This window comes from Amblyraja radiata, chromosome 11 (assembly GCF_010909765.2).
Source record: "Amblyraja radiata isolate CabotCenter1 chromosome 11, sAmbRad1.1.pri, whole genome shotgun sequence".
In the NCBI taxonomy this organism is placed as follows: Eukaryota; Metazoa; Chordata; class Chondrichthyes; order Rajiformes; family Rajidae; genus Amblyraja; species Amblyraja radiata.
This window is the reverse complement of record NC_045966.1, coordinates 18,410,705-18,699,062: the sequence shown is the minus strand read 5'-3', so window position 1 is coordinate 18,699,062 and position 288,358 is coordinate 18,410,705. Positions and strand designations below refer to the sequence as shown.

The window sequence follows — 288,358 nt, the reverse complement described above, 5'->3', positions numbered from 1 at the left end:
GTTTCCCCACCCAAACCCCAAAGATGTCTTAGATAATTGGTTACAGTAAACCCTCGCAATAACAGACCGTGGGGGTGGGGGGGGGGGGGGGGGGGGGAGGAAATGATACCTGTATCGCCAATTGTCCACTATAACCAAGTGAGGGGGGTAGAGTTTAACCCGAGGATATGAGGGAAGAAGCACGGCATGGGGGGGTGGGGGGGTTTAAATAAGTGGGAATTCACAGGTTGAGGAGACCCCGGCTCTACACCCGATGCACCAGGGACGGGCTCGGTACTCACGCCACCTTCATGCTGCTCACTCTCCCCGCTCTCACAACTAGAAGCCAGGTGGCACCAGCTTGTTAAGTAACTGGCGGAAGTGTAGGGGGTGGTGCGACGGGAGCCTGTCTGCTATAACCGAGATCCGCTACATAATGGTCCGTTATTGTGAGGGTTTCCTGTATTGTTAATTATTTGCAGTATAGGGACTGGTTGGGAGAATGGTGGCTGTGAATGAGTGAGAGATTATGGTATAGGGTAATGTGGGATAATGAGATTGAAGGGACTGCTCGGTGGGCTGGCATGGGCTGGAGGGGCTGAATGGTCCCTTTCGATATCAGAAGGAATCATGTGTAATAGGAAAAAGATGATAATCAAAAAAGCATGTACATTCATGGGTGATGCATACCATAGAAGTTCCTCAAGGATGACTAGGAAGCAGAGATGCAGGAGCTAATAGAAGATCTGACTTACAGAAATGCAACTCCACACAAATTTCCCCCAGAGAACTTTCAATACCTACAGACAAACAATGTCTCTGTGAAAACACGCTTGCCAATTGCACTCAATCGTGGATGTTGGTTGTAGATTCTACAAAGTTCAAAATAACATTGAATAATGTATGCTGAAAATATCTGTAAACGCAAAAGTCCAAATGTTTAAACTGGTTTGATTCACGAGAAATGAATTGTCGGGATTTGATTGCCTCTGCTGGCACAATTTGCTCCTTTATGACCGGCTGCAAAGGAGTGAACCTCTGCTGTTATTTTTGTCGCCCACTCATTTTCCCTTGCTGAGAAATAGTCCCATTCGATTTGCGGATAAATTGGTTGGCGGAGAGTTCTCGGGAACAGAGCTCTAATGTAGCCACAGAGTGCCTGTATGTGGAAAAAGAAGGGCAGGAGGTTTTCAGTAATAATCAAATAATTTTACAGCCAAGTGAATTGTATTTTGATGATTAAAACAGCAAGTAATAGCATTTATAGTTATATAACTGTTTGGAGAGGAGAATAGCATTTACATTTTTGATTTCCAGTACTTTAAAACAATTAATACACACTTTAATGCGATGAGTATCAACAATTGCACCTCACCAAATTAAGCACTGAGGTCCTAATGTATTAATAATGCTATGCACATAAAAGTGGGTCATTAAATAATTGGCATAAGAATGAATCTTAAACCAGATTGAAACTGTGTTCACATTATTGTGTTATATTCAGTATGAATTAAGCTGCTGTTGCAAATGCTTCTTCCGGGGTAAATTCAGAGTCAGCTTCCCACCCGACACCAGCAGAAAATGGAACAAGAGGCCAAATAAAGACTGTGTAATCTTGCACTGCTTCCCTTGATATCACATGAACTGAACTCCACGAAGCGTGCTTTATACACACGCTTTACCACTGTAAACATTTAGACGAAAGGCTGCTCCCCTTCTCCACTTTCCTGACACTTGAGTTATCAGCTATTGTAACAGAGCATCAGATCTGAATATATTCAGGCAGACATTGAGCTCTGGTTTGGATAGAGCAGTTGAATTTACAAGCAGGATGAAGCTAAACAATGTCAACAGGAAGTATGAAACAGCAACATATATGATGTAAGCACCTCTTTTTAGAACATGCATTTCCTATATTTAAAGAGCCAATTTATTTTAGAAAGCACTGATGTCAGTATCTTGTGTGAAACACATGGTTTTGGGGTGGAGGGGGTGGGGGGTTGAATAATGGGAATGGAAATCTTGGGAAGTAGGTCACACCAGGCAGAAGCAAATAGAATGAGAAAGAAAATAGTGGGCAGCCAGTTGGCAGTTTGCTATCATTTGCTTTGTGCTACCACACAGGAAAAATCTACAACCTCTGTAGAATTCATCATGTTGGAAGCAAAGAAAGATTGCTGGTTGATAGCCATCCTAAATAGCTGCTAATTTGAACTGGTGGAAATTAGTTTGGGCAAGAATCAAGGTGTAGGAGTCACTGTTAACCAATGATAATCACAGTCATTGTTGATCTCTTATCCAAAATAACTGATGTGTTTTAATTAGTTATACTTTTTGAATAAAAAGTGTGCACAAATAATGGTGAAACATGTTTCTTTCCCCAGAAACATACGTTTTAGAGACCTTGATAAATTAGAGAAAAAGTAATGGCTGTGGCAATTCATGATTTTTTGGGGAATATTCTTCAGAGTAAATATTGGTTCAGGGTCAATCATATGATAATATATAGGAATTTTCTGTTATAAACTAGGTTCATGCTACTTTGAAATGATATTTAAAACCTTTGGTTCTCTTTCTCAGCGTGAGCACTGATGTTTTTATTTTCTCTCTTTTAATGATTTCCCGATCTTGTGAAAGAGCAATGTTGATTTGCCATGAAACACATAAAATATATGGATATAATTTTTTTTTTTCTCTTTATGTAATTCATTTCAGTGTTGTAAACTGGTCTTAAGATTTGGTATGTTTAAAGCAAAAACAGCAAAAGAAAATGGAACAAAATATATGCATCAGCAATATGATGTCTTGTCTGTAGCGATTCTGTATACAAATAAAAGAAGTACTGTAAAATTTAGTAAGCTTCTCATATTTGATCATTTAACAGTTGTATGGTTGAAGTCAGTGCTTACAATACTTGAGTGGAATATGAGGAGTCATAACAAGTCCAATGCTGACAATGAATGCAAGCAACTGGTGAGTTCACTATGAGCTGATGTGTCTGTAAAATAAGCTCTAATGTCTGCCTATTAGTGAACTTGTTAAGGTCATCAGAACTCAAGGGAACAAAATTAGCAGGACCATGACGATTGAGGCTTTGTCCTTCATGAGGCACACATTATTATTTGCAATTCCGTGAATCTCCTATTAAAGCTTTATTATTAAACAAAAATCTGCAAATTTGTAATAATCTTCTAATTTCAACGGGTGAAGGCTGTGTGTGTCGACATTATTCTCTGCCATTTTATTACTCAACAAAAATAATATTGTTCTGTGTTGGTTATAGGTTAAAGGTGTTTCTTGATTTTCCCCTCCTCCCTTCTCCAGATCACCTCACTGAAGACCTCTGTAGAACCACCTCAGTGGCAAGTTGATAAAGCAAAAAAATGTTAACAACATCCTGGTTTTCATTGTAGGAATGGTGTTGTGCCTGGAATAGCCTAGGACCAGGGGTCATAGCCTCAGAATTAAAGAATGTTCTTTTAGGAAGGAGACGAGGAGAAATTTATTTAGTGAGAAGGTGGTGAATCTAGGGAATTATTTTCCACAGAAGGCTGTGAAGGCAGGGATAGATATATTTTTGATTAGTATTGCTGTCAGAGGTTCTGGGGAGAAGGCAGGAGAATGGGATTAGGAGGGAGAGATAGGTCAGCCATGATAGAATGGCGGAGTAGACTTGATGGGCCAAATAGCCTAATTCTACTCCTATCACTTATGACCTTATGACATTAGCAGAACACAGATAAAGGGAAGTGGGTGGCAGCAGGGATGAGAAGGTAAGTGCTTGCGATAGCACTCCTTATGAGAGAAGAGGAGCAGAAACCATCTCCCGAAACATCTCTTGTATCACAATCGGCTATCCCTTCCAATCCTCCCACCTGTCCCGCCTCCTCTTTTAGTGGCCCCCTCCCAATTTTTGGTTAATTCTACAGTATCTCAGGTTCCCCTTGCCCCGTTGACTAGGTGACCCTCAGCTAAACAGCAACTTATCCTAACCACCCCTTCCACCTCCCCTCCCCTTTCCAATTCAGGTTCAGCCCTACCAAAAACCTCTAGAGCAGTGTCTTAGCTGCTGGTTATTGTCGCACACGTTGCCATTTGAAACGGGGAAACACTATTAGAAGGAAAACATTGGTCTGCCAGCACCCTAATTTTAGAGTTCTGTGATTTGCAAATCCTTTACAGTCTTAGCCCACTCCATCGTTATAACCTCCTCCAATGCAAGAAAATCTGATCCCACCCCAATTTGAATTGTGTTACGAGGAACTGCAGATGCTGGTTTACGCCAAAGATAGACACAAAAAACTGGAGTAAATCAACATGTCCGGCAGCATCTCAGGAGAAAAGGTATAGGTGACGATTCGGTTCAATAAAAGAAGGGTCTTGACGCAAAATGTCACCAATTCCTTTTCTCCTGAGATGCTGCCAAACCCACTGAGTCACTGCTGCTTTTTGTGTCTATCTTCATAATTGTGTTATTCCTGGTAACTGTCTTCAGCTGTCTGGGTCTCAACACTGCAATTCTCATGCTATCTATCTTTCAACCTCTTCCTCAACCTTCCTTAAGATTGCTCACTTTGACCTAAATCACCTGTTGTGCCTCCTTAACTAGCTTGGTGCTAAACCTCATTAGATAGTGTTTCTGTGAAGTGCCTCAGAGTCATAGAGTGATACAGTGTGGAAAAAGGCCCTTCGGTCCAACTGGCCCTCACCGGCCAACAATGTCCCAGTCCCACTTGCCTGCGCTTGGTCCATATATCTCCAAACCTGTCCTATCCATGTATCTGTCTAACTGTCTCTTAAACGACAGTCCCAGCCTCAACTACCTCCTCTGGCAGCTTGTTCCATACACCCACCACCCTTTGTGTGAAAAAGTTACTCCTCGGATTTCCATTAAATCTTTTCCCCTTCACCTTGAACCAATGTCCTCTGGTCCTTGATTCCCCTTCTCTGGGCAAAATACTATTTATTCCACTCATGATTTTGTACACCTCCATAAGATCACCCCTCATCCTACTGTGCTCAAGCCTCCTCAAACTCTCCCTATAGCTTACTCCCTCTAGTCCTGGCAACATCCTTGTAAATCTTTTCTGAACCCTTTCAAGTTTGCCATAAACTTTCTTATAACATGGTGCCCAGAACTGAACACAATATTCTAAATGTGGTCTCACCAACGTCTTACACAGCTGCAACATGACCTCCCAACTTCTATACTCAATACTGACTGATGACGGTCAAAATACCAAAAGCCTTTTTGACCACATCATCTACCTGTGACTCGACCTTCAAGGAACCATGCACCTGTACTCCTAGATCCCTCTGCTCTACAACACTACCCAGAGACCTACCATTTACTGTGTAGGTCCTGCGCTTGTTCAACGTCACAAAATGCAACGTCACACTTTTTTGTATTAAATTCCATCAACCATTCCTCTGCCCACCTGGCCAATCGATCCAGATCCTGCTGCAATCTTTCACAACCCTGTTCACTATCTGCAAAACCACTCACTTTTGTATCATCAGCAAACTTGCTAATCTTGTCCCTGTTCACCAATGCACATCCAAATCATTGATATAGATGATAAACCGTAATGGGCCCAGCACCAAACCCTGAGGCACACCCCTAGTCATAGGCCTCCAGTCTGAGAAGCAACCTTCCACAATCACCCTCTGCTTCCTTCCATAGAGCCAATTTGCTCTCCATTCAATTATCTCCCCTTGGATTCCATGCGATCTAACCTTCCAGATCAGCCGATCATGCAAAACCTTGTCAAATGCCTTACTGAAATCCATGTACACAACATTTACAGCTCTGCCCTCATTGACGTTTTTGGTCACGTCTTCAAAAAAATCAAATCAGATTTGTGAGACACGACCTCCCACGTACAAAACTATGCTGCCTATCCCTAATCAGACCTTGCCCATCCAAATGCCTGTATAACCTATCCCTCAGAATACTCTCTAGTAACTTTCCAACTACAGATGTTAAGCTAATCGGCCTATAATTCACAGGATTTTTCCTGCAGTCCTTGAAAAGAGGCCTTGGGATGTTTTTATTTCTAATTTAAAAGTGCTAAATAAATGCAAGTAATTGTACATTTCAACAATGACTGCATTTCAGAAGTAATAAATTGCTTTGGGATGTCAAAGCGTTTAAAAATAGGTGTACAATTTGTTAATTCCTAAGATGGTTATCTTTTATGTATTTTCACTATGTTTATTCGCATTGACTACATTTTATTTGTGAACAATATCTAATGTAACTAATTTACTGAACCAATATGCGAAGATTCCCAATCCAGGTGATTATGGCTGAAGATTTAATGAAATATTTCCCAATTTGTTTTTCTTCGAATGAACAATGTCATTATCCGTGCCTACCTGAAAGATAATCAAGTTGAAAATGTAATTTCTTTTCACGTTTTTTTTCCTTTGATAGTATGTACAGGTTGGCATGTATTGTGTTTCTCTGTTCTGTTGTAGCTATTGCTCTCCGTTTGATGGGAAATAAAGGTGAATGGTGCAGGTTAGTACATTTATGTGTACACTGCTTTGGTCCCCGTCACCTCATGATAATGTTGATTTTCTTTAGAACAATTTTCCACATTTATTGAAGCTCTATACCCTGAAAAAAAATTGACTGCTAAAAATTTGCAATTGGGTAAAATTTGAAATGTTTGAATGGGGACAGTGTTGAAAATAACATGACAAAGATCGCCATTGGCAGAGAATTCATTAGTTTAGTTTAGAGATACAGCGCAGAAACAGGCTCTTCAGCCCACCGAGTCTACAACATCCAGCAATCCCCATACACTAGCACTATCCTACACACTAGGGACAATTCACAGTTTTTACCGAAGCCAATTAACCTACAAACCTGTGCGTCTTTGGAGTGTGGGAGGAATCTGGAACACTTGGAGAAAACCCAAGCGGTCACGGATATATCGTACAAACTCTATCGCTAACCACCAAATCTACCGAGGGACAATGAATGTAGACAAAAAGGCTGGAGAAACTCAGCAGGTGAGGCAGCATCTATGGAGCAAAGGAAATAGGCGACCCTTCTTCAGACTGATGTGAAGGTGGGGGGCGGGGAGCGTGAAGAAGAAAAGCAATGAAAATGAATGCTGTCTTGCCTGCTGTGTAATTTGTATAAATCCTTTAATGTAAATCCTAAATCCTTGGAAACACTCGCTAATTATTTCAATACCTGGTAAATTCCACGTATACTAATACCTCCTCACATCCAGTGTTCTCGTCCACTCCACTGTCATGAATTTCCTGTGGCTGTTGTCCGACATTCACCAATGCACAAGCAGGAATTTCCTCCAGCACAATGGTGACGCAGTGGTAGAGCTGCTGCCGTACAGCGCCAGAGACTCGGGTTTAATCCTGTCTATGGGTGCTGTCTGGATGGAGTTTGTACGTTCGCCCCGTGACCTGCGTGGGTTTTCTCCGAGATCTTCGGTTTCCACCCACACTCCAAAGATGTACAGGTTTGTCGGTTAATTGGCTTGGTATAAAATGTAAATTGTCCCTAGTGTGCATGGACGGAAATCCTGGGGGGGACAGGGGGGTGACAGGGGGGGGGGGAAGCATCCCCTCCATGTTTTGAGAGAATACCCCCATGTTTTGTAATCCGGACTTTTAAATTCGGTGAAAAAAAAAAACTATTAAACATCTCCGCTTTCCGCGAGACAGTGGGGGCAGGACTGATGATCGAGGGCGCCGATTGGACGAGAGAAAATGGTCAGCAGGCAATGGGGGGGGGGTGGGACATGATTCAGCGCGATGATTGGAGGAGGGAGGTGTCGGTCAGAGGTGGAAATAGAGGGGTGGGCCTGAGGATAGAGCGCAATGATTGGAGGAGGGAGACGTCCTGGTGGAGCAAAGATCACAGAGCGGAGCTTGGATCGGCCCGTTCGCGGAGCCTTTCATTGCCCAGCCCGGCGCAGCTTCAAATCGGCCGCGGAATCTTCCATCACCCCACGGTCAAATTGATGCGTCGAGGCGATCGAGGCTCCCGATGTTGAAGCCCCCGCGGGGCGATGGAAGTTCCCGCCTCCAATTTTAAGCTGTGCCGGGCGATGAAAGGCCCCGCGAACAGGCCGATTCAAGCCCCACGATTCGGGGCGGACGAAGATGCTGTTGCTGGAGTTCTGAGTCGGTCAGCTCCCGATGATACCGTCCACAGGGCCCACGGCCAAGACGTATCCCCCCCATGTTTTGAGAGTGATTTCCACCCCTGCTAGCGTGTAGGATAGTGTTAATGTGCAGGGATGGCTGGTCGATGCCCACTCGTTGGGCGGAAGTTGCCTGTTTCCTGTGTTGTATCTCTAAACTAAACTAAACTAAATACTGCAAAGAAAAGAGCCTTGGCCTTCACCAAAGAAACAAGCTTCAGTCTCCTCCACAGCTATTGTGCTCTTATAATCAATGTCTCCCCTATTGTCTACTGTCTTGAATCTGATCTGCCCATTTGCATCCATGGTTCTGTGTCGAACCCAGAGCTGAGTGTCTAATCTAAATTGTATTTTGTATTTTCTAGAATACCAGCAGTGGAATATTGGATGGGCTCAGATTTTTTTGGGTTCAATAATTGGAGGTTCATTCAGTGAATATTCAGCTTTAGAAATAACAAAGGCACAGATAAGGTTTTTAACGGGAGATGAGCTAAGATATGAGGAAGTGTCACAGCAGTTTTAGTAATCGAGAATATGAACCTAGGGGATCTAAATGGAACACTTGAAATATTTTCAAGTCACACCTGAAGTGAGTTTTTAAAAATTAATGATGGGCATTCAGAATTGGCTAAATTGATTGCGGTGATGCAGCGGTAGAGTTGCTGCACTAGAGCACCAGTGACCCGGGTTCGATCCTGACTACGGGTGCTGTCTTTATGGAGTTTGGATGTTCTCCCCGTGATCTGCGTGGGTTTTCTCTGGGTGATCTGGCTTCCTCCCACACGCCAAAGACGTAGGTTAATTGGCTTGGTAAAATTATAAATTGTCCTGAGTGTGTGTGGGATAATGTTAGTGTGCGGGGATCGTTAGTCAGTGCAGACTCAGTGGACGGAAGGACCTGTTTCCACTCTATCTCTAAACTAATAAATCTTAATTATTTCTGGACTAGATTTTGAATCTAAATTGTCCACCATCTCCCAAATTGTTCCACGATGATTTCTTCAGCATAGGTGTGCCCAGATATTTAATCACAAACTCACTGTTGCCAATGCGACATCACGTGCTGTCAGTGAAGAGAATTCTTATGATTCAGGTCGATGATGTTAGGAGGTACACAAAAATGCTGGAGAAACCCAGCGGGTGCAGCAGCATCTATGGAGCAAAGGATATAGGCAACGTTTCGGGCCAAAACCTTTCTTCAGACTGATGGGGGGTGGGGGGAGGCGGGGAGAAGAAAGGAAAAAGGAGGAGGAGCCCGAGGGCTGAGGGAGAGGCAGGAAGGGGAGGAGACAGCAAGGGTTAACATAATTGTGAGAATTCAATGTTCATGCCACCAGGATGCAGACTCCTCCGCGGAATATGAGGTGCTGTTCCTCCAATAGAAGCTCCATGGACCTCCAATTGGTGCTCCATAGATGCTGCTGCACCTACTGAGTATCTCCAGTATTTTTGTGTACCTTCGATTTTCCAGCATCTGCAGTTCCTTCTTAAACACAGATGATGTTAGGACTTGAGGTTAGGGTTAACGGAGCAGGAATTGGGAAAACAAGTTGGGTTAGGAGCAAGTAAGTATTGGAGATTAAATTTCAGGCTGACGGTAGCTGTGTGTTGAGGCATTGTAAGTCGTGGTTATGCCATTTAATATGAGGTCAGGTGGAACTCTCCTGGCTCCAACATGTGATCTAATTTACTTAATTGCAGGCAATCTCAGCGGAGGATTTTCCCTGAGTGCATTCGGCAAGAGTACAGACTTATCTCGGAACAAGCAAACTTGGATAAATGAATCTTAAGCAGCAAGGACATAGTTTAATGGTGGTAATGAATTTGATCTAATTAAACACTGCATTATCAGAGGAGCACCCCAGAAACAGGCACAGACCACAAAAGGATTCCAGTGTCCATGCCTGCGCCATAGTAATCAAGACGGATCCAGGCTGCACCTCTGGTTTGTAGTTAACAATTTGGGCAAGTTTGTGCTGCAGAATTCAACATAATTAGTCTGAGGGAATGGGCCAAAGATGTTTGATTTTACTTCGGAGTCACGTGAGTGACTACGTGAAGAAGCCCGCCAGGATGCATGCGTGTCATATCGCTTTCACGCTTGCGAAACGACAGGCGGAGTGGAACGTTCCCCCGCAGCGGTAAGTTTGAAACCGCGACCTGCAGGTAAGTGATTTACTCTGCGGTAGTTTTTGTCCCCGCGCTGTTTTTACACGGGGGGAAGCTGGACAAAATAGTGTCCACAAGTGCTGCGAGTGAAGCTGGCTGGGGAGGACCGCGAAGTTGCGGGAGCCAGCAGCAGCTGAAGGCACAAGCCCCGTAAGGGATCAGCTGTGCCGACTTTTAGTCCCGCGCCGGCCAGAACACCACGGCCGGGCGGGAGACTATTCAGAATGGGGCCGTCGACTTTTGACAAGTCGAAAACGGAGGAGGCGGGGCGGAACGACGTTCCCCCGTAGCGACAATTTAAACCAGGACCTGCAGGTAAGAGCAGCGGTCTTTTTGTGTTTTCCCATGCTGATTACAGGTGGAGAAACCAACGGGCTGCGACAAAGCTGGTGAGGGAGGACCGCGGAGCAGCGGGCAGCCAGCAGCAGCCAGCGGCACTCGGATCACCGATAGTGGGATCAGCTGTGCCCGATGTCGCCTCCGCACCGGCCAGATCCACGCGGCTGGGCGGTAAGGCTAGACACAAAACAAACAAGGTCGCGGACTCAGAGGAGCCCGACTTTGAACAACCGCGGGCGCTGGAGCCGGATGGAGCGGTGTGTGGAGCATTTGCTCCAACGAGACAGACTCCGGGAGATGGAGTCGGGTCACTGTGGGCCCTATGATAAACCCACAGCAGTACCTCTTGAAGGGCTGGACAGTGTTTCTACCTCATCAGAGGGGAGCACTGCGGGTCAGTTCTGGGCTGACCTGGAAGAGGGGTCCGCAGAAGGAAAGACAAGTGTGCAAGGGGTGCAGGGACTGTGCAAACCTGGGACCACAAAACTACCAATACTATTGTTTGGAGGCAACCTATCGAAGCAAGTCAAGGAGCTCGATGAGGAAGCAAAAACCCTGAGACTAATAAAAGGGACTCCAACAAAAACCCACTAAAGCCAAAGACAGCACCCCTACACACCCACCAGCAGACTGGTGAAAGCTCGAAGGCCCGGTACTCAAAACATGAGTCTTTTTAGGCCATGGCCCAGGCCGGCCTTCTTGGAAGATGCGGGGACCTCCAACGCCAACCAAACCGAAAATCCAGATACCAGTGCAACAACAGCAGCGAAGAACCTACAAAAAAGAAGTAAACCTGCCACTGGTAACTATGGAGGTAGGTGGGTCTGGTTCCCTACAAAATACAGGGAGCATGGAGGTTGGGGGGAGATTACACTCTTTTCTGAATGCATGGAGCATGTTAACAACTGATACTTACATCTTAAGCAGTACCCAGGGATATACAATAGAGTTTATACACAAGTACAGCCCTCCAGTTAAACATATACCGAACCGAATGTTCGTGCTTTCTGATAAAGAAAAATCAAAAGCGCAAGCTGAACTGGAGCGGCTTTACGTAAAAGGTGTAATTGAGAAAACTCAACACGAACCATTAGAATTCGTGTCCAATATATTTACCAAAAACAAAAAAGATGGTGGTTGTCGCATCATCATAGATCTGACAAAATTGAATACATTTGTACAATATATTCACTTCAAAATGGAAACCTTTGTTACTGCTAAACAATTAATTTCCAAAGGTTACTTCATGGCCAGCATCAATTTAAAAGATGCTTACTATTCAGTGCCTATACGAGGTGACCACAGATGTTACTTAAAATTCAACTGGATGGGACAATACTGGCAGTATAAAGCACTGCCAAATGGCTTATCATCAGCCCCCAGGCTGTTCACAAAAATTTTGAAACCAGCCCTAGCGTTTCTACGGAAATGTAAACACATGGTCATGGCATATTTAGATGACATACTCATTGTGGGCAACACTTTGGAATTGGCCAAACAAACTGTAAAAGCCACAAAACAGTTATTTGAAAAACTGGGATTTATTATCCATCCAGTTAAATCTAAAATAACGCCTTCCACTACTATGGACTATTTGGGGTTCACCATTGACTCAGTTCACATGTCGGTGACTCTGCCTAAGGGAAAGGCTAGAGATTTAATAGAGGCTTGCAATAACCTCATTGACATCAGCAAACCATCCATCAGATTAGTAGCAAAAGTAATTGGCAAAATGGTGGCTGCCTTTCCAGCCACACAATTTGGACCTCTACATTACCAAAACTTACAGAGAGCAAAAATACAAGCACTCAAAATCAATGCAGGTCACTTTGACAGACCTATGAAACTACCAATCGAAGCTAAAATGGAACTAAAATGGTGGATAGATCTGGCTTTGTTCCAATCCAATCATTGTCAGTAACCCTTCCATGGTACTACAAACTGATGCCAGTGCACTTGGGTGGGGAGCCACTAATACCATCACCAGCTGTGGAGGTAGATGGACTGCTCAGGAGGCATCATTATTACTCACACTGGGCATAAACTACCTGGAAATGTTGGGTGCATTCCAGGGCCTGAAGTCATATTGTACTGGGTCATATCACCAGCATGTTAGACTACAGATAGACAATACCACCGTGGTAGCATACATTAACCACATGGGTGGAAACAAATCGACATCATGTGACAATCTGGCTAATACAATTTGGCAATGGTGTATCCAGAGAGATATTTGGATATCAGCCACTTACCTACCAGGAAGACTAAATTTAGTGGCAGACACCAGGTCACGCAAATTTAATGAAAATGTTGAATAAAAAAGTATTTGCTGATATTACAGCAAAATATGGAACACCAGATATCGATCTATTTGCATCCAGACTTAACCACCAGTTATCAAATTATGTTTCATGGGAACCAGACCCTGGGGCAGCGGCGACAGATGCATTTTCGCCACATTGGGGGGAAATTGTTTATTTACGCATTCCCTCCTTTCTGCCTCATCAGTCGGGTATTAAGGAAAATACAACAAGACTCTGCGTCTGGTATTTTGGTAGTACCCGATTGGCCTACTCAACCAGTGGTATTAAACATGGTATTAGAACCATGTATCACCATCCCACATAGACCAGATTTATTGCTACATCCCGTAACAAGGGATAGCCACCCATGCCATAAACATTTGAACTTATTAATTTGTAGAGTTTAAAAACACCTCTACTACAACTGGGACTGACGGACCGAACAGTGAACATGATCTCGGCGGCCCAAAGACAGTCAACCAAAAAACAGTATCTGGTCTATATCAGGAAGTGGGAGATGTACTGCCATAAAAACAACATCACCTACAGAGACATGAACATCCCGTCTGTTCTGGAATATCTGGCAGGCCTCCACTATGATGAGGGGCTCAGTTACAGTGCCATCAACTGCGCCAGAAGTGCCCTATCGACTTACCTATGGCAGGGGACAGAGCGTTACTCTGTTGGGACTCACCCACTGGTAACAAAACCTATGAGGGGAATTTTTAATACTAATCCCCCAAGAACCAGGTACTCCCAAATATGGGATGTAAGTATTGTCCTGAAGATGCTCAGGAATTGGTCTCCAGCAACAGCTCTGTCCCTACACAGACTGACATTAAAAACAGTCATGCTAATGGCATTGGTCACGGCACAGAGGGTACAGTCACTGCATAAACTAAGACTGGACAACATGACTTCCTCAACAGAAAATATTACGTTTCATATCTATGAGTTAGTAAAGCAGAACAGACAGGGATCAGCAGGCCTCAATATATAATTTAGGTCATACCCAACAGATGACCGTCTCTGTATAGTAAGACATCTGTCGTTATACATGGAGACAACGAAAATCCTAAGAGGCAATGAGAAGGCACTTTTGGTCAGCCACAAGCAACCACACAAAAGAGTGATGGTCCAGACCATCTCAAGATGGCTGAAACAGGTGCTAACACAGGCTGGGGTGGATACTAATATTTTTAAATCTCATTCCATCAGGGCTGCAGCTACATCGGCAGCGATACAGTTGGATGTACCAATGGACCAAATCCTCAAGGCAGCAGGATGGTCTGGGGGAAAAAACATTCCAATTATTTTACAACAAACCAGTAATGAAACCTGGAACGTTTGCAGAAACAATTTTAAGTTCTGTAAATTAATTTAAACCCATAAAAAGTGGTTATAATTTTATGTTAACAAATTTTATGATTTCAATGTCGAATTCATGTCCAAATTATGTTAACACAATTCCTCCTACAGTCATCAAGGCAGACGTGATGCATGGACTCGTTTCCACGGCATGAAATCACAGAGCTTTAAAATCTTCACGTAGTCACTCACGTGACTCCGAAGTAAAATAGTAAGATTAAACGAGAACTTACCAGTTTGAAGTTTGATCTGTATTTTATGAGGAGTTACGATGAGGGATTACGTGCCCTCCGTTCCCACCCTTGATCATATACTTAACTGGTATCTCTTCTCTAATCTTACTATGTTTGGTCATTACAGTTATCTGTGATTTCACACCGCTGCTTTGAAGAATGACACGCATGCGTCCTGGCGGGCTTCTTCACGTAATCCCTCATCGTAACTCCTCATAAAATACAGATCAAACTTCAAACTGGTAAGTTCTCGTTTAATCTTACTATTTATGTGCAATTTTGAGGACATGAAAGCAAAGCTGGCTAAAGTCAACGGGTAGAATATGTTTAGACAAAGTGCTGGAGTAAAGGGCATGTCCTACGATGCGAGTTCACCCAAGAGCTCTCCCGAGTTATAAAAAAATCAATCTCGTGGTATTCTACGAACTCCTACGACCTTCCACGAGTATGTTCACGAGCTCCTACGAGTAAAAAGTAACAATTTTTTTTCATCGTGAGTATTTTTTTACTTGTGGGCATTTTTCACAGTGTTGAAAAGATTTCACGAGTAAAAAAATACTTGTGATGAAAAACATCGTTACTTTTTACTCGTTGGAGCTCGTAGGAGCTTGTGAACATACTCGTGGAAGGTCGTAGTAGTTCGTAGAATACCACGAGTTAGATTTTTTTTTAAACTCGGAGAGCTCTTGGGTGAACTCGCATCGTGGGACAGGCCCTTAACTCAGTGGGTCAAGCAGCACCTCTGGAGAAAAAGGATAGGTGACGTTTCGAGTCGGGACCTTTCCTCAGACCCTTCCCATATCTTTGGTATAAACCAGCATCTGCAGTTCTTTGTTTCGACATTTTGGGTAGTTTATGCTAACGGATTTCAGTCGAAATGCAGTGGCAGACGTTAAAGAGGATTTTTTCAGAAAACACAGACAGATATATTCCAAAAATATATAAATCATCTCTACCATATTCCAAATATATTCCAAAATGCCAAGGGAAAGACCCCCATCCTAAACCTACACAAAGGCAAGCAGCTGGTCAGAAGATTGGGCAAAATATTTTTTTTAAACCCCACAAAGAACGACTAAAAGAATAATAAGGAAGGTGAAACTAGAAAATGTAAAGAAAGCCAAAAATATGAAAATAGATAATAGATTTGTATGGATCGTAAAGAAAGAAAAGTCAGCAAAGTGAGAATTAGTCCTGAAGAAAATGAATCTAGGAAATTATTATGAGGAAACAAGGTAAAGTAGTTGGAGTTGTAGAGATATAAAACATCTGTGCTTGTTGGCTTTATAAGGTGAGACATGCACACAGAGCAGATGAGGACAAGGTTGTAAAGGGATAAGAAGAGGGTTGAGGATGTTATACGCGGGGTATTGAGAGACTAGAAACCCGTGGAGGTTGGCGAACACAGAATAATGCGTGGGTAGATCAGAAAACGGCTGCAAACATTTACGTGGAAGGTTGAGAATGGAAGGGTGGACAGGAGTGTTGTGTAGTGGGTGTGGCTAGTGTTGACAAAGACTAGAATAAGGGTTGAATAGGCCAAACCAGGTGATACCACAGTCATGGAGATGGGCGGCATTTGTGATGGATAGTTAATGGGACTAATTTTTCGACCGACCTGAGTAGGTGGCCAATAAAAGGATGGAATTGGTCAAGAGAGCATGGAGTCAGTGCAAACAATGCCATTGGTCTTGCTAAAATTTGACCATATGGAGTTGTGACATGTGTAGGAAGGAACTGCAGATGCTAGTTTATCCCAGATACAAAGTGCTGGAGTAACTCATCGGATCATGTGGCATCTCTGGAGAATAGGAGTTGGTGATGTTTCTGGTCGGGTCCCTTCTGCAGACCCTTCTTCAGTTGTAACATGTGCAGGGTAGTTACTGAGAATTCATGCAACATAGAAGTATTAGCGAATTGTGCTGAGGTCCTGGAAAGAAATGAACATGAGCTGGGCACATCTGTACATTTAAAACATAGCACTGTGAAGGTAAGGGAGAGATGAACCTCAAAGAATGATCCTCAGCAGATTCCATATTATCATTGGAGATAACCTGTTTCGTTTGGGCTGGTGAGAGTGGAACCACATGAGACTCATCCTTCTCAACTGGACAATTGGTTACGGTTACCTATGTCAAAGGGTAACAGGGAAGTTGAGGATAATAAGTAGGGATGTAGATGTCATTGTAACTTTGATCTTTGTTATTTAAGTGTTCTGACAGGAGCTCCTGAATGTGAATTATAGGAATGTTGAACGTGAATTTGACAATAGACATAACAACGGTGCTTGAACATTGGAAATGTGTTCAAAATCTTTAAGGGGATAAACAGGGACAAAAAAAGGCAACCACAGTGAATGGACAGGCCCTGGGGAGGGTTGTAAAGCAGAAGGATCCAGGAGTACAGGTACACAGTTCCCTGAAGGTAGCATCACAGGTAGGCAGGCTGGTAAACAAGGCTTTTGGTACATTGATTTTCATCAGTCGGAGTATTGAGTATAGAAGTTGGAACATTATGTTACAGTTCAAGACGTTGGTGAGGCCACAGTTGGAGTATTGTGTTCAGTTCTGGTCACCCAGTTATAGGAAAGATGTCATTAAGCTGGAAGAAGTGCAGAGATGATTTATGAGGATGCTGCCAGGACTCAAGGACCTGAGCTATAGTGAGAGATCGAGCAAGTTAGGGCTTTATTCCTTGGAGCACAGGAGGCTAAGTAGTGATCTTATAGAATAAAGTCTTTTATCCAGGATAGTGGGATCAGGAACCAGAGATCATAGGTTTAAGGTGAGAGGAAATAAAAACCTGAGGCAACTTTTTCAATCAAAGAGTGGTGGGCATTTGGAATGAACTGTTAGAGGAGGTAGTTGAGGCAGATACAATAACATTTTAAAGACACTTTGACAGATACAAGGATAGGAAAGGTCTAGAGGGATATGTGCCAAATGCGGGCAAATGGGACGGGCTTAGAAGGGGCATTTTGGTCGCATGGATAAGTAGGGCTGAAGGGTCTGTTTTTCTATGGTATGACACAATTGTCACAATGACACAATGGCACAGCTAAAATAAAACAATTCCTCCAATTTTATGACCTCGAAAAGATCATCCAAACATTTATCTCCTCTCGCCTAGATTACTGCAACTCCCTTTACACTGGCATCAGCCAATCTCCCCTGTCCCGTCTGCAACTGGTCCAAAATGCCGCAGCGAGACTCCTGACGGGCACCCGGAAAAGGGACATCACCCCGATCCTTACCTCTCTCCACTGGCTCCCTGTGCGGTTCCAAATATATTTCAAGATCCTCCTTTTTGTCTACAAAGCTCTCAATGGGCTTGCCCCCACCTACATTAAAAGTCTTCTCACCCACTATACCACCTCCAGGTCCCTCAGATCGGCCGACTTGGGGTTGCTGAACATCCCGCGCTCTAGGCATAAGCTCAGGGGCGACCGCGCCTTTGAGGTTGCAGCTTCTAGACTGTGGAACAGCATCTCTCTTCCCATCAGAACTGCCCCCTCCATCGACTCCTTTCAGTCGAGACTATAAACTAATCTCTACTCCCAAGCCTTTCTTGACATCCTCTGATCGAGGGCTATATGTATGTAGTGATGTTTGTATTTAATCTATGAACCTCTGTTGTTTGTTATACTATTCTTATACCAATGTAAAGCACTTTGGCTAACGAGAGTTGTTTTTTAAATGTGCTGTATAAATAAAAGTGACTTGACCTGACAATTACTCTGTTTGGGCAAGTGCAGAATGATGAGAGAAAGCCAACTTGGAATTCATAAAAGCCAATTGCTTGTAACTAACTTGATAGAGTTTTTCAATTAAGTCACAAAAACGGCTAATAAGGGAAATCCAGTTGATGTATTTATCAACTTGCAAAAGATGTTCATCAAGGTGCTGCACAGGAACCAGTGATCAAAATTATGGTAAATAGAGAGTCAAAGTCCATTGACTCCACTACACCACGCTGCCTCAGTAAGGACGCCAGCATAATCAAGGACCAGTCTCACCCCGGTCACTCTCTCTTCTCCCTCTCCCATCAGGTAAGAGGTACAGAAGTTTGAAAATGCGTACCTCCACATTCAGGAACAGTTTCTTCCCAGCTGTATCAGGCAACTTTACTGTCCTCTCATCAGCTCGAGTACGGTCCCGACCTATCTATCTCATTGGAGACCTTTGAACTATCTTTAATCAACCTTTATCGAACTTCAATGTTATATCTTTGCATTAAATGTTGCACCTTAAATCTTTATCTGTGCACTGTTGAAGACTTGATTGTGTTCATGTAGTCTTTTATTTGACTGGATAACAGGTAAATAAAAGCTTTTCACTGTACCTTAGTACACGTGACAATAACAGACCAAACTAAGTGATAGGTTGTTATTTGGAATGTAAATAAGTATACATTGGAATTTTCCAGGAGCCGTTGCTACGACTACAACTTTTCCCAGTGTATGAGGAAAACTCAGCACGTCTCCAAGAACTCTATTTCTATCGATGGACCAGAGAAAGCATCCTATCCAAAAGCATCACAGCTTGGTAAGGCATCTCCTGTGCCAAGACCACAAGTACCACAGAGAGTTGTTTAATTTTTTTAGATTACAGCATGGAAACAGGCCCTTTCGGCCCACCGTGTCCATGCCGACCAGCGATCCCTGCACATTAGCACGACCCTACACACACTAGAGACAATGTTCATTTATACCAAGTCAATTAAACTACAAACCTGTAGGATTTTGGAGTCTGGGAGGTAACCGAAGATCTCTGAGAAAACCCACACGGTCATGAGGAGAATGTACAAACTCCATATAGACAGCACCCATAGTTGGGATTGAACCCGCGTCTCTGGCGCTGAAAGTGCTGTAAGGCAGCAACTCTACTGCCGTGCCACTGTTGTGAACAAAGCCCAGTACATCAAGCAAACCAACTTCACCCCACAACCATCTACACTTTACACTGCCACAGAAAAGCAGCCAACATAATCAAGAACTCTGGTCATTTTCTTTACTCCCCTTTCTTTTGTTGGTCAGAAGATATAAAATCTTGATATACCACCAGATTCAAGAATAGCTTCTTCACCACTGTTACTAAAAGCTAAGGATGTATTGCCGATTTTTCAATCTATCTTGTTGCGGTCTTTACACATTTATTATCTGCACTTTTTCTGTAGCTGCAACACTACATTCTGCACTATGTGCATTCTCTTCCTTGCTACCTGTTGTGCTGATGTATGGAATGATTGCACTCATTTGTGGTATGATTTGCCTGGATAACAAGCACACAAAGATGTTCACTCCATGTCACTACATGACAATAATAAACTAATACCAATATCAATATATATAAATAATTTGCACTTGTGTGTGGAGGGCAGGTGAGGCAAAGCCTGGATGCATAGTGACCAATAAGAAAAATAGTAGTAAACTTCAAGAAAATATTTTCAGGATGGTAAAACGGTAGAAGTACAGCAAATTAATTTAATAGTGAAGAATATTAAGTATACTGTTCGGCTGGCAACCGGAAGGTAGCCGGTTCGAATCCCGCTTGGAGTGCATACTGTCGTTGTGTCCTTGGGCAAGACACTTCACCCGCCTTTGCCTGTGTGTGAATGTGTGTGAGTGATTGGTGGTGGTCGGAGGGGCCATAGGTGCAGATTAGCAGCCACGCTTCCGTCAGTCTGCCCCAGGGCAGCTGTGGCTACAGAAGTAGCTTACCACCACCGAGTGTGACTGAGGAGTGAATGAATAATGCGATGTAAAGCGCCTTGAGTATCTAGAAAGGCGCTATATAAACCCCATCCATTATTATTATTATTATTATTGTTCAAGGAATCTTTCCTCTAGCCACTATAATTGCAGACAGGGGTAAGGTGATTATATCGATATGTATCCAAGAGCTCTCCAGAGACATTCAATGCGGTCCAAAGATAAATCTTCAAAACACAGTCTTTTAATTAATAGTTTCTTTATTATCATAGTAAAAAATAGTAAGATATTCATCTAAACTTCTTGTTAAAGTACATTTTGATCTTACTCATAGTCAAACTTGGGCATGGTGGAACTCGTGCATGGTGGAAAGCTGTGACCTCTCCCCCATGTTTCTTCAAACTAAAACTGAAAACAACTAGCGCATCTATGCGAGAATCCCAGCCGCAAACATGCCTCCAATTTACGTAATAAATCCCACCCACATAATTACAGGCAGATAAATGTAAAGGTTTAATGTTTAAGAAGGAACTGCAGATGCTGGAATTTTACGGTACACAAAAATGCTGGAGAAACTCAGCATAGTTATATTCAATTCAATTCAATTCAACTCAACTTTAATGTCATTGCACAAATACTGAGTATGGGTACAACGAAATGCAGTTTTGCGTCAGTCCGTAGTAGTAGTGCATATAGAAATTTAAAAAAAAGAAGATACGGAATAATCAAAAATACAGAATAATTAAACAATGGGGACGGAGGGACCGAAGAAATCTATCGGCGGGACTCCGAGTTCAGCAATGTGATGGTATAATTGTAGAAGCTGTTCCTCATCCTACTGGTACGAGACCTGAGGCTCCTGTACCGTCTCCCTGATGGGAGGAGGGCAAACAGTCCATGGTTGGGGTGGGAGGGGTCTTTAATGATCTTCCCAGCCCGTCTCAGACACCGTTTTCGGTGGAGGGCATCCATGGCAGGGAGCGGGGCACCGATGATGTGCTGCGCGGTTTTCACCACCCGTTGTAGTGCCTTCCTGTCCGCAACAGTGCAGCTGCTGTACCATACCGTGAAGCAGGTGGTCAGGATGCTCTCGATGGTACAGCGGTAGAAGTTGGTCAGTATCTGGGGGGACAGGTGGGCTTTCTTGAGCCTCCTCAGGAAGTAAAGGCGCTGCTGTGCCTTTTTGATCAGCTTGGAGGTGTTGAGGGACCAGGACAGATCCTCCGAGATATGTACCCCGAGGAATTTGTAGCTGGAGACGCGCTCCACCTCAGTCCCGTTTATATGGATGGGGGTATGACTGGCTCCTCTGACCTTCCTGAAGTCGACAATAATTTCCTTCGTCTTCTTGGAGTTGAGGACGAGGTTATTGTTGGCACACCAGGTTGTCAGGTGCTGGACCTCCTCTCTGTAGGCTGACTCATCGTTGTCACTGATCAGTCCTACCACCGTGGTGTCGTCAGCAAACTTAATGATGGCGTTGGATCCGTACTTAGGGATGCAGTCGTGGGTGAAGAGGGAGTAGAGGAGAGGGCTGAGCACACAGCCCTGTGGCACGCCGGTGTTCAGTGTTATAGTGGAGGAGGTGAGGTTGTTGACCCTAACAGACTGTGGTCTGTTGGTGAGGAAATCCAGTGTCCAGTTGCAGAGGGAGGTGGAGATGCCAAGTCCGCTGAGTTTGGTGATCAAGCTGGCGGGGATGACAGTGTTAAAGGCAGAGCTGAAATCAATGAACAGCAACCTGATGTAGGAGTTGTTGTTGTCCAGGTGGGTCAGGGCAGAGTGTAGAGCCGCTGATATGGCGTCCTCTGTAGACCTGTTGGCCCGGTAGGCAAACTGATGGGGGTCCAGTGTGGGGGGGAGGCTGGCTTTGAGGTGAGCCAAGATCAGCCGCTCAAAGCACTTAGCAATGACAGGGGTGAGTGCCACTGGGCGGAAATCGTTGAGACTCCCTGTGGCTGACTGTTTGGGCACTGGCACAATGGTTGATATCTTGAGGCAAGTGGGGACAACACCCTGGGCCAGTGAGAGATTGAAAATGTCGGTGAAGACTGGGGATAGTTGTCCAGCACATGCCATAAGCACCCGGCCAGGAATGCCATCGGGGCCGGCAGCTTTGTGCTCATTCACCTTTCTCAGTGCATCTTGTACAGCAGAGGTAGAGAGACTGAGGGGTTGTTCATTCGGGGGTGGAGCAACTTTGATGGAGTTTTACAATTTAAAAGGAGTGCAAGAACAGAGAGATCTGGATAAACGTACATAATTCAGTATAATATACTGAGTTAAGCTAAATGGCTGCTACAGGTAGGAAGAATGAGAAGAAGTAATAGAAAATATCGAGAACAATTTAAAAGGAGTGCAAGAACAGAGAGATCTGGATAAACGTACATAATTCAGTCATACAGCACAGAAACAGGTCCTTCTGCCCAACTCGTCCATGCCAGCCAAGATCCCAATCTAAGCTAGTCGCATTTTCCTGCGTTTGGCCCATCTTCCTCTAAACCTTTTCTGTCCATGTACCTGCCCAAGTGTCTTTTAAATGCTGTTGCAGCATTTACCTGTGTCTGCTGTTGTAGTAGGGCCTCACCAACATCTTGTACAACTGTAACATAACGTCTCAACTTCTATATTGAGATACCCAGACTGATGAAGGCCAATGTACCAAAAGCCTTGACCACCCAAACTACCTGTTTCTGTAACGATTATAATGGCTATTATTCCCAATATAATTTGTTGAGAGTGATAGAGCGGATTCAGAAAGGTGGAGAAAGTACAAGGTATCCTGGGTTTTATAAATAGGGGCACAGAAACATAGAAAATAGTTGCAGGAGTAGGCCATTCGGCCCCTCGAGCCAGCACCGCCATTCAATATGATCATAGCTGATCATCCAAAATCAAAATTAAGTAGCAGAGCAAAGAACTTATATAGAACACTGGGTTTGGGAACTCTGAAAATAATGTCAGTGCAGGAAAGATTTATTGAACTGATTGAGGGGATGATGGACTTATTTAGTTATTTGGGTAGGTTGGAGAAGCTGACGTTCTCCTTGGAACAGAAGAGGTAGCAAGGAGGACCAGACAAGGTACCTAAACGTCATGGAATGCACAGAAGGAGCTGACGTAGATGGACTGCCCCATTAATGGAGGGTCAAGACTTGGGCGACCCAGAACCTGAAGTGTCATGTGGAATGTTCTTCGACACACGGAGTGGTTCGAGTCTAGAGTGCACTGCTAAAGCAATAGTTGAGCCGCGCGGGAAAGGAAACAATTTGCAGGGCATTGGAGACTCTTGCGTAATGACAGAAGAGGTTGAATGAACTGAAAAGCATCCTTGCACGCAATATCTATTTAGTGATGACAAAATGCTTTAGAAATAAAGGTAAGAACAAGAAGGAATGAGCTTAGAGATGGGTGCTGGCACAAAGGGAAAGGAACACAGCATAAGATTGTCAAGCTTTAATTGTCAAGACTGACAAAGCAGGTGCTAACCGATCAATACGTTCATCCTGTGGCCTGTTGACATTTAGCATTATTAGAATTGCAGTATAATTCAATAGAGTCTGGCAACCATGAGAGACAGATCTCAAGCATTTTTCGCTGGTGTCTCCTGATGGAAATGAAAGAGAAGCAAAATCTTTTCCTCGCCCAGTAAGCAATTAAAGTTTCCTTGACACAACCAGGATGAAATCAAAAGCAATTTCAAATTGACCTGAACAGTCAGACGCTGGTTTATACCGAAGATAGACACAAAGTGCTGGAGTAACTCAGCAGGTCAGGCAACATCTCTGGAGAAAAAGGATGGGTAACGTTCCTGATCAGAATTGTCCAAAGAACAGTTCAGAACCGGAACATCACCCATCCTTTTTCACCAGAGATGCTGCCTAACCCACTGAGTTACTCCAGTATTCTGTGTCTATCTTAGAAATGCAGGTAGCAGATTATAATATCCTTTCTCAGCTCAAAGCGCACAGGTTAATTTTCAGCATTTAATATTGGTATTCTTCAAAATAATGTGGCTTTATTAAAATAAGAGTTCATGCGGTTATACGACATAGGATAGATTGTCCTTTACATTGCTGGTCCCAATTATGATTAGTGGCAGTAACAGACTGGAGAAAGTGGTTGAAGTCATCAATTCTTATCTCCCTCACCTTCACTAAGACAGGTTTGTGCCCTTTCTCGCAGATTGCAAGGTTATTCGCCATTCATAAGAACTCGCACAAGAGACTGCAGATGTTGGAATCCTGAGCTAGAAACAAACTGCTGGAATCACACAGCGGGTCAGGCAGCATCTGCGGAAGGGGAGTGGAAAGACAACTTTTCAGGTTGGGACCCTTTGGTTTGATCAAACCACTGGCATTCGGTCATTGAAGTTGGAGTAGAAAACAAAGTGCTCGAGGAACTCAGCAGGCCAGGCAACATCCATGAAGGGTGGAGAAGGGAAGGCATTTGTGAGGCAGCAACTCTACCAGATATGTTTGCTTTAGAGGTGGTGCTGTTATTTGAGATGATTAGATTGTCTGATGAGGCATGGGCTTGTAAATGGCAACATCCATGGCATAAAGGGCTTGACCAGACCAAACAAAGGAAAGTCTGACCACTTTTGGCATTGGCATTGCTGATTCCCCTACAATTAACATATTTGGAAGGATCATTGCATAGACACTCAACTGAACCAACCACTAGTAAAACACAGTGGCTAAACAGCAGGTAGGGTGGCACAGTGGCTCAGCGGTAGAGTTGCTGCCTTACAGCACCAGAGGCCCGGGTTCGATCCTGACGACCGGTACTGTCTGTATGGAGTTTGCACGCTCTCCCTGTGATCATACGGGTTTCCTCCAGGTGTTCCAGTTTCCTCCCACACTTCAAGATGTACAGGTTGTAGGTTAATTGGCTTTGGTAAAATTGTAAATTGTCTCTAGTGTGTAGGATAGTGCTAGCATACGGGTGATCACTGGTCGGCGCAGACTTGCTGGGCTGAAGGGCCTGTTTCCACACTGTATCTCTAAAACCTAATGCAGGTCAGATGCTGGGTAACACATTTCCATCAACTACATGTAGCAATGTTACAACATTTTGAGATTTTAAAAATCAAGTCTGTAATTTATCCCATCAGATAAAGCATAAAAAGAAGTTTAATTTGACACCTAATTCACTTTCATATCTCAAGTATTTAAAATGTTATGGCCATTTTCATACTCGGAAATGAGCATCTTGTTCCCTATTGATTTTCTATGGACATAACAAAAAAGCTGTGATCGTGAACAGTCAAAAGCCCATAACTTTCTTAAAAATTAAGAGAACTGAATGAAATTTTCAGTTATCATAGATTGAAGCATTCTGAAACAAATATAAAATAATCTTACTTGGATGACCTGAAATTAAAGCATATAATTAGTTAGTTACCTAATTGTAGCTAATTTCAGACTTCAATTACTAGATCTAAACATCTATCCATTTCTTAATAAATGATTAACATTTTTAAATAGCCTAAATGTCCAAATAATATTCACAAATAATTCACAATAAAACATGATTTTTAAATCTCATTTACATTAATTTATAGGCCAAATGGAAGGAATTTAGTGTTTAATTGCTGTAAATAAATGTCCATTTAAATCAGCTTTCCAGTGGGTCCCTGTGGAACGCGCTGGTTTAGAACGTTCACATTGCGGTAGATTTGTGCCCCAAATGCCCAGAAAAATACTGCGGGATATAATGGGCCCAAAATGAGCTACTCGCAATATTAAACTTTGTATAAAGGGATCTTTAGAAGCCCTTTTTAATGTAAAAATATACAGCCAACCTTCTATGGTTTGCTTTATGAGACCCTGCGGTTGCTGGCGGTCGCGGGTTTAGAGATTGATTTTTAAACTACTATAACTATTATACGAGGCCTTTAAACCTAATAATAGCTTTTGCGACGGGGTCTTTCAGCGATTTTTCGTTAATAATTAACTAGGCTGAACATTTTCGATTGGAACAGCTTAGAGAAAATCGCGTTTTAAACCCGCCCCCTCTAAACGGCGCCAAAATCGCGCACACCCGCAACGACAGATTTTCACCAACGCTTCAGGTAGGCTTTGCAACATACCTACTACATGGCACTAAGTTGAGAGGGTGGTGGAATGCTTTCCACTTCTCTGTGTAGGTGCAGCTCCTACATATTTTGACAAGCTTCTCACCAAGGAATTGCAGTTGGTTTGATGGGACCCCATTTCATATCCTAAACTCAATTACATGTCTTGGCTGCAGTGTGTACTTTATACTATATAGATACACTTGACCAGGCTGCTCTGTCCACACCTATCAAACCATTCTACTCTTATCACAAAGGACAAAGGCAGCAGCCGATGGGAATGCCTACAAGCAAGCTCACCCACCATCCATACCCATGTTACACAACATTCTGACTTTGAAATGTGTCATGGGTTCATTGTTGTTAGGACCAAGTCCTGGACACTCCAAACCCAGAATCACTGTGGGAATATCTACAACCGAAGGGCTGCAACAGTTCAAGGTTGCAGCTCACCACTGTTTTCTCAAGCGGTTTTAAGGAAGGATTAATGAGGATGTTTCCAGGACTCGATGGCCTGAGTTATAGGGAGAGGTTGAGCAGGCTAGGACTCTATTTCTTGCAGTGTAGGAGGATGAAGGGCGATCTTATAGAGGTGTAGGAAATAATGAAAGGAATAGATCGGGTAGATGCACAGAGTCTCTTGCCCAGAGTAGAATAACCAGAGGACATAGGCTTAAGGTGAGGGGGAAAATATTTAATAGGAAAGGGGTACCTTTTTCGCACAAAGGGTGGTGGGTGTACGGAACGAGCTGCTGGAGGAGATAGTTGAGGCAGCCACTATTGCAAAGTTTAAGAAACATTTAGACAGGTACATGGATAAGACAGGTTTAGAGGGATATGGGCCAAACGCAGGCACGTGGGACTAGTGTAGATAGGACATGCTGGCTGGTGTGGGCAAATTTGGCCAAAGGGCCTGTTTCCACGCTGTGGGATTCTATGATTCTCTGTGACAATAAACGCTGGCTTTCCCCGCGATATCGAGATCTTCGATAGTCAATAAATGTGGGGAAAATAAGAATGTGTATGATTGTTTCACGTCTACTAGAATTTAGAAGAAAGTGAGGTGATCTCATTCAAACAATAAACATTCTGAAAGATTGGAAGAGAGATGCAGGTAAACACTTCTTCTGACCTATGGTTGAGAACTAGGGGCATTGTCTTGGAATAAGAGATTAGAATTACTAGTGAGAAAAAACTAATTTTTTTGTTGTTATAGTGTATCGATATTCAAAGCTTTTCCCACACCAGACACCACTATTTTACCATAGCTTTATGTGGACCCCCTGCAGAAGAGCCCAGTGCCCCATCTACCTGCTGACAAGTAGCTTTCTGGCAATGTCACATTTTTGCCTTGGAATGGATGAGGTCAGCTGAAGTGATTTCAATTGATCCTGTTTTGAAATAACTGGGTCTCATTTATACCCCATTAAGTTCTGTTAACCATCTATTATTAGGGTCAACGCCTATCTCCTTTGATTTTGAGAGAATTGTATGTTATAAATTTGGAGCTGTTCATTTTTTTTTTTCCATTTTAAACTTAATTTCATAAAGCAAGTTTTCCTTACAATGCGTAGTTTTAGCCACCAGCAACAGCGTTTTATCCACCAGCAACGGGTTCCCTGGTTCTTCACCCTGTTTGTGGCTAAGATAATTTTGACAGGCCTGTCACAATCATTCACTGCACTCTCTTCATTGTGAGCTGCTCTGAATTTCCTTCGGGCTACCAGACACTGTGTAACAAAGATGTGATTAGTTTTGTTAACTGAATTCTTTGCCGATAATGTGTGAAGTGCTTCTATTACGGGGCTGAAATCCACGCTGATAATTATACTTTATCTGCATTATTATTTAATATGTTTATACAGTGGAGTAGGAACAGAATTGCTGTGTGTGGATTTTCTTGCAAGGGTGTGATGAGATCCCATATTTTGTGGCAGAGATGCCAATGTGTGCATTTCTGACAAGGTCACCATTTCTTACCCACCCTTCATTTTCCTTTAGAAGCTAATATCAAAACAAGGTCCTTTTGATGGAAATTGGTAGGGAACTCCAAGATTTAGGCCCACCAACGTCAAGATGGTGCATGATTTGGAGGGGAACCTGCAGGTGGTGATGTTCCCTTGTGCCTGAAGCATGGTGATAGAGGTTACAAGTTTGGGAGCTGCAGTGTTGAACACTAGTTTAGTTTAATTTAGAGATACAGCGCGGAAACAGGCCCTTGGGACCACCGGGTCTGCGCCGACCAGCGGTCCCTGCACATTAAACACTATCCTACACCCACTAGGGACAACGTTTTACATTTACCAAGGCAATTAACCTACAAACCTGTGCGTCTTTGGAGTGTGGGAGGAAACCGAAGATCTCGGCGAAATCCCATGCAGACCACGGGGAGAAGGTACAAACTCCGTACAGACAGCACCCGTAGTCAGGATTGAACCTGGGTCTCCGTTGCTGCATTCGCTGTAAGGCGGCAACTCTACCGCTGCGTCACCGTGACCGTAACTACTTTAAGTTTTTTCTCTGTGAACCGCATTACTAGCTCACGTACAGTTGGGATACTGCACAATTATTTGGGCACAGAAATAGCAAAGTTTGCTTCTTGATTCTTCTTGACCTCTTGATTCAGAGGTGACCTCTTGATTCAGAGGTTAATTACACCAGGTTTCACTTTTGCAGAAGAGACTATATGTTCATAAGTTCTAGGAGCAGAATCAGGCCATTTGGCCCATCAAGTCTACTCCACCATTCAATCATGGCTGATCTATCTTTCCCTCTCAAACCCATTCTCCCGCCCTCGCGTCATAACTCCTGACACCCTTCATCATCAAGAATCTGTCAATCTCCGCCTTAAAAATATCCATTGACTTGGCCTCCACAGCCACCTGTGGCAATGATTTCCACAGATTCACCATCCTATGACTAAAGAAATTCCTCCTCATCTCCTTTCTAAAGACACATCCGTTTATTCTGGACCCACCAGTGGAAATATCGTCTCCACATTCACTCTATCCTGGTCTTTCACTATTTGTCAATGTTAAAAGTGCACTCAGTTGTACAGTAAATTGTTTTTGAAAATCTTGAGTTTTCATAGAGGCTTCCAGATTAACTCCCTCTTATAGCACCTGCCAAATTATTTCAATTGCCAGAATGTTCTCATTGTTAAATACCTTAAGACATTTTCAATGCACAAGAGTTCCTTCGAGCAGCACAATCTGAAAACTGGTAATGGATAAAAAGTGAGGTGAATAATATCGAGACATAAGAGACTGCAGATGCTAGAATCTAAAGCAAAGTGCTGAAGGAACTCAGCAGGCAAAGCAGCATCTGTGGAGGGAAAGGGACAGACGGCATTTCAGGTCAGGACCCTTCCCCTCTGGTTAGATGGTGCAATAAGGGAAGTGTGAATATGGAGTAGCTTTAGGAGAATATTGCAACAGGGAGTAACTGGGTGACTGAAGGGACAGTTCCACTGTGGAATAGAAGGTACAAGTAATGTACTCCCAAGTGCCAGGGCACATTGTAGAAATGGGGCTGGGGAAGAGGCAGAGAGGGACATGGTTGGCGCACCCACCCTGAAAACAATGAATGTATGCAATTCTTCTCAGCATCATTTATAAGGGTAATATAAATGAAGGGCGGCACAGTGGTAATGTCGCTGCCTTACAACACTAGAGACCCTGGTTTAATCTTGACCATGAGTGTTGTCTGTACGGAGTTTGTACATTCTCCCTGTGACTGCATGCGTTTTCTTAGGGTGCTGCGGTTCCCTCCCACACTCCAAAGGGGTACAGTTTGTAGATTAATTGGCTTGTAGATTAATTGTAAATTGTCTCCAGCGTGTGTGTAGGATAGTGTTAGTGTGTACGGGGTGATTATTGGTCAGCTGAAGGGCCTGTTTCCACGCTGTATCTCTAAAGTCAAAATCATTTAATATCTGAGAGATAACAAAGGTAGCGGCTCCATCTTGCACACTGATCTCTAAATTATGTCTGAAATGTGAAATCAGGCAGTAGTAGCCACTGATTACTTCCATTTGCAACATCCAGACAAAGTGTTAGTTCAGCACGCTAATTAAACTACATGATTTGTGCAGACAGGAGTCAATTTTAGCTCTACATTGGTATGGCCTTTGTGTGTGATGTCTGAGGCAAGGTCATCTTGATTGAATTCTAGCAGGCAGGGAGGCAGCAACATAATAACTACGCTCAGCGTGGGTAGACTTTGGTGTGGAGAACAGAACCACAAGGACTCTGAAATTGCCTTTCATCAGATGGTCATCAACCTGAAACATTTAACTTTGTTTCTCTCTCCACAGCGTTGTCTGCCTTTTCCTACCTCAGTCCGAGCATCGTTGCTTTTTAGTTTTGTGCCAGCAGCTATTCTGCGGAAGGTTGTGAGAATAGTAGGTAACTTAAAATCAGGTGAAGAAGAGAACCCAGGTACTGCGAAGGGATTTACTGTGGAAAACACAGAGGCAGAAGGGAAAATTACTTCACCAGCAATCAATAGTAAGTCACTGGAATTGTATCAATAATTAATCGCAAGTCCACGAACACTCCTCTTCTCTTCACCACCAACCGAGAGAAATCCAAGACAATTTAAATTCAGGTTGGCATGTGTGTGGAAGGTAGTGTTTTCCAGGGCTCTGTATTGTGACCATTGTTGATGTAATAACAAGAGGTATAGTGTAGTTTAGTTTAGTTTAGAGATGCAGCGCAGAAGCAGGCCCTTCGGCCCACAGAGCCCGCACTGACCAGCGATCCCCGTACACTAGCACTATCCCACACACTATGGAGAATTTACGATCTTTACTGAAGCCAATTAACCTACAAACATGTACGTCTTTAGAATGTCAGGTCAGAGGGAGTTCCCTCAGCCACGGGTACCATGTAATCTCGTGCTACCTGCTCCATGGTCGGATAGTCGGCAACTAAACCGTCTTCCCCACTTGGTTTGCCAGGTGAGGAGGGGGGCTGTGGACCCCCAGCAGGACCAAAAACAAGACCTGTCAAAGGGCGGATGAGCTCCTAGCGAGCCAACGGCCATCCACACTTCAGTAGAAGTTGCGATCACTGTCTTACGTAGCATTGCAAGGTATGTCAGTCGGAAACCAGCGCCACTGCGTCGCTAATGTTTTCAACGATTTAATAAATAAATAAATAAATAATTTAGAATGTGGGAGGAGACCGGAGCACTCGGGGAAAACCCACGCGGTCACGGGGAGAAGGTACAAACTCTATGGTCCCGTGGTCAGGGTCGAGCCAGAGTCTTTGGCTCTGTCAGGCAACAACACTCCTGCCGCACCACTGTGCCACCCCACATGTTTGTGGATAATACAACATTTGAAGAAGTATTAAACAATGGATTAGAGGGTATTAGCCAGAAGGAGAGGCTGTTTTCTCTGGAGCCGGCAAAGTCGGTCCCTAAGCAAGGGACCGCAAGCTGCGCGATGTTAAGTCCACAGGTTCCCGCCGGTTGGAGCTCCCGAGGTTGATTCCCAGCAAGAGGCCGCCAGCTCTACGATGTTGGGTCGTAGTGTGAACGGAGATACGATACAAAAAAGTCGCATCTCCGTCGAGGAAAGAGTTAAAAATTGATAGCAACTTTCAACAGGAAATTGGATAGATTTTTGAAGGAAAAAATTGCAATCAACTGCAGGGTTAGAGTGGGTTGGACTGTGGTTGCATTCGTAGTTAGTTACTGTGAAGTGGAAACTGCACTCAGAGTACATCTTGTACATCACCTGTTGCTGACTGATGAGCAACAAAGTGAAAGAATACATAAAGGACAATGTGTTGTTCTCTGGGTGAATAGAAGGACACACTGCCCTAACCCTAACTTCACCTTTAAGGTGACGGGAAAAGATTTAATAGGAATCTGTGTATTAACTTTTTCACACAATGGGTGGTGGGTGTATGGAATGAGCTGCCAGAGGAGGTAGTTGAGGCAGGGACTATCCCAACTTTTAAGAAACAGTTAGACAGGTACATGGATAGGACAGGTTTGGGGGGAAATGGGCCATACGCAGGCAGGTGGGACTAGTGTAGCTGGGACATGTTGGTCGGCATCGGCAAGTTGGGCCGAAGGGCCCGTTTCCACACTGTATGACTCTATGACTATAACTCTTCAAGATCACTCTCCTTTAACAGTTTCCTCTCGGATAGATATATATTTATCCCTTTTCCCCATGGTTCTTTCAGAGAGATAATATTCCCAGATCTCGCACACAGCTCTGGGGCGGCACAGTGGCGCAGCGGTAGAGTTGCTGCCTTCCAGCACCAGAGACCCACTTCGCAAAAGGCAGAATGGCTCATGTCCCTCTAAACCTACCCTATCCATCTATCTGTTTAAATGTTTCCTAAACATTGCAATAGTCGTTGCCTCAACCACCTCCTCTGGCTGCTCATTCCATACACCCAGCACCCTTTGTGTAAAAAAAAGTTACCCCTCAGGTTCCCATTAAATCTCCCCCCCCCCCCCCCCCCCGCTTACCTTAAACTTATGTCCTCTGGTTCTGGATTCCCCTTCTCTGGACGAAAGACTCTTGTGTATTTACACGATCTATTTCTCTCATGATTTTGTTCATCTCTACTGTATATGATCACCCCTTATCTTCCTGCGCTCCAAGGAATAAAACTCATCCTCTCCCAATAGCTTTGTCCCTGGATTCCTGGCAACATTCTGGTTCAACCATTTTCTTTCCCCATCCCATACAATACACATACTGGATCCATTTACCCCCCATTGCTCACCCATCCCCTCTCATTCCTATCTTCCACCACCTTTCCATTTCCATTCTTCACCTTCCTTTCCTGTCAGATTCCAGAAATTGCAGCCTTTTCTTCTCCACATTACCTCTCAATCTCTGCCGCTATCTCCACCCTTCCCTCTCCCACTTGATTGTTACTTGTTAATCAACCCCTCCTCACCTCTCCTCTGCCTTTCTCTAAGTAGCTCTTGCCATAGTCTCCCCCCACATCTTTATATTGCCTACTTCCCCTCTCCTCTTTCAGTCGAGATGAAAGGACCCAACCTGAAATATCCACTCTCTATTTCCCTCCACAGATGCTGCCGGACTCGTTGCATTCATCCAGTTGCTCTGCCTACAATATTTTTGTCTCTATTAAAGAGGAAGGATTTAAGATGATTGACAAAAGAACCAAAGAGAACCCTCTATTAAGAAATTATTCAACGGCTTTGGAGGTAATATTAAAAAGATATTGTATCAGTCTTTGAAAAGAAAAGGATAGGGCTAAACAGAAAGGGTTGTGCAATGGGATTAGCCCTAGCAAAGAACTGGCATGGACTCAAAAGACTACATCGCCTCCTTCTGTATAGCTATTATTCTCCAGATCCAGCAATTAGTAAAACATTGTAATCTTTCTCTTTTAACCAAGTTTGAATTCTGGGATAAATATCCTGTCAGGCAAACATCTTCTATGGAAGTATTATTGTCCTGTATTATTATCTGTGGAGGAAGAAACAATCTGTTTCCAGCATTTTTCTCTTCAAATTTCCAGCATTCTCAGCGTTTGCTCTTACCCTAAGACTTTGTCCCTCACTCCATGCGGTACATTACCTGATATCTTCAATAATTTGGAATGCATTTACCTTCACAATGTGCCCATCACAAAAGGTGGCACAGTAATGCAGCGGTAGAGTTGCTGTCTCACAGCGCCAGAGACCCGGGCTTGATCCTGACTACGGGTGCTCTCTGTGTGGAGTTTGCATGTTCTCCCTGTGACCGCGTGGGTTTTCCCCAGGTGCTCCGGTTTCCACCCACATTCCAAAGACATGCAGGTTTTTAGGATAATTGGCTTCTGTAAATAGTCCGTAATGTATAGGATAGACCTAGTGTATGGGTGATTGTTGATCGGCCGAAGAACCTGTTTTCATGCTGTATTTTTATCCAAAAAAATCTATAATTTCCAGATTTTAATAACTCCAACATAATGAGTTATTATGTTCCTAGATACTTAACAACAGGTTATCAAACAAAACTATACCACCAAGCCAAAGGAAGATCAGGTGAGCCACAGATCGGTCAGAAACATGCTTTGTGCTTAATTGCTGCTTTCCCTTTACCATGCACTGCTCTGTGGTTTGTTATTGGTTGGGCTTCCATCTTCTGCTTGGCTGGAATGATTTGTCCAGCTGACCGTAATGAGAATTTCCCTCCACATGTGTTAGCCCTGGTGTTCCCATGGTGCTGAAGTCTGGCATTTTAACATTCGATGGAAAAGCTTTATTTAATTAATCTTAAATCATTTTGCTTTCCAAAGCACAGTTTTACCTTTTTAAGCATTATGGCTGTGCATTCATGGAAGGACAATCATTGCACACCTACTGGTTTAGGTATGTGAGAACGTTCAGAACAGTTTTGCACTGAAAACGTGAAGTAAGCAAAAAAGGTTTTGCTTTAAATCCTGTTTTGTGTTGCAAGCTGCACTGAGCAGATCAGCAATGCGGCCAAACTGTTAGCAACCCTCTAACTAAGGAGGAGAAGCATAAGGTAAAATGTGTGTGTGGCATTGTCTGTATGTGCTTTTGCAGCAGTGTCTATGTTCTGTGTGTGTGTGTCTGTGGTGAATGCTTGGCTTCAGCTGTAATGCTCCATGCTTGAATGCCCATCGCAACAATCAGTCCCTGGGCTCATGGATTAAGAAAAGTCTCGTGGGCGACCCTGGAAGGCTGACAGCAACTGTGGAACCACACGCCTGTGCAGCAGTCACTGCCGTCAGGAGAAGGGAGGGGAAAGATAAAAGCAGGAGAGACCAGCGTTGATCTGCTTCGGTTATATTTAATACACCAAAAGAAGTTAAAAACATGAAAACACGTTCTTAGTAAATGCAGGATTACTGTCAATTATTAATTATGTGGGGCTGATCTAGATTACACAGTTCCTGTGTGTAAGTTTTTTTTAATGTACCATATAAGACACTGTCTTGGATTAGCTTCTTCACAGACTACAGTGGATCAGCAGTGTCATGTCCAGCTCAGTAATTGTTCCCCGCCAATACTCATTTTCTGCCATCATGGTGGTTTGAATCTGTACAGGGATTACCAGAATTATTTCCATTACTGCTTGTGCTGGGGTAGGACGTAGTGGCAGACGGGAGATTGCAAGAGTGCCTTGTTGCAGTATATTAAGGCCATTGTGTATCCGAACAGCGACATCTCTTCACTCCTCCCTAGCTCCCTGTAGAAAATGTCTAATTCTGTCTTTTGTAAATCCATGCTACCCCATCTTAAATCCCATCTGTCTTCTGTAATTTAATCTTTTTATTCCCATTTGTGACATTGTTCCCAACTACACTGTTCACCGCTTCATAATTTATTATCATCTGAAAAGTCTCATATATAGACTTCTGATTCTTCATTTGAACCATTGATATACGTGGTGTAAAGCTGAAGACTTATTGCAGATCACTAACGCTTATAACCTATCACATTCCACCAAAGAAGAGATGTGCCTACTGCTCAGAAATCCCGTTTAAAGAAGCTGCTAACCCCCATCTCACAGTTCACCAGAGGCCATTGATTTCTGCTCCATCTTGGACACTTTAATGAAGCTGTCTGTTCCTTCCTCAATCAAATTACTCTCCCTTGTGTTACCCAGTCTCTGGTGCTGCAGAGTGGGAAGGGCCACTTCTACTACAATTGTGGAGCTTCTGCTAATTGTGCAGTTTGTGAGAGGGGTGGGGAGAGAGCATGTTGGAGCAGGGAAGAATCCACAACTCAGCAAAAGCTAGAAAGTGGAAGGGAACGCTGTTTGGATAGCGTGAACTGACAGGAAAATGGAAGTGGGTGTTTAAATTATAAGATTAAGAGATGGTGTCCTGTGCCTTTGTGCAGGATACCCACTTTATAATTTGGTGAATCTGTGGCATTCATTGCCACAGAAGGTTGTGGAGGCTAAGTCAATGGATATTTTTCAGGTGGAAATTGATAGATCCCTGATTAGTACGGGTGTCAGGGTTTATGGGGAGAAAGGAAGGGATTAGGAAATTGAGAGGGAAAGATAGATCAGCCATGATTGAGTGGCGGAGTAGACTTGATTGGCCAAATAGCCTAATTCTGCTCCTATAACTTGTGAACTTCATAACATGATATGGGGATCAGTGACATGCGGTGAGGTCAATGGCTGGGAAGGCACTGGCTTCCACCCCATCCTAACTTAGTTGTGTGTGTGTGTGTGTGTGTGTGTGTGTGTGTGTGTGTGTGTGTGTGTGTGTGTGTGTGTGTGTGTGTGTGTGTGTGTGTGTGTGTGTGTGTGTGTGTGTTAGTTGTGTGTGGGTTAGTTGTCTGTGCGTGATGTGTGTGTGTTAGTTGTATGTGCGTGATGTGTCTGGGAGGAAAGGAGAGAAGGGAGGGAGGGAAGTAGAGAAAGAAGGGAGAGAAGGAGAGAAGGGAAAAGAGAGAGAGGAAGGAGGGAGGGAAGGAGAGAAAGGAAGAAGGGAAGGGAGAGAGGGAAGGGAAGGAGAGAAGGGAAGGAGAGAAGGGAGATAGAGGGCTGGCGGCGGGAGTGGTTGCCGGGGTCCTGAGCCGAGAGTAGATTACTCCAGCGCGGGGCACAATTGGGAGCTCTCAGTGGCCCAGAGCCTCCGAATCGGCCGCTACAAATCAACGAATCAACCTACCAGTCAGCGCTGCCCGCAGTGGAACCCAGTGCTGCTCCGCCATTGCTGAAGCTAGCTAACGTGGAGGGAGAGCGAGGCAGCGTCAATTACGTGAGCCTACGTAATTGACGCTTGCTCTCCCTCCACTGGGCTCAAGGCAGGCCCCTCAGTGAGGCAGGTGTGATCGCTGCCTCCCCTGCTGCTTTTTCATTGCAGTTTTATGAAGAGACCAGCAAGCCTAAATTTAATATATATTTATATGTGAAATAAGTGGACTATGGAAGGTGAGGACATGTAATGAAGGGGTTTACAAACATTACATTGGTGAGATACAGAGAGATAGTAACAGGCACACGATTATTGCCCGCGCTCCATACAGTTTCTGAGTGGTTGCACAATCAGAGGGGAGGCTCAGCTCGTCGCTGCCTCACCTCTCATTTCTCCCTGTATTTGAACTGGAGCTGCGCAAATTTGGCGATTTTTACTATAAAAAATGATTAGATTCATATAGAAATGACATTTATAACACAGATCAGTGGAAAAATCTTTATATTTATTTTATTTTATTATTATTTTTCTTTACTTTTCTTAACAGCTATTTTCATTGGGAGTATGACAGGTGAGGCTCTGCCTCCCCTTCCTCCCCTGCCTCCCATGACCGCACGTCCCTGATGGGTGGATGTACTGTTCCCATACATTATTGAGAACAATTCACCCTTATACTCTTCTGAGGTGATTGAATTGCTCCTTATGCAGCATCCAGATTCAGGGGTGATGCCTGTACAGGTTACAATATATCCCAGAGCATGAAAATCTTCCATAGAGTGGAAAAAAAACTTCCTGTTTAACTTCTTCCAGTCTGCCCTCATAGAGCCATAAAGTCATCCAGTGTGGATACAGGCCCTTCATCCCAACTTGCCCACACTGACCAACATATCCCATCTACGCTAGTTCCCACTTGCCTGTGTTTGGCCCATTTCCCTCTAAACATGTACCTGTCTAATTGGTTCTTAGATTTTGCAGTATCTCCTGCCTCAACTACTTCCTCCGGCGGCTTGTTCCATACACCCTCCACCCTTTGTGTGAAAAAGTTACCCCTCAGATTCCTGTAAAATCTTTTCCCACTTCACCTTAAGCCTATGCCCTCTGGTTCTCGATTCCCCTACTCTCGGCAAGAGACTCTGCGCGTCTACCCGATCAATTCCTCTCAATGTTTTTATACCCCTCTATAACATCCGGCGGTGGCGACAGCAAGATGGAGGTGACCGCGAGCTACGCGGGCAATCCATCGGCATCCGCTGCCCACACACCGACTCCAGAGGCCTGCCAAACTCTCCTGGAACAGAGCAACATCGGAGCGGGTGAGAACGGTCCAGAGCCTGTCAGTTGGAGGCCTAATGTGGGAGGCCTGAGCCCTGGGGTCGGAGACCTGATGTCGGAGCCCCGATGTCTGAGGTCGGAGCCCCGATGTCTGAGGTGGGAGTCCCGAGGTCGGAGGTCGGAGTCTGGGGCCACCGAGGACAAAAGGGGACCCGGAGTGGGAGGGCCGTCGAGAACAAAGGGGTGGGAGGGGGGGGGGGGGGGGGGGGGGGAGAGATGGGGGCGATCATTGGAGAAAAAAAATGGGTACTTTGTAACTTTGTCGGTACCCTTTTCGTGGCAACTCTTTGCATGCCTAGGAATGCAAAACAAAAAGCATCTCACTGTGATTTGTCACGAGACCATAAAATAATCTAATCTAATGTAAGATTACCCCTCATCCTCCTGCATTCCAGGATATAAGAGACCCAGCCTGCTCAACCTCTCCCTTTAGCTCAGATACTTGTCCTGGCAACATCCTTGTAAATAAAAAGTTCCAGAAGGATACGTTTTTGATTGTGACACATATCACAAAAGCTGTTTCACAAGTAAAATCAGCCAAAAATGAAATGCAATCTTGCTTTAAGAGAGAATGTTTTTCTTTAAACAGGTCTCTGATTGATCAAACAAGAACTGCACAAACAGGGAAACCTATCTCTGAGATTATGTTGAGTGCCTGGGAATGAAAATATTTTTTGCCTCTTTCGGCAGCTGGTGAGTTTTTAATCTCAGCCATGTAAGTACATAACCAAGTCAAGTCAAGTTTATTTGTCACATACGCATACGAGATGTGCAGTGAAATGAAAAGTGCCAATGCTTGCGGATTGTGCAAAAAAACTACAAAACAGAATGGAACAGAATCAGTAATTACATATTTGTGGGAGAAAGAAACAAGAAAAAAAAACAGCAATTTTAAAAAGACACCACACAACAGTAAATTGGTACAGTAAGTTAGTCCCTGGCCTAATGGCCTCTGGGAAGAAACCCCTTCTCATCCTCTCTGTTTTCACAGCATGGCAACAGAGGCGTTTGCCTGACTGTAGCAGCTGGAACAGTCTGTTGCTGGGGTGGAAGGTGTCCCCTATGATCTTGTTGGCTCTGGATCTGCACCTTCTGCCCAAAATATTAAAAGCACCTTGCTTTTACATTTCTGTGGCTGATAACATCCGAAGTATCACAATGTTGATATCTCAGAAAGCCAAGCCTGCTTCCAAAATAATTTATGACCCAAAGCTCCATATACCTGTAGCAATGCAAAAAACACCTCAATAAAATGAGAGTGATAATTAGTGTATTTTAACGGCACATCTTGTAAAGGGAAGACCATACCCGTAGAGGAGCTTCATTGAAGTTGTTGAATGTCTGAAGATGCTTAGATTCTCACCTCAGGTGCTCAATGCCATTCACACCTAACTGGAACTAAACCAGCTGCAAACTGGACATAGTGGCCATTCTGGAAAAGCCACAGTAAACCTCTGCATCAACAGGATCTCGAGGTTAGTCATCTACTAATGTTTGCAACAGGTAACCGCTGGCACTTTTTTTCAAACACAGATGCCAGAATGAGAGGGCACATGTGTTTGTGGCTAACTGTTATTCCAGAGATGCAAGGGAATATTAACTGCATACATGTGGCAGAACACCCAGCAATATTCATCTGATTAAGGGGTTCCAGTGTGGAATTAGGATGTAACCACAAAAGATCTTCAAGTAGTTTGCACAAGAATTCTATAATTTAATGATACTTTCATCCACCGTCCCTGCAGCTTTAGCAAATAACTGCCTGGGTACAATTACAGTTACAGTTTAGTTTATTGTCACGTGTACTGAGGTACAGTGAAAAGCCTTTGTTACGTGCTAACCAGTCAGTGGAAAGACAATACATGATTACAATCGAACCATTTATAATGATAAAGGAATAACTCTTAATGCAAGGTAAAGCCAGTAAGGTCCGATCAAAGATAATCCAAGGGTCCCTGATGAGGTTGATAGAAGTTCAGCACTGCTCTCCAGTTGCGGTTGGAAGGTTCATTTGCCTGATAATAGCTGGGAAGAAACTGTCCTTGAATCCGTAGCTGTGCGTTCTCACACTTCTATACCTTTTGCCCGATGGGAGAGGAAGTGGCCAGGGTGCGACTCGTCCTTGATGTTGCTGCTGGTCTTGTCGAGGCAGCATGAGTTCTAAATGGAGAACATGGAAGGGAGATTGGTTTGTGCAGAGATGCCCACTTCAAATGCAACTGGTCATGGTGGGAAATTATTCAAACTATGATCAGGGGTATAGTGCAATGAAAACAATATAATAAACATATGTGTGCTCAAGTTAACCTTCAGGTACCCAGATAGCTCTGGAGGTATCCTTCATTCTGGAGCAACCAGGATCTCCAGTGTGGTCATGGTGCATAACATTGCAAGGTTTGGGTCTGCAGGAGGAAAATAGTCAGAGAACACAGACAATCCACAGGATATCAGAATAGGAAGAGGTGGAAATAGAACAGGGTGTGATTCATACACAAGGGTCACTACTTCTTGAGATGGAGCATTCACTCAGGTTCGATCAGTCAACAATTTAGACCCATTCAACCCCAACTATCTCCAACAGCACTTCACCCAACTCCTGAATCCATGACAGTGTATATCAGTAGAACTCCTTTAAGTACCAGCATGGTGTGAAGAGCCCATTGAGTGTAGTATCAATGGAGAGTGGACTTCAGTGAGTAAAAGGATGGCTTCAATTGAAGTATTTAATTTTCTTTAGGTAATCATTGGGTGCAAGAAATAAAAGTTGATGAACATGTTGGTTGCTTGTATCCCACATATAACTACGAGTTAGTCAACTCCACTACGAGCTCCAACTAACCTGCGAACTGCTTCAGTTGCATTACTCGGGCTTTGTTTTGGGTTTTTTTTACATTATATAGGGGCTTTTTTATTTATTGAATAAATAAATAAAATATTACAAAATAAAATAAAATATCAAAAATTGTTTGTTTATTCTATAATCTATTAAGTACTGTGGTTCCAAACCTGTGATCTGTTGCTGCATGAAAGAATCTTAATGTTCATTTTCAGTACATATGGCAATAAAACACTCTTGATTCCTGGTCTTGACACTTGAACTAAGTCGAAACCTGTGGTACTTTGTGCAGGAGGACATTAAAGATGGGGGAGCACAAGCAGGAATATGGGTAGTGGTAGATGACAATCGAGTCAAAGGGATTAAACCTGTTTCCTGCAGCCACCCTGCAGGTAAAGACATCTCCTCAGCGCCAGAGTGAATCTTTGAATGGGAGGGGAAACAATCAATTGTCATGGTCCATGTGGGAATTAATGACATCTAAAGAACAAAGAAGAGGTTTTACCTGAAGGAGAATGAGAATTGAATGTCTATTTGAATGGCATAAACACAAAGACAATGATCTCTAGGTTAATACCTTAGCCACATGCAAGTTAGCATAAAGTCAATAAGATCAGAGGCTGCTTTTGGGAGAAACGGGTTTTAGACAATAGACAATAGGTGCAGGAGTAGGCCATTCGCACTTTGAGCCAGCACCGCCATTCAATGTGATCATGGCTGATCATCCACAATCAGTACCCCGTTCCTGCCTTCTCCCGATATCCCTTGACTGCTATCTTTAAGAGTTCTGACTAGCTCTCTCTTGAAAGCATCCAGAGAACCTGCCTCCACCGTTCTCTGAGGCAGAGAATTCCACAGACTCACAACTCTCTGTGTGAATTCAAAGACTCTGGCAGCTGCACTCGGGAAAGATGGAGCTGTTTGCTTTGATGGACCTCACTTTCTGTGAAATGGGACAGGTGCCTTTCTGAATTGAATAAGTATGATTGTAGAAAGGGGTTTGAAGTAAATGCATGGATTTGTGGGTGGGGTAGGTAGGGGAATTATAGAAAGAGGAAAAACAGGGCAAAAGTTTTGATGTGTAAGAAGGGACTGCAGATGCTGGTTTATACCAAAAATAGACACAAGGATTTGGAGTAACTCAGTGGGCCAGGCAACATCTCTGGAGAAATAGTTTCTGACCATTAGCAGTTTGTATCAGGACTGGTTGGGGCGTGCAAACATGTCCATTTAGAATTTTGAATCAGAGTATGGAAAAGAGGTAAAAAACAACAGTGAAAGCTCTATATTTAAAAGTACATGACAGTTAGTGTAGGTACCTCATAGTTCCGGAGACCTGGGTCTGACACCGACCACCAGTCTGTGCAGAATCTCCATGGTCTCTCTGTGGCTGTGTCAGTTTTCTCCAGAATGCTCCCGTTTCCTCTCACATCCTAAAGATGTGTTGCTGGTTTTATTAGCTACCGTAAATTTGTATAGGCTAATGGCAAAATAAATCAAGAGGTGTTGACATCTTTCATAATTCCATAAATTCTATAAATTCAATCCAGGTTCACATTGGAGTAGTTCCAGATTGGAAGATAGCAACCAATACCCTACTACTTAAGAAAGGAGGCAGAAAAAAAACAGGGAGCAGAAGATCATGTAGGCAAAATTAATGCGGGGGTAGAAACAAAGGAGGACCCGGCATGGGGGTACCGCTGTGAGGAAAGGGGGGGGACAAAGGGGGACGTGACGTGGGGGTACTTTGTAACTTTGTAAGCAACCTTTATGGGCGACTGTCTGCATACCTTGGCTATGCGAACAAAGAATTTCACTGTGACTTGTCACATGTGAGAATAAAGTATTTAATTCAAAATGTTGGAATCTATTTTTAAAGAAGAAGCAGCATGCCACTGAGAAAGTAACAATATGATTGGATAAAGACAGCATGGAGAACATGCAAGAGAAATTATGTTCAGTCTGAGTTTTTTAAGAATGTAATTGGAGAATCGCGTGGCACAGTGGAGCAGCAGTAGAGTTGCACCAGAGACCCTGGTTCAATCCTGACTATGGGTGCTGTCTGTATGGAGATTGTATGTTCTCCCCGTGACCGTGTGGTGCTCCGGTTTCCTCCCACACTCCAAAGACATACAGTTTTGCAGGTTAATTAGCTTTGGTAAATAGTAAATTGGCCCTAGTGTGTAGGATAGTGCTAGAATATTTGTCGGCGTGGACTCAGTGGGCCAAAGGGCCCATCTCTAAAATAAAGTCTAAAGTAAATAGAAAAGGGCAAACCTGTAGTTGTGGGCTTTCAGAAGGCCTTAATAATAATAATACATTTTATTTATGGGCGCCTTTCAAGAGTCTCAAGGACACCTTACAAAAATTGAGCATGTATAGGAAAAACATGTAAGGGGAATGAAATAAATAGTAGAGACATGACTAGTACACAAAGTAAAGACAGAATTCAATACAAAACACAGCATGAGGCAATTAATGCACAGATGAAAAGGGACGGGGACGTGGGGCTAAGGATAGGCAGAGGTGAAGAGATGGGTCTTGAGGCGGGACTGGAAGATGGGGAGGGACACGGAATTGCGGATCAGTTGGGGGAGGGAGTTCCAGAGCCTGGGGGCTGCCCTGGAGAAGGCTCTGTCCCCAAAACTGCGGAGGTTGGACTTGTGGATGGAGAGGAGACCGGCTGATGTGGATCTGAGGGACCGTGAGGGTTGGTAGGGGGAGAGGAGGTCAATGAGATATGTGGGGGCCAGATGGTGGAGGGCTTTGTAGGTGAGGACCAGGATTTTGTAGGTGATCCGGTGGGAGATGGGAAGCCAGTGAAGTTTTTTGAGGACTGGAGTGATGTGATGCCAGGATTTGGTGTGGGTGATGAGTCAGGCGGCTGCGTTCTGGACCAGTTGGAGTCGGTTGATGTAGGTGGAGCTGATGCCAAGGAGAAGTGAGTTGCAATAGTCCAGTCGGGAGGAGATGAAGGCATGGATGAGTCTTTCAGCAGCAGGCGGAGTGAGAGAGGGTCTGAGTTTGGCGATGTTGTGGAGATGAAAGAAGGAGGTTTTAATGACATGGCGGATGTGAGGCTCAAGGGAGAGGGTGGAATCAAAGATCACGCCAAGGTTGCGGGCCTGGGGAGATGGGGAGACAGTGGTGCCGTCGATGGTGAGAGTGGGGTTATTGATTTTGCTGAGTGTGGCTTTGGAGCCTATGAGGAGGAATTCTGTCTTATCGCTGTTGAGTTTGAGGAAATTATGTTGCATCCAGGTTTTTATAGCTGACAAACAGGAGTTGATATGGGAGAGGGGGGGGTTGTGGGGGGATTTGGTGCCAAGGTAAATCTGGGTGTCATCAGCGTAACAGTGGAAGTCCAGATTGAAGTGGCGGAGTATCTGACCAAGGGGGAGGATGTAGATGATGAAGAGGAGGGGGCCGAGTACGGAGCCTTGGGGAACGCCTTGAGTGACTGCGGCTGTAGCAGAGGTGTGGTTGTGGAGAGAGATGAAGTGGGATCTGTTGGAAAGGTAGGAACGGAGCCAGCTGAGTGCAGAGCCTTCAATGCCGAGATCTTTGAGTCTGGTGAGCAGGATGTTATGGTTCACTGTATCGAAGGCTGCGCTCAGGTCGAGGAGGATGAGGATGTTGAGGGAACCAGTGTCAGCAGAGGTGAGGAGGTCGTTGAGGACTTTGAGGAGAGCAGTTTCTGTGCTATGGAGGGGGCGAAAGCCAGATTGGAGGGGTTCAAGTAGGTTATACGCAAGGAGGTGGGAATGAAGTTGCGACGCAACGATACGCTCCAGGGTTTTTGAAAGGAAGGGGAGGTTTGAGATTGGGCGGTAGTTAATGAGAGAGGAGGGATCAAGACCAGGTTTCTTTAGGATTGGTGTAACGGCAGCAGTTTTGAAAGCGGAGGGGACAATTCCTTGGGACAATGAGGAGTTGAAGAGATTAGTGAGGTAGGGGCAGAGAACGGGGAGGCAGGACTTCAACAGGGGAGTGGGGAGAGGGTCGAGGGAGCAGGTAGTGGGTTTGGAAGAGCTGATGAGTTTGGAGATTTCAATAGGGGTGACCAGGTCAAACTGGGAGAGGAAGCAGTGTGGAGGAGGGGTAAGGAGGTCAGTGGAGATGTTGAAAGGAGGGGCCGTGGTAGGTGGTGGAGTAGATGCTGGGGAGTCGGGTACAGGGGATAAAGATTGATAGATGGTGCTGATTTTATCAGCGAAAAAGTGGAGGAATGAGTTGCAGAGATCCGGAGTAGAGGTAGGGAGAGTGTTGGCTCGAGGCTTGAGGAGGTTGCCCACTGTGGAGAAGAGGGTTCTGTGGTTTAGGCAGGGATCGGTGAATATGGAGGAGAGGTAGGCAGATTTTGCAGCAATGAGGGCATCTTTGTAGTCAGTGAGGTGGAGTTTGTAAGCTTCAAGGTGGACTGTGAGAGATGATTTCTTTATTAGTCGTTCGAGTTGGCGACCAGTCTGTTTCAGTTTACGAAGTGCAGGTGTGTACCAGGGTGAGGATGTGTTGAAAGTTACGGTTCTTGTTTTGAGGGGGGCCAGAGTGTTGAGGGAGGTAGACAAGGTGGAGTTGAGATGGTTTGTGAGATCATCAGGTGAGATGGGGGTTGAGTCCAGTGGGAGAGTGGACTTTATCAAGAGGCCTTGATAAAGTCCAGTCAAGTAGTTCTTAAAAACAATTAGAAAACATGAGATTGGGAGTAATAGAAACATAGAAACATAGAAATTAGATGCAGGAGTAGGCCATTCGGCCCTTCGAGCCTGCACCGCCATTCAATATGATCATGGCTGATCATCCAACTCAGTATCCTGTACCTGCCTTCTCTCCATACCCCCTGATCCCTTTAGCCACAAGGGCCACATCTAACTCCCTCTTAAATATAACCAATGAACTGGCCTCAACTACCTTCTGCGGGAGAGAATTCCAGAGATTCACCACTCTCTGTGTGAAAAAGGTTTTCCTCATCTCAGTCCTAAAAGATTTCCCCCTTATCCTTAAACTGTGACCCCTTGTTCTGGACTTCCCCAGCATCGGGAACAATCTTCCTGCATCTAGCCTGTCCAACCCCTTAAGAATTTTGTACGTTTCTATAAGATCCCCCCTCAATCTTCTAAATTCTAGCGAGTACAAACCGAGTCTATCCAGTCTTTCTTCATATGAAAGTCCTGACATCCCAGGAATCAGTCTGGTGAACCTTCTCTGTACTCCCTCTATGGCAAGAATGTCTTTCCTCAGATTAGGAGACCAAAACTGTACGCAATACTCCAGGTGTGGTCTCACCAAGACCCTGTACAACTGCAGTAGAACCTCCCTGCTCCTATACTCAAATCCTTTTGCTATGAATGCTAACATACCATTCGCCTTCTTCACTGCCTGCTGCACCTGCATGCCTACTTTTAATGACTGGTGTACCATGACATCCAGGTCTCGTTGCATCTCCCCCTTTCCTAATCGGCCACCATTCAGATAATAATCTACTTTCCTGTTTTTGCGACCAAAGTGGATAACCTCACATTTATCCACATTATACTGCATCTGCCATGCATTTACCCACTCACCCAGCCTATCCAAGTCACCTTGCAGCCTCCTAGCATCCTCCTCACAGCTAACACTGCCCCCCAGCTTCATGTCATCCGCAAACTTGGAGATGTTGCATTCAATTCCCTCGTCCAAATCATTAATATATATCGTAAATAGCTGGGGTCCCAGCACTGAGCCTTGCGGTACCCCACTAGTCACTGCCTGCCATTGTGAAAGCCTTCGAAAGTCCAGATATAACACATCCACTGGTTCTCCCTTATCCACTACTAGTTACATCCTCGAAAAATTCTATAAGATTCGTCAGACATGATTTACCCTTCATAAATCCATGCTGACTTTGTCCAATGATTTCACCACTTTCCAAATGTGCTGCTATCCCATCTTTAATAACTGATTCTAGCAGTTTCCCCACTACCGACGTTAGACTAACTGGTCTGTAATTCCCCGTTTTCTCTCTCCCTCCCTTTTTAAAAAGTGGTGTTACATTAGCTACCCTCCAATCCTCAGGAACTACTCCAGAATCTAAAGAGTTTTGAAATATTATCACTAATGCATCCACTATTTCTGGGGCTACTTCCTTAAGTACTCTGGGTTGCAGCCTATCTGGCCCTGGTGTGGTAATACAATGGTGTGGATTTATAAAGGGACAGAAAGCAGGGAGTTGGAATAAATGTGTCATACCTGGATCTGGAGGATTCATGGAAGTTCACAGGGATCAGTGCTGAAGTTCCCGCAATCCATATCAATGATTCAGATGAGGAAGCCAACTATTATTTACACTTGCTGATGGTTGAATACCATTTGTGAGGAGGATGCAGAGAGGTGTCAGAAGATTAAAGACACGCTAGGTGGAATATAGTGCGAAAAAATGCAAAGTCATTCATATTGGCAGAAAAATCAGTAGCGTTTTTTTGAAATAGCGGGAGATTGTGAAGGGATGAATCCCGGAGGAAACAGGGTGTCTTGGCACATGAATCACTGACGTTTAAGGTGCAGGTCCAGCAAGTAGCTGGAACAAGCAACAGTATTTGAGCATAAAGGTCAAGATACCTTATTGAAATTGAGACCACACCTAGAATCCTGGTCTCATTACTAGAGATTCACCAACTTGATTCCTGAAAAATGGGGGGATTATCCCATGAGGAGAGATTAAGATGACTGGGTCTCTCGAATTTAGATGAATGACAGATGATTTCTTTGGAACAGAGAAAGATTTTATAGAGCTGACGTGGTAGATGCAGGGATGATGTCTCCCTTGGATGGAGTGCTGAAAAAACGGAATCAAGTCTCGAGGTAGATTTGCAATTCACGACTGAGATGAGAGGAATCTCCAGAAGTCGGTAAATCGTTAGGATTCTCTTATAGAGATTGGATCACCAAATAAATTTAACAGAGGTAATGATAATATTTTTGATTAATTGGGGAATCATGGAAATGGGGTGAGTACAGCGAGAAGATGAGAGTGGGCGAGATCAGCCATTAAATGGTGGAGCAGACACAAGGCTTAATCCTGATTCTTATGTTCTTATGTTCTTACTCCTGATTCATATGTACAGAACATCCTCGAGTGGGAAGGTGAACAGTCGGCAGTAGTTGTGCATGTAGGCACAAACCACATCGGGAAGAAGAGGAAGGAGGTTCTCCAACGTGAGTTCAGAGAGTTATGCCCCTGTCCCACTTAGGAAACCTGAACGGAAACCTCTGGAGACTTTGTGCCCCACCCAAGGTTTCCGTGCGGTTCCCGGAGGCTTTTGTCAGTCTCCCTACCTGCTTCCACTACCTGCAATCTCTGGTAACCACCTGCAACCTCCGGGAACCGCACGGAAACCTTGGGTGGGGCGCAAAGTCTCCAGAGGTTTCCGTTCAGGTTTCCTAAGTGGGACAGGGGGATTAAAGAAGACTGAAAAGCAGGACTTCTAGGGAGGTTATCTCTGGATTGCTTCCAGTACCTCGTACTCGTGAGGATAGGAACAGGGAGATAGGGGATCTGAATGTGTGGCTAAGGGGCTGGTGCAGGGAGCAAGGATTTAGATTTATAGACCGTTCAAGTTCAAGTTCAAGTGAGTTTATTGTCATGTGTCCCTGTATAGGACAATGAAATTCTTGCTTTGCTTAAGCACACAGAAAATAGTAGGCATTTACTACAAAACAGATAAATGTGTCTCTTCTGTTTTATTAGGGTTTGGGGTGATTCAGTGGTGTCTGTTGTTAGGTTTAGGTTGTAGGGAGGGGGGGGGGGTAGTTGTTTGGGGGGGCTGTTTTGGGTTGTTTGGGGTGTTTTCCTTGTTGTTTGGGGTGTTTCAGTGGGGTCTGCCGGGGGAGCTATCCGTGGTTTGGGTTAGGGTTATCATGGGGTGAGCTGTGATTATCCTATCCTGTCTGACCCTCATTTGACTCCCTCTCTGGTTCTCCCTGCCTTCCTATCCTAGTTTTATAGTGTCCCTCACTTCCATCCTATGATTATTAGAGTCCATTCTATCTAGGTTGGTACTGTTATTCTCCATCATCCCCCCCTTGGATCGGGTTTCACCCTCCTGACTCCGTCTGTACCTTGTTTTGCGGCCTGGTCCCTCAGCGGTTTTGATTTGCCTGAGTGATGAAGCCCATGTCACTGTAAAGGTTAGGTTGTGATTTATCGGACAGTGGGAAACATGCCCTCTGGTGCTTATCGATCTCCTCCTGGGGATTCCTTTTCACCATGTACTGTCACTTGGTATTTGGCCCACGGTTTCATCACCCTTGTCCAAATCTACTTGCCTTACACTTGCCCTTCCATAGATTTGTGGGAGTCACTCAGGATCCACCCTAGGTTTGAGTTTATGCAAGGTTTAGGCCATTGGGCTCTTTCGTCTGTAGCGCTTCAATCCATAATCTCTCTGCTCTCTTCCGTCTCCCTATTGTCCAATTTATGTTTGTTTCCAGTCCCATGATCTCCAGGGACTGGATCCCATGTTGCTGGAAGTGTCTGCTAATGGGTATGGATTGGTCCCCCCTTGTGATGTTGCTGAGGTGTCCTGTCAGTCTGACTCTGATGCTGTTACCTGTTTCGCCTATGTACAGTAAGTTGCACTCTTTACATCTAATTGCATACACCACATTCTTTTGCTCACAGGTTATCCTCTGCGCTATCTGGCCTCTCTTCCCTGTTACACTGTTCTCTATATTTTTGGCTATTACTAAGTGGGTGCAGGCCCCACACCGTCTCTGCCCACTGGGATCTCTTCTGGGGTAGGGGTGACCTGTACAAAAGGGACGGGTTACACCTTAACTGGAGGGGGACCGACATTCTGGCAGGCAGGTTTGCTAGGGCTACATGTGTGGGTTTAAACTAAATAGTGGGGGTGGGGGGGGGGGGGGGGGGATTGACAAATTGGGAGTATAAAGATGGAGTTAAAGGGGAAGTGAGTACAGGAAAAATTTGAAAAGATTCTCGAATTAATGGGAAGGAAAAATTGAGAAGGGATAAAAGAGTAAGGTCAGGGCCAATTGCGAGCGATGCGAGGGGGGACGTGAATACTGAGGTCAATGTGCTGTATATGAATGCGCGAAGTATAAGAAATAAAGTGGACGAGCTATAGGTTCAGTTAGAAATTGGCAAGTATGATGTTGTGGGAATTACAGAGACATGGCTGCAAGAGGGCCAGGGCTGAGAACTGAATATCCAAGGGTATACCTCCTATCGAAAAGACAGACAGGTGGGCAAAGGGGGTGGGTAGCTCTGTTGGTGAGGAATGAAATTCAGTCCCTTGCGAGGGGTGACATTGAAACAGGAGATGTGGAGTCAGTATGGATAGAACTAAGGAATTGTAAGGGTAAAAAGACCCTAGCAGTAACAGGATCGGTCCGTCAGCATGGATTTACGAAGGGGAAATCATGCTTGACTAATCTTCTGGAATTTTTGGGGATGTAACTAGGAAAATGGACAAGGGAGAGCCAGTAGATGTAGTGTACCTGGACTTTAAGAAAGCATTTGATAAGGTCCCACATAGGAGATTAGTTGGCAAAATTAGGCCACATGGTATTGGGGGTAGAGTGCTGACTTGGATAGAAAATTGGTTGGCAGACGGGAAACAAAGAGTAGGGATTAACGGGTCCCTTTCAGAATGGCAGGCAATGACGTGTGGTACCGCAGTTATTTACAATATACATCAATGATTTGGATGAAGGGATTCAAAGTAACATTAGCAAATTTGCAGATGACACAAAGCTGGGTGGCAGTGTGAACTGTGAGGAGGATGCTATGAGAATGCAGGGTGACTTGGACAGGTTGGGGGAGTGGGCAGATGCATGGCAGATGAAGTTTAATGTTGATAAATGTGAGGTTATCCACTTTGGTATAAAAACAGGAAGGCAGATTACTATCTAAATGGCGTCAAGTTGGGAAAAGGGGAAGTACAACAGGATCTGGGGGTCCTTGTTCATCAATCTATAAAAGTAAGCATGCAGGTACAGCATGCAGTGAAAAAAGCGAATGGCATTTGAATGGCATGTTGGCCTTTATAACAAGAGGAGTCCAGTATAGGAGCAAAGAGGTCCTTCTGCAGTTGTACAGGGCCCTAGTGAGACCACATCTGAAATATTGTGTGCAGTTTGGTCCCCTAATTTGAGGAAGGACATTCTTGCTATTGAGGGAGTGCAGCGTAGGTTTACAAGGTTAATGCCCGGGATGGCGGGACTGTCATATGCTGAGAGAATGGAATGGCTGGGCTTGTACACACTGGAGTTTAGAAGGATGAGAAGATATCTTATTGAAATATAAGATTGTTAAGGGTTTGGACACGCTAGAAGCAGGAAACATGTTCCCGATGTTGGGGGAGTCCAGAACCAGGGGCCACAGTTTTAGAATAATGGGTAAGCCATTTAGAACGGAGACGAGGAAACTTTTTCTCACAGAGAGTTGTGAGTCTGCAGAATTCTCTGCCTCAGAGGGCAGTGGAGGCTGGTTCTCTGGATTCTTTCAAGAGAGAGCTAGATAGGGCTCTTAAAGATAGCGGAGTCAGGGGATATGGGGAGAAGGCAGGAACGGGGTACTGGTAGTGGATGATCAGCCATGATCACATTGAAGGCTGTGCTGGCTTGAAGTGCCGAATGGCCTACTCCTGCACCTATTGTCTATTGCTATATAATTGCTTTATGTGTGCCATTATCAAGCCCTCTCGCCCGCTTTAATCAGAAAACTTGGAAATAATTTGGGAATGTTGTGATTGGGTTACAACCCCACAGACAACCCCATGGTGGTGCAGTGCCAGAGACCCAGGTTCAATCCTGACCACGGGTGCTGCCTATACGGAGTTTGTACATTCTCCCTGTGACCCGCGTGACCGGGTTTTCTCCGAGATCTCCGGTTTCCTTGCTACACGTGTTAGTATGTGGGGATCGCTGGTCGGTGTGGACTCGGTGGGCCAGAGGGCCTATTTCCATGCTGTATCTCTAAACTAAGTATAACCAAACTTGACAAATTTGCAGCACTCGCTTCCAGGTTTATGGCGTGTTTCCTGGGCCTGTCCACTCTCAGCACGTCGGAAACTTAAAATCCAAACTTGCAGAAATTGTTTGTTGATGCTTTCGAAAGGAAACATCCATCATGTGCAGGGAATGGGTTTTGCAGGATCTGTGCTCCATTGCCTGTCAATCCAAACAGCAAAGCGGTCCACCCATCTGCACTCCACACAGATGTTTCACGAACGCCTCCAAGGTCAGCCCAGCCAGTGTTTCAGCAACAGCTCCCAGCACTGAACGCAACCACCACTGGCAGTTCACCCGTGAACAAGCGAGGTGATGGAGGTGGGAATATCAGCCTTGCTCTAGTAATTAAAATTGTGCAGCAGCTACAGTATTTATATGTAAATTGACTCATGCAGAAGTTAAACATTTATTTGGGTGGGAAAGGAATACAGTTTAGGGGGAAAATGGATCAGCAACAAACAAAAAAGCAGAACATAAAGAAATAAAGCTATGGTGCTTCTGAGAAAATGATGGAGTGTCAGCGAGCCTGGTTTTGTAAGCTGGATGGTGAAGTACAGGCTGATCTGTGGGAGCTGGCTGTGTGGAGAATTGCATCATTCGGTTCCTTGCTACGTCCTCTCGAAAGGAGAATAATGTTATATCTTTGGCAGGACATGGTAACTTGCTACACGTTTATATTACCCAAGGGACCTGCAAATAGATGTGTGAGATGGCACAAGAATCCACCAAAAACTGAGCCTGTTTCAGGCCAGAAAATATTAAATAAATGCTGCGAGTGTGATTATTACTTAGTATTGGTTTATTAACCTGCTGCATTTATTGCTGGCTGTACAAAACCCTATGATTATTTTATATTTGGTTAGAATCCTTAACGTCACACATTCAATCTGCGATTTATAATTGAAGCCCTTGACACTTTGACAACTAAAATGGATATTATCCTGTAAATCTTTCAAATTGCAGTGAATCACATGAGGAAGGTTCATTTTCTCATACATGTTGTGGAGTAATGAATGAATAATGGCTCTGTCCTTTTAAAAGCTATACGTTGTCTTTAAAGAGTGTGATCCAATCCTTATGATATTGGACCCCCAAGGAATTGTGCATTCATGTTACTGCCTGGTTCGCTGCAGCTCCTGCTTGTAATCAAATTAATTAATAGAATGGGGAAAAAGTTGCTTTTCACTCTGTACCAAAAACTGGTGGCACAGGTAAATGATACATGAGGGAGTCCTAGAGGCTTAGTGTGGAAACAGGCCCTTCAGCGCAGCTTGTCCACATCGGCCAACATGTCCCATCTACACTGGTCCCACCAGCCTGCATTTGGCCCATATCCTTCTAATCCTGCCCCAATCTTTTTTTGGGGGTGGTTCAATTTAGAACCCATAATTGACAATTTTTGTTTCCCATGAAGTATGGGAAACATTGTTGAGGAAATATCCGATTGCTAATGATATTTAAAAAAAACAGATGCTTAAATGCTAAAAATCTTATAATACCTCACATTGCAAAGTAGAGAATGATGCATTGTTAACTGAGATGGTCACTGGTAAAGTTTAGTACAATCATAATTTCAAATCTCTCTAACTTGGTAAATTTATGCATGAAGAGATTTCATGCAGAGCCATTAGTAAAAGTGATCAGTTATTGTGCCTCATCTCCCAAACCAAAATTGTTGACTGCAGTTTTAATCTGTGGAATGCAAGGATGTGGCCATTGTTTAAATGTGCTAATCATTTCATGGTGGCTCTATTAACTATCTATTGAGTTTCCAAGCAATTGGTTGATAACCTGGGGACCCTTCTCTTGCTCCCTCCAGGAAAGTGTGTGGAAGCTCGGCAATATTTTTTAAGGCAGAGATAGATAGATTCTTAATTAGTACTGGCGTCTGTGGTTATGGAGAGAAGGCAGGAGAATGGGGTTAAGAGGGAAAGATAGATCAGTCATGATTGAATGGCGGAGAAGACGTGATGGGTCGAATGGCCTAATTCTGCTCCTATCACTAATGAGCTTATTGCTGATTCCTGATACAGAGAGCTTGCTGGCAATTGTCACCCAGACTTACATTGGAAGAATTACTATTTGGTCAAACGGGGGCTAAAATTGGCAACACTTGTTGATCTGTTAACTGCACCTTCAGGAGACACGGACTAATTAACTGTAACAAAAACAGCTTTGAGAGAGAGAAAAAATGGTGTTACAGCAAAGTACCTGGTCCAGTGTGAATTGGTCAGTATTGGCTAACAGAGAGCTCTTTTCCACTATAGGAGCACAGCTGACAGCGGGAACAAACAGCTGTGCTCATAAATATAAATGGCCCAATTTACCTTGTTCCAATGACAGTGGAGAACTATGCTTTCATGGATTTTTTTTGAGCTGTTGCCAGATTTATTTACTTCACTTCAGGCCTCGCATGCGCACACAGGGAATGCCACAATGCCAACGTGTCATGACATCAGTGGTGCCAAAGCTTCCCAATTAAAATCTCCGAGACAGGGGCCTGTGATGCGGTAATTATGCTGCGTGCAGGTGTAGAGCAGATGTTTTTGTATTCCAAATTGATGCCTTGTGGAGAGCAACGTCAGGCTTTGAAAATAGGCAGGGGAGTATGCACTGGAGCTTTAGTGTTGCTCCATTACTTCGCCTTTCCAAAAGTGAGCAGGAAATAAAATTGCCCGCAGAGTCGTGTCAGCAGGGTTTTCTGAGCAAGTGGTTTCAGGAAGTGATGTTACTCAACAATTCCCCAAAGGAGCTGATAACACCTCCTTAATCTTAGCTAAGTTTCTCTACACTTCGCTCGCAGTAAAAAAAAAGCAAACAAATTTTGCCATGATGTACCATTCTGACTTTTTGTTTCCATGCTTTTCTGCAACTCTGGTCTTCACGTAATTGTGAGAGAAAACTGGCCGACCCAACGATTGCATTTAAAATCACTGAGCAGGAAAAGCTCTCGTCTGAAATGTGCTTGAACTCCGTTAAACAGAAACGGTTAGAAACATAGAAACATAGAAAGTAGGTGCGAGAGTAGACCACCAGGTCCGTCGAGCCCGCACCGCCATTCGCTCATGGCTGAACACTAAACAGACACACTTACCCACAAACAGTAGACACAAGACACAGAACACAAGACACTACCCTCCCCTTTATACCGCTATCACCCCTCTCCACCCCAAAAACCTCGTGATCTCCTGGGGGAGGCAAAAAACCGGATAAAAACCCAGGTCCAATTCGGGAAAAAAATCCGGGAAATTCCTCTCCGACCCCAATCTAGGCGATCGACACTTGTCCAGGAGATCACTCAGGTCTTACTATACTAACCATACCTAGGTCCATATCCCTGCCCTCTCCCCGTAGCCCCTTATCCCCTTGGCAGCTAAAAAACCATCTATTTTAGTCTTAAATATATTTAAAGTTTCTGCTTCCACTGCTCCCTGGGGCAGTGAATTCCATAAATTAACCACCCTCTGGGTGAAGAAGTTCTTCCTCATCTCAGTTTTAAAAGAGCCCCCCCTTATTCTGCAACTATGTCCCCTAGTTCTAGTTTCCCCGATCATTGGGAACATCCTCGGTGCATCCACCCGATCAAGGCCCCTCAAAATAGAAAATTAGTTGATTTTATTTATTTGACGCACAGTATAGACGTAGATTCGTTTCTCCATTTGCACAATTTTGGAGAATGGAATAGCTCAGTGCCGTGGCAATCACCTGCAGTATTATTTTTTGGAATCTATAAATTTCTCCAGCAATAACTCACAACAAAGTTGGGATCTGCAAACCACCAACTTGTGCTTTGCCAATCTGTTTAATACTACCAGCACATGCTTGTCAACTTAACTAAATCCTGCCATGAAAAGTTGATGTCTTCATACATTATGAGATTAATAATAAATCCATTAAACTTTTGTATACTGTCTTCAAAACATGGACATGCTTGTTGTGGTTTGCACAGCCTGTTAAAACAGTGGACTGCCTGTGTACCATAAATTGAGTGCATAAATGTAAGTTATTATCAGAAAATGAAATCTTAACCCATTATCTCTGCAAGACCGGCAGATCACATGATTGGAGAAAGCCATTTTGTTCTCATGAACCCCACCTCCTGACTGACCTTCTCCAAATCATCAGCTGATGTATCTATGCCAGAGGTTTTCCCTCCCCCACCCTCCAAAGAAGTCCACCACATGTGACGTATTTCCTGACTAGGATTTGCCTACTTTTGACCTTTACTTATCTGTCCTACCACCATATGTAGGAAAGAACTGCAGATGCTGGTTTAAATCGAAGGTAGGCACAAAATGCTGGAGTAACCCAGCGGGTCATGCAGCATCTCTGAAGTTTCGGGTCGAGGCCCTTCTTCAGACTGACCCGCTGAGTTACTCCAGCATTTTGTGTCCTCCTATCATGTTTAGTTTGATGTGATATTGGCCCTTACAGTATTGTATGTTGGTTTTCGTGTCTCAAAATGGTCACTTCTCAATCTCTTCCTTTCAAGGTTAAGAAAGCCAAATTTATTTTGGGTCAACTTTGTGACTCTCCCATAGTCTCAAGTGTAATCAGCTGGTAGCTATCCAAGGCTGTGGCTGTTAGCATGCATGATTTGATCACTGCACTTTTTATTGAAGTAGTCACAATTGTAATTCCCTCCCTGCCTAAAATGTCCTCTATTCTTTATGCAAATGATTGGTGTATAAAATCATGACGGGAATAGATAAAGTGAATGCACAGAACGTCTTATCCAAAGGAAGGGAATCAAGAACCAGAGGACATATCGGTAGGTTTAAGTTGAGAGGGGAAAGGTTTAATAGGAACCTGAGCGGCAACCTTTTCACACAGAGGGTGATGGGTATATGAAGTGAGCGGCCAGAGGAGGTAGTTGTGTCAAATACTATAATATTATTTAAAAGCCATTTGGACAGGTACATGAGTATGAAAGATGTGGAGGAATATGGGCCAAACATAAGCAGGTGGGTCTAGAGTAGATGGGGCTCCTTGGTCAGCATGGGCAATTTGGGCTGAAGGGATTAAGCTGAAAGAGAGAGGTTGGACTAAGCCTGACAAGTAATAGGTGGATACAGGTGAAGGAAGGTTGATAGGTAGATGGTTGGGAAAAGGCCAAAGGTGAATAGACAGAAGGTAAGAGACAAAAGGATTGAAGTTGTGAATTATGAAGCTTAGAAGACTAGAAGGAGTAGCTCTAAGGTAAAAGGGACAAAGGAGTTGTGCAAAGCAAGTATTTCATACAGAGGGCGATAGGTCCCTTGAACACACTGCCAGAGTGGTGGTGGAGGCAGATATACCAATAACATTTAAGAGACTTAAGATAGCCATGTGGATGTGCAGGGAATGGATAGGCATGAATGGACAGGCAGATGAGATTAGTCTAGCTTGGTGTCATGTTCACTCAAACATTGTTGGCAGAAGGGTCTGTACCTGTGCTGTATTTTTCTAAGTTTCATGTTCTATAATTGAGAGGGAAGTGTTTCTGGAGGGCCAATTCCTCTTTTTCACTTGGAAGCTTTGGACCCTTTCTCAGATATGTATTTTTTGGCAACAGTGCATAGAGAGCATGTGTGAGCTTAGGTGGTCATGTATAGTCTTTTCGCTGACTTGATACATGCAGCAAAAAGCTTTTCACTGTACCTTGGTGCACATAGCAATAATAAACTAAACATAAATAAGAACTGACATTACCTGTATTCCTCATCTCATTCCTGGACACACATATTTCCAACAGTAGTGACAAGAATGTAGTTTGGCTTTGGCCTCTTGTGTCTCTAGAACAGAAGATCTTCGTAGGTTCAAAGCTTGTTCAACTCTTTACTAGGCAAATATTGGTGCAGAAAAAATCAAGCCTATTGATGGCTGCATTTTGATCCCTTGGTGCCCTAGCAACTCCAAAATGGTCCATGTCATTCTCACGTTTGTGCATATGTAATTGCACACAGCATTCTATATGTGTTGGCAACATTTGGGGCAATGGACATTTATTGGAAATATGTGGAGCAGGCATTACATACCATTACGTTGGAACCTGAGGGGCAACTTTTTCACAGAGAGGTTAACGAGTACGTGGAACAAACTGCCAGAGGAAATAGTTGAAGTATGTACTATAACAACATTTATAAGGCATTTTGGCAGTAACATGGATAGGAAAGGATGAGAGGGATATGGACCAAGTGTGGGAAGATAGGAGCAGCTTAGATGGGGCATGTTGGTGGACAGGGACAAGTTGGGACCAAGGGTCTGTTTCCATTGTGTATGATTGTAATGTGCAATGTTAAATCAAAGACAATGACAATTTTGTAATTCAGTGCGCCAGACAGCTGCTTCTCTTATCACACCCAAGCAAATGAGACTACTTACCAGTGCTATTTAAATCAATACTTCAGAACCTCCTGATTTGAATATTTTTGTTTTATTCTACAAGTGTTTAGTGCCTTGTTTTGAGTTGCAGAAGCCAGGTAGAGATGCTGAAAGATTTTGATATCAATGATTTTGCACTTGCCGTGGATAAACACAAAATGTTGGAGTAACTCAACGGGTTAGGCAACATGTTGTTTAAGAAGGAACTGCAGATGCTGGAAAATCGAAGGTACACAAAAATGCTGGAGAAACTCAGCGGGTGCAGCAGCATCTATGGAGCGAAGGAGATAGGCAAAGTTTCGGGCCAAAACCCTTCTTCAGGTTAGGCAACATTTCAAGAGAAAAGGAATAGGTGACGTTTCGGGTCGAAACCCTTCTTTAGACACTTCTCGACCTGAAACGTCACCTATTCCTTTTCTCCAGAGATGCAGCCTGACCCACTGAGTTACTTCAGCATTTTGTGTTGATCTTCGGTATAAATCAGCACCCGCAGTTTCCTCCAACACATTTTGCACAGGTCAGTTGGTTTCAGTAATAAAGGGGAAAATATGAGATATACTCAGCAGGTTTGATAGCATCAGTGGAAAGATGAACAGTTAAAATGGTTCTGGTTGATGACTCTTTTGCCTCGACCTGAAACATCACCTATTCCTTTCCTCCAGAGATGCTACCTGGCCCGCTGAGTTACTCTTAACAGTTTGTGTCTATCTTCAAACTGAAAATGGCTCTGGTCTGTGCATCTAGCCCCTTCCAGGCAATACCTTGCATGTTGTCAACTAGTGTTGTGTGAATGTCTCTGGTTAGATAAAATTACTTGTGGTTCAATGGGAGAAAGTTCTAGTTTATTTTTTAGTTTAGTTCACAGATACAGCATGGAAACAGGCACTTTGGCCCAACGAGTCTGTGCCGATCTGCGATCCCTGCGCACTAACACTATCCTACACACTGGGGACAAATTACAAATTTACCAAGCCAATTAGCCTACAAACATGAACATCTTTGCAGTGTGGGAGAAAATCGGAGCTCCTGGAGAAAACCCACGCAGGTCGAAGAGAGGACGTAGAAACTCCATACAGACAGCACCTGGTTAGGATCGAAGCTGGGTCTCTGGTGCTGTAAGGCAGCAACTTTACTGCTGTGCCACCCCAAAGGGTCACTTGCTTTGCACATGTTTTGTAAGCTGTACAAGTACCCATTGTGAACGATTCCAATCATGCCTTGCAATGGTTCTGATATTGATTCACATGGTTTTCACGCTCAAAGCAGCTTGATGTCAATTCTCATGTAGTGCTCATTTGACTTCACGTCCGTCACTTGAGTTCTTCTCATGGAATGAACCAAACACAGGAAATCAGGGTCAAAACAGCATGTAGAAGCCCCACACACCACGGCTATTTAAAGAGATACATAATTAGTTCCAGATTTGGGGATTGACTTGTAGGAGAGTTCATTGCATCAAAGGGGGGCTGCATTTCTGAATTGCCAAAGTTACAAATATTTTTGTAATTAATGAAATACAGGCTGATGTGTTTCCCCCGAAAATATCAGAGCTTTATGTGTGATCCCGTTAAACCTCCAGAGAAGGAAGAGAGTGGCCAAAGTCAACGTTTCTTTGTTAGGGGAGGCCAAGGAGCGAGAGCCCAGAACAAGGGGTCACAGTTTAAGGATAAGGGGGAAATCTTTTAGGACCGAGATGAGGAAAACATTTTTCACACAGAGAGTGGTGAATCTCTGGAATTCTCTGCCACAGAAGGTAGTTGAGGCCAGTTCATTGGCTATATTTAAGAGGGAGTTAGATGTGGCCCTTGTGGCTAAAGGGATCAGGGGGTATGGAGAGAAGGCAGGTACAGGATACTGAGTTGGATGTTCAGTCATGATCATATTGAATGGCGGTGCAGGCTCGAAGGGCCGAATGGCCTACTCCTGCACCTATTTTCTATGTTTCTATGTTTCTATGAGAGGGGTTAGAGGGGTGTGGGAAGAGGTTGGAGGAGGAGTGAGTGAGTGGCAGGAAGGGTTCTGGCCAGGAGGGTATTTACTCAAACCCCCTCCAATATGAAGAGCTATTTATCCTGTGGTTAAGATTTTCAAAGCAAGTGGTCACTAAAATAATAATAATAATAATAATAATAATAACTTTATGTGTGATCCCTTAAATATGTCATCAGCTTCAGGCGGAGCCCGAACCAACAGCCATGTCCAGGCCGCTCCATCTGAAGTAGTACAATGGCCAGGAACTGCTCAGTATTTGGTCGTTTCTGACCTCAGCTGCTGATGGAATCCACAGGTTGTAGTGCAAATGCTTTCCGACCTACGAAAGAGGAACCTATCGGCTTCTGTTTGGGTAGAGAACAGCAGACTGGTTTGTTTATCACTAAAAGGTTATCAATGCAAGAAAAGGTGATTAAAAAAAAAAAAGATATAGCATGGAAATCAGTCATTCAGCCTACCGAGTCTATGCCGACCATCGATCACCCGTTCACACTAGTTCCATGTTATCCCACTTTTGCATCAACTCCCTGCACGCTAAGGTCAATTTACAGAGACCAATTAACCCTACAAACCCACATGTCTTTGGGTTGTGGGAGAAAACCGGAGCACTCGGAGGAAACCCATGAGGTCACAGGGAGAACGTGCAAACTCCACACAGACAGCACCCGAGGTCGGGATCGAACCAGTGTCCGTGGCAGCTTTACCACCTCCACCAACACTAGGTCCAAATGATCAATGTAATGCTTGCGTGATTTATTAGATTGTAACGTGACAAGAAATGCCAGCAATTCTGCAATAATCTCTTGCAGTCATCGTGACTATTCAGGGTTACCAGGTGAAAGCAGGGATCTCGACCATGCTGCCCAACGCCTACATTTAATGGCTGCATGCTGACGTTAGGTAGTGGAGCACAAACTTGCTGTATTTCCTGGCATTCACCCTGGGGAATCTATGTGCTGAACTACACTGGGACTGTAAGCCTATTCATTACAACATTTGTAGGGAGGATGACAAGTGTAATGAAGATTACTGTTTTTAATTAATTGTACTTGCTTAATGGTTTTAATTATTTAAAAACATTTAAGTGCTTTTACTTTATTAATTTTTAAAACACATTTGATTGATGCATGATTTTTTAATTGTTACAGAATATTTTGAAATGTTTCTGCTTGTCATAGTTATTCGGAAGCATTTTATGTAGTTGACAGCTATGACATCTGCTGGAGTCTGAGACAGGGATTTGCTGGCTGTCTCAGTTATTTTCTGCCATTTTGTGATTAAGGCTTGTTGTAGTCTGACCGGATGACGCCACTGTAATGCATAAGGCCCAGTCACCACTCCAGGCTTTGCTATTTAGAGATTACTTGCTCACAAGTCAGCATCAGGGGATCTGCAGGAGCTAAATATGTAAGCAGTCAGCATGGATTGTTCACTGTTGACTCCATGTTCCATTCCTTTCTTTCTTAGGCAGTCTATTGTCTTTTTTTGGTCATTTTCACACCTTACCTTTCCATATCTCTAGACCCTCACCCCTGAATCTCAGTCTGAAGAAGGGTCTCGACCCGAAACATCACCCATTCCTTTCCTTCGGAGATGCTGGCTGTCCAGCTGGGTTACTCCAGCATTTTGTATCTATCTTCGGTGTAAATCGGCATCTATAGTTCCTTCCTACACATATTGTCATTTGTAGATGGTCACTGTCCATCTAGGTCTAGGGGAAGACTGCTGTGGATCTTTAATTTTTTTAATGTAAAATCTTGTTCACTCAATGATCACTCTCTATCTATGTAGAGTTGGCAAACTACTAGCACTTTGGGAGTGCCTTTGCCTGAAATACTGCTGGAGGTCAGTAACTAAGCACCCTTGTACATCCATCTATATTTCATATGTGTAGCAAGGAACTGCAGATGCTGGTTTACACCAAAGGTAGACACAAAATGCTGGAGTAACTCAGTAGGTCAGGCAGCATCTCTGGAAAAAAGGACTTGGTGATATTTCAGGTTGAGAAGTCTGAAGAAGGGTCTCGACCCCAAACGTCAGCTATTCCTTTTCTCCAGAGATGCTGCCTGACCCACAGAATTGCTCCAGCACTGTGTCTCTATTTTGTATGTATTTGTCTTTCTACAAGATTTGAAGATGACCACCAAAAAAGACCTTGACAAAGATGGCCTGTCCTTGAAGTCAACTTTCAGTCTGGCCACTCGTGGAAGAATACTGTCTTCCTGAGATCTGTTATCTGCAATAGTTGCCACTTGCCTCAGGACAGCGATTGCTAATCCTATTGATCTGCAGGAGAGCAAGTTGCTGGAGTGTCATGACAACCTTGAGGCCTAAACCAGTAATGGAATCTAGAGTAGATACAGAATTCTGGAGTAAATCAGCGGGTCAGGCAGCACCTCTGGAGAGAAGGAATGGGTGACGTTTTGGGTTGAGACCCTTCTTCAAGGAATCTAGAACCACGGTGTCTGCAGCCCGAGATGAGGTGATGGGAATCAAAGCCACACCGTGAACAGCCTCTGCTGTTGCTCCACTGGAGTCTGAGCTGACCAGCCAATACCCCCAATACCATGTGCCCTAATTTTGCCCACTAATCTCTTATGTGGGACCTCATCAAATGCTTTCTGAAAGTCCAGGTACACTACATCCACTTGCTCTCCCTTGTCCATTTTCCTAACGACATCCTCAAAAGATTACCAGAAGATTAATCAAGCATGATTTCCCCTTCGTAAATTCATGCTGACTCGGACCAATCCTGTTACTGCTAGCCAAATGTGCTGCTATTTCATCTTTTATAATTGACTCCAGCATCTTCCCCACTACCGATGTCAGGCTAACTGGTCTATAATTCCCTATTTTCACTCTCCCACCTTTCTTAAAAAGTGGGATAACATTAACTACCCTCCAATCCACAGGAACTGATCCTCAATCTATAGAACATTGGAAAAATATCATCAATGCGTCCACGATTTCTAGAGCCATTTCCTTAAGTACCCTGGGATGCAGACCATCAGACCCTGGGGATTTATCAGCCTTCATGAAGTCCCACATGTTGGACCTCACATTCATGATGGAAAGGATAGGGCTGTCGGTTCCACATATAGCCGTGCACAAGATTGGAGGTGGACTTCCCCGTTCTTCTAGCTATTTCACCCAGGCTGGAGAATGCACTAAGCTTCCTGGATTGCATATGCATCGCTGTTTGTTTATAATCATGCCAAACACAGTTTTCATCTGAGTCTTCCAGATGAGAACTGTGGTGTGACCTTGTCCTCCGAGATGCAGTACCAAGGGTCAGAGTGTCAAAATAAGGGCAGACAAAATGAAGACTAAAATGAGGAGAGTTTTCTGAACACGCAGGTTGGCGAATCTTTGGATTTCTCTACATCAGAGGATTGTTGACGTTGAGTCATTGGTTATTTTCAGATTCACCTCTATCCCATTGCGGCTATTGGACTCTGTCTATGGAACTGATGTACTACAATGCTAAGAACTATATTCTGCACTCTGTATATTCCCCTTTGCTCTACCTACTGTACTTGAGTTTGACTTGATTGTATAGTCATAGTCTTAGAGTCATAGAGTGATACAGTGTGGAAACAGTCCCTTCAGCCCAACTTGCCCACACTGGCCAATATGTCCCAGCTACACTAGTCCCACCTGCCAGCATTTGGTCCATATCCCTCCAACCCTGTCCTATCCATGTACCTGTCCAACTGCTTCTTAAATGTTGGGATAGTCCCTCCGTCAACTACCTCCTAGAAACATAGAAACATAGAAAATAGATGCAGGAGGAGGCCATTCGGACCTTCGAGCCAGCACCTCCATTCATTGTGATTATGGCTGATTGTGCCCAATCAATAACCTGAGCCTGCCTTCTCCCCATATCCCTTGACTCCACTAGCCCCTAGAGCTCTATCTAACTCTCTCTTAAATCCATCCAGTGACTTGGCCTCCACTGCCCTCTGTGGCAGGGATAGGGGGCGCCGTCCTGTATGGTATGGCTGCCCAGCCTGCAGCTGTCCGTTTTTTCACCTCTTTTTATTTTTAGTGAGTTAAAGTGTTTGTTTCTGGAGCTCTAGTCTTTTTTATGTGTGAGGGGGGGAGGGGGAAACTGCTTTTCAGGGTCCCTACCAGGTCGGAGAGGCGGCTTTTCTCCGGGCAGCACCTTTCTCCGGTCACCCTGCAAACTCCTAACATCCTCTTCACAGTTCACACTGCCGCCCAGCTTTGTGTCATCCGCAAACTTGCTAGTGTTGCTCCTAATTCCCTCTTCCAAATCATTAATATATATGGTGAACAGTTGCGGCCCCAACACCAAGCCTTGTGGCACTCCACTCGCCACTGCCTGCCATTCTGAAAAGGACCTGTTGCCTCTTCCTCTGGCAGCTTGTTCCATACATCCATTGTTGGCAGCTTGTTCCATCCATAGTATTATCTGATCTGATTAGATACCTGTAGCATGCAAATCAAAGTTGTTTTACTGTACCTCAGTACACGTGACAATAATAAACCTAAACCTAAAACTAAATCGTGTTTCACAAGCTCACCGCTCACAACAGTTGTGTGGTGCAGATCTGAGGTGCAGAAGCACATGGAAGAGGAGAAGCAAGAGGGGGAAACATGGAAAAAGGTGGTTGTGGTGAGCTAGACTGCGCCTCTCTGCCTGCGAGGAATCCAGTCTAGCTTAGTACAAGTAACACTGATCCCACAGTTTACTTCTCACTATAATTAACTATAACAGCACCAGCTTAGCAATAATACAAAAATAAAAGCTGTGGCAAAATAAGTTCTCCAAGCCAAACGTTTTAATTAAATCATGCCATGTTGCATTCAAAAGTCAGCCAATTTCTCCTGTGCCTGCCTTCCATATACGTCTGCCTATCCTGATGCTCCACGGTTGTACTGCCATAAGGTCGTATGGTCATAAGGAAAAGGAGTAGAATTAGTCCATTCGGCCCATCAAGTCTACTCCACCATTCAATCATGGCTGATCTCTATCTCTCTCTTAATCCCATTCTCCTGCCTTCTCCCCATAACCTCTGACACCTGCCCAGTGGCCATTGCATGACTGATGGAACACTGCTGGCTTTCTGCAGGTTTGACCAAGAATTCCTGATTGCATCATTTTAGCGAGGTCAGGGGTATTCTGGTCTGGCTGAGTGCCAAGTGTGAGCGGGCTGAACACTCGCCCTGAGGAAAGACAGTAGGACAGAGGATTCCTGCTCCACAGAACCTCTGCCGCTCACCTGAGACCGCTTTGTATAATCTATAGGAGAACAAATTATCAGTCTGCTTCAAAACTGTAACCAGCAGCCGTGATAGCAATGATTGGAGCTTGTTTGGCTGGAAAATAATGTTGCGCTACTGCAGTCTGTGCTTCCAAATACAGCAATCAGGCATCTGGTGTCTGTTACTTGTGCTGCATTGAAAGCTGTGACATCAGCATCAGGCTATTCACTATAAAAACAGAAAATACTGGAAAAAATCAGTATGCTTGGGCCCACTACTTTGCTAAGATAATCAGGAAACATTTCCATCGTTTAAAAATTGAGCTCCAGGATGTAGGCAAAAGCCATGTGCCAAACTGAGTCCAGTCACCTCCGTACTGTTTGAGATTGACCGTAAGTTGTCTGGCAGAATTCTCAACACACCTACCCATCAATATTCTCCTGAAGGCTGTTCCCATCAAGTTCTTATTCGATATCTATGTCGGCAACTGTATACATTGTCTTGACCTCCAGCAGGCTGGTAAATGTATTAGTCTTGCCCCTTCCTTGGCTTCAGGGCACGTGCCCATTTCCTCACTATATACAAATACCAACTGTTCAATGCGTTTAAAGTTATACCATGTCGGTGTAGTTTAGTTCAGAGATGCAGCACGGAAACAGGCCTTTCGGCCCATAGAGGGTGCGCAAACCAGCAATCCCCGCACACTAGCACTATCCTGCACATCCTGGAGACAATTTACAATTTTACCAAAGCCAATTAACCTACAAACTTCTACATCTTTGACGTGTGGGAGGAAATCAGAGCTCCCGGAGATAATGCACGCAGGTCACAGGAAGAATGTACAAACTCCATAAGGACAGCACCGAGTGTCAGGATTGAACCTGGACCTTTGGAGCTGTAAGGCAGCAACTCTACTGCTGCGCCACAGTGCCACCCATTAACGGAGCAAGTTGATGTACATGCCCCTATCAGCATTAATGGTGCCAAAGCCACAAGCTTCAAGATCCTAGGTGTAAATAGCACCACCAATAAGTCCTGGACCAATCACATTAATACTACAGCCTAGAAAGCACACCATTGCTTCTAGTTCCTCAGAAGACTAAGGAAATTCAGCATGACTCTTACCAACTTCTACTGATGCATCTACTGATTCTACCTTGTCATGTATCTATACACTGGAAATGCATTGATTGTAATCATGTAATGTCTTTCTGCTGACTGGTTAGCATGCAACAAAAAGCTTTTCACTGTACCTCGGTACACGTGAAAATAAATTAAACTGATCAACTTCTACTGATGATCCTATCAGGATAGATCACAGCTTGGTTTAGCAACAGCTCTGCCGAAGACTGCAAGGAATTACAGAGAGTTCTGGATATAGCCCAGTCTATCACACAAACTAGCCTTCTCTCCCCATTAACTCAATTTATATTTCACGCTACCTGGGGAAAGCAGCCAACATAAGTAACGACCGTTTTCATCCTGGTCATTCCCTCTTCTCCCCTCTTCTGTTGGGCAGAAGGTACAAAAGCTTGAAAGCATGTATCACCAGATGTAGAAACAGCTTCTTCCCTGCTGTTGTCAGACTACTGAACAGTCCCTTCTTAAGATAGGGTGTGGTCCCAAACACCCAACCTACCTCATTGTGGAGCTTGCACTTTTTAAAATCTGCACTTGTACTGTAATGCCGCTGTCCCACTTAGGAAAACCTGCACGGAAACCTCTGGAGACTTTGCGCCCCACCCAAGGTTTCCGTGCGGTTCCCGGAGGTTGCAGGTGGTTGCCGGAGGTTGCAGGTAGTGGAAGCAGGTAGGGAGACTGACAAAAACCTCCGGGAACCTCACGGAATCCTTGGGTGGGGCGCAAAGTCTCCAGAGGTTTCAGTTCAAGTTTCCTAAGTGGGACAGGGGCATAACTGTTCTTTAACTGGTGCATTAAATGCTGTAACACCATATTCTGCTCTCGCATTTTTCTTTTTGCATTACCCATTGTAATTTTGAACAGCTTGACTGTACTCGGGTACGGTATAATTGGAGTGAACAGCACACAAACAAAGCTTCTCATTTTGTCTCAGTACACATAATAATAAACCAATACCAACTCTTACCAATCATGGTCAGCATTCTTTTGACTGTGGGAGTGAAAGCAAGCAGGCCTGGTTTCTCCGCTGTATCTAATTATCTTTTCCTGCAAGTGAGAACAAAACGTGTAATAAGTCCATGTTGCGCAATCTACAGTATTTGTGAGAGGTGGCTTTCACAGTTGAAGAGCTGGCAATTTGTACACATTCTAGGATATGCATGCTAAACACGAGCGATGGAGCATAAATCTGTTGTATAATTTCTAATTGATGGGGACTTTTGGTAAGTAATTAGTGAAAATTTGTTAAGGTGGTGCAGTTGATGGTTTATGATATTTATAGCAATTCATCTGTAGCTATTGAATTACTTAACGCATCAGTTTCTCAGGACCAGGCTCCTGACACTGACTTCAATGGCTCTCTGCTCCCTATGCAGTCTGAGCCTCACAGTCTCCTGCAGGTACAGGATGTCTCCTATTTCATATATTTTCTCCACGGGACCAACGCAACACCAATGATATGCTATTCCTCTCCCTCTCCTGGGTCAGATTGACGAGTGGGTCACAATGCACATCCATTTTAAGAACTGCTGGTAACTTTAACAATGCAGGCTTGGGCTGACAAAAATGTTGCCCCCTATTTTGACAAGCCTAGCTAATCAATAATTTAGTTTGTGCTGTATGGGTGATGAAATCAAGTTCATAAGAACATGAAAAATAAAATTAGATATTGGCCATTCTGTCCTTTGCTCCTGCTCCAACATTCAATAAGATTATGGCTGATCTTTTACGTCAGCGCCACTTTCCCGAACTTAACCCCATAATCACATGATTCTTATCGTATTAAAAAAACTATCTTTATAATGAACAGACAGCACAAAGCTGGCACACTGCTTGCATTGAAAATAATGACCATGGGCTAATCACACAACAGGATCACTGCATTTATTCCCAGGGTCTTTCAAACTTGTCTGCTCTACTTCGAATAACTTCTCCTCCTCTCTTCGATGAGAGTTTTCCAACACCCTCTCTCACTGCTCCTGATTTGTTCTGAACCTTTTTTGTACCTCTAGTTTCCCTCTCCCCTGACTCTCAGTCTGAAGAAGAGTCTTGACCGGAAACACCACCTATTCCTTTTGTCCAGAGATGCTGCCTGACCCGTTGAGTTGCTCCAGCATTTTGTGTCTATCTTAGCTTCTAATAAGTTTGTGGAGGCTTTAATGATTAAAGAAAAAACAAGTTCTTTTGCCATCTTGAAATGGTGGATAGGTATGTTATGAATGATGTAATGATGGCGCTTTATCTATCTAATGTGTTTTAACAGGTATACTACATAGCTCAGCGTGATTAATGTGTAATACTAATACATTGATGCTGCCGAATGACTTCAGCTGTGCTTTCATGGGCGACTTAATACAAACAGTCAAGCTGCTGCTGCCACTTCCCCTGAGCTACACAAGTAGCCTTTGCTTCACCTACAACACCTACCATCTACTTATGTTGCCACGGCAACAAGGTTACTGGATGCCATATTGAGGCTAGTTGCACAGTGGCAGTCACAGTGTTTATTTGCATGGAAATATTGCTTTCGTGACGATTTGATGTAAGGTTCTTGGATATTTAAGTATGTGCAGCATTAAAGAGGAACGCTTGCCATTCTTGGAAATATTAGGCAGCTTGAAAAATTAAAAACAATTAATGTAATGCCACTTCTTAAATTTCTTTCTGCAGTTTTGTTGCGTTGAATATTTAACAATGAATTTTGATGATATCATCTGTGAAAATACCCAGGATTAATTATGAACAGATTATATAAACTAGATTTGTACTCATTAGAAACTTTATGGTTAAGGGGTCATTTTCTTAAAGTGTTCATGATATTAAGAGGAAGTGATAAGTAGATAAAGGGAGGTACACACAATTGCTGGGGAAACTCAGCGGGTGCAGCAGCATCTATGGAGCGAAGGAAATAGGCGACGTTTCGGGCCGAAACCCTTCTTCAGAAGGGATACTATTTCTATTAGACACAAGGAACTGCAGATCCTAGTTTACCAAAAATGACACAAAGTGCTGGAGTAACTCAGCAGACCAGGTAGCATTCCTTGAGAATATGGATAGGTGATGTTTTGGGTCAGGTCCAGTGTGAAGAAACAATTTCCACTGGTTGGGGGATCTAGAACAAAGAGATACCTTCTCAGATACAGTGTCCGGGGCGCTAGTGTGAAATTGAGAAAAAGCTCCCCGCCAAGGATAGGAGGCATTTGGTAATCTCTTTCATGAAGGACAATTGTTAACTTTAAATCTCAGATTGATAAACTTTTGTTAGCCAAAGATATTGAGGAGAATGGGACCAAGGTGCACCTATAGGGAGGTAGATCACTCACTGAATGCTGAAACAGGTTAAACGGGTGAAATAGCATACTTCTATTCAGTTGCTGAATTTCTTGAGCTCACCAGTTTGCGTTTGATTATTGGTAGAGAGATGAGTATTCAAACAATTGTATTATTTCAGCTGGCCATCTTTACTCATTCCACTCACACATTTGGGGTCATTGAGTCTTAGTCAGACAAAGATGATATTAATATTGATTCTAAATATACAGGTGTTAAAATATTAATTTGCAGTTTATTCTTGACATTATTAGCTTGTGAACGTTTAGTGCATTTATGTTTTTTCTCTCTCCTGTTTACATTGGGCCAAAAGTTACTTACCTTTTGCTTTTGGTTTGGATGAGAAATGCTGGCACGTTTCTCCGCTCCATTCAGCACATTTCTAACTTGCACATTTGAGCATCTGACCTCCTGCTCCACCTTTTGTCAGGGCACTGAGACTAAGATTGAGCACAGATGGGTTGCGTTGATTGACCTTTGGGCTCTGCATGACTAACGTCACCATCACGATCATGCACTCACACAGACATATACACACACATGCACACATACACATATATATACACACATGTACACATGTATATACATCAAAACACATACATCAGCAAGAGTTGCTAACTTACAGTGCCAAGGACCTGGGTTCGATCCTGACCAAGGATGCTGTCTGCACTGAGTTTGTACGTTCTCTCCATGACCATGTGGGTTTTCTCCAGGTGCTCCGGTTTCCTCTCACATTCCAAAGACGTACAGGTTAGTAGATTAATTGGTTTGGTTAAATATTGTCTCTAGTGTGCAGGATAGTGCTAGTGTGTGGGGATCGCTGGTCGGCGCGGACCCGGTGGGCCGTAGGGCCTGTTTCCGCTCTATATCTCGAAACTAAACTAAACATACACACACACACACACACACACACACACACACACGGTAAAGGGCCTGTCCCACGAGCATGCAACTCCATGCGGCAAGCTCGACCTAAAGAGCCTGTCCCACGAGCATGTGACTCCATGCGGCAAGCGCGACCTAACGTGGTTGCTTGAGCCGTACGGCCTCACGGGGCCGGTCCCACTTCGATCGCCGGAACGTATGGAGTTGTGCGGAGCTGGTCCCGACATCGCGCGGGGCTCCGAAAAACTGACCGTGTTCAAAAATTCCACGCGGCAATGGCCTGCGGGCCCGCAGCCGCCTCGACGCCATACATACCGCCTCGATGCCGTACGTCACGCGCGAACTTCCTACGGACTTCGCTCGAACTTCATGTCACTCACTCGACCTCCGCGCGGCCCCCGCTTCTGGTTTGGTCGCGCTTGCCGCATGCAGTCGCATGCTCGTGGGACAGGTCCTTTAGGTCGCGCTTGCCGCATGGAGTCACATGCTCTTGTGACAGGCCCTTAAGTCTATCGTTTTCCCTATTCATTTAAATGTGGTCACCATCCTGAATGCAAAAGTTAAGTGAAGATAGGTGTGTTTCTTTAATTTGAATTAATAAATTAACTTGCACCATTTCAGTGCATTGTAAGATTTTTCATTTTTGTAAATCATTCTAATCTATTTCCACTGCGTTTAAAAGTGACCTATTATCAGAAATTTGTAAAGGTCTTTGGGAGCACAGGCTGCCAACATGCCATCTGGGTGGTCGAGGGACAAGGCTTCAGGTTTTCAGGCTCTGCCACCTGAGACCCAGTCACAGCTCAGTGATCACTCAGATTTGTGGAACAGCTGAGGCAGCGAGACCTCAAGCTTGATTAGATCCACACGGTCACAAAAGGATTACGTATTGGTGGTGGACGGAAATCAAGACACAATGAACTGCAGATGCTGGTCGACAAAATAAGAAGGGTCTCGACCCGAAAGATTCCCTATCCATGTGCTCCAGAGATGCTGCCTGACCCGCTGAGTTACTCCAACACTTTGTATCTTTTTTTTGGTGGGGGTAACCAAGCATGCTTCAGCCCGATATAACTTTTCATTAAAGTCGTAGAGCAGCATAAAACATTATGCATTCATCAGTAAATGTCTGTAGATATTTTATGGCAATAAAATGGTGGCCAGTTCACTTATTGTGTCATTGAAGAGCTGGTTGATTAGTTCCACTTTGCAGTTCCTTCCCATGATCCTGTAAATATTTCTTCCTCAAGTATTTACATGAATTGTTTTTGAAGGTTAATACTGAGCCCGCTTCACTCACTGATCAGGCATGGCTTTCCAGATCACAACAAGTCTCTGAATTTTCCCCTATGTTGCCTGGTTTTTCACTGGTTGCCTGAGTTTACTGTTTTGAATTGCATACTTGGCTGAGTGAAGGGCATTTGAGCCATTGGTTTTTAATACAGTATTTGACTCTTCCGGCTGTGATCCTGATTGTTGCCAATACTCACAATAGCAATCAATAATTAAAATTTGATCATGGTCCAAATGGCAATACTAGACCTAGTAAAGCCGAGGCTCCTGTCTGTCTATAGAGAACGACTCTGGCTGATGAAGGAACATCAATTGAAATAATGGCGGATGCCGAGTATCAGGAGCACACAGTGAAGAATCATTTTAACCATCCAACTATTCCCTCTGGCTAGGGTCAAGATAAGCTCTTAAATGTCTTATTGAAATACTGAAAGTTTGATGGGTTCACTCTAAGGAGAGTTTCTTAACGAATATTCCATCCTACGCAAAAGCTTTCATCACAACGTGGGTTATAAAACCTTCCTTTATGATTTTATGTACCAAAACTAGAAAACAATGTGCAAACATTGTTCTTATGTCAGAGACCTCACCTTACGACTTAGTGAGTTTCTCCTATGAGTAACTGCGGTCAGAGGTTAGATCCCTGTGTCTGTGCTGAATTAGCCAACCTCCGATAGTTGATAGAGGAGCCCTATAATTAGCTGCAGCAACTCTAAGTTCAGTTACGTAGCATTCTTGCTTCTGAATGCGATCAAGAATACTCTGTTGGAATGTGCACTTATGTGAGGATTGAAGGATTAGGCTCAGCTATGATGCCCCCATGCATAAATAGTCTGCCAATTCTCAGGTGTCAGGCTTGACTCAGTGCTAACTCTGATTTAAGGGGTTATGGGTTCATTTCAGAGACTTGAGCACGTAATCCAGATTGACACCTCTGTACGGTATTAAAGGAGTGGTCTTCTGGGTGAAATGTTAAACTGAGGCCATGTCTGCACTTTTAGTTAAAATAACATGCACTATTTCAAAGAAGAACAGAGAATTCTGAATTTGTTCTGGTAGAATGAGGGAAGAAGATTAGACTTTATTGCTTTCCATCACAGTGAGGAATGTGGGAATCCGCTGTGGTGGATTTTTATGTTAACTATTATGTAGTTGTGTGTCTTGTTGCTTTTTTTAAATATGGCTGTATGGCAATATGAATATCACTGTACCTTAATTGGTACACATGACAATGAAAGACCTTTGACCTTGGAAACCTTTAAATAATTTTATACCAATCCTGTTGGTAACTCTTGAGGAAAAAAAATCTGGATTGCATTTCTTGTGCAATGGTTAATGAACAAACTGGATACATCATTTACTGAAACAAAGCTTCTTGAGCAACAAGATTTATATTTGCCAAATTTCTGTATGGCACCTGTGCATTCCTGATTCAATTCATGGGTCAATCTCTTAACTCCCAGATTAGCAATGCAATGATCTACTGCCTGTGGGTGTTTCCTATTTTCATTGGATGTCTTGGGCCTTATGAGATGCTTGTCCTTAACATTTCTCTCGTGATTTTATTGCTTGGCTATTGACTTTTTCAGGATAGTCAAGTGTGTTTTACTGTTGTATGTCACAAAATAAAACAATGGAATTCTTACTTGCAGCAGCACAACATAATACACAAAATAATACAATAAACAAATGAAAAAAAGTTCAATAAATAAAATAACCCAATATAGTGCAAAAATAGAATGAAGCCCAAAGTCCCTAGTGCAACACAGGCAGTTCACAGTTTGAAGTTTAGTTGGAGTTCGTAGTGTTCAACTGCCTGATGGATAGAAGCTATTCCTGAACCTGGACATTACAGTTTTAAAACGACATCTTCTTCCAGATGGCAGGAGTGAAATTAGAGTATTGCCAGGGTGACGTGGGTCCTTGATGATGCTGGTTGCCTTTTTGAGACAGCGCCTCATATAGATTCCTTGATAATGGGGTGGTCAGTGCCCTTGATGGACCATGCAGTATTCACTGCTTTTTGTACTCTCCTTAATTCCTGGGGGTTTGAGATGCCAAACCAGACTGTGGTGTAATCAGTCAATATGCACTCTACCATGCACATGTAGAGGTTCAAGAGAGTATTTGTCAACATACAAAATCTCCTCAATCTTCTAAGTAATTAGAGGCATCGATGGGCTTACTTTATAAAGTATTGCATCAATGTGTTGGGTCCAGGACAGATCTTCAGAGATATGTAGACCTGGGAACAAAGTTATTGACTCTCTCTCCACCACTGACCCATTGATGAAGACAGGTTTGTGGATCCTCGGCCTTCCTCTTCTAAAGTCAACAATCACTTCCTTGGTTTTACTGACGTTGAAAGCAAGGTTGATGTTCTGACACCATTCCATCAGATTATGGATTTCTCTTCATTATCTGACTCATCATTATCCATATATCATCCAACAATGTTGGTGTCTTCAGTGAATTTAATGATGGAGTTAGAAATATGTCCGGCTGCACTGAGATTGGGTATAGAATAAGCGAGACCGTATCCCCTGTTGATTTATTGTGGCGACAGGCATATTGTAGTGGGTCCAGGTTCTTGCTGAGGTAGGAGTTGATATATCCTCCATAACCAACCTCTCAAAACATTTCATCACGATGGACTTTAGTAGCACCGGTCGGTGGTAATTGAGGCATGTCAGCTTACTCTCCTTGGCAGGTTTCTTGACTAGAGCTATGCTGAGAAGATTAACAGTGTTTACTCCTTGACAGGGCGATCAAAATTCCACTCCAGTTCTCCAAAATCACTGTTACACAAAGAAATACCAGCCATATTTTCTGAGTCACACAAGTTGACCTGGAAATGGTATTATCAGGTTTTGTTACTGAAAGGAGTCTATTTCTATTTACACCATTCAGAAAAAAATCACCATTTGGCAATTGAATTTATATGCATTTCAACATGAACAAGAAGATAAATATATTGAAGTTGAATAAACAAGTTTCTGTACAGAAATTATTTTCATAGCAAATTGTATTTCTATAATATTTCTCATGTAGCCAGTGTGCTTTATGGAGTTGTGACCAAATAAAACGACTCAGCCACTTATAGAGACATTAGTACAAATATCTGACAATTTTATTGAGCAAGTAGGAGCAGGAGAGTGCTGGAACCTCATTTTAGGATCCAAATTAACACCTAGATTGAAAATAGTTTGGTTTAAAGAGTTTTCAAAGGGATGAAGGTGATGTTTAAAAAACATTTTTTTTGAAGGGAACCTGGGCAATAGTTGGAATATTCTCATTATTCAACTAGATCAAGTTTCTGAACGATTTAAGACAAAAAGTTTAAGAACTTAGTGTTGGGGAGGAGGTTAGGAATTGGAGTGGTGAAGTTGATCTGGGTGTCTTCAATCTGCATGTGGAGATAGGCCTTAGAGTCTTGGAGTCACTCAGCATGGAAACAAGACCTTTGTCCCAACTGTGTAGGAAAGAACTGCAGATGCTGGTTTAAATCAAAGGTAGAAACAAAATGCCAGAGTAACTCAGCAGGACAGGCAGCATCTCTGGAGAGAAAGAATCGGTGACGTTTCGTTTTGAGACCCTTCTTCAGACCCTGAAGCCTGAAGAGGGGTCTCGACCTGAAATGTCACCCATTCCTTCTCTCCAGAGATGCTGCCTGTCCCGCTGAGTTACTCCAACATTTTGTGTCTACCTTTGACCCAACTCATCCATGCTGACCAAGATGCTCCATCTAAGCTAGTCCCATTTACCTATATTTGGCCCATAACCCCCCCAATCCTTTCCTATTAATGTACCTGTCCAAAGGACTTTTAAAAGTTGTTACTGTACCTACCTCAACTAACTTCTCTGGCAACTCTTTCCAAAAAAAACACCACACTGTGTCCCTCAGGTTCCTATTAAAACTTTCTGATCTCACCTTAAACTCATGCCCTCTAGCTCTTGATTCCCCTACCATGGGGAAAAAAACATATGCGCATTCCCAACATGAGGTCGTGCTTTATGGGGAGGAACTAGGGTTGCCAACTTTCTCACTCTCAAATAAAGGACAAAAGGTCAAAATAAGGGACAAATTCCCAACGGCAATTCGTTGACCGACACTGCCGTGGCTGGGTGAATGATGTTGACCTGCATGCTGGACTGCACATAAAGCCCAGCCGGTGGGCCAGCTGAGGAGTTTTTGCCCTGCGCGCAACATCGCACGCAAAGTCTGGCACCCGGGCCAAAACTCCTCAGCTGGACCGCTGGCTGGGCTTTATGTTCTGCTACACGCAAAGTCCAGCACCCCCTCCAACTCATGAACCGATGATCCGCCATGAGAAGGAGGGGTGGTGGTGTCGGCGGTAAGCGAAGGTCGGAATGTCGGACAGCTGGCCGGACTGCCGACCGACGGGGCCACGGGCGAGGCACTGGTGCTGCACTTTACGGGTTGCACTACGTCGGAACGGGTGAGACGGGGCCGGACATCCCGTATATTGGGCTAAATTGGTTGGTTCCATACGGGATCGCCCTTGCCCCGCATTTAACTTCTACTACACGGGTCGAGGGAACTGTTGGGTCCGAGGAACAAAGTGAGCAAGGATAAATAGCATTCATGTTGCATCATTTGTGATGGTTCCTTTTGCAGCATAGTGCTTATAAATGTGTTAAATGTATCCATAATGTATGTGCACATGTGTCATATAACTAGTGAGAATCGAATAAATAAAGTATTTGTCTTTTTAGCTGCTCTTAATGTGCGATTCATTATATTCCTGGTATACAGTACAGATAGAAATGGAACACATATGTACATTACATCCAGTGACGTAAAAATATATATTTTTTTTGTACCTTGTAAAAATAGGATAAATTATGTTATGTCTCTTACTTCAGAAGATATTCAATATTATAATTTTACTTTTAAAATATACTGAATATGCCCTCAGCATCATATTGATAGAAGTAGGAAATATTCAAATTGCAGAATGACCTGTGCCAAAAAAGTTGTAGTTCATGATTTCCTTGTTGAATAAATAAAGGAGGTGCTGTGCGAACAATCCCTATGTGATTGCCTGACCCACAGTAGAAAGGAGAAACAAGAAAAAAATGTTTTGTTAAGGATGGAGAGACTGTTCCTCGCCCTGATTCACACATTACCTGTGTGGTTCCTGATGGCAGCAGCCTGGAGAGCTAACAGCTGCCACGTCATTGCTGTCGTGAGGCAGGGGAGACTGTCAGAGCCTTAAGGAACCTCTTACCATGGTAGTCAGAGAACAGCTGCTAAGAGCTGCCATGGAGTGGAGGAAAATTATTCTGGTCGGGAGGGGACGAGTCTTCAGTGTGCTGTGTCACCATCGTTCTACAACCCCCACCCTTCCTTAGTTTAGTTTAGTTTAGTTTAGACTATTGTCACTTGTACCGAGGTACAGCGAAAATATGTTGTTGCTTTTGTTGCCTCCCACCACCACCATATTTATGATCCCTAGAGAAATCGAATCCTATGTCACAAGTGGCCCAGCCCCACTGAGAGGCATGGTCGTATCCCACTGGCAGATAGATTGCATCTAGTGTAGCTACAAAGTGAAGTACATTGAAAGACTGTTTTAGGTTATGGAGGACCCAACAATGCTGGATAGAAATATGCTGATCTATAAAAACTGAGGCTGACAGGTGCAGAGAGATGTGTATGAATGGAATAATGGATTCTTTAAGACAAGTCTCCTTGCTAATCTACTGCAGGATTATTCCTGTTTTTTTGGGAACTGTAAACAGGGTGTAGTTGCACATTTAACAGCTGATTTCTCTCACGGAAATGGGCACTGCACATCAGTGACATAATTAATTGTAACCTGATGCCAGGAAAATGTAACATTTGCAGAAATGAATCATGGCTTGGCCTTTATTGCAAGAGGATTTGAGTACAAGTGTAATGATGTATGATCACAGTTATCAAGGTGAGGCCATATCTAGAGTATTTTGTACAAAATGGGTGCAGTCTGTGTGAGATTTGCATGCTCTCTGTGTGACCATGTGCACTTCCTCTGGGAGTGCTGGCTTCCTCCCACATCCTAAACACATGCTGCGAGGTTTGTTGTCCACTGCAAATTACCCTTCAGTGCAAACTAGACCATGCAGACCCATTGGGCCCGGTCCCCCAACGCAATATTCCACCACTCACCCATAGCCCCCAACTGCGCAGGAGGGGCTGACGTTTTTAAAGTTTAAAATGGCAATAACATGTGAACGCATCTCACTCTCCCTCTTCAGTCCTTTATTCCTCTCCTCCATTATCCTCCCTCTCCCCACCCTCCACCAACCCTCCCTCTGCTTCCTCCCCTCACCCCCTCCCTCCCCTCCTCTCTCTTCCCCCATTACTTTGCCATCCCTCTTCCTATCCCTATCCTCCTCCTCCCTCCCCCCACTCCCTCCCTCACCTCTCCTTCACCTTTCCCCTACCCTCAGTCACTCCCTCCCTCCCCCCATAAGCCCTGTCCCCTCCCTACCTCTGTCCTCTATCCCCCTCCTCCACCACTGCTCACCTCCCCCTATCACACCCCCCCCCTCACCTCCCCACCCCTCCGCTCCCTCTATCCCGCACTCACTACCTCCCCCCCCCCTCCCCCACTCTCGCTCCTCACCTCCCCCAATTTCCCCTCCCTCTTCTCCCTACCCCCTGCTCTCCTTCAATCCCCCCACTCTCCCTCCTCACCTCCCCAGGATCTTGATGTAAACAGCTGTTAGGGGGGATGGGCCGAGCGGCCTGGGGAGGGGGAGGGAGAGGCCGAGGCTGCAACTTAGTCCTTGCGAAGATGACGATCTGAAAATCTGGAAAGACCCCAACTGCGCACGCACCGATACGGGGCCCACTGCGCATGCACGGGCGGCAAGTGGGGGCGCTGTTTTATCTTATTTTAAGTTTTAAATGTCAATAACTTGTAAAATATATCATCAATCTGAACAAAACTTGTTTAATTGACATCACAGGACAGTGGTGAGCAAGGTGGTGCAAAAATTATAGCGCTATTGTGTTCTGTTTTTACGCAAATATAGGTACATACAAACCGGCAAACAAATATAGAAATATAGAAACAAGATGAGAGTTTTAGTAATATATAGATAGATAGACAAATGGCGAAAAGAATCAAAGTGGAGGTGACAGGTATGTGTGATAAAATAGGTTACAGAATCCAGGCAATATGGAGAATGGAAAATCAGATATGGGAATATTCCCTTAGGAACTGGAACAGATCGGATGAGCCAAAAGGCTTATTTCTGTTTCTATGTAAGAATAATATAAGATATAGACTGCACTAGTTGTTCAGTGTGGCTATGTGTCTAAGGTTTCTACAGGATACTTCATTCCTCTGCACAATCGCTGTCTCCTCATTTGGCCTAATATTCTACACCACTCAACGTGCTGAATAAAGAAGATATTTCACTATTTTTCCTTTCCACAAATTCCTCATTTTTCAACCAGCCATCCTGACCAGCTAATAGGTTTAGGTTTATTATTGTCACATGTACCAAGGTACAGTAAAAAGCATTGTTTTTCATGCTATCCAATCCATACCTCTTGTTACCCTTTCCCCTGACTCTAGTCTGAAGAAGGGTCTTGACCCAAAATAATAATAATAATAATAATAATAATAATAATAAATACTTTATTGATCCCTGTCCAGAAGCCCCCAACCAACAAACCCACAGATTCAAAACAAACGCAGACAGAAAATACATAGAATACAATGTGGACACTACCTGAGAGCAATAAATACTTAAAAGACCAATAATTATCAATTAAAAATTAAAAATTGCAATGTCACCCATTCCTCTCCAGAGATGCTGCCTGTCCCTCTGAGTTACTCCACCATTTTGTGTCTATCGTTGGTTTAAACCAGCATCTGCAGTTCCTTCTTACACAGATCAAATAATACTTTACATACATACAGTCAAGTCAAGTTCGTAGAATAGATAGGGCAAAAGGGAAGATACAGAGTGCAGAAAATAGTTTTCAGCATTGTAGCGCAACAGTTCCATAGACAAAGATCAATGTCCTCAATGGGTAGAGGTGAATCAGACAGTAGTCTAACTAATGGAAGGACTGTTCAAAACTTTGATAACAGATGGGGAAGCTGTTCCTGAGTCAGGTGCTGTGCACTTTCAAGCTTCTGTACCTTCTGCCATGTGGGAGCAGGGAGAAGAAAGAATGGCCAGGGTGGGATAAGTCTTTGGTTATGATGGCTGCTTTCCCAAGGCAGCGTGAAATGTAGAAGGATTCAATGGTTTGAAGTATGGTCTGTGTGACGGACTGTGCTATATCTACAGTGCTCTGCAATTAGCACCTAATTAGGACTCCTAAATATGCCAATGGGGTTGAATGAACAAATACTACCCATTCCCACCTGTTACTCCACAATCCATATGTTTCACATTCTCAGACTCTGTCTGACACACAGCAATAAGAGAGTCTGGCCAACAGCAAGTCTACATTGATCACTGAGACCCACAATGGCATCGCACGTATACATGCAGGAAGGAGGGAGGAGGAGTGAGGACCAACTCAGGAGAGTTGTAAGGAGAGTGTCAGTGGCTGGGTATAGGAAGGAACTGCAGATGATGGTTAAATGCAGGAAGGAACTGCAGATGATGGTTAAACCGGAGATGTGTCAGTGTGGAGGCAGCTTTGGGCTGCACCTAACCAAGCTGTGACTACTCTGGGGTGTTTGAAGCACCAGGATTGTTCCTGTGCAACTTTGTGTGATCAGGATCAATGGCGCATCATGCGGATTGTTGATGAGAGAAACAGAAAGGACCCATTGTTAAACCGCTATTGCAATCTCTAAATTAAAAAAAACAACTTTGCGCTAAGATCCCGACAAAAGCGATTAGATAGCAAAATACACAGTTTTCCCTTTTAAGTATCTTGTTCAAAATGAAAGAGTCGGCGTCTGGCCAACATACTCACTCCCACATGTTCCCAAGGTGGAGCAATGCGAATGATGTTAACCCATTGCACGCAGGATTAAACCATGAGAGATATAGTGTTGTGTCTATTGTCAGAAGGTTGTTGATTCAAGGGTCACTCCAGAGACTCAAGTGTACAAATTAAGATAACACTTTGGTGGAATTATGAGGGAGTAGTGCACTGGCATCTATCAGACGAGGGCCTGGACAATTGCAAAGGGGTGTGTACTTTGACCTAATGCTGATTCTTTGATTTTGAACAAAGTGCTTAAAAGGGCACAGCATGCGAACCGACTCAGTTTTATCCAGACCCTGGGTGAATCTTTTTTAGTGCAAAACTGCTCTCACAAGCAGATGAGTGGTCTAGGGTTATAATTACCACTCTGATGTTTTTAGTTGAAATTTGAGACCTATCCAGGGTTCAAATCCAAGATGAGATCTCAGTTGATAAATATTTGAAAGATAAACCAAAAGTTTCTGAGCTATGGGGAAAGAGCAGCAAAACAAGTTTAACTGATTTTTCTTGCAAAAGTCCAGCCAGAGGTCGATGGGCCAAGTGGCATTCAATTTTGCTGTAATGACCATATAATCCTGAAAGCTCACACAGTCAGGCCCATTGATCTGAACTTTGAATCCAGGTGCCTAGGTAATAGCCTTGTTTACAAAAAGTTTACAAAATGAGTTCAGTTTCAAAATCTGCTATCAATTAGTTTAGTTTAGTTTAAAGGTACATCTTGGAAACAGCCCCTTCGGCCCACCGAGTCCACGCCTGCACTGTTCATACTTGTCCCATGTTATCCCATTTTCTCATCCACTCCATATACCCTAGGGGGAAATTTAGAGAGACCAATTAACCTACAAACCACATCTTTGGGATGTGGAGGGAAACCAGAGCACCCGGAGGAAACCCACGCAGTCACACAGAGAACGTGCAATCTCCAACACAGACAGCACCCGAGGTCAGGATCGAATCCTAGGTCTCTGGTGCTGTGAGGCAGCAGCTCTACCTGCTGTGCCACTGCGTTGCTGTTTTATGGGATTAGATCGCTGGAGGTACTTAATGACAAATTAGGGTTAGGATTATTGAAATTATTTATTTTTTTAAAGATCAACAAATTAAAAGCTATGGGGATTTGGATCTAAAGTGTTGATGAGGCCTGGGACAGATCACCCACAATAATATTTTGAATGTAGAAACAAAGAACTGCAGATGCTGGTTAATACATAAAAGGACACAAAGTATTGGAGTAGCTTAGCAGTGTTACAAAATGTTGAGATTTTAAAAATCAAGTCTGAATTGAACCCCATGTCGGCATGAAAAATACTGCCGGATCGGATGGGCTCCAAGTCACCTTCTTGCAACTTAAAATTTTGATTAAAGGGATCTTAAGAAGCACTTTTTAATGTAAAAATAAACAGCCCACCTTGCCTTGTCCCCTACGTGAGATCCGTCCCGTTGTCGGCGTTCGCGGCTTTAGAAGATGATTTTTAATTTACTATAGTAATTAAATTATCTTACTTAGTTTAAAAATAAGTGCAGAGAACGGCAGTCGCAGCGATTTTTCGTCAGCAATTAAACAGGCTGATCAACATCGATTTAAACAGCCTGGAGGAAACGGCGTTTTAAACCCGCCCCCTCTCAAAGGCGCCAAAGTCGCGCACACGGGCAGTGACAGAACTGTAGCGCCGCTGAAGGTAAGTTTTGCAACATACCTAAGTAGCTCAGTAAGTCAGACAACATCTCTCGTCAAGACCCTTAAGACCTGATGGATAGGTGACCTGAAACGTCCCCTATCCATGTTCTTCAGAGATGCTGCCTGACTTGTTGAGTTACTCCAGCACTTTGTGTTCTTTTTTTATATAATATTTGGAATGCCAGGACAGGCTTGAAGGTCTGAGTGGCCTACTCTTGCTCCAATTTTCTTAACTTCCTATGTTCTAATTTTAATCTAAATGATTTTAGAAAAAACAACATCCAAAAGACATATTATTTATAGTGTTAATGTAACTTTTTTAAAACTTTTTTAATTGCAAACAATAAAAATTGCTGGTGGCTGATGGCCTAGCTGACATTTCTGCAGCCTAAGATGAAGGTTTCATAAAACTGTTTTTAAATTAGTGGTTTAATTAGACCTCTAATTGCTAAAAATCTAAAAATTGCACTATGGCTATAAATTTTGAAAATATGTGTTTGGCCTTAGATTTAAGCCAAAGGATTCACTTGAAATAGCAAGAAAATCAGATACAAATTTAAGTTGAATCATTACTTGAAACAAAGGGACCTAGACTGGCCCACTGCTAAATCAGTGAGCTTTGCGGAGTTTTTTTAGTCAGATAAACAATGCCACATATATTAATTACTCCAGCACCAAGATCAAAAAAAGCAGTTGCCTTTGGATAGAAAGAGTTAAAGCACAGATATCATTGTCAGTCATTCTGCACACACCCAGCTTTCCCCCACCACCTCACTAGTGCAATGTTCTTGTGTTTGGTATGTTTCTTTCAGTGTTAAAATATTGACTTTAATCATTAAAAGTGCTAGCTTAAAACTTGGTCCTTTACTGTATTGTGGAGCTTTCAAAGTTTCTTCCCAAATAGGTCTGTGTAGACCAAGGTTGTTGACAGCGGTTCATATCACGCAGCCTTAATGAAGTGAAATCTAAATTAATAAATGTTAAATTAAATTTTACGTGCTCTCCTCAAAATAACACAGAAAAGGCACATCTTTCTGGGTCAATGGTTTTACTCCACTCTGGATCAAATAACCGCCTTGCTTGAAAATCTGCAGTCTGCAGTGTGACCAAACTCCCTCATGAGCAGTGTGAAATCGAGGCCCAGCTAACCCCATGACCTCTCCACTTAAACTAGGTTGCCATGGACACCACAGTCTATAAATAAAACAGTTATTCCCAGCATTTTATTTTCACGCGACAGATTTTGGAACGTTTTTGATACAACTTCTATTAAGTAAACCTCGGGTCAGAAATCCCAAAGATATTTTGGTTCTGAGCTGTTTTCTCCTCATTTTATGCTGATGAACGGCGGACAAATTTGAGATTTACAAGGCTTTTTTTTTTTTGTTAGGCAACGCTGAATTTCTAGGGATCAAAATAACTTTGTGCTTTGGGAGGTGGAGGGTTCCTTCTCAGCAGCTCAGCGTGGCGAAAACATGCATGACAGTTCTCTTCAGCTAATGCAGCATTTATAGGGAAATCATTAAGGCTTTGTGTGAAGCTGCCTGCCAGCAGCCCTTTTGCCATGAGTCAAGTTAATGATGCGGCAGGCGTGCAGAGCTGGGCATGACCTGAAAGGCCGCCTTTGGAATCGTGTCACATGGTGTTACTATTTTTTTCCCTCTTTTGGGATCAATGAATCTTTTTCATATATTTTAATTCTTATGGTGCTTGACTGCTTAGCTTCAAAGAGACTTAATGATCATACTTGTCAGCCAAACTTTCAGACATCATCTAGACCACTTATACCACACACAACAGTTCCTTTCTCTTTGTATTACAAAGGGGCAGAAGATTAAATCTGAGTGGTACTGTCCGCAGTGAAAGCATTTAAATTGCCTTTCTACTGCTGACTGACCCATTGTTTTCTTCATTATTAAATGTCACTCAGGGGCATAGAGGGCAAGCTTGAACACACCACCATTAGCAACAGATCAGTGAAATTCTAACAAGCTTCCAGAAAGGGTGTTTTCTTGTTTGTTGTAAAACTGAATTATTAGTCACTTATAATTTGTCTGTAAATCTGATACTGCAGCACATTTAATTACATTAAAAACACGTTAGCTACAAATCATTCTCTGTGCTGGATGTTCTTTCATGCTATACAACTTAACATCCCTCAATGTGCACCTATCAGGATTTTTACAATGGTAAATGGGATGATAGATCATTATTTTTTAACAAATATGTTCAATTTGTTTGGGGTCTCTGAGGATCATCCGGCCTCAAAATGGCTGTCAGTGTTTTCACCTGAAATAGTCTGGAGCGATCTTTCGTTATTTGTTTAATTTCCTACTCTCATTGCAGGACTCCAACAGGATATTCATGGATTACCTTCACTAACCATTGGTCCCTGGTATGAAGTGGCATGATCAGGAGCTCTAAAATGAATCATTGCAGTCTTTCGCGATTGCTATGACACAGTGGTGTGGCAGTAGAGTTGGTGCCTTACAGTGCCAGAGCTGTTCGATCCTGACCACGGGCGCTCTTTATACGGAATCTGTATGTCCTCCCCGTGACCTCATGGATTCTCGCTGAGTACTCTGATTTCCTACCACATTCCAGACCTGCAGGTTTGTAGGTTAATTGGCTTCTGTAAATTGCCCATAGTGTGTAGGATGTGAAACTTGGATAACTAGTGTAGGAGTGTTGTTGGTTGGCACGGACTTAGTGGGCCAAAAGGTCTATTTCCATGCTCTATCGTGAAACTAAACTAAACTAAACAAACTGAACTAAACTAAACTAAACTGATTTAAGCTAAAATAAAATAAACAGTCCTCTTTACAAATAGGCTAATAAATACCTATCTTATTTAAATTCTTGTGGAATCCTCCTTCTGACTTTGTAAAAATATTTCCAATTGCTTCTGGTTCCCTTTGTCGACCTTGGAACAGCATCCCAGAAGACAGGGTGTTACTAGGCCTAACCAGTTTGCCAGGCCAATGGACTGCCTCAGGCTGCCTGTTCTGTGTTTACAAATTACTGTCTTCTTGGTACTGAAGGTCAACCATCGAGGCAGTTCAGAGTTATTTTTGGCTACAACTGCAGCACAATCTCTACACGTGCCACCAGCCTGATTAGTAGCCCAAACTTTCCACATTAGAACTTAAGATATTTGGAGACACAAGGAACTGCAGATGTTTGTTTACAAAAAAACACAAAGTGCTGGATTAACTCATGGGTCAGGCAGCATCTCTGGTCATGGATAGGTGAAGTTTCAGGTTAGGGCCCTTCAGTCTGACCCATTGATTTACTCCAGAATTTTGTGTGTTTTTTATAGACATTTGGAGTTGATTATATGATATGAACATATCAATTAGGTGCAGGAAAAGGCCATTATTAGACCCCTTAAGTCAACTCAATTGTTAATAAGATCATGGCTGATTGGATTTTAATGTCGACTCCACATTCCCATCTACCCCCAATCACCTTTCAGCTTACTTTTCAGCATCTATCTATCTCTACCTTAAAATAGACAAAAATTGCTTCCACAACTATTTCAGGAAGAGAGTTCTGAATTATGATGAGCATTTGAGGGGAAAAAAACCTCTCCTCATATCGACCTTAAATGGGTGACCCTGTGGCGTCAGCTAATACACGGACCACTTATGGCTGAACCCTCGTCAGTAGATACGAGGGCTGGCATGTGACGTCATGGGCTAGAGGGAGTGTCCTGCTACTTAAGGTTATCGCACCTCGAGACCTGAGGAGTCAACCGGTAGCTGAGCCCAAGAGAACAACCTCGCTCAGCTACAGCAGCAATGATAATATAGTTAGCGGACCAACCTAACGTGTAAGACCTGAATAAACTATCGTTTGAACCTGCCTGACGTCTGGCCTTATTCACCACGTTTGGTGCCGCTACATTGGTGACCCCCGACTGTCCAAATTGAAATTTGGATTTTACCTGATGCACGCAGCCTCGGGAGACCTGATGTCTGCAGCCGACTGCCCAGCCCTGCAGAACTATGCTGCCGCCAACCCGGCCCTGCAGTGAGGTATGCCGCTACATTTGGGATGCCGCCACTTCCCCACCAGCTGCTGCTCACCAGAGCTGAGAAGCTGCGGCTGCCGCTGCTCTCCCGCTCCCGGCAACGGTCCAGGCCCCGCATTCAACCCCCACACCGCTCCAGGCCTTGTGTGACGGCCGCCGAGCTCTCCCGCATGACCCGCCCGGAGCCGACCACCGGAGCGGAGAGGTTGTACCAGCCGCCGTTGCCCCACCAGCTGCTGCAGGAGCTGCAAGCGTAGCAGCCTCCTGCCCACAGCAACGCCGATGCACGCCTGATGGCCCCTGGAGAGGAGAGAGTACCTGCCGCACTCCCGCTCCCGACAAGGGACCAGGCCCCGGCCTCTCACAGCGAACACGTCTCCAGGCCCTGCACTGCACCAGAACTCACCGCTCCAGGCCCTGCACCGGCCTTACCTCACTTGCACCGCACCGAGCCTCACCGCTGTCCACAGCGCCACCTTCCGGCCGGATGCCGACCCTGCAGCCTGACCACCGGCAACAGCGTCACCGTCATATCGACTACCATCACCGCAGCCTGACCGTTGTCCACAGCGCAACCTTCCAGCCGGATGTCGTCTCTGCAGCCTGACCACCGGCAACAGCGCCTCATTCAGGTCGGAGGTTGTCACTGCAACCTCTGGTTTTCCAACACAGCTTTCCTATCCTGCACCATGGACACTGGACAATTTGAACTTACCACTTTGCACGTGATTGCTCACTGTAATTTGTGTTGTTTCTGTTAATTTTGTTTTCACTGCATCACCACGCCGGGTTCAGCAATCAGTTTATTTATTTCATTTAGTTTTATTTTCCTCATTGTTGCCGACATCTCCCAGCCGTTGCTGGGAGCCGTATTTCACAGGACATGATCCCTTAGCTGGTCGAGGAGATGCGAGTGTGTCTCTTCCATCCGGCGGCTTCTGCATCGGTCTCCTCGCACCCCTCGGTACCTTGGGATCGCACACGCGGAGCGTAGACTGGGCCCGCGGGCCCACGTCCCGAGCCACGCCCGTGGTGTCCCCGACCCACATGCAGGAGCCACCCTCGACCATTCTATTCCTTCCTCCGGTTCTGGGGGGGGGGGGGGTCCTGTGGCGTCAGCTAATACATGGTCCACTTATGGTCGAACCCTCGTCAGTAGGTATGAGGGCGGGCATGTGACATCATGGGCTAGAGGGAGTGCCATGCTACTTAAGGTTATCTCACCTTGAGACCTGAGGAGTCCACAGGTAGCTGAGCCCGAGAGAACAACCTCGTTCACCTACAGCAGCAATGATAATATAATTAGCGGACTAACCTAACGTGTAAGACCTGAATAAACTATCGTTTCAACCTGCCTGACGTCTGGTCTTATTCACCACATTTGGTGCCGCTAAAACCCCTTATTTGTAAACAGTGAATGCTGGTTCTGGATTCTCCCACGAGAAAACTTCCTATCCACATCCAACCTCTTGAGATCCCTCAGGATCTTAAGTGTTTTAGTCAAGTCCACTTTCACTGTTCTAGACTCCAACATTTCCTCACAGCTATTCTACACATTCTGGGTATTAGTTTAGTAAACTTTCTACATATCTTTTAATGCAGGTTGGCCAATATAGTACACAGTACTCGATATGGTATCAATAATGCCCTTTATAACTGAAGCATAACCTCTGTATTTAAAACATTTTTTTATTAGAAGCAGTGTACAAAAATATAAGTAGCGGCATATGACATAATACAATTATTGTACAGCTTCAATTTTAATTTTTAGCTAAAGTTAAGAGAAAAGAAGAGAGAAAAAGCAAGAGAGAGAAAAAGTGGATGTGCAAGAATAGAACCCCTAGACTACCAAATTGGTGTAGCCAAAGAGTGAGTAAGTAAAAGAAATAAGAAAGACGTAGAGAAATAAAAAGACAAAAACAGAAAGAAAAACAAAAGGTGATGATATACCTGCTTCGTATCCCTCCCCACCCATCACCCAACCCGTAATTAGATTTAACTCCAAAATTGTGTTGCACCATACTATCCTTGTAATGAATCAACGAATGGTGTCCATGTCTTCAAAAAATGCTCTGGTTTTTCTGCAAAGACAAGTCTCATATTTTCAAGATGTAGCGTCTCAGACATGTTTGTTATCCACATTTTAAGAGTAGGGGCAGACGTATTTTTACAGAATTTAAGTATTCGTTTTTTCGCCGTTATCAGGCCATAATTAAGGAAACGTCTTTGAAATATTGATAGCTCAGAGCAGGCTTCTGATGTTCCGAGAATAATCAGTTCCGTGTCGGGGTCCAGTTTTGTTTTTAATGTTTTTGAGAAAATTTCAAAAATTCCTTTCCAAACGTTATGTCGTTTTATGCAAGAGGCGAAGGAATGTGTTATAGTTGCTTCTTGAAGGAGACATTTGTCACAAATAGGAGATACATTTGAAAATATCTTATTCAGTTTAGCCTTTGAATAGTAGAGTCCGTGCAGTGTTTTAAATTGAATTAAAGTATGTCTAACATTAATCGAACAATTGTGTATATATAAAAGATTTTCTTCCCATCTGTCTTTTGGAATTTTCAGGCCTAGTTCCTCTTCCCAGTCTCTTCTAATTGCGTTTGATGATGGGATTTCTATATTTAGAAGGGTGTTTTACAAATATGATGTTAAATTGTTTGACTGAGTTTCTATTCATACATTCGTCTAATATATCTGGCAGCAGAGTTTGGTAGTCATGGGTATATATTTTCAAATAGTCTCGAATTTGAAGATATCTGAAATATTGATTACCTTTCAGGTGGTATTTCGACTGTAATTCCTGAAACGAAAGAAGTTCCCATCTCGTAGAGATCTCCAAGTTTTTAAATTCCTAGTCTTTCCCAATAAGTAAACGTTTTAACTATAATATATGGCTTGAATACAATACAATACAATACAATACGGTTTAATTCGTCACATTGCACAAAAAGTGCAAGTGAAATGAACAAAGGGTTCTTAGCTATTGGTGAGAGAAGAGATAAATTTCTTAGTTTAAAAGTTGATTTTACTTGTCTCCACATTCGTAGAGTGCTGTGAATAATCGGATTTGTTTCATATAGTGTGTTCTTCAACTTTGTTGGGGAGAGAAGAATCGCGCCTATATTAAAAGGTGAGCAATCCTCTCTCTCCATTATTAACCAATCTACCTGTTGGCATGCGTTTTCCAGCCAGTAAATTACATTTTTAATATTCGCTGCCCATTAATAAGTATATTATTAGTAGTATAAGAAATTGGGGAGAGCCAATCTGCCCATTTCTTTGGGTTTACATAGATGTCGTTTATGAATTCTATGTGTTTTATAATCCCAGATAAAGTTTGTAATCCGAGAATCAAGATTTAAAAAAAAAAATTTAGGTAGGTATATTGGTATTGATTGATATAGAGAATTTGTGGGAGGAAGATCATCTTTATAGCATTTATTCTGCCTATCAGAGACATCGGAATTGTTTTCCAAAATTGAATAAGAGCGTATAATTTAGTAACGAAAGGCAGGAAGTTTGCGTTGAATAGAGGTATATTTTCTGGTTACCTGAACACCCAGATATTTAAATTTTTCCGTAGCAATTCAGAAATGGAATTTTAAAAGGTGTGCCGGCTCTTGAGGTTCCAGTTATTCTATATCCTGAAAAGGAACCGAATTCCTCTATAAGATTTAATATATTTGGAATGCTAACTTGTGAATTGGGGGTTTGGAGCCGTAGCATTCTACTTATCCTTTAGAGTGCTTTTTTAAAGTCCTGGGCGTATTTGAATGCGACTTCTGGGTCAATAAAGAAACACTCCGAGCCTTCATATGTGACCCTCAGTTTGGCGGGATACATTATTCCATATCTCAGGTTTGGAATGTCTCTAAGAATCAGACAAGTCTCCATAAAAAGGGCACGTTTCTTCACCACCTCTGCTGGATAATCTCTGAAGAATCTTATGCTTTCTCCTTCAAACATCAGGTTTATTCCAATTGTCACTTTCTTCATGATGTCTTCAAGAACTGCTATGTCGTTAAGTTTCAGGATAATCTGTCTTGGTGGAGCTCCAATCCCTGAGCGTGCTCTCTGAACTCGATGTGCTACATTAACTTTAGGTCTCTCAGACAGATTGAATACCTGTTGAAGTAAGTTGGCAGTGAAAACCCGAGGGTCTTTTCCAGTTTCCTTCCATTCTTTCTCTCCAACAATTCTTAAATTTTGGCGTCTGGACCGGGCATCAAGATCTAGGCATTTGTCGGTCATTCTGGCCAGTTGCCCAGAAACTCGGTCTACGTCTTCCTTCATTCTTTGCATTGTATCAGACATGTCCGTAGTTGTAGCTTCCAGATCTTAAATAGCTTTGTTTTGCTTTTTGAAGTAAGGAGAACGGGCTCCAACTTTTTGCTGAGATCTTCTTCAACCCGTTTGATTTCTTCTTGTAAATCGGTATTTACTTCTTCAATGCGATCATGTAGAATATCGATTTTTTTCACAAATGTCCTTGTTCCCGACATCCATTCTTGTTTCTAACTTTCCCAGCTGAGTAGTCAGCTGATTAGTCAGAATCTCACCAAAGTCCTTTGCCATAGTTTGTCTTAAAGATTGTACTTTTTCTTTTATACTTTCTTCCATAGTAGCAATAAATCCTTCTCCTTCCGATTCCTCCTCAGATTCTTCAGGGGTTGTTTTCTCTGACTCTTGAACGACCTGCAGTCTGGTTCTTGGTCTTGTCTGTGGTACAGCCGGTAAATTCCGTTTTTTCATTTAAAAATACCGGTATCCCGTCGGTGTGCGGCGATTTCTGATGACGTCAATAACGCGACGTCAGGTATCTGCCGGTGAGTATTTTTTAATCGGTCCCGTTTTTCCTTTCAGGCTTTTTAGCACTTTTTAGCGCATTTCAGGAGCGGAGCTAAAGCGGGCGCCTGCTTCCTACTCCATGGCACCACCGGAAGTCTAACCTCTGTGTTTTTGTATTCAATTTTCCTGGCAATAAAATATAGCATTGTTACCTATTCTAATTACTTGTTGCATATACATATTTGTGAATCATGATTCAAATTACCCAGACCCCTTCGCAGTTCAGAGCTCTGCAACCATTTAGATAATATGTTTCTTTAATTTTCCTTCCGAACTATTTAGTACGATGTTTTCCCACTATTTGCCAGATCTTTGCCCACCTACTTATCCTTTCTCTCTTTGGATCTCATGTTCTCTTCACAACTTACTTCCCCACATATCTTTGTGTTGATTGCACATACAAATTATAATACGGAAAATTGGAAATGGTCAATTTGGACTCGTTAATGAAATTGTATTAGGAGCTCATAGATTAATTTCATTAAAAGGAGAGTATCTCTCTGCAGCAGTTAATTTCATTCCAGCCTAAAGAGAGTGTATAATATAACACACAAGTAGTTGTGAGACCTGTTTAACATATAAAGTGATTGCCATTGATTTGAAAAATGGTGTATTTAAAACTTACTTCTATTATTCTTATAAACATAAACCTCCTCTAACAGGATAACAAAAATAGAATTTGAATTAAATCTTGCCGTGCCTGTTCTATCAGATCAAAGGAAGGCACATTGATGGATTTTCAATAAGAGAGGTTCAAACTAATTTACCTCAGTTGTCCAGTATTGAATTCTAATATTGTCAAGGAACATTCATTCCCAGATGCAAAGGAAGTTTTATGTGTTTTCAAGAGAACCTGACAGTCTTATGTTCACCTGTGCCTGTCTCCATAATTATTGCTCAATCCCGAGAGACTGAACCACCAAGAAAAATAAGGAATTATAAGGCTTGGTTGTTGTCCCAACTGATTATGAAAGGTTAGAGCATCCAAAATATCATTTTTAAATTACATTACATAAAAATAAACCACATCTTTTAATTTAATTCATAAGAGTAAATTATGCCTGGAATTGCCTCAAGTCCAGGTAGGTTTGCTTTTTTGACTGGCTGGCTAATCAAAAGATCCAAAATGTTGGAATCAATGGGATCCTAAGCAAGTTAGCAAATTGGATCTAAAGTTGGCTTGGTAATAGGAGACAGATGGTGATGGTGGAGGGTTGCTTTTGTAATTGGAAGCCTGTGACAGAGGATTGCCAGAGTGATCAGTGCTGGGACCCTTATTGTTTCATATATGCATTATATATTCATGTTAATGACATGGATGTCAATATAGCAGGTGTGATTAGTAAGATTGCAAACCGATGGGATTTATGATAGTGAGGTGGGTAGTTTAAGGCTAAGAACAATATTTATCAGCTGCTAAATTAGCCAATGCAATGGCAAATGGAATTTAATCCCTAGAAAAGAAAGATAATATATTTTAGGAGGTCTCATAAAAATAGTAATGATAAAGCCTTTGGGAGAATTGAGAAATAGAGGGACCTAAGCGTACAAGTTTATTGATCACTAAAGGCAGCACCGGTAGATAACGTGGTGAAGAAGGCATACTTTGCTTTCACTAGCTGTGAAATGGAATATAAGGGCATGGATGTCATAGTATAACTTTATAATACTTTGATTAAGCCATAGGTGGATTATTGTGTGCTGTTCGGGTTACAATCTCCAAGGAAAGGTGCAGATGCCCTGGAGAGAGTGCAGAGAAGATTCACCAGGAATGCCATTCAACTATGATGAGAACTACATAAGGAGAGTTTGTTTTCTTTGGAGCTGACAATGGTGAAGGGACAATGGAAACTATTAATATTCATAATTCAGTTCATTCTAATTTTAATTGCAAGGCATGAGTGTTGTACCTGGACTTTCAGAAAGCATTTGATAAGGTCCCACATAGGAGATTAGTGGGCAAAATTGGGGCACATGGTATTGGGGATAGAGTGCTGACATGGATAGAGAAGTGGTTGGCAGACAGGATTAACGGGTCCCTTTCAGAATGGCAGGCAGTGACTAGTGGGGTACCGCAAGGCTCAGTGCCGGGACCGCAGCTATTTACAATATACATCAATGATTTGGATGAAGGGATTCAAAGTAACATTAGCAAATTTGCAGATGACACAAAGCTGGGTGGCAGTGTGAACTGTGAGGAGTATGCTATGAGAATGCAGGGTGACTTGGACAGGTTGGGGGAGTGGGCAGATGAATGGCAGATAAAGTTTAATGCTGATAAATGTGAGGTTATCCACTTTGGTAGCAAAAACAGGAAGGCAGATTACTATCTAAATGGCGTCAAGTTGGGAAAAGGGGAAGTACAACGGGATCTGAGGGTCCTTGTACATCAGTCTATGAAAATAGGCATGCAGATACAGCAGGCAGTGCAGAAAGCGAATGGCATGCTGGCCTTAATAACAAGAGGAATCGAACATAGGAGCAACGAGGTCCTTCTGCAGTAGTACAGAGCCCTAGTGAGACCACACCTGGAGTATTGTGTGCAGTTTTGGTCCCCTAATTTGAGGAAGGACATTCTTGCTATTGAGGGAGTGCAGCGTAGGTTTACAAGGTTAATTCCCGGGATGGCGAGACTGTCATATGCTGAGAGAATGGAGCAGCTGGGCTTGTACACTCTGGAGTTTAGAAGGATGAGAGGGAATCTCATTGAAACATTTAAGATTGTTAAGGGCTTGGACACGCTAGAGGCAGGAAACATGTTCCCGATGTTGGGGGAGTCCAGAACCAGGGGCCACAGTTTAAGAATAAGGAGTAAGCCATTTAGAACGGAGACGAGGAAACACTTTTTCTCACAGAGAGTGTTGAGTCTGTGGAATTCTCTGCCTCAGAGGGCGGTGGAGGCAAGTTCTCTGGATGCTTTCAAGAGAGAGCTAGATAGGGCTCTTAAAAATAGCGGAGTCAGGGGATATGGGGTGAAGGCAGGAACGGGATACTGATTGTGGATGATCAGCCATGATCACATTGAATGGCGGTGCTGGCTTGAAGGGCCAAATGGCCTACTCCTGCACCTATTGTCTATTGTCTATTGTTGGCCTACCTTGGCTATCATCCATGAGGTGACTAATAACAATGCCCACTCTACAGTTTGAGGCATCACTGTACTTTTAGTGTCCTTGTTGTATTATCAAAAAACAAGAAATATTCATTGCATAAAAAAACATTCAATGGTATCTGTTGATTCCTATTCAATTTTATTTTTCAGTCTTTTTAAGCAGCTTTTGCAGAGACATCTACAAAAAAATCTGGACTCATATTCCACTAAACAAAAAAAAAGGTGAATTCAGGACATTTTCTGTTCTTTGCAAAAGTTTCAACTTCAAACTTGGCAGGCTTTAAGCCCTAGATAATTTTGTTCTCTGCTCTGGAAATTTAGTCATTTGAAAACCTCTGTTAAAATACAGATTGTCCTCTTCAGTTGTAATGCCAACGAGGAGGTTGTCCTGCCAGGCTCCAGTCCATTGGTGACTGGAATATTTTTAGCAATCATTTAATGATGTATTGCAGAGTATATCTATTTATGGACAGATACTAGTTACTCTCATTGTTTACATGTAGTTAATCTTAGGTGTGAGATAGATCTTCCGACTTAAAGAGCATTGTTTTTTCCAAAAATAAACTTTATTCAGAATAAAACGATATATACAAAACAGGAACAGTGCAAAAACTTTTCCGACGTTTTCAGCATTTACACATTAATTAGTGTTTTATTCGGTAGTGTTCACAAACTATCCTTATACCAAGTCACTTAAAGAACATGGTTTCCACCAACTCAGTGTATTATTGCTCTTCACTGACCATCTAGCTGAGAGTCATGTTATGATTATTATGGTCATGGAATAATGACCAGAATGATCTTCTCAGCATTGGTGCTTCGACAATAATTTCCATTTGAGTTGGTTTCACAAAGACTTTTAACGTTAGTTTAGTGAATATGGTATTTGTCAAGGATTACAATATATTGATTTACCGTTGGGCTTAATGCAAATGCATGCCTTGTAAATAGTGATTGCAATACTTTAGATTTGTTTAATAGTGTTTCTAAGTATGCTTTCAGATTCTGCATGGACACTGAATGCATCCTTTCAATTGCTCTTTTTTTTATAGCCAGTCTTCCCTGGTGATATTTTGTTGTAACAAGTATAGGCACATCTAATGCATTTTATTGAACCACGTACTTCAGCATATCATCGCACAATATGTCTTCAGACGAAGTACTTTTTGTGAAAGCCAAATGGCTAGATTTCTCACTGTAGCAATCATGAATAATAATGAGGTGTGGCATCGATATTCATTTAAACCGTCTGGTCATTTATGTGTACTTTTATCTTGAAATCTTGCTGCTTCCTGCCTCTTCCGTCTACATCCAATTGCAAAGAAATCCAGTTTTGTTTAATTGGAGGCACAAGCAACTACTCTAGCTTACAATAAAAGGCACAAAGTGCTGGAGTAACTCAGCGGGACAGTCAACATCTCTGAAGAACGCAGATATTCATGCCTGACTCACTGAGTTACTCCAACACTCTGTATCTATTCCATTGGAATCAATTTCCATATTGTGCAGACCCTCTCTGTTCCTATGGACACATTTCCTCTTGAGAAATGTTTATGTTGATAAAGCTGTTTGATTAGTCATTCTGGGTTTTTATTTACATGTTCTTGCTATGCATTCTTTCCTCTGCTGGTGCAATATGTTGTTTCCTGAATAGGCCTTTTGTGAATGACTACCATGTCACCAGTAACATGAAATACTGCCATTTGTACCAATATTTGTACCAAGGCAGCGTCTTTACCACCTCAGGCAATTGAGGAAATTCAGAGTGTCTCCGAGGATCCTCCAGTGCTTCTACTCAGCGGCTGTGGAAAGCATCTTGTCCGGAAATATTACAATCTGGTTTGGGAATTGCTCTGCCCAGGACAAGAAGGCTCTGCAGAGAGTAGTGTGTTCGGCAAAACGCACTATGGGAACTTCACTCGCCCCTCTGCAGGAACTATACATCCGGAGGTGCAACTCCAGAACCAATAAGATCATGGGAGACCCCCTCCATCCCTGCAACGGACTTTTCCAGCTGCTACGTTCAGGCAAACACCTCCGTTGCCATGCTGTGAAAACGGAGAGGTTGAGAAGGAGTTTCTTCCCAGAGGCCATTAGGACTGTAAACTCCTATCTCACCAGGGACTAACTTTACTGTACCATTCTACTGCTTTTTTTAAATTACTGTTTTTTTCCCTTTTTCCTTCCGGCCACAATATTTAATGTAAAATAATATGTGATTCTGTTCCATTCTGCTTGTAGTTTGTTTGGTTGTTTGTTGTTTGTCTTTTTGCACATAGTCCGCGAGCATTGCCACTTTTCATTTCACTGCACATCTTGTATGTGTGGGTGACGAATAAACTTGACTTGACTTGACCAAAATCCACAAACCCGGCTCTCCCGGCAGACCCATTGTCTCTGCGTGTTCGTGCCCCACCGAACTCATCTCCACATACCTTGACTCCATCCTATCCCCCTTGGTCAAATCCCTGCCCACCTATGTTCTAGACACCTCAGACACTCTCCGCCGCCTCCACGCATTCCACTCTCTGGGCCCTCACCCCCTCATCTTCACCATGGATGTCCGGTCACTCTACACCTCCATCCCCCACCAGGATGGCCTCAGAGCCCTCCGGTTCTTCCTCGACCAGAGGAGCAACCTATACCCAGCCACTGACACTCTCCTCCGCTTAGCGGAGTTGGTCCTCACCCTCAATAACTTTACATTTGACTCCTCCCATTTCCTCCAAACACAAGGCGTAGCTATGGGCACACGCATGGGCCCCAGCTACGCCTGCCTCTTTGTCGGGTACGTTGAACAATCCTTGTTCGAGGCGTACCAGGGCCCCATCCCCGACCTCTACCTCCGCTACATTGACGACTGCTTTGGTGCCACCTCCTGCACCCACACACAACTGACTGACTTCATCCACTTCACCACCAACTTCCATCCGGCACTCCAATACACCTGGACGATTTCCGACACTTCCCTACCATTCCTTGACCTCACCATCTCCATCGCAGGGGACAGACTCCTGACCGACATACATTACAAACCCACTGACTCACATGGCTATCTGGACTACATGTCTTCCCACCCTGCCCCCTGTAAAGACTCCATCCCCTACTCCCAATTCCTCCGCCTACGCCGCATCTGTTCCCAGGATGAGACATTTCATACCAGGGCATCGGAAATGTCCTCGTTCTTCAGGGAACGGGGATTCCCCTCCGCCACCATAGATGAGGCTCACACCAGGGTCTCATCCATACCCCGTAACACTGCTCTCTCTCCCCATCCCCGCACACGCAACAAGGGCAGAGTCCCTCTGGTCCTCACCTTTCACCCCACCAGCCGGCAAATACAACACATAATCCTCCGCCATTTCCGCCACCTCCAACGTTACCCCACCACTCGCCACATCTTCCCATCTCCCCCTATGTCTGCCTTCCGCAAAGACCGCTCCCTCCGCAACTCCCTCGTCAACTCTTCCCTTCCCTCCCGCACCACCCCTTCCCCGGGCACTTTCCGTTGCAACCGCAAGAAATGCAACACCTGTCCCTTCACCTCCCCCCTCGACTCCATTCAAGGTCCCAAGCAGTCGTTCCAGGTGCGACAAAGGTTCACCTGTATCTCCTCCAACCTCATCTACTGCATCCGCTGCTCTAGATGTCAGCTGATTTACATCGGTGAGACCAAGCGTAGGTTGGGCGACCGTTTCGCCGAACACCTCCGCTCAGTCCGCAATAACCTACCTGACCTCCCGGTGGCTCAGCACTTCAACTCCCCCTCCCATTCCCAATCCGACCTCTCTGTCCTGGGTCTCCTCCATTGCCAGAGTGAGCAACAGCGGAAATTGGAGGAACAGCACCTCATATTCCGTCTGGGGTCCTTGCGTCCTTATGGCATCAACATTGAATTCTCCCAATTTGGCTAGCCCGTGCTGTCTCCTCCCCTTCCTTCACCCTCTAGCTGTCTCCTCCCACCCTCCCATCCGCCCGCCCTCGGGCTCCTCCTCCTCCTCCCTTTTTCCTTCTTTCTTTCCCCACCCCCCATCAGTCTGAAGAAGGGTTTCGGCCCGAAACGTCGCCTATTTCCTTCGCTCCATAGATGCTGCTGCACCCGCTGAGTTTCCCCAGCAATTTTGTGTACCTTTGACTTGAATATTGTTTCAAGCACAGAGCATTCACCACTACCTTCTGGCTATGGTCATCATCATGAAAAGGGACACAATTATTTGGCATTCTTTACTTCCTTTACTATTCCTTCACTATTGAAATGGCAATTTTGCATGCCAGATCGAACATCAATAGTCTTACCAGTTTGGATTACTTCCAATCATTTAAGAACATCCTGCGCTGAAAAAAGTGCTGAAGAAACTCAGCGGATCAGGCAACACCTCTGGAGAACATGAATGTGTGACGTTTTGGGTCGCCACCCTTCCGACATCTCACCTATTCATGTTCTCTAGAGATGCGGCCTGACCTGCGGAGTTATTCCAGTACTTTGTGTCCTTTTTTTGTAAACCAGCATCTGCAGTTCCTTGGGTTTCCATGTCATCCTGCATTGCATGGTTTAACAATTCATCAATGTTAGAATGAATCCATACTTTTTTTGTGCAACTATATTGTCACAGATTGCTTCTGCTGCCATTTGATTTCTCATGCCTAATTTGTAACTCTTTGCAAATTCAAATAGCTGTGAATTGAAATAATCCTCCAGTTCCGTTCTACGTCTGTGAATAGAATATTTTTAGCCTTCTATGAGGCTTTCAGATTAATAAGCACACAATGGATTTCAGAACCAATTTTCATCAATGGAACAGTTATCGTATGCTCTCTCATAACCAGTCCATTTTCAATATGATTCACTACTCAAGATCATTGTTAGACATAAAAAATATCTGCATGCTTTCATTGTAAGCTGTGAAGTTCTCAACATGTCAAGGATGGGTATTTTTGGCCATTCACAATTGACGCGGTGTCAATCAAGCCTAAACATTATTGCTGCTGCACTCGTAATTTCTTTACCCTGTGCTCACCTATTCTGTGCGTTTAATTCTTTACTATTAATATTTCTCAATGTGATACGGACTACCGCCGTCTTTCTCTCTCTCTTAGTTGCTGCCTGCTCAAGATTATACCCAGGAAATCCTTGACCCAGCTTGTTTTTTTCTCCTATCTCTGGTATGTGATCAATGTTCAGTAGATGCTTTGAAGAATTGCTTCAATGCCATTTTCTTCCAGTTTTAATACATGGTGGTTTTTGTCTCCAGTTGTAATGTACAGGTAAATCACCTTGACCCTGGAACAGACACTTCAAACTGAGCTCCACTGTGGCAAGGGGCTACCAGCCTGGTAGGGGGGAAAGATTCATGGGAGACACAAAGCCTCCTTGGTAACATTCATAATGACGCCTGAGAATTCTTGTCCCAAAACCACTCAAAACAGAGGAGTATTCAGAACGGCACCTAGAACACTCCACACCATCAGGCATCTTCTGACCAATATGTGGAAGAGCTTGTCTTTTTAGACTTTAGACTTTAGAGATACAGCATGGAACCAGGCCCTTTGGCCAACAGAGTCCACTCCAACCTGCGATCACGCCTTATGGTAACACTATCCTACACACTAGGGACAATTTTACAATTTTACCAAAGCCATTTAATTTACAAACCTGTACGTCTTTGTAGTGTGGAGGAAACCAGAGCACCCAGATAAAATCCATAAAGTCATAGGGAGAACGTACAAACTCGGTGCCGAAAGAACCCGCAGTAAGGATCGAATCCGGGTCTTTGGCATTGTAAAGCAGCAACTCTACCGTTTTGCCACCGTGGTGCCCGTTCCCATCTGTGCTTCATCTGTCACATCAGAACCCACACATGTGGACTGTTATAGAGTCTGAGGGTCATACATTACAGTATGAGACCCATTGGTCCACTGTGTTCATGCCAAGCATCAATCACCCATTACAGGAGGTGGAACCAGTGGGTGCCGCCAGCAATGGCTGCCTCGCTAACAGTCTGTCTGTCCCTTGTTTCTTTAATATGTGTTAAATGTATGTTTTTAGTGTTCTTTAGCTGGGGGGTGGGTTGGGGGAAACTTTTTTTTGATCTCTTACCTCGACAGAGATGCGATTTTTCCCGTATCACATCTCCGTCTGCACTGTGACCTAACATTGAGGAGTTGGCGGCCTCTGTTGGAGACCAACTTCGGGAGCTCCAGCCACCGGAGCCTGCGGACTTACCATCTTGGAGCGGGCAATCCCTTTGCCAGGGATCGACCTCTGAGCTCCAACCGCAGGAGCCTGCGGACTTTAACATCGTAGAGCTCGCAGTCTCTGGTTAGAGACCGACGTTGGGAGCTCCAAGCCGTGAGAGCTTCGATCGCCCCGACATGGGAGCTTCGATCACCCCGACAGATGGTTCAACTGCCCTGACCACGGGAGAAAAATGAGGGAAGATTAGGCATTATTGCCTTCCATCACAGTTAGGAATGTGGGGAACCGCTGTGGTGGATGTTTATGTTAACTTTTATGTAGTTGTTGCTTTTTTAAATATGGTTGTATGGTAACACGAATATCACTGTAGCTTAATTGGTACACGTGACAATAAAAGACTTTTGAAACCTTTGAAACCATTGAAACACAAATCCCATAGAGACACAAAAAACTGCTAATGCTGGAATGTTGTGTAATACATTCTGGATAATACATACTGTAAGTGCTGGAGTAACTTAGGGAGTCAAGCAGCATCACTGGAGGACACGGATAGGCGACGTTTTGAGTGGGGATGTTCCCATCATCTCCAAATCCCCCCTGTGATGTTTGGTGGACTGTGTGGGGTGGGAGGACCCGTTGCCCCTCCCATGCAGCATGTGGCGCTGCACAGGACAAAGGGAGATTTTTTTGTATATAGTTTATCTTGTCTGTAGTGTGTGAGGGTGCAGCCATTTTGACGTCTTGCTGCCAGCATTGAGTAAAGTATTAAAGACTTCTGTTATACATTGAAGACTCTCAAGTTTTGTGCAGAACTAGAAAACGAACACGAAACCCCCTGATCATACTGCACTAGGAATCATTTAAAGAAGCCAATTATTCTCCAAACCAGTGTGTCTTTGGCATGTGAGAGGAAACTGGAGCACATGAAAAGTACCCATGTTATCATGAGGAGATGCAAACTCAATGCTGGCAACACTTGAGATCAGGATTGAAGCCTGGAGCTATGAGGCAACTATACCACAAACCAGGTGGAAGCTAGTGTGAATCTTGGCCTAAGAAGAAGGATTGGGAGGCGGTCTTGTCATGCTGACCAGCAATGAGTGTGCTAGGCCTAGTGTCCAGTTGGAAGCAGGTGAATGGGTGTATCAATGGACTGCAATTCCTAGTTGGGCCATGAAAATACTTGGGGACAGGTACTTTGGCAAAGTGGAGAGTGTTGAGGAGCAGGCATTGGTTTCAAATGTGAAGTAGAGAAGCAAATGACTTAAAAGTGACCTTCCTGTTAATTTGGTGCAGAGAGAAACAACGTTTCAGATAAATGATCAAGTTTCCCTCTCGGCCCGAAACGTTGCCTATTTCCTTCGCTCCGTAGATGCTGCTGCACCCGCTGAGTTTCACCAGCATTTTTGTGTACCTTCGATTTTCCAGCATCTGCAGTTCCTTCTTAAACACGTTTCTCTATCTGTTTCTTTCAACAGGGTGACACGGTGGCGCAGCGGTAGAGTTGCTGCTTTGCAACGCCAGAGACCCGGGTTCGATCCTGACCACAGGTGCTGTCTGTAAGGAGTTTGTACGCTCTCCCCGTGACCCGCATGGGTTTTCTCCGGGAGCTCTGGTTTCCTCCCACATTCCAAAGATGTACAGGTTTGTAGGTTAATTGACCGGTAAAATTGTAAATTGTCCCTAGTGTGTGTAGAATAGTGTTTGTGTGCAGGCATCGCTGGTCAGTGTGGACTCAGTGGGCCGAAGTGCCTGATTCCTGCTGATTCCCTCTCAACTAAAACTAAACTAAACTAAACTGTCTCCACATATGCTGAGTATTTCTGTTTGTATATCGGATTTCCAATTTATAGTAGTTTGTTCATTCGTTCCTTTTCAACAATTGAAGATCCAGACATCAAACCATTTCTGATGGTCATATTTCAGCACGTCATCTGAGGTAAGAGACTCATAATGGAAGCTTGGAGGTTAACCATGCAAGCTTGCATTCCTGCTTTCATGACCCTGAATACTAGTCTTCACTTCTGTCTCTCTTAGCTTACTGGAGCCAAGTGTCTCTAGGCGTGAATTCACCCTGTCCATTGCATGTACTGCATCAGATACGGCCACCAAAGGGCTGAGCTGGGGAGTTACTGCAGGGTGCCTTTCTCCCATTGCATCAGCCACTATCTTCATCCTGAGAATCATGCTTCACTTCCTCCTCCAGCTCTTCATTTCATTTGACACCTTCGGTGGTGGGGTAGTTTCTCCCTCGTCTTCTTCTTGCATATGGTATGCACAGCCTAAAGATGTAGGACAACTTGTTCTATTTGATCTTATTTGATTGTGCATGCCAGGTTGATTGCATTCGTTGAAACAGGGTGGACCACGTGAAGGTCGCAATCTCCCACTCCTTCTCCCTAGTGACTCTGCAACAATTAGAGTACAGTCTCTGTACAGCATGCTAACTGTCTCTGCAAGGTCCCGTTGAGCAAAATGTCAGGCAACATTTAGAATTCTTTAGACACTGAAGTCATTTCTATAGTGTTATAGAGGAGTTTTTTTTTTGTTTCTCATAGCTTTGCAGACCCAAGAATGAAGGGAATTGCTATCAATACTGATCTGGAAGAAGGCCACCTTCTGCAGACTGATCAATCCTTGAACCCACGAGGGCTCCCTTCAGTCTGGGGTGACAGGCAGTGATTTCATGATACCTCCAAGAGAAAGAGGCAAATTAGTGAGGTTGATTCATGACTGGCTTACTTGATGAATGCGTGGGTCCTCCAGCTATAGTAACAAGCAGGAGGGACAAAGGAAGCTTTATCAGGGTGTCAGTGAGATGGAGGAGAGTGAGGAGTATCAGTCTGGTTATCAGTAACTGGGGAAGTATGTTTCGCAACAAAAGGCAGCACATGTGAGTCGTAAGTATAAGGCACTAATCTTCATGTTTTCAGTGATGCCATTAAGCTCCCTGTAATGGACCACGTTTTGAGATGTGTCACTCCTAAAGCTCCACAACTACCTCCTGCCAGACATGCCTAATTATTACCCTAGAGAGCCTCGTACAACTACCCCCCTCCTGCATAAAAGGCCTCTTGTGTGGCTCTCTTCTGCAAAACCTTCTATGTGTTGCTTGGTGAAGTGGAGGCTGGGTTAATCCCCGATCCTATTGCTCTCACAGCCATGTTTTACCAGTTGCCGCATGTGGGAAGGCTATCTTCCTCATAGTCCAAATATCACATCCATGTATATGTTGTGAAAAACAGTTGGAAGTTTTTTAGGAAATACGGAAGCAATTCTTTGTCATCTTATAAACACAATGTTTTCATACCTTTTTTCTGAGAGTAAATGGATTTCTAGGCCGTATATTAACCGTATAGATAAATCATTGCAATATATCCACGCAATGGAAAAATATTTTTAAAATGTTATCCCAATTTCATGAATATTTCAATTACTGGAAACTCAAAAGCAAATTTGTCTGCTTTTGCCACATTAAAGTTATATTTTGTTGTGAAATACCTCAATCACATTTTTAAAGAATTACAGTGCACATAAATAAATACAGAAACAATGTGGTTTTCTCATTAATGCTCCTTCATGAAGTACAAAATATTTTTGGATTTTCTTTACAATTTGGATATTTTCAGTAACAATTGCAGAGATATTTTCTTCTTGGTGCAGTGTCACATTGAACTCTCTCAACATTTTTGAAAGTTTTGTCTGTATGGTCTGAGAATGTACCATTTTAGGGAAAGAGTGAATGGATTTTTTGGCAATGCAGAAAGCTTAATGTAATGCACAAGAGAGCTCCTGTAGTGATCTTGTCATCTTAAATTCTGTCTGAAGAAGGGTCCCAACACATAATGTCACCTATCCATTTTCTCCAGAGATGCTGCCTGACCCGCTGAGTTACTCTAGCAATTTGTGTCTATGTAATCTTAAAATTCTTTCATGATCTGGTACCTTTCCCTGTTTCCCTAGTGTTTTCATGTTTTCGATACTTGATGATTTAATTATATTTTTCTTTTTCCTATCAAAGTTCTACTCTAAATGACCTACTTCAAAATAATAGTAGTTAGTGTCTGCTTTGGGTAGAGGCGGGGAACAGTTGGGAGCAGGGAACAATAGAAATCTTATAAATTAAGTGGCAACATCTAAATAGAGTACTCCAGGGGACAGTGGGCTGGAAACTGCAGTCATACTTTTTCATAGCATTAAAATAATGGTTTAGTCATCCTAATGCTGCTTGTGGTAGTCACTTTAAGATTAAGAACATCATCTGTGAGGTTCACGGAACAATTTGCTGGAGAATCCCAGTTTATTACTTTGGTCAGAAATCAGAAATTCAATGCAAACGGGTTAACTCTGCTGAGAATGCAAGTGGATTCAAAGGATTGAATCAGAAAATGCTGGATCAGTGGAATGAAATTCATAATGGCAGCTGATGTTAAAAGCCAACAATGGAAAACAACATCATGTATTAGAAAGCAAAATGGATAATGTACCTCTGAATTACATGAAACGCTCTACTTGAAAAAGACCAGTGCGTCTTCATAGGCTTGATGTTCAACATGTCCGGCCATTGCAAAATAACAATGAACAAAGCTTATAGAATGTAGAATAACATCGCCGAAAGAATATAATATGGATTGGCAACAAGAGTGTTTCAACCAGAGCTCCCCTGAGCTTTGTGTTCAGGCTGGGATTCTGAGAAACAAAGAAGACTGTCAGGCACCAGAGAAGTGGCACAAGGCTAATCTATACTGTGAAAGTGTGAGGAACACGAGATATGCTGCCTGAAAAAATAGGTGCATGAGTGTAGGTTTTAAGGTATATGGTTAGAGAATTGAACTACCCATAATGTGTGATTTAAAATAAATTATTCAAAAAGATACAGGAGCATAAATTAAAAAATATTAAAAGTTATGCATTAAATAAACTTCCAGATAGAGTAGAGGGTAAATCTATGAACTGGTTTGAACTCTGTACCGCAAGGGAAGGCAATGGAGGCGTCTATATCATCTTATAAAATATTCTGAATCACCTTTTCAGAAAACATCTGGATGCATAAATGTGAGTATTGGCAAAATAAACAGTAGAGGAAAAGATTTTGGTTGAAAAGAAGATCAAAGCAGTTCTAAGGATCAGAAAGTGGTGCAGTGGTGGAGTTGCTCTCTTACAGCACAAGACCTGTGTTCGATCCTGACTAAGGTGCTGTCTGTGTGGAGTTTGTACATTCTCCCCATGACTGCATGTGCTTTCTCTGCATGCTCCGGTTTCCTCCCACACTCCAAAGACGTCCAATAGGTTAATTGGCTTAGGTAAAAATTGTAAATTGTTCCTTGTGCATAGGATATTGGTGGTATATGGGGATGACTGCTTAGCACAGACTCGGTGGGCCAAAGGGCTTGTTTCCACGTTGTATCTCAAAAACTAATTTAAACAAAAACACAAAGGAAAATCAAGTCATTTGACTGCAATTAACCTTCAGTTTAAAAAAAAACATTGATTATCTAAAATAATGGGATTACAGTAATTTTGTATTGTATGGCAATACTTTGTAAATTTCTTCTTATTGTGTGTATAAGAATTTGAATTTATAATTAAGAGAGCTCACACATACACAATCCATTGGCATCAATACACACAAAGACCACGATCTTCAGCACATGCTGGTGATGTCCGTGCTGCAGATGCCACTCCAACAATTGTTGGGCAGACGTATAAGGAATGCCACACATTGCTGCCATAACACCTAAAAAGATTTGATCAGTGGCAAATCAGAACTCACTGTAACAATCAGAATTGACAAATCTTTCCAAATTTTGAGATTTTAAAATTCAAGTCTGCAATTTATCCCATCAGATAAAGCATAAAAAGAAGTTTAATTTGACACCTAATTCACTTTCATATCTTCAGTATTAAAAAGGTTATAGCCATTTTCATACTCGGAAATTAGCTTCTTGTTAGTTGCTTTTCCATTGACTTAACACAAAAGCTGCAATCGAGGACAGTCAAAAGCCCATAACTTTCTTAAAAATTAAGAGAACTGAATGACATTTTCAGTTATTATAGATTGAAGCATTCTGAAACAAATATGAAATTAAAACATATAATTAGTTAGTTACCTAATTGTAGCTAATTACAAAATTGACCGTTGTGACGGAAATAGTAATAAACACAGAATTTCTGGAATGCGATCGATTGGAATGTTGCCGTTGCCGTGAATGTTAACCCCATATCGACAGGCAAAGACATGGCTGAATCGTTTGGGGACTAAATAACATTTTCGCGTCGTAAAATTAGACTAAAGCCGCCCCAAAAAGCAAGATTATATGTGAAATATACGACTTACCCTTTGTTTTGTCCTGATATTACGATCCGTCACGTTGAAGGCGTTGATGGTGTTCGAAGTCGCGCTTTACTTTAATCCAACTATTAAATTGTCCAGCGATTTAAAAAAAACAAAAAAACACCGGAACGGAAGTCCAATCGATTTTTCTTCATCGACTAGCAGCCCAAGGAAATCCTTCTCCGACAAGCGATACAAACCTGCATTTTAATCCCGCCCCCTCTCAAAGGCGCCGTGGTCACACACACGGCCAGTGGCAGATCCACAGCGACACCCAGGCCAGAACGGTGACGCACCTTCCAGTGCAACATCGCCGCACTGATTGGCCGGGTCCTCTGTCATTCATTGGCGGGGAGAATTAAGCTGAAGGAGCGGAACAAGCAGAGTTTGTGCATCCCCGCCGGCTGGAGCGTAGCTGGAGCTGCGACGCCCAGAGCCTGGCTGACTCCGAGGCTGACTCCAAGGTCGACTGCGAGGCCGACTGCTGCATCCTCGAGATCCTAGGGAGGTGAGGAGGGAGAGTGGGGGGTGATTGAGGGAGAAGAGGGGGTAGGGAGGGAGAGGGGGGAAAGTGGGGGAGGTTAAGAGGGAGAGTGGGGGAGGAGGGGGAATAGAGGGCGAGGAGGGCAGTGGGGGAAGTGAGGAGGAATAGTGGGGGGGATAGGGGGAGGTGAGGAATGGGGGAGGTGGGGGATAGAGGGATAGGAAGGTGGTAGAGAGGGAGGGAGTGACTGAGGGTAGGGGGAAGGAATGGAGAGGTGAGGGAGGGAGGGATTGGGGAGGAGGAGAGGGGAAAGAAGAGGAGGGGAGGGAGTGCTGGGGATGAGGGGAAATGAGCCATGCCTGCGCAGTTGGGGGCTATGGGTGACTGGTGGATTATTGCTTTGCTGGAACGGGTTGCGTTGGTGGAACAGGTGAGTGGTGGAATATTACGTTGTGGAATGGGTTGCTTTGGGGGACCAGGACTCCCGTGTGGCTGAGACTCAACGGGTCCCACTTAGTCTAGTAGTCATTATAAAGCATGCATTGTCACATGCTTTATTACAATTGTAAATGTTTTGAGACAAAAATAACTGGCCGAGCAATGGGAAAAGCAGAAAGGGAAAGGGACAATACAATAAAAGAGAAAACCTGAGCCTAATCAACCTCCTATCTGCCCACTTCCAGTTTAACATAGTCCTTATGATGGCCTGCAAAATGATCTTTTAAATGGGATCTCTATTATTTATGCCAATGTTTCACTTGTCCTTAAGTTTGAGGTCACCAAGTGAATTGATGAGCCCATGACAGTGGCTGTTGTTTATATGGATTTCAGCAAGAATTTTTAGAAGGTTCCTCATCTTAAGGTTCCATGTGGTGGGTTAATCTGGATATTAGATCATATGGAGCCCACAGTGAGATAGTCAAATGGTTTTAAAATTGTCTCTATGACTCAATGCGTCTCTGTGACTGTCTATTTATCCTCATATGATTACAAATCCCACATCTTCACTCACTTTGGCTGATTCCCCTCACATTCCCTGCCATATTGAATACTCCTTATCTCCATACCTATAGCTCATTCATCCTCACTTGTCATATCATTCATCTCCTTGGGCAAAACAAAGACAGGTGGATCCAAATAATGCATGTTTCTTCAATCACAAGGCAACACACTAGGGCTACAAATGGACAACCAGGAAGAATATGCAATTTTCACCCACTGGTGCTTGGCTCGCAATATTGTGGGATTTGATCACACATATGGCAGAAATATATGCTGGCGAACATAAACAAGGATAATCTATGCATGTTAAAGTTCAGTATGTCTTCCAATTGAATCATCCTACCACAACCCGAGAGCAGTGATGAACGACTATCTACATCTTTGGTGACCCTTGGACTATCCTTGATCAGACTTTGTTGGCTGAACCTTGCACTAAAGTTTATCCCCCTATCATGTATCTATACACTAATGGCTCAATTGTAATCATGTATTGTCTTTCTGCTGACTGGATAGCATGCAATAAAAGCTTTTCATTGTACCTCGGTACGTGACAATAAACTAAACTGAAAGTAAATTGAATTCTAACTGTAAATTTTCAATTTTCAACCAGTGAGCAAAAAACCAAGTGTTTGAAGAACCTGACAGTTTGCTTCTGATTTCGGTATTTGTTCTCTCTTGTGCAAAATACTGACCTTATTCAACAAAGAGTGGTGTTACCAAAGATCTTATAGCAGATCTTTGGGTGTTACTACCAGGAAAGTCATTTCACCAGCACTATTCATGGGAACCCTGCCATCATTATAAGTGTGAAGAAGGGTCCCAACCCGAAACGTCACCGATCCATGTTCTCCTGAGATGCTGCATGACCTGCTGAGTTACTCCAGCAGTTTGTGTCTTTTAAGCCAGCATCTGCAGTTCCTTGTTTCTATATTGCAGGTTAGTTCCTTGTTTATCATTTCAGGCAGCTGCGTGACTTTTGTTTCTGTTGTGTTGTATTACTTTGGAAAGTTCACTTTGTCTGCACGGAGGGTGTTTTGCGGTGGTCCTGCAATGTTGTTTTTACCTCACAATTTGTCGGGCTGAAGGTGTGGGTGGTCTCAGATGGCTGGCTGGAAGGGGAGCTGCAGAGGAAATCACCAACGAGCAGGAGAAGCTGCCAAAAGAGGAAGGAAGCGGAAAGCAGAAGGCCGTATCCACGGGGGGTGTTCAGGCAGCGCTCTGCCTGATTAAATGTGAGAGCAATGTGTGAGGCATCTTCACTTCACCAAGGAAGTCTTCATTAAACAATATCGGCTGCTAGCTGCAGCTAAGGATACGGACTGCACTGCCCGTGGCCATCACCGTGCCTTTTAAAACTATTTCTGCACAGGTTTCTGCAAAAGGTGACATAAGAACCAACAGACATCAGTACATCAATGGATCCGGAGGTCATTAAATCTCATTTTCTCTCCTGGCAGAACAAGGCAGGACCAGGCAGCATAAATTTTGCACTGAAGCCAGCTTCTCTCTGAACACAAAGTGTGATGAATGCACACATAGTTATTGGAAGTTGCCTTGCTGCTTTTAGCAGCATTGAAACAGTGTTACAGAACATCCCAATGCTGTCTGCGAAAATCACACAAAGAACAAGAACTTCAAATACAAGTATCATGAAACATCATTGTTGAGTTTCCCTGTGTAACACTGAAACAGACATTGCTGGTTTCAGTGTGGTGTTCCTTGCAAGCGTGTTGTAAGTTCTCACAGTTGTCAGCATTTGGTTGCAGCCACAATCTCTGGAAACAGTACCTTCCTCCAACATTATTGCAGTTAAAAGGCGAGTGTTTTCCCTGGTTTAAATGGTGCCTAGGGGCAGAAATCGCTATCAAAACATGGGGGGGGGGGAACACAGTTTTTGGTGCCACATGCGCATTCGCACACATACACATGCGAGGCTTCGGAGGCTTTGGCTGTGGGCACTGTGGACGGCAATATCGGGAGCTGACCTGGTTGGTGACTGACTTCGAACTCCAGCAACAGCAGCTTTGTGCGCCCCGAATCGTGGGGCTTCAATCGGTCCGTTCGCGGGGCCTTTCATCGCCCGGCGCATCTTAAAACCGGCCGCGGGATCTTCCATCGCCCGGCGGAAGCTTCAACATCGGGAGCCTCGATCGCCTCGATGCAGCAATTTGACCGCGGGGCTGGGGAGAAGGAATGGGTGATGTTTCGGGTTGAGACCCTTCTTCAGACTGGTGTTTATCTGTCAGGAGCTTGCCAGGAGGTCTCTGTCAGGGCACCTGTTCATTCTATGAATGCCTGAAGGGCCTGGCCCACTTGGGCGACCTAATCCGCGTTTCTGTTGAGTTTGCCCTCGACTCATACTCGCAGCATGGTCGACACGAGGCCGTAGGAGGTCTTCGTAACTCACTTTCATGCTCGAGAGTGGTCTTTGCGTACTCGAGGCCTCAGCTAGGTCGCGGTGATTTTTTCAGTATATTAAAAAATCCCCGCGAGTAAAAAAAGGTCTCCATGGAAAAAATCGATACTTTTTTTACTCGTAGGTTTAGTCGTAGTAGGTCGTAGTAGGTCGGCATGTTAGTCGTAGGTAATCGAGGGTAGTCGAAGGTAGTCGTAGATAGTCTTCATCATAGTCGAAGGGAGGCCGAAGAGAGGTTGAAGGAGATCGAAGGAGGTCGTCTTCACTCTCCAATTTTCCCGAAGTTAGTCATAGCTAGTCGTAGCTAGTCGAAGCTGGTCTTCAACATAGTCGAAGGAGCTCTTCAACATGTAATTTTTTCAAACTCTTCTAAACTCGCCAATTAGGTCGCCCAAGTGAGGCAGCCCCTTTAAGCTTGTGGAAACTTGCAACACCCGCAACACCTAAATACAATTTAATAACGACTTTTGGAGGAATTCAGTAGATCAGGCAGCATCTGTGGAGGAAAATGAGCATACAATATTTCTTCTGTTTTAATCAGGTGTGCTGGAGGCCAGGATCAACCTATTCTCCAGTGAGTTCTAATTTTTAGGAAGTCTTTTTAAAATGTGTATTTCATATTTCATTTAACATGACTTTCTGGGGGGGGGGGGGTGGGAGTGTCCTGCAGATATAAGATGGTTCAGATCTGTGAGATAAATAGTTTATAACACTTTTTTGTGGGATTTTTCTCTCCAACAAGCTAATATACACCATCTGATTATCACACCTGCCCCAGATCTCCAAGAACCCAAAGCAATCTTGCTGGCTCCTGTATCCACAATGTTATCCTCTACACCCTGCCAAATATAACCTCAATCCATCCCATGATCTGGGCATCAGTAGGGAATCAATCGTTAAAATTTAAAAAATGTTCTTCAGTTTAAGATGTTTGGGAAACCTGGATTTTTCACTTACAGATCCTCCTCTGCCTTTCATCGTGGCCTCGAGTACAGAAATCAAATTGAAATTATTTGTCATACAATTCTAAAGCCGTAGTGTTTTAATTAAAATAAGTCACAGTTAATACTAGAACCGATTATAGACACAAAAAGCTGGAGTCACTCAGCAGGTCAGGCAGCATCTCTGGAAAAAAGGAATAGGTGACGTTTCAGGTTGAGACCCTTCTTCAAACTGAGTGTCGGGAGGAAGGGAAACGAGAGATATAGACAGTAAATAGAACACACGAATGAAAGATATGCAAACAGCAACAATGATCAAGGAAAGGTGGAGCTTTTCAGTGAAATAATCAGATTGATCCTCTCCTTTCTATTATCATCACCTGAGTTGAAAGGAACCTTGTCCCTCCTGTGATCTCTCACTTTGACAGTCCCATTATCTGTTGCTGCTCAATTATCCCAAATCCTTCATCAGGTGCTGCTTTCACTGCTTTTGATCATGGCCTATTGCATTGGTTGCCTTATGGACATGGATTTAAGGGATTGCTTTCCTTTCTGCCACTTCCAAGCCAAATCTGGTAAATGTGACTTTCTTCCCAGTTGAAGGGAGTTGGAAATTTCTCGGTTCTTCCATGAAAACCTCTATGGATTCATTAGAGAGGCTGGAAACAATGTTGTAAGTCATTTCTTGGAATCTCCACTTTCAGTTTCAATCAATCTGCCCAGAGTGAAATCATGTCTCTTTCTGAGGTCTTTTGGGCTGTGTCAGGCCTCTCAAGGTCCACTGAAAATTGCAGCTGTAAAATGGCAGACTTTCCATTTCTCACTTGATCTTGTGGGCAACTTGCCAATCGAATCTACATAGGGCCTGGGAGATGAAAAACCCTGGGACTCGAACTGTTGACGTCAGCTGCATTTGACATTCATCCCAACTAAGTCAGAGTTAAAACAGGCACCAAAATCACAAATACAATATTAATGCTGCTCTTCTGACACAAAGTAATAGTGCACCAACTTGAATGTACAAAGCAGGATGTATCCCATAATTACTGCACTGCTACATTTCCTATTTTTCAATATTTTAAATGACTTATTAATTATGTGTTTACCTTAAAACCATTTGCTTCTACTCCTTTGAATCTTTGCAATTATACGGTGTTTTGTAGTGTGTCAGGTTTGGCTTCAAATTATTTCCTGCTCTGATTTCAGTTTCCAACGAGATCCGGCATCCTTTCATTTCCATGACCTCCAGTTGAGTTGCAAGGTACAAATTGATGGTGAGCGCTGACGCATAGGGAGCCTGCTGCTGTGAAAGGCACGCTAGTTATCGTGTGGCAGCTGATGACCATACTGGAGTCAAAATTGTTGAAGAGACAGCTGGGGAAAGACAGAAAGACATCTGGAGTCAGGATTGATGCAAAGGCTAAGAAGGCAGATGAAATCTCTAAACACTATTATAGTACAGCCTGAAATAACTGAGGCTTTCTGATATGTACTGTACTGCAAATAAGAAAGTCTTCTCCCAGGTCCTAACACCAACCTTGTATCAGTCCTGTGATTTTCTTTGTCAGAATGTAACAAATGATATTGGACAGCAAATACTATGGAGAACCTTATACAAAGGTTTTAAAAGGCATTTGAACATGTACATGGATAGAAAAGACTGAGCGATATGGACCAAACGCAGGCAGGTGGACTAGTGTAGGTGGAGCATCTTGGTCGGCAAGGGCAGGTTAGGCGGAAGGGCTTCTTTCTTCGCTGTATGATTCTATGACTTCAAGGCTAAAATATCAAGCTGCTGGATGTCTGAAGAGGAAAACAGAAATCACTGTAGACATTCAGCAGGATTGACGGCATCCATAGAGATTAGAACCAAGCCATCAAAGTTAAGCCCAGTAGGACCCAGTTATATTCTGAGAGCATTTGGTTCGGTTGGCTCAGTATTTTTTCTAGCTAGGATTTGCTTACTTTATGAATAGCATATATGAGGTTATTATACTTACGTAATTGGTCATTTATCAAAAAAAATTAATAGGGCAGCACGGTGGCACAGCGGTAGAGTTGCTGCCTTACAGCGCTTGCAGCAACAAGGATGCGGATTCGATCCCGACTACGGGTGCTGTCTGTATGGATTTTGTATGTTCTCCCCGTGACCGTGTGGATTTTCTCCGAGATTTTCGGTTTCCTCTCACACTCCAAAGACGTAAAGGTTTGTAGGTTAATTGGCTTGGGTTTATATACTTGGTATAACTGTAAATTGGTCCCTGGTGTGTGTAGGATAGTGTTAATATGCGGGGATCGTTGGCCAGCACAGACTCAGTGGGCCGAATGGCCTGTTTCCGTGCTGTATCTCTGAACTAAACTAAACTAAAGACTCAGATTGGGTTCAGATTGATTGTGATCGGGTCAGATCATGTAATCTTGTACAAGTTAATGTCCCGTGGGATAGCTGCAAAAGTAACACTTCAGTTGACCTTTCATCGAAAAAGACATTGACGTGAAACATTGTCCAAACATTCTTGAGTGAAGTCCTGGCTTAGACTATGATCACTGGTTACATCCCCTGCCTCCTGAACTCACTTTCAGCACATACAGAAGGCTGATTTTCCTAGTTTTAGTCAGTCAGAGTCATGGCCAGTCCAGAATGATGCACTGGAGTAAAGCAAGTGGACTAGAACTTGCCCCATGAGACTTCATCAAAAGCATTTAACATCCATCAAGCCGTCAAGTTTATTTTCATATGTACAAGTACAGTTGGATACAGGAACACTGATGCTGCCTGTCAGGATATTTTCTACAGTGCACATGTCGAAATTTCTTAGAGTATTCATTGACACTCCAAATCTCCTTAAACCTCTGAGAAAGTAGATGCCCCGACAGGTCTTCTTCACGATTGCACTTATGTCCTGGGCCCAGGACAAGTCATACAAAGTTTCAATGCCTAGGAATTTGAAGCTGCTAATTCGCCACATCCTTACCTACCAATGAAAATTAGCATGTCTCTAAATAATCCACTTTCTGAAGTCAACAATTAGTTTTTTGGAAGATAGACACAAAAAGCTGGAGTAACTCAGCGGGACAGGCAACATCTGTGAAGAGAAGGAATGGGTGATGTTTCAGGTCCCTTCAGACTTGGTCTTGGTCTTGTTGACATTGAGTGAGAGATTGATATGACAGCACCCTTTAACCATGTGTACTATCTCACTACTGTATGCTGATTAATCACCACTCATTATTCGGCCAACAACAGTGGTGTCGTCGGAGCTGTGCCTGGTCACTCAGTAGTGGGTGTAAAGAGAGAAGAGCAGGGGTAATCATGTTTCCCTGAGGTGCATGTGTTGACAGTCAGTGAGGAGAAAGTGTTTTTACTGATCTCCAATTTAGTCTGACGATGTCTCTTTGCGCTCACTATGGCCTTCTGGAGATCACACCTGCACCTTGTGTGATCATCAGGGCGAAATGCCACAAGTCTAGCCATCAGCAGTTTGCAAACCTCCGGGTTCATACCAGGCTTCTGGTTGAGGAAGACTCAGAATGCTTTTTGTTTCCATACACTCGTCCATATATTTCTTTGTGAAGACTATGACAACTGTAGCATTCATTCAGGTCTGCCGATGAATCCTTGAAAATGGCCCAGATCACCAATTCGAAGCAGTCCCGTAACTGTTCCTCTGGCTCCCATTGTCAGCACTTTGTTGGCCTCCATGCTCTTCAGTCTTAACCTGTACAAGGGTAAAAGTTACAGGCAGGTGGTCACATTTTACAAATTGCAAGCGAGTGATGCAGTGGTAGGGATTCCTGTTGGAGGTATAGCAGAAGCCCAGTGTGTTGGGTCCTCTGGTGTTGAACATGATGTGTTGATGGTAGTTAGGCAGAGACTTCTTCTGAAGTATGCAGTGATGATGAGGAAGGCATTGGAGCACAATTTTATACTTGTTAATTGTGGTGCTGAATTCCCCAAGTGCTTGCTTGACATCTGCCTGAGGCATGATGTAAATTGCAGTCAGGATGACAGCGGAGAAGTCCCTCGCTAGGTAGAACAGTCGGCACTTCACTGCCAGATGTTCCTGTTTGGGGGAGTGAGAATGGGGCAAGACCACCATGTCTGAGCACCATGACGAGTTTATCAATTGCCACCACCTCTTCCTTTTCCTCATGCTGCCATCTGGTAGTACGGTGGATGGAAAAATGCTCAGGCTGGAGCACTGGAATTGGGGGGGGGGGGGGGAGCCATGTCTCTGAGGAACAGAGTTCACAGAGTATGTCCCTCTGATACAGCAATCTTACTCCTAATTCTTCTATCTTGTACTCCAGCATGGTACATTAGTCTTACCTGAAGGCCTTCTCAGTTACCACATTTTCTAGCACAATGAAAGCTTCATAGAACAGTACAGTAGAGTAACAGGCTCTTCCCACAATGTTACTGCTGAACAGTTCCTTTCTACATTTAATACAGTTCCTTTCTACATTTAAACTGATCTCATCTGCCTGTGCATGATCCATATCCCTCTATTACCTGCACTTCCATGTGCCCATCTCAATGCTTCTTAAATGCCATTATTATATCTGCCTCCACCACTACCCCTGGCAATGTGTTCCAGGCCCCCAACAGTCTTTGTGCAAAAAACCTGCCCTGCATATCTCCATTAAACATTCCACCTCTCACCTTAGAGCTATGTCCTCTCGTGTGTAGGAAAGAACTGCAGATGTTGATTTATACCGATTGAAGACACAAAATGCTGGAGTAACTCAGCAGATCAGGCAGCATCTCTGGAGAAAAGGAATAGATGATATTTCTGGTCGGAATATCATAAGAAGGGTCCCGTCCTGAAACGTCACCTCTTCCTTTTTTCCAGAGATGCTGCCTGATCCGCTGAGTTACTCCAGCATTTTATGTTCTCTAGTGCTGGACATTTCTACCCATGGATAAGGGTTCTAACTGTCTACCCTATCAATGCCTCTCGTAATTTAATATACTTCTATCAAGTCTCCCCTCAACCTCTGTTGCTTTCCAGACACAGTGCCTGTGTTCTGACGATCGGGTCTGATGGGTCTGTCGGCTGCATTGCCAGTGCATTTACATGCCTAAAAAGCCCATTCTTTACTACTGTGATTCTGGCTGCAGCTTTCAGCTTTAAAAGGTCAGAACGTGAGTATACAAGTGTTCTCCTGCATGCTGCCTGCAAAATGTCACCTCTCTCCAGTACCATATTTTTCTTCAAAGCCCAGCACATGATGTCAGCACTGATAGATGCTAACAAGTTTTATAAGTGTGACTTTCAGAACCATTAACATTTATTACAAAAGACAAATAAATAATTTAAAAACATTACTTTTTAAAATTATTAAAATGAATTTAAATTCTTAACATGCTTTTGAATAATCGAAAAATAGAATCAAAGCACAACTAATTTCAACAGGTAGCTTATCCTAATCCTTTATTTCTTATTTGCAGTCCTCCATGCTGTATTCAAATAACTAGGCTTATAGACCTTGCACCAGATCTATTCTTATACAAGATCCGAGAGCAGGTACCCCATCGTAAATGCCGGGTAATTTATCCAAGCTCTTGTTCTGCTGTAGGAGCTTTTGGGGAATCTAGTGATGGAGTACAGCCGGAAGGCTCGGCATTCACATTGAACCTTACTGCCACTTCAGCTGAAAAATACCTGCAGTTCAGTGCAGAACTGTTGGTAAAACCTAGGAAGTTCCAGGACAATAATGTCTTTTTTGGTCCCGAAATTATTTTGCACAACTTCAAAAGGGCAACACAACTGAAGATTAGAGGACACTGTGCCTCAATCTGTTTGCACCCATATTTAACTGTGGTGTCTATCCAAGTAGTCATCAATTATACAATAAAGGACACAAAGCGCTGTAATAACTCAGCAGGTCAGGCATCAGGACAGGATAGGTGGCGTTTCAGATCAAGACACTTCTTTTTTTTTCTTTTTTTAATTTATTTATTAGAAGTAGACATATTATAAAATGTAGTTACATATTATAGTAAAAAAACTTTTCATATACATCAGTCATACATCAGTCAAAATTTTCCATTATCAATTACTTCTGCTTCTAGTGTTTTTATTTTTTATAGAAAGAGGGAGAAAGAGAGGGTAGAAAGTTACAAATTAAAAAAAAATAAAAAAAACACCAGAAAAACAAGGGAGGTGGAATGGGTTACCTGTAATACGTCAATGGAGATAGGTTCGTAGGTTATAAAGTATAGCTTTTCATCTGTTCCTGAGTTCAAGTTTCAGTTGGGTCCTCGTGCTGTGCCAATCTATCCCTTCAGATAGTTAATGAATGGAGCCCAAATTTTATGGAAAAGATCTTGTTTGTCCATTAAGACAAGTCTAATTCTTTCTAAGTATAGGGTCTCCGACATTTCCGTAATCCACATTTTAATTGTGGGGGTTGTAGGGCCTTTCCAAAATTTTAATATTAATTTTTTCCCGGTTATTATACTGTAGTTGAGGAAATTTCTTTGGTTTGTTGTGAGTGTTAAGCTTTGTTCTGATATTCCAAGTATTATTAATTTTGTGTCTGGGTCCAGTTTTGTATTAATAACTTCTGAAGTTATTTCAAAAATATCCGTCCAGAAATGTTTAAGTTTTATACAGTTTGCAAACGTATGTGTTAAATTAGCCTCTAGATGTAGACATTTATCACAAATAGGAGCGATTTGTGGGAAGATTCTATTTAGTTTTATTTTAGAGTAGTGTAGTCTATGTAAGACCTTGAATTGTATTAAAGTATGTCTGGCATTTAATGAACATTGATGTATTTGTTGTAGACTTTCGTCCCACATATCTTTCGTGATAGGGTGACCTATTTCATTTTCCCATTTGTATCTATATGGTTCGGTCGGTGGTACCTCGTTGTTTAGTAGGGTGTTATAAATATAAGCTATTAGTTTTTCAGTATTAGGATGCTTGTTCAAACATTCATCAAGAATTTCTGATTCCCTATTCCTGTAAACTTGTGTATTAGATTTAACATAATCTCTAATTTGTAGATATCTGAAGAAATTATTTGAGTGCAGTCCATAATTCTGTTGTAACTTGAAATGAAAGAAAAGTACCTGACCCATTGAGTTGCTCCTTGTACTTTTTGTAAAACAGCATCTGCAGTTCCTTGTTTCTACTTCTACCAATTACAGTACACAATGTTATAACGCATCAGTCCAAACCAACTCCAGCAGCACACAATGGGTTTGATTGCGGTATGCAAATACTGCGGCACAACATTTCTGATCATTTTGATGGAAACAGAAAGAGAACATCAACACTTCTTTCAAACTTAAACCATTAATTATTTGTAATGAATGTAACATTTCCATCCCTTGCGAACAAAGTACAGACTTGGGGGCAGTGCCATTGTGGGGTGCTTGGGAGACAGTAGCAATTACTTAAGACTAAACCATGGAAAATAAATTACGGAGGCATGAAATGAAGCATGTGAACATTTCGAGAAGCAATATTTCTAATCATTGCACCAATCATGTTTAATGCCTGGCAATTGGTATGTGTTCTTTGTGAGATTTGTGAAACAAAGAGATACCTTCATTTGAATTTCAGCTAGGTGTTTCCAAAGGACCAAATTGCATAATTCATGGCAGTTTGGTAGCCGATGCATATGGATCCAATTCACTTCCATGTTTGGAGCTAATCTGTAGCAGGACAAATCTACTATACTGTGAGGTTTCACACTGTGCACTTCACTTAATGCGTTGGCATTGTAACAGTAGCAAAACTAATGTAAAAGCTAATGTTGCCTTCAATGAAGACAAGAGGAAAGATCATTGCCTCGAGATTTGTTCTCCCAGAACAACCCGTTCTGAGGCTTACATGATATTACGGTTTACATCTCATTCATATTGGACGCACAATCAGATTCCCAGCCAACTTGCTGCTGACAAAGAGTTATTTTTAAGGCGGAGATTGATAAATTCTGGGCATCAAAGGTTCCTGGGAGAATGGAGTTGTGAGGGAAAAATAGATCAGTAGTGATTGCATGGTGGAGCCAACTCGATGGACCGAATGGCCTAATTCTGTTCTTATGTCTTATGACCGAAGTGTTCCAACACGAAACATCACCTATTCATGTTATCCTGAGATGCTGAAGACAGACACAAAAAGCTGGAGTAACTCAACAGGTCAGGCAGCATCTCTTTAGAAAAGGAATAGGTGACATTTTGGATCAAGACCCTTCTCGACCTGAAACGTCATCTATTCCTATTCTCCAGAAATGCTGCCTGACTCGCTGAGTTACTCAAGCTTTTCGTGTCTGTCTGGTTTAAACCAGCATCAGCAGTTCCTCCCTACACATTTTGTCCTGAGATGCTGCCTGAACCACTCAGCTACTCCAGTCTGAAGAAGGGTTTTGGCCCGAAACGTCACCTATTTCCTTCGCTCCATAGATGCTGCTGCACCCGCTGAGTTTCTCCAGCATTTTTGTATACCTTCGATCTTCCAGCATCTGCAGTTCCTTCTTGAACAGCTACTCCAGCACTCTGTGCCTTCTCTTGTAAACATGCATCTGTAGTTCCTTGCTTCAACACTGATCCTTCGTTGGTTTTGGGAGGGGGGGGGGGGGACATTATTGGAAAGAAAGGGGTGACTGGGAGAATAGTCCAAAGGAAAGTAAATATTCCTTTAATTTCTTGATATGCTGTTTGTGAGCACCTTTTATAACCACTGCAGTCCCATTTGGTAAAGGGACAGCCACGCCACCTGCTGTTGGAGAGGGAGTTTTGATCCAAACAATGAAGCATCAGTAATATTTTTCCATGTTCAATGGTGTGAGGCCTAGAGGGGAACTTACTGGTGTTAGCATTCTAATAGTTCCTCATTATCAAAATTCCTCTTTATTATTGTCTATATTATGGTCCCTTTTACTAAGATTTTCGAAGCATTCTCCTTTGATAAAAGCTGATACAAAATACACATTAATAATCCAACCGTCCCATGCCCCTACGCCAAGATCATCTTCTTAACTCTGAATGAATCCCTCTCTTCCTCTTACTACTTGCATACCATTTACATGCTTAGAAAGGACTTTGGGGATTTATTTAATGTGACTTTCCATTCTTCTACTCACTCTTCTGTTCTTCTGCTGATCATGTTCTGTTGTGCTGCTACAAGTAAGAATTTAATTGCTCGGTCTGGGACATCTTTATATTACTAAAACTCTCATCTTGTCTGTGTGTGTGCGATTCATGCTCTGAATTACGCCCAAATCATACATGATAGTGATACCATTTTTGGACCACCTTACTCACCATTATCCTGTGGTGTGGTGTATCATTTCATTCAGATTGATGGTAAATTTTACAAGTTATTCACATTTAGAACTTTAAAAATGTTACTTTTCACTCAATTTCTCAGGGTCAAAAATCCAAATCCTTGTTGACCCTGACCACAACAATGTGGTAATCACAGTCCTGGTAGCAAGTGAAATCCATTTTTTTCCTGGCAGCATTTTTTAAAGTTTAAAATGAAGGAGGGTGAATAAGGGGAAATGAGCCGCCCCTGCACAGATGCTTATGGGTGAGTGGTGGAATATTGCGTTGGGGAATTGGTTGCATTGGGGGAATGGGTTGCGTTGGGGGAACGGGTGAGTGGTGGAATAGACCTCCTGTAGGGGCTATGTGTGAGTGGTGGAATATTGTGTTGGGGGAACGGGTTGCATTGGGGGACTAGGCCTCCCATGTGACAGGTACCCAACGGGTCCCACTTGGTCTAGTATGACAATAAAACACTCTTGACTCCTTGCGCATCTTATTTTCATTTTCAGCTCATTGAACTTCCTGTCTTCAGTCTGGTTCTTACTTGAACATTTTATCCAGCAATTGTCATCATGTCCCATTTTTTATATCAATGTAATCTCTGTGTATCATCCAACCAACATTTGTTATTTGTTCCCTTGCCCTTCCCCCTTGTGGAAATGTACTGGGCCTACACCTGAAACATCTGCTCTCTAAAGACTACCCACTGTTCCATTTTATTGTCACAGTATGCTTCTGCTTTATCATAACAAGATCCCTCTCATCCCATTGAAATTCGATATCCTCCAAGTAAATAGTTAAACTTTAAATTGTTCCTTACCAATCTCCAGTACCTTAACTTGTTGTCGGACTTAATGTACACTTCAAAATATTTTGTTTAATGTGATGAGGATGCCTTTCAAACTTTCAGACTCTGCAGTCAAGGCCTATGCCACCCTTTGAAATTCAATTGTTCAGCCTACAATTGTCTGCATTAAATTTAAAGAATAAGATTCAATCAGGTCAAACCTAAAAAATGTGTTGTATAAAAAAACAAATTGCCGAGGAACATCTCTGCAGCCTCGTGTGTCTCCAATAAATGTGTCTTTAATTTGCTCAAACTAAAATTAAATGTTGGTTAAATTTTTTTTAAACTGCAGATGCTGGAAATCTGAAATAAAAATAGAAAATGTTGGAAACATTCAGCACTTCAGGCAACATTTGTGGTAAAGAGAAATAAATATTTTTTTTAGCTTTCTAATGATTCAGGCACTCTTTCCCAGATCAAATGGTCTCAAAATTGAAACATTAACTCTATTTTACTTTTCACAGATGCTGCCTGTCCTGCTAAATGTCTATATTTACCATGTTTCTTTTTTTTATTTAACCTATTCATGTATACGACTCATTGAGATAGGTATGCAGCTCAAGCAAGAAAAATTATTTTCTGAGAAGGTACATAATTAGGAAAAGAGTCCAATTGTAAAGGCAAATAGAAATGACTTACAGTACATGCCGCAAGGGCACTGTTCTGTAATATACTTATGATTTTCCCTTAGCAAAATTCAAATCATAACTTGTGAATGTCACAAAATATTCTGATTACATAGATACATAGACAATAGGTGCAGGAGTAGGCCATTCGGCCCTTCGAGCCAGCACTGCCATTATACCATATAGTAAAAAATAATCTAACAGAGAACAAAATGTAGATAACAGTGTGATAGGATTCCAAAAAATATCAGTTTAAACATTGTGCACATTCTAATTTAGATTCAGGTACTAATAGTAAAAAGATTTACACCAAAGATAGAGGCAATTCAGCATATTATTTTAAATTGCCTCTTTTCTAGACCAATACACAATTAATAAAATTGACTCAGCCTCTCTTTGTTGATAGTAAACCCTAAATGTTCATGGTATTTTACACACAAACTTTCCTCCTTGTGTTACCATTTTCATGAAATTATGCATTTGAATTCCAAGGACTCTCACTTTATTTATGTCCTTTTGTATTTTGGCAATGATCCCATGCTTCCGTTTCTTTCTTTTTCTGTAAATGTATTAACTCACACTTACTCACATAAAATATGTTTACTACCAATTTGCACACACCACTAACCTGTTGTGGGCAGGTGCTATAGACCTGCACGGGAAGGTAGACGCTCCCGCCCCCACAAGTCTCGGGGAGATGGGCTCATCAGCCTGGGAAGGCAGTCCATCTAGGAGAGGGAAAACTCTGATTTAAAACCTCTACTGTCTTGTGGCCATATCCAGTCATGTAAAAGGCTCCAGGAGTAAACCTCAAGAAAATCCAGAGTCGGAGCCCCTAAGGCAGTTCGTCGTTCTCTACAACCTCGCTCTGGCAGCTCCTGCGACGGCGCTGGTGCCAAACTGTAATGGCCCTGCTGTTCCTTTGGATCGATCAGCGACATGGAGAGGGGGGACGAGCTGCATGGACGATAGCCTGTCCTCCATATGACATCGCCCAGGCTTGCATCCGACCAGGATGCATCACCCATGGTCAGTCATGACCGAGGGGGGCCTACTACTAACCTGTTACTTATCTTTTACAACATTACTTCTTTTATTTGTTTTCTAATTAGCTGCTATCTAGATTTCATTCCTTATATCCAAGTCTAAGTTTCAGGCCTGTTATCTGGAGAAGGGACTCGACCCGAAACGTCACCTATTCCTTTTCCCCAGAGATGCTGTCTGGCACGCTGAGTTACTCAAGTTTTTTGTGTCTATCTTCAGTTTAAAACAGCATCTGCAGTTCCTCCCCACACATCTAAGTTATCAGAGTATTCAGAGACCAAATGTGTACCAATCACTGACATATTCCATGACACATCATAAGGGAGATTTAATGTGTAGGAAGGAACTGCAGATGCTAGTTTAAACCGAAGAAAGACACAAAATGCTGGAGTAATTCAGCGGGACAGGCAGAATCTTTGGAGAGAAGGAATGTGTGACGTTTTGGGTCAAGACCCTTCTTCAGACTGATTTAATTTCCTAGATCTTATCTATACAGATTTCCTGGCCATTGATCAGGAGCAGAATGTCATGCAAGAGGAAGCTATTGCTCGGGAGAAACGGAATGCACCCAAACACAGGTGATGTTTAGTTTAATTTGGAGATACAACGTGGAAACAGGCCCTTCAGCCCACTGAGTCTGTGCTGAACAATGATCACCCATACACTACATACTAGGGGCAATTTTACAGAAGCCAATTAACCTAGAAACGTGCTGGTATTTGGAATGTTGGAGGAAACCGGAGTACCTGGAGAAGACCCACACAGTTGCAGAGAGAACATGGAAACTGCACAGACCGCAGCTGTAGTCAGGATCGAACCCAGATCTCTGGTGCTGTAAGGCAGCAACTCTATCACTACGCCATTGTGCTGCCATGTGTTGGAATTGAGATTTGTTATGAATTTGTGATCAACTGTGCAAGGAAAACCTAGGGCAGAAAGGCCTAATATTTCTTGTGGGGTAGATTTTAATGATGTCAATAGACAATAATAGATGCAAGAATAAGCCATTCGCCCCTTCGAGCCAGCACTGCCATTCAATGTGATCATGGCTGATCATCCCCAATCAGTACCCCTTTCCAGAGAACTGGCCTCCACCGCCCTCTGAGGCAGATAATTCCACAGACTCACAACTCTCTGTGTGAAAAAGTGTTTCCTCATCTCCGTTCTAAATGGCTTACCCCTTATTCTTAAGCTGTGGCCCCTGGTTCTGGACTCCCCCAACATCGGGAGCATGTTTCCTGTCTCTAGCGTGTCCAAACCCTTTATAATCTTACATGTTTCAATAAGATCTCCTCTCATCCTTCTAAATTCCAGAGTATACAAGCCCAGCCGCTTCATTCTCTCAGTATATGAGAGTCCCACCATCCCGGGAATTAACCTCGTAAACCTACGTTGAACTCACTCAATAGCAAGAATGTCCTTCTTCAAATTAGGGGACAATCTATATATTTAAATATGGGCTTTAATGCTTTCAAATGACCATACATCACACCTGCAAACTTATAACCGTGGCAGGATATAGGAACTTAGTGGTGAAATTCATAGCAACTGCCAAACGTCTGACTAACAATAATGGGAAGGATTTCTAATCTCCTCAGAATTTTCATCACAATTTATCACATAATGTAATCATCAGATTAATTGCCTTATTCGTCTCTCCCTTCTTGAACGAAGCTGCTTGCTGTACAATTGCGATTACAATGTCTCCTTGAATATTCCTTTCAAATTATCAAAGGAAAAGTGTTATTGGGATGCCATGGTGGTGTTGTTGGTAGAGCCACTGCCTCATGGTGCCAGAGCAATGGTGTAAGAAATACTTGTAATGATGCAAATATTTATCAATCAAGTATAACAATTCTAAGTGCAACATGCTTCATTATGATCAGAAATCAAAGTTAAAGTATCCTGCTGTAGTGGGTTTTTGCTTTTGAAATCCATTCTTAAGCATTCTAATAGACTCACTTTATTACACATTTATGTGGCTGTATTCATGTGGTTGTAATTTCCAGAAGTAATGATGGTGAAATGACCAATGAATACTGTTATTTTAAGAGGGAGTTAGATGTGGCCCTTGTGGCTAAAGGGATCATGGGGTATGGAGAGAGGGCAGGTACAGGATACTGAGTTGGATGATCAGCCATGATCATATTGAATGGCGGTGCAGGCTCGAAGGGCCGAATGACCTACTCCTGCACCTATTTTCTATGTTTCTATGTTATTAGTCCACAAAACTGCCAGCAGCTTTGGAATTTTGAATATGTCAAGTCTAACATGGGAACCTTGCAGTCAGTTAGTGATCCAATATGGTTCAATCGCCACTCTCCAATGGGGACAGACAATAAATGCTGGCCTTGCCAATGATGCACAGATTCTGATAAAATTAAAAATTAAAAAAACTCCTGTTTGCAACCTTCTCCACTGCAGAAATCAAGTACTGAAATCATTTAAACTCGCATGTTTATTATTTTTATGTACCAGTCCCACATAAACACTCTTAAAATCTAATGCTTTTGTTGTATGAGATCCAAATGAACTTTTAATTACTTGCCTAATGATAATTACTGCATGGAAAATTATCTAGCACTAAAAAATAATTTTATCGTTAATTTCCTTCCGACAATGTTTCTAAATACAAATGATTTTAAGAGCTAACAAGATTTCTATTTTAAAATACTTTGGCGATTGCGATATAATAGTTAATTAAAAACTGCTTTGAGTCTGTGAGAATCGTTTTAATGTGATTGGCGGCTCAGCCAGATAGATGGTATCACAGCTGCCGGATGTCAGGCATCTCACTGAACTGAGGCTAGTCACCTAGTAGTCATCAGGAAAATGGGAGGCAGTGATTTCTGTGCTGAGCCTTTAATAAGGTTGGGCTGACATGTCGTTGTTTCACCTCTGACTGCAAATACTGGGGCAATAAATCTGCATGTATCTCCAGCATGTTGCAATCTTGCAGTGTATTAACAGCTTTAATATATCGCACCATGGAGTGATCAGGAAGTGGTTCATTACTGCAATTTCCTGCACGGTATGTCCCGATCTCAGCCCAGTCATTCGGGTAGAGCAAGATGTGTGTAGCAATGGGACTTCTTCACAGCAGGGAGACAAGATAATCAAGAGTAATATCTCTGAAGGTTTGGGGGAAAAGGCCATCTGCTCACTTTCGCAGCTGGGAAATAGTTCATGGCATGAAGAAAAGCCTGAATGCAGGAGAAAACTCTGCAGGAGTACCTTTATAAACCCCTGACATTAAAATGTGTCTTCTGCAGCAAAGAGTCTAATATGACATTAATAACGACTCAAATAATTTGTTAATCTATTTTCATTGTAATCCTCAATCAGGAAGATATAAACTACTGAAGAGGTGAAAAACAAAATGGAAAAAGTCTCTGTCTCAAGATTACTTATTAGTTTAAGGCCCTTAGGCTAGTTTCTAATTTTCTATCAATTACTATGTAAAGATTAACATAATTTCTAATTAACATGTTTTCTAATTATGAACTCCAAGTATATTCTTCATATCTGCTCCAAAACTTACAGCATTTGTAATCTATTCTAAATACAATCTGAATTAGTATATAACTTATTATTTTATTTTGGTTGGTCAAACCATTTCTAATGTAATAACCTTTATAGGTCAATTTTCAAATACTGGTGCCTTGTGGATTCTTGGTTGACATTATACTTCCCTTTCCAGAAGTAAAGCTCACAGAACTTCAGCCATGGCATTAATTCATGGATATGTTTTTTAATACACACTCGTAATCCTTGAACTCCCATTAGAAGCTCGGGACTAGAACTATGGCAAGGCGCAGTACTTCAAAGTAACTCCCTGATATTGTTCTAGCTGACCTTGCAAAGATGCCTATTAATCACCAGATCCAGTACTCAGTCAATATGTAGCATTATGTCCAGTGGGAAAATACCAATTTTGGAACAATATAAATCATTCCCTGACCTCAATATTATTTTGTGAATTGCTGGCCACCCAACCTCAGAAATGCACAAAATTCCTAAGAATAGCATTTATTAAAGCACCAAAGGCTTATCATTTATCTAGTTTAATAGTGAAAATGTTGTGCAAACCTTACAGATTCTTCAGCTGTTAAATTTTCTCCATAGGTATATATCCATGTCTATAAATTACATACATATCACACAACTCTGTGACATTTCAAAGATTAAAATGCATACAATTTTCTTAAATGGCTGTACATATTAGGAATGAATGATCTTAACAGTATCTGCTAACAATCAAGAATTAGCATATTTTATGAAAAACATGTTTTGATTTCTGTACTGAAGAATTTAAATGTAGATTTTCTGCATTGATTGACAAATCAAAAAAATACCAAAGGCATCAATCTATCAACACAACCTTGGTTACAATCATTTATAAATAAATTAAAGCATTGCAATATAGCAATCCACTTGGTTTTTACTAAGATCACCATCATATCCAAAATGTCAAACATTGGACCATAGTTTTCAGTTGCTTGAAATATAAATAAATCCTAACATTACAGAGTCAAATTCAATTAATCAAATCATTTTGTTTCTCCTTCAGACTCCAAATAAATGTTCAAATGAATGTTTCCAACAAAACAAGAAACACAAAGGGTCAAATTTGCAAGGGATGGGTCTGCATTGCCTGGAGATATCATCCTGACCTGGCAAGATCACTTACATATGAAAGACAGTCTCTCAACCTCCCACGGATTAGGGTGGAGACCTATAGCAGGCAACAGGCTTCCCCAGGGCTTATCAGAGTGGGAAAAAAAACAGCTTCTGAGATGCATGAAAAACAAAGCAGGAACGTTTTTTTACATGCTCTGACATTTTCTGCAGCCATATTTGACTGAAGCTGCAAGGTTTTAACTCTGCAACTGCTGATGACTTAACAAGGCAACCTGTAAGCCTAATGTTCAAACGAGACCAGAGTATAACTTGTTGGAAATTAACTTGGAAGTACTTAGGGATAAGTGAAAGCAGAATTGCATGTCACCAAGTAATCAATTTTACACCAACCAGCACAATTTTCGGCACCATAGTGCCGGTGCCGAAAAAGTCTAAAGTCACCAACCTGAACGACTACCGCCCAGTTGCCCTAACTCCAATCCCAATGAAGTGCTTTGAAGGGCTGGTCCTCTCCCACATCAAATCCAGCATCCCTGCCTCACTGGACTCTCATCAATTTGCATACAGGGCAAATAGATCAACAGAGGATGCCATCTCTCTGGCTCTTCACACTGTCCTGACTCACCTGGACAGACAGGGCACGTACGTGAGGATGCTCTTCATTGACTATAGCTCTGCATTCAATACGGTCATCCCCACCAAGCTCACCACCAAACTCCACCAGCTACGCCTCAGCTCGCCGATATGCGATTGGATCCTGAACTTTCTGACGGAGCGACCGCAGGCAGTGAGACTGGGCCCGCACCTGTCCTCCACTATCACCCTGAGCACCGGCACACCGCAGGGCTGTGTACTAAGCCCCATGCTCTACTCCCTCTTCACTCACGACTGTGTTCCTGCATTCGACACCAGCGCCATTGTGAAGTTTGCAGACGACACAACAGTGATTGGGCTGATCACCAACGGTGATGAAACAAAATACAGAGCGGAGGTGCACAACCTGGCGGACTGGTGCGCATGTAACAACTTGTCACTAAACACCTCCAAGACCAAGGAGCTGATTATTGACTTCAGGAGGTCGCATAATGGAGAATACGCCCCAATCTCCATTTACGGGGAAAGTGTGGAGAGAGTGTCCAGCTTTAAGTTTCTGGGCACTCACATTTCTGAGGACCTCACATGGTCCACCAACACCGCTGCGCTGGTCAGGAAGGCACAGCAACGACTGTTCTTCCTGAGGACATTAAAAAAGACTGGTCTGCCGCAACAGCTGCTGACAACGTTCTACCGCTGCACCACAGAGAGCATATTAACGTATGGCATCTCTGTGTGGTATCTCAGCTGCACGGAGGCGGAGAGGAGAGCTCTTCAGCGCGTCGTCCACAGAGCGCAGAGGATCATTGGGACACAACTACCAGCCTTGGAGGGCATCTACCACACACGGTGCCTCAGGAAGGCCGTCAGCATCCATAAAGACTCCTCACACCCTTGTAACGGACTGTTCGAACTACTTCCCTCCGGCAGACGTTACAAGGCCTACGCCCGAACCTCCAGACTCAGAAACAGCTTTATTCCCAGAGCTATAGCGGCTCTGAACCGGCCCTGCTGAGTGCCCCCCACCCCCCCTGGACTGTCTCCCTCGGATGGTCACGTCACACAGCTTATTTATTTATTTTACATCGGTTGGAAGCTGCATACTAAATCTCGTTGCACTGACGTGCAATGACAATAAAAGATATTATTATTGTTATTAGAGTGGAAATTCATCTTGGTCACCAGCAATTTATGAGTTGTACTGTGCACTGTATTATAACTGAATTTCAAAATGTATCATAGAAGATGTACCATGAACATCTATATTACTAAAAGTAAGATCTTGACCGCTTTTGACTTACTGCAATGTGATTTCCGAGAGAACGCCGCCACTTATGGCCGTCATTTTTGGCCACCTCGCTCAGAGCCCCCCTCCGCCAGACTGGACTGGAGGATTTTTCCCATCGATGAAAAATCAGAGCGATATTAATGTTTAAAACAAAATCACCATTCTCTCTGCTGGCAGCAGGGGGAGGGACTATAAAACCCGGAGGTGTTGTGGCTCACCCAGTCTCTGCCAGTCAGAGGAAGCGAGAGGGTCACAGCTCTCTGAGCTGTGAATAATCCTGAACGCACGTCTACTCCACGGTGAGTCCCCGGGATGTGGTTTTCAGCAAATGTGTTTATTGTTTGCAAAGTGTTTGCCCAATTGGGTTGGCTTTTTAAAGGGCTTTCAGCAAATGTGTTTTGTTGGCTTTGTGTTTTTGTCCAATTGGCTTGGCATTTAAAGGGCTTGCTTGCAACAGTTTTCGGATGGATAAAGCGTGAATAAACAATTTATTAGAGCAGGACTGTGTTTAATTTCAAAATTGATGCTCATTCTGTGATTTTCGCTTAGTTGCAAGATGGCGCCAATGACGCCATTTCCGGTTAGCAGCATGCTGGCGATGCATGCATCATTTCCGGTTTGTGGCAAGAAGCGAGAGGGTGACGTCAAGATGGCACCGATTGCAGGCCCCGTTGATTAATTCAAGGGAGCTGACTGCTCTGTCTCTGGTGAGTGTGTTTGTTGGATGTTATTTAAAGCACGTTTTGCTTCAGCCCCAGCAGCCTCTACAGGAGGCTTTAAACGTTCGTTTTACACGCTGTATATTCAACACGTTCTGAGGTTACTTGGCATTTTAGTATTGGGTGAGTGTGTGTGAGTGTATGAGTCTGTGTGTGTGTGTGAATGAGTCTGTGTGTGTGTGTGTGTGTGTGTGTGTGTGTGTGTGTGTGTGTGTGTGTGTGTGTGTGTGTGTGTGTGTGTGTGTGTGAATGAGTATCTGTGTGTGTGTGTGAATGAGTCTGTGTGTGTGTGAATTAGTCTGTGTGTGTGAATGAGTCTGTGTGTGTGTCTGTGTGAATGCGTCTGTGTATGTGTGTGTGAATGAGTGTGTGTGTGTGTGTCTGTGTGAATGAGTGTGTGTGTGTGTGTGTGTGTGTGTGTGAATGAGTCTGTGTGTGTGTGTGTGTGTGTGTGTGTATGTGTGTGTGTCTGTGTGTGTGTGTGTGTGTGTGTGTGTGTGTGTGTGTGTGTCTGTGTCTGCGTGAATGAGTCTGTGTGTGTGTGTGTGTGTGTGTGTCTGTATGAATGAGTGTGTGTGTGTGTGTGTGTGTGTGTGTGTGTGTGTGTGTGTGTGTGTGTGTGTGTGTGTGTGTGTGTGAGAGAAAGAGTCTGTGTGTGAGTGTCTGTGTGAGGTGGAGGGTGTGTGTGATCAACAAATAGTATGAACTAGCGCAACAGAAAGCCCCCCCCCCCTCCACTAGCCAGCAATATTGGAATTGGTGGAGAGATGGAATATTGCGTTGGGTGACCAGCCCTCCTGTGTGATGCTGGGTCCCAACGGGTCCCACTTAGTCTAGTATTATGATACAATTGTAAGCATGAAGCATTTGGCCCTATAGCAGAAGCGTTCACGTCACGGGGCTAGAAACTGGAAGTATCCTGAGCTAATTCTCCTAGCACCATCATCTATTGCAACATTTGATAACTGATTGTTGCCAGAAGCTTGCATCCTTTTCAGGATGGATGATGACAGTGATGTCAACATTTGATGCATGGAAGATGGACACAAAAGAAGATGAAGCATTTGAAGGCTAGAGCCCAGAAGACAGTGTGTTGTCAAGATGGAGGGCAGCAATATTATAAGCGTGTAAGTAGTTCAAGGACATCTTGTAACTCACCTAGAATCTATAAGATGTAACAAGGGCTAATTTACAAATAGGAACGACAGGCTACTGGTGACAGCAGAAACCGAACGATTATGCGTTGCCACTAATATATAACTAAATCATGCAACTGACAATACATTTGGAGCACAAATGTTAGTCAAAAAAAAACCAGTTGCAGGTTCTTAAATTCTTAGCTAGGCAAAATTCTGACAATATTATACAGTAGTTTACCTCTCAGCAGTATTTAAAGTAGCAAATTCAAATATGTTCAAAAACTACATTATAAGAATGTAGCTCAAAGAGTTGTAGTCACACAGTGCAGAAGCAGACCCTTCGGCCCTACTTGCCCACGCTGATCAACTATGTATCTGTACGCCTAGATTCCACTGCTCTACAAAACTCCCCAGAGCATTGCCATTCACTATGTAGGTCTTGCCCTAATTAGACTTTCCAAAATACAATGCCTTGCACTTCTCTATGTTAAACTCCATCAACCATTCACCAGCCCACCAGATCAAGATCCTGCTGCAATTATTAACAACCATCTTCACGATCTACAATACCATTCACTTTTGTGACATCTGAAAACATATGCTCTCATCCAAGTCATTGATATAGACGATAAACACCAATGGGCCCAGCAGCAAACCGTAAGGCACACCACTAGTCACAGGCCTTCAGTCTGAAAAAACAACCTTCCACCATCACCCTCTGCTTCCTTCCATGAAGATAATTTTCTATCCAGTTGGCTTTCTCTCCTTGGATCCCATGCAATCTAACCTTGCAGAGCAGCCTACCATGCGGGACCTTTTAAAATGCCTTGCTGAAATTCATATACACGTCACAATCTCTGCCCTCATCAACCTGTTTGATCACAACTTCAAAATATTCAATCTGACGTAAGACATGATCTCCCACTTACAAAGCCATGCTGACTATACCTAATCAGCCCTTGTTCATCTAAATGCATATCTGTCCTACCCCTCAGAATACTCTCGAGTAACTTTCCGACCATAGATGTTAAGCTCACTGGCCTGTAGTTCCCAGGATTTTCCCTGGAGCCCTTCTTGAACAGGGGCACAACATTTGCCACCCGACAGTCTTCCGGCACTTAACCCGCATATAATGATCTCATAAATCTCAGCCAGGGCACCCTCAATTTCCTCTCCAGCTTCCCACAGCATCCTCGGATATATGTATATTCATGTGAAGACCAGGCAATTTACACAATTGACTCCACAGTCAAAAAGGCACAACAGAGGATGTACTTCCTACGGCAGCTGAAGAAGCACAATCTGCCACAGGCAATGATGGTCCAATTCTACACGGCCATCGTAGAGTCTGTTCTCACCTTCTCCATCATGGTCTGGTTTGGCTCAGCCACCAAGCACAACACCTGGAGGTTGCAGCGAATCATCCGATCAGCAGAGAAAGTTATTGGCTGCAACCTTCCCTCCATTGATGAACTGTACACTGCAAGGGCCAGGAAGCGAGCAGGCAAGATCATTTCTGACCCCTCTCACCCTGGCCACAAACTCTTTTAATCACTTCCCTCTGGAAGGCGACTCTAGATTGTCAAAGCTGCCACAGCCAGACATAAAAACAGTTTTTATCCACGAGCAGTTGCTCTACTCAACAGCCAAAAATCTGTAGATTAGTGTTGTATCTTTTAGCAACGAGTGGGCATTTCTTAATACACCAAAACCTGAAATTAAAAGTGAGAAAAAAAAAGAAAAGGACAAGTGACAGTTGGCTTGCTGCCGTGTGCACAGTGCCTTAACTGGAATGAACGAACAAATAAACCAACAAACGCAGTCTTATCCCCTGGGCAGAGGATTCTAAAACTGGAATGCCCCCCCCCTCCCCCGCACCAGGTCCCCCTTTGTTCTCCCACCGTTCCTCACGGTGGTTCCCTCACGCCGGGTCCCCATTGTTCTTCCCGGCGATCCCCTCACATCGGGTCCCCATTGTCTTCCCCGCCTCCTGTCGCGGGTCGATTGCGAAGCCCCACCTATTTTGCTAAATAGTGAACATTTTGATAAACAGCAAAAATATAAAACAGGAAGGCATAATAACAAACAAACTTGCACCCATTTTTATTGTGGATGCTGAAGGGAAACTGGTGAAAACCAGGTAATACCCCATTATGCACCCAGCTCTAACTTATTTTCCAGTGACATTGGCAGAAAGGATAAACCATGGATGAAAAGCAGGCGTCTGATAAACAACTTCCTACTGAGTCAATGCCAGCACACACAAAGCAATCATCAGTTCCATTCCCCCCATCCCCCATTTATTTGCCTAAAGCCCATTCTCTCACATGTTTTTATTAACACTCCTACCATCCACCTATACTGACGATAACTCACAGTCTCCAAATGATTTACCAACTTGTACATTACGGGATACTGGAGGAACAAACGGGAGTCACAGGCAGAATGTGCAAATTCTAGTTGGACAGCACTAGAGGTCAGAATCAAACCTGGCTTTTGGACCTGTGAGACAGTGACACTTACATTATTAAACAGCAGAATCAAAGAGCCTACAGACACCACATTGAATGTTGCTGCTTGAGGGAGTAGCAGAACAGTAATAAAATATGAACAAAATAGAATGGAGTTCTGAAGTGATGATGGCAGGCAGTTACTATGATGTATATCTCGAAAAGCTTGTGAAATACCCTCGGCAATCTGCGCTGTATATAGAATGAGTGGAAACAAAATTGTCAAAGGGCAAGACAAAGAACAAAATAATATGGTCATACATGAAGAGGGTAATGTTGCTGGCAGTAGAACTACAGTTACATGTAGTGTTCAAGAGCCCAACTGAGGTCTCATGAGAACATTATAAAGTCCTTGAGGAACAACTTTCATGCAGCACCTTCAGAGACATTCGGGAATTATGAGGGGACCTGGAACCAGAACCACCAGAAACAGTAGTGGTAGTTATACAGCTTAGAAACAGCTCCTATGACCAAATTCATCTTATCATTCCTCTGTTCACTTGGCTCTCCTCTCTTTTTGCATCTGTTTCGATTTGTAATGGGTAATTAGTGAACAAATATCATTACATTTCTGTATATTTTTTATAGAATACTTCTTTTTGTTGTTTACTATTTGAAATTGGGTGAACATTGGGTAAGAAAAATGTATTCATTTTTTTACAAATCATTTTTATATTAACAGAGAAAAATAAATGATCAGTGGGAAAGACTATGTGGTAAAACAAACATTTGAGAATCCCTGATCAAGAAACTTGAAATATTTTAATTTATCAATGAATTGAGAGTAGTTACAGGCCATTAAAAGGTAATCATGGATGGTCTATTATATAAACATACACAGTGGCATTATTGGCTATGTGTGCTGCATACAAGTTTGTCCCGTGTCAGAAATATGTCTCCCCCATATTAAATTAGGCTGGTAGACAAAAGTGCTGGAGAAACTCAGCGGGTGCAGCAGCATCTATGGAGCGAAGGAAATAGTCAACGTTTCGGGCCGAAACCCTTCTTCAGACCCTGAATTGTCTGAGTTTGCTGGGTTTGTCTGAAGTTTTAAAGAACTTCATTAATAAATGTACACAATGATCCTAAGACTGTTGAAGGACTATTTGATGAAATTGTTCTGCCAAGCAATGTCAAGAGAGTCAAGAGTGTTTTATTGTCATATGTCCCAGATAGAACAATGAAATTCTTATTTGCTGCAGCACAACAGAATTTGTAAATATAGGACACTGTAAACAATATGATAAACGAGAGAGAAAGTTAACTTGAATACTTGTAAAGGAGTTACTATCCATGCTTATGGAGTATATTCTGTCCAGACAGGGCAGCAGGTTTGTCCTTTTACTGTGGTGTTTAACATCTGGGTGATTTTCTTTTTGCCTATATTCTGCCTTCAGTTACAGTTTTCTGGTTTGCTAATCTGTTTTGGGGAGAAGGGGAATTAGCCAAGCCAAAGAGGAAAATAATTTGAAGTGGCAGAAGTATCCTGTACAATTCGTAAACTAACTTCAGTAGTGATTCTAGGTCCACAAGGTAGCAATGTGTAGGGAACATTAACTGCACAAAAGAGAGCACCATCAGATAAGTCACATCTTGTGGTACATATCAAATCTCAAACCATTTTGATGGGGTGGTTCAGCACTACAGCATATGACATCAGCAACATCGAAATAATTAAATGACAATGGGTCATTGAGCCCATCAAGTCTGTTCCATCATTTTAATGTGCTAATCTGTTATCTAATTCCATCTAACCATCTTTGCCTCAGATCACTTGGTAACTTCGGTTAACATTCTAAAATCCAGATTTAAAATGATCAAATTGACTTAATATAAAATTGGTGTTTGCAAGGAACCTCTAAGGGTCTCGAACCGAAACGTCACCCATTCCTTCTCTCGAGAGATGCTGCCTATCCCACTGAGTTACTCCAGCTTTTTGTGTCTACCATTTCAATGCAGATTTATTTATTAATTTCATTCCTGAAATGCTTGTCTTAAAGTTTGTAGACCATGCCCCTTGTTCCTAACTTTCAAACCAGTAGAAATTGGTTCTCTCTATCCATCCTAACACTTCTCATTTATATTTATGTCTTGATTTAAATCACTCTTAACCTAAAGTTCTAGAAATACATATCGAGTTTCTGCCTTTTTTTGAAATATTTCATTAAAATGGACTTTGCTGGCTTAAAAGATGGCAGTGAGCCACTTTTTTGAATTGCTGTTGCATTTTTGATGAAGGCGCCCCATAATGCTGTCTGGTACAATGTTCTAAGATTTAGACTCAATGACAGTAAAGGAATGGTAATATTTTTCCTGTCGTACAATTTTAAGTGCAACATGCAGATGATTTTGTTCCCACATATTTAATCACATGTCCTTCCTGGCGATGGAGAACATGGGTTTGTGAGGTAATACTGGAGCTGTTGGAGGAGCTTGGGTGAGGAATTGCAATACATTTTGTTGATGATACACACTCCAGCCATGATTCACAAGTGGAGGTGCGATTGAATGTTTGGGTGGTAAACAGAATGCCAATTAAATGGGCCACTTTGTCCCTTGTGATATTGATTTTCTTCAGAATTGTTGGACCTACACTTATTCCAGCAAGTGGATGGTATTTCATTATGGGGTTTTTTCTCTGTGCAGAGCAAATAGAAGAGCATCTGGTGATAGGTCACTTGCTGCAGGACACCATTTGTTTATAATGCATAAATACTGCTGTTACAGCAACAATATGTGGTTAGACACAAAAAGCTGGAGTAACTCAGCGAGACAGACAGCATCTCTGGAGAGAAGGAATGGGTGACGTCACCCATTCCTTCTCTCCAGAGATGCTGCCTGTCCCGCTGAGTTACTCCTGCTTTTTGTGTCTATCTTCGGTTTAAACCAGCATCTGCAGTTCCTTCTTAAACATATGTGGTTGATCCATTAGGGTTTTTGGTCACAGATTTTGATGTTGAGAGTCTCCATGATGGTAAAGCCATTGAATGTTGAAGATAGATCTCTCTTATTGGAATCTGCATTTCAAAGGAATTATTCTGGTTGCTTTGACTGCAGCTTGACCACTGCAGTCAAAGGAACCATTCTGGTAAATCTACATTGCATTTACTCATTTACGAATGTCTCCTTCCTTAGACATGGTCTCCACAACTGTTCATAGGATAGATGCGGTCTAACCAGCTGTAGCTGTAACGTAACCTACTTCCTTGTATTCAGTCCTCCTTTTATCAGAGCCAGTATTTAGCTATTATGATGTCTTAATGTTAATGTACGGTGTCCTGAGTCTCTTTAGATCTTCACCGTTGATGTCTTTACACTATTTAGAAAGTATTCTGTTTTATCCTTTCTAGGAGCAACTTTCCAATTGCTTACTTTAAAATCAATTTGTCATAATTTGTCTTAAACTTTTAATCTTCCTTTGTAATTTAATGCTTCCATAAAAACTAATTAGATTGCTGCTTATCTTTCATCATTGTCAACCTTAAATATGTAGCTTCTTATCCCATCAATGAAATTGTTTATAATTTGCATGCACGATTGAGTCCCCAAAACAATCAAGTGACTTCCCTGTCAACATGATCATCTGCCCATTTGTTCTTGCTATCTGTGTCCTGCTGCTCTGCCCTTTCATACGTTATTGAATGCCTTTACTTCGGATTTAGGCTGAAACAATGCTTTCAGTGCCACTCTTAATGTGGCACAATATCAGGGTTGGATCACTATTTTGCCTGTTATTTTGCATTTCTGTTTTGCTCTGCATAGTAACTCATCTTTGGTCAGTGGCGTATTGTTGTCTGCTTCTGAAATTTGAATCTGATGGACTGAATGACTAAAGTATAACAGAAAGTGCATTTTCTAATATATTTCACATGTCAGTACTTGCAACTAAGACTTCTAAAAAATGTTCTTTCGCATGATATAAGTGTCATAGCAATGCACAGTTTCTAATCTTTTGTGCAGTTAGTACTAGCAACTACGATTTTTTTAAATGTTATTGCACAGGTTGTGGCAAGGCCAATATTTATTTTCCATGCTGAACATTTCTCAGACAGCAAAGTGTTAACCACATTACTACAAGTCCCGAGTCACATATAGACCGGATTGGACAATGACTGCAGGTCACGTTTTCCGAAACCATTAAACCAATCCAGCAGTTTTGTAGTCACTATTACCAATATCGTTCAGACTTCGGTCTGAATGACAATAAAGGAAACCCTGTATTAATCTTTTTTTTCTGATTATTTAATTAACTAAATTTAAATTCCCCCAGCTTCTCTAATGGAGTTTGACACCTCTGAATTGCCAGTTCAATAAAATAACCACTACACTATGGTTCCCTTCAAAATTCTCCTCCTCTGTCTGTCGGTCAGTAGCCATGATTCCCTGAGGTAATGCTGCAGCTTCTAAGCAATTTTCCGGAGCGTCTGATTTGTGATGCGTGAGAACGAGACACGGTTAACTTGTTTTCCTACATTGCTCTGAGGTGAAGGAAGTAGAACAACATACATGCATGCATGCTCTTCGACACAACATACCAGACACTTAGTTCCTGTCGTCCCCGGAAACAACTCTTAAGCAACCAGCAGAAACACCTTTTAACAGGATAGAATTTTCACCACAAAAGGCAAGCTTTATTGCAATGTAAGCAAAACAATGGCAGATAGCTTCCAAGAGAGTCTTATTAGTATTTAGTATTGCTTGGCATTTGCAGCAATTAATTTGTGTTTCTTGTTTTAACTGCAAATATGTGGAAGTGACGTTCTGCTTGACTTTGATTAGTCAGCAGTGAGGTTAATATATCTCTGGATTTACTGCCCACTGCCATTAATTTGACTAAGTCTACATAAATAAAATGTAGTCTTTCATGTGCTGTATATTCACCGTTCTCTTTGCTGCATTTGGTAGAGTCATAGTCATACAGCACAGAAACAACTCATCCTCACCGACCAAGGCGGCGCATCTAAACTAGAGATCCACTTGAGATCAAATGTAGCCTCGCCTGAAAATGTGAACTCCTTTTCAAAATCTACGTAATCTATAAATCAGGGTGGCATTTTGTCCTCATTAGAGATGGAGGGTCCCTGGATGAGGTACTCAATCTTTGGTCAATGAATGTCTCCAAAGGTGTTCCCAATGGATGAAAATCATCCTAAATTCTAATATCATTATTTTTGGTATCAATTATTCCCCATCACAACTTAATTGTATACCACACTGAAATATCGTAATAAATGCAATGGTGAACCTCAACAATGTAAATTGGAGTTGGAGTTCTAACTATCTTTGAATGGCAATATTTGTGCAATATTTCTTGACAATATGAATTTTGTAAGGGCTGTGACAGTTTTGGTTCCTAGTGTGAGAATTGCCCAAACTGGAGTTCAGAATTTAGAGCCTAACCTTGGTGGCCAAATGCATGACTGACCCAGTATCCATTAGGCTGGACTGTTTGGCCTTGCACCTAGACAGATCACGGTGAGGTTTTGGGAACTTTGGCTGTGAGGCGAACCCTTGACAAACAAGTCAATGCCGTGGTAAAAGCTAGCTTCTTTCAGCTTCGGAGGATAGCTAAAATAAAACAATTCCTCCACTTTGATGACCTCGAAAAGATCATCCACACATTTATCTCCTCCCGTCTAGATTACTGCAACTCTTTTTACACTGGCATCAGCCAATCTTCCCTGTCCCACCTGCAACTGGTCCAAAACACCGCAGCGAGACTCCTGACGGGCACCCGAAAAAGGGACCACATCACCCCGATCCTGGCCTCTCTCCACTGGCTCCCTGTGCAGTTCCGTATACATTTCAAGACCCTCCTCTATGTCTACAAAGCCCTCAATGGGCTTGCCCCCTCCTACATTAAAAGTCTTCTCACCCACCACTCCACCTCCAGGTCCCTCAGATCGGCCGACTTGGGGCTGCTGCATATCCCGCGGTCTAGGCATAAGCTTAGGGGCAACCGCGCCTTTGCGGTTGCAGCTCCTAGACTGTGGAATAACATCCCCCCTTCCCATCAGAACTGCCCCCTCCATCGACTCCTTTAAGTCAAGACTAAAAATTTATCTATACTCCCAAGCCTTTCCTGACGTCCACTGAGCGAGGGCTATATGTATATATGTATGTAGTTTGTTTATTTATACTATTCTTATAACAAATGTAAAGCACTTTGGCCAATGAGAGTTGTTTTTTAAATTGTGCTATATAAATAAATGTGACTTGACTTGACTTGACTTGTGGTTGTGCAGTCATAGCTCACTCACAGGGCCAGTCACCTATTCCCTGACAATGCCCAATTTGCTGTGCATTTTGGTGCAATTGGGTTTGGAATTTAATAAAGTGCCACATCAAAGGTTATTGCAGAAAATAAGTGTAGGAGTTAATATATTGTCAGCAAGATTTGTTGGCAAACAGGAAATAAAACGTTGACATCATTAATAATTTTCTAAATGGCAAGGTTTGGCAAATTATATACCACAGGCATTGGTAGTGGCCATTCAACATGTTTCAATTTATGTAAATGATGAAAGCACCAAAGGTATGATTGCTAAATTTGCTGATGGCACAAAGATGGGTTAGAAAGTTTGATATGAAGAGTACATTAGAAAGCTACAACTTGGATTAAGTAGGTGGGCGAGATCTGGCAACAGGAATGTGACATGGAAAAACATAAAAACTGCCCATTTTGGCCGAAAAGCCCCCCTACAAATATGAGATTGTAGAATTCTGAATTACAAAATAATCTGTCTGTCCTAGTTCATGTTTTGTAAAAAGCAACTGTACATTAAAAAATAATGATTACAAGGAAATACAATACAAAAGTAAGGAATGATAGACACAAAATGCTGGAGTAATTTAGCGGGTCAGGCAGCATCTCTGGAGAAAATGGATATGTGACCATTCGGGTCGGGACCAGGTTTTGCGTGCCCTTTTATCAGTGTAGTACAAACAGAAAATTCTGCACAGCAGGGCAGGCAGCATCTGTGGAAAAAAATGTATCAGGTACAAGACCCTCTGAACTGGGGAGTGTGGGGATCCATGGTTTATGTACACTGCTAATCCTTGTTGCTCAGACTTAATTGTCATTGTATCAGGATTCACAAGAATTATTTTATCTTATAAAATTTTGGGAAAATTGAAAACAAACAATTTTGATTTCCAGGGGTTTTATATATTGTGAATTGCAGGTCAAATGTGGTTTCTGCTGAGGCATACCTCAATGATGTAAATGATCAGTTTCTTGTTTTAGTGTGCCACGGATGGTGTATAGTGGGAACATTTCCAGAATAATAACTGTGGTGGAATTTTGTCATGCCCTTTGTTCATAAGGTCTGTCTTTGATTGACAACTTTCAAGAAGTTCCTATGTTAAGATTTTGCTAAAAAATTCTTGATCTTATTTAATTTGTATAACATGGATGTGGCATGAACAATCACGTTTCAATTTGTTTTGCAGAAACAAAGATTGCCCGAATTTCCCAATCGATGAGGATGCGGTGTTGGATGAAGTAAATCATCTAAACGAGTTTATTAGTTTGATAGATAGATCCTTTATTTGTCATTCAGACCTTACGGTCTGAACGAAATGTCGTTACCTGCAGCCATACATACAATAATACAATAATAAACAATAGAACAGACAGTAAACACAAATTAACATCCACCACAGTGAGTCTACCAAGCACCTCCTCACTGTAATTGAGGCAAAAATCTTAGGGCTGCAGTCTCTTCCATCCTCTTCTCCCTCTGCGCTGAGGCGATACCCCACCGGGCGATGGTAAAATCAGTCCCGCGGCTCACCGAGCTCCGCGAACGGGCCGGTTCAAACACCGCGGCCCGGGGTGGTCGAAGCTGCCGCCCTCCAGTCCAGTGGACACAGCTGTTGACGACGTCGTCCACTGGCCCGCGGCCGAACCCCGGACTCAGGCCGCCGCCGCCAGAACGGCGTCTCAGCCACCGGAACACCGTTCCAGCCCCGAGCCGGGTCACCCTCACGTGAGCGTCTCAGCCCCGCGCCAGGCCGCCCCCACGGGAGCGGCGTTGCCCTCGAGCTGGGCCGCCCCGACGGGAGCGCCGTTACCCTCGAGCTGGGCCGCCCCGACGGGAGCGCCGTTACCCTCGAGCTGGGCCGCCTCGACGGGAGCGCCGATGCCCTCGAGCTGGGCCGCCCCCACGGGAGCGCCGTTACCCTCGAGCTGGGCCGCCCCGACGGGAGCGTCTCAGCCCCGCGCCAGGCCGCCCTCACGGGAGCGTCACAGCCCCTCACGGGAGCGCCGTTCCAGCCCCTCACGGGAGCGAGCCCAGGGCGAGTCCTGACAGGCTGCCTCCGGAGCCTCGAGGTCGCCAGCTCCGCCATTAGGCCTCAGCACAGACGGAGGCAGAGAAGGGGGATACGACAAAAAAGTCGCATTCCCCCGAAGGGAGAGACAGCAAGCCCTGTTTCAACCCCCCCCCCCCCCCCCCCCCCCCCACACACATAAACACAACCTAAAACCAAAAACGTAGCTAAACAAAACGAAAAAAAACAACACAAACAAGTAAAAACAAACGGACTGCAGGCGAGCCGCAGCCGTTCACCAGCGCCGCCACTTCCTGGATGGAACACTAGAACTCAAACAACTCAAATAAATCTATACTTTGACTAGTATGGGTGTCGGGTTATGGGGAGAAGGCAGGAGAATAAGGTTGAGAGGGAAAGATAGATGCCATAATTGAATGGCAGTGGAGACCAAAGATTATGAGACTTAATGGGCCCGGATGGCCTAATTCTGCACCAATCATATGCACATGGATTACTCCATATGGCGTTTAGATTCAGATATTCCCTGAGATCCAGCACCTCGTGCATCTTGCACAAAGATAAAATAAACTAGTTGAGCTGATCCTTCGCCATTCTGAGTAATGCCTTGCTACAAGGAATGTTTTCTATCCCGAATAACCTGTATATAGCAGAAACATCTCATTTTGACTGAAACGAAGCCTTCTCCATCCTTAAAACAAACTTCACTTTGAATTTGTAAACTTCCTGTCTAACAGTAGGCAAATTCTGAAGCTGATACTCATGAGAGAAACACAGCCAACAGCCAACGTTGCTTTTTTCTGCCTCAACTTCACAAATACTGCTGTGAGTTTTTATTTAATGTACTCCGGGATTTAGATTTTTTTTAAATATAGTCATCCTACAGCAAACGCACTCGGCTGAAAGGCTGGCGTGACTTTATCCGTGGTTGTGTGAGGGAGATCAATGCTACCGCGCCGCGGGATGCAGCGACGACAGATGGAGAGAGGGGGAGGAATCTCGGGGGACCGTGGGAAACTAGACTCGCCTGCGCCGTCTCGGCAGCGAAGTGGACGCTAATGCTGGCAGACGCGGGGCTAAGCAATCATGCCCCCCCCCCCCCCCCCCACTTGTGCATTGTGTGGGATGCAGACTGCAAATGATGGAATCAGCCCGCTGACAGTGGAAAATACTCTCCCGCGAACCACAGCCCCCAGAGCGGCTCCAGCAAAGATCTAGACCTGCAGCGAGAAGCGTCGCCCGGGGCCGAGTGTGAGTGACAGCTGCCCCTCACGTGACCACCACCGGGGACCCCGGGCCAGACGGGGACATCGCGCATGCGCAACCTGGAGACTCCTAGATTTATTTTTAAATAGAAAAAAATATATAAACCATTGCAACCGATCTTTGATTGCAACAGCGCGGCATCCGCGTCAGTCCACATGTCTGCAACATAAGTGGGGTGGGGGGGGAGAAGGGCGGCGAAACAACAGCAGGCGCTGCCCGCCCAGCGGTTGCCATGGCGATCCGGGGCAGGCTGGAGCGGCAGGTCGTCTTCGCTTTGTTAATGTACGTTTATAGCTGAGGGGTTTATTTTTCCAAAGAATAGAGGTAAAGTTCGAGGGTAACAACAAAAAGGGAAAGGGATTTTTCCCGGACGGTTCCCTTTGTTCTGTGTGGGTGCGGCGAGGACGTCGTGTGGCGGCCTCCTCCTCCGCCATCACCCTCCCTCCCCGGCCCCGCAGTGTCTGCAATGGGTAGGAGTGACTGCGCCAGCAGCTGGCGCTCAATGGCAGCTCACTAACCCACATCAAAACACACACGTCTCACAACAATGCTTAGGCAAGCGTAAAATATACTTGGACACAGGTCGGGAGGACTAGTTGGGAGGGGAGAGGAAAGGATGGAGTCGAGGTATGTGGAAATGAATTCAATGGAAGTAGGCACAGAGTGCTGGAGTAACTCAGCCGGACGGGCAGCATCTCTGGAGAGAAGGAATCGAGGACGTTGACCCAAAACGTCACCCATTCCCATCCAGAGATGCTGTCTGCTCCGCTGAGTTAATCCAGCATTTTTGTATCTGTGAATAGAGGACGTTTCAGGTCGAGACCCTTCTTCGGACTGAGATTCAGGGGAAAGAGAAATGACAGATATAGATGACGAGATAGAGAGATATAGAACAAAGAGTTGAAAGATGTGCAAAAAAAGTGACATGATCAAGGAAACGGTCCATTGTTAGCTGTGGGCTAGGTGAAAACGGATTATAGACAATGAAATGGTGGAGGGACGGAGAGAGGGGATGCACAGGTTACTTGAAGTCCGAGAAATCAATATTCTTACCGCTGGGTTGTAAGCTGCGCAAGCGAAATATGAGGTGATGCTCCTCCATTTCAGTGGGGGCAGAATCAGGCAGAAACAGCCTGAGGAAGGGTCTCGACCCAAAACATCACCCATTCCGTCTCTCCAGAGATGCTGCCTGTCCCACTGGAGTTACTCCAGCATTTTGTGTCTATCTTCACAACAATGCTCTTGGGTTGACAATGCACTGTCATTCAGGAAGATCTGAATCCTTCGTAAAACCATTTATAACGGATTACAGGGAAACTTTAAAACAACTCAATTGCTTTAATCTATTCTTTACTAAGGACATTGACAAGTGAGTCTATAATAGCGCTATATACCAAGGCAATTGAGACACATTTAAAATGAAAACATCTCATGAGACGTTGACAGGCACATTTGTCTCCCTAATAACGGAATTTATTGTCTGTGTAAGGTATTGTAATGTTTGACGCCTAAGGCGCTTAAAATGCAAGCCTGTGTTTCTATCAGTGTGACAATTATGGTTTGAATTCAGTTTCACAAATATTGCTACTAGTGATAGTAAGCAAGGGATAGATATGAGGAGGTGTCAAAGAGCTTGCATCTAACCTCAGCAAGGTCACTTCCCATACCGACATTTTGATAATTACCCCACTGAGGAACAAAACGATTCCGTCTCCCAAACCATCACAGATCTTGTCACTTACAGCGAAGGTTGACACAAAATGCTGGAGTAACTCAGCAGGTGAGGTAGCATCTCTGGTGAGAAGGAATGGGCGCCGTTTTGGGTCGAGACCCTTCTTCAGACTTACAGCAATCTCCCTTCTACAGCCCCCAACCTGATAGTTCTCCAACTGCGGTGTTTCTGTTTCCTACCCAAGATTCACAAACAGGTAATTGTTTTTGCTGGAGCTTCAGAGGCTGAGAGGAGACCCGATAGAAGTATAGTATGAGAGGCATAGATAGTGTAGACACTCAGAACCTTTTTCTCATGGTGGAAATGTCAAATATAGGGCATAGCTCTAGGGTGAGAACAGCAAAATTTAAAGGAAATGTGTGTGGAAAGTTTTTTACACAGAGAGTGGTGGGTGCCTGGAAGCTGCTCCCATGGGTGGTGTTGGGGGCTGATATGATTGTGGCTTTTAGATGGGCACATGGATATGCAGGGAATGGAAGGATATAGATCAAATGCAGACAGAGGAGATTAGATTAACCTGACATCATGTTTGGTGTGGACATTGTGAGCCAAAGGCCTGTTCCTGTGCTGTACTGCTCTAGGCTCCATGTTCAATGTTCTAGGACCACTCTGGCAGGCCTTTGTTTCCACCTGTTCTTGCCCCTCTGAACTTATATTCTGATCCCATGACTCTATCTTGTCGCCTCCTTGTTCAATCCTTTCCCACCTACATCTGGGACAATTTATATGTTCTCCAACACTTTCTCCAACTTCCTGGGCCCCGACCACCTCATCTTTACCATTGATACCAGTCCCTTTACGGTTCCATTCCTTATCAGGAAGGCATCTTCCTAGATCAGAGATTCAACCAGTTCCTCTCAACTAACACTTTTGCCAAACCGGTGGAACTTATTCTCACCCTCAATTTTCTGATTCAGCTCATTTTCAAAAAGTTAGATTCCGCAAATTGCACCTCCAATTTCTGAAACTTCTCCCCATTTAGGAAATAGTCTATGCCTTTATTTTTTCTACCTAAGTGTATGACACCTACGCTGTGTTCCATTTACTCTGTGGCCAATGGGCCGAAGGACCTGTTTCCAGGCTGTGATTTGAAACTAAACCCAAACTAAACTAAATTTCATCTTTTCTCCCTATTGCTTTTTAGTTGTCTTTGTTAGTGCGAACTGAGTGGAGGTGTTGGGCGAAGCGATTGCCGAGCCTGCGCTTGGTTTCGCCGATGTAGAGATGTTGACACCTGGAACAGCGGATACAGTAGATGAGGTTGGAGGAGGCGCAGGTGAACCTCTGCCTCACCTGGAAAGACTGCTTGGGTCCTTGGATGAAGTCAAGGGGGGAGGTAAAGTGACAAGTGTAGCATTTCCTGCGGTTGCAAGGGAAAGCACCCGGGGAGGAGGTGGTTTGGGACGAATTGACCAGGGAGTTACGGAGGGAACGGTCTCTGCGGAAAGCAGAAAGGGGAGGAGATGGGAAGATGTTGCCAGTGGTGGGATCCCGTTGGAGGTGGCGAAAATGTCGGAGGATTATATGTTGTATGCGATGGCTGATGGGGGTGGAAGGTGAGGACAAGGGGGACTCTGTCCTTGTTACGAATAGGGGGGTGGGGAGTAAGAGCGGAGCTGCGGGATATCGAGGAGACCCTGGTGAGAGCCTCATCTATAATAGAAGAGGGGAACTCTGTTCGCTGAACAATGAGGACATCTCCGAAAGCCCTGGTCTGGAACACCGCATCCTGGGTGCAGATGCAGCGTAGATGGAGGAATTGGGAGTAGGGGATAGAGTCCTTACAGGAAGCAGGGTGTGAAGAAGTGTAGTCCAGATAGCTATGGGAGTCAGTGAGTTTGTAGCAGATGTCGGTCAGTAGTCTGTTGCCTGCGATGGAGATGGTGCGATCTAGAAATGGTAGGGAGATGTCGGAAATGGTCCAGGTGCATTTGAGTGCCGGATGGGAATTAATGGTGAAATGGATGAAGTCAGTGAGTTCTGCATGGGTGCAGGAGGTAGCACCAATGCAGTCGTCAATGTAGCGGAGGTAGAGTTCGGGGATAGGGTCACGGTAAGCCTCGAACAGGGGTTGTTCGACGTACCCTATAAAGAAGCAGGCATAGCTGGGGCCCATGCACGTGCCCATAGCTATGCCTTGGATTTGGAGGAAATGGGAGGAGTCAAAGGAAAAGTTGTTGAGGGTAAGGACCACTAGGCGGAGGAGAGTATTAGTAGAAGGAGATTGGTTGGTTCTCCTCTTAGTATGTTTCTCCCTCGTTGAGATGAAAAGATCCTGTGTTTTCTAAATTACTCCCAGGAACTCCTGCTATTACTGCTCCACCATCATTCCTGCTGAGATCCTCTTCCAATCAGTTATATCCAACTCCTCCCTCATTGTCTCTGTGGTTACCGTCACTCAACAGTAATACCTATACATCCGATTTCAGTTTCTCAGTATCAAACTGCAGGTTGAATTCTTTTATGTTATGAACATTGCCTCCAATTCAATTAAGGAAAAGGAATTACAATCACAGATAAGAGAAACATTTTGCAAGCATTAGAGTTTAGGTCAAAGGGATGTACCTTTAAAATCAAAGCCTTGCTGTTCAGAAGATAATTTGGGAAAACCTCACTTGAGTGATGGTGGTTTAATATGTATAAAATTTGAGGTTGAATTTTTTTTAGCTAAGTGGGTCTGGTTATGGTTAGGGTGCAGATCTATTGAAGTAACTGCATAGGTTCAAGTGGCTTACTCCTTTTTGTTGTCAATTTATTATTTGTTTTAAAAAACTTTATGAAGCCAATTGACCTAGTAATTGATGGGTTAACATTACCAGTGAGAATTGGTTTTGTAGTGCCTATCTGCAGAGCCTCTTAAGGGAATACATTTGAGCCTTTTATTTCGTATATGAATTGCATCAATTGTTTAAATAGCATCGTCAATAACTCTTGCTGTGCCCTCTCCCATAAGCTGTTATATTGTTCAATAAAAAAATTGCCAAAGGCCACGTTTTAGCAAAAGACATAATTAATGCATTTATTTAAAGTGTATTATAGGTAATGCTATAACAAGTAATTTGAAATAATACACACATTATCTAATTATGGAGAATTGTGTATGATTTATGGGTGGTTCTTGTTATTAAATTATGAGGGAGTGCTGTGATTAGTCTCAAGTTCTATTTTAAACATTTTCTGATACATTTTATATATGTTTTTAAAAACAGCAATTGCTGGCATACATATCGTGTTTGCCTATAATTGAATATTTTGTGTTAGAGAATGATTTTGTTATGTTAATTGTTGCCAGAAAATGTAACAACAATGCTGTTAGTTCAAAATAGTATTCATAGGGCTTTTGGTGTCTTCTCATTTTCAGTTTGTATCTGAAATAGATACCAGGTCCCATTATCTCAGCTCCTTAGCATGTTCTGCATTTATTACCGTCACCACTCTCAGTATATTTGGGTATTTCTGTTCTTCCACACAACTTCCACCATCTTTCAAAGTATTTATCTTCGCCTGTCAATGTGGGTGTTGTTAAATTTACCTCAAATACATACGGTATATCTTGTCCAGTAGTTATCATATTTTTCACCCCCACCCCGAAGAACTAATAAGTTTAAAGGTTCATATGTTAACAGAGGTTTCGTGTTTTAGAGTAGAAACAGGCCCTTTGGTCCACCGAGTCCATGCCGACCAGCAAATCACCCATACATTATTTCTATCCTTCAAACTGGGGACAATTTGCAGAAGCCAATTAACCTACAACCCACAAGTCTTTAGAATTGGGAGGAAGCCAGAGCACCCAGAGAAAACCCATGAGGTCACGGGGAGAGGACATGCAAACTCCGTACAGACAGCATCCATAGTCAGGATCGAACCCGGGTCTCTGGCGCTGTAAGGCATCAACTCTACTGCTGTGCCACTGCACCGCCCTCTGGAAGCTAGATGGTGTTATTCTTGAATTTCACAAATTCACAACATCGTCATCCATGCCTGGTAAGAACAGGATGTATTGGGTTGCCTCAGGGACACCACAGTTATGGGCATCTTCATAAAAGGAGACAAACCTGATTGCAATCACTGCAAAGGGGTCTTTGTGCTACATACCACAGGGCAAATCATCATAAAGATCCTTCCAAACCGTCTCCTCCCAGTGGCAGACGCTCCTGAGACAAGTGGCATAAGGAGAGCACTTTTCATGAACACCAAGAGAAATGCAGTGGGCAGCATTAACCAATACACAAGGGCTTGTTTGACCTCTGATTCTGTTAATGAGGACTGCTCACCTCACATTTGGTTGCTCATGGAAATTTGTATCCTTTCCACAGTGCCCACCACAATGTTTGGGCCAAAGACCTTTAATTAATTGTTTGCCTCTGTACTCCACAATTTGAGATTTGTAATAGAAAAAAAATCACATGTGGTTAAAGTGCACATTGTTAGATTTTAATAAAGGCCATTTTATACATTTTGGTTTCAACATGTAGAAATTATAGCAGTGCTTATACATAGTCCCCACATTTCAGGACACCATAATGTTTTGGACACAGCAATGTCATGCAAAGGAATGTAGTCATGTTTAGTATTTTGTTGCATATCCTTTGCATGCAATGACTGCTTGAAGTCTGCGATTCATGGACATCACCAGTTGCTGGGTGTCTTCTCTGGTGATGCTCTGCCAGGCCTGTATCGCAGCCATCTTTGGCTTATGCTTGTTTTGGGGGCTAGTCCACCAGTTTTCTCTTCAGCATATTAAAGGCATTGGGTTCAGATCGGGTGATTGATTTAACCACTCACGAATTGACAATTTTTTAGCTTTGAAAAACTCCTTTGTTGCTTTAGTAGTATACTTGGGATCATTGTCTTGCTGTAGAATGAACCGCCGGCCAATGAGTTTTGAGGCATTTGTTTGAATTTGAGCGGATGTGTCTATACACTTCAGAATTCATTATGCTACTACCATCAGCAGTTGTATCATCAATGAAGATAAGTGAGCCAGTACCTTCAGCAGCCATAACACCCCCACTACCGTGTTTCACAGATGAGGTGGTATGCTTTGAATCGTGAGCAGTTCCTGCTCTCTTCCATACTTTGCTCTTGCCTTCACTCTGATATGTTAATCTTCGTCTCATCTGTCCACAAGACCTTTTTCCAGAACTGTGGTTGCTCTTTTAAGCAAAGTGTAGCCTCTGTATTTCTGTTCATGAAGACTTCTGCGGACATTGGTCATTGACAAATCCAAACCTGACTCCTGAAGAGTGTTTCTGATCTGTTGGACAGGTGCTTGGGGATTTTTCTTTATTATAGAGAGAATTCTTCTGTCATCAGCTGTGGAGGTCTTCCTTGGCCTGCCAGTCCCTTTGCGATTAGTAAGCTCACCAGTGCTCTATTTCTTCCTAATGATGTTGCAAACAGTTGATTTTGGTAAGCCTAAGGTTTGGCTGATGTCTCTTAACAGTTTTATTCTTGTTTCTCAGTCTCATAATGGCTTTTTTGACTTTGATCCTCATGTTGATAAACAGCAAGTTTCCAAAGGTGATGGAAAGACTGAAGGAAAGGCTAGGTGCTGAGAGCTCTCTTATACCTGCATTAAGGAGGCAGTTATTATGCACCTGAGCAATTACAAACACCTGTGAAGCCAGGTGGCCCAAACATCATGGTGCCCTGAAATTGGCGTACTATGTATAAACACTGCTGTAATTTCGACATGGTGAAACCAAAATGTATAAAAATGGCCTTTATTAAAATCTGACAATGTGCACTTTAACCACATGTGATTGTTTTCTATTACAAATCTCAAATTGTGGAGTACAGAGGCAAATAAATAAATGATGGGTCTTTGACCCAAACATTATGGAGGGCACTTTATGTATGCTATATGATTCAATTCAATTCAATTCAATTCAACTTTAATGTCATTGCACAAATACTGAGTATCGGTACAACGAAATGCAGTTTTGCGTCAGTCCGTAGTAGTGCAATATAGAAATTAAAAAAAAAAGAGGATACAGAACAACAGAAAATGCAGAATAATTAAACAATGGGGACGGAGGGACCGGAGGAATCTATCGGCGGGACTCCGAGTTCAGCAATGCGACGGTATGATTGTAGAAGCTGTTCCTCATCCTACTGGTACGAGACCTGAGGCTCCTGTACCGCCTCCCTGATGGGAGGAGGGCAAACAGTCCATGATTGGGGTGGGAGGGGTCTTTAATGATCTTCCCAGCTCGTTTCAGACACCGTTTTCGGTGGAGGGCATCCATGGCAGGGAGCGGGGCGCCGATGATGTGCTGCGCGGTTTTCACCACCCGTTGTAGTGCCTTCCTGTCCGCAACAGTGCAGCTGCTGTACCATACCGTGAAGCAGGCGGTCAGGATGCTCTCGATGGTACACCTGTAGAAGTTGGTCAGGATCTGGGGGGACAGGTGGGCTTTCTTGAGCCTCCTCAGGAAGTAAAGGCGCTGCTGTGCCTTTTTGATCAGCTTGGAGGTGTTGAGGGACCAGGACAAATCCTCCGAGATGTGTACCCCGAGGAATTTGTAGCTGGAGACGCGCTCCACCTCAGTCCCGTTTATGTGGATGGGGGTATGTCTGCCCCCTCTGACCTTCCTGAAGTCGACAATAAGTTCCTTCGTCTTCTTGGAGTTGAGGACGAGGTTATTATTGGCACACCAGGTTGTCAGGTGCTGGACCTCCTCTCGGTAGGCTGACTCATCGTTGTCACTGATCAGTCCTACCACCGTGGTGTCGTCAGCAAACTTAATGATGGCGTTGGATCAGTACTTAGGGATACAGTCGTGGGTGAAGAGGGAGTAGAGGAGAGGGCTGAGCACACAGCCCTGTGGCACGCCGGTGTTCAGTGTTATAGTGGTGGAGTTGAGGTTGTTGACCCTAACAGACTGTGGTCTGTTGGTGAGGAAATCCAGTGTCCAGTTGCAGAGGGAGGTGGAGATGCCAAGCCCGCTGAGTTTGGTGATCAAGCTGGCGGGGATGACAGTGTTGAAAGCGGAGCTGAAATCAATGAACAGCAACCTGATGTAGGAGTTGTTGTTGTCCAGGTGGGTCAGGGCAGAGTGTAGGGCCGCCGATATGGCGTCCTCTGTAGACCTGTTGGCCCGGTAGGCAAACTGATGGGGGTCCAGTGTGGGGGGGAGGCTGGCTTTGAGGTGAGCCAAGATCAGCCGCTCAAAGCACTTAGCAATGACAGGGGTGAGTGCCACTGGGCGGAAATCGTTGAGGCTCCCTGTGGCTGACTGTCTGGGCACTGGCACGATGGTTGATGTCTTGAGGCAAGTGGGGACAACACCCTGGGCCAGTGAGTGATTGAAAATGTCGGTAAAGACTTGGGATAGTTGTCCAGCACATGCCCTAAGCACCCGGCCAGGGATGCCATCGGGGCCGGCAGCTTTGCGCTCATTCACCTTGCTCAGTGCATCTTGTACAGCAGAGGTGGAGAGACTGAGGGGTTGTTCATTTGGGGGTGGAGCAACTTTGATGGCTGGGGTTTTGTTATCACGGTCAAAGCGAGCATAGAAATGGTTTAGCTCGTCAGGAAGGGTGGCGTTGTCTGGGGGAGGGGTGTTAACTTTCTGGTAATCGGCAAGGGATTTGATTTCTTGCCACATGCGCCTGGGGTCAGAGTTGTTATGGAAGTGCTCCTCAATCCGCCGTTTGTGATTGAGTTTGGCATTCCTAATTCCCATTTTCAGATTGGCCCTAGATGAGCTGTATCCCTCAGCGTCGCCAGATCTGAAAGCGGCATCGCGAGCCTTCAGTAGGAGTCTGACCTCCCTGCTCATCCACAGCTTCTGGTTAGGGAAGGTCTTTATTTCTTTGTGTGTAGTGACATTATCGGTGCAGAATTTTATATAGAATTTTATATATGATAATATGCAAGCTATGATTTTGACTAAACAATCCATTAACTTTAATGTAGAGTGGTGTCAAGCAAAACCCCAATATATACCTCAATCTTTCTTGCTGCAGTGCTGCACCTCATCTCTTAGCTTTCTGGCAAAACAAATGGGAAAATGTTTTACCTCCATCACCTCCACTCCAGAACCAAGGTATCCCAAAATGAATCATCAAACTGTGGTAAACAAACAATATGCACACGTTCAGAAGCTACAGTCAAGTCATCATGATTTCATCATTGAAGTAGAGACTTAACTTGCGCAAGAAACTTACAAGGCAAATCAAATCCTTTACTAATCATCCCCCACTGTACAACATTGTCTCGTGACAGCAAAGGTTCAGACAAAACCATGGAAAATGCAGACCACTTTGTATATCGACCTATGGCATAGAACATTGGCAGTTTGAAGAAAATAGCATTTGAAGATCAATAGCAGTGCAAAGCTCATGATTAGAGCCAGGATGTTTAGGCGCTAAAAATATCTGAAATAGGCAGGCAAAAAGGCATAATATAATTACAAAAAAGGCACGAAAAAGGCATTTATTGACTAAAAAGGCATGTATTTCCACCACCAAAATATGGTTTAAAATGATAATTATATACTACATTAAATGACCAAATTGCCTGGTTGCACATAATTACCACCATTTTCTCAAATTATCTGGTGTTAAACTCTGCCGTCTGTCAAACAGAATATGCTACAGTTGTGAAAAACTTATTTCTACCCCAGCTGAGGTCACTGGTGCATACCTGAAAAAAGCTACAAACTCTACATTCATGTCGATATCTTGTGCATTACAACTACCTTTGAGAACTTTAACTATGTTTTGTATTTCTTCAAGATCTTTGTTAGCTAAAATCACCCACTCACATTTTCCTTGTATGTCTTCACCTATATCGCCAGGAAGTTTAAGTACAAAGCAAAGATCTTATAGCAGAGCAAGATGGCCTACTCCTATGCAAAACACGTAGTACGGTCATGGGCAGATTCATGGGTGATTATAGGACCCATTTTAGCAACCAGCCTCCGCCATCATGTTCCGCCATCTTGCTTCGCCATCTTGCTTCCAGCCAAAGATCGGATCTTTACTTCCGCCTCTGCTCCCGTATCTTCACAAGTCTTTGACTTGGGCGGGGAGAGAGGGTGCGCGGCCCGGGGCAGCGGGGAGAGGGGGTGTGCGCGGCCCGGGGCAGCGGGGAGAGGGGGCGCGCGGCCCGTGTAGCGGGGAGAGGGGGTGCGCGGCCCGGGGCAGCGAGCGGGGAGAGAGGAGGGGAGTAGTGCAAGTGGGGTAGTGGTGGCGTAGGAGGGTTGGGTAGGGCCGGGCCGGGGGAGGGAGATAGCAAAGATCTTTGGGAGAGAGGTGGGGTAGGGGCCGGGGTGCAGAGAGCATGGGGAGAGATGTGGGGTTGGGGGGCTGGTGGGTTAAGGGACTACAGCATAGGATGGGGGGGAGACATTGCAGTGGGGGGAGGCGAGGGAGTGCTGGGGGGGGGGGGGGGGGGGGGGGGGGGGGGCATAGGGCCTAGTGTGTGTGAAGTTGCGGGGAGGTTTACAATGTTTATTATTTAATGTCCCTTGTCTAGTCTGAAATAAAGTTCATCATTGGATATAAAAATCAGAAGAATTATAATTGTGTGTGTTATATGATTATATACATTTATATCACATTCATGTATGTGTGTTTATAAACATTTTATTCTTTAACAAGAATTAACAGAATTATGAACTAACAGAATTATGAATCTAACCCTATATCACGCACAAAAACTGTTCCCCCGCAACGTTGATTACCCTGCGAGTCGGGTCGGTCGGGTAGGTTCCGGTTACTACAAAATCAACTCAAACACAGCTTATGAGCCATTTAAAAAGAAATGATTTAAAAAACATTACAAAAGACAATTACCAGAGTCAAATTTTATTCTTGACAAGAATTAACAGAAGTATGAACTGACAGAATTATGAATCTAACCCTATATCACACACACAAACTGTTCCCCCGCAATGTTGATTACACTGCGAGTCGGGTCGGATCAGGTAGGCTCCGGTTACTAAAATGGGCGGGGAAAAATGCCCAGGATCCCCTCCGTAGCGTACTACACGTCAGCCCATTGCATTGCGCAGGAGTAGCCTATCTTGCCCCGCTATAGGATCTTTGGTACAAAGTACAGCAAGTGAAGATGTAAACAACTGAGCAATAGTTCAGCCCTTTGACTTCCCCAATACTTCCGATGTCAAGAAATACTCCATTGATGGTTGACCTGCCTCCAGTGTACCAATGACCACATTGGCAACAAATCTCCCCACAGCATCAGTTATCTCGTCTATTGAGATCCATATTTTGTTGCATGCAACTTCATCTCTAATTTTCTGCACAACATAGAAACATAGAAATTTGGTGCAGGAGTAGGCCATTCGGCCCTTCGAGCCTGCACCGCCATTCAATATGATCATGGCTGATCATCCAACTCGGTATCCCGTATCTGCCTTCTCTCCATACCCTCTGATCCCCTTAGCCACAAGGGCCACATCTAACTCCCTCTTAAATATAGCCAATGAACTGGCCTCAACTACCTTCTGTGGCAGAGAGTTCCAGAGATTCACCACTCTGTGTGAAAAAAGTTTTTCTCATCTCGGTTTTAAAGGATTTCCCCCTTATCCTTAAGCTGTGACCCCTTGTCCTGGACTTCCCCAACATCGGGAACAATCTTCCTGCATCCATCCTGTCCAACCCCTTAAGAATTTTGTAAGTTTCTATAAGATCCCCTCTCAATCTCCTAAATTCTAGAGAGTATAAACCAAGTCTATCCAGTCTTTCTTCATAAGACAGTCCTGACATCCCAGGAATCAGTCTGGTGAACCTTCTCTGCACTCCCTCTATGGCAATAATGTCCTTCCTCAGATTTGGAGACCAAATCTTGTTGAAGTTGTTGTCAACGACCTGAACGAGTTCTACTCGAGGGGTATCGCCTCGGCGCAGAGGGAGAAGAGGAGGGAAGAGACAGTAACTCTAAGACTTTTTGCCTCCATCACAGTGAGGAGGTGTTTGGTGAACTCACTGTGGTGGATGGATAATTTGTGTTTATTGTGTTTTGTTATTATTACATGTATGGCTGCAGGCAACAGCATTTCGTTCAGACCGAAAGGTCTGAATGACAAATAAAGGATTCAATTCAATTACTGCAGTTTCGATAAACAGAAACTTAACCCTGGTAACCCCAACCAACATTTCACACCTACTCACAGCTTGACTCCAGTTTGAAAAGACTGGACCCTTCCCCACCTACTCTTCCCCAATCACTACTTAACACCCACTTACAGCCGGGTTTCACCCCGGTGGTGCAAATTTTCTTGTAAGTTACGTTAAAACGGCAAAAAAGGCTGATTTAGGCAATCAATCGTGAAAAAGGCATTATCTTCCAGTAATCATCAAAAAAGGAATGAAAAGGCACATGGCATTTATGGCAAAATCCTGGCAATACTCATGATCCATTGGGCAGCAGTGATCCTTGCTTGCCAATATGTTTCTGAGTCTAGAACTACCTATGGCAGACATATCAAAGTACTGAAGAGATAGCTTTTTGCAATTTTGCCAGTACGGAGGCGGCCGTTCCAGGGTTCCCATGCCGCTGTGAGGACTCTCCCGACGCCGGAGCACCACCACCAGGCGAGAACGGCCAGGAACATCGGCCCTCCGTAGAGGCAACTGTGGAGGCCTCAATAGGCCCGACTATGGGTGAACTGGGGTTGGGGACTGGACTTTGTGCCTTCCCTCATGGTGGGAGCCATTGTGGGGGGATGTTCTTTGTGTTTAAGACTCTCATTGGTGTTATGTCTGTATTCTTTCTTTGTGTGCTGCAAAATGGCAAAAAGCATTTCACTTCATTACACCTCGGTGTATGTGAATGTGACCAATAAAATACCTTTGATACCTTTGAAAATGCTCCAAACCATCAGCAGGACAAGAAAATTAATGTCAGCATCTTATTCCAGGACAACATCACCAATACAAAGAGTTATATTCTGTTGGATTCATGTTGAACTCCGGACTTCAAAACAAACTCCTCTATTTCTGAGAGCTGTCATGGTAAACGATTACCTGGAAATGATTCAAAATGCTACCTAAGACTTTTTTGAAAACATGTAAATTGGCCCGCGACCGTTCAAAATAGAGAAAGAACATTGGGAACTAAATTCATCACATTTTTCAACAAGCTAAGTAATAACAGCAAAACAAATACACCACCTTGAAACTTGCCACAGACGGCTGTGAAGGCCAAGTCATTGGGTATTTTTAAGATGGAGATTGACAGGTTCTTGATTAGCAAGGGAGTCAAAGGTTACAGGAGAAGGCAGGAGAATGGATTTGCGAAGGAAAAATAGATCAGCCATGATCATGGCAGAGTAGACGATCTGCCACATAGCCTAATTCTGCTTCTATGACATGAACTCATGGAACCTGCCTCCCCAGGAAGCACCTCCTGTCCCAAATAGCAGTCTGCAGATTCCACATTTGGTCCATTAGCCACCAAAGAACCCACAGAACTGGAGTGGAAGCAAGTCGCCCTCAATCCTCAGGAACAAATGAAGAAAAAAAGAGGAAACTTTTAGGGCTAACGGAATCAAGGGGTATGGGGAGAAAGCAGGAACGGGATACTGATTTAGGATGATCAGCCATGATCATATTGAATGGCGGTGCTGGCTCAATGGGCCGAATGGGCTACTCCTGCACCTATTTACTATGTTTCTCTGAAAAAAGAAATAAGATTTGAATCCAGTTTTTGCCAAAAAATGGTTAGCAAAAAGATGAGCAAGCACACATGAAATAATTAGATGATATAGGTGTGTGTTTAGATTGAACAATCAACCATATATCATAGTTAAGCCCACTAAATAATAAACATATTACTGAACATTAAGATAATCTTTTCTAAATAACTATAAAAGTAGTTCAAAATAAATTATATGAGTATATTCTCGATTGTTGGTAACCAGTTTATAAGAAACATTTGCAAAGATCTACGAGTAGCTTCAGTTTTTTTTCTGATTATTTATGTTCTGTGTTTGGCTAATAAAAGATATTTGCCGTGCTCCCTTCAGGCATTCCTGGACATGAATCTCTATATCTTTCCATACTTTTTAGATTCATATCATGGATTCCTTTCCATTTGATACTTCTTCAGCTTGAATTCCATTTGTCTCTTCCCTATCTTCTTCTCCATTGTTATCTCCCTGCTTGCTATCTTATTGATTTTCACAAATAACACAGGTTTAGTTTATCTTCAGTTTTGTATTTTTTTCTTTTATATCAAATTACTACTTGTCTTTGAATTAAATATCTGCTCCAATACCCTTTTGAACCCTTAAATGTATGCCCACTTTAAAAAATAATTTTATCCTTTAATCATATTGTCTTCCAGTCAAAAGCTTTAAGCCCCTGTCCCACTTTCCCAAGTTACTCACAAATTCTCCCGAGTTTTCCCCTTAATTCAAACACGGAAATGCCAGCCGTACGTCCCGACTTACCTGATGCCCCGAGTACCTACGGCTGGCATTACGAGCCGCTACGAAATATCTATGGACTCGCTACGGACATTCTCCGAGTTTGAATCAATGGGAAAACTCGGGAGAATTCGTGAGTAACTCGGGAAAGTGGGACAGGGGCTTAAGAAAGGTGGAATAGATCTATGCAATCAGTAACATAATGTGTGAGATTAAATATTACGTTCACAGCTGCATCTTCCAGCAATGTTCAGCAGTTGGGCAGCATCTGTATAGAATAAAAACAGAGATAACATTTTAATTTGATGACCGTTCTTTGGAATTGATAAAAGTTAGATAAAAATCAAGTGTAAAGATTTAGAGAAAGGAGGGAGGGCAGAGAGAACACAAGGTGAGATCTGCGATAGGGTGGAAATCAGGAGAGACTTGAGAGAGAACCAGGATGAAAGAGGGCAGCAAAGGCAATAGTTTATAGAAATAGATAGACCTGGAGGATTGGTAAATAGGAGATGAAGAATTATTAGAAATTATCTGCTTCCCAAATTGTTATCCCATATAAATCCATATTTTTTCATGAACCTTTGCACGAGCCTTGTATTATTCAAACTTTTATACAACTCCAGAAGCTAAGCAAAACATCATCAAGCAATATCAGAAAGCGAGATCCTGCAGTAGCAATATGATGGTGACTAGATAATTTATTAAATTGATGTAAGTTAAGAGACATTTTCTTAGAATTTATTGCATTCACCAGAAATGGAAAACTAGATCTCCTATTAAAGATGGCACTGATTGTATTGCATTGGTATTTCAACATAGATTTTACTGCCAAGTATCGCAAGTAGGAACCAAATCCCCAGTTTTTCATTTAGTGGTGAGAGATCTACCACTGAGAATATACTCAGTAACATTTGGATTTAGCTTTTCCACTTGCTGCACACAAAGACTTCTGCAAGCATGCGCATTACAATTCCTGCTATGTCTCTGAATTTCTCTTTCTCTGTCTGTCTTTCTTCCAACTCTCAGCTTTTGCTGGCGTGCATTTATGAGACATCAAGATTTATCAATGAGTACCATGATGTGTAGTCACCAAAGTAGGAGGTTGGCCCTTACTTGGACATCTCAAGGTTAATACTGTATATTTTTCTGGCTATCACTTTACAGTGTACCAAATGGATCCCCGGATGTTTTGGCTCCTGTCTCCACAATTCTAACGGGTGTATGCTATTTATTCAATTTGGCTGGAGAAAATCATTTTGTGTCTGAGGTGCATGTTTTTTTAGGCCTTGTATTTAGATTGTTGTGTGCAGGTTACCATCTCACCATTGATGAGTACTATTCTGTAATCCTATTAAGATTTTTTTAGTTTAAACACAGAAACAGGCGCTTCGGCCCACGGGGTCTGTGCCAACCAGCGACCCCGCACATTGACACTATCCTACACCCACTAGGGACATTTTTTACATTTACCAAGCCAATTAACCTACATATCTGTACGTCTTTGGAATGTGGGAGGAAACCGAAGACCTCGGAGAAAACCCACGCAGGTCACGGGGAGAACGTACAAAAATTCCGTACAGACAGCACCCGTAATCGGGATCGAACCCGGGTCTCCGGCGTTGCATTCGCTGTAAGGCAGCAACTCTACCGCTGCACCACCATGACTGCCCATTGTTCAAGCTTTTCACAAATAGTGAATCTAAATTATTCCAATCGACACATGAAGCATTTGGCAAACACATCAATCTTTTCCCAACTTATACATGGAATTGATTCTGCATATCTTGATTCAGTTAACTGCTAACCATGCTTTAGCTGAAAGCCTTTCATTGTGGTCCAAACTACAAGAGGGACCAACTAGTAGTTCGATTTAAATAAAATTGTAGGAAAAATATTTCAGGGTATAGGATCAGAAAGAACTAAGAGAAGCTCCTGATATGCTTTACGCCCAGCCACAGCCGCAGGTAGATAATCCCATGGGTGGAGATAATAGAACAATTACCATGCTGCGTGCTTTGGGCATAAAAAGTGGGTAGTGAGCATGGGACTTGCTATTGAATCTGATTTCTGCAGTAAATTAACATGTAGCTAGCAATTTAACTGTTTGCTGCCCACACATAATCGTGTATAAGGCTCATTACATGATCACAATGTAATTTTAATAAGGAATTGTTCCAGTAATTAAACAAGAAGACATGGAATAGCAAGTCTGATAAATATAAACTGGAGACACGAGGAACTACAGATGCTGGAATTTTGAGTAAAACATAAAGAGCTGGAGTGGGTCAGTGTATCAGACAATATCTGTGGAGGGGATGATAGGCGACATTTTGGATCAGAACCCTTCTTTAGAGTAGACTGCAGTTGTGGGGAGAAAGCTTTTAAAGAGATTAGGGGTAACACAAAGCATGACAAGTGATAGGTTTACACAGGTGAGAGGGGTTTGATTGGCAGATGGGTGAACAAAGGCTAGTGATGAAAAGGAGATACATGGGTGCCAGATAAGGAGAAAGAAAGGAGTGAAATGTAAAGCTAAATGGAGGAATATAGGTGAGAGATGGGAGGGGTAAGAGGAACGGGATAGTGGGAGAAATGGGTGCACTGGAGGGTGGGGGTGCACAGGAAAGAGAGAAGGGGAAGACGGTGTATCAAAATAGTTCTATAATTTTATTTGAAGTACTGTTGTCAAATATAGATTTAACTGAAGTCATGCATAAGGAACAAGGGTAGACATGTGAAAATCGATTAATTGAACCTTTGTTAGACATAAAATGCTGGAGTAACTCAGTGGGACAGGCAGCATCTCAGGAGCAAAGGAATGGGTGATGTTTCGGGTCGAGACCCTTCTTCAAACTATTGTTTCAGTGCTTCGAGTGATTAGAAGTTATGTAAATCAACCTAGTCAAGGATGTACAGAAATAATTGCTAAGCAAATAAAACTAGGTTGATCACTTTCTGAGATAACCTACGGTTTGGAAACTTGTTTGGCATCATTGTAGATTTAAAATGTTCAAATCTTGCTTTAATACTCCTTACACCAATATTTAACAACCCTCCCCACTAACTTGTTCATCCAAAACTTGCCATCTATTTGACTTATAACTTGATTGTTTACCAGTAATGCTTTCAGCTGAACTATCAGGATGTTTTCTTCCAGCAATTTATTAAACATGTAGTGTATATCATGTCTTTATGTGAAGTGTGTTTTACTGCAGTGTAATTCGTAGTTAATGTGTGGTGTTTTTATATGTGTGGTGCAATATATGGAATCAATTTCTTAACCTCAAAGTCCTTCTAAATGTTTTCCTATTGTAAATGGAAAGTTTTGGAAGATGGTTGCTAATTTTAATTACTTCCATCCAAGAATGGAGACGACTCGGCTCTCTACCTTTTCATATTCAGCGGTCTCTGCCCATGATGGTAGCAAGGAGGTGAAATGCAACATTTTCCTGTGAGACAATACACTTTACCTGTGCCAGCATTGGTTTATCTGAATTGAATCTGGTTGAATTGAAAATTCATTTTTCAAATTCGCAGATGACACCACCATTGTGGGCCAGATATCAAATTATGATGAAACGAAGTACAGGAAGGAGATTGAGAACCTCATGTCCTGGTGTCGGGACGACAACCGTTTTCTCAACGCCAGCAAGACAAAGGAGATAGTGATCAACTTCAGGAAACAAAGCGATACACATACTCCAGTTTGCATGGACGGTGCTGAAATTGATATGGTCGAAAACTTCAAATTCCTCAGAGTCAATATCACCAACAACTTCCTCTGGACCACCGATATTAATGCAACGACCAAAAAGACACACCAATGCCTCTATTTCCTTCGAAGGTAGGAAGTTTGGCATGTTCCCTACAATTCACACTAATTTCTACAGATACACCATAGAAAGCATTTTATCAGTATGCATCACAGCTTGGTTTGGGAACAGCTCCATCCAGGGCCGCCAGAAATTGCAGCGAATTGTGGACACAGCCCAGGCCATCACATAAACCAACCCCACTTCTATTGACTCCATTTATATCTCACGCTGCCTTGGTAAAGCCAGCAGCATAATCAACGACGAGTCACACCCTCGCCACTCCCTCTTCTCCCCTCTCCCATCAGGCAAAAGTTATAGGTGTGAAAATGCACACCACCAGAATCAGGGACAGTTTCTTCCCAGCTGTTATCAGACGACTGAATCATCCTACCACAACCAGAGAGCAGTGCTGAACTACTATCTACCTCTTTGATGACCCGAGGACAATCCTTGATTGGACTTTGCTGGCTTTACCTTGCACTAAACGTTATTCCCTTATCATGTATCTATACACCGTAAATGAATTAATTGTAATCACGTATTGTCTTTCTGCTGTGGATAGCACGCAACAAAAGCTGTTCCCTGTACCTTGGTACACATAACAATAAACTAAACTTATCTTCTGCAATGATGCACCCCCTTCACATGGTGTGAAATTTGTATGGGAAGAGTCTTTCAGACAGTAATGAGGTGATTAGAAGCCCTACATCATGCTGTCTCAACCTTATGAGTTTAGAAAAAGTACTTTGTAGTAGATGAAAGATCAGGTATTCCATACAACCACTAGCGCCCTTTGTGAGAGAAAACCCCCCTAAAAGGATCATAAAAAATAGTTCCTTGAGGTCTAAATCCTTTTATTCTGAATTCATTTTCAATGTCAAATCTTTAGTGCACTTTCAAGAGCAACAGTAGCCAAAGTGATGTCATTGGGACAGAGAAACCTAGAACAATATGCTGTTGGTTTGAAAGTTTAACTTGGCTCATAAAAAGAAACCATTCTATCGCAATGTTTTCAGTTTTCTTCTGTGCTTTTCCGAGATAATTCAACCTCTACTTTAGATTGCTCTTTTCAGTAAGTTATTTACTGAGGCCTCTAGAGTATATTGAACGAGTTAAAATAGAAATTATTGCAGTTCAGCCAGAATCTATAAAGAAAAAAGATGTTAACATGTTGGATGCATACCCTTCACTACCATGAAGACATCAACAAACAAACACTTTAAAATGGTCAAAAAGAAATAACTTTGGGATATGTAATAGACATTCCTTTTTAATTTGTTGCTTTACAGGGGATGATTCTATCCTGCACTCTGAACTGTAAATAGCAATCATAATTCTCCATTCTTGGCAATGTGGAATAATGTTAGGTTTGACCTTATACAATTTTATTAAATGCTGGAATTATGCCTTTAATTGATGTTGTGGTGGGCCGAGCCACTTTGGTCTCGAACCGTCGTTCGTCGAGTTCGAGCACTCGCGTGAACTGGAGTGATCTGGGTGAACAACAGATGGTGTGCAACGGGCGACGGAGCTCGTCTTCACTTCACAGTCAACACGTTAACACACACACCTTGCCCTTTTGTACTAATCGTTGAGCTGGGGAGGGCCGGCCTTAGGAGGTACGGGGCCCAATTGGGAACAATTTTGGTGAGCCCCAGATTCCCAGCCAAGGTCTGTCAGCCCTGTTATTTAGTATATGTTATGAAATTGTACACTAAGGTGCTATGGGTTATACACTGTCTTAATCTCTCCTGCTCTCATCTGACTCCGCTGGCTTCTAACCTTTACCATAGCTCCACCCCCCCCCTTTGCAGCCTACAATGTGGAGTGGTGCGGCCTTTCCTGGATACCGGCCCGTAGCTTCAAGCCACGGGTGTGGTGCGGACGTAGCATCGCAGAGCCTGGGATCTTTGGCCGAAGATCGCCAGTGTTGGAGCTCCGACTGTGGGGTCTGTGGACTTTAACACCATGAAGCGGTGGTCTCCAGTGAGAAGCGGCTGACTCGGGATCTCCATGCCGCAGAGTGTTCCGATCCATCCCGACGCTGGAGTTTCGATCATCCCGACGAGTGGGCTTGAACAGCGGACCATCTGCAATGGCAAGTGCGGAGGGTTCAACCCTGACCACGGGTGAACAAAGGAGGAAGATGACTGAACTTTATTGCCTTCCATCAAAGTGAGGAATGTTGATTCCACTGTGGTGGTTTTGTATGTTAAACTTCATTTTATGTGCTGTGTGTATTTTTGCTTTTTATTTAGTATGGCTGTGTGGTAACTCAAATTTCACTGTACCTTAATTGGTTCAGGTGACAATTAAATTGAATCTTGAATCTTGAATCTTCTGGACATCACAGCCCTAAGTGTGGTTTGAACAAGTCGAAGCCCAATTCCACACCTGCCAGATAACTTCCGACGTCACCAAGCACTACTACGTGGTCAGTGCGCTGGACCAGGAAACCGCCGGGCGCCTCATCGATTACCTCCGCCAGCCACCAGCCGACAATAAGTACGAAGCGATCAAGACACTCCTGAAGACACATTTGGTCTCAGCCACCGCGACAGGGCGGCAAAACTCCTGCACATGGATGACCTAGACGACCGTAAACCGTCCGTGCTCATGAACAAAATGCTCGCCCTGATGGATGGACACAAGACCTGCCTCCTTTTCGAATAGGTCTTCCTCGAGCAGATGCCTGAGGACATCCACCTGCTCCTTGCGAATGACGATTCCACCAACCCCCGATGGCTGGCAGCCTGAGCGGATATGCTGTGGCAGGCAGGGTGGAGCCACCATCAAACGGCTGGCGGTTGTGCCTTGGCAGGTCATACGGGTGGTCCCAGCCTCCACGGAGGGGGCGGCAGTAACGTCAGCCACCAACGGCATCAGCAAGGACAAGTTGTGCTACTACCACCAAAGGCGGGGCTCCGAGGCCCGCCGATGACGACCACCCTGGGAAATGCCTCAGCCGGCCGTCGGTAGTAGCAGCTGCGGCCGGCCAAAAACATCGTCTCCTCTACACCTGGGATCGTCTTACGGGGCGGCATTTTCTCGTTGACACGGGAGCGGAGGTCAGTGTTTTGCCACCCTCGGGCAACGACTCTCGATCCGGAAAGAAGGGGCCTCCCCTGACTTCCGCCAATAACAGCAACATCAGACATACGGGGTCCGCACAATCCCGCTAAACTTAAACTCCTGTCTCTTCAAGTGGGCCTTTACCATCACCGATGTCTCACAACCGCTGCCGGCCGCCGACTTCCTCCGGACGCACTCCCTGAAACGTTCAAGTCGATCGGCTTGCGCCACGCTGAGTTGACTGCACCCCACCTCGGCTTGGTGACCTTTTCCGACAATGAGTACGCCAGGATATTGGCCGATTTCCCTGACATCATAACTCCCCAGTTCACAACAGCCAGCCCCAAGCATGGGGTGAAGCACCATATCCCCACCACCAGACCGCCACTCCATGCACGCGCACGCAGGCTGCCCCTAGACAAACTCCAACTGGCCAAAGGCGAGTTTCACAAGATAGAGGAAATGGGCATAGTGCGCCGCTCAGACAGCCCGTGGCATCCCCGCTTCACATGGTCCCCAAAGCATCTGTGGAATGGAGACCCTGTGGGGACTACCGCCGTCTCAACAAGGTCACAACAGCCGACTGGTACCCTGCCCCTCACATCCAGGACTTCACGGCAAACCTGGACGGTGACAAGGTATTTTCCAAGATCGACCTGGTACACGGCTACCATCAGATTCTAGTCCACCCAGACGACATCCGCAAGACGGCCCTCATCACCCCTTTCGGGCTCTTTGAGTTCCTGCGCATGCCTTTTGGACTCAAGAACCTGCCCTCAACTCAACTAGCAATGTTACAAAATTTTGAGATTTTAAAAATCAAGTCTTTAATTTATCCCATCAGATAAAGCATACAAATAAGTTTAATTTGACACCTAATTCACTTTCATATCTTCAGTATTAAAGAAGTTATGGCCATTTTCATACTCGGAAATTGGCATCTTGTTCCCTATTGCATTTTCATTGACTGAACACAAAAGCTGTGATCGAGAACATTTAAAGGCCGATAACTTTCTTAAAATTTAAGAGAACTGAAAGAAATTTTCTGTTATTATAGATTGAAGCATTCTGAAACAAATATGAAACAATCTTACTTAGATGACTTGAAATTAAAGCATATAATTAGTTAGTTACCTAATTGTAGCTAATTACAAAATTCAATTACTAGATCTAAACATCTATCCATTTCTTAAGAATAGATTAACATTTTTAAATATAGCCTAAGTGTCCAAATAACATTCACACAATAATTCAGAATATAACATAATTTTAAAATCTCATTGTCATGGGTTTATAAGCCAAATGGAAGGAATTTAATGTTTAATACCTGTAAATTAATGGCCATTTAAATCAGCTTGCGAGTCGGTTTTACTGGAACGGGACCATTTAAACCGTTCAGATGCAGTGAATTTATACCCCGTATCTGCAGCAAATACACTGCCGGTTCTTCGGGGGGGGGAAATCACCGTTTCGCAACGTAAAATGTGAATTAAATACATCTTAAGCAACACTTTTATACATGAAAATAAACTACTTTCTTTTACCTGGTCCTGCATAAAATCCATCCCCGTTGTCGGCATTGGCGGCTTCAGAAGCTGCTTTTAAAATCATTCCAGCGATTAACTTGTCGGGTGATTTTTTTTTAAAAACACACAGAACGGCCGTAGAAACGATTCTTTAGCAAAATGTTGCACTCTAACAAATATAATTCAGGAGCAGGTCGGGAAAAAATCCCGTTTTCACCCCACCTCCCCCCCTCAAACGCGCCAAAATCGCGCACACGGCCAGGGCAGAATTACAGCGCCGCTGAAGGTAAGTTTTGTAACATACCTAACTCAACCAGCTGCAACCCCGAACACAAGAGACACATAAACAAGATCAGGCCGCCGCACTCGACAGTCTAACCGACGTCCAATACTCTGGTTCTGGGTGTCGGGGGGGGGGGGGGGGGGGGGGGGGGGGGGTCATGTGGCGGGCCGGGCCACTTTGGTCTCGAACCATCATACGTCGGGCTCGAGCTCGAGCTCTCCCGTGAACTGCCGTGATCTGGGCCGACCAATCAACGCCAACCTGGGTGAACAGCTGAGGGTGTGCAGTGGGCGATGGAGCTCGTCTTCACTTCACAGTCAACACGTTAACACACACACCTTATCCTTTTGTACTAATTGTTGAGCTGCATCGTTTAAATATTAAACTGAGTGTTTATACAACACGTGAACCTCTTTAATATTAACATTTTGTGTACAATGAACAATTCCTGTGGGCTTTATTCAAACAGTACACTGAGATCTTTATGCACAATTAACCTGTAACTATTTGATCCAGTCACAACAAACAAAAGGTATGTCCTCACTTTATTATCCGTTCTGTGGTATTCACCCCGCATTATTGTATTAAATATCTTAGTGGATATCCATTGTGCCCAATTTTTATGAATTGCTTGAACCAGTTGAACCCATGGAAAGCTGATTTTAAGCCACAGCTGCACTTCATTAAGGGTTGCTGCGGCAGCTGAGGAAGCACAATCTGCCATAGGCAATGATGGTCCAATTCTATACGGCCATCGTAGAATCTGTCCTCACCTTCTCCATCATGGGCTGGTTTGGCTCAGCCACCAAGCACGACACCCGGAGGCTGCAGCGAATCGTCCGATCAGCCAAGAAGGTTGTTGGCTGCAACCTTCCCTCCATTGATGAACTGTACACTACAAGGGCCAGGAAGTGAGCGGGCACGATCATCTCTGACCCCCCTCACCCTGGCCACAAACTCTTTGAATCACTTCCCTCTGGAAGGCGACTTGGGACTGTCAAAGCTGCCACAGCCAGATAAAAAACTGTTTTTTATTCCACGAGTAGTAGCTCTACTCAATAACCAAAAATCTTGCCTCCTTTTGCTCTGGTATTTTATTTAATTCACATGCTTAATCAATAATGTTTTATTATTAATGTTTAACATTTTATGTGTCATTCTCATTTGTCATTTTGTCACTTGCGAGCGGAGCACCAAGGCAAATTCCTTGTATGTGAACATACTTGGCCAATAAACTTATTAATTCATTCATTAATTCATTCATTCATTCAGTCACGAAGGATGAAATTGAACACTCAAATGTTCCGATGCAACTGAAAGCTTTGGTTGATCAGTTAGGGAGAGAAGCAGAGAACATTTGTACTCTCAGGGCACGGAAGTCCTTCAGACAGGTAGTCGAGCAGCAGTGGGAAGAGGTTACATTTGAATTGAACACCTGGATTGAAGCATCTAGAAGATTAATACCGTGATACAAATGTTTTAATGGCCTCACACGCATGCTAAAGCTCAGTCAATGCATTATTAAATTCCATCTTTCAATATCTGCAACAATATCTTACCCACTACTTCATGCGGTGTAGAACCTGAGAATCTCATGAGTGTGCACACACTAACTCGCTCACTCTCTCCCAGTCACCCATCCGAACAGTAAGTTTGATATTATGCCGCATGTGATCAGCATTGCTCAATGTGGAAGACTGAGTGTAGCTGAGGCCTCAATAATGAGAATATTGCCTTCATAACTGAGGACCTAGTTTATTGGTTCATTGGAGGCAGCATCAGTTGAAAATTTCCGGAGCTTTGAGAAGCCCAATGTAGGTAATCCAGGTGTCAGAAGCTAATAGAAGGGCAGAAATTGCTGTTGCCGGGTAGACTGAGTTGGTCGGATGACTTAATCTGCAAACACAGTTTTTCTCAACTGACCAAAGGGTGCATTGGTGAATTGAAATCAATGGTAAATGTTATTGTCAACGTCTGCCTTTGCTGAGGAGAATGGGAAGTTGTTCATGTTTTCCAGGGTTTCACCAGTGGGCAGTGTGGGGCAGCAGGGGTAGTTTTGTAACTGGGAGCTCCAGATAGCCCAGGTGGACAGAGTGCTTGGAAACTGTTTGGAACGAGTCTGCAAAGTGTTTGAAAAGTGTAGTCTTTGCTTAATCTCACCAATGTAAATTAGACCATATCAAGGGCACCAAATGCAATCGATGAGAATAGAGGAGGTGCAGGTGAACTGCACTCACCTGGAGGGAAACATGCACCTGCTGCAACCTCATCTGTCACATTCAACGCTCTTGATACGGGCTCCTCCACATCGGTAAACCCAAGCATAGATTTGGTGACTGCTTCGCTGGAGCCCTGTTTGCAAACCACTTCCATTCCCCTTCCTATTCCCACACCAATCTGTCTCTCAGCCTTCTCCACTGTAAGAGTAATACCCCATGCAACCGAGAAGAACAGCAGCTGCCTCTGCAGCCTTCAACCCAATGCCAAGAATGTTGAATCCTCCAATTTCTCTCCTGAGCTTCCCAGATTCTCTCAAGCACACCTTTATTTCCACACCCTCCTACAACTCCTACCCCCTCCCTCCCTCACCGTCTTCTAGTTTTTTCCGTCTCCTCCGCAATGTCCTCTGCTCAACACCCACCCCTTCCTACTCCAGGTGCCCCTCCCCAGTTTCCTTCCACCCACCATCCCGCCCTTTGTTTCTGTACTCTCAACTTTCTTTCTTATCAGATTGCACCATCTACAACCCTTTGTTTTCTCCTCATATCACCTCCAGCTTTGATTACTATCTTCCCCTTCTCTCATCCACTTGACTAATCTCCAATCAATCCCTCTGTAAATCCCTGTCTCACGGTGTGAGTCCACCCACGAGTGATCCCGAGTTTAAAACAAATCAAACTCGTGGTAATCACGTAGAATTAACGTAGTGGGAACGTCGGATCTCATAACGCTAACGGCAGGTACTCGGGAAACTTGTTAACTCGTGAAAATCTTTCAACATGATGAAAGATTTCCACGAGTCAAATTTACTCTTGAAGTAAAAAATTTAAACTTTTAAACTCGTTGTAAGAACGTAGTAGCCCATGAGTTTACCATAGTGACTCGTGAGTCTACCGTGGGCACTCTAACTCACCGGACAGGCAGCATCTCTGGAGAGAAGGAATGGGTGACGGGATGACGTTTCCAAAATTCTGCTGCGTCTTTGTGTTACTCCAGCACTGTGTGTTCACTTTTTGTCAACCAGCATCTGCCCTTTCTTGTGTATGACATTATTTGTATCCGTGGCAGTTGATTGTCGCTCCCTTCAGTTTCCCAGGGGGTCGGGACGGGACTGGAGTTGGGAGGGAAAGGTGGGGGGGGGGAGGGGAGGGGAGTGGGGGGAGGGGGGGGTTGGGGTGACTTACTATGGGAGACAAGTGTCCGAGAGGTATACTGACTGTGTGGGCAGGCACTTTGGTAGTGATTGCCCATGGGGTTCACTGTCGAGGACTTCATAATGCAGAGTGACCATACTGAGGGAATTCCCGTGTATATGAAGCAGAGAGACTGGTCGGTGCGCATTTTCCCTTTGTAGGTCATATCAATAGATGCGGCCGCGCTGAATTCTATCTTTAACTCAAAGCCGCAGGATGGAGATGTCTTCTTTAACACTGTTTCTTCGCCGCCACCGCGTCCTTGCTGCACAATGGCAGCGAGTGCAGGGCTGAGATCCTGCCTTGTTTTTTTAAATATCTGTGGGAGGATAAACAGAATTAACATTTCAGGTCAAAACCTTTACCTACAATCTGTATCAAAACATTGTGGGTGGCCTTCAGTTCTGACAAAAGTTATTTAACTTGAAAAATCAACTGGTTCTCTTCCCTCAGATGTTGCCTGATGTGCTGAGTAATTCCAGCATTTTCGGCTTTAATTTAACATGCTACTAATTTAACATCACTACTATTTTTATCAAGTAATCCAAGCTATATAGAAAAATAACTTTTGTCAGAAGTGTTTTTCCTTTTCCCTCCAATCTCCAGTCTTGAGCATAACTAATTGAAATAATAATAAAAATAATTATATCAGGTTAACATGAATTTCATGTCTTTGAATGCATCTAACTTTTAAAATCCTCTTGTATGGTCAAGACTTCAGCTTTTCGAAAAGGTCCCATCTTTTGGTGACAACAAAAAAAGTCTTGGTTTTATGTCGTGTATTTCATAACCTTCAGAATCCCAAACATTTTATTGGAATGTATATACATTTAAGTTGTAATATTGGAAACACAAGAGACGAAATACGCACGATAAGCTTCCACAAACATTAGGTTATAGTGACATGTCAGTCTTTTTTATAATGATATTCATAATCAGGACACCGGAATTAACCCACTGCTCCATTTCAAAATAATGTCATAGTCTTTTGCAAATCATCTGAAAAATGACACCCCCAACCGTGCAACTCACATTCTATATTATCCTGGAATGTAAGCCAAAATTTTTGTATTAAGCTTCTGGAGTGTGACAAGATTCAGAATGCAATGTAGCAAGGTTATTACAGCACTTAAGGAAAGAAAATACCGAACAATTTTTAACATACACTCTCAAATGCCATTATAGCATTTCTGAGGTGCGATGCGAAGTCTGTAGAACTGAAGCATAAAATCCTCACTGAAGTAAAGGCAAACATTACACTCAACCATATGATCACTTTTTCTGCATGTGCACAATCTTTTAGTGATTTGTGTTTGCATACATTACATCTCTTTGCTCCTCCCAGCTCCTATTCTCACCATTTTTGTTGAATTTCAAGTTTAGTAATTTCAACTTCCTCTTCCTCAAATGTAATTACAGCACAGTGGAAGAGCGGGTAAGCTGCTGCCTCACAGCACCAGGGACTCATGTTCGATCCTGACCTTGGTTGCTGTCGGTGTGGAGTTTGCACGTTCTCCCTGTGACTGCATGGGCTTTCTATGGGTGCTCTGATTTACTCCCACATCCCAAAGATGTGTGGGTTTGTATGTTAATTGGCCAGAAGATGATACAAAAGTGGGATAATATAAAGCGAGAGTGAATGGGTGATCAATATTTAGGATGCACTCGGGATTCAGTGGGCTGAAGGGCCTGTTTCATTAAACTAAACTAAACTAAAACCTAAAATTACCCTTGCCTGCAAATAACCAGTCCATGCACACCTCACTAATGCATTTGTTAAGGGCCTGTCTCACTTAGGCGATTTTTTCAGCGACTGCTGGCAACTGTCACAGTCATAGCAGGTCGCCGAAAAAGCGATGACTGGACCCCCCCCTACAACAATGTCTACGACAAGCTATGACAACCTGCCACCTAGTCGACGTCAAGCTACGGCAAATTAACGACAACCGGCGACCCATTTGGACGTCCACCTATGACCACACCTACGACAACCTACGACCACACAGTCGACAACCTACGACAACCAAAGTCAACCTATGTCCACCTGCGACAAGCTATGACAAGCAATGACCCTGTCGGCAACAACTGAAGACATCTGAAGACAATTCAGTCGCCGGTACCTGTCGCCGGTTGACATAGGTTGACGTAGGTAGTCACCAATGGAATTCACCAAAGTCAGCACCCGGCGACAACCAACAACACCCGGTGACAACCTGCGTCATCCTGGCGACAACCTATGACCACCTACGACAGGAGAAGACAAGCTACGTTAAAGGGCCTTTCCCACGAGCATGCGACTGCATGAGGCAAGCGCGACCTAACGTGATCGCTTGAGCCGTACGGCCTCGCGAGGCCGGTCCCACTTCGATCGCCGGAGCCGTATGGAATTGTGCGGAGCTGGTCCCGACATCGCGCGGGGCTCTGGAAAACTGACAGTGTTCAAAAATTCTGCGCGGCAACAGCCTGATGAGTAATGAGCACCGTCTCGACGCCGTACGCAGCGTCTTAACGGCGTACGCCTAACGCGAACTTCCCGCGGACTTCGCTCGAACTTCACGTCACTCACTCGATCTCCGCACGGCCCCCGCTTCTGGTTTGGTCACGCTCGCCGCATGCAGGCGCATGCTCGTGGGACAGGCCCTTTAGTCCACAGTCGGCAAAAATCTTTGAATATTTAAAAATCCCGCGGCGACCAGAAAAATGTTACGACTCTTTAGGCGACTTTAGGAGACTACTCACGACCATACAGGCATCACCCCGTGACCATGTGAAAACAGCCGGGTGTCGCCGAAAAAAATCACCATAGTGGGTCAGAGGCTTTAGGAGCTTAATACATGCATTACTCATCAGGCAGTAGGATCTATTGATTATTGTGAAGAGCAAACTGAGCATTGAACATGTCAAATAATAGGTTATTCAAATATTGCTATGCTTTAATTTTATGTGCATCATTGAAATCCTGGATTGAAAAAATTCTTATTCCCTTATGGCATAAATGATGGTTCAATAAATAAAGCAGTAGAGTTGATCAAGTCGAGTAGGGTTGCCTGAAGCATTTTATTCCACAGTTAAATGAAATAGTGTTAGTTGTCACCCTTTTCTTTTTTCCCTGGTTATGCTTTGACCTTGAAAGCTTAATAAATTATTTTGGTTGCTTTTGATATATCGTGATTTTTCGTATATATTTATTGTCATACTTATTAATAATACTAATAACTACAAATAAATGTACTGGCAATTTAAAAAAATCAAATATGGCACAATAGTTTTGAGAATGGTTCAGTTGCAATATTTTGGGTTGATTTTTAAATTTAATTTCCCAGTTGATATCACAATAAGGGAACAGATTTCTGCAGAGTACTAGACCATACAATTTATTTTACTGTTAAAATGATGAAAATAGTTTTTCAGTGCAAGGTGCATTGCCTTATTGTTTAAGATATATTTTAATTTTCAACTAATTTCTTTTGATTATTCAAAAATATATTTTGTTAAACATTGGATATTAATTCTAAGATGTAGGCGCATAAATACTGAAGATCATGAAATCCTGTTGTTATAGAATATATTCCGCAGTTTACGCACACCTTTTTACCATTTGATGTTGGTCAGCCTGCACTGCTGGTCCATATGGGTTATCTATTGAGATCTTTTCTTGTTGGAATATAGTGATCATTGTTCACTTTACCCCTGTATGCAGATCCTGTATCCTACATCCCTGTTCAGTTCTGTGACACCTGGAAGATAAGACTTGTGCATTGGAGCTTTCTAATTAGGAAGATACCATATGAAGTGCCTGGGTAGGGTTTGGGGGGATGGGATAAGCCCCGGTGTGCAGCTGCTGATTATTTTGCATGGATGGCTGTAGAGAAAAGGGTGTTGTGCTGAAAGAAGCTGCTGGTTCTGGTAAGTGCAGATATAATTCACTACTGCATTTTATGATTTGACTATAGCACAGTTTCTTTATTACAACATTCTGTTGCTCTTGAAGTAATGTGTAATAGATTTTTGTAGAACATGGCAATTTCTGGCTGTATTTTCACATTCGACTGTTGGTCTCGTATATTATCTGAGCTGGGGCACGAATTACTACTGGGGCACGAATGAATCCAGATCTTTACCTTTATGAATATTGTAATGAATGTGTATAATGCATTTAAAACCATTTGATATAAGACATACCCACTGGAAATAATGCACAATGCCAATGCATTTTCTGAAGAATACAAATGAATGATAAATTAAAATTGTTGAATATTTTAAGTTGCATACAGAAGCTATTTATAAGAAATTCTTCTTATTTAGCAATAAGATTGATCTATTATGAAGTTGTAGATTAATCTGGTGGTAGCTGCAGTTGCCAGTTCACATCGTTGTCATGGTAATTGTACTATGATCCTGAAATAATATAGTTCAATCAACGCTGATCAAGGGTATTATCAATGAGGAATTTGGGTTTGTAGCCTGCTACACCTGCCTTTCTTCTTACATGAGAAAGATTTATTTAAATACAAATGGAAGGATGTATTAATAGATTTGTTAATTTAAATGTAGTATTCAATGATAAATGCTGTCAGTCTGCCTTTTCTGCTGCTCAATTTCAGCATAAGCAATAGATGAGCTTTGAGTTCCCGGGGTCCCAAATAATCTTATTGTCCTTTTAAAATGCTTGTGGAGCTGAACAGATGGAAGTTAATATATAAAACCCTTTATATCTGTGGTCCATGCTGGCTCTCAAGAATTTCCATATGTATTCTTGGGAAAAAAAAGTATTTGCTGAGGAAAAATATTGATACATCTGAATAAAATATTCGGTTGAACACTCTTAGCAGTTTGGAGAGAAATAATAACCATCAAAGGTTCCTGAAGGATAACGTGAGTTTAATATAAGAGGTTATATGAGAATTACTAATAACTTTACAAAGCAAAACTAGTTATTTTCTCAATAGAATTTGTAAATCATTATAATTCACAAGTTTGGTTTTGCAAAAGTTTATAAGTGCTAGATCAGGTGCGGGCCCATTGGGCTCGTCCCCCAAGACAATATTCCACCACTGACCCATAGCCCCCAACTGCGCAGGCCCGGCTGAGGGGTTCCTGTTGTGATGCCAGAGATCCCCGTTGTGACATGAGTCACGTCAACCCTCCCCCAACTGTGCCTCGCCATCCCTCTTCCTACGTCTATCCTCCTCCATTCCCCCTCATCCCCAGCACTCCCTCCCCCTCTTCACTCTCTCTTCTTTCCCCTCTCCTCCTCTCTCCACTTCCTCCCTCACATCTCCCTCCCCTTTCCCATACCCTCAGTCACTCCCTCCCTCACTCAATAACCCCTCTCCCCTCCCTACCCCCTCCTCTCCCTCTATCTCCCTGCTCCCCCCACTCCTCACCTTCCCCATATCCTACTCCCCCACTCTCCCGCCTCACCTCCCCCACTGCCCTTCCTCTGCCTCTATGCTCCACTCACTACCTCACTCACTCCCCCCTCCTCTCCCTCTATCCCCCCCCCCCTCCTCCACCACTCTCCCTCCTCACCTCCCCCACGTCCCCCTCCCTCTACCCTCCCTACCCCCCTCCCCTCCCTCTATCCCCTGCTCCTCCACTCCTTACTTCCCCCTATCCCACCCCACCACAATGAAAATCATGTTTTTTCTTTAAAATAACCAAAACACAATTATTAAAGCTTTATTTCAGACACAGGTCCATATAACACATCAAACAGTATAAGGAGATACAAAAATACATTAAAAATTGCATATTAGCCTATAAGATATACAAGCTATTGCACCAATGCCGTCTTAGCCTAGAAGTGAATCTATAGCAGTTGTGGGCCTGTCCCACAACAATGTTGTGGGCCTGTCCCACAGGCGATTTTTCAGGCGACTGCCGACGACTGTCAAGTCGTAGCAGGTTGCTGAAAAACCGGCGACTGGAACAGCGACTGTCAGAGTGGAACACACACACACACACATACACACATCGCTTCCTTCACCAGCCAGTTATGCAGGCGGGGGACAGGGCAAGCGGGGGGAGCGGTGTCTGAGTGAAATTCACACGGTGCAAAGCCATTGTGATACGGACACACACCACGATGAACAGGAAGGTTGGCATTTAATTAAGACGGTGAAAGCACAGTGTACGGGAAGGGTCACTTAAGTCCTTTAAAAGAGGTGGGGGGGGGGGAGAGAAGGGGGAGAAGGGAGAGACTGGGTGGGGAGAGGGAGTGGAGACAACTTTTAAGAAGCCAGAGATACACGGCTGTGAAGCTCGACGGACATTAACATTACCGGTCGGTTATCCTTTGTTCTGAAAACTGCTGTTTACGTTTTTTTCCCCCAATGTGCCAATGAAAGTCACTGGTCAGCACCGGCAACAACATACGAGAACCTACGACCTCCTGGCGACCCACTACCACTGCACCTATGGCACGAGAATTCTCACTACTCTCACGGCTTCATTCTGGTTGCCGCTAATTTTTCAACATTGAAAAATGAGCAAATGAACATGTTGAAAAATTAGCGGCAACCAGAATGAAGCCGCGACTAGTTCCGAGAATGCGGGAACTACTCACAACCATGAAGGCGACTCCCCGGCAACCACCCACGAACATGTGGCGACCATGTGGCGACCGCATAGTCTCCTGTAGTCGCCTAAAAAGTCGCCTAAGTGGGACAGGCTCATAAGCTGTTAATGAAAATGGAAGAATTTGAATTAAAAAAAAAAAAATATTGAATTAAACAAAGTTTTAGATTTGGGATGCCATTGCGACGTCATTGTGAATGAAAACATTTTTAATTTGAAAATCATGATTTTTTAATGTAAATAAGATTCGGGATCCCATTGTGACATCATTGTAACGTGGCTGACGGGCAGGGCAAATGGAAAAGTGGTTTGAAAAGTGTTTTTGTAAAGTTTAAAATATCAATAACTTGTAAAATATAACATAAATCCGAACAAAACTTGTTTCATTTATGTCCCAGGACAATGGTGAGTAAGGTGGGCCATAAATGGTAGCGCTATCGTGTACTATTTTGGCGGGTTTTTGGGATATCACATCCACGCACGCATGCATGCATACAAACAAACAAGATGAGAGTTTTAGTAATATATAGATATAGATTGCATTTTGTTAATACTTAATAGATAAAAGAAACTCAGTCGAGTATTAAATAATGAGTAAGATCAGCAACCAAAGCTTTACCTTGCTATCCCAGCAGTTGTTTCTTCCAAAATATTGTAGAAACAATAGTTTAATTTATAAAGTGGCATTAAATTATATAAAATTAGTTTTAATTTTTATGAATCGATTTTCAAATTGCCTATAAAATTGAAACATGAGTAATGTTTCTACCATCTCTGTGTAAGGTTTACAGAGACCAAGACTCCAATTACAAATTGAGTACTGTATTTTACTGTATTTTAATGTGAAATATTACAAACTAATTTCATCACTATTAAAAATTATGAAGTTCTCAAACAATATATATTGTGATGCAAGTGGATGAATCCACTAAATAGCAGTGAATCAGATATGGTTAAATTATTGAACTTTACCTGTGCATTTATACTCGCCAGTCTCTGTCCTTCAGAACACCTTTCACCACTCTTACCTTGCTGACTATGCCATCTGATATGCTTTCTCATTCAAACATATAAGATTCTAAGAGGGCTTGACAGAATAGATTTTAAGATGTTTTCATGAATGAGAGGGTTACAAACAAGGTGACATATCTGCAAAATAAAGGCATCACTATTTAAAACAGGAACACAGAATATTCTTCTCTCAGAGGACATTCAATTGGATGGAACTCTATGCCTTGTAGGGTGGAGGAGGCCAAATCATGAGATATATTTAAGGATAAGAATGGTAAATATTTGAAAGATCTATGAACTAAGGGTTACAGGAACTGGCACAGAAGAGTTGAGGCTAACATAGATCAGCCATAATCATATTGCACGGAAGGGCAGACTTGAGTGCTTGGCGGCCTACTCCTATTTTTTCGCATTCTTGTCAGTTAGTAATTACTACGGAGTTCATCCAAAATTTAAGAAGGCAGCTGCACACCGTAATATGCCTGTTTGGCTTTTGGTAAGAAACATCCACTTTGTCTCGCTCTACTTCAGCTTCCCTCAAAGGGCCTGACCCACTGTACGAGTTCACCCAAGAATTCCCAAGTTAAAAAAAAATCAAACTCGTGGAAGCACGTAGAATGTACGTAGCGGGTACGTCGGAGCTCGGGACGTCTCTTAGCGGCTCGTAACGCTAACGGCAAGTATTCGGGAAATGTGGTAAGCTCGGGAAGACTCGAGCGGCTATTACCGTAATTCCCCGAGTTCGAATCAGAGGACAGCCCCATTAGTTCTGCAAGTTTTGTTACTTCAATACTTTTCATTTTTATTGTCATATTTACCATTGAATCTTCCATGGCACTTTCTGACAGTATATTCCACCAATAGCAAATAATAAATTGCTAGTCCCTTTTATATAATAAAACTAGACTAAGTGGGACCCGTTGGGTCCCAGCATCACACAGGAGGGCTGGTCATCCAACGCAATATTCCACCTCTCCACCAATTCTAATATTGGTGGCCAGTTGGGGGGGGGGGGGGGCTTTCTGGAGCGCTAGTATGGGTGTTATGGGCTGAAGGGACTGGTTTCCAGAGGGCTAGTATGCAAATTGTGCGCCAAATGGATTCTTGGGCTAGCGTCTCAGTCAATCAAGCCTGTTGTGCTGGCAACTCACTCACTCACGGCTGGTGGGCTGGTAGTTGACTCACGGCTAATCCTTGAAATTCTATTTCAAGCAGGGTATAAGGCCACCAAATTCAAGTGCAGTTTCTTACCACTTCTAGCAGGGTGCAAGGCCACCAAATTCAAGTGCAGTTTCATACCATTTGAAGTAGGGTGCAAAGCCACTAAAGACAGCGAGTTGTGACCTCTCCCTCCTCCATCTTGCAGAGACTGAGCCACACCCACATTTCCGGGTTTTATAACCCCTCCCCCCCACCGGAAAAGGTGTGGCTTTCATGGAGTGATTGACAGGAGAGAGATTCTCAACATTTTTTTAAAAACTAATAACATTTATTTTTCATTGATGGGAAGAATTCTCTGCACCTGCTCAGCGGAGGGGGACTGAGTAAGATGGCCAAAAATCACAGCCGTAAGTGGTAGCGTTTTATCTAAAATCAATATACAATGCAAACAGGAAGTAAGTGCATTTACAGTAGTGCCTTTTAACTGCAAGCCAATGCACCCAAGCCACCATTTGCAGTAAGTAGTGCCTTTCAACTTCATGCCACCATTTGCAGTAAGTGGTGTCTTTCAACTTCAAGCCACACCCAAGCCATCATTTGCAGGAAGTAGTGCCTTTCAACTTCAAAGCTCCCAAGCCACCATTTGCAGTAAGTAGTGCCTTTGAACTTCATTCCACTATTTGCAGTAAGTAATGCCTTTCAACTTCAAGCCATTGCATCCAAGCCACCATTTGCAGTAAGTAGTGCCTTTCAACTTCAAGCCAAAGCACCCAAGCCACCATTTGCAGTAAGTAGTGTCTTTCAACTTCAAGCCACAATTTGCAGTAATAGTGCCTTTTCTACTTCAAGCCAAAGCTCCCAAGCCACCATTTGCAGTAAGTAGTGCCTTTCAACTTCATGCCACCATTTGCAGTAAGTAATGCCTTTCAACTTCAAGCCATTGCATCCAAGCCACCATTTGCAGTAAGTAGTGCCTTTCAACTTCAAACCAAAGCACCCAAGCCACCATTTGCAGTAAGTAGTGCCTTTCAACTTCAAGCCAATGCACCCACGCCACCATCTGCAGTAAGTAGTGCCTTTCAACTTCAAGCCACACCCAAGCCACCATTTGCAGTAATAGTGCCTTTCAACTTCAAGCCAAAGCTCCCAAGCCACCATTTGCAGTAAGTAGTGCCTTTCAACTTCAAGCTCCCAAGCCACCATTTGCAGTAAGTAGTGCCTTTCAACTTCATGCCAACATTTGCAGTAAGTGATGTCTTTCAACTTCAAGCCACACCCAAGCCATCATTTGCAGTAAGTGGTGTCTTTCAACTTCAAGCCACACCCAAGCCACCATTTGCAGTAAGTAGTGATTTCAACTTCAAGCAAAAGCAACCAAGCCACCATTTGCAGTAATAGTGCCTTTCAACTTCAAGCCAAAGCACCCAAGCCACCATTTGCAGTAAGTAGTGCCTTTCAACTTCATGCCACCATTTGCAGTAAGTAATGCCTTTCAACTTCAAGCCATTGCACCCAAGCCACCATTTGCAGTAAGTAGTGCCTTTCAACTTCAGGCCAATGCACCCACGCCCCCCCATTTGCAATAAGTAGTGCCTTTCAACTTCAAGCCACACCCAAGCCACCATTTGCAGTAAGTAGTGCCTTTCAACTTCAAGCCAAAGCAACCAATCCACCATTTGCAGTAAGTAGTGCATTTCAACTTCATGCCACCATTTGCAGTAAGTGGTGCCTTTCAACTTCAAGCCAAAGCAACCAAGCCACCATTTGCAGTAAGTAGTGCCTTTCAACTTCAAGCCAAAGCAACCAAGCCACCATTTGCAGTAATGGTGCCTTTCAACTTCAAGCCAAAGCTCCCAAGCCACCATTTGCAGTAAGTTGTGCCTTTCAACTTCATGCCACCATTTGCAGTAAGTAGTGTCTTTCAATTTCAAGACACACCCAAGGAGGGGGAGGAGGAGGGGTGGGGGTGGGTGGGGGGGGGGGGCTTTCTGGAGCGCTAGTATGAACCATTTTAGAACCAATTGACATTTTGTTTGCAAGCTTTAGAACCAATAGACATTTCTTGCAACCTTTAGAACCAATAGTCATTTTTTGCAAGCTTTAGAACCAATAGTCAATTTTTTGCAAGCTTTAGATCCAATAATCATTTTTTTGCAAGCTTTAGAACCAATAGAGACACGTTTTGCAAGCTTTAGAACCAATAGAGACATTTTTTGCAAGCTTTGAACCAATAGAGACATGTTTTGCAAGCTTTAGAACCAATAGAGACATTTGTTGCAAGCTTTAGAACCAATAGAGACATTTTTGCACGCTTTAGAACCAATAGAGACACTTTTTTGTAAGCTTTAGAACCAATAGACATCTTTTTGCAAGCTTTAGAACCAATGGAGATTTTTTTGCAAGCTTCAGAACCAATGGACATTTTTTTGCAAGCTTTAGAACCAATGGACATTTTTTTGCAAACTTTAGAACCAATAGACATTGTTTTGCAAGCTTTAGAACCAATAGACACTTTTTTTGCAAGCTTTAGAACCAATAGACATTTTTTGCAAGCTTCATAACCAATAGACACTTTTTGCAAGCTTTAGAACCAATAGACATTTTTTTGCAAGCTTTAGAACCAATAGACATTTTTTTGCAAGCTTTATAACCAATAGACCTTTTTTTGCAAGCTTTAGAACCAATAGACACTTTTTTTGCAAGCTTTAGAACCAATAGACACATTCTGCAAGCATTTTAGAACCACTAAGGGCACTTACATTTGAGTAGACAAGTGTTCATTGTTATTCACAGCTCAGAGAAACGTGACCCTCTGCCTTCCTCCATCTTGACGAGTGTGTGAGGCACACCACTTCCTGGTTTTATAGTCCCTCCCCCCCTGCCGCCAGCGGGGGCAGCAGAGAGAATGGGGAATTTTGTAAAAACATTAATATCTCTGTCATTATTAATCGACGGGAAAAATCCTCGGCACACATGCGGCGGAGGGGGGCTATGAGCGAGATGGCCAAAAATGACGGCCGTAGGTGGTGGCGTTCTATCGGAAGTCGCAGCACAGATGGCCAAAACCGGTCAAGAACAGACTTTTAGTAATATATATATAGATGTAATAATTTTAAATAGCTTAAATTAATCTGCCCTCACGCATCTCTATTTTCAAGTAAATTTCATTAGAACCAACTTTTGAATAAACCTCCTCTTTGGACAACCCCTTATCCCATAAATCACTCAAGCTAATTTGGACTTCAAATTCTGCAATACCTCGTTTAGGCAGAGAGACCAAACCTGCAAAGAATATTCCAGAATGAGTGACGTTTCGGGTCGAGACCCTTCTTGAGACAAGAAGGGTCTCGAACTGAAACATCATCCATTCCTTTTTCCAAAGTTACTCCAGCTTTTTGTGCCTATCGTCGGCTTAAACCAGCATCTGTAGTTCCTTCCAACACACGAGTATTCCAGGTATGGTCTCATAGAAGCCTTTTACAATCGCAGTATGACTTCTATGCTCTTATTCCCTTGGATAAAAACAAACATAACATTTATTTTCCTTTAGCTTCCTGTACTACATGTTAACGCTGCTTTTCACGAACCACCTTGCACATTTATCTGATGTAATCAGCAGGTGCAAGGTAGGCAGCATCTGAGGGTAGAAGAATGGGGTCAATATTTCAGGTTATTGTCCTTTTATCAGAACTGTTCCTAGTTGAGATAATGACGACTTGAAATGCAGAGAAAGGAGAGGGGAAGCAGCAATCAAAAGGAGAAATCTGTGATCAGGCGAAAGGCAGTAGACATAAAATGATAAAAGAAGTGCAAGGTGAAAAAAGGGTAAAATGGGACAACAGGTCAGCTGTGATGCTGGAAGCAGAATAATTATCTGAAATTACAGATGGAAGTAAGAATTCTGGAAGTCCTGGGAATAAACATCTCCCAGGACCTCAAATGGCAAATGAACACCGTCACTCTCGTGAAGAAGTCACATCAGCGGCTGTATTTCCTGATGTCTCTGCGGAGAGCAAACGTCTCACAGCCGCTGCTGCTGTCCTTCTACCGATGCGCCGTGGAAAGTATCCTCTCCTATGGAATCCTGGTGTGGTTTGCTAGCTGTACTGTGGCTGAGAGGAGGGCGCTGCAGGGAATTATAAAAACTGCGCAGAGCATTACAAACGCCCAACTGCCCTCCTTGGATGACATATATAGGGCCACCTTTGATTACAGTTACATATTATGAATTGCCTTCATGGTATAAGGTCATAAGGTCATGTAACAGGAGTAGAATTAGGCCATTCGGCCCATCAAGTCTACTCCACCATTCAATCATGGCTGATCTATCTCTCCTAACCCCATTCTCCTGCCTTCTTCCCATAATCTCTGACACCTGTACTAATCAAGAATCCATCTATCTCTACCTTATAAATATCCACTGATGGCCTCCACAGCCTTTTGTGGCAAATAATTCCACAGATTGACCACTCTCTGACTAAATATATTTCTCCTCATCTCCTTCGTAAAAGAACGTCCTTTAATTCTGAGGCTATGACCTCTAGTCCTAAACTTCCCACTAGTGCAAACATCCTCTCCACATCCACTCTATCCAAGCCTTTCACTATTCTGTATATTTCAATGAGGTCTCCCCTCACTCATCTAAACTCCATCGAGTACAGGCCCAGTGCTGACAAATGCTCATCATAGGTTAACCTACTCATTCCTTGGATCGTTCTTGTAAACCTCCTCTGGATCCTCTCCAGAGCCAGCACATCCTTCCTCTGATAATGTGCCCAAAATTGCTCACAATATTCCAAATGCGGCCTTAACAACGCTTTATAGAGCTGTCAACTCATTTTATTTCTATTCAACTCACTCACCCAACTCAACCCCACATCTCCTGTCAACCTACTGAATTCTATAATACTAAATATTCTAATAATAAGATATCGCTGTATGCAGACGACGTACTATTATATATTACCAACTCCCAATTTAGTATTCCAAACATACTAAATATTATAGAAGAATTCAGTTCCTTTTCAGGGTATAAAATAAACTGGAACAAAAGTGAAATTATGTCGATAAAACCTCAAGACCCGACACACCTTCTAAAATTTCCCTTTAGAATTGCTACGGAAAAATTTAAATATCTTGGTGTTTACGTGACTAGAAAATACCCTTCTTTATTTCAAGCAAATTTTCCACCATTAATCACCAAATTAAATGCCCTTATTCAATTTTGGAAAACACTTCCGATCTCCCTTATAGGTAGAATAAGTGCCATATAGATGATCTTCCTTCCACAAATCCTGTACCTATTTCAATCAATACCGATTTTGCACCCTATATTAAAAAAAAACAACTCGATTCTGTGATCACAAACGTTATCTGGGATTACAAAATACACAGAATTCATAAACGACATTTATGTAAACCTAAGGAAATTTGCAGACTGGCTTTCCCTAATTTTTTTAATTATTACTGGGCAACGAAATGACAAATAAACGGTATTGTATATTGAATATTAAAAATATAATCTATTGGATGGACGAAACATGCCAACAGGTAAACTGGCTAATAATGGAGAGGGAAGATTGTTTGCTTTTTAATATAGGCGCGATTCTTCTCTCTCCAATAAATCTGGAGAAATCAGCATATAAGAAAAATACGATAATCCATAGCATTTTACGAATCTGGAAACAGGTGAAATCAACCCTTAAATTGAGAAATTTATCTCTCCTCTTACCAATCGCCAATAATCCCTCGTTTAAACAGTCTACTTTAGAAATGGCATTTATACAATGGGAAAGCTTAGGAATTAAAAAGCTAGGAGACCTTTATGAGATGGGGACTCTCCTCTCATTTCAAGAATTACAGTCAAAATACCATTTGAAAGGTAGATAATACTTTAGATATCTTCAAATACGAGTATGTGAACACACGAATATGTGAACACACAAGACTCAATATATGTTTCCAGACATACTAGATGAATGCATGAATAGAAAGTCGGATTCAAATAAATTAATATCGTACCTTTATAATACCCTTTTAAATTTACAAACTCCATCGTCGGAAATAATTAGGCGAGCTTGGGAAGATGAACTGGGTCTAACAATTTTAAAAGATAGTTGGGAGGAAAGCCTTCTATATATACATAACTGTTCTCTTAATGTTAGGCACTCGCTAATACAATTTAAAATACTGCATAGACTTTATTACTCAAAGTCTAAATTGAATAAGATCTTCCCAAATGTCTCCCCTATTTGTGATAAATGTCTCCTCCAAGAAGCAACCATAACCCATTCCTTTGCTTCCTGTATAAAGTTACACAACTTCTGGAGGGGAATTTTTGATATTTTTCTAAAATACTTAAAATAAAATTGGACCCCGACATAGAATTGATCAGTGCCAGATTTAGATGAAGAGAGGCCCTAAGCTGTTCCACTTGTGAGGCCCCCAGCGACCGGACAGCAATGGCGGCCAAATCTCCCACAATTCAAAGCGAGGGAGAAAGTGCCCAGTGCCGACCAGTTGCCGTTGCAGTGCGCATGCGCAGAGCGGCCGATGATGTGCTGGCCGTGGTTGTGCTTAAGCTTGTCTAGTTTATAGGTAAATCCGGCCCTGATTTTAGTTCTTTTTTATCTTATATTTTGGAAATGTACACCCCGTTTTTCATTTTCGGGGGGCCGCCTAGAAAGTGGGGGCCCTAAGCTATAGCTTGTTTAGCTTATACGTAAATGCGGCACTGGAATTGATCACACTAGGTACGTCAGAAGCCTGTTCTGAGCTAACATTATTTCAAAGACGTTTCCTTAACTATGGCCTAATAACGGCAAAAAAACTAATACTTACATTTTGGAAACAGACAACAGTCCCTACAGTGAAGATGTGGATTGCAAACATGTCCGAGACACTACGTTTGGAAAATATTAGGCTTGTCTTGGCAGGTATATTTCCACTTTCCTTTTTTTCTTTTTTTTCTTTTATCTCTATTTTCTTTTTGGTCACACTACTTTGGTTGTCTTGGGGTCTTTTCTATGTGCTTTTTCCAGCTATCTTTTCACCTCATGTTTTCCCTCTATTGTTCTCTCTCTCTTCTTTTCTTTCATTTTCAGGTTATAAAGTTAAAAATGAAGCTTTACTATAATTGTATACTTTTAGATGCCGAATGTTTTATCTTTGTACAATTGCTTCTAATAAAAATAATGAAAAAAAAAAAAAAACGTACTGAACTCCGTTCCATTAATTTCAAAATTGCCATTAAATCCACTCACATAGTTGGTGTTACTTTGTAATTGGGGCAGTTCCTTATTTCCATTGATGATCTTTCACAGTCATGAAACTTCTACTTCAACACTGCAAATGAGATATGCCAATACGTATGCCATCAACACAACACCTAATATCGATTAGGTGGATGGACTCTTTTGGAAGTAGTCATTACCTGATATAGAAATGCTATTTGCTATTTGGCAATCCATGTCCTAATGCTTTCGAGGTCCATCCCTGAATGTAGGCATAAACTGCTTCAATTGGCTCCCGGGATGATGTGTGGCACCAGAAGGCTACCAGGATGCTCCCTCGACCAGCTCGGCCAGGGAACCCACTCAGAACACCCAGCAAGCTGGATGAAGGAAGGGCCGGCGGACCACAGGATCTGGTGACCTGTAGGGCGAAGCCACCAAGCCCCTCATGGCTACAGGTAGCCGCAGGGGGGAAGCTCGGAAGCCACCGTGTTTGGCCCCAAAGACGGCAGAGACGACGAGGAGTGAGCAGCTGGTGATGACGGGCACAAGCAGTGAGCCGGTAGGTGAGGAACCGGAGTATTGTCCCTAGTGCCTGCCAGGTCAGCTGCAGGAGGCGCCCCCGGGACAGAGAGGCTGTCGAGCGAGGAGAGGGGATGTTGGTTCCCCGGCCAAGCTGGTCGAGGGAGATGAGAAAGCCGTGCAGCAGCTTGTGGATTATCTAGATCATGAGCCACTCCAGTACATCGTGCGCGAGGATTCTTTGAATATTTTTGCAAAAACTTGGGCTACAAAATAATGCGACTCATGCATGTGTGATCCATGCAAAAAGAATTTTGCTGTGCAGTGCACATGTGACAATAAAGCACCATGAACCATTGAATTGGTGAGCTGTTATGAATGGAATTGAACATAATGCAATTCTCATTAAGTTTCTCAACTTCTGATCTTATGTTGGCAGGAAGCTTTTTAATGAAACAGCTGAAGGTGGTTGGAGGTACTGCCCCAAAAATCTCCTGTGGCCTTAGCTGAAGTATTTAATTTCCCATGGCCATCTATCTTTGTGCAAGACATGATTCCAGCTAAAGGATTGCTTTTTCCAAATCTCCTTGATATTGCAGTCAAATGTTGCCTTGATATCAAGGGCAGCCATTCTTGGGTCTCAGCTGGATATGGCCCTTTGGTCGATGTTTTGCCTAAGGCTCTGATGAGGTCTGGAGCCAATTGGTTCTAAAACCTAAACTTAATGTCAGTGAGCAAGTTGCTCTTGAGTAAATGCCACTTGAAAGCACTGTGAATGACACCTTCCATCACATTGCTGATTATTGAGAGTAGACAGATTGGATGTGATGATTGGGATTGGATCTGACCTGTTTTTTGGGAACAGGACATTCCTGGATAATTTTCCAGGACATTCCTGGATAAACTAAGATGTCTTCTCATAAATCTTCTTTGCTGTATCCAGAACTCCAAGCAATTCCTTCTTTAGGAAGGATGTTACTAAGATGGAAAGTGTGCGGAGATTTATGAGGATGTTGCCAGGACTTAAGGGCCTGAGCTATAGAGAGAGGTTAGACAGGCTAGGAGATGAGGGAGGACGAGGATGATCGTATAGAGGTGTATAAGAACATGAGGGAACAGACAGGATAAATGCACATGGTCTTTTACCTAGAGTAGGGGAATCAAGAACCAGGGGACATAGTTTTAAGGTGAGATAGGAAAGATTTATTGGGATTCTGAGGGGTAACTTTTTCACACAGTGGGTAGTGGGTATATGGGATGAGTGACCAGGGGGGTTAGTTGCTAAACAACATTTGGACATGTATATGGATAGGAAAGGTTTAGAGGGATATGGGCCAAATGTGGACAGGTAGGACTAATGTAGATGGGGATCATGGTCAGCACGGTCAAGTTGGGCCAAAGGGCCTATTTCCATGCTCCATGTCTATGACTATTTCTTTATATTACATTGAGTTTAAATGGTTTCTCCAATGATGGACATCTTGGTGGAAGCTGAAAGTATCATTACCATGGTTTTGTAAGTGGAAAATTATGTTTAATCAATTCATTCCAGTTCTTTGAAGAAGTAATATGCTGTGAATAAAGTGTAACCAATGGTTTATGAAATTTGTCGAAGACTCTGGGTTATGACTGCATTACCATTGTAGCCATACACCTATTTTTTTCTGCATAGTCATGCAGATTATATTCCCTCTTTCCTACACATCTGCCATATGAAAATAATCAATAATTATGTTCTCATCAGCTTTATAGGCAACATTTCATTGAGTAAAATATAAACCTTCATAACTCCTTGATACTTTACTGAAAATGTTTAGTCTTGGGACTATTTGCTCATGAGAATAGCTTATCTCTGTGATCTTATCCACATCTGTCGAATTCCCGCTCAAACTTTTTTGTTCCAATTGCAACTTAACCTTGCCCCTGCAATTGGATTTTAGGGGTTAATTCAAAAGACGTCAGGGGGGTGGGGCTCTTGAGAAGTGGTCATGTTGGAGGTGGTAGCCCTTGTCTCTATTAGGTGAATTGCTTTGCTCACTGATGTTTCTGAAAAAGAATTGCTGAGCTCCTTAGGGAAAAATTCAATTCTTCCAAGTGCAATCCCTTAACACACATTTTGAATATTTTGCTTGTTGCTTTAAAATGTGGCCATTGTACAATTTTAATCATAAACACTATTTTAATGTAACATTTTCTTCCCACCACTAGATGTCCTCATTTTCTTCCCACCACTAGATGTCCTCAATCATTGGACACCAGTGTAGCCGATCCTTACATTAGTAATTAAGATGGTGCTTTATCCATATTGTATGATTCATTGTAGAATCTAGATTCTGCAAATATTCAATATCAAATCCATTATTACATGTATGAAGTCATAAATAAAATGATGGAAATTAAAAAAAAAATTAGATGATGTCCATCTGAAATAAAAAACAGAGAATGTTGGACTTTTCCATGTGGAGTGATAATCTACATTAAACTGTATTTTAGTAGAACAAGCAATGATGAACATTTAACAAATAGATTTACAGAGGTCCAGCATAGAAACAGACCCTCAATCCATGGAGTCCATACCGACCAAGAGCCACCCATTTTACACCAATCCTACATTAATCCCAATTTGGGTCAGGATCCTTCTTCAGAATGGTGACACTTAGGGTATTTTCATTGTAAACCAACATCTGCAGTTCCTTGTTTCTATAAAATACATCCTCCTCAGCTATTTCCACAATTTCTATATGCCAACAGTGCTAACTGTTTTGCGGATTGCTTTAGAATACTTTTACACTGCAATCTAATTTTGTGGGTCACTAGCACCAGTTGAAACTAACTGGTCTCCAGATGTCCATTGTCACAAATCATTGGGATGGATCATACTCTAGGGGTTAATTCTTCAGTGAGTCTCCAAGAGAATGAACCAAAATCTTACAATAACTTTTATAAACTCACAAGCGTGATCATGATTAGACATGATCAAAACCCAACACTCAAAAAATGCACTTTGAGCCGGAGACACACTTTTCCGGAATAAGCATTCCTATCGTTCAACCAACAATCTGTCAATCTACGCATCACATTCATGAGTCCAATGACTTACCACTATTTCAGATCTTGGCTCATCATGCAGATTACATATCAACATGGTAACATTGGCAGGAGCAGATAGCTAGGGAGCAAAGTGTGTGTTCCATCATTCATTGGCTTAGAGGAAGGCATACTACTAATATGCTGTCACAACATTTTTGGTCAGAGGTAAGCAGATATTGAAGATACGGGTATGCTCATTCCCATATTAAGCAATCACCTGGTTTACATGCTGCATATGATGTATGCATGTACCTCTTATTTACCTCCTCTCCTTATCATATCCATATGCTGAAGCATCTCTTTAATGCTACCAAGAACAACCACCTCCAACCCAAACTAGGCAGTTTGATATCACAGTCATTGTCAACAGCCATGGTCAGCACCCACCGTACTGTACAATGGCTTAGAGGCAGGATCTGCAAAAGATGAGTTACTTGGTACAAGTGATCTCAAATGTAGCCCAGATGCTAAATCATCAGAGGCTGAGGTCAGAGTTCAATTCAGCTCCAAGGGGATTCAGATGAAGAATTCGAAGGAGCAGCTGGAGATGAAAGGACGAGGGTGTGCACAAACCCTTTGTTTGTGAGTATGTGCAGAGTCTTGAGACCACCTTTTACAGCATACAGTTGGTGGCCATCATTTGAACCTCATCCTTCTAATGTCTGATAACTCATGTCACAGTTTCCTTGGTGATGAGTGTTCCAGTGGTAGCTCAGATTTCTGGCATGCAAACTTAAACTTTCCCCACTTTGGCTAAAGGAAGTCTGCAATTACAGTTGTGACTATATCATGTGTCAGATTTTAGACAATTCTTACTTGGAAGGTCTTACTTGACAGCACTGTAGCAGTGCCGATAGGTTGTCCTGCTCTGAGCAATTTCTCCTCTTTTACTACTTCGCTAAACTATAGCCACAGTACTCTCTATAGAGCAGGAAGAATGCAATGGCTGGGTAAAATGCAGTTGGGTAAAATGGTAATATTTAAAAGACGTTTTATCAGGTATATGAATAGGAAAGGTTTAGAGGAATATGGGCCAAACAGCAGGATGACCTTGGTAGGCAAGGACAAGTTGGACGAAAAGGCCTGTTTCCACGCGGAACGATTCTCCGACTCTTAGACAAATTTGTTAATGCCCAACACCATGGGTTTATAACATCACTGAATTGTAAGCAACAGGCCCATGACCAAATGATGTTTAATAACTCCCAGATTAATGCCTCACTCTGGGTGTCGATGGATTTTGGTATTGGTATTTGTTTGAGGAGTACATGGCTATCGTTCTGTAAGATTTATAAATATAATTATGCTTACTTCATATTATTAGTATATGAATAAGAAGTGAAAGCATCCTAAATTTGCCATTTCTGAATTAATGACCTTGTCTTTGCACAAACTATATCAGGACCAACATGTCTGGATGCAATTCAGTTGATATTCAGGCTACGTAGAGAATTGAAATGAAAGATGTGGAGCTACCATGCTGCATTGACTTCACAATGAATTCTTGTTGGTTTTATAAAGCAAAACAAATAGATGTCATAAGTAAGATTCCCTACATGTACATATATATATTTTCAATCTTTTTGAGTGTTTTTTGAGATAAAGCAACAACTCAAACATTCAAACTACTTTCAATAATTAAAAACATTACATAAATAATGAAAATTAATATAATTTCTTCCTTCTCCACTACACTACAGTTCTTATTCAAATATTTGCCGAACCTACAGTAGGTCATTAAATGAGCAGATTCCCCAGCGTGATTGCTGGGGGATATTTGGTATGTTGATGCGCCACTATTGCTCTACATGAGACCACGAGAATTAGGGCACTGGAGGGATATAGAAGATAGACTTCACTAGTAAGTTTACAACTTGCGTATTCTGTGCCGAACAGCAAAATACAGGCTAATATTTGTGATTTAACCCAGGCACATGAATTAAACATAGGAAGGCATTACATTTGAGTATGTTCAAGAAAGAACTGCAGATGCTGGAAAATCGAAGGTAGACAAAAGTACTGGAGAAATTCAGTGGGTGCGGGGGGGGCGGGAAGAAGAAAGGAAGAGGAGGAGCCACAGGGCTGAGAGAGAGCTGAGAAGGGGATGAGACACCAAGGGCTACCGGAAATTGGAGAAGTCAATGTTCAAGCTGCTGGGGTGCAGACTGTCCAAGCGGAATATGAGCTGCTGCTCCTCCAATTTCCAGTGGTGCTCACTCTGGCCATGGAGGAGGCCCAGGACAGAAAGGTCGGATTCGGAATGGGAAGGGGAGTTGAAGTGCTGAGCCACAGGGTGATCAGTTTGGTTAATGTGGACCTAGCGGAGGTGTTCGGCGAAACGATCGCCAGGCCTACGCTTGGTCTCACCGATGTAGATCAGCTGACATCTAGATCAGCGGATGCAATAGATGAGGTTGGAGGAGGTGCAGGTGAACCTCTGTCGCACCTGGAACGACTGCTTGAGTCCTTGAATGGAGTCGAGGGGGGAGGTAAAGCCTCAAGTGTAGCATCTCCTGCGGTTGCAAGGGAAAGTGCCCGGGGAGGGGGTGGTGTGGGTGGGAAGGGAAGAATTGACCAGGGAGTCAAACCTTATATTAGGGGAGGGGAACCCCCGTTCCCTGAAGAATGAATGTTGAGGTGTTCCACACCAGGGCATCGAAAATCCCATCATTCCTCAGGGAACGGGGTTCCTCTCCCCTACTATAGATGAGGCTCTCACCAGGGTCTCTTCAATACCCCACAACCTGGCTCTCTCTCCCCATCCCCCCCACTCTGAACAATGGCAGAGTCCCCCTAGTCCTCACCTTCCACCCCACTAGCCGTCACATACAACAAATAGTCCTCTGTCATTTTCACCACCTCCAACGTGACCCCACCACTCACCACACCTTCCCATCTCTCCCCCCCCCCCCCCCATCTGCTTTCCGCAAAGACCGCTCACTCCGTAACTTTTGTCTACATTACATTTGAGTATGATGTCATCCTTAATGACTAAGATGTTAAGGATTGTTTTGACAGAGATTACATCATGGTATTATTATCAGCAAGGCAGTAAAATTCAACAAAAAAGTAAATTTATCAAAAAATGAATTAAAGGAAAGACCCAAAAATCTTTGCACAAATGCTATTTATCTGTAATTCTTTGTCAAAAACACATTTAAAATAATTTTCTTCAGACAACTACAGTATATAATTCATTTTTACAAGCCACACTGGGGAATAGGGTAGGCCAGATGGTTAAGAGTTGGAGATCATTGGCACTGGCCAAATAAGCCTCCTATGATTCCAGAGTACATTGCAAGCAATCTAGGGATGTATATTTCCCACAAGGAGTTACTGAACACAGATCAAGGAGAGGAACAGTGGGATATACACCTTTTCATTTTCTTCAAAATTGATATTAAATCCTATTTTGATCTGTTTTTCTTATTCTTTGAATTCTTCTACCATTCATTTATTTGGTTTAAATTTGATTTTATTCTGAAGCAATGAAAACCATTTGCCCAGCTCACAAAATTACACAGCACAATTAAGCCGTGCCTATTGAAAGGAAAGAAGGTACTATTTCAATTTCATGCAGTCTGCTTTCACTATTTTTAGTTTCTTTGACTGCAAGCATTGGCATTGAGTCTGGTATAATTGGTTGCTACACACATCCTGCACTGTCTAAAACAGGTCTGTATCTATTCATGTTGAGGCACATTATAGTTGGGAAAATGTGAAGAATTGCTGACTATGAGAGAAAGAAGGCATCAGTGCTTTCTGATACTACAATGCTGTTCAATTCACCAAACTCCCAACGCTCACCTACCAGCATTCTACATCAATCACACACAAACCTTAACATTATGAGTTTCACTGTTTTCTAATGCACTCAGCACCATTATTGAGCTCAAATCCACACTGTGACAGGCACATCATCCAAACAAGATACACAATGCTAACATTTGAGACAATTCCCCTTGCAAGACAAAATCGGCACATAACCAGAAAACAGCTAAAGGCAATGGGATATCCCTATTATCTAATCATATTGGAAGAGATGGTACTAACCATATTAGGAAGCATCATTGTTAAAGCGATCATCCTACACTAACATTATCCCACACAATAGGGACAATTTTCACAAATTTACCAAAGCCAATTAACCTTCAAACCTATACATCTTTGGAGTGTGTGAGAAAACTGGAGCACCTGGAGAAAACCCACGCGACCACAGTGAGAATGTACACATTTCGTACAGACACAATCCGTAGTAAGGATCGAACCCGGAACTCTGGCGCTGTAAGGCAGCAAATCTACCGCTGCACCACTGTGCCGCCCATCTGGACATGTTTGGGAATATAAACATCACACCAGCAAGAGATCACACGAGGGAGTTTTTGGAAAGGTAAAAAGAGAATATTCTAAAAACAGTACGAGCCAAGGCTTAAATGGAAAACCACCCTTTTATCACCATCAGCTCCACGGCAAACTATTTACTTTTAGGTTTCGGTCTATGTTTGCTGTGTTGCTAAAATAAGGGGATATTGTAGTAGTTATAGGAATTTACACAACCTGAACATATTTACCATATGTGTAGGAAAGAACTGCAGATGCTGGTTTAATTCGAAGGTAGACACAAAATACTGGTGTAACAGCGGGACAGGCAGCAGACAGACAGACAGGAGAGATGGAATGGATGAAGTTTGGGGTTGCAACTCTTCTTCAGACTCTTTTACCATATGTTATACAATAATGGTTTCTAGCACTAGCGTTTAGTGCCATTGGTCTTGCTCTTCTTAGTTTCCTGAAGATCCAGTGAAAGCTTGCCTATGGTATTCCCTTCTTTGACCTGAAAATCTGATATGGTGCAACAACCATGAATGGCTAGTATAAGCGTATACTCTTTGAAAATATCTGATGACTAAATTCCTATTTGCTGGTAGGACACGTGTTTCTGTGATGTGAATACTTCAACTAGTTCTATGAACCTTTAATTCTTTGTTCGTGATACTCTTTCAATTAATTTAAAATATTTGAGTTCCTCCAAAATGACCTGATACTTACCTGAACTTTTCACATTTATTTATGAACAGAAACATTTATTTCTCCATTTGGCAAAAGTAATCCTTTCAGAATCCAGTATTGGCCCACCCAAGCCTGTTTCATATGAATTCTGACTATTACTGACTTTCCAAATACACATGAATTATACTGGACTTCGTGGATATTATATATTTAAATTAAATGAACCGGCAGACTTTCCAACTAAACCTATGTGAATGAATGAATAAATGAATACGTTTATGAATGAATGAATGGAGCACCTAAGCAAATTCCTTGTATGTGAATACTTGGCCAATATACCTATTCATTTATTCATATAGATGGAATGAACCTATCTATTGAAGTCCATAAAAGACTAGTCACCTCTATAATTCCATCTCCATATTGAAACTCCATACGAGTTGAATCATTTTCTCTATTGAAAAATCCCCCAAAAATACACTTATCTACATACTTTGGAGACAACTATTATCTGTATACCAATCTAAATGTATGCCAATCTAAATAAAGATTTATTGCAATAATTTGATAATCACCAAAGTTAAACTTCCTGGCCTAGAATTACTTGGTTAATCCCCACTTACCTTTTTAAACTGTAGCATAATACTAGGAAAAGCAAAATATTACAGATACTAGAAATCAGAAATAAAGACAGAAAATGCAAGAAATATCTGGCGGGTCAGGCAGCATCTGTGGAGAAAGAAGTAGAATTAGCATTCCAGGTTTCATCAACATTCCAGGTTTAATTCCAGGTAACATTCCAGGCACTTTCATCAAGAGATAATTCATTGAGGTACAATGTTAACTCTCTTTCCACCATTATTAGCCATTCTGTAGTCAATTGGCACCATGTGTCAGGGAGGATTCAAAATTGGTAGATTTTGCAATTTTCTCCCTTGCCTATTTGAACAGCCAATATCTCATCCAAATTTGCTGATATATCCACAGTTTATAGCATATATAGCATTATATGAAACATGAGGCATGCAATAAATGATTTATTGTTATTAATTATTAATTTTATATTAAAATGCAGTTTTATAGCACTTAAACGAAGTGTTCCATGTCAGTGATTTTCAAAATAGGGGTCAGGATCCTCAGGTCGGTTTTAGCTTGTTAAAAAAGGGCCTCCAAACTTATTTTCCTCGCAGCCTGATCCTGCACAGAAGGGATCCCGCCACCTGTGTAACATCCCAGATGCTGTTCTAATGTAATGGTCCTTCTTTATATAGTTGCACCTTGTGGTTTCAAGATTGAACCATTTCCACTCTGGCTTGAAAGCAGGGGTCAATCTTGAAACCACAAGGTGCAACTGTATAAAGAAGGACTTGATTGATTGTAGATACAATTAGATTTATAATTTAGCTAGTTATTATTATTGGGTTGAGCGGATGAACTATCTGGTTGGTGGGTCACCTGTAAAATAGTTGAAAACAATTGCTCTGTGCGTTTGAATGTCTAACATTATGCAATTTTTGGCTTATGAAGGTTTTTGGCACTTTGGCCTTCATCAGTCATAGAAACATGGCTGATAATCCACAATCAGTAACCCTTGCCCGTCTTCTCCCCATACCTTGATTCTGCCAGCCTCGAGCTCTATCTAACTCTTTTAAATTCATCTAGTGAATTGGCCTCCACTGCCTTCTGTGGCAGAGAATTCCACAAATTCACAACTCTCTGGGTGAATCAGTTAGAGTATTGAGTATAGAAGTTGTGAGGCTATGTTGCAATTGTATAAGACGTTGGTGAGACCGCATTTAGAGTATTGTGTTCGATTCTGGGCACCATGTTATAGGAAAAATATTGTCAAGCTTGAAAGGGTTCAGAGGAGATTTACAAGGATGTTGCCAGGACTAGATGGTCTGAGCTATAGGGAGAATTTGAGTAGGCTGGGTCTCTATTCCTTGGAGAGCAGGAGGATGAGATGTGATCTTATTGAGGTGTATAAAATCATGAGAGGAACATAATCTCTTGCTCAGAGTAGGGGAATCGAGGACCAGAGGACATACAGTAGGTTCAAGGTGAAGGGGAAAAGATTTAATTGGAATCTGAGGGGTAACTTTTTCACACAAAGGGTGGTGCGTGTATGGAACAAGCTGCCAGAGGAGGTTGTTGAGGCTGGGATTATCCCAACATTTTAGAAACAGTTAGACAGGTACATGGATAGGACAGGTTTGGAGGGATATGAACCAGGCACAGCAAGATGGGACTAGTGTAGCTGTTGACATGTTGGCTGGTGTGAGCAGGTTCGGCCGAAGGGCCTGTTTCCACACTGTATCACTCTATGAATTTATGACTGCAGAATTGTATTTGGGGAGATAAGTTAATTGTGCTTTTGTTTAACTCAGAGGCTTTATGATTTTGTGAAGAATGTCTTTACAAGAAGATTTTTTTAACTTTAAAACAAATAGATAAATCTTTCAAACTAGACTAGAAAAATTTATGATTTTTATGTTAATACAATCTTAATGATAATTTGATTATGTAATTGCAACATGACGGATAGCAAATTTCACGTCATTGTAATCAACAGTTATTTTTTTTAGAAGGGTTGCAACACCTTAATCTTTTACAACATCTTAAATCATACTGTTGTATTAAAAACATAATGTAAGTGAATTGGTTTGTAATAATTATATCCTGTAATATATTGCATTCTTTCTGCTTAATGTTACATTATTTTATATCATTTGTCTTTAGGTTTGTCCAATTTTCCTACCGATTAAAGGTTTGGCCCAGTGATAGTGCCAGAACGGAGAATTGCTAAACGACACAAAGATTATACGCATATTACATTTTGACATGAACCAAGACCAGAAAACATCTTATACCTCAGAGGATGGTATCGAGAATAAGCAGCAAACATCTACCAAAATCAGAAGCAAACATCACCCATCGTCCACAAATGGTGATGCTCCAGATAAGCATGAGCAGATCTTTCTAAAGATGGATTCATTAAATGCTAAATGTCCTCCAGATGTAACTTCTAAGGAGATAACAACTGATCACTGTCCAAAACAGAGACCAAACAATGTACCTGAAAATTTAGGAACGATAACTAATCAGAAAAATGAGATGCAGGGCATAAGAATGCCCAGAGAACATGACCAAGAGTATAATATAGACACAAAGAACACACTTTCACATGGATTTGATGTGGTAGCAGAACCAAGCATGCAATGTGCTGATGTCAAAATTGCTGAGAGGTTGACTGGAGCATTGGCAAATGGAATTAACTGTGAATTAAAAACTAAGGAGAATACAAGTGAAAGGTCAGAAGATGTCAAAATCATGGAAATGGCTGAGAAAAATGACTGCAATATTTCATTGGTGGAAAGCAACGCACATAGAATTGGCACAGAGATGAAATATTATGAAGAGGAGCAGAACAGGTAATTTGTTGGATGAAAGGTATAAGAGTACCAGGGTTTCTTACTAGCCTAGACAGAGGTAATTGTTAATCGCCACGGTGCCTGATTTTGCATAATCATGTTGGTTGTACTGTTGGCAATGGAACATATGAACATAGGAAGTAGTGAAAATTATTAGTAGATTAAAAAGCATAAGTAATGTTTTACATTATTATGGATATTAAAGTCATACTTTAGAAAAATTGCATTGGAGAACAGATGCTGGAAATGTGAAACAAAACATTCTTTTCAGCTGTGTGATGTAACATAAAAATAAATAAAATGTAAGTGTTGGAAATCTGAAACAAATGGATAAATTAATGGCACCACTTATCTGAAGAAGTGTTTCTGACATAAATTCTGTTTCTCTTTCCACAGATGCTGCTGAAACTGATGAGGGTTTCTAATATTTTCAGTGATTAGAATGTACTTGATAATGCTAGCTTTGTACAGATTTTGATGCCCGCTAGCTTATGTTTACATCACTTAAGATGCATTTACCATAAATACTAACAAATATCAGAGCTTACGATTAATCTGCATTTTATCACCTAAAGCTTTTGGGGTTGAAGTGTAATTCTCTGCCTCATAACATTTAATGGCAAGTTGGAGTGGATTTATGCTGGCCATGAAAGGAATGATATTCCCTTTAACAATTTTAGAAGTAAAAGGTCCCTTGAAATAGAATTTTAGATGGCAATACATTGTTATGGTTCAGTGACTGCCTGTGTTTAGATGAATAGTTCCTGATAAAAGATGAAAATGGGAGTAAAAAGCAAAGGATAAAGGATGCTCTTAGGCCCTCTCATTATCACCCATTTTCCTATATTGATTTCAAGCTCAGTTTCCACACTCATCAGCCTTTGAGTTGAAGGTTGAATCTTTTAGTGTGCCTATGTTGTGACAGCAGTAATGATACACGCTGATAGATAAAGGACCAATAGAGACACAAGAAACTGCAGATGCTGAAATCTTGTGTAGAACGCAGAGTGCTGCAGTAACTCAGCAGGTCAGTTGACACAAGGAACCGCAGATGATAACATTTGCCTGACCCGCTGAGGCACTTTGTGCTCCGGATAAAGTACCAATGTTGGCATAAGGATTGCAAAGTATTTGATCATTTAGTGTTATGCTAGAATACTTACTAATTATGACTGAGGAAAACCATTTGACCCATGAGGTCCATACTAATTATTAATATCTAACATGCTAACATGTTTCTTATTAATCACATTCGGTTTTCCTTATTTCTCTTTACCACAGCAATTTATTCTCTCTAACATTTGCCAATATACTTGCCTTTTAAATCTTTTTTATCATGATCTCACACTAAGGGGAAATTTACTATAACTAATCAACCTAGCAACCTGCAAGTCTCTGGGATGTGGAAGGAAACTTGAACACCCAAAGGAAACCCATACATTCCCAGGGAGAATGTGCAATTTTTGCAGACAGTGAACACTGGGTCTCTGGAGTTGTGAAGCAGCAATACCAACTGCTGTGTCACTGATTCACTAACTAACTTACATGAAAATGTGAACTTAGCATGTATGTACTTTGTATGTCATGTATGCTCTGTGTGTACAATCCAATTGATGTTTGCAGTGTTGATGCACTGGCCAAAACATTATGATCACATCCATGCATATAGCATGGGAATGCTTGTGCATTTGAAATTTAACCTTCCACGTGTTCTTCCTCTGGTCAGTACCATGCATTACTCCTGCCTATCATCTGAATCTGGATGTCTAAGTATTTATGAGTGTTGATAAACTCTGTATCCACACCTATTCACAATTGTGATACTCACATTTGGGCCATTTGGTGATGCTGATTAGATGATTATAGAAACATAGAATATAGGTGCAGGAGTAGGCCATTCGGCCCTTCGAGCCTGCACCGCCATTCAATATGATCATGGCTGATCATCCAACTCAGTATCCTGTACCTGCCTTCTCTCCATACCCCCTGATCCCTTTAGCCACAAGGGTCACATCTAACTCCCTCTTAAATATAACCAATGAACTGGCCTCAACTACCTTCTGTGGCAGAGAATTCCAGAGATTCACCACTCTCTGTGTGAAAAATGTTTTTCTCATCTCGATTATATATTTCACATGAAGCTTTTGAAACAGATTCAAGGAATAATTGTTGTAAAACATTAAAGCTGATTTCAAAACAGTCATGTAATGATAATGATCAGATTAATTGACTTTAATTGGTGCAATTTATCTTTGTATTATACAAAATAAATCACCTGTCACACTTCCACATCATCTGGTTATTTTACTTAGGAGATGTTTTTTTTAAGCTGAACCAGCATTTTATTACTTTTCCTACTTCAGCAAAGACCCTCTTATTTTGTCCTTTATCAAACCTGATTGGCTTCACAATCTTTTTTGTATCTTATAGGTCATATAGTTATGCAACACACAAATAGAGCCTTTAGTCCAACTTGTCCATGCTGACCAAGTTGCCTACCTGAGTTTGCCCCATTTGCCTGTATTTGGACATAAGTCTCTAAACCTTTCCTATCCTTACCGTGTGAAAAAGTTGCCCCCCTGGGTCTCTCTTAAATCTTTTCTCTCTAACCTTAAACCTATACCCTCTAAGTTTAGACTCCCCTAAACTGGGAAAAAAACAAAGACTATTCATCTTATCCATGTCATTCATAGTTTTGTATTCAAGCTCATCCCTCATCTTCCTATGCACCAGAGAAAACAGTCCGAATCTATCCACCCTCTTATTAGAACTTGAGCCCTCCAGCCCCGGTACCATTGTGTGAATTTCTGCTGCACTCTTTCCAGCATTATGATAAAGTAAAACATTTTCTCTTACCAACATTTTTTAATTTGCCACTCCGTCAGGACTTTCCAATATAATGCTGCAAGTTGCTCTTCATAACCTCAACATATTAATAAATTCTTCATTATTTAGGCTTTGGTACAATGGTTTATACTTAACATTAACCTCCATTTGTGATCAATAAAAAGTTTGTGGGACTACTTGCTTAGAAAATTAAAACATTGTAATGAACCTTTATTTCTAAGTAATTTCTCTAGAAAACGGATTGACCTGTCCTGAAACATGTCTGCCAGTAACATAAAATTGTTGCAAAGTGTGAGAAGTATACCATGCCAATTAACCTACCAACCTGTACGTCTTTGAAGTGTGGGAGGAAACCGAGGATCCCGAAGAAAACCCACGCAGGCAGGGGAGAACGTGCAAACTCCATATAGACAAGCACACGTGGAAAGGATTGAACCCGGGTCTCTGGCGCTGTAAGGCAGCAACTCTACTGCTGCGCCACCAAGCTTAGACTGTGTCTGTTGTCTAGAAGAGAGCCTTGCTCAGTGGGAGATGCTGATTAGACCCAAAAGTGAAATATTTCCGTGAATTCAAAGCATCTTGTGGCTTATATTTGAATATATGTTTAATTGTGCTTTTTGTCAAAATTGCCCCCAGTGATCCATGATTTGAAAAGTGGGGCATAAGTTTTGGAATGTAGGATGTGGAAATTCCATCGTCATCTTTTTGACAAAGATTACAATGCAAAGTTGCAATTCAGACTTAACATTCCATTTTGATGTTTACATTTTAGCATGCTTTATTAAAATTGAATAATGTATCTGAAGCTATCAAATGAAGAGGACAAAAGTTAGAAGCTTACAGATTATTAACAGAGAACCAACATGAAAAATGACATATTTTGAGGGAGACAGCATTTCTCTGGACATCTGCCCACATTCTCCCACATAATTATCGGCAGTTTTATGGGCCTGTCCCATTAATGCCCCTGTCCCACTTAGGAAATCTGAACGGAAACCTCTGGAGACTTTGCGCCCCACCCAAAGTTTCCGTGCGGTTCCCGAAGGTTTTTGTCAGTCTCCCTACATGCTTCCACTACCTGCAACCTCCGGGAACCGCACGGAAACCTTGGGTGGGGTGCAAAGTCTCCAGTGGTTTCCGTTCGGGTTTCCTAATGGGACAGGGGCATTAGGCGATTTTTCAGGCGACTGCCGACGACTGTTACACACATCGCTTCCTTCACCAGCCCGTTATGCAGGTGGGGGACAGGGCAAGCGGGGGGAGCGCTGTTTGAGTGAAATTCACAAAGCCAATGTGATACAGACACACACCGTGATGAACAGGAAGGTTGGCGCTGTAATTAAGATGGTGAAAGCACAGTGTACGGGAAGGGTCACATAAGTCCTTTAAAAGAAGGGGGGAGAGGGGGGAGAAGGAGGAGAAGGGGGGAGAAGGGAGATACGGGGTAGTGAGAAGGAGTGGAGACAACTTTTAAGAAGCCAGAGATACACAGCTGTGAAGCTCGGCAGACATTATCATTACCGGTCAGTTATCCTTGGTTCTGAAAACCACTGCTTACGTTTTTTCCCCCCAATGAGCCAATGAAATTCACCGGTCAGCATCGGCTACAACCTACGAGCCCCTTCGACCTCCTGGCAACCCACTAAAACCTCCTGGCGACCCACCTGGTCGTGACTCGTTCCCAGAATTTGGGAACTCCTCACGACCATGAAGGTGACTCCCCGGCAACTACCCGCGAACACGTGGCGACTGCAGAGTCTCCTGCAGTTGCCTAAAAAGTCGTCTAAGTGGGACAGGCCCATAAGGATGCTCATGCAGTTGGAAACAAAGAAGTCCCCAAAATTGTAGTCAACTGTTCATTGCTTGTTCTCCAATTGGAGTTGATGATGACATTCCCTGCTATCTGTAGTGGGAATCTGCACAAATATTTTGCACCACATTGGACCAAGCTCAGTACTTTACTTGTAATTTCAGTAAGTGGGATTGGCTTTGAGGGATTTTAAGAAGATTAGTTAATATACGTATTTTACAATTTTATTTTAAGAAAAATGGGCACTTTTGACAGCGTATTCATATTTCTGAATGAATTTGGTCAGAAATATTCATCGCTTTGCTGACTTTCACAGTTGCGTTGCTTTTTCTGTTGACATGATTTAAGGTGACCTTCCCAGGTGCAGGATCTCACTCAAATGGATCCAGTGTAGCTGTCCAGAATCCTCAGGGAAATTTGAAATTAACTAAGTGCAATTGATTATTTATTTCGGTCCTTATTAGCATGTGGGAGGAGGGGGGAGGGGGGGGGGGACACACACACTAGATTATCTTGCAGTTTAGTTCAGATATATAATCCTTATATTTAATTTTGGATAGCAAATATTCAATCCCGTGATGCTATCTATCTTTAAGTTGTAAAATAAGATTCAAAGTGGTGAGTTTTGTGCACCACAAGTGCTGAATTGGCAATAAAATGTATTTCAAATATTTCCATCTCCAGCCCGAAAGAAACACAATGTACAAAAGTTCATGGTCATGATCATCTTAACAGGATAGATGCTACCGGATGTTATCTCTGGCTGCCCAGCGTTGTGAATCTTTGGATTTCACTTCCTTCAGATGACTGTGGATGTTCAGTCGATGAATATATTGAAGACAGAATTGACAACTTTTTGCCAAAAGATATAGGGGTCAGAAAAATAAAGTGGAGGTAAAATAGAGTTTAATAATGGTATTTCTCAAAAGCAGAGCGGGTCTGATAGGTTATATTTTCTACTTCTACTCCTATTTCTTATATTCAAAAGACTCCAACTTTGTTCAGACTGAGACATTTCAACTGTACATGTGTTGCAATTCAGAAAAGTATCGCATCCAAATGATCTAGAAATGAACGTTAAATGAAGCAAATGCATTAATGCTAAATAAATTGATGTTGGACATGTTAAGCGAGATCATCTAAAACATTTGTTATCCCTTAATTAATGGAACAAAATATAAAATATCTGTCTCATTACAAAAATGCTTTCAACGTAGTCTTAACATTTGGTCTATTGTATTACTAATTAAGCTGTCTCTGAAATAAGTTGTTATTTTAACTGTACCATTTATCATGTTTCTCAATATTATCTGGAAAACAGTGGATATGAGTGAACAATCTGCTTGTCTATTTACATTTGAAAATTACAATACTATTGATGGATTAATAATGTTAATTACAATGTACAAATGTTAATTAAAGGTGACAGTTATGCTTCAATGAAATATTACTTTTCAGTAAAATAGCAAATGGATTAATTATGGTATTGAATTAAAAATATACTCATTTTCTTTGTTGTCATGATTTGTTAACAGGTTGTTAATTGAAGAGAGGATGCTTGATGATACTACAGTAGGAAAAGAACAAGTCGAAATGAAGGACAGCCGAGATGGATTCAGTTCTACATTTGAAAGAATTGTAGAATCTGATCTTATGAAAGGCACTTCGTACAGTAGCCTGGATTCTTTGGATGTATTGTCACTGACTGATGAGACAGACAGCTGTATCAGTTTTGATGCCCCACTCACACCACTGATTCAACAACGCATTAAAGAAACTCCTGAACTGCTGCACCAGAAGCTGATTCAGGTTGCTGAACAGCGAGAAATCCAGGCAGCTGGAGTTAGTGAAGAACAGTCTAAAACGGATGAGGAGTATTCAAGTATTGAAAGTCCCCTGAAACACTCACTCACCAGTAGCAGGTCTGAGAATGTGCTGAGCAGATCTTCTTTAAAATCAGTACCAAATGGTTTTCACAGTGAGAGAGATGACGCAGAAGATAACATTGGCAGGATCATTAACTCAGTCAGGTAAATAGAAAAGTGAAAACAATTTTACTGTAAGCTATTTTTAAAGCATATTGTTATGTTAAACTACTAAATGTATGTGTACAAATACATTTTAGATAATCAAGTTACCACTTTCATGGTCATGTGTGGGAGAGAATTATTACCAATCTGTGTACTCTCCGTCTGTAATTTTGTAGCCATTAAATTTAATGGACGGAAACTCATGGGTCGTGTGTTCATAAATTCTTGATATGCATACTGGGGGCATTGCAATAAAAAAATTGCCATGTTTAAATGCTTCACTTAGATTGTGATGATTTGACAAGAAGGCATTGATCCAGGAAGAATATTTTCGGATGTGTGTTGAAGGAGTGCAGTGGATCAGTTGAGCAAAAGAGTTTCAAGAGTACTCTGACCAGGACTGTGCAATTTGGAAAACTGTGGCTGGAGGGGTGAGAGAAAGAGCAAACAATTAAGGAATTGGAAAGCTGACAGTTGTGCAGAGCATATAGCTGAAGGTTATAGAATTAGGAAATATTAAGCTATTAAGTTTCGGAAATTGGGAACATAATGATATGTGAGGTTTAGTGTGCGTTATAATTTCACACAAAAAATTGGGATGATATGATCCATTCTGAACCAATAGCAAACTTCTTTGGATGATGAAAATAGAATAAAAGCAGAATATAGTGAAAAAATGTAGCCTAGATAATAGCACTTCTTGAAAGAGAAACAGTTAATGCTCAGGTCTGTGACTTTTCAAAAGAACCGCTGGATGTTAATAATTAAATTGTTTTAAGGTATAGTAAAACCATAGGAAAGGAGGACAGAGAAAGAGCAAAACATATACCTATTACAGGTCCATATTAGGATGGAGTGCCCAAGGGACTCTTTAATGGGACTGAGGAAAATTAAATGGTTACAGCAGAATTAGAGGGGAAAGGGAGCATCAAATATCTAACAAACTGTACAACTCTGTGGTTCAGAAAGACAAATAAAATGCAGAGCCATGAGTCTTACAATTGAAAAAAAAAGGACACTCCATTTACAAAAAAACTCATTTATGACTTCAAAGCAACTGAAATACAACTGTATAAACCCATCCCTAATGTGGTGTTTTGACTTTGGCAGTTACATTATAAAGCCACTGGGTGACAGTGCTTCAATTTCTCTGGCTTTCGATAAAAAAATAAATGTAAACATTTTTATTTAAAGGTTGTTTTTAGATATCACTGTTGTTAGTGGCATTGTATTAACAAAAATAACAATCCCAATAAATCTATTTACATTATTTTAATATGTTATTTATATGCTGGTTAATGATGGCTAATGGTCTATAAGGGAAGCAATTTCATGCCTGCAATTTCAGTCTTACAAGTCACAGAACACTAAATTGAAACTTGGGAGTTGCTTATTCCTTTTCAATGAATGGAATTATTTAACAACACACTTGATTAATTTAGGTTAATTAAGAACATTTTAATTTATCAATTCCTTGGTCAATTCATCAAGGAAGACAAAACATCCCATTAAGGTATCTGAATTGTCCACAGCTTATCTCCAATTTAACAGTAAATGGAAAACAATTATTTTGGAAATAAGTGCATCTCCTTTATTTCCTCCCTATATATACATATGTTGTTTGTATGCTGGTTAACAATGCCTAAAGAACTATAAGGGAAACAATTTAGTTACTTATTAGGACCATCCAATGGGACAATGAATGGCTAAAATGGTTAATGGCCTAAAGAAAAAGGTAAGTAGGTGGATGGGCAAAGAATGGATTCCAATGAGAAGTTTATTGGAAGCTGTTATGTCATGATTGAAATTATATATGTTGAATTTCCTAAAAGTGTTAATATTATTTTGAGATTTAGCAACATGCTCATTGCTACCAATTAAAAGTAGGACTATCATTTTATCAGCATTTGAAAAGGATTTACAAAACCAAAAGTTGTTTTGCAACTAGGGAAATAGGGTACCTTGTGTATAACCCTGGCTTTTTTAACTTCTCAAAATATTTCTCAGGTTGTAGGATGAAGTGGCACATGGTAAATTATGACAAACCTGAAACAGAAGTGCTCCATAATTTATGTTTTAGCACAGAGTGGTCCCTTATGATAAAATGCAGGGCATTCTTCAGCCACAGAAGCTTGAAAATTGCAAGCTGACCTCATCTAAATGGAGGGCTAATGTCATCTTTTACCTTTTTTTTCCATTTATCTATGAGCAGTGAACTGTATTGCAGATGTTTGGATATTAACTTATTCAAGGAAATAAAGGAAAAACGGATAGGGTGCTCAATATAGCAATTGTCATTATCAAACTTTATTGTGACATTTTTCAAAAAGAACTTTTGATTTGGTTTATTTATTTCATTGTTAAATTTGATTTCTTCCAGAAAAGCAATTTTCTCTAGCCTACATATAAATTAATGGAAAAGGAAATACATGAAAATGTCGACTAAGTACTGGTTTCATTTTAGGTGCCTCTTTTGTGCACTTGAGATGTATAAGTGAATTGAATCAACCAGGAATTATTAATGCTAGAAGACTGAAAGCCATCATAATCAAATTTTGATGTTACTGAACAGAAAGTGATTAAAACAGTTTAGGTTAAGTGCTGCCATCTGCTGTTCTTATAATATTTGCATCATATAAACACGATTCTACTATTCTTCCTGGTTTATTGGTGCATTTTCTATAGCAGACATTGAAATGTTTGGCAAGGAGATTTATCTTTAATTTACATCTGAAATTTGTTTGGAAATGGTGGATGCTGTGTTGGATACAAGAGAAGCAACTCACATTAATGATCTTTATTACTTTCACAGGATGCTTTGCACTTCTCAGTGTGTCTGTTGAGTTTGACTGTCATAATGAATATCCTTCACTGATTAATATGTAAATGATAGCACCAAAACTCGGGTGAAGAACAATAGAGGGCATAAAGCAATGCAGGATTGAGTGTAGGAGTGATTCTTATCTTGGCCGTTTTGGACAGAGAAAAACAACTACAACTGTTCCATGGTGCCTCCAGCTATTGGGTTGGTGGAGTCATTGCTGAAGTAGTGGAATCAGGCTTTCAGCTGCCAAATGCAATGGGTTTCTGCACACTTACCGCCAGCAAGAAAAACAATGCAGATTGATATAGAGTCATACAGCGTGGAAATAGGCCCTTCACCCAACTTACTCACAACAATCAACATGTCCCATCTACACAAGTTAAGCCTGCCTGCATTTGGATCATATTCCTCTAAACCTATCCTATCCATGTACCTGTCTAAATGTTTTTAAGCGTTGCGAGTGTACCTGTCTCAACGACCTTCTCCGGCAGCTCGTTCCATGCACCCACCTCCCTTTGTGTAAAATAAAAGTTACCCCTTAGGTTACCATTAAATCTTTCCCCCTCACCTTAAACCTATGTCCTCTAGTTCTTGATTCCCCTACTCTGGGCAAGAAACTGTGCATTCACACGATCTCTTCTTCTCAAGATTTTGAGATATGAAGTAAATACAAGTTGAGAGTGAGTAAAGATATTGAAATGTTCTTGAAAAGGTGGCATATACTCTCAGTATGTTAAAGATCCCTTAATGAAGTGTTAATTCTGAAGGTACATCAAAAACCATAAGGACTTAAGGATGTCCATGTGCAACACAGGGGCTTGATCCATGCCAAAGTGGTAGCCATACTGTCTTGATCAGTGGTACACAAAATTGCTGGAGAAACTCAGCGGGTGCAGCAGCATCTATGGAGCGAAGGAAATAGGCAACGTTTCGGGCCGAAACCCTTCCGTCTTGATCAGTATCCTGATCAGGATACTGAAGATCTTGTGCGCCATACTGAGTCCTGACACATCTTGCTCAGTGTGACAGAATTATTTTCCAATGCAAGTATAGAAGTGCGTGACCTGTCCCTTCTACAGGATGCATGTTGATACTCTTTTTGATACTCAAGAAACTTCATATACTGGAACCCGGAGCAAAATCTAAATGGTTGGAAAACTCGGCAGTCAAGCCGCATCTGTGGAGGCAAAATGGAAGTCAGCATTTCAGGTCAAGACTCTGCATAAGGACGAGGGAAAAATGAAAAAATGGCCAGTGTCTAGAAGTATGGGAAAAGGGTGTAACATGAACAGTTGGATAGGTATTTTCTTTTGTCAGTCACTGAGATAAATTGAAACCGTTGTTATTTGAAATAAATGAAAAGATTTTAGACAGGACCAGATGCATAGAAAACACAAGATAGTCTCAGACCGGTCTATGTACACAAATGTGAGAAGCAAATTAAACAAGGTTGGTGCCTGCAGTCACATGGGATTACAATGTTGTGACAGTAAAGGAGATCTGATTTTTAAAGAATGGATTTTAAGTATTCATGATTACCAGGTGCCTGGGAAAGATAGAGAAAGGAAGTTGTGTGACAGTATTGATTAGGGATTGATTGCAGTACTGGTGAGAAAGAATGTCCTGGAACATTCAAGGACAGAATCTAACTGTTTAGAGTTTAAAAAAACAACAGTTGTGATTCAGCTTCTGCTCACAGCTAATCTGTAAACTACCACTCGTAAGAAAGATATTATAGAATAAATTTGTCATGAAAATTACAGAGATATGTAAAATCAAAAATTTAGTTATAATCAGAACTATTCAAATAGAGCCTAGAATAACACTAACAATAGGGAGAGGAGTTTCTGTTCAGAAAACTTTCTTGATTAGAACATTTCTGACCCAGTAGGGAAGGTTGCATTGTTGAACTGTGTTCTGGGACAGCTAAATGAAGCAATATTCAATGGGAAAACATCTAGGAAACAACAATCATACTGCTCGGAATTGATGTTTGGAACAGCTATATAAAAGGATATCAGCCATTCCAAAGTAACAATAGTCAATTGGAAAATAAGTACTTTGATTAAAATGAGAATTGATTACCTGGACTAAAAGCTTGGGATTCAAATCTATAGATGAACAATGGGAGGCCTTTAAGATGGACACATTTCTGCACCACAGTGGGTGGCACAATGGCGCAGAGGTAGAGTTCCTGTCTTAAGCCCGTCCCACTTAGGAAACCTGAACGGAAACCTCTGGAGACTTTGCGCCCCACCCAAGGTTGCCATGCGGTTCCCGGTTGCAGGTGGTTGCTGGAGGTTGCAGGTAGTGGATGCAGGTAGGGAGACTGACAAAAACCTCCGGGAACCTCCGGGAACCGCATGGAAACCTTGGGCGGGGCGCAAAGTCTCCAGAGGTTTCCGTTCAGGTTTCCTAAGTGGGACAGGGGCATAACAGCACCAGAGACATGGGTGCAATCCTGACTAGGGGGGTGTTGTCTGTCCAAAGTTTGTACGTTCTCCCTGTGACCACGTCAGTTTATCTGCAGATGCTCTTTCCTCCCACATTCCAAAGATGTGCAAGTTCGTAGGTTAATTGGCTTCTGTAAATTGTCCCTAGTGTGTGGGATAGAACTAGTGTGCGGGTGACAGTTGGTCAGTGCAGTCTCGCTGGGCCGAACGGCCTGTTTCCATGTTGTATCTCTAAATAAAAAAACAGTTATAGTTTAAATCCATTTCAATGAGAGACAACAATTAAAAATACCAAAGCCAGAGCTCTATGTATGATCAAAAAAGGTAGAAGGTAAAATACAGCAAGATTTTAAAAAAGACCATGGAAGGAGGGAAGTGAAAAGGGATTTCAGAGAACCATTGACACAACTTGAGAAAACCAGGCAGAAAACATAAAAGAAAATCCGAAAATATTTTATAGGAAAGTGATCAGAAAAAAAGTTAAAAGAGCTGGAGCTAAAATTTACTCAAGGAGACAGAGAGGATGACTAAGTTATAAATAAGCAATTTACATTTGTCTTTAACAAATATGAGATGCTGCCATAATCTTGGCAAAGGAAAATATAGCTGAAATTAGGATGGTCAAAAAATTGTTGAAGAGAATAAGTAACAGCTTCTTGTGTATGGCGTGCTCAGCCTAAAGTTGAAAAACAACTTGCTCTGTTTGATCTTCTGTTTGTGCACGTCAGGTTGATTGCATTCATCGAAACAGGGCGAACCACGTGAAGGTTGCAATCTCCCACCCCAAGTAACAGCTAGATGCACTTAAAGTGAACAAATTACCCAGTCTAGGTTGGGTGCATCCTAAATTGCTGCAGGAAAGTTTAGGTTTACTATTGTCCAGGTACAGTGAAAAGCTTTGTTTTGCATGCTATCTAAACAGATCAGACATACCATACAACAAAGCGGAGAAAAGAGATTTAAAAGAGTAAAGAGTTTGTATCAAATGGTAGCAGTTCTTTCTCTGGGAAGAGCAAGCAAAGAGTCGCCAAGTAGGGAAGAACGCTGCCAAGCCTCATAATCTTCAAAATATTTACAGATTTTGAGAATGATCCCTATGGGCTGTAAGTTTCAAATGTTCAAAAATGGATTCAATCTTGGTGATGGGAATATTTTAGAAACAAAATCATAGATATTATTACCATCCACTTGAACAACAGTGAATTGATTAGGGAAAGCCAATCTGGACTTGTTAAAAGCAAATTGGGTCTAACTAGCATGCTGGGTTTTATTAGTTAAGTAACTGAGTGAGTTGATGAGAGAAGTATATTGACTTCCCAAATGTATTTGATAATGTACCACATAATAGGGTTGCAATCCAGATTGAAGGCCAGGAATAAAAAGGGCTCTAGCTACAGAGTGTGACATTGAAACACTTTTCAGAGTGGAAATAACAATATAAAGGAGTATCCAAGGAGGCAATATTACTCTTTTTTCATATATTAATGACGAACTTTGGATAAAAGGCGCTATTTCCAAATTTGTTGATGACGGAACATTTTAAATATAGCTGTAAAACGAATGCTAGTGACACAAAATTGTGAGGAGGATAGCGATAGACTTGAGAGAATTGTAGGATGGTGAAATGAGGGAAGGCTGAAGGTAAAATATTCCTATATGAGGCTGCTAGAGAGGATGACAGCCCATGGTATTAAAGGGAAGATACTAGCATGGATAGCTGGTTGGCTGGATGGCAGAGGGCAAAGAGTTGCAATAAAAGGCGCTCTTTCAGGTTGGTTGCCAGTGCTGCTTCTCTTCACGTTGTATATTAATGATTTGGATAAGGGGATTGAAGGCTTTGTGACCAAGTTTGCAGATGATCGTGAGATAGGTGGAGGAGCAGGCAGTGTAGAGGAAGCAAGGACTCTGCAGAAGGAGTTGAACAGGTTAGGAGAGTGGGCAGAGAAGAGGCAGATGACATTCAGTGTAGCAAAGTACAGAGTCATGCATTTTAGTAATAAGAATAAAGGCATAGATTATTTTCTAAATGGAAATGGAATCCAGAAATCAGAGGTGCAAAGGAACTTGGGAGTGCTGGTGCAGGACTCCCAAAAAGCTAAATTGCAAGTTGAATCGGTAGTAAGGAAGGCAAATTCAATGCTGGCATTTATATCAAGAGGAGTGGAATACAAAAACAGGGATCTAATGCTGAGGCTCTATAAGGCACTGGTCAGGCCACACTTGGAGAACTGTGAGCAAATTTGGGCTCCATATTTGAGGAAGGATGTGCTGGCTCTGGAGAGGGTCCAGAGGAGGTTTACAAGAATGATTCCAGGAATGAGTGGGTTAGCATATGATGAGCGCTTGACAACACTGAGCCTCTACTCGCTGGAGTTTAGAGGGTTGAGGGGAGACCTCATTGAAACTTACAGAATAATGAAAGGCATAGATAGAGTGGATGTGGAAGAGATGTTTCCACTGGTGGGAGAGTCCAGGACCAGAGGTCATAGCTTCAGAATTAAAGGGCGCTCTTTGAGAAAGCAGGTGAGGAGGAACTTCTTTAGTCAGAGGGTCGTTAATCTGTGGAACTCATTGACACAGAGAGCTGTTGAGGCCAAGTCAGTGGATATTTTTAAGGCAGAGATAGACAAATTCTTGATTAGAACGGTTGTCAAAGGTCATGGGCAGAAAAATTGGATTAGGAGGCAGAGATCAGCCATGATTGAATGGCGGAGTAGACTCGATGGGCAGAATGGCCTAATTCTACTCCTATAATTTGTGAACTTGTAAACTTGTGAATTGGTCAGCAGCTTTTAAAATTTACTGTTGATACTGGGAAGTATTACATTTTTGGTTTAAAATCTGTCAAAACTCCTCAAGATTCTGCTCTTTAGTTGTGAGTTAATCAAGTGCATAACTTAATGTGTGTCAATTATTTATTGTTTTTTATGGTCTCTTTTCTTTAGGGAAGAAAATCATTGTAGGAATTTAATTGTTGGGGTATTTGAAAGAATTGAAAATATCACACCTTCAATAAAGGATGTTCTGTTGATAACTGTACTTCTGGAGTGTTGTGTGTTGCTCTGGTCACCCCATTATATGAAGGATGTGGAGGCATTGGAATGGGTGCAGAGGAGGTTTACCAGAACAATGCCTGGTTTAGGGGGTATTAGCTACAGGTGGAGGTTGGACAGATTTGTATTGTTTTCTCTGAAATGCCAGTGGTTGCAGGGAGTCCTAATAGAAGTACATAAAATTAAGAGAGGCATAGATAAGGTAGACATGCAGAATCTTTTTTCCAGGATGGAAAACTTTGTGAGAGAAGCAAAGTTGAAAAATTATATGTGAGGCAAGCTATTTACACAGAGAAGGAGAGTACCTGGAACGTGTTGCACGGGATGTTGGTTAGCGGCGGTAACAGATATGTTAGCAGCATTTAAAATACATTTGGATAGATATATGCATATGCAGGGAATGGAAGGATATGGGTTACATGCCAGGAGATAAGTGATGGTTTTGGCATGCTATTCGGCACAAACATTGTGGACTGAAGAGCCTGCTCTTGCGCTGTACAATTCTGTTCTATGTCGTTTGCACATATGACTACCACTACACAAGAGCCTTGTAAATGCTGAAACTGTTGCATAATTAACCTTGAATTTCATGGAATCCATTTTGACTTCTGTTACTTGCTAAAAGCACTGATAACACTGGTTTTAATCCTGCTTCTTTTGAAAATGTGGTGGATTTTGTTATTCATAATGGAGTTTAATTCAGCTGTGCATGAGAGTTGAATCAAGCCTACTTTAGTGTTTTTCTGGAAATGGTTTTAGCATAGGAGATGATCCTGTCTCATTGATTTTTTTTTTTTGTACTGAGACTATTAGTTCTTTAGTTGAATACTGAAGACCACACTCAAAATCCTGTGAGACAGCAAAGAGTCTGGAGCAAAATTCCCCAGGCTGATCTGAATTTTCATTTTGTAGGCATTGTGACATGCATCAGATTGAACCAATTAACTGAAGATAGACAAGAATCATGTACACCAGGTTTATGCCATTATTGTTTGAGATTTCAAACTACACTACAACTTTGAAAACCTTTCCTGCTTGGAACTTGTGCTCTGCTGAACCATTCAAACTATATAAAAATCTGGAAGCATCTTTCTGAGCATCTTTTTTTGTTTAGTGTTTATTAACTGGCAGGCAATAATGATGGTGCAGAAAGATGGCCCTGCAATTTTAGGGCAGGAATTTGTTTTGGATTAATATTGAGGCTATTGATTCTCTATTTATGAAACAATTTCCCATATCTTTAATGATTAAACCATTTTGCACAGCATTTAGATCCAGAATTTAATCAAAGAATAATTGCATATTCAAACAACCCCTTCCATTCTGGACATTATTTCTTTAGTATACAAGAAGGAACAGCAAACTGTCAGAATTAGTCAACATTTAAAAAAAAATAATGGCAGGTCAATTTTAATACAAATGCTTGTTGTTTCTTAGATTATCTTAAGGAATGACTCCCAACGCAAGAGCATTATTGTCTGCAGGCTGATTAAATTATATGATTTGATTTACTTCCTAGGATATTCTGAATGTAACTGAGGACATTTGCATTTGCATTTCAATGTGTCTGTGTATATTATCTGTGTATTTTATAAAAAAATATGCATACATACTTTCTTTTAACTTTAGCAATGACTTTAATATGACAGAATTATCTCAATGATACAAATAGTACCAAATCTTAAAGCAAGCCTATGCATATGGTTTCGCCTCTTTGCAGTGCTCACCTATTCAAATCTGTACAGGCAATGGTACATAGAAGAACAACAGTTCTGTAGAGGTACATAGACTTACAGCACAGAAGATACTCTTCAGCCTGATTGTTCCAGGCCTGTGTTTATGGTCCACATAAACCTCTCCCACACCCTACCTCTTAACAAAATTAGCTCCTCCTTTCATCCTTGTTTATTTATTTAGAAATAAAGCCATCTTATTTAGATAGGTTAATGTCATGGGATTTCCTAACTTGTATCAAATAAATTGGGTACACCTGATTAGATGTCAATTGCTGACACTATTGCTACCTCTGCAACAGAATTCAAGTTATTCTATAATTGAATTCAAAACCCTCACCTGATTTTCTGATGTGCCTTGATGACATGCTGCACAGTTGGAAGGACAGTGTTTTGGATTGAACATTACATTGAGGCTCCATCAGCTCATGAGGTCACTCGGGTCTTTTGGGGGAATTATAAAATAATGATATCATTGGGCAAAGTCAACATGAAATTGTGGAAGGTAAATCATGTTTGACTAATCCTTTAAAGTGGATGGAGGTTGTAAGGAACAGCTCATATGAGACTGACCAACTAATATTTGGCTTTACAGTAGGCTTTGAAAAAACATGGAATGAGAAGTTATTGAATAAAATTAATTCCACAACATCATATAAACTGAGGAATAGTTAATATATAGAAAATGGAGGGCAGAATTAATTTGGTCCTCTTTTGGCTTGGAGGCTATGATCCGTGGAATGTCAGAATATCAGTGCTATGAACCCAGCTGTTCACAAACTAATGATCTGCATATGGGATCAAGTGTAAAAGATCCAAGTTTGTTGATGAAGCAAAATCGTGACAATGCTCTGTCATTTGATTGCAGTGATGCCAACTTTAAGGACGTCCTATCTGATTCTGATTCCGAAATGGGAAGTACAGAACAGCTAGAACATGGGAGCACTGACACTTTGGCTAATGATTGCAAAACAAATGCCGATCCTGCAAAAAGACTTGCCAAACGACTGTTTAATCTCGAAGGGTTCAAAAGATGTGATGTCGCACGCCATCTTGGAAAGAAGTAAGTTCATGGACATTATTGGTAATGTTTTTTAGAGCACTAGATTGTTGAACAGCTACTGGTTTTCATTGGGTTTACAGAGAGAGTGGTTTTGGACAAAGAAACACAATATTTAAGAAATGAGGCAGGGAATTCATTGTTTTTGCTCGACATGTTGTACATGTTGAACCAGCCACAGAATGGTTGAAACAAATAGAATGGACTTGGTTTAAAGTAATCAGAACAAGCATACGAATCAAATTAAAATGAAATTGATTTGGCTGTATTATGTAGCAATGTTACAAAATTTTGAGATTTAAAAAATCAAGTCTGCAATTTATCCCATCAGATAAAGCATAAAAAGAAGTTTAATTTGACACCTAATTCGCTTTCATATCTTCTGTATTAAAAAAGTTATGGCCATTTTCAGACTCGGAAATTAGCATCTTGTTCCCTATTGCTTTTCCGTTGACTTAACACAAAAGCTGTGATCGAGGACAGTCAAAAACCCATAACTTTCTTAAAAATCAAGAGAACTGAATGAAATTTTCAGTTATTATAGATTGAAGCATTCTGAAACAAATATAAAACATTTTACTTGGATGACCTGAAATTAAAGCATATAATTAGTTAATTACCTAATTGTGGTTAATTACAAAATTGACCGTTGTGACGGAAATAGTAATAAACACCCAGAATGCCTTGAAAATTCAAAAATGTGATATTCTCAAGATCAGAACTTTAATATTATTGTATTATATGCTGTGAATCCTTAACAGATAGGTAAATAAATTACAATTTCTAGCAATAGACCAGGTCTTTATGGAGAAGACCAGTTGCTAACTGGTACATTGGCATATCATAATCATTAGCATCATCATACTCCTCAGATTGTAACCAATAAGCAACTCTGTACACCTTGTTTTTTTCTCAACTTTTCAATTTTGGCATTGTAAACTGCAGGTTTTTGCTCTTCAAACCACACATGACATGCCTTTCTGCCCACTACTTTCCCATTAAGAATGTCCTGTAGATTCCATTTCTTAAGAAAATGATATTTTTTTAAAGATAGCCTAAGTATCCAAATAACAAACTAATCCCATTCACGCAAGAATTCACAATATAACATGATTTTTAAATCTCACTGTCATGAATTTATATGCCAGATGGAAGGAATTTAATGTTTAATTCCCATAAATTAATCTAGAAACATCCACTCACTATAATCAAAATTATTATTTTTTGCACAATACATGGGACTATAACATTTAGTATAAAAATATTGACTATGGGGGTCAATAACACAAAATATAGACTATTTAGATGCTCTTATGACATGATTGTCCAAAAAAAAGATCATTAAAATAATCTTGTGAGTGGGTTTTTCTGGAACGCGATCGATTGGAATGTTGCATTTGCGGTGAATTTGAACTCCAAATTGGCAGGAAATACACTGCCGGTTCGTATGGGGCCAAAATCACATTTTCGCAAAGGAAAATTAGATTAAAGCCATCCCGAGAAACAAGTTTATATGTAAAATAAACGACTTGCATTATGTTTTGTCCCCTTCATGCGATCCGTCACGTTGTAGGCATTGAGGGTGTAAGAAGTCGCTTTTTATTTTAATGTAATTATTAAATTGTCTCGCAATTAAATAAATTAAAAAATCGGGAACGAAAGTCCGATCGATTGTTCTTCAGGAGCTTAGCAGCCCGAGGAAAGCCGCCTCCGATAAGCAGGAGAAAACGGCATTTTAATCCCCTCCCCCCCCCCCCTCAAAGGCGCCAAAGTCGAGCACACGGCCAGTGGCAGAACTGCAGCGCCGCTGAAGTTAAGTTTTGTAACATCGCTATATAATGGGAGATCGGAGGAAACTCATGCATGACCTGTTGGGCCAGATTGGCCTGTTTCTGTGCTATCTTTTCTTTGTTGTTTATGTGCAGCCCACTATAAATAATGTCTAAAAGATAAATGTCTTCTGTGACGGGTAAATATTGGATAGTCTAGCACATAGCTACTATCCTCAAATTTTAACAAATCATTGCACAAGACTCATTATATATTTTACATAATTCATATCATAATCACAATATTACTTTATTAGCCAAGTATGTTTTGCAACATACGAGGAATTTCATTTGCCAAGTCAGTCATACAAATAAAAAGCAACTGAACACACAAAATACATTTAAATATAAACATCCACCAGAGTGACTCCTCCACATTCCTCACAGTGATGGAAGGCGATAAATAAGTTTAAATCTCTTCCTTTCTTTCCTCTCCTGCGGTCGGGGGCCTCTGTTGACGAGACGATCTTGACTCCCGTACCCGGCAGCGTTTTGGCCCTCTGCATCAGGGCGATCAGCTCCTGCATCGGAGGGATGTCAGCTCCTCTGCACTGGGTGATCGAACCCCGTGTCAGGGCTGGTTGAGTCTCTGTGTCATTGGAGCTCCCAACTAGCCTCTCCCGAGACTGCGAGCTCCCGATGTAAAGTCCACAGTCCGCGGTTGGAGCGATCCCAGGCAAGGGATCAACTCCAATGATAAGTCCCCGCCCCATGGTGGGGCCCAATGTCAGTCCGAGGAGGCCTCCAGCTCCATCGATGGTAGGCCGCAGAGCGACCGGAGATGCCATCTGGAAAACAATCGCATTTCCGACAAGGTAAGAAACGGAAAAAAAGTTTCCCCCGACCCTCTCCCCCTCCCCCCACATAAAACAAACTGTAGAACATTTACACAGACTTTTAAAACGCACAAACGTTTTAAAAAAAGACTAAAAACAAACAGACAGTTGGCGGGGCTGCCAATCGTGCGGTGCCCCTGGTGGTTTGTGATCAAATACTAGATTTTGAAGTCAAACTATTAAAATTGCTCTTACAAAATCATTACTTTAGAGACTGGAATGCGCAGAAAAAAATGGTTGTTTTATTTTTGTAAATGCAAAATAAAGTCAGAAACATAGCTGCAACATAAAGTTTTATTAACTTCCCCTAGATCTTTAATCCAGTAATTTGGTGTTTCTTCTTTTTATAGCAATGATTTCAGCAAGCTGGTGGCAGAAGAATATCTTAGTTTCTTTGACTTCACAGGCTTGACTTTGGACAAAGCACTTAGGTGAGTAACAGGCAAGAAAGTAACTCTATTGCAAGATTTTGCAAAACATTTTCATTAAGGTAAGAACTTGCAAGTAGGTAGTTCTCTATTCTATTAAAATAAAATTCAAAAGCACTGCTTTTTCATACATTGTTATTTGTGTTCATAATTGTACTAGACTAAAGCCCCTGTCCCACTTTCACGACCTCTGCCGAGTTTGCCGTTGACTCGTACTCGCAGCATGGTCGCCATGAGGTCGTAGGAGGTCTTCGTAACTCTTCCTCATGCTCGTGAGTGGTCTTCAAATACTCGTGGCCTCAAGTAGGTTGCGGCGTTTTTTTCCAGCCTGATTAAAAATGTCCACAAGCAAAAAAAAGGTCGACATGGAAAAAATTGATACTTTTTACTTGTAGGTAAGTCGTAGTAGGTTGTGATGGTAGTCATAGATAGTCATGGATAATCGTAGGTCGGAAACCGGCCCGTGAAAAAAAATGCAAACATGACATCATTTTATCATGTGATCATTTTCCACTCATAGCTAGTCGTAGTTGGTCTTAGTAGGTATGTTGCAAAGCCTACCTGAAGCGTCGCTGAAAATCTGTCGCTGCGGGTGTGCGAGATTTTGGCGCCGTTTAGAGGGGGCGGGTTTAAAACACGATTTTCTCTAGGCTGTTCAAATCGAAGATGTTCAGCCTAGTTAATTATTAACGAAAAATCGCTGGAAGACCCCGTCGCAAAAGCTATTATTAGTTTTAAAGGCCTCGTATAATAGTTATAGTAGTTTAAAAATCAATCTCTAAACCCGCGACCACCAGCAACCGCAGGGTCCCATACAACTGAAGGTATGTAGCTTATTTTTACATTAAAAAGGGCTTCTAAAGATCCCTTTATACAAAGTTTAATATTGCGAGTAGCTCATTTTGGGTCCATTATATCCCGCAGTATTTTTCTGGGCATTTGGGGGCACAAATCTAGCGCAATGTGAACGTTCTAAACCAGCGCGTTCCACAGGGACCCACTGGAAAGCTGATTTTAATGGACATTTATTTACAGCAATTGAACACTAAATTCCTTCCATTTGGCCTATAAATTAATGTAAATGAGATTTAAAAATCATGTTTTATTGTGAATTATTTGTGAATATTATTTGGACATTTAGGCTATTTAAAAATGTTAATCATTTATTAAGAAATGGATAGATGTTTAGATCTAGTAATTGAAGTCTGAAATTAGCTACAATTAGGTAACTAACTAATTATATGCTTTAATTTCAGGTCATCCAAGTAAGATTATTTTATATTTGTTTCAGAATGCTTCAATCTATGATAACTGAAAATTTCATTCAGTTCCCTTAATATTTAAGAAAGTTATGGGCTTTTGACTGTTCACGATCACAGCTTTTTTGTTATGTCCATAGAAAATCAATAGGGAACAAGATGCTCATTTCCCAGTATGAAAATGGCCATAACTTTTTAAATACTTGAGATATGAAAGTGAATTAGGTGTCAAATTAAACTTATTTTTATGCTTTATCTGATGGGATAAATTGCTGACTTGATTTTTTAAATCTCAAAATTTTGTAACATTGCTTGTCTTAGGTGTGGAAGAGGGGGGTCGTAGGAGGTCGTGGACATAGTTGTAAGACTCACAAATTCACACACACTCACACACACTCTCACACACACACACACACACACACACACACACACACACACACACACACACACACACACACACACACACACACACACACACACACACACACACACACACACACACACACACACACACACCCTCCACCTGACACACACACCCTCCACCTGAAACACACACATTCACTCACATACTCACTCACACACTCACACACACACTCACACATACACTCACTCAGACTCTCACACACACACAGACTCACACACACATAGACTCACTCACACATACACTCACACATACACATACTCACACACGCAGATACACTCACACACGCAGATACACTCACACACATACATACACTCACACACACATACTCACACACACATACTCACATACATATACTCACACACACATACTCCTATACTCACTCACACACTCACACATACACTCACTCAGACTCTCACACACACACACAGACTCACACACACATAGACTCACTCACACATACACTCACACATACACACTCATACTCACACACACTCACACTCACACACCATATATATGACAGTAAACTCACACTGAGTGGCTTCCGTAGCCAGCGGAACCCCCTCCTTCCTCTGAAATGGGTGCATTTTTGGAGCTATTTTTTAAATTTAAAGGATTAATAACTTCGGAAATATAGGTGGGAATGCAACGGGAAAATGCTTATCACCACGACGGGACAAATGTGAGTAGGATATGTAAAAATGGGAAGGCTGAGGCCTAGCGTTTGGAAGAAGATAGGAAAACCAGATTGACACATCGTGGGCACACCATGGGCACAAACCAGTTGAAGACTTTTAGCAGGGCTGCCAACTCTCACGCTTTGAGCATGACACTCACGCATTTCAGCCAATTCTCACACTCTTACGCTGAAGACGGAATTCTCACGCTGAGAGGCTGTCTTCAGTCCCTGCACAGCTGCATAGTTTGACTCTTTGCGCCACATGACAGCGATCTGCACGGATTGGGAAAGCGCGTCGGTCCGGGGCAGCGGGTGTCAGCACTTTTGTGCACCTTCTACGAGCGCTGCCCTTCCGGCTGCCGCGGCAACCTCGCTCGCTCCCTCCCTCCCTCCTGCCCAAAGATCTTATAGCTCCGCTATAGGATCTTTGCTCCTGCCCTTCAACTCACACGGCAGCGCCAGCGCCGCCAATCCACGCTACATCGTGCCCGCCAGACTCCCCATTGGGCGGCCCGGGAAAGAGAGGGAGGGGAGAAAGAGAGAAAGAAAAAAGGGAGGGATGGAGGCAAAGAGAGACAGGGGGAGGGAATGTAGAAAGGGGATGAAGGAAGGGAAGGAGAAAGGGGAGAAAGAGGAAGCGTGAGGAAAAAGAGGGAGGGTGAGGAAAGAGAGGGAGGGGAGGAAAGAGAGGGAGGGGGAGGAGGGGGGGAAGGAAAGGTGTGTGTGTCTGTTTCCCTGTGTTTGTGTGTGTGTGCCTCCCTGTGTGTGTGTGTCTCCCCGTGTGTGTGTGTGTGCCTCCCTGTGTGCGTCTCCCTGTGTGTGTGTCTCCCTGTGTGTGTGTGTGTGTGTGTGTGTGTGTGTGTGTGTGTGTGTGTGTGTGTGTGCGTGTCTCTGTGTGGCTTTGTGTGTGTGTGTGTCTCCCTGTGTGTCTGTCTGTCTCCCTGTGTGTGTGTGTGTATCTGTCTCCCTGTGTGTGTGTCCCTGTGTGTGTCCCTGTGTGTGTGTGTGTGTGTCTGTGTCTCCCTGTGTGTGTGTGTGTGTATCCCTGTGTGTGTGTCCCTGTGTGTGTGTGTGGTCAAGTTTATTTGTCACATACACATACGAGATGTGCAGTGAAATGAAAGTGGCAATGCTCGCGGACTTTTGTGCAAAAGACAAACAACCAAACAACCAAACAAACTATAAACACAATCATAACACACATATTCTTTTACATAATAAATAATGGAAGGAAAAACGTTCAGTAGAGTTAGTCCCTGGTGAGATAGGCGTTTACAGTCCGAATGGCCTCTGGGAAGAAACTCCTTCTCAACCTCTCCGTTCTCACCGCATGGCAACGGAGGCGTTTGCCTGACCGTAGCAGCTGGAACAGTCCGTTGCAGGGGTGGAAGGGGTCTCTCATGATATTGTTGGCTCTGGAGTTGCACCTCCTGATGTATAGTTCCTGCAGGGGGGCAAGTGAAGTTCCCATAGTGCGTTCGGCCGAACGCACTACTCTCTGCAGAGCCTTCTTGTCCTTGGCAGAGCAATTCCCAAACCAGGTGGTAATGTTCCCGGGCAAGATGCTTTCCACCGCCGCTGCGTAGAAGCACTGGAGGATCCTCGGAGACACTCTGAATTTCCTCAATTGCCTGAGGTGCTAAAGGCGCTGCCTTGCCTTACTCACGAGTGCTGAGGCGTGTGATGCCCATGTCATATCCTCGGAGATGTGGACTCCCAGATATTTAAAACAGTTCACCCTATCCACAGGATCCCCATTTATCCTCAATGGAGTGTACGTCCTCGGATGATGTGCCCTCCTAAAGTCCATGATCAGCTCCTTCGTTTTTTTGATGTTCAAGAGGAGGCTGTTATCCTGGCACCAGAGTGCTAGACCAGCCACCTCCTCCCGGTAGGCCTTCTCGTCGTTGTCTGAGATCAGGCCCACCACCACAGTGTCATCAGCAAAGTTAATTATTGAGTTGGAGCTGAACCTAGCCACACCGTCATGTGTGTACAGGGAGTACAATAGGGGGCTGAGGACGCAACCCTGGGGCGATCCTGTGCTCGGGGTGCGGGACTTCGATGTATTCCCTCCCATCTTGACTACCTGGGGCCTGGCGGTGAGAAAGTCCAGGACCCAGGCACACAGGGAGGTGTTGAGCCCCAATTCCATTAGCTTCCCGGCCAGTCTGGTGGGGACTATCGTGTTGAAGGCTGAACTGTAGTCTATGAACAGCATCCTCACGTAGCCCCCCTTCTGGCTGTCCAGATGGGAGAGAGCGGTGTGCAAGACCTGGGAGACCGCATCGTCCGTGGATCTGTTCGGACGGTATGCGAACTGCAACGGGTCCATGTTCCGAGGGAGGAAGGCGCAGATGTGTTTCTTCACCAGCCTCTCAAAGCATTTCATGACTACCGAGGTAAGGGCCACCGGACGGTAGTCATTCAGACAGGCTGGGGAGGCATTTTTTGGTACCGGTACAATGATGGATTTTTTGAAGCAGGCAGGGACCACGGACTTGTCCAGGGAGAGGTTGAATAATGTTGTGAGCACTGGAGCTAGCTGCGTAGCACAGGACTTGAGTACTCGCCCCGAGATGCCATCGGGGCCTGCAGCTTTTCTCGTGTTCACCCGTGTCAGAGCCCTCCTCACGTCGTGCTCGGACAGCGAGAATGTGTGCACATTCCTCCCTTCAGCTTCGGTAGCCAGCCCGCTGGCGGTATTGTCGATAGTCGGCAGACCTGGAGTGGTGTTGCCCCTCTCGAAACGAGTGTAAAAGGAGTTCAGGTCATCAGCTAGGGAGGTGCCGGCACTTGCGGATGAGGGAGGGGTGCTCCGGTAGTTGGTTACAATCCGTAGCCCCTGCCACAGTCTTCGTGTGTGTGTGTGTGTGTGTGTGTGTGTGTGTGTGGGTGTGTGTGTGTGTGTGTGGGTGTGTGTGGGTGTGTGTGGGTGTGTGTGGGTGTGTGTGTGTGTGTGTGTGTGTGTGTGGGTGGGTGTGGGTGGGTGTGTGTCCCTGTGCGTCTGTTGTCATATCCTGGCCTTAGACAGGGCTGCCGACTCTCACACTTTGACCGTGAGAGTCACACATTTCAGCCAATTCTCACGCTGATGACAGAATTCTCATGCTGTCTTCAGTCCCTGCACAGTTTGTCTTTTTGCGCCATATCACAATGATCTGTGCGGTCTGGGGAAGGGCTTCAGTTGGCGGCTGTGAGTGACGTCGCATCTCTTCTCTTCTCTTCTTTCTTGGTTGGATGTGCAGCCGCCGACAACATGAAGCAGCCGGAGAAAAAACTAACCAGGTGAATCGGTTGTAAAACATGGGGAGGACCACAATGAGGCCAAACATCTAGGACAGGGTTCGGCAACCTACGGCACACGGGCTGAATCCGGCCCATAACCCGAAAAACCACGTTTTTTCTCAATTCGTTTTCGCAGGGTCGGGGCAGGCGAGCCGACCTGAGAACTGCAGCCAGTCCCTGGGACGCGAGCTGATCTGGGAATGGCAGCCAGTCCCTGGGCACGCAGAATGCCAACTTGATCATTATGGACAAAATGGGCCAGCCACGTACATGTTGTATAACTCTGACTATGAAGATCTGAATAGGCTTAGAATGACCATTTAAGCAAAATTATCCCCACTTTCCCCATTTTGATTCTTGAGATTAATATCGCTTTGCTCTGTTAACAGTGTTAAAGTACTTATGAGGTCGAGTCAGGAAAGGGAACATGTTATTTCTTTTTAGTTTGCTTTAATTTGTTAGTTGATTGTTTGTTGAGTGCCATCATTTCTGAAATGGTCTTAAAATAACTTATCTGTTATAAAGCAGTAATAAGTGATTTTTGTCCAAACAATTGGAACTTGCATAAAATGTTTGCATTATTAGCAGGACTGCCAACTCCCACACATTGAGCGTGAGACTCATGCATTTCACAAAATTCTCATGTTCTCACGCTGATCACAAAATTTCTCACGCTCAATTATCTGCAGGTGCTGAAAGTTCAAAATAAAGCAAGAATTGTTTTAGAGATGAGTAAAAACCATGAGGGGAATATCAGGTGAATGCATAGTCTTTTTCCCAGGATATGTGATTCAAGCACTTGGTTTAAAGCAGGGCTGTCAAACTACCGGCCTGCGGGATGATTTTGGGGGAAAACAAAGTAGTTTAGTTTCTCCCATGCAGATGGTGTGATAGGTGAGACACGGCGGCGGTGGTCCTAGTACCAACCCCCCTCCCCTTCCCCCCTGAGGCACGGCACACACCTCCCACCCTCACCTCCGGCGGCTCTATGTCCGTCGACCGCTCTGTCCACACCCCATGGAGTTTTAACTCCAGCCCGGAGCCAGGAGTGGACCGGGTGAGTGGGGGCGTTGGTGCCGCCTCCGGAGTCCACTATGGGAGGGGCAACACCCCCTCCCACACCCTCCCCCCATCGGTCGCTACGCTCTCTCGCAATTTCTCACTCTCAACTCTCACCCAATGTTGGCAGCCCTGCTTTTAGTTATATAGAGATTCAGCTCATCGAGTCTATACCCGGTTTCAGAGGATTCCCAGCAGTCACATTCCTCCACTCATTTTCCATGTAGCCTATTCTTTCACACATGCCAAACAGCATCCCTCTGTTTCCTGCTTCCGACCTAAACTTGGAAATAATTTTCAGTAGCCAGTTAACATATGAGTACATATTTGGGGTGTGGGGGGAAACCCATACACAGAGAGAACATGCAAACTTCACAAAGGCTGTACCTGAGGTCAGGATCGCAGCACTGCCCCACAACACTCATAGCAATGTTACAATATTTTAAATTAAAATTTCATTCAATTTTCATAATTCACATCACTTCAGAAACAGGCACATAGGCAAAATCGAAGCGGAAAATCTGACATAAAAGATAAAATATTGGAATTGCTCAGGAGGTCAGACAGTATCTATGGAGATAGAAACCAAATTAGGTTTCAGATAGTGATCTCTCAGAAAGTTCAAAGCAGAACACATACTATGTTTCAAGATGAAGGAAATGGTGGGTTTGGTGAAAAGAACACACACACTAATTTTGATAGGCCAGGGAGTTTGGAGAGATGAAATGAGGATGAAAATGCAGGATGAAGGGTGGTAGTGAAGGTATTACTAAATTATAAAAGGAAGGTCTGGAGATGCTGTAAATAGAACACAAGAAAATAGGAACAGGAGTAGTCTATCTGGTCCTTCAAACCTGCCCTGCCATTCAATATGATCATAACTGAGCTGTTCCAGGCCTCAAAAATGTATCTGTGCCAGTTCCTAGCCATGTCATGTATTAAAAAAATAATTATTGAGAATTTTAAGATTGTGGTTGAAGTCCAGTGGTTTGCAAGGTAATCTATTCAATCTCCATGTTATCAACCTATCTGTCATGGTTTGACATGGTTGACTGTATCATTATCTTTTTGTGCCTCACCCACTGAATGTGACCAGACTTCCCTTGATTGCACTCCTAACTTCATTCTTTGAATCCCTATAGCTTCTCATTCCTGTACATGGATCATTCTTGGATGAACCCAAGGATGTCTTCATCCCATAGAAACGTAGAAAATAGGTGCAGGAGTAGGCCATTCGGCCCTTCGAGCCTGCACCGCCATTCAATATGATCATGGCTGATCATCCAACTCAATATCCCATCCCTGCCTTCTCTCCATACCCCCTGATCCCTTTAGCCACAAGGGCCACATCTAACTCCCTCTTAAATATAGCCAATGAACTGGCCTCAACTACCTTCTGTGGCAGAGAATTCCACAGATTCACTACTCTCTGTGTAAAAAATGTTTTTCTCATCTCGGTCCTAAAAGACTTCCCTCTTATCCTTAAACTGTGACCTCTAGTTCTGAACTTCCCCAACATCGGGAATAAACTTCCTGCATCTAGCCTGTCCAACCCCTTAAGAATTTTGTAAGTTTCTATAAGATCCCCCCTCAATCTTCTAAATTCTAGCATGTACAAGCCGAGTCTATCCAGTCTTTCTTCATATGAAAGTCCTGCCATCCCAGGAATCAGTCTGGTGAACCTTCTCTGTACTCCCGCTATGGCAAGAATGTCTTTCCTCAGATTAGGAGACCAAAACTGTACGCAATACTCCAGGTGTGGTCTCACCAAGACCCTGTACAACTGCAGTAGAACCTCCCTGCTCTTATATTCAAATCCTTTTGCTATGAATGCTAACATACCATTTGCTTTCTTCACTGCCTGCTGCACCTGCATGCCTACTTTCAATGACTGGTGTATCATGACACCCAGGTCTCGTTGCATCTCCCCTTTTCCTAATCGGCCACCATTCAGATAACAGCCTACTTTCCTGTTTTTGCCACCAAAGTGGATAACCTCACATTTATCCACATTATACTGCATCTGCCATGCATTTGCCCACTCACCCAACCTATCCAAGTCACCTTGCAGCCTCCTAGCATCCTCCTCACAGCTAACACTGCCCCCCAGCTTTGTGTCATCCGCAAACTTGGAGATGTTGCATTTAATTCCCTCATCCAGATCATTAATATATATTGTAAATAGCTGGGGTCCCAGCACTGAGCCTTGCGGTACCCCACTAGTCACTGCCTGCCATTCTGAAAAGGATCCGTTTACTCCTACGCTTTGCTTCCTGTCTGCCAGCCAATTCTCTATCCACATCAATACTGATCCCCCAATACCGTGTGCTTTAAGTTTGCATACTAATCTCTTATTTGGGACCTTGTCGAAAGCCTTCTGGAAGTTCGATTTCCAAGTACATGCTGCTACTTAGCAGCAGCTAATAAATAAATCCACAGCATTAATTTCCATGTCTAGCCACCCCCTGTCCATTCATCTCCGCTCTAAATTTGTCAGCTTGTTTTATATCCAATACTGATAATTAATTGTGAAGAGTGAAGCTATTGTACAAAGTTCCTGATAATAATATACTCTCTGAGCACTAACTCCATTTATTTTCCTGGCTACACTCCACAATTGAAGTAGTCTCTCCACAATCCTGTGTTGTATTTGATCGTAAGTTGAGCTTTGCACAAGCTTCTTTTTCCATCACTGTATTTTCAAATATTATTATTTTTATTTTAAATTTTCGATACCGGCAGTATTTTGTCATCTCTTATTCTAATTTTGCAAATATTTGCTTCTTAAAATTGGGAATGTAAAATATCATGTAAGCATTTCAATTCTAATGAAATAGCACCCTGATGATAGCACCATGATTAATTGGACTGCTACACTGTTTAATTTTTACTCGCACAATAAAGAGAGTTCACTAACTGCCACAATCAGATTGTATGCAAATAGTAAAATAAAGTTTTGTTTTTATTGGTGACTTAACAGTTTCCCTGTTTCCTTTTTCCATTAGGCGTTTTTTGAAAGCTTTTCCATTGATGGGTGAAACTCAGGAGCGGGAGAGAGTTCTGATCCCATTTTCCAAGAGATACTGTCAATGTAATCCTGATTCTATTAATTCCGAAGGTACCTGTACTAGCATAATCATTCCTGTTTTAGTGCATTTGAAATGTTCCAGTATATGTGTCTATTACAATAAATTCTTAGTTATGGAGCAAAAATGGACAATGAAAAGTATATAATTAGTTAAATTATTTTTAGTTCTTTATTTTTCTGTGGCAAGTTTTTGAGATATCTTGTGTCTTCGAAGATAATTTTATAAAATATATGAATCCAAGAATACTGTAATTAAAATAATTTAGAGCATGTATAAGGTCACCTCCACTCATGAGATATTTATTTGCATAAGTACCGTATGTGAACAGGGTAAAATGCTTCATGCATTGTATGAATAGAGCAAGGTAAATCTGCTAAACAGCTTGGTATTGCGAATGTGGTGAGTGGGAATTTGGTGCATAGGCGAGATTGGTAAGTGCTTTAAAACAAATCTCTTCAGTCATGAGTAATCAATACAATGTAAATAGAAAAAAAAAAATTCTTTCATATTCATCAATCTGAGGAAATTAAAAATATGCACGTATTTGGAATGTTCCTTTGTTTTATAGGTGTTTTTAGTAGCTTGTGTGAATTTTAAAGTTGGATTAAACATAGTACAAGTAAACATGCCAAAAGGATAATGAGCCAAGTCATTCAATACTAACTACAGTTAACAGTGATAAATGGCCAAATATTTAATCACAGAATATAATTTATTCCATGTCACGGTAAATCCACCAATTTAATAAATCCATTAGTTCGCCGAACACCTCCGATCAATCCGCCTAAACCTTCCTGATCGCCTGGTTGCCCTCCTCTATATCGGCGAGACTAAGCGCAGGCTCGGCTATCGTTTTTCCCTGAACACCTCCGTTCGGTCCACCTAAACCTATCTGATCTCCCGGTTGCTCAACTGACCTTTCTGTCCTGGGCCTCCTCCATTGTCAGAGTGAGGTCCAGCTCAAATTGGAGGAGCAGCACCTCATAGTTCGCTTGGGCAGCTTACACCCCAGCAGTATGAACATTGATTTCTCTAACTTCAAGTAATCGTTACTTCCCCTCTCTCTCCACCCCTCACCCTTCCCAGTTCTCCGACCAGTCTTGCAGTCTTCAACTAGATTTTATCTCTGTTTGCTTTGTTGTTACCTTCTCCCACCTAGCAATGATCTACATTTTCTTGATCTCCATTCCCTTTGTCCTGTTTTCACACCTTACACTGCCTTATCTATACACTTCGTTATCTATGTACCTCCCTCTCCCCTGACATCAGTCTGAAGAAGGGGCTCGACTCGAAACGTTACCCACCCCTTCTCTCCAGAAATGCTGCCTGTCCCGCTGAGTTACTCCAGCATTTTGTGTCTATCTTTGGTTTAAAACAGCATCTGCAGTTCCTTCCTACATATTAGTTCAATAATTTGAATACAGAATATATCTAATCAATTAATTCATAAAATGGCTTTTTAGTATACTTTATTGTTACTTTAAATAATTTAGGCATTAGTCATATATGATCTTTTAATTAATTTCTGAAGGTATGATTGTGTAGTCAGTATTTTTAATTTCATATATAGTACATGGAAATTTGTAATTTACATCTGAAAGCAATCCTCCTGTATTGAAATTTTCAAACTGGTCTACAAATTGGTGACAATCCAATAAAGAAGCACATTACATACCAGAAGGAAAGAGAGTGTAACTTTTAACCAGCTTCCTGGTGAGGGCATAGGAGAAGAAGTGAAGAAGATGCAAAACATATTATTCCTATCTATCAATGTCAAAGTACTTCATAAATGAGTATCAAAGAAGTTATGAAGTTTGGAGGGGAGAAGGAGTTCCATTATTGGAACTAGTTATGAAAGGAAAGATTCTGGAAGAGGTCGTCTTAAGAAAGTATAAGAAGTTAGCTGCTAAGCTGAAAGGTTAGATGTCAGCTAATATGTAAAGGAGGGATTCTATTTCATTGGAGCTTCTCACTACCACTGAAATTGAAAGGAACTGGTCAGTTAGTACGGGCTGCACTTATATCCTTGGCTGCAAGTAAAGTCTCAGCAGAAACCAATTACGGTAACTTAATAAAGGAATCACAAGAAAGAAAGAATAAAGAGTAAACTAATTGAAGGAATTTAGATGACAGGATGGCTAAGAATGGATTAAATCTGAGAGCATGTAAACCACCTCCACTGACTCCACATTAAATCAGTATTCCTCAAATAATTTTCTTTTGAGTCTGGATCACTTGGATCACAGTCTCAAAGCTCCTTGACTGAAAGCAGTAATTTCTCTAGCTGTCATGGACCAATGTCACTCTCCATCTCTTTCTCTTTCAAGCATTTGTTTCATGAATATTACTTTTTGCTTCACTCAAGGAAACCCCTGTAATTCACAAAATCTTTCAAAATGGATGTATTTAGTTTGGCTCTGTGCTGCCATAATTGAGTGATGGTTTGTTGGGTAGCATGTGGTGACGTGTATAGGCCACATGGCTGATAAATGTTATTGTTGCAAAGTCCAACCTTTGCAATTCATATAAATTTTGTAGCTTCTATAGATCAAACAACATTTTTCCACATCTGAGTGTTAGACACACTTGGATGTGATTGCCACCTTTTGCTTTTGTGACAAATAGAGCAATTTTCTTAATGGCACCACTCGCAGCATAACTCACTCGTTCTTCCCTTTCTGCAGCAGCACATCCAACCCCATCATTATCAGCCATTTGGAAAAATCACCCCTTTTGGGGGAAAGAAAAGTCTAATTTTATGGATATTTAAATGAATTTGTGATCCGTTTCCTTTTTGGTAATCGGAGCCTTTAAACCTGCCCTTCAATCTATGAATTTATTCTTTTCTCAGTGAGACCCTGTGTACAAATATGCATGTTTACTTAAATTATTTCACCTGGGACGATGGCAGAAGGTTGTTTAGAACCAAAACTTCTAACACTTTTTCTAACACTTATTTGATCTCAATTCTGCTGCAGGATCATGAATACTTTAATCTTATACATGCAAACCATGGTGAAAAGTATTTATTTTCTTTTTCAGATGGAGTCCATACACTAACATGTGCACTAATGCTTTTGAACACAGACTTGCATGGTCATGTATGTATTTTCAGATATAATATTTAAGAATATCATAATAATAAAAGTTATGAAAGTGGTAAACAGAAATAAATTAACCGTTTATCACATAATAACAAGGGATAATATTGTGCTTTTTTAAGTATTATTTCATGTTAAAAAATTTAAATTTATGCACCATTGTTAGTATTGTAATTTTTATTCACTATTCCCTGATGTTTGTTAAATGCAACTTTAGAACAAGAATCAAAATATTTATAAATCTAAATACTTTGTAGATTTAAGTTTTAATAGCGATGAATTATTTTTAAGTTTGAATTTTCTAGATGACATCTTACAACATTGGTGGGTTTCATTATAGAGTAGCAGATAATTGAGAACCCACAGCTATATTTGTTAAGCAGAGCAAATTCTTAAATTAACTGAAGCATGAAAATAGAGGAAGATAGGGAGAAAACTGGGCGTGTTATGCTTGCACTTTAGATTCTATGGAATCCTAGTGCTTGTTAATGAGGTCTGGGATGCAGTTGCATGCTTCCAATGGGATGTAGTTTGCATGTTGTCTTGGCAAAGAGATTTGCGTGCACATCTAATCATTGTGTGCACAGGAGGCAGATTAAACAGTCAGTATGCAAAATCATTACCGGAACTGAAGCGTTATGAGAGGCTGATTGGGCTGGAACTGTTTTCCCTGGAGCGTATGACCTCTGGAGGTTTATATAGTCACAAAAGGCATGAATAAGTTGAATGGCCACAGTCTATTTCCCAAGGTACGGGAGTCTAAATCTAGAATACATTGGTTTAATTGAGAGGGGAAAGATTTAAAGGGGACTTGAGGGGCAACTTTTTAAGAGAGGGTGGTGCTTTGTGGAATGACCTGCCAAAGGAAGGTGGTAAAGTCTGGTACATTATTAAAAATCAAAGACGTTTGGACAGGGACATGGAGAGGAAAAGTTTGGGGGAATACAGACCAGGATCAGGCAAGTGGAACGAGCTGGATTAGACAACTTGGTCAGCGTGGATGAGTTGTCCCAAAGGGGCTGTTGCGGTGTTGTATACCTCCATGACGCCACTTTTTCAAACACCAACTGTTAAAGTTCTAGCAATCTGATCCCCCTCCCTGATGTTGCATTTGTTACTGAATTTTCAAATGTTTTTAAAAAAGGGCGGCACAGTGTGCAGTGGTAGAGTTGCTGACGTATAAACCCATGTTTGATTCTGACTATGGATGCTGACTATACAGAACGTTATATGTTCTCCCTTCGACCGGGTGGGTCTTCTGTGTGCTCCGGTTTCCTCCCACATTCCAAAGACGTGCAAGTTTGTAGGTTAATTGGCTTCTGTAAATTGCCCCGAGTGTATAGAATAGTGTTGGTGTATGGGGTGTTCGTAATTGGCAACACACTTGGTGGGCCTAAGGGTCTGTTTCCGTGCTGTATCTCTGAAGTCAAAAGTCCAAAATCAAGAGAATTGCAACTCCTCCATTTCTGAAAACCATATTGGTGCCAACAGCCAGCATAACCATGTGCATTGAACAAGCATTAAAATAATTTTAAAAGCCCTCCACAACCAGGTTCTCCCTGGATGATTTATTCAGGTTGCAGGTGTCATGCAGTTGCATATGTATTAGTTAGTTTAGTTCAGTTTAGAGATACAACATGGAAACAGGCCCTTCGGCCCACCGTCTGAATTGGAATTTAGCTAAACGTTTAAATAGGCCAAGAGGAATGTTCTGATTGGTATCAATATACATTTATATCAATTTTTAAGCTTATCCAGAAGTAAATTGTTTCCAAACATGGGTGCTCTTACAGGTTTTCTTCTGGAAGCTGAGTATGGCTGGGATAATCAAAAGAGACTAGGCAGATATGAAGATGATGCCAAAAGAGACAGTCAGGCTCATTATGGGAGATATAGTAATTGCTACTGAGGATTCTTTTGGAAGCTACTCCTCTTACCTCACCTTCAGCAAATATGAATGCTTCAGATATTTTACATTACTAAAATCTGGCAATTACTGCAGCCTTCAACCACAACCTCGATATTGCCTATAAAGTATGTATAAAGTATCCTTTATTGTCATTCAAACTGTCTTCAGTTTGAAGGAAATTGCATACCTTGCAGTCAGAACAAAAAATTAAAATAACAGAACACACCACACAGTTTAACATCCATCACAGTGAGTCTACCAGGCACCTCCTCACTGTGATGGAAGGCAAAATTCTTAAAGTCCTTGTCTCTCCTTCCTTGTTCTCCCTCTGCATTGAGGCGATCCAGGCTTTCGATGTTGGCCCCCCCCCGCCGGGTGATGGTAAGTCCCGCGGACGAATCCTAGCTCCACGAACGGGCCGGTTCAAACTCCGTGGCCCGGGGCGGACGAAGCTGCCATCCTCCAGTCCAGCAGACGAACTATTGTTGCGGGAGCTCCGGAGAATCGGTCACCAACCTGGGACCTGTGAGCTCCCGATGTTGTCGTCCACTGGGCCCGCGGCCGAAGCCTCCGAGGCTCCGAAGTCGGGCAGTCGCCGCAGCGCCAGCACAGCCCCGAAGTCGGCCAGCTTCACAATGGTGTGTCCTGGCTCTGCCTCCGGAGCCTCAAGCTCGGTCCCAGTTGGAGGCCGCCAGCTCCGCGATTAGGCCTCAGCGCAGACGGAGATGGGGGTACAGGATACTGAGTTGGATGATCAGCCATGATCATATTGAATGGCGGTGCAGGCTCGAAGGGCCCAATGGCCTACTCCTGCACCTATTTTCTATGTTTCTATGTTTCTATGCGACAAAGAAAAGGTCACATCCCCCCCGAAAGAAGAGACTAAAAACAAGTTTTTCACACCCCCCCACACATACACATCTAAAAATAAACTAAAACATACATCTAACAAGACAAAAGAAAACAAAAAATAAGAAAAAGACAGACGGACTGCAGGCGAGCCGAAGCTGCTTGGGCAACGCCGCCACTTCCGGCTACCAATGGTAAACCAGATGGCAGTGGATCTTAACTTTGAAGCATTTAATATTTAATCAGTAGCGCTCAAATGAGGATGGCCATTTAGGTTCTTTATGCAAAGAGAGACATCTTCACATTCATTTTTTTCCTGAGACGAGCAGACGGAAAAAAGGGAAAATTACAAATTTCTCCATGTAATTTGGTACCATTTACATTTACTGCCTGCAGACCAGACAATGCATCATCCAATCCAAATTTATGTATTCAATTATGATGTATAGTTCCAAATAAAATGACGACCCTTCTGCAATGCCTTATTGCTTGCTTTCTGCATGAAATGTGCTGTTTCTCGTACTTCTTCATGGTGTTTCTTTGCAGCCTAGATGATGAATGGTTATCTAAAAGGAAGAGTAGAGGTGGCCTAAGGAGCCATCAAGAGATCTGGCCTTTGATATTACAAGGGTAGAATTAATGAAGGTAATGCAATTGATGTGTTGTGCATGGATCTCAGAAGGCCTTTCATATAGTTCTGTATAACCAGTTTCTCAGTATAGTTGAAGTATTTGGCACAAATGTGACAATGATAGCATGGAAATGAAGTTTATTGAATAAAAGTCAAATGTGAGTTGTGGTGAATAGTTGTTCTATGGTCTGAAGAAAATTGAACAGTTGCATACCCTGAAAATGGTATTGAGGCCTTTGTTTTTTTATGAACTGTGTTAATGACCTAGACTTGGGGGTGTAAGTTACAATTCCTAAATCTGCAGATGTCACAAAGCTCTGCAGTATTGTGAGCTGTGAGGAGTATAGTGATAGATTACATAAAATGGAGATGGGCTGTTGGCACAGGCAGGTGAACCTTTAATGTGGAACAATAACAAGGAAGAATGTGCAGAAATAAGATAAAATAAAGGATACTGTTTTAAAAGATGAGGAGGCATTAGAAAGATTTACAGGAATGGCTTCTGGAATGAGGTATTGGATTTCAATTAAAGGATAGTATAGGTGGCTGTATTGTATTTATTACAGAGGAGAAGGCTATAACGTTTTAAATGATGAAGGTCTTCACTGAGTGCAGGTGGGTGATTATTCACATTGGTGAAGACATCAAGGAGTAGAGATCAGAACTGTAAAGTAAAGAGAAGTAAGAGTGACATGAAGAGGCAAAAATGCATTATGTGGTTGAAATCTGCAAAGCAATGCGAGCTGACATAGTGGAGCCAGGTTTCATTGTGGCCTTCTAGAATGCATTAGGATAAATGTATGATGAAGCAAATGTTTAAAGACTATGGAGAAAGGTATCAGGATGCGGAATTAGTTTGTGAATTCATCTGGTTGAGAGTCATTTGCCCATGGTGGACAGAATGACCTCCTTCTGTGGAGTAACCTTATGTGATTCTAGGAGGCTGGGCTTCAGGCTGCACCATATCAGCCTGGACTTGCAGCAGTCTGAGCTGGATCTGTGATTGGTATCAGCAAATACCTTGATAATGATTGTAGCCCTCTTGCAAGCTTCCCAGGGCTCTAATAATATATTATACAGTCCATCATTATTCTGTTGTTCTCTCATAACCGCAGCTGAACTGCTGAGTGATCTCATCCTTTCACAATCTGGCTCTTGTGTTATCCATTCCAGTGTTGTGTCTCGCCGTGTTCAAAAACTCGGTTGTGCTAGATACAAAATAGTCTTAATGTCAGTATTTGAGTTCAAAATCATAAAATGTCTTGCAAGATACAAGATACAAGATAGATTTGCAGTAGGCGGTAGGCGGCGCGGCTCTCGCCAGCAGCGGCCTCTGCAGTCCGTCTGCGTTTTTATTATTTTATGTCTATGTTTTAATGTAGTTTTTGTTATTTTTGTTGGGGTATGTGTGTGGGGGGGTGGGGGTGGTGTGGGGGGGAGGGGGAAACTTTTAAATCTCTCCCTGCACGGGAGACCCGACCTTTTCTTTGTCGGGTCTCCGTTGTCGTTGGGGCTGCAACGAGGAGCGGCCTCCAACAGGAAAACCGGGGACTCCAGTGCCGTCACTCACCTCACCGTCGCGGAGCTGGCCGAGTCCAGAGCGGGTGGAGCTGTGGTGGACGCTGCTGCGGCCCGACCCCCGGAGATTCGGTGGCTGCAACTGCGGGTTTGGCGGACGGCACCGGGAGCCCGCGGGTCCCTGGAGGGAGACCGCTTTTCGGGGCTTCCGCAGCGGCGACTTCTCCCGCCCGAGTTGCGGGGTTGAAGAGCTCCTGGAGCGGGGCCTTACAGCACCGCCCCGCGCGGCTTGGAATGGCTGCGGGCTGCGAGCGCACGCCGGGGGCTCTAACACCAAGACCCGGTGCGCGAACTTGCATCACCCGGCGTGGTTTAATGGCCACGGGACAATTCGCCATCGCCCGCCGGGGGCTTTGACTTTGACTCTGACATGGGGGGGGAGAGTGCAGTGGAGAGAGAAGTTTTTTTGGCCTTCCATCACAGCAATGTGATGGATGTTTATGTAAAATATGTTGTGTCTTGGGTCTATTTGTTGTAATGTATGGCTGCAGAAACGGCATTTCGTTTGGACCTCACGGGGTCCAAATGACAATAAATTGAATTGTATTGTATTGGTATTGTATTTATTCATCACATGTGCCAGATGGCACAGTGAAATGAAATTCCCATACAGCCATACAATTCTTCATCTTACTCCAGTGACTGAGAAGACTCCAATTCTTGTGTATCTGAATTTCAAAAAGAAAAAGGATTGGATTGTGGTCAGGGAGTGGAAGGGAAAAGAGCTGCATACACTTGACGAAGGAAAATTGAATTGAGAGGAAGAATATCAGGTCAAATTAAACTGGGAATTTATTTATTACTCTTCCATTGGTGGGTTCTACACGAGATAATATCCTGCTTACCACTGCAAATACAAAACTACTTTCCACCAAGATGTCTAGCATATTATTTGACACCCTTGTAATTAGTTTCATGGTAACATGAAATTAGAGTTGGAATAGGAAATGGCATTCAAAAAGCTCGTGACTTTGGCAACAACACTTTCCTGCCTGCTCCCATAATCTTTGATCCTCACATAGTCCACAAAATGTATCTCTCTCAACAGCAAATATATTTTAAGACTCAATAGCTATCACCCTTTGAAGTGGGATAATTCTGAAATTTCACATTTAGAGAGAAAAAAAAATCTTCTCAACTCAATAAATCACAGCAGAGGTCACACTACATTATGTGGCCACAGTACACCACGTTTTGAAGTAACACAGGCTACATTTAAGAAGTGCTATCCATTTGTTAATGTCAGGATCCTGTTAAAGCATGCAACCAGCTCACTTAATAGTGGCTGCATGGAATCAGCAGTTAATAGAGCAGATACCACTGATATAAAACACTGCATGCAATACGATGAACGGGCACTGGTTCGCAGTATACTGTGGTCTTCAGTGCAGTTTTCAAGGGAGTGTCAGATATTTAGGGATGCTAGTGATGTTGAAGGCATTCATACTCGGTGACAAGCAATTAGGCAATTTATTTAGAACTAGGAAGGAGAAAGCTCATTACAATCTGGGAACAGCAATAATAGTAAGCAGGTATTTCAGTGGATTAAATAAAATAGTACTAATAATAATGGATAACATGATTAATTATAAACCAGAGATGCTTTAATAGAACACTAGAAAGCAAAACATGAGCCAGTACATATGATTTATATAGGAATGGGTGACATTTCCCGAAACGTCACCCATTCCTTCTCTCCGGATATGCTGCCTGTCCTGCTGAGTTACTCCAGCATTTTGTGTCTACCTTCAATTTAAACCAGCATCTGCTGTTCTTTCGTACACATGATTTATATAGGCATTGGTGTACTTTTGTCACATTTACTACAATAGTGAAAAACTGTTTTATGTGCCACCTTGGCAGATCATACCATATATGAGTGCAATCATACAATACATGAGTACAAGAAGTAATAAGAGAATGCAATAAGGAAAAGGAAACAATGCAAGTATGGTATTACTGCAGCAGAGAAAGTGCAAGGGGTGCAACAAGGAAGATTGGAAGATCGGAAATACATCCTTAGCATTTGAGAGTTCCGTATAAGAGTGGTGAAGAGGCCATTTTTGAATCTGGTAATGCTTTCTTTCATGCTAATACAGCAACAAGAGCAGAGTCCCCCTTGTCCTCACCTTCCACCCTACCAGCCTTCACATACAACAAATAATCCTCCGACATTTTCGCCGCCTCCAACGGGATCCCACCACTGGCCTCATCTTCCCATCTCCTCCCCTGTCTGCTTTCCGCAGAGACCTCTCCCTCCGTAACTCCCTGGTCAATTCGTCCCTTCCTACCCAAACCACCCCCTCTCCTGGCATTTTCCCTTGCAACCGCAGGAAATGCTACACTTGTCGCTTTACCTCCCCCCTTGACTCCACCCCCTCTCTCTACATCGGTGAGACCAAGTGTAGGCTTGGGTACCGCTCGTATCGCAATAACTTGATCTCCCGGTGGCTCAGCACATCAAGTCCCCCTCCCATTCTGAACGACCTTTCTGTCCTGGGCCTCCTCCATGGCCAGAGTGAGGCCCACCGTAAATTGGAGGAGCAGCACCTCGTATTTCACTTGGGCAGTTTACACCCCAACCGTATGAACATTGACCTCTAATTTCAGGTAGTCCCTGCTTTCCCCTGCCCTTCCCAGCTCTCCATCAGCCCACTGTCTCCGCCTCTTCCTTTCTTCATTCCACCCCACCCCCACTCCCCCCACCCACCCTCACATCAATCTGAAGACGGGTCTCGACCTGAAACGTTGCCTATTTCCTTCGTTCCATAGATGCTGCCTCACCTGCTAAGTTTCTCGAGCATTTTTGTCTACCTTTGCTTTCATGCTTTTGTATGTTCTGCCTGATGGGAGAGGGGTGAAGACAGTGACTAAGGTGTGATTGGATCTTGATGATATTGGCTGCTTTCCCGAGGCAACATGGTGCAAATGAAGTCGATGGGTTGGGATGGCAGTTTGCGTGATGGACTGGACTGCGTCCAAAACACTGCAGTTTCTTATGATCTTGGGCAGAGCAGTTGCCATATCAAGCTGTGATGTAGCCACATAGGATGCATTCAATGGTGTATCTGTAGAAATGAGTAAGATTCATTGAAGATATGTTGACTTTCCTTGTTCTTCTGAGGAAGTAGAGATGTTGGTATGCTTCCTTGGCCATTTTGTCAATGATGTTGAACCATATCAAATTGCTGGTAATATTTATACCTACGAGCATGAAGCTCTAGACCATCTCCATTTCAGCACCTGTGTTGCAGATTGGGGTGTGTGCTCAATCCTGCTTCCTGAAGTTGATAACAAGCTCATTCATTTTGCTGATATTGAGGCGAGTTTGTTGTCTTGACACCATGTTGCTTGGTTCTCCTTGCACCCTGTCGAGAACTGGCCACAACAGTGCTATCATCTACAAACTTTTGATGCTTTCTGCTGAAATATTTTACATACCTCATATGGAACAACCAAGATTGTGATTTTATCTTGTAAGTAATCGGGTGCAACTAGATATGCTCTCCTATTTCTTCACTATTCATGGTGGAGGTTATGAAGACATCACTGTGGTGTGATGGTAGATATTGATGGGACCAGGAAGGGAATTTGAAAGGTCCTGACTGGTTCATCAGAGACTGAACACCAATTGGATATATTCCATCAGAAAGTTAGCAGGATATTCAAAGGATAAGTTAGGAGACAGACAGTACCATCTAAACTTTCATTTTTTCATATGGCTGAGAGTAGAAAACCCCCCAAAATAAAACAACATTTTACTGAGGGATATTTTGGATGAAGAAAATAATGTGTCTGCAGGAGCAAAATGCCTTTCCATTTTGCTCCTACAGTGTCAATCCTAGGGCATTGCAGCCTTAGTTGAAAATACGAGAAGGGTGATTTGAATAATTTCTGGAGGAATGGATGGATTGTGAAGAAACATTGGATGATATTAATGTTTAAAATAAGGCTGGTGTGAAATTGGATTATATTATATAAAATATATGGTTAAGGTGAACCAAAAATATTAGTTTGAGATATGTTAGATCATTAGCTCCAAAGGAAAGCAGTTTAAATTAACTTCAACTTTAATGAATGATTAACATTTAAAATAAACTCCTCGTAAAAGGGTAGTTAATAATTATTAGCTGAGTTCAAAATGCAGCTAAACTGGAGATAAATGGGAATACTTGTGTCTCAAATTGAAATAGGCTCCTAAAATCAATTGAGCGATTTCTTGTTATTCTAGTGTCTGAATCGTAACACAATGCAAGAGGGAGAGAAGGACACTTTGCCTTGGTTTCCCCTTGAATTTATTTCCATTGCAATAGGGACAAAATGACATTGTTTTCATTTTCCCTCAAAGCTTCCACTAAAGTTGGTAACCTCCACTGGAGGAAATTCCACCAGCTGCATGTTAGATACTAACCTTTTCTTTTGCCTTTGTATCCTTTCTGATTTCCTGCCTGGGCCTGGATCCCATATTTGGTGTATATACCCCTCTCAGGTGGTAAGTGTAGCTTTGCTTAGTGCATGATCTTTGAAGCTAATGCAATCTTCTATCACTTTCCATCTCATGAACACCCACCTTCCAAATTTCATGTCAACACATTCCATTTAAGTTTACTGAAAATGTAAGAGAGATTCATAATCTATGACAAGTTAATCGAATAACACATTTATTTTATATTAATTAACTACATAATTCAGTTTTTGTTCTGACCATTTGTTTGGAAAAGCAAGCCTAAATCTTCCATTCTGGCATTCAAAACCTTACTGATCTGCAGGCCAATTATTATCAACTAACTAATCTATGCAGTGTGGAAGGGTAAGTACACAGAAAAATCTTTTACTAGTAAATGATTTAGAACAGTCTCCATTCCATCTGTAACTGCAACAATTAAGGTGAGTATGTTAGATGACGTTAGAACAGCTAAAAGCAAAATTGGAATTTTAAAGATATTTTCTTTTATTTGTTTAAGGATAACAGTTTAAGGGTAATTGTTGTTATTATTGATAATTATATCATGTTGATATTTATTGGAGTATCCCCTTTCTTTCCAGTAGACTTTGGCCAATATGATAATATGGTGACATGATTATACAAATGCATTTCAACTTAATCCATAAATGTAGAAAACTCACCTGCATCAAATGTTGTGTGCGTGCATGCAGGGAGATGAGGGTAGGGAGTTTGTCAATTACAAGTACCTTGCATTCTGTTACCTGGCAAGTAAAATCTTCAGACTGAAGAGCCCAGTGCTTATCTGGAATTTCATGTTCAACCAAAGGCTTCAAACAATAGAAAAAAGTCTACCACTATTAAATAAAAGCCTTTCTTCTTTTCTACCAAAATGGAAAACTTCATATATACCAATATTGTACTCCATCAGCTATAGCTTTAGTCTAGGTTGCCTTGACACCTTTCTGCTTCTTTACAACTCATAATCCCATCCAGTTCGTGCCATTGACAAAGTTCCCTCATCCAAATCACTGATTTATATTGTGGGTAGCTGGGGCTTAAGTATTAGTCCTTGTGTTACTCAACTAGTTACTGCCTGCCAACTCAAGAATAAAAACATTGTGCCCATTTTTTTTCTGAAGATCAATTTTCAGTCCACTAGTATATTAGCCTTAATCCCAAGTGCTTAATTTACACATTAAAGGGCCTGTCCCACTTTCCCGAGCTGCTGACGAATTCTCCCGAGTTTTCCTTTTGATTCAAACTTGGAAAATGTTCGTAACGGGTCCGGAAGGAGGCCGTAAGAATCCGTTGATCTATCATAGCGGCTCGTTATGTCAGCCGTAGGTACTCGGAGCATCAGGTAAGTCGGGACGTTTTTTCCACCATGACAAAAAATATCCATGAGTAAAAAGATAGTCGGGAGGAGAAAAATTGCAACATGTAATGTCCCGAGTACCTACGGCTGACATAACGAGCCACTACAATATACCTACGGACCCGTTACGAACATTCTCCGAGTTAGAATCAAGGGGAAAACTTGGGAGAATTCACGAGCAGCTCGGAAAAATGGGACAGGCCCTTAACTCTTTATGTGGGACTGTATCAAAGGCCGCTGATGATCCAAATATACCATAGTCATTGGTTCTTCATTGTCTATTCTATCTGTACAACCACAAAACAAACTTCAATAATTTTGTCAAACATTTCCTTTTCATGAATCCACGTTGACTTTGACTAATCCCACTGATATTTTCTAAGTGCCCTGTTACCATATTCTTTATAATGAATTTTATCACTTTCCCTGCCACCAGTGTTAGGCTAACTGGTATGTAGTTCCCTGTTTTCTCTCCCCCTTTTTGAATAGTTGGTTGTGAATTAGTCATGTCAGTGTTCATCTCTGCATCTGCACCTTCTGCCCCTCTCCAATGACAAAAAGCAGCATCTACTATAGTTTCTGCTCCAGCAAGTCATCAGGCTGGGTTGAAATGTTTTGAGTTTTGAGGTGCAGTACCCATCTCAGAAGGCAGCCACCAAATCTGCCACGACATGCAAATTAGGCCATTAGAAACACTTTTCCACAGTTGAGCTCTGCAAGCTAAAATCTCTTATTGGCATCGAGTAGAAGGAAGATTTCTTCTTACTGGAGAGATAGTGCCTTTGTTCAATCATGTGCCATTTAATCATGTAGATCCAAACAGTTCCTCAGTTTGATTATTCAATTGGAGTGCCAACTGCAATGAGGATCTTTGCCTTCATCAATCTTTCAGGCACAGTTTCTGTTTCTGTGACAGCAACTTGGACTCACCCTGGTAAATGTACAATGTGCTACTTGCCTTGCATGAGATTATATTTCCCTGTAGTTTTATAATCCCATCAAGCGCATTTGTGGAATCATGTAGCAGCTGCTCCTTGTTGAATCTGGAACTGGATCTATTGCAGCCCAGATAGGTGGTCTATCTCAATCCTTAATAGTTGCACACCCCTACTGCTATCAATTCCATAGGGTACGACTGCACGACTATTAAGGATTGACATGGTGTTCAGCTTCAGTGCAGCACAAGGTTTGGGCAATGTGAATAGAAAGAAACTGTACCCAAAGGAGACGGGTAAGGAACCAGAGCACATACATTTAGAAACAAAGAAGTAACGATGCTGGTTAATACAAAAAAGAACACAAAGAAGAAGGGTCTCGACCCAAATCATTGCCTATCCATGTTCTCCAGCGATGCTGCCTGACCTGCTCAGTTACTCTAGCACTTTGTACCTTTTTGCACATAACTTTAAAATCATTTACAAAACAACTATAGTGGCATTAGGAAAAACATTTTTCTTGCAATTAATTCATATTATCTGGAATATTATCTGGAGTCTGATTGTGTGGTAGGAGCAGCTTAGTAATTGTCTTAAAAGTGGAAATATATCGATACACGTAGAAAAAATCAGTGATATGGAATAAGAGCAGGTTTGGGCTATTTGGGCAAAATAAGCAAGGATTCTATTCACGATTTTGTGATTTTCATGCTACATAGTAGCGATGGATTTCCTTGTGGAGTTCAACATGGGCTTATTACTTGCTTGGACTTTGAATAAATGGATCGATTTTGTTCTTGTCAACCCATATTTCCAATCTTGTAGAAGTGATTGAAATCATTTTTACATGCCCATTCAGGCTACACTTGCCTTGATCATCCGAGCCATCCTTAATGCTGTACCATCTTTATTTCATGAGTACCATTGTGGGTAATATATAATGGGACTGATGTTCTGAAGTTCTCATAACTGTCAGCACCAAACAAGTTTTCTCTTCGGAAGATTGGTGAACTGGTATAAGTGCATGTTGGGCTGCTGAGCTCACCCTAGGTATACTAAATATCAATTATCTGACATTATATGGAACCCCTTAGAAGTTACTTAACTTATTTGGTTTCAGAGTTGAGCATTGCCACAGCCAGCTGATGGGGAAAAGCAACTGGAGAGAACAATGGGACACTGAGGTTCAGTAGCTTACACCAACCTCCAGCCATTAAACTGCTCAAATCCTAACCTGTTCTCATGATCTCAAGCATTTTCCCCCAGCCCTCCCAATCTTATCCTGGCTAGTCAATCTTAAGATGTCCCAGCAATCTTGGTGACAATTTCCACTTACATGTTGTAGTTGCCTTAGTTAAATTTGGTAGTTATATTGTAAAGCCAAAGACCTGCAGATGCTGGAGTGACTCAGCAGGTCAGGCAGCATCTCTGGAGAACATAGTCAAGTCAAGAGAGTTTATTGTCATGTGTCCCAGATAGGGCAATGGAATTCTTGCTTGCTGCAGCACAAGAGTATTGTAAGCATAAATACAGAACAGTTCAGTGTGTCTATATAGCATAGACCATATATACTGTATACACATAAATAAACAGATAAAGTGCAATAGGCTGTTATAGTTCAGAGTTTGTTTGATGGAGAGTTTAATAGCCTGATGGCTGTGGGGAAGAAGCTGTTCCTGAACATGGATGCACCAGATTTCAGGCTCCTGTACCTTCTACCTGATGGCAGCAGAGAGGGGAGTGTGTGGCCAGGATGGTGTTGGTCCTTGATGATGTTGGCAGCTTTTTTGAGGCTGCGACTGCAATAGATCCCTTCGATGGTGGGGAGGTCAGAGCCGCTGATGGACTGGGCAGTGGTCACAACTTTCTGCATTCTTTTCCGCTCCTGGACGCTCAAGTCGCCGAACCAAGCCACGATGCAACCAGTCAGCATGCTCTCCACTGTGCACCTGTAGAAGTTCGAGAGAGTCCTCTTTGACATACTGACTCTCCGTAATCTTCTCAGGAAGTACAGGCACTGATTGTTTTCTTTATAATTGCATCAGTATGCCGGGACCAGGAAAGATCTCCGAAATATCATAGATAGATGATGAAGGGTCTCGACCCGAAACATCACCTATCCATGTTCTCCAGAGATGCTACCTGACCAGCTGAGTTACACCAGACTTTTGTGTCTTTTTTTAAAGCAATAATACTTTGTTGTGGTGAAATAATGTTTTATAATATCTAAGATAGACACAAAATTCAGTTCGCTTACTGCCACAACAGATCAACGGTGGATGCGATCTCGCTGGCTCTCCACTCTGCTCTGGACCACTTGGAGAACAAAAACTCGTATATCAGGCTGTTATTCATTGATTACAGCTTGGCATTTAATACAATCATCCCCTCCAAGCTAGTTACCAAACCCACAGAACTGTGTCTATGCGCATCCCTCTGCAACTGGATCCTCGATTTCCACATTCAGAGACCACAGTCTGTTCGTATTGGTGGAAATGTGTCAGCCTCGATAACAATCAGCACGGAAGCACCTCAAGGCTGCGTGCTCAGCTCCCTGCTGTACTCGCTCTATAATCATGACTGCGTAGCCGGTCATTGTGCGAACTCCATCATCAAGTTCGCTGATGACACCACTGTGGTGGGACGTATCACTGATGGGGATGAGTCAGAGTATAGAAGAGAGATTGAGCGACTGTCCATATGGTGCCAGCACAATAACCTGGCCCTCAACACCAGCAAAACCAAAGAACTAATTGTGGACTTTGGAAGGAGTAGGATGGGGACCCACAGTCCCGTTTATATCAACGGGTCGATGGTTGAAAGGGACAAGAGCTTCAAATTCCTGGGCGTGCAAATCTCTGAAGATCTTTCCTGGTCCGAGAACACTGATGCAATTATTAAGAAAGTACATCAGCGCCTCTACTTCCTGAGAAGATTACGGAGAGTCGGTTTGTCAAGGAGGACTCTCTCTAACTTCTACAGGTGCACAGTAGAGAGCATGCTGACCGGTTGCATCGGGGCTTGGTTTGGCAACTTGAGCGCCCTGGAGAGGAAAAGACTACAAAAAGTAGTAAACACTGCCCAGTCCATCATCGGTTCTGACCTGCCTTCCATCGAGGGGATCTATCGCAGTCACTGCCTCAAAAAGGCTGGCAGTATCATCAAGGACCCACACCATCCTGGCCACACACTCATCTCCCCACTACCTTCAGGTAGAAGGTACAGAAGCCTGAAGACTGCAACAGCCAGGTTCAGGAATAGCTACTTCCCCACAGCAGGCTATTAAACTTGACTCGGACAAAACTCTGAACATTAATAGCCCATTATCTGTTTATTTGCACTTTATCAGTTTATTTATTCATGTGTGTATATATTTATATAATGGTATATGGACAGACTGATCTGTTCTGTAGTCATGCCTACTATGTTCTGTATTGCTGAAGCAAAGCAAGAATTTCATTGTCCTATCAGGGACACATGACAATAAATTTCCTTGAATCTTGAAATGTTGGAGTAACTCAGTGGGACAGGCAACATCTCTGGAGAGAAGGAATGGGTGACGTTTTGGGTTGAAGGGCCTCGACCCGAAACATCACCCATTCCTTCTCTCCAGAGATGTTGCCTGTCTCGCTGAGTTACTCCAGCATTTTGTGTCTATCTTCAGTGTAAACCAGCATCTGCAGTTCTTTCCTACTCATTAATAATATCTAGCTGTACTGGATGTGACCATGCAGGGATTCATCAAAATCAACCTCCTTACCTTTTTAAAGAGATCAGAATCAAATACACAGGACAAGATGTTAAGAAGTCCCTTGTGCCAATAGGTGGGGAGCATTTCACGACATTCGTTGATTGTTGAGAGTGGTAGACGCTCAACATCTGTGGGGGGGGGGGGGGCGGGGGGGTGCAGGTGCAGAAAATAACAGGAAAATTGAATCATTATAAAAAACGAAGTTCTGTTGCGGGAGCGGATCATTTTGTGTCCTTTTGTTAGTTGCATTAATGGATTGTAAAACGTTAGTATTCCTCTGAATTAAACAAATCATAATTCTATTTCTAATCCTCTATTTCTTATCGTTATTGATGCAGCAACAAATAGTAATACTGCTGCTTTTGTTTAAAAAGACGATGCAGGGATCTTGAAGATTGCTTGCAGCGGGATCCCTGAACTTTTAGATTTGCCAACAATGCACTGAGGATTTGGTTCTCAGGTCCTTTGGCAAGTCAGATCCTGGTGACTTCAATGTGGATTAGAAGTCAAATATTTAGGAAGCAATGTGGAAGGCATATGCTGCTTTAATTTAATGTTTTTGTTGATAACTTTGTGCTTTTAGTCAAACTTATTTTTGAAATTAGAATTTTAATTTTTAATAATGTTCAATTATTTACTTACATTCAGTGTCATTTAAAATCTATTAAAATGTAAGAGACAGTGCGATGCCTGAGGCGCTGTTGCCATGTAGGCCATGGCATTAGGAGTCTGGGCTGCAGATGGCCTACAAGAAAGGCCCAGGTAAGTTATAGGTGTGGCTGGAGTACGGGCAGCATTTCTAGTGCTGGGAAAGGTGGAGTGGGCAACATTCAGGCCAGCATGAAAACTTTCAAAATCTGAAGAGCTTCTGTTTGATGTGTGTTCAGTTTTCTTGGTTTCACTGACGAGTTTCTGCAGTTTTATAGCTCTTTTGCTGTTTTTCTTGGACTAAAATATATTCTCTACAGTAATGATGTTGGGGGTGAATACAGCTGCCCAAAGCAGCATATAGCACTCTGGTTGTGCAGATTCAGCATGACCATTTTTGCTGCTATTTTGAATATCTCCATATAAAAAGCCTCGAACTCAATTGCAAGTTTTTTTTACAACCTCTTTAAAGATCTGGTTATTTGGACCACGTTTTCTGTTCAGCACCCAAAATGTTTCGCCTTAACTTATATCTGTGCTGAAACGCATCAGTATTGATCTCCTGGAGCATCTCATAACTTTACCCAGGTTCAGCTTACGGACAATTTTTAAGATGATTCCCCATGCGTTTAAAACCAATGGTTCCCAAATAGATCCCTCGCATAGAAAATAGACATATTTCTTGTGTACCATTTTGTTTATTTGCTTTTAGAAAGCACAATTTTATCAATTCTGTTGCATTCTATTTGTCTATACATTAGTAACTTCCACCAAAAATATGTTTGGAAGCCAATCATACTGTTACTTTATTTTTGGTGTTTGCCAATAATTAGGCAAAGTCATGACGTTTACTGACTTTTTTTTTGACGTTTTTCTTTTGACATTTTCCTACACCTTGTATGGTGCTTTTAGTCTTAATACCAGTCAATATTAAAAACAAAAGTGTAATGCTATTACCCTTCAGATGAGAAACCATGAAAAATTATGATAATAGTTGCTGCAATTTCATCAGAAACTTCCCTTTTCAACAAATGCCTATGTATACTGGTTTTATTTTCAGTATTACAAATGTTATCTTCGGTCGTGCTATTGATATCTTCATCTTTATATTTCCATTCATTTTATTGCCAGGAATATTTAGTTCCCATTCATGCCTTAGCTGCCAGAGTTATGGCATTGTGCTTTCTCAAGCAGTTGGCCCTATATAACCCAGTTTTATTCCTGATGCTTCAGGCAATTTTCCAAGATCTTGTTATTCTTAATTCGTATTAAACTTCGTACTTTTATCCCAATCCAGTTTATTCATTTTATAGTAAATTGCCTCCATGTGCTTTAGGGCAAGTCTCCCTTTCCCAATTATTATCGAGGTTTGTAAATTTACTCTGTATTTATGTGCTTTGTTTCAAAATAAACATTTCCATTATTGTGCTTAATGTCTGTTTTAAAGTATCTTAATTTTCATTTTGCTTGTTTCAAGTATTAGTTTCATTGTCGTATTTAATTAAAAGTGAGTTTTATTATGTCTGTATATTTCAGAATATTGGGAAAAAGATGTCATGTCAGCAATTTATTTCTAATCTGGATGGCCTTAATGATGGAAAGGATTTTCCAAAAGATTTATTGAAGGTATTGTTCACAGTAATAAAATAATAATTACATTGTTACCAAGCTATGTAGGTTTGCAAGAACCTAAATGTTGTGACAACGATGTTCCATCGGAAATGATTAATTGCTTGTGTTACTCCAGTGCAATGAAACATCTGCCAATTTGTAAATCTACTGCAAAACGATGCACAAAATGTACTGTGCCATAGAATGGTAAGATGCACTTAATGAGTTCATTTTTTAAATTATTCATTATCTACAGGTTCCCAGGTGAGATTGAAATCTTTCCTCCCTAGAAGAATTTAAGAATACACCACTCTTACCCACTGTGATTCACTCTTTAATGGTGTTTACAAGGACATCACAGTGTATTTCCTTGCTGTGAACTTAATGGTGGGGAATCTTGGTTTAGTTGCCTGCTTGTCATGTTAACTAGAATATTGTATTTGATACCCAAACACAAAAGGGCGCAGATAAAATCTCCTGCGGTGATTGCTAATCATATTAAACTTAAAACAATTATTCCACACAAGAACATGTCAGCTCGAATTTTACTTTTGAAAATGTTAGGGTCAAAATTGAAGAAGAACAGATATATAGAAAACTGAAATATTAGCATAATATAGCGCAGTAAACATTTTTGTGATAACCATCTCATAATCTTCCAGTGATCTTTGAGCTAAATATTCATATTGCTTGGCATCTAAAAATTGTTTTCATTAATATACTGAAAAAAAATTACATTTGGTTTTTCTCCTGGTATTTTGATAGTTAATTGCAATTTTCTTCTTGCTTTACATTTCATTTCCATGAAGGGTACCATTTGTATTTTTTTTTACAAGGAAATCCCATAGTTTTGTTGCATCCTTTGTGATTCAAGCTGGAACAAATAATCCTAATAATAATTCCAATTCAAAGAGGTTAATGAATCCCATAGCTAATATTAAATATAGGTGAAATGATGCACCAAAAGTAGCTTCATGATTTACATGTTCAACAGGCACTGACTGCAGACAGGTTTTCTTGCCCAGTTTAGAAATCAAATTGGCAAACCATAAGACTAAGAGAGACTCAAAATGCTGGAGTAATTCAGACTGAAGAAGGGTCTTGACCCAAAACGTCACCCATTCCTTCTCTCCAGAGATGCTGCCTGTCCTGTTGACTTGCTCCAGCATTTTGTGGGTACCTTAGATTTAAACCAGCATTTGCAGTCTTTCCTAAACCATAAGACTAAACTGATCATCAAAGACTCACACCGATTTATTTTGAAGTAATAGGCATTAGGCTCTGTGAACGTATCCTGTTATATCATTGTCACATCATTCATATTTATATCCACATACTGCTTGGACTCAAATCTGGGGACTCAAATATTTACTTCATTATTTCCAATTCATTGGAACAGACTTGCTCAGCGGTAAATTCTGTTAACATCAGCTTGGAGCTTTAACTTTATTACATTGAGTTATTGTGAATGAATTAAAAACATAAATATAACATTAAAAAAAAGAAAATAATCAACAATCTTAACATGAACTTTCATTGAAGTGTGGCGACTACATTCAAATAACCATGAACCACTACTTGTTTGAACGGCGGACAAAATGGAGCAGGAGTTCGACAGTGCCAACTTCTACTTTGCGGCTTGTAGATACAGGTTGAACATGTGCTGAACAAATGGCAGACGCGTAATAGTTTAGATCTCAATCTGACCCACCGAGTCATTAATTGGCACAGCTATGCATCTAATTCTCTATTCAACTGTGCCCAGTAATACTTACATTATGGAATAGTTGATAAATGAAAATCATAAACTATAGAGAACTACCTACTGTCAGTTTGTGTAGCTGATTTTATGAACTTTTGAATGTCAATTTAAGATTCGGAGAGATTTTTCCCCCCTCTAATGATTTCTACAGAGGACCCGTACCATAAAAGAGTAAGGGAATTAGCGCTTCTTCCTTAAACCAATCAGTATGATGAATCTTCACTCGGGTGCATGTGCCAACATATCCAGATCCCAACAACAGATGATAAATTGGGCCTAATTTGGTGACTGATATTAATCTGTGTACTTGTGAGTTTCACTGATAAAGGGTGTTACCTGTGCAACATTAATGCTCACCAAAAGTAAATAGTAGGCAGAATGTATTGTCAAGAAGCATGAAATAGCGATCTGTTCCCATAACTGCTAAATTAGTGCTGAATGATCGAGACAATGCTCTTTCTGAAACTGGCATATCTGAACACATCCAAATAACTAGACTTCAATGCTAAAACATTGGTTGCTTTCTAGAATTGTGTAAGAGAAACAAATTGCATTTAATCACTTTATCCACGTGAAACTGTATTGCAGAGTAGGTGAATGTTACACAAAGCCTGACTGGCAGAATATTGATAAATGAATGATGGAAAGTGGTGCATGGAACTATGTGTGGAAGTGGCGGTCCATTGATGAAAACACTTGGAGATGCTGTTGTGTAATGAACCGGATTTGATAAAGGACCTCAAGATTAATGAGCCATTAGGAGGCAGTGACCATAACATGGTCAGGTTTAATCTACAATTGGAGAGGGTGAAGAGTAGATCGGAGGTGTCAGTGTTGCAGTTGAATAAAGAGGACTATGGGGCCATGAGGGAGGAGCTGACCAAAGTTGACTGGAAAGATACACTAGCAGGGATGACAGTGGAACAAAAATGGCAGCTGTTTCGAGGAATAATACAGAAGGTGCAGGATCGGTTCATTCCTAGGAGGAAGAAAGATTCCAAGGCAAGAAAGGGACGACCATGGCTGACAAGGGACATCAGGGACAGTATAAAAATTAAAGCGAAGAAGTACAACGTAGCAAAGATGAGCGGGAAGCAAGAGGATTGGGTAATGTTTAAAGAACAACAGAAGATAACCAAAAAGACAATACGGGGAGAAAGGATGAGGTATGGAGGTAAGCTAGCCAAGAATATAAAGCAGGATAGTAAAAGCTTCTTTAGGTATGTGAAGAGGAAAAAAATAGTTAAGACCAAAGTTGGACCCTTGAAGACCGAAAAAGGTGAATTTATTATGGGGAACAAGGAAATGGCAGATGAGTTGAACAGGTACTTTGGATTAGTCTTCACTAAGGAGGACACAAACAATCTTCCTGATATAGTAGTGGCCAGAGAATCTGGGGTGACAGAGGAACAGAAGGAAATCCACATTAGGCAGGAAATGGTGTTGGATAGACTGATGAAGGCTGATAAATCTCCAGGGCCTGATGGTCTGCATCACAAGGTACTTAAGGAAGTGGCTCTAGAAATCGTGGATGCATTGGTGATAATTTTCCAATGTTCTATTGTTGCTAATGTTATCCCACTTTTTAAGAAAGGTGGGAGAGAGAAAACGGGGAATTATAGACCAGTTAGCCTGACATCGGTGGTGGGGAAGATGCTGGAGTCAATTATCAAAGATGAGAGAGCCGCACATTTGGATAGCAGTAACAGGATCGGTCCGAGTCAGCATGGATTTACAAAGGGGAAATCATGCTTGACTAAACTTCTGGAATTTTTTGAAGATGTAACTAGGAAAATGGACAAGGGAGAGCCAGTGGATGTAGTGTACCTGGACTTTCCGAAAGCATTTGATACGGTCCCACATAGGAGATTAGTGGGCAAAATTAGGGCACATGGTATTGGGGTAGATTGCTGACATGGATTGAGACGTGTTTGGCAGACAGGAAACAAAGAGTAGGGATTAACGAGTCCCTTTCAGAATGGCAGGCAGTGACTAGTGGGGTACCGCAAGGCTCGGTGCTGGGACTGCAGCTATTAACAATATACATCAATGATTTGGATGAAGGGATTAAAAGTAACATTAGCAAATTTGAAGATGACACAAAGCTGGGTGGCAGTGTGAACTGTGAGGAGGATGCTATGAGAATGCAGGGTGACTTGGACAAGTTGGGGGAGTGGCAGATGCATGGCAGCTGAAATTTAATGCGAATAAATGTGAGGTATACCACTTTGGTAGCAAAAACAGGAAGGCAGATTGCTATCTAAATGGCGTCAAGTTGGGAAAAGGGGAAGTACAACGGGATCTGGGGGTCCTTGTACATCAGTCTATGAAAGTGAGCATGCAGGAACAGCAGGCAGATGAAGAAAGCGAATGGCATGTTGGCCTTTATAACACGAGGAATCGAATATAGGAGCAAAGAGGTCCTTCTGCAGTTGGACAGAGCCCTAGTGAGACCACACCTGGAGTATTGTGTGCAGTTTTGGTCCCCTAATTTGAGGAAGGACATTCTTGCTATTGAGGGAGTGCAGCGTAGGTTTACAAGGTTAATTTCCGGAATGGCAGGACTGTCATATGCTGAGAGAATGGGGCAGCTGGGCTTGTACACGCTGGAGTTTAGAAGGATGAGAGGAAATCTCATTGAAACATGTAAGATTGTTAAGGGCTTGGACAGGCTAGAGGCAGGAAACATGTTCCCGATGTTGGGGGAGTCCAGAGCAGGGGCCACAGTTTAAGAATTAGGAGTAAGCCATTTAGAACGGAGACGATGAAACACATTTTCTCACAGAGAGTGGTGAGTGTGTGGAATTATCTGCCTCAAAGGGCAGTGGAGGCAGGTTCTCTGGATGCTTTCAAGAGAGAGCTAGATAGGGCTCTTAAAAATAGCGGAGTCAAGGGATATGGGGAGAAGGCAGGAACGGGCTACTGATTGGGGATGATCAGCCATGATCACATTGAATGGCGGTGCTGGCTCGAAGGGCCAAATGGCCTACTCCTGCACCTATTGTCTATTGTCTGTTACCGACCTTGCAATATCAGCTTCCTGTTTCTTGTACAAGGAGATCCAAATATTTCTGAGCAAAAACATTTACTGGTGTCGCATCATTTTAATATTTTGTTTCTGTATGCTTTTTGCTATAATAAATTGCCTCGCATTTCAATACATTATACACCATTCATTTAATCTCAGTCCTCTTGCAGTGACCGTGTTTCCTCCATATTATTTATGTACCTACCTATCATTTTATCATCGTCAGACTTGATGCATTACACTTGATCCCATCAACCACATTATTAATGGGGATTTATAAATAGCAAAGGTCTCAGCAGTTATCCTTCAGGCATGTCAAATAGATTTAGCTTTGGTAACTTTCGATTTTTTTCTTTGCACCAATCCTTTATCCTTGCTAATATATTACGCTGAAACTTATGAACTCTTTCCTTGTGCAGTTACACTGATTTACTCCTTTGTTATGCCAGTTTAATATCAAGAGTCACAACATCCACCGGTATTCTTTTATCTTCTCTGCTTTGTGCAACCTCAAACAATTCTAATAATTTAGTCAACAATTTTCCACTATGAATTATGTTTTCTATTTTTCTAAGTGCTCTGTTATGCTTTGTTAATATTGAATTCGAGCATATTTCCAATGACATAATTAGATACCTAGTCTATAGTCTCCTACTTTAATTTTTGAATAACAATGTAACATTTGTGTTTTTCTAATCCATTAGGACCAATGCAGGTAAAACCAAGGCACCTACTATCTTTGTAGATGTGTCTTTTAGCAAGAATATTTACTGCTTCATCACTATTTCTGTTTCAAATTCTGGATCATTAAATAATATCATGTGTGTAACTCACTTGCAATGTTCACCGATAAATTTTCCTATTTAAACCAACCAAGGCTATATTTATAAAAAATGGTTGTCTTATTTTCTGAATTTAGGATAAGGATACAGTGTATTTTTACTTATCTATAATTTCTGAAGTATCAATTCTAAGCACCCACTCACATTTCTCAGGGTTTACGGATAGATACATTATAGAATCATACAGCATGGAAAAAGTGCCTTTGGCCTAACATGTACATGCTGACCAAGGAGCCTGTCAGAGCTCATCCAATTATCTGTATTTGGCCCATATCCCTCTAAACATTTCTTATTCATCTCTCGAAATGTCTTTTAAACGTGATTCTATGCACCTCTACCAGTTGATGTGGCAGCGCATTCCATATACCCACATATGCCCCTCCGGCTCCCTTTAAATCCTTGTTCTCTCACCTTAAACCTATGCTGTCAAGCTTTCCCAGATTTTCTACTTCAGAATACCACCTTTAGTTGTCCCAGAAGGCTTAATTACAGGGCTTGTGGACACAATCCGATTCTTGTCATAATCCAAGTCAGAATTAAGATTGGTATAATCAAAACCATCATCTTCAACCCATGTTACCATTCATTGATTCCATTCTCTACAATAGCCAGTATTTCATGTTGAAATAGACCGTTCACAATCTGGACTTCCTATTCCACATTGGGATGAGCCTCAGTCCAGTTCCCTTGCTATCACAAAGATCTACTTCCAACTTCAAAATATTGCCCACCTTGCCTTCGGCTTAGTGTGATGGAACCCTGTTGGTTTGTTGGCTTGTTAGATTTCATCCACCTTCTATGAACTTCAGTTCCTCTGAAATGCGACTGCATATGCTCAATATAAGTTATTTTCACCGATAACTTTTGTCTATTAGTGACATATATTTGGATCTTCAACATCATAAATATAAAATTCTCATCCTTGATTTCAAATTCCTTAATTGTCTCTTCATTTCCGACCCTATTCCTTTCTGACCCTGTACCTTTCCTCCAGTAGCATCCAAACTTAATGTTGGCTTGACTGCATCTTGGGTTTTTCCTTCCATTTGCCATCACTATCATCTTTACCTCATTATTTATATTCATTTATTTTGGCAATCTACAAATATATTCCTAAAATTCTTCACTGCTCTTCTTTCAAAATGTCTTAAAACACTATTCTTCCGCAAAGCCTTTCTGAACCTTCCTCTAGTTGGTTTGGTTTATATGATTTCCATTCTGCAAAATGCAATAGGACATTTATTCGACATTAAGTTATACGTGTATGCTCCTGATACAGAACATTCTTCGAATTTTACACAATTTGTGACCAGAGTTAAAAAGAGAAAACTGAGTAGCTTCTTAAAATTATGATATTTGAATAACAATATTACATTACTCAATTAACAAGGCTTAGAGTTTGTTCTTGGTTGTTGACATTTTCAGTAGAAGATTTGATGCTCTTGCATTACTTTAAAAGCTATTACGCTAACAGCAGGCTCCAACTACATAAATGGCCATGTTCCCCCAGAATAATCACCATTGGAAGTTTCTGCTGAATGTGCATGGCTGTTGGGAAGTGAATTGAAGAGAATCAAAAAATTAAAATAAGTTTTTATATATGCAAGGATCACAAAAGGCACACCGTAAAGGTACAATTTCTTTCTGCTTTGCTAAGAAATTGACCAAGTATTACTGGAAAATGGTTCTGAATATTTTTTATGTCTTGTTTTGGCCACTCAAGAATTGATTACTTATTTTGAAGTGGATTGATGCAGAAATTAAAAGTGATACATTTTTTCAGCAATGTTAGTCAATCTGCACTTGCATGAACATTGTCTCTATTTTGCCATTTCTGTCTGAAGCAGAAATACAACAATTGAGATACTTAAGTGTTTAATTTGCATGGTATATAATATACAATCAACATTGAGTGTCTTGTCATTTTCCAAATCAACCTAATCAAAGTAGTAAAGAATGTTAACAAGAGGAAATAATTATATGAGTCAAGTCCCCTTCAAATTCATTCTTCTGCTTGAATATTCACTAACAAAATATAATTTCTTTTCCTTCAGTGGTTGTATAACTCAATAAAAAATGAAAAGCTGGAGTGGGCTGTGTAAGTGCAAATTTTATCTTCTGATGTAATTAAATTCTGATGAACTTAAATTGTAAATAACCACAATTATATTGTTTTTAAGGTGCTACAAAAATATTACTGCTTTCACTATATTGGAACTGAAATCTAACATAGGAGAGCTCCTGCCATGGAAATTATTGCCTGGAACTCTGCCTTTAAATGCAGAATCTTAGAATTAATTATCTCTAGAAGAAGCAAATGTACATTGGGATACTGAGTTGGATGATCAGCCATGATCATATTGAATGGCAGTGCAGGCTCGAAGGGCCGAATGGCCTACTCCTGCACCTAATTTCTATGTTTCTATGTTTCTATTAGGTCAAGGAAGACTCTGAGTCTTCCAATCAACTCATGACACACATTCATTAAATTTATTCATATTCTTGCAAATTGTCAGAATCAATTTCTATCCCTGTACATGCACATTTGTTTATGGATCATGCAATCAGCAGCTAGGTAATGAACATTGTGGCCAGAATGATCCTCGGAATTGTTTTCAATCTGCTGGCAATATATTGCCTTTACACACATGAAATGCATTAGAAATGCTGTTTATTTATATTGAATTATATTCTATAAATAGCAACCAGTATACATACTTGTCAGGTGTGAATAATGTGAAGTAATTTAAAGTATCTTTGTTGTCAAACAATACGTAGAATTAGATATTGCAATAAAATTGTATCCACTCTTTTCTTTTAGGGATGAAGAAGAATTAAGAAAATCTCTCTCAGAGCTTGTGGATGATAAGTTTGATAGTTGTCCAAAGAAAGTGACAAGAATAATTGATAGTAGCAATCCATTCCTTGACATCCCTCAGGCATTGAATGCAGCAACATACAAACATGGTGTCCTCAATCGTAAAACACATGCAGATATGGATGGCAAGAGAAGTATGCATTTTCCAGTTTTCTTTTTTTTATTGGCTCATGAAACTTTTCTGAGATCTACTTGTGGCATTTAGGCTTGCAGGATATGGTTAGGAGCTAGAAACTCATGTTACTTATTCCTGTTGCACCTTTCATCCAGCTGTTGGTTTTCTAATGAGCGAAAGATTATTATACCGCTCCATCAACATGAGTGGTCTTCAATATCAGATAATGATTATTTGAATGCTGCCCTTTACAAGATTCTTTACCAGGCAATGCCATGACAGTTAAAAATGTACAACACATTCAGATGTTTTGAACTATTGGGATTCTGGCACTATTAGCCTGCTTAAGCAAGACCTTTCTGTTAGCGCCAACATTTTCTTTTATGACTCTCAGATGAATTTATTGTATTTGTTTTTGTGAGGAGTCTGCTGCATTTGACTTTCAGAGTTTTTGGTGTCAGTAATTTGTTCGATGTTCTTGTTGATAACTGAAGTGCACTGTGCCGGATGCTTCAAATGAATATTGGTGTGACCTCCAGATTCATTACAACAATTACGTTGTTGTTTACTGCAGGAGTAGATAGCAATTTTCACAATTGCAAGGATACGCTTCAATTGCGATTGCCCATGGATCTTTTGCTGTCAAAAAGCATCGAGTGCAATATCCCCAAAGTGGAATAAGTGTGTGTGTGTGTAAGTAGGCCATGCAACAGCATGCCTCTTCAGCCAGCTGAGACATGCAGAGACAGAACACTTAAATATAAATTAGAATTTATGTCCTTGTTAAATCAAGGAAAGCCAAATATAGCATGAGAAAGAAAACTAGGATCAAGAGTGTTAAAAGTATGAAATACCAAAAAAGAATCATGAAAAATAATTAAAATTTGAAGATTCATATTTGTAAAATTAAATGTTCCAGTAATTAAGCGCATCATAGAGGTAAAAGTTAATATACATCAGAAAGCATTAACTCTATTTTGTATACATATTTATCAAATAATCAGTGGTTAAATATAATGTCTCTGTGGATTTCAGTCCTGACTCTATCAGCGAGATAGAAACCAATTGCAGATGTTGGTTTATTTAAAAAATTGAACAAAATGCTGGAGTAACTCAGTAGATCAGGACCAGTTCGGGAAGGGTCTCTACCCAAAATGCCACGTATCCATAATCTTCATAGATACTGCCTGACCTGTTACTTTATCAGCGAGCTACTGACAGAATGTAGCTATATAAACAACCAGATTTAACTGCCCAGCAGATTCTACATTTACCAAATTGACTGAAAAAATGGGTTGGAGAATTGCTGATTAATTTCCTCGAAGATTGTTAACCATTATTCCTCTCACAATCTAAGGCAAGAATGACTATCATGAGAACAAACTTGAAGACCTGAGGCTTGTTTTACCAGAACAGGGATGTTTAAGTTAAGAATAGTAAGAAATACACAAAATTATGATGTCATTTGGGGAAAATTGCTTCCAGCATTCATGGACATGAAATGTATCTGTTTTCTGAAAACGCTAAATACCTGCTGCTTCGTAAAATGAGCTTCATGTTAGGTACCACATTGATGTGGCTGTGCAGATGTTTATTCTTTAGCTATACAAGCCAGCTGCTGATGTGTGCCATTTTATAATTCTTAAGCCCTTGGAGTACACTGACTCTGCCTCTTCATGCCATTATCCTGCTGCTGGGTTTTGCTTACAGATGGCCAGCAAATTTTAGGACACCATACCCTTTTAAATTAATATGGGTTATCTCAAGTTGATCCATCAAAACTTACAAGTCAGTAATGAGTTCCTGCTATAAAATATGAGGTACCATGGGGATAGTTTTCCAATCTGTCTTGATAGCACAGACATCAGGGATGTACAACCACAAATGATATTCCCCCTTTAGCATAAATTTAACACACAAATTAGCAATCATGCCCTCCTTACTATGGTGTGTTTATCATCATCTCCACAAATTATTCCTCTGAGAAACATCACTTTCATCATGTCTCATGCTTTATATCCTGCACATTTGGTCAGTGAGAGTTCCCCTGATCAGCACCAGATGCAACTTTCCTCAGTTACATTTCTGCAAAAATATTCAAAGATTCTTCTCTCAAAGACAAAATTACTTCCCCTAGCCCTTGATGAGGTTTCACTGTTGCAGCACACCACATAGCAATATTTTGAAAGAGCTGCAGGCATTTTATTTTCATTAAACTTATGGTGCATTTAGAGGGAGCTGCTAGATCTGAATGAATAGGTTTGCAACTCCCTCTTCAACTTGTGTTAATTCTCATGTGTATATCGATAATATTTTAAAAATACTGATGTAAATGTTTTATAAATTGTATGCCCTAATTGAAGTGAAGAAATTGATTAAATATTGAGCTTTATCAAAAAGAGTCAATGCTTAAGATTTATCGTCCATTTACCCATTGTGCAGAATCCTAGATATAGCTCATGCAGTAACCAGCTAGCATTATATTAATATTTAAATATCAACCATCTGTTTAGATAATAATAAGCTACTGAGTGAATGAGTTAACATTTTCTACTGAGGTAATTTCATTACAAAGTTATTATTTAACACTTTTTTTACTAATATTTTTAATAATACGACTATTACATTTTAACATGAAAAACATTGAAATACCTGTTATTATCTAATTGGATTAATAGGCTCAAATGTACTGAAAACCTGAATCACAGCAATGGCATAATTATGATGTGCACCATGATTATGGTTCAAATATTCAGAAATGTTTAGTGTGAATGATTAATGCCACAGAGACTCTCAGCAGAACAGGCATAATAGCTACACTCCATCAAAATCAGTTGCATATTTATTTAATTAACATTGTTTTGAATATCATTGCCACTTGAGCTATTATTGAATTCTACTGGCTAAATTCAAGAATGATGCAGGAGAGCTCAGAATCAGTCATTTATTTAATTGCTTCTTAGGTTCTCAATAACAAACATAAAACATTAGCATGTCTGCACCTTGATGATATTTGATTTCTGGAATAAGAAATGGCCTACGAAGAAAGATTAAGCAAACTGATCCTATGCTCTCTTGAGCTCAGAAGAATGCGACAGATCTCATTAAACCGTATAAAATAACAATTTCAGGATTTAACAGCGTAGATGTAAAAATTATGCTTCCTCTGAATGGGGTATCTAGAATCAGGGTCACAGTCACAAAATAAAGAAATGGTAATTCAGGACTGAGATGGGAAGAAAGTTCTGCACACAGTGGGAAATGAATATTTGATGTTCTTTATCCAAGAAGAACTGTGTCACTCAGTTACTCAGTATACACAGTGAAGGAATCAATAGATGTTTGAATATTGTGGATCAAAGAATGTAGGCTTTCCTTTTACATGCGATGATGTCTATATAACAAATATTAGAATAACAGTTGAACATGATTACTGCATTAAACAATTATTCCTCCTAGAAACTGTGCTAGTTAGAAAAAATGATATGTTTTTAAATTTGTTTGCCTTCTTTGTTTTGTCCGTTGCTTCTGTTATGAGCCAAGTATTTTGATTGAATTGTTTTGGAAAAAACATGCAGATGCACAGATGCAAACTGTGCCAGATATGGTAATAAACATAGAAAATAGGTGCAGGAGGAGGCCATTCGGCCCTACTAGCCAGCACCATCATTCATTGTGATGGCGAGTCTAACTGTGGTACTAGTTCAACCTATCCACGTATTCATGTACTAAATACTGTCGGGCTAGAATATTAGGAATAATCCCACTTTCTGGATGCTACTTTGCCCATGAACAAGCTACTCCAATCAACTTTAGAACATTATTGTCTAAATTGGGAAACATGGCATCTCAAATGCTCTAAAAGCCCATTTTATGACATCCCTATTACTGTTGCAGCTGCCTGAAATCTCCTGGCATATTTGTTCTTCCAATTCCCGATGACTATTTAGGGTCCTATAGTACACTCTCAACAAGGTGATCCTCCCCTTTTTATTTCCCAGCTTTGGCCATATAGTTTCACTGGTCGAACTATCAATAATGTCATCCCAGACTATTGCTGTGATAAATCAACACCCCCTCCTCTTTTACCCCCCCCCCTACCCCCTACCCCCTACCCCCTCCCCCCTCCCCCCTCCCCCCTCCCCCCTCCCCCTATATCTCGCCTGCAGCACCTGTACCCTGGAACATTAAGCTGCAAGTACCGTTTCTCTCTTAACCAGGTTTCTGAAAAAGCCACAATGTTCTAGTCACACTTACCTAGCCACACCCTAAATTCATTTGCCTTACCCTTCAGGTGTGGCATTAACATAAATGCAATTCAATCCAACAGTCCTTCCTTGTTCCCTGCTTTTCTCCTGCCTATCCTGTGCACTGAACTTTCTTTCATCACTTTCCATGCTGACTTTCAGCCTCTCACCTGTCTCAGTCCTGCATTGGATCCTGCCTCCACCACAGCCCCCACCCCTTCTGCTGCAGTCTTGTTTAACCCCCCCAAGGACATCTACCAAACCTGCCTGCCATGATATTAGTTCTCTTCCAGTTCAGGTGCAACCCATCCCACCTGTTTAAAGTCACCTCTGCCCCAGATGAGATCACCATGATCCAAACATCTGAATCCCGGCACCAACTCCTCAGCCACACATACTGTGCATCTGTCCTTTTTTCCTATTCCTACCCTCACTAGCACATGGTGCTGGGAGTAATCCAGAGATCACTGCCATTGAGATCCTGTTTTCTAACCTTTTGCCTCACTCCCAATATTAATTTTGCAGGACCTCATCCCTTTTCATACCCATGTCATTCATGCCAACATGCACAATGACATCTGGTTGCTCATCCTTCCCTTGAGAATGTCCGAGACACCAGGATCCTGTCACTATGGAGGCAACACACCATTTCTAGAGTTTTGATTGCTACCACAGAATCTCCGCTAACTAACTAGTCTCCTACCACTATGGCTCTGCCTGATGTTACCCTTCTCTGCTGTGCATCATAGCCGAGCTTGGTGCAGCAAACATGTCTGCTGCTGCTGCTCACCCCCTCACAGGTCACCGCCCACAACCTTATCCAAAATGGTATACCTTGAGGGGAATAACCACAGGGGTCACCTGCACTGTTAGTCTACTCCCTGACCTAGTGGTCACCCATCTATTCTCTTCCTGTACCTTGGGCGTGACCATCTCATTACAACTATTATCTATGAAGTTCTCATTTTGCCAGACGATCCTGAGGTCATCCAGCTGCAGTTTCCCTGACATCACACATCTTCCAGGAAGAGTATTGCACCTTTCTACCTGCCATCTCAAATGCCCTAAAACTAAGAGGAAAAAAAAGTATACAAATGATACACACAAAAAAGCAGACCGTACTTTTTACATCCTGTCCCTGATCAATTGCTAAGAAAACATTAACAGCATCTATGAAAACGTCTATAAAATCTAATCGATCATTGAGATTGTTAGCAATGTAACTTGAATGACTATGTATGACGTAAATTTTACTATTCTTTTAGCACCTAGAGGAAGACGAGGATGGAAAAAATTTTATGCTGTACTGAAAGGAACCATTCTCTACTTGCAAAAGGTAATGAAAGAAAATCATAATAAAATGACAAAGCTATAGGTCACTAGCAAGCTGAAATTCCATATTTTGTTATTTGTTGCTTTGTTAAAGTTGAATTTATTCAGAAGAGTTTCTTTTCGTTAACACGTTAAAGCCTTTGTAAACTGAGTAGAATAAATGGCACAAGCACAATGATCAAGGGGTTTTAGACAAACGTGGATAATGATGTTGCCAAAGGAAAATACTATGTATACCAGCAATCTAAGATAAAGCAAAATGCTGGAAATGCTCATTGTCTGAATTGTTTGAGTTCATTGTGTCCACCTAGCTATCATTTTTATTGTAGAAGGATGAGGCTCACATTTGGATTCAATGGAATAGTGTAGTAGACTGTGGACAGAGAGATCCTTGTCTAACAAAAATATAACATTATCATTTATAATTGACCTAGGCATAGTATGGGAAGAATTATAGATTTCCAAAATCCTTTGCATGATGATATCCAAGTTGGCATTGTTGAGAAGTATATGGTTCGAACACAGGCAAATGGGACGTATATATATGGGCATCTTGTTCATCAGCGGCAAGCTGTGCTGAAGGATCTGTTTCAAAGCTGTCTGACTGTGACATATCTATAACACGGTGACGTCTCAACTCAGATTAGTTGCTTCATGTAAATGACCATCGGGTGCCTAGCCAACAGTCTGTCCCATCCTTTTCTTTCTTTGTTGTTTTTAGTATGTGTTATATGTATGTTTTAGTGTTCTTTCGCTTTGTTTTATGTGGGGGGGTTGGAGGAAACTTTTTAAAATCTCTTACCTCGACGGAGTTGCGATTTTTTTTTCCCCGTACCGTATCTCCAACCGCACTGCAGCCGAACATTGAGGAGCTCGCAGCCTCTTGCTGGGGATCGTCTTTGGGAGCTCCAACCGTGGGAGCCTGTGGACTTAACATCGTGGAGCTGGCGGTCCCTGGTTAGCGACCGACTTCGGGAGCTGCATGCCGCAGGAGCTTCGACCGCCCCGATCACGGGAGCTTCGATCGCCCCAACGTGTGGGCTTCGATCGCCGACTGCGGGAGCTTCGATCGCCCTGACTGCGGATGGCTCGACTGCCACGACCGCGGGAGAATAAAGAGTGAAAAAGATTAGACTTTATTGCCTTCCATCGCAGAGAGGAATGTGGGGAATCTGCTGTGGTGGATGTTTATGTTAACTTTTATGTAATTGTGTGTCTTATTGCCTTTTATAGTATGATTGTGTGGTAAATCGAGTTTCACTGTACCTTGGTACACGTGACAATAAAATACCTTTGAACCTTTGATGTATTGGAAAGATTACTGGGTACATGAATTGAGACAAGAGCGTAGTGGAGCATTCTGTATCTGGAATTATCTGCTGGAGAAAGCTATAGATGCAGATACAATTATGACTTTTAAAAGACATTTGGACAGATATATGGATAGGAAGGATTTGGAGGGCTAGGGGCCAGATGCAGGCAAGTGGGACCAGCTCAGTGTGCCAACTTGGTGGGCCGAAAGGCTCTATGATTATGAAGAAAATGTAGGGAGTAATACTTTAAACCACGTGGTGGGCAAGATTATTTTTATACTATGCAAACCATTTTCTTTTCATTACCTGTAATAAACTGTCAAAATATTAAACATAATTGTTCTACTTACTTGTCTCTCATAGGATGAATATAAGCTAGACAGGGATTTATCTGAAGTGGATCTGAAAAACGCTATTCGCTTACACCATACATTGGCGATAAGGGCCATTGATTACAGCAAACGGCCTAATGTTCTTAAACTGAAGACAGCAGACTGGAGAGTCTTTCTTTTCCAAGCACCGTAAGATTATTGTACATACCTGTTTTTTAGCATTTGTGATGTAATTATACCAATTCATTTTCTGTGATGTTAATTTTCTCCCGTCCGAATCTTCTACCTATATTTTGCACATTTTTCCAAGTCATATATTTTAAGTTTCCTATTAATTATCTAACACCATATAACTTGTGTTTAAAATTAAATATTCTGTCACACCAATGGAAAGTTTACTTCATAAAATTTGTCCAGTTATGATAAAAATCTATTTGTTTTTAAAACATTGAACTTAAATCAATCAAACACATGTGAATGTTATTTATTGATACAACAATTTATTTCCAGAAAATAATAATTTTTAATTATCCTATAAATTTCACAGTTAAGGGCCTGTCCCACTCTGCAATTTTTTCGGTGACTGCTGGCATCATTGACTGACGTATCATGTCACCGAAAAATTTGCGGCATGACGCGGTGTGATGACTTATGATGCGCGGTGTTTTTTCAAGTGTCACAACATTTTTTTTGTCGTCGCTGGATTTTGAAATGTTCAAAATCTTTTGGCAACACTGATATGATGCCGACATTCGCCGAAAAAAATCGCCAAGTGGGACAAGCCCTTATATTTCCATTTCAGTTTTTCTTTGTGATTGCATGATTTGCTGTGTCCACTGTTTCCATATTGCTGCCTGTCCTCAGTAGAGAATGCAGCCAAAGTATGTAAGTTTTAAAAGCAAACCTTAAAATAATTAGCCTTGGAACATAGAACATTTTTTGCCCAGAATGTATCGCTGTGATTTCAAAAGCGATTTCAAATGTGTTCTCTGGTCTAAGTACAGTAAACCTTCATTTTAACGGAATGCTTTATAAGAGGGTTCGGTTCTAACGGACAGACTATTGCACGCCACCCCGACTCGCATCACCTTCCCGGCCGCTTACAGCTCCAGCTTTCGACGCTACGCCCAGCTCGCAAGGTGCACAAGTGAGCCCTTCTTCACCCACTGCATGGTCTGGTTGATGTGGCTGTTGTTGCGGCCCACGTTGTAGCCCTTGGGGACAGCGCTTTCTTCGTTCCGCTGCCACCGACAGGATGCGCTTGGACACCTTGGGGCTCCTATCCTCTCACCAACTACCACTTCTTCCTGTTGGCCAACGCTTTGTCCGCTCCCTGCCTTCTCCCCCAGAGTCACTACCTCCTTCTCCCCCAGAGTCGCCGACAAACTCCACCTTGGAAGATGTCGGTGACTGCGGGGGAGAAGGAAGAGGAGGCGACGGGTGGCAAAAGTGGAAGAAGTGGCAGTTGGTGAGAAGGGAGGGAGCAAATGGTCACCAAATGTGTTTTGTCATTGGCAGTGGCCTGAAGAAAGAGCTGATGTCCAGGGATTAGAATGTTAGATGTAACAACAGCTGAGTCAACTGGACCATGCAGTGGCTGGTGAAAAAGCTTGGTGGTGCAGACTAGTAGCATTGGAGCCCAGTTTTAAGGTGAAACGACACAAAGTACTGCAGCAACTCAACAGAGTGAACCAGTTAGAAGAAAGGTCCCTACTTCACCCATCCATGTTCTCCAGAGTTCTCCAGAGATGCTGCCAGTTATTCATACTGAGTTGCTCCAGCACTTTGTGTCCTTTTGTATATTTGTTAGATAGAGCTCTAGGGGCTAATGGAATCAAGGGATATGGGGAGAAGGCAGGCACGGGTTACTGATAGTGGATGATCAGCCATGATCACAATGAATGGCAATGCAGGCTCGCAGGGCCAAATGGCTTCCTCCTGCACCTATTTTCCATGTTTCTATGTTTAACCATCATACACAGTTCTTTGTTTCAACTGCATACAATGATAATACCTTACTCTGTTATAGCTTACAATTGGCAATAATGGGCACCATTGTCTGCTATATCGAGGGCTTTCTGTATTTAATTTTTGAAATAATTTTAATATAAGCAGCATGATATATTTAAAGAATTTTTTAATGTTCAAATTGTGATATGCTCAAATTTTCTTTTCAGTTTGCTACAAAAGAGAAAGAATATGCAATAATTACATTATTTATGCTTTTCATTAACAGAAAATCAAAAAATATATAATTGTTATATCTACAATATGTCAACTTGCTTTGTATTTTACATGCTCACAATAATCTTGACATCAATGATTGTCACGACTATGCTTATACCTCTTTTTGGACTTTCTTTTTCAGAGCCCCATCTGTTACTTTTCTTTCTCTGAATACTTGGGAGAAATGTTGTGTTCTTTGATCATGTAAAATAGGTTGGAATATATTGGTGTCCTTTCTTGACCATACTGTACCATCAATCTGTGACAATTGAACAGTGACCATTGCAAATGTGGTTGCTCGGAGAAAAAAAAGTAATACTTTTATCTCTTTATCAATATCCAACAGAAGTGACGAAGAAATGCGCTCATGGATACTGAGAATAAATCTGGTGACTGCTATTTTCTCAGCCCCCTCGTTTCCAGCTGCTATCGGGTCGCTGAAGAAATTTAGCCGACCTCTTCTCCCTTCATCTAGTACTAAACTTTCTCAGGTGATGTTTTAAAAATGATGCAATTTTTTAATTATTCTCTGGTATAAAATGATGCCTGTATCCTTAATTACCTTTAGTTTGGGATTGTGTTAGACTGATACAATGCCACAAATTTAAATATGCAGAGAAAGTCTGAGTTTGTAAACATTTGTCACGAACATCTGGTTTGCTTTTATTCCATCAAAATGCTGCCAGCTCCGAAACAATGTAAGAAATAAGTTTCAATCAAAATATTTTATATTCATAATAATGATTTACGAATTCAAATTCGTAAATCGATTAATCTGATCGATTAATCGAATCTAATATAATTAATCAAATCCGATTAATCGTAAATCGATTAATTTTGGTAATTAATTGCGTTGTTTATTTATAACCCATAAATTCATGTATTTTGCCGTAACTCTAAATTAGACAGAAGTAGATAATTTGTGTATTGCATAAGATGTGTTTTATCATTCCTGTAATTATGAAGATCAATGAGTGATTGAAGTAAAGTTTAAGGAGAAATAGGAGGAATGGTACAAATAAACTTTCAGTTATTTGCAGAACCTGGGATTAAGATATGTAACAAAACACTATATTTGAGAGTTTGGATCTTTCTTCCACAAGTAGCAACTAACTCTTAATCCAAGTGGGATATATTATTGTTAACCAAAAAGAAAGAGAGTAAAGGAAGATATCTGGAGTTAGATCAACTATGATCTCAATGAATAATAGGAAAAATATACAAGGGACAAAATAGGCCATCACTGTTCCTACATTCTTATGGAGATAGTCTAAATATAAAGCAATTTGAATACATCAACTGAAACCACTTTTCTTATTCATAATCTGACATAGTTATAGAAAGATAAATGTTTTGATTTGCTGTCAACAGTGACAGAGGAATAATGTTTATAAATTGGATCTCAGTCTTCATTGGTGTGCTAAACACATGCTATGTATAGCATATGCTCCATTGTAACCCCGGCAAAAGAAAATATGAAATGGTTTAAAGAAAAAATGAAACATAGAATGCTGGTGGCTTATGCCCAGCATTGCGAAATAATACACATTTGTGTAGTGGGTAAACTAATCGTTGAAAATGGCATCAGAAGATAATTTAAGGGACGGGGTTAATGTTTAATTAGAAAGGCAGGCACTAGTCAGAGACAGCCATCATGACTGTGTCAAGGGCAGATTTTATCCCAGCTATCTGAATTTGTTGAGGGGGTGACAAATGGTATTGATGAGGGCTGTGCAGTAGATATCGCTCCACACATGCCTTGGGGAGATTAGTCAAAACATTAAAGCCCATGGGATTCAGGGAAAGTTGGCAAATTGGATCCAAAAATTGGCTTTGCAATAGGAGACACAGGCTGGTGGTAGAGGAGACACAGGCTGGTGGTAGAGGAGACACAGGCTGGTGGTAGAGGAGACACAGGCTGGTGGTAGAGGAGACACAGGCTGGTGGTAGAGGAGACACAAAGATGCAGATGCTGGAATTGTGAGTAAAACACAAAGTGAGGGTCAGACAGCATCTGTGGAGGGAATGGGCAGACAATGTCTCTGATTGGGAATCTAGTTTATGCTCCAATAAAACATTTAAATTAACATTCCTTAGTTGGCGTTCTGCATGCTATTCTGGTCACTCCGCCCTCTCCCACCTCGACAACAGAGACACTTACGTAAGAATGCTGTTCATCGATTACAGCTCAGCATTCAACACCATTATATCATCAAAACTGATCATCAAACTCGGTAACCTGGGCATCGACCCCTCCTTCTGCAACTGGATACTGGACTTTCTAACCAACAGACCCCAGTCTGTTAGGTTAGACAAGCACACCTTTTCAACCCTCACCCTGAACACCGGCGTTCCACAGGGCTGTGTGCTGAGCCCCCTCCTCTACTCCCTCTTCACCTATGACTGCACACCTGTACATGGTACTAACACCATCATCAAGTATGCAGATGATACAACGGTGATTGGCCTCATCAGCAACAACGATGAGTCGGCCTACAGGGAGGAGGTCCAGCACTTAGCAGCATGGTGCGCTGACAACAACCTGGCCCTTAACTCCAAGAAGACCAAGGAGCTCATTGTAGACTTCAGGAAGTCCAGGGGCGGCACGCTCACCCCCATCCACATTAACGGGATGGAGGTGGAACGTGTTTCTAGCTTCAGGTTCCTGGGAGTCAACATCTCCGATGACCTCTCTTGGACCCACAATACCTCAACTCTGATCAAGAAGGCTCACCAGCGTCTCTTCTTCCTGAGGAGACTGAAGAAGGTCCATCTGTCTCCTCAGATCCTGGTGAACTTCTACCGCTGCACCATCGAGAGCATCCTTACCAACTGCATCACAGTATGGTATGGCAACTGCTCTGTCTCCGACCGGAAGGCATTGCAGAGGGTGGTGAAAATTGCCCAACGCATCACCGGTTCCTCGCTCCCCTCCATTGAGTCTGTCCAAAGCAAGCGTTGTCTGCGGAGGGCGCTCAGCATCGCCAAGGACTGCTCTCATCCCAACCATGGACTGTTTACCCTCCTACCATCCGGGAGGCGCTACAGGTCTCTCCATTGCCGAACCAGCAGGTCCAGGAACAGCTTCTTCCCGGCGGCTGTCACTCTACTCAACAACGTACCTCGGTGACTGCCAATCACCCCCCCCCCCGGACACTTATTATTATTTATTCAAATCATTTGCTATGTCGCTCTTCCAGGGAGATGCTAAATGCATTTCGTTGTCTCTGTACTGTACACTGACAATGACAATTAAAATTGAATCTGAATCTGAATAGGAACAATGTGATAGTACTGGATAGTCGCAGAGGAGATTCACCAGGATGTTGCCTTGGATGGAGCCATTTAATTATGAAGAGCCATTTAATTATGAATTTAATTCTGCTTTCCCTGAGTGGAGGAGATTAAGAGAATACACGATAGATGTATACGACGTTGTGAGGGGTGTAGATAAAATATATGGCCGGAGTGTTTCTCAATTCTCCAAGGTGAAATTACCTGAGCATGGATTTAGAATGATGGGTAAGATATTTAGAGGGTATCAAAGAGGGACTTCTTTCACCCAGAGAATGGAGAGTATCTTGAATGCACTGCCCAAAGTGAGCAGTGAAAACAGAGTCACTGACAGCATTGAAGAGATGTCTAGACAGTACTTGAATTGCTTACACATTGAAACCTATGAGTCAAGCCTATGCTGTCTTTCTCTCTCTGATCTTAAAGAAACTCTTTCATGAAAGCTGTGGAGCAACTTTCATGAACAAACAACATAGTCAGAAAACACAGGAAAGATGGGGTTGGATCTTTGTGCAAGGGAACATTCCCATGTGATTAGTTACTTTAAAGCTATCCTGTGTGTGGCCTGAAACCGCTGCAGGGTGCGGAAATGATCAGAACTCGCAGCATGCAGCTCTAACATGAGTTATCTGCAAATACTGCCATCATTGATGAAGCACCCACCGATCTTCCACCCACCGATCTTGTGCATTGAAAACTGGTAGTATTGCATGCAAAGCATTACTACCAAAAAGGAAACCCTTTCATTGCCAATTTCAGTGTAATGTACTTCTGTTCTGTTTGGGGGTTCCGCAAGTGTTTTATGTTGCCATAGAGGGAGTACAGAGAAGGTTCACCAGACTGATTCCTGGGATGTCAGGACTTTCATATGAAGAAAGACTGGATAGACTCGGTTTGTACTCGCTAGAATTTAGCAGATTGAGGGGGGATCTTATAGAAACTTACAAAATTCTTAAGGGGTTGGACAGGCTAGACGCAGGAAGATTGTTCCCGATGTTGGGGAAGTCCAGAACAAGGGGTCACAGTTTAAGGATAAGAGGGAAATCTTTTAGGACCGAGATGAGGAAAACATTTTTCACACAGTGAATCTCTGGAATCTCTGGAATCCTCTGCCACAGAAGGTAGTTGAGGCCAGTTCATTGGCTATATTTAAGAGGGAGTTAGATGTGGCCCTTGTGGCTAAAGGGATCAGGGGGTATGGAGAGAAGGCAGGTACGGGATACTGAGTTGGATGATCAGCCATGATCATATTGAATGGCGGTGCAGGCTCGAAGGGCCGAATGGCCTACTCCTGCATCTATTTTCTATGTTTCTGTTTCTATGCACCTAAAAGTTCCAATTCATGTAAATTAGGGGGGAATGTACAGGATGCATCTGTTGATGTTGTTAGATGCTGAATAGTGCCAGTAAAATGTCAGGCACACTGAAATGAATCGCTATTGAAAGTGCTAGGGACAATTGCCTAATGCATGCAATTTTTCCCAGATACTAAATCTATCACTATCCAACTTCAGTTAAATTGCTTTTATGCAGTATTTGCACTTGAGGAACTGACAGTAATTGAACCCATTTCAAGAACTGAATGCATACTGGGATATGAGGTCAAAATTAACAGTGTGGGTGATCAAATAAATTGAATGTTTCAATTCTATCTCCATGAGCTTTGGAAGCTTTTTTTCAGGAACAGACCAGAATCTAAAATATAGCAATATAAATTTTAGATCTCTCTGTATGATTGCATACCCAATTTGCAGTGATCTTCACAGTGCATTTTCCTGGGAAAGCTATTCTCCGGATTATCAGGAAGTCACATGTCTTTCTGTGTCTGTCTCTCTGTGTCTCCTTTTAGTAAAATATCTTTCTCATCAAAGGTAGACAAAATTGCTGGAGAAACTCAGCGGGTGCGGCGGCATCTATGGAGCGAAGGAAAGAGGACCTGAAGGTCTGAAGAAGGGTTCGGCCCGAAACGCTGCCTCTTTCCTTCGTTCCATGGATGCTGCCGCACCCGCTGAGTTTCTCCAGCAATTTTGTCTACCTTCGATTCTCCAGCATCTGCAGTTCCTTCTTGAATATCTTTCTTATCAGTTGTATGTGCTTTGATGTCATTAATTACAAAACTGTGGTTACCATATCAAATGATTTTTATGTATTTTATGACAAAAGTGACTTAAATGTCGGTCGGCTGTAAAAACTAAATCTGTTTATTACATAGGATGGCCTGTATGCAGAATTCTTAGATCAAACAAACCCAACAATTTTTTGAAAATACTAGTCACTTCTGTATTTTAGACGTGTTCAATTTCAAAAAAATATTTTCTAACATGTAATATGTGATAAATAGGAAGAGCAGCTAAGGTCACATGAGACCAAACGGAGTCAGATTGCAACTGAATTAGCAGAACACAGTGCTCAACCTCCTGGGAAGAATGTCAAATCGAAAGAAGCAGAGGAGTACCGACTGAAAGAACATTATTTAATATTTGAGGTGAGAATGCATCTTGAAGTGCAAGAATCTATGTAGAATATGTGGTGTTAGTTCAACATTTATCCTGTGAAGTTACAAAATAGAAGTGGCAGTTAGACTCTATTTATTTGGCATTCCAGACTATTCATGTTGCACCATTGAAAACCTTCAGCCTGGGTTACGTTGCATGGCAACCGAAAGTATTCCTGAGAAAGGCCATCTTTGCCAATTTAATTATTGTTATATGCAAAATGTGAAAGGACAGGACAAGTTATTATGTAAATTGTTGGAAGAGATAGTTTTTTTGTTTCCAGTTACAGCATCATTGTAAATGTGTTTATAAGGAGTGTATTTATGATGTTGCCTTAAATTGAATTCGGACTAATTCTACGATTAAGAAAAACAACATATCTTGAAGATCAAGGGGTAAAAAATTGTCTTCAGCTGATTGCACTAATGAACACTAGAACATCAGCTATTGTAACCCCTTCCCAAAAGTTGGCTCCCATAGAACAAATTATTTCTATTGCCCTCCGTGCTTTTCATGCAGCCACATGGTTCTGTGCTGAAGGCCTAACTACCATAGTCATTGCATTAGCCTTCATGATCAGCATCGGCTTACGATGGCAGACACTGGAGTTCCAACTCCAGTCTGTCCTGATGACCTTTTGCTCTCTTGATCTGTTTTTGCATTGCGCTCATAATCTAAAATATTTTAAAACAGTTCAAGCAGAACGAACAAAATGTATTTAAAATATTTATAAATGTAATTTATTTGCACAACTGTACTACCCGATGCTAATTTTAATTAAACACAAAATAAAATAAAGAATATTGGCAATACGATTCAAATGAATAAGATGGAGCTTCTTACACCAGCAGTCAACTCTGGCGTAAGAAGCTGATGGGATCAGATGTTTTTACTCTACTTTAGACTCCGCACTGAGCCCAGTGGTGGGGTGGCATTTGAAAACCAGTTTGTTTCTGACTTTGGTATTGCAGTGTGCAGGTCCAAATGCAAAGAAGGTTGGCCTACAAATAAAACTTTGACAATATTTCCTTGTGATGTTACCAGTGCGGGATGAGCATGCTTTGGTCTAAAATAGTGGAGATGGAGGATGGTTGCAATGACTGACTAATACTCTGACATCCAGTCAGTATTGGCAGCCAATGAGAAATTCACTCCCTGATTTGTCAGTTGTTTGAGCTGTAGTCAAAGAAATGAAAAACTTGCATTCTCTGTTTCTCACTGCTTAAATGTAATTGATGGAAAATTACATTTACAGACACACAGTTTCCCATCTAATATTTATTGTCAGTAATGGATTTGCAATGAGCATCCAATTAGGAACTAAACCCTTGCACAACAAAAGGTTAACCTTGTATAAATTATGGAACCACTTTCTAGGTATAAAAACACCAATAGTGAGTAACCTGTATTGCTACAAAATACCTAAATTTAAAGATTGTCTCTTCAAACTAATAGCAGTTTGTACCACGATATCTTATTGTCAGGTTTGAATTAATGCTTCCATTATCTTCATACCATTATGTAAATATTTAAGTAGATACAATTTCTGTGACAGAATAACTACTTGTTACAATTCTGTCCTATTGTTACTTGAAGCCAATTGCACATTTGAACAAATTTATGGTCTTTAAACCAGTTTTTTTATTTCCTCACTACATTAATAATCTTTGTGCAGAGCACTTTATTGATCAAAACCAGACTTTCTGGTGGTGAATGTGTTTCAGTGATGGGATTTAGGTATTAGATTAATGATGGCATGTAAGTCGTGAGTTTTGTGCCTTGGTTATCTACCAGCAATGTGCATTTTCACAAAGACAAAGATAGTTTCATAAGTGAAAGCAGCCTTATAATGAGTCATTTTGTACTGACAACTAATCAATAGTTCTATGGAGAACTGGCAGCTAGCAGCAGTGCACATCTTAGTGCAGTCAAACCTGCACAATGTACTGCAGAGTTACAGTACACTGGAGCAGGCACGGAAATCGCTATCAAAATATGGAGGGGACCGGGGAACAGGGGGGACACAATTTCTTGGCGGCGGCGCGCGTTTGCGCGCACACAGACACACACACGCGCACACGCGCACACACGCACACGAGAAGCTTCGGAGGCTCAATCCAGCGCTAAATGCAGCTCAACTCTGCCTGCCGGGTTAACCTACAGCCCTGCCTGGACTGACGGGACACTAGCGCTGCTTCTCTGCGCTGGCAGTACACCTGGGCCATATTTCCTGCGTCCAGGCAGGGCTATAGGTTAACCTGGTGGGAGTTGAGCTCGGTTTAGCGCTGCTTCTCTGAGCTGGCTGTGGGCCTGGGGGCACAGCTCCGGAGAGCCGGGATCGATCCTGGCTGCGGATGAGGTGCAGGTCTGTGCCAAGATTGTTTTGGCACGTCTCCCTCCTCCAATCACCCCGCTCTATCCTCAGGCCCACCCCCCTACTTCCGCCTCTGACCGACACCTCCCTCCTCCAATGAACGCGCTGAATCATCATGTCCCGCCCCCATTGCCTGCTGACCGACGTCTCTCTCGTCCAATCGGCGCCCTCGATCAACAGTCCCACCCCCACTGAAAGCGGAGATTTCACCGGGTTTTAAAATTCGGATTACAAAAAATGGGGGGATCGTCCCCCACCTCTCAAAACGGGGGGCGTGTCTCCCCCCCCCACCCCCACCCCGGGATTTCCGCCCTTGCACTGACCTTTTAATCTGACCCTGAACACACTGTTGTGTGTTCCATAACATGCTGAGCTAAGGAATTACATACAAACCATTGCTGCACATCCAACACAATCCATTCATTTGAATGTGGTCATGGAACCATAGTAATGGGCCTGTCACACTTGCAATTTTTTTCGGCGATTTGCCGGCACCCGTCATAGTTGCAGCAGGTCGCCAAAAATTTTCAACATGTTGAAAATCCAGCGGCGACCAGAACAAGGTAGGACTCTTTGGGCGACTACTCACCACCATACAGGCTTCACCCCGCGGCATGTCGCCAGGGTGTCGCCTGCATGGTCGTGAGTAGTCTCCTCAGTCGCCCAAAGAGTCGTAGCATCTTTCTGGTCACCGCTGAACTTTCAACATGTTGAAAATTTTTGGCGACCTGCAACGACCTATGTCGGGTGCTGGCAGTCGCCGAAAAAGTTGCGTAAGTGAGACAGGCCCATTAGGCACTTTGTGTAAGTTTTATTTATTTTTATTCCACTGTTTATTTATGATTTTGATTAATGAAAAGGAGAATAATGTATTTTAAATAAATGGTATTTTTTAAAGTAAAGCAGATCTTTGACAACTGTGGATATTGCCTTCTGTGTAATACACGCTAAACTTCCTGCTTTCTCCTTTCTTTTGCTCCCCTTGCTTCTTGGTTCTTTAAATAGCCCTCATCTATAACCTCCAACTTGCAATGAAATCTGGTCCAGTGGTTAAATCTTTTTCTGAAGTTTTATTGTCAGAAAACAGAACCATATGAAGTTAGACATTGACACGTAAATGGCTGCGTATTAATGAATAAGCTCTCCAGCCATGGTTAATGCCACTTGCATTATGGTTAGCCATACAACTGAGACTTCAAGGCATTAGGAGCTGCACAGAGGCAAAAGCTTAATGCAACTGTAAGGCAATACAGTGGGACAGGGATGGAGTGAGTTCATGTAGTAGATTGGATCAAAACCACTATCTGAATCAATGAACCAGTTTTCCAACTTCCAAGTTATTCCCTTGTAAAAAAAAAATAGCTTTTGATAGATCCATTATCTCAACCTAAAATTTTTTGGAGAGCTCAGGTACTACCAGAATAACTCTGAAGACATCATTAATCTGCGGACAGATGCTACTAGAATGTTTCTGGATGTATCATTAATCTACCAGCTATATCTACAAACTCGTATTTCCCTGCAGGGCTTTCTGCACCGCAGGATAATTTCAGCCAATGCCTTGTTGTACTTATGAACAGGAAGATCTCTTGAACAATACTATGTAAAGGGCATATAATAATCTATGGCTAGTTGTTTATTTGATGTTCTTGGTCAATCTCTTGTTCTGTTACTGATAATGAAACGTAAGATGAAAATGTAACCCTGATGGATTTGATTTAATTGCCTTTCTAAGATGTTCTGTTAAGACTACCTTTACAGCTGAAAATATTGGAGGGAGCACTAACAGAAGATAGTATTATCCAGGAGAATATCAATTTCTAAAGGCAGCAACTCAGAGAAAGTGTATGCATTTTTCAGAGTTTGTATTCCTTTGAAAGTGATTTCCAAGGTGGTGAAACAAAATTCAGATGCCCTCTTAGTCTTTCACACTATTTCTTTGTTCTGGAGTTCTGCATTCTGTCTACACGTAAGCTATATCTCCCTGCTGGTTTTAAATGGCATCTCCTTGAAGTAACATTCAGCTGATGAGTAGTATCTGTCTCCCATATTATAATGAGGTGCCAACACTAATTTCACATGCTGCCTGGGATCAAGCAAACAGGCTGGTGAATTGCAAACTCAAATGAACTGCATACTCAAAAGATTTTTTATTGGACGTCATTGATAGCCTTTTCATCTTGTATCTGTGTCACATATCTCTAAAGATCATATATAGGCTTTATTACACGACCATTGTGATTCTCCAAAGTCATCAGCATCTGCTGTACATTCCACAGTTTTCCAATATTAAAGACATTTATTTATTTATTATCACATACACCAATTGGCAAATTTGACTTGCCATGCAGCACACAAATAAAGATAAGACACAACATTAAAGAATTTAACAATAAACATAAAAACATCCCCCAACAATGGTTCCCACTGTGAGGGAAGGCACAAAGTCCAGTCCCCATCCCCATGTCCGCCCATAGTCGGGCCTATTGAGGCCTCTGCTATGGGTGCCGATGTTCGCCGGGTGATGATGATCCGGCGTCGGGAGAACCCTCTCAGCGGCTTGGGATGCCTGGAACGGGCGGAGACCGCGGCTTCCGAAGCCAACAGGCCGCGCTGGACGGAGCTCCACCACTGACGATCAAGGATAAATAAACCTAATTATAACAGTGCTGACACAAAAGCTGGTGGGGTTATAGATAGTGAGGAAGGTTGTCAAAGGATATACAGGATGTAGTTCAGTTGGGAAACTTGAGTGGAGAAATGGCAGATGGAGTTTAATCTGGACATCTAAGAGGCAATACATGTTTGGAGGTCAAATACAAGAGGAAAATATATAGTAAAATGGCAGGACCTTGAGGAGCATTGAAGTACAGAGGAATTTTAGGTTGCAAGTATATAACTCTCTGAAAGTGGCAATACAAAGGTTATGGGGTGATAAAGTAGATGTTCAGCATGCCTGCCTTTAATGGGCAGGCATTGATTATAAAGGTTGGGAATTCATGTTGCAACTGTATAAAACTTTGGTAAGGCCATATTTGGCATATTGTGTGCAGTTCCTGTTGCCACACTCTAGGAAGGATGTGGAGGCTTTGCAGAGAGTTCAGAAGAGGTGCACCAGGATGGTACCTGGATTGAAGCATATTAGTTGGGAGGAGAAATTGGAAAAGTTGAATTATTTTCTTAAAGCATCAGAGGTTGAGGGGCAACCTGATGGAAGACTATAAAATTATATGAGGTGTAGAAAAGGTAGAGTATTATAAATGTCAATACAAGAGGGCAAATACATACTGTAAGGTGAGAAGGTGAAATTTTAAATGAGATGTGGGGAGCAGATTTTGTTTTACACAGAGCCTTATAGGTGGCTCATCCAGGGAAGGTAGCAGAGCCGATATGATAGCAATGTTTCAGAGGCATTTGGACAGACACGTGAACATGTGGAGAAATTGAGAGATATGGACCATGTGCAAGCAGATGGGTTTAGATTAGATTGGCATCATGTTCGGCATAGACATGGCCGGCCAAATACCCACTTCCTGTGCAGTACTGTTCTGTGTTCGAAAGGAAGATGCAGGTAACCATTTTACCAGTGCAATGTGAAGACTAAGTAATTCAGCTGCTGATAAGAAATCTGCCTGATCTAAAAATATGGCTTAAGCACATTTCTCAAAATATTTGTTTGTAAATTATTTTAATTTTGACTCGCTCCCCCTCTTCAAAAGCTTCCTTGATACTATTTATGACCTTTTATTTGCCATAATTCATACAATTACGGTATAAAACGCCATGAATTATCCCACATCCTTACTTTTAGTTACTGTAGATTATCAGATGCTTTTTCAAGTGCTTTCTGATAATTCAAAGCTTTTGTACAGAGTGGGGTATTCAAGGTGACAGATCACCACCATCACTTTCTCAAGAGAAATAAGGGATGACCAGTAATATCCCTTTGATATTGGACAGTCACACCAACATTGAACATGTTTGCAGTTTAAAGCTCTGTCATTGTAACAGGGCATGGACTATTATGTGGACACTGCTAGGTCAGTGTCAACAAAATGTAGTTTGACACATGGAGATATATTAGGTCACAGTCCTAACGAGCCTGTGATGTGGAATATCATGAAACAAATACCGCATTGTGATTAAAATTAATTTGCCACTTAAGTCAAAATGTTCTATTAGAGTCTGCAGCAGATTTACAAAGTTGTCATAATTTGGAGTGTTTGGGGAAAAGAAAAGTAATTGGGCTAGAATAGGCCATAGGCCTGGTGTATGCAAACTGGTTTGTGGAAATGGGAGCAATGATAGGGGAAGAGGATGAGAGTGAGTGGGAGAAGAATGGTATTATTTGCAGAAAAATGAGGCATGGAGCAGATCTGTGCAAATGATAGGGAATAATCAGCAAGACCATAAGGACTTAGAAAATTGCATGAATGGAAAGAGTAAATAAAAAGGTACTTACCATAAGAAAAATCATTATGCTCCATCACAGGTAATTAGGGTTTGGTCATTTAATTAAAGCGGGAGCAAGACTCAAACCTGTATCAAGATTATTTTCAGAGGATAGTGCAAGCACCTTTCACAGTCAGCATGTACTATAAAACATGTCTGGCAAGAATATGCTGTACACCATATTGTATATGAGCTTCATTCACATGTATCTGTACAAGTGCATGCCAGAAAGTACACTACGTATGTGTAAAGAACGCAATTATTTTTTTCACAATCAGATTTTCGATAGCATACACATGCATAACACCATAAAGTTGCACCATGTAGATGACAAAAATCCAAAATAGGAACAGCCAATGTTGGTAATACTCAGCAGGCCAGGCAAAATGTTTTGTTACAGTTAGTTTGAGATAATAGATATTTGTTTTTCCCTTTTTAAAAATGGTTAAGCAATAATCAGAATCATTTTCTATTGTTTAGCAGTATGTCATCTGTGTTAATATTGCTCTTGAATTGTAATTTTCTTCTACAGAAAAATCGATATGAAGCGTATGTTAACCTACTGAAGGCAAAACTAAAGGTAGGAACTGATGATCTGGAAAAAATAGAGGCAGTTATTTTCAACATTGAAAATGATGAAAGCTCCTTGAGGAAGACTCAGTCTAGTCCTTCTTTAAACCAAGGACATTTTTCTCTGAATGGCAAAATGGAAAAGGACATTATAGAACAGAAAAGATATCTCAAGTAAGGATCCATCCATGCCGTTACATGGAATGACACATCTACAAAAATGTTTGGAATAATCTCATGATCACATCTTTGATAGTTCAGAACTATACAGGGCATATTTTTTTGTAGTTCTGTTGAGTTTTTGAAGATCTTCCATATCCAATATCTATAGTTCTCACACCCCTTAAAATCTGTACTCTTTGTTCTCCTAGATAAACAATATTCCCTTCCTTCAAACTAGTTTTGGATTTTATTAAATCTGTCAGAATAAATACGTAGGCCCTTGTAAAGGTTTTTTTGTTTATCCAGCCCTGCTAATCTATTTTCTCATCGTTGCATCATGTATTTGTTTTTATTCAGCTGTACATTTCTTCTAAAACTATTATCACTGTTTTGATCAATCATTTAAATATGCTTTGAGCAGAAATATTTTTCCACAACATTTTAATTCATTTTTTATTTAAATGGAACAAAATTTTCTAAGCAGATCACAAGGCCCTACTGTTAATATGTGCATATTTAGCACAAGCAACCAAGACACATTTCTATCTTGGTTTGCAACCTGGTGCTTAATTATATTAGGCTATTTCATTGGCTTGTATATTTAAATAAGGAAAGATACCAAATGCTGAAGTAACTCAGTGAGTCAGGCAGGATCTCTCGAGAACATGGATAGGTGATGTTTCGGGTCATGACCCTTCTACAGAGTCTGAAGCAACCAGAAGTCTATGTTTTCCAGGGATGCTGCCCAACTCACTGAGTGACTTCAGTATTTTGGTAAACCAGCATCTACAGTTCTTTGTTTCTACATTTTGTATGTTTGAACACTGGTCTCCACTTATGGCTGCTTTTGAAAGATTCCCTTCATTTTTTTAATGCTTGTTATTTTGTACAAAATTAAAAAAAATTTCAGTGAGACTTTCAATTGGTAACAGACATTTTTAGCATTATTTTCAGCCACAATAAAGATGCATTGCTTTATAGGGGTTCAAGATTTTTTATGTTCTTGGAGAAATCAGGCAATGGTCTAATAGACATTCATTTCTAAAATGTTGTTTATAAATGATCACTTTGTATAATGTAATTACATGGTTAAATAAACTTGAGTTTGTAAAATGCCTGCATTATGGTTAGCCTTACACATGAACACATAGTAGTATGCATGTAGGGAATCATCTATTAGTGTCAATGGAGAAAGGAAGGCCGGACATTTTATATTATTGTTGCAATTTGTTAATTTAAAAATCTCTAATATTTCATATTTAATTTTGCAAATTGGCTAGTTTACTTCTTGAATGAACAATGAGATTTAATTTTAACTTTAATAATTGTCAAATATTGTACAGAAACAAAGTTGCATACACAGTACCATTTTCTGTAAGTGTGATGTGAACAATGTTAAATGGAGTTTTCAATAATTAAGTACATTTCCCCATTTTTCATAAGGAGATAGTTTGCTTGGATTTTGTTTAGTATTAAAACAATTGAATGAAGAAATGGATTCTGTTTCTTTTTAAGAATACTACCTGATATTTAGCATCAAAGGGAATATTATATCTGTAATGGTGCTTCTTCTACCAATCAATTTCTTTATGTGCAATATAACGTGTGTTATGGTGATATCAAGCAAATCTGTGCCAGTATTTTTACGATGTTAATATGGAAATTATAGCTTTTGCTGTTTTATGATCCTTATTATAATGTTATATTAATATTTGTTACAACATACAAAACACTAAAGTAAGTTTTGTTATAAACAGTACACAAAAGAAAATAAAGAGTGATATGTAGCCAAATAAATGGATCTGTTTTTTTGTTCATTTTGAGAAATACTTAACAGACTGATTAAGTAATTTGCAAATTAAGTTATTTGTGTATAATCTACTTCTAATTGCAGTAACCTATACTCCAACTGTGTTATCTTTTTATTCAGATTAATTACAAATAACCTCTGCGCGCATTAACGTTTGTTCTTTGACAAGATCAAAATAAAATAACAACCTTAGTTTCACAAAGTATTACTTCTGCTCTCTCAGTAACAAGTCTGCAGCTTCACTAAATAAAATACAGAATCTAAAGCACCCTAAATTATTTGATTGTGAGAAGACATATTTTTAAGCCTGTGACCATGTAATTAATGGTGTAATAGGGATCACAAAGTAAGCACATATTTCTGATGGTGCTGGAACTGTAAATAATGATGGCTGCACTTTAGAACTGACATTTCTTATAGGTCCTTTTATACATGTTGACAGGAAAATAAGGAAATATCCTAATTTAGTACATTTTGAACATGCCATTTACTGTTTGCAGCAAAGCTAATCTGCATTATTTACTATTATTTTCAATATATAACTATTTCCATAAATCTACCGTGTTTACCTTGGTATTTTGCATGCGTTGAACACTGTGGTAGCATCTGGATCTTTGGTACTTCATTCATAAATAAAAACAGAGTTCAGATTTCACCTTGAACGAAAAGTTAGAAGATAAACTGAAGAAAAAATGACAGGCTGAAGAAAAACAGCAGAACTGATATTATGGACTGAATTTAAAGCTTTAACTATTATAATGAAGATTAAATAGTAAAGAACCAACTAATTATATGAAGCTTATTAAATTACTAACAGTTAAATAATTCCAATAGATGAAATGTAAGGAAATATATCCTGGATGTATTCTAATACTCAATAACTAATGAAAATAGGTATAAGAAGATTATAATACTATAAATCTGTAGTAAAGGGGGGGGGGGGGGGGGGGTTAAGGATTTGGAATAGTTCCAAAGGTTCCGACAGGAAGATGGTTACTATTAAGATAAGGAAAATTAACCCTTGGAACAGGCTGGTAATTAGGTGCATCTCTGAGTATAAGGACAAGGCCTGTCCTTATGTCTTATGATTTCATGATTGTAAGTAAGGAATAAGAATTATAGAAGGTTTAAAGTTTGGGTATTTAAGAGATTACGTGGAAAAGTAATGATGATGATAATTTTTTATCATGACATTTTGGTTGTTTTTTTTGGCTTGACTGGTTACATTTTTTTTTTTTTCTCTATGTAGGTTAAGATTTTTGGCTATATTAAGGGGAAATGGCATGATATTGTCTAGGACAGCTTAATTTGGGGGCTGAGCTCAATGTACAATTCCAATGGCGGAAGTCAATAATATTCGGGCCACCTTAGGTGGCAACGAGAATTTAAGGTATCCCATTTTTGATACCTTAAAATCACTCTTTTTTTAAAATTATAATTCACTGTTATATGGTTTACTTAATAATAGTATTCTGTTTTTTTGTTGTATTTTTCAACGCACTTCTTTTTTCTTCCTATGGAGGCTCAATAGACGGAGGAGATGTAAAATAACATTAATAGGGGACGGTTACCCCACACCCAAAACCTCAAGTTATTTAACCACACCACATGAATTAAAACTAGCAAAATTAATTAAGAATGCAAGACATTAGGGGAAAAAGGAATGGAGGAATCACATTTTGTAGTTGGAACATTAGGGGTGCGAACGATCCAATTAAAAGGGGTAAGATTATGGCTCAATTAAAATCTTTAAAGGTGGATATTGCGTTTTTACAAGAAACGCATGTGAAATTACAAACACAGATGAGACTAAAAGCAAATTGGATAGGCCAAACTTATTATTCATCATTTACTTCTAAAGCTAGAGGTACGGCTATTATTATTCGGAAAGGTATACCATTTATGTCAAAGAACACTATATCTGATAAGGAAGGAAGGTACACTATAGTGGCAGGAGAAATTTATTCTACACCACTGACTCTGATAAATATTTATGCACCAAATTTTGATAACCCCCAATTTTTTAAGAAAATCACGGATATAATAGATGAGTATAATTACCAAAATGTAATATTAGGGGGGGATTTTAATTGTGTTATAGATACATATTTAGATAAATCAATAAAAGTAAGCAAGAATAAGGTTAAATCTAAAACTAGTGAATTTTTAAACATATATATAAAAAACACTAATATAACAGACGTATGGAGAATAGTCAACCCTACGGGAAGGGAATACTCATTTTACTCAGCGGTACATAAAACTTATTCGAGAATTTATTATTTTTTAGTGGACACAAAATTAATTCCTTATTAACCCTAAATATCACAATAGTATTATTTCTGATCACTCACCATTGACCTTTACTTTAAAACTAGAGGGAACGCCAGTTATAAAATCGTTTTGGCGTTTTAATACACAGTTAATTAATAATCCACAAGGTTATGAGTATTTAAAACAACAAATGAAATTCTTTTTTGATACAAATGAGACACCAGGCATTTCACCATCTTTATTATGGGAAACTTTTAAGACATTTATACGTGGAGTTATAATCTCATATCAAAGTTACCAAAATAAAGAGAACTCCATAGAACAAGAGACTTTAGAAAAGGAAATTAAAATATTAGAATTAGATAACGCAAAAGACCCAACTATAGATAAACATAATAAGATCACATTATTGAAATTTAAACTTAATCGAATATTATCGGCAAGAGTAATAAGATTATTTCAGATCACAAAACAGGCACAGTTTGAATTTGGGGATAAACCACATAAACTTCTGGCTAGACAATTGAAGAAACAGGAGAAGGAAAAGACGATTACTAAAATCAAATCAGAGAATGGGGAACTATTAACGTTACCCCAGGATATTAATAAAAGGTTTGCCCAATTTTATCAAAACTTGTATACGTCTAAAACTAAAATAGAAGACAATATAATTGTAGATTTTTTAGATAATTTTAATCTGCCAAAATTAGATATTTTGGAACAAGAGGAATTAGGAGCACAGATCACAAGGGAAGAAATGTGAAACAATAAAAGAGCTGAAAAATGGGAAAACGCCAGGACCAGATGGTTTTAATAATGAATTCTATAAAGGTTTCCAGGAGTTAATGGTACCACGGTTATTTAAGTTATATAAATATGCCTTTACCGAAAATATATTACCAGAAACATTAGCCGAATCCACAATTACGTTAATACCTAAAAAAGATAAGGACTTAGAAGAACCGGGCTCATATAGAGCCATATCACTCCTAAACACAGATCAGAACATTTTAGCAAGAACTTTAGCAAGAAGATTAAATATATTAATAAATTGATAAATCCGGACCAAATGGGGTTTATACCTAAAAGACAATCATCTAACAATTTGAGACGCCTTTTTAATATAATGTATTCATACAAAACGGAAAAGGAAGACTTGTCAGTTATATCTCTGGATGCAGAGAAAGCATTTGATCAGGTAGAATGGCAGTATTTATACAAAGTACTCCAAAAATTTAATATGGGAGAGAATTTTATCAGATGGGTTAAATTACTATATGATAAACCAATGGCAAGAATACTAACTGATAATATATTATCTTCAAA

The 288,358-nt window shown here is 42.0% G+C and overlaps 2 protein-coding genes across 5 annotated transcripts in view; both read left to right on the top strand.

Moving 5' to 3' along the window:
- Window positions 1-2,833, top strand: part of cxxc5 (CXXC finger protein 5) — a 120,396-nt gene extending 117,563 nt beyond the window's left edge. For all 4 annotated transcript variants that reach the window (XM_033029452.1, XM_033029449.1, XM_033029450.1 and 1 more), the window contains exon 3: window positions 1-2,833. This exon is cut by the window's left edge and continues 1,157 nt beyond it. The gene's annotated coding sequence lies outside the window, so the exon portion shown is untranslated.
- Window positions 2,834-175,767: 172,934 nt separating this feature from the next.
- Window positions 175,768-284,738, top strand: psd2 (pleckstrin and Sec7 domain containing 2). The gene is made up of 15 exons (XM_033029448.1): window positions 175,768-175,863; window positions 199,302-199,993; window positions 206,186-206,680; window positions 217,612-217,806; window positions 220,819-220,899; window positions 230,608-230,720; window positions 233,734-233,792; window positions 251,452-251,541; window positions 259,213-259,256; window positions 259,980-260,170; window positions 265,664-265,734; window positions 267,407-267,564; window positions 269,948-270,092; window positions 275,237-275,380; window positions 282,749-284,738. The coding sequence occupies exons 2-15, from the start codon at window positions 199,404-199,406 to the stop codon at window positions 282,962-282,964; spliced, it is 2,592 nt and encodes an 863-aa protein (XP_032885339.1). The 5' UTR covers window positions 175,768-175,863; window positions 199,302-199,403; the 3' UTR covers window positions 282,965-284,738.
- The last annotated feature ends 3,620 nt before the right edge of the window (window positions 284,739-288,358 follow it).

What these genes read in the sequence shown, in the direction of transcription:
- psd2 (XM_033029448.1), top strand. Translation starts at nt 199,404, where the DNA reads ATGAACCAAGACCAGAAAACATCTTATACCTCAGAGGATGGTATCGAG. An exon ending in GCACGCCATCTTGGAAAGAA is followed by an intron (nt 217,807 to 220,818) that starts GTAAGTTCATGG and finishes TTCTTTTTATAG; the next exon opens with CAATGATTTCAGCAAGCTGG. An exon ending in GTCTTTCTTTTCCAAGCACC is followed by an intron (nt 267,565 to 269,947) that starts GTAAGATTATTG and finishes AATATCCAACAG; the next exon opens with AAGTGACGAAGAAATGCGCT.